Source organism: Hippocampus zosterae, chromosome 19 (genome assembly GCF_025434085.1).
Source record: "Hippocampus zosterae strain Florida chromosome 19, ASM2543408v3, whole genome shotgun sequence".
In the NCBI taxonomy this organism is placed as follows: Eukaryota; Metazoa; Chordata; class Actinopteri; order Syngnathiformes; family Syngnathidae; genus Hippocampus; species Hippocampus zosterae.
Genome location: NC_067469.1, coordinates 5,035,618 through 5,263,182, shown reverse-complemented (window position 1 = coordinate 5,263,182; position 227,565 = coordinate 5,035,618). Strand labels below are relative to the sequence as shown.

Sequence of the window (227,565 nt, the reverse complement as noted above, 5' to 3'; positions counted from 1 at the left end):
GTCAAATGGAGTCGCGCACGTTTGCTTTGGGTCCACTTGTCAGACGTGCGTGAAAATGATACAAGAATGCTTGCGAAATCATCAGTAGGAGCTCCCAGCTTTGCTCCAAGAACCACCAACTGTCGAGCCAGTCACTGTTCGTCCGAATATGACCAAAAATGGCGTGGGTGAGAGCGAGTAGGAGCTCTCGGTTGTGGGGAGGTGGGGTGGCGAGACCCACGACTGACACGTTTACACGGAGGAGCGAGACCGCGACGCAGGCTTGTGAGATGTGGACAAGATGGAACTCATCTGAGCCGTTAGCTTAAGTGCACCAGAAATGCACCTTGAGATGAGCACTAACAACATTGCATCATGGGACATTTAGCTCAGCATCCTTTCCTTCTCCTTTGCATGTCAGAGGTGTGCTGGGGAGGGGGGGGGGTCACCTTGACTTCATCACCACGACATTGCAAAGCAGCAAGGTCGCGCAGGCCCAATCATTTTGTCGACCGACTTGTCGCCGGAGACGCAATGTGTAGTTTTGACCTGCCGGCCCACCCTGGCTTTGTTTACACAAAGACTGCCACTTGGAGCTCAAATGGCGCCTCATTTGAAAGAGGGGGGGGAAAAATGTTCTAGTCAGGCCGGGTTGCCATGGAAACTCTGCATCGTCGTGGCAGACTTTTTCCGCGGGGATCTTTGTCGGTCTGTCTCATCAGGGACCCTCGCTTCAGTGATGCCCACTGATGACTCACCAGTGTCAATTTTGAATTCACTGGATACTGTATTTGACGCACCTGCACCGTAGAATGGCATCTTGAACATATTTCATGAAGCGCATGTTTTTTTTTTGTACTGAAACAAGAATTGTCCACTACCTCAAGCCATTGTCCGTAGAAACCAGACCAGTTGCTTGCTCTCACTGCAATGCAAGACAAGCACGCATCTCCACCTTTCGGGTTTGGTATTAACCAACCAAATGATGTGTGAAACAGTAGAAATCCCCCCACGCATCCCCACCAATTTTGATGGGGGGGGGGGGGCGTCCCAACATCAAATCGAACATCACTTAAGCAGAAAAGTCACAGAAGGCCGCCAGCTGGCAACAGCCTGCCAGTCTCTCACTGGAGTTTCTGGCTCAGTGGCGCACGGCTGATGTCTTTTCCGCCTGCAACCTGACGTATGACTCATCTGGTAAAGTCATGTGATCCCACGTGCAGCCTGCGGGGGGTGGGTGGCGAGGCGAGGGGGCTAACCCCCCCCACTCCCCATCCCATCGTAGCTTATTAAGAAGCATAGAAAAAGGCTCCTTTTGTGTTGCTCCGGTGTGAGTGGCAGTGTGAGAATTCTTCCGTCGTGATGAGAGATGAGTCACGGAGACCCGAGGGAAGCGCGTCCAATCGAGGAAAAAATGTTGGGATATTCGCCACCGAGATTGCACGCATGGCACGTGTCGGGATGTTTTGTTTCATCCCCGTGGGAGGTATACGCTACACGCGTGCATCATCGTGGGAATTGTACACATCATTAATCCGATGGGGTTCCCTGCTTTGTAAAAACATTCTCCGGCCTAAATTCACTGACATTTAACACAGCGCGGCTGCAAAGATATGCGTGTGTGTGTTTGTCGTTTTTCTATTTATCATCTCATATTTTTGTGTATTTCACATCATATTTCAAATTTTATCTATTTTATTGTATTGCTTTAATGAGAATTTTTTATTTGTGGTGAATAGATTGTAGCTTGTATAATATTTGCATATTATTATAATTTTTTTCCCCCCCCTGAAAAACATGCCCACCCCAAATTCACAGCCCCGTCGACCCTCCCGCCACCCAGCAACAGGGAGCAGATGTGTTGTGTCTCTTTCTTTGCCTTCAAAGGCAAAATAAAAGAAACCTCTGCGGCGCATCTGACCAAATTACAATTTATGAAATATTCAGCACCCAATGTGCTTGATTTTATTTAATTATTCAGCAGCATATTTGGAGGGGGGCGTGTTACAAAGCGATGCGCATTTTTTGGAAGGTTTGCCAACCAACATAGGGTAAATGGACGAAAGAAGCGGAACGCGTGCATAATCCCCAACGTATTTGCTAACTGTCACCGTGTTTGGCAATGTGCGCAACATTGACGTGTGCCTTCAACCGTAAAATGTCAGCAGGTTGGACACACGGCTCCGGGAGACGAGTGCATCATCTCCCTTATCCAAACAACCCCCCCCCCCCCCCCAAAACGGTGTGCCCAATCGAGTGATGAAACTCGAACCCGAAGCTGGCCGCCTCCGTCAAGAGAAAGGCATCGGGGATTCTGATTGGTTACATAAGCGCGCAAAAGGACCGCGCACACACTTGCGCAGACCCCGGAGAACTGTGTTTGCCTTTCCTGTAATCGGAGCATCCGTTCTCTGAAGGGTGATGTAACCCGACGCCGGGCGAGCCAGCCGCACAGACGTGTCGAAATATAGGCTACCCCTTGTGCAAATGTGTTTGCGTGTTCTTTATATCGCCTTGCATCACCTGTGACACGATTTACGAGCGATTGCGAAAGTCGGCGGGCAGAGAGAAGTCAGCCCCCCTGTCGGTTGGCGCTTTGGCAAATGCCAGCTTTCCTTATGTCACTACGATGTTACTTTATTTAAAAAAAAAAATTAGTAACTTTTTTTTGTGGCACACAATTTTATGTATTTTTTAATGTTCAAATATTTAGTTTTTAAAGATGTGTAATTTGGATTTTTTTTTAATTAACTTTTTTTTGTGGCACACAATTTTATGTATTTTTTAATGTTCAAATATTTAGTTTTTAAAGATGTGTAATTTGGATTTTTTTTAATTAACTTTTTTTTGTGGCACACAATTTTATGTATTTTTTAATGTTCAAATATTTAGTTTTTAAAGATGTGTAATTCGGAATTTTGGGGGGTCAAATGGTTTAACTTTTTTTCCGAATATTTGTGCATTTTTACCAAATAAATATTTGGAAAAAAAGGTACCGTAAATTGTACTACCCCCAACCCCCCCCCCCCCCCATGTACATTTATTCATCACATATTTTTGTCATTTAAAATAACTTCATGGTCAGCCATTTCTCTGTCCTACATTGCAGTGTCCTTCAAATCTGGCTCTCGTTTTTACACATGTACCTCGTGATTGAAAGCTTGCTATGGCCGTCTTCCAAAAACTCCGAATTTAATCCGGTTTAGTTTAACCGTCTATGTTGTAACACGCGGGCCGTATCTAAAACAACGGTGTGTCCAAAGAGGTCAGGGGCAAAGCGCGTAACACTTAAGAGTGCCGTTTTCCGTCACTGCGGGTTTCCTCTCCGGGTGACCCATTTGCCAAACGACCGGCGTTTTCCCTCCTTCTCTCTGTCACTCGCCGTGCCGCCGTTGCCATGCCGACGTCGCCGCTGGCAAGGCAAAAAAGATGAGGACTCGCTGGCTTTTCCATCAACGCCAGTGAGGCTCTCTCCCGGTTCCTTTATGGATTAAAAATGAATACGTTAGCACCATTAAGCCTCGAAAGCACCTCGCTTTGATTGTGTTTCTTAGCATCTTGCGCAAAATGATTGATAGGTCCATGTTGCATGATTGTTAACAAATTTGTTTCGCTTTGTGATTGGTGTCTTCTAGCTCGCATCACCAAAAACTGTGACATCACCTCTAAGTCCTGTGACAGGTGGATACTTAAGTGAAGTTATTTGAGGTCGCTTCAATTCATGTCGCGCGAAGAAAGAAAAACCTCAATATGAAGACAGTGTTCATTTTGCCCCGCGGGGTCAAATATGTTCTCTGTTTGCTAGATTAGGACAGTTTACTTTGCAAAGGTTCTCTTCTTTCGCATGTACGGTGGCGAGTAGGAGCGGAGATGGAGTACAAACCAGGACATGGTGATTTTGGGGACAAAACCCCGACAGGCTAGCAAAACTGAATCCACGACAATAACACATCCATAACTCTTATCTTACCCACCTGCATAATTCTGTTTCAAACTCACCGTGTATTCACGAGACCGAATGGCTGCTTCGCATTACGCTGCCGTCTCTCCCCTGGACGCCTGTCGCATTTGTGTAATTTACGATGCTTTCTGCCACTCACGACGCTCTTAAAGCAGAGACTGCGGTGAGATAGCGCTGTTGCTAATGTTTGTTACAGGAAGAGGTGCTCCTAAAAGGAAGCTCCTCTCTTGGAACATCATGGACTGTTTTTAAATGGATCTGACAGGACAAAAGGATTCAATCAGGGGTTGGACAAGACCCTTTAGTTTCACACCGAAATAGGACATTTTTTGGAACGGTCCAAAAAAGAAGTGCGCCGTATCGTACGGGATTCCCATCTTTAGGGCTCGTTCTGAAGTGGTGTAGTGTATATGAATGGTGAGATTAACAGGCCGATAGCATTGTTGGATCGGATTTTGGTGGTGAAATAAGTGACGTTCTGACCTTAACCAAAGGTCACAAGTTTTGGGTGGAAGCCAAAAAAGGATGAGCACAAAAGTCCATGGAGAGTCTTTGATACGGTGATGTTGGAAAGTGCAGATGGAATTCCTTAGAGGATTTTGCCTCTGTGGGCCTTTTTTCTTTTTTTTTTTTTTAAATGCAATTCAGCAGGGTGGCAATAATGCGCCCCTATGCAAAACCCAGGCGCACCAAATGTGTGTGTGTGATTGGATTTAATGGCATTCGGCCATGATGTCGCACCTCTCCACAAAGTTTTTAAGACCGTCTCTTGCCGGCTATTGGTCGTTCCTTTTCCCGCAATGCAGCAGATCGCCTCGGCGGGCCAGCGCAATCAAAGCTTTTATTTTGACTGCGTGAAATATGAAAGGGGGCGAAGCCCTTCACTTCACAGAAGCGTCCTGATTTAAACGTGATTAATCGGCGGGTTTGGACAAACCACACAGAGTCGAAGCTTGTTTTGGGGGCAGCGAGGACGAGAACAACCTCATTAGGCCGACTAACGGCGCCGCGTCATTTTCCTTTTTCATTCTTTTGTCAGCCCGCTCTCCCGCTACGCAAAAGGAGGCATTTACTCGCATGCGTCGCTAATTACAAGCCAATATGCAAAAGAGATCAAAAGCTCTCTTTAATAAGTTTCCCATTCGCGCCAAAAATTAATAACACCTCCGACACATCAGCCTCTTCTGCGCGTTTCATTAGTGAACTTCAAAGTTGACCCTGAAAGTGCAGTTTTCAATTTGAAAAAAAAAAGGCAGTTTCGTTTGTTACCATTAAACACGCTAGTGATAGATTCTCTGGTAGGCCAGAGGTCGCCAGCGTTACCGAACTTAGAGATGGGAAATCAATAAATAAATATTGTTTCTGTCATTTGAATGAATGAATTTATTATGTAGCGGAGCATATACGGCCAGATCTGGAATTTACGTGAGATTGATGACAAATTGCTAAATAATAAACCATATGATCATAAACGTCATCATAGCTTCCGTTACGCCACATCCTCACCAGAATCACACGGCTTTTTTTCCCCCCATGTCCTATGCACCAACCCCGTTTAAAAGTTTTCAAGTGGAAAAGTGTACACCGTTGCCAAGTGTTGCGCGCACAAACCGCTCCGCGTCCTTGATGTCAATTCCGTCATTCGTCCTCCAAGGTGAGCTCCCTCCTCCCGCTGCTCCGCCACCCGCCTGTTTCTCGCTCGCCGCCCTGTGTTGCGTCATGTTCCGATCGGAGCCACAACAAGAGACCCAACACGGAGAGGCAGCAGGACGCCCAGCCTGAGGCAAACGCTGCCAAACTTTGCATCAGGACTTTTGGGAGGTCGATAGGTTGTGTTCATGCAATGCTTGAAAGGCAAAGTAAGATGCGAGGTTATTGATCGTTAAATGAAAGGTTATTTGGTGACTGATGCATTCTACATTTACGTACAGTACTTGAATCAGTACTTTTTGAACCTTCGTTTTGACACAAGTATCTGTACTTCTGCTAAATTACAGAGTGTGAGTACTTTTGCGACCTCTGCCGTCCTCCGATGCATGATTTATAATTGGAGTGACAAGTGATGCGTTCGAGACGCCAACGCTCGCCACTTCCTGTCTTCCACTAAGGCGGTATCGCGTGACCTGCCCGTCATGTGACGCAGTGGCAACCAATTGAATCGAACTGGCCTCCTGAATTCCTTCCTTTCTCACCATCGCCCCCCCCCCCTCTTTAAAAGAGCTCAAAGCTGTCATTTTCCTAACAACTGTTAAGTTTGCACCTGTATTTTTAAACTTTACTAGAAGAGCGCAGACCTCAACCGCGGTTTGGATGACACAAACAAGCAAACAGGGACACTTTGCAATTGGTACCATAGCACAGCGCGAAGCAGCAAAACAGTTTTTTTTTTCCACAAACGATTGATTATGATCACTCTTTAAAATAGTTCAATGTTGACTTAAAAGCCATAATTGTCATTTGACAAGGAATCAAACAGCGAACCCAAAACAATCACAATTTTGATTATTTATAAATAATTTCATGAAATGCGCACAGTATATATATTCAGTATTAAAAGTGAAAATTTAATTATCACGCAAGCTTAGAAGTAGAAGTATACTTGCATGATTTTTATTTGTGTAAATTTATATTTAAAAATGAAAAATAAACAGGAAAAACAAAAATGCAGGAATTTATTTGAATACAAATGAATTGTGAACAAAAAAATCAAACACTTCAATTATGACTAGTAATTAACATTGAAATGCGCATTATATTAAAAAAATCAAATGTAAAATCATGATTGTTAGTTTGCAGACATCAAGCCCCATGAAAATGAAAGAATCTGTGACCGACGGTTAGCGATCACGAGAGGATCACATGGATCGTCTGTGTCACATGCTAAGCCGTCACATTGGGCGGGAGCGGAAACGGCAGCCGGTCCAAACTGGTTCTAGGCGGGGGGATGCTTCTTCCAGGTATCATGCCGGCGAGAAACTATATTGCCGCGGTTTGAAGCCAGCATCAGCCACATTTGGAAGAAATGGCTCGTCTACTATTATCAATAAGAACTTTACTCAACATTTCATCTACTTTAAACCGCATTAATCCACACATACAGCACAAATAATGAAAAGCATCACTCCTGTCATTCTCCATTGCGGCTCTTCTGCATCCTCCTTGGCCCACAATGACAGCAGTGCTATGGCAACTGATGAGCGAGAGAGAAAAAAAAAAACACCCAAAACAATGAATAACATCACAGCCAATCAGTGTTGCTCTGCCATATTGATTGATGTCCATTTCGTCCAATGGTGCCATTGAAAAGTAAGGGAGGCTGAAGTTACAAAAAGAGCAAGTCAAGTCACTCGTGATACGAGTAATACATGCCGACTGCTTGAACGGAATCATGCCCAAGTCACTGTAATTGCCTTTCTTCTCTTTTGATGTGTGTGTGTGTGTGTGTGTGTGTGTGTGTGTGTGTGTGTGTGTGTGTGTGTGTGTGTGTGCGTGCGTGTGTGTGTGTGTGTGTGCCCTCTAATGTGGCATCAACAACAGCTTGCGCAACACCGGGTCAACTGGAAGCAAGATGGGGTGGCTCTTACCCCACCGTAGCTCCAAGATTTCCGCCCCCCCCCCCCCTCCCTTTCCTGCATGCTTCAAGTGCTTCACCAAACACACACCTGCACACACAGACCCGCGCACACACACACACACACACATGCAGGCATCGTGCAGGCCACAATGGAAACTGTGAGTCACCATGTGCTCTCCTTTGGTAGTGGGATCGGGATCCGAAATCATTGAAGCGTTGAGTCACACTAGGCTTTCTTTTGCGTTTGTGCGTGAGTGTGCGTGTGTGTTCACTAATTAAAAGTGTGTGCAGTGTGTGTGTGTGTGTGTGTGTGTGTGGCTACACGTGTCTTGGCTTATTTGCAATGATAATGCAAGCAACGCGTGCTTGAGGGTGGTCATGGCATATTCATTATACACAGCGGTATCCACTGCGTGTTGGTGCAGCGCGTAATGAGCGCACGCTTTATGCATTTAGGTCCCACGAGCACGATAACAACTCTTCCGAGTGCAGTGAACCCTCGCTGTTTGCCAAGGTTAGGGTCCAAGCGCCGAGTAATGCACGGCCCGTGTACGCTAGTGTTGTACTCAAAGGTTACTTGATTTTACCTTTAGCGGATGCTGTCTGCTGCTCAGTCAGAAGCGTGCGCCACCTGATGATACATTTGATTTTGCTGCGTGTGTGTTGATGAGTGGCGACACAAAAATATGCTTTGAGGGCCTGGTGAGCGTTAGCATTTCTTCTTGTTCCACCAGAATGCATTTTTTAAACGTGACTGACCGCATGTGACGTTTATTCGTGAGAATTACAATTGCTGCGTGAGATACTTTCCACCAACAGATGCTATTTGATGTATTTTTGGTCCATTCTTACTGTTCTAATTAAAAGTACGAATAAACTAAGTACGCGACGAATTCCCAGCATTTTGTTCTTGAAGGATACGTGATCCTAAAATGTTAGCGGTGACCAAGAACGCGACTAAGATAGCCGATGTAGCGCACACACGCGCTGTCCGGGTTTAAAGAAAGGACAGAGGGCAGTCTGACCTGAGCAGCACTCAGCCGTGATAAGTAGAGTGAAAATGAAGCCGATAAGATTTTAGCTGTGAATCTTTTCCAGACAGGCGTCATGGCAACACACTTACCGCAGAATTTAAAGATAGCCCTCACAAGGACGGCCGCCACCCAGAGACATTGCACTTTTTGGCCACTTGAATGGTTTTGAGGAATGAGAGCTTTTTTATTTTTTATTATTTTGGAATGGTAGTCCAAGTTCTTGCTGAGCTCCTTTCCTAGTCATTTGGAGCAGTCACAGGCCACCATGTGGACACCAAATCATCCCCTGTGAGACCGCAGAGGAACGTCAAAAGCATTGCCAGGTTGCTGATCAGATGTTGTCTTGCGGGGAATATTTTGTCAAAACAACTTTCCACATTTAATTTAAAAAATATATATATTTATGAATCACTTTGTCTACTGTCGGTAGGCTGTAAAGTGCAACCTTATTGACCCTAAGATGTCTGCGAATGCCTGTTTTAGCCAATCAAAAGCATGATAGAAGTTGTTTCCAGAAAAATCTTTCCTACAACAAAGATCTAATGAAATGGAAACTGAAGTCAAGTTGAATATCAGCCGAGATTCTACAGCTTTTGGATGAGTCCCCCGGTAGGATCATTAAAAGTACGACTGCTAGGATTCCACCCAAATTGGCTGCTTTGAAAAAAAAAATGGCCGACTTCCTGTTTGATTTTTGGCTTGGATCCTAGAAACGTTTTCATGTGTCTTGTTATGATCGACATTCATGTCGATCAGAGAACTAGTGTTGGACCCCTTCTCTGAGTGAAACCTCATTATACTCAACATGTCATTTGAGGGTCCCTCATCTGCTTCTGATTGGGGCTCATTTCGGCCAATTTCTTGGTAGGAATTGTTCCAAAGCATGAAAAATGTGGGAATTCATCCAAAATGGCTGCTTCGAGCCAAAATGTCTGACTTTCTGACAGGAAAGAAAGATGACAGAAAAGAAAGCGCCTAATTTCTTGCTGATCAGTGAGACTTGTTTTTCTAACTTTCTAGGGGCGGCTCCCGAACGACTTTGTGTATGAGACCCCTGGAATAGATCCATTTGCACTTGGGTCTCGAGTCTGCAGGAATTGCTTTCCTTCCTATGAAATCGAGGCCACCCAAAATAGGTAAGTCTTCGCCGCATCGCCTGCTATTTGGGACCGGAAAAATCACTGTCAGCCTTTGTGGTGATGTGACGCAACCAACAGCCAATAGATGAGCTCTAAAAACACCAGAAAGAGGAAACTTTGCAAACAACCAAGAGAGCGGCATCACCTTGTGGGTAATAAATGCAGAAAGAATCACGCCTTGTTTATAGCGACCTTGCAAAATTCAGTCCTTGTAAAATCCTAGTCTAAGAGACGGGCGTGAAAGCTGGTGTGAGATGATGACGATAGTGACGACGTCTTTTCCAAATCTCAACATTTTCTGATGAACGGGCAGCTTTCGTCTCTCTAGACTCAGTATCATCTTGTTAGCCCCTCTGCTCCAAACGGGAGCAACGGGACCAATAATTTGGATGAATTTGCATCATGTGTGTATGCTAATATGCAATAAACATACTGTGGATTGTTAAACAGCTGCCTTCCCGGAATCGCACGAGAACCACCGTGCTCTCTAAGGCTCAAACAGCCTTCGACTTTGTTTCGACGATCCTGTTCCACTCCAATCCTCCCCGTGGCAGTAATTCACTTTAATTACCACAACGGGACATCAAACAACAATTTCTTTCCCCGTCTACTAGTTGGAGTTTCCCCTCTTCCCCCGCTCGGCGATAATGAAGTTTCGTAGGAGGGCCGCGCAAGGCAGGAAGGTGGGAGGTTTGAAAGTGAAAGTGGCCCAAATGGAAATCAGATGCAAGGCGCAGCCAGCGGTCTGAAAGCTTGTGACCTTTGAGAGTTTGCCGGATGTGGAAATTGTTGCTTAGCAGGTTTTCTGAACCCACACACGCGCACATACTGTACACAAATCGCACGTCGGTGCATACAGAGCCTGGGCTCAGGTGACAGTGCAAGCACGGAACGTACAGTAAGAGACTGCAGTGGCGATGACTCATCCGTCCATTGATGAGCTTAACAGGCATCCACTCCACTCCGGGGTTCTGCCTGGGCTTGGCTCCCTCGTGGCTCAAACCCCCACCCCCCAGCCCCCAGCCCCCACCTCCCTCTTCCCGCTCCCTTACCCAACAGCACATCTCCTTCCCTTCAGCAGAGCATCTTAAATTAGAGCTCTGGCAGGGGGCCATGCGAGAGTGCAGCACACACGCAGACAGACAGACATTCACACCTCTGGAAGTCTGAGTCAGAAAAGAGGAGCCGTGCCGCCAAGACTCGCTCCTCAGTTTGGCCGGCAACGTGCGTCTGTGCCAAAAGCCGATTTTTTTTTTGGCGCATTTTGGGAGAGTATGCGCAAATTGTGTCTCCTGGCATGACCCGTTCTGCCGCTAATGTACCAATCTACGGGGAGTACAGTGTGAAAGTTGCCATTATTGCCACTCCTCTACCACCTCGGCATCGGACGTGGCAGCTAGCATATTGTATTTGACAGCGATGCACACTGTCCCAATTCGGCAGTGCTCTGTTTGAAAGAATACCGTCGATTCTGTTCGCAGGAGTGCCGTGTGAAATGTCTTTCTCTGATAGATCACACCCTAAGCTTGCTCAAACCAGTAAACACCATGGAGTCACACATCGGAAAAGTACTGAGACATTGTTTAGGCTGCGCGAACCCCCTGCAAGGGTGTAGACCAAGGTAGGAGAAGGAGGGAATAAACAAGGGGGTGGCAGACATTCTCCAGGCTCCCAGACCTGTTAGTAGGATGTGTTCTCCCGTCCGAGGAAATTGCTTTTGCCTCACAACTGTTGGATTGCGCTTCATCTCACGTCGCGCAAATAATACACCCCGCGTCAAAACTGCCCTCCCCACATCATCCGTCCTCATTCTGAAGCCATTTTACAATACAATACAATACACGCTGATTTATATCGCGCTTTCACAACAGCGGCAGCTGTAACAAAACGCTTAACAAAACAGTTAACATACAGTAAAATAATAAACACAACACATGTAGTTACATCAACGCTGTAGTCGGTTAATTAAATGTATTTACATCACTTGGTAGTTATTACATTTGCATCATAGTTTATAATAATTCACATTTAAAAAAGAATTTTGTTGGGAAATATGGTAAAACCCCCATTTTAGTTGGATAGCATGTGTGCTAGCTATTCATGCTAATTGGCCCAAAAAGTAAACTGATTGGCACATGCGATTAAAGTTGAGGCCTATGTGAGAATGTTCCAGAAAGAGCCCAACCCCCCCACAGAAATGCCTTAATAGCCATTATTTTAGTGATGGCCAAGAATAAAAAAACAAAAAACAAAAACAGCAACAACAATTCTGAGAATTTGCAAACCGCAAATTAGAACTGGAATCCTCAGGCATTGTTAAGCGCTAACGTATGCTCCACACACCCATTCGTGCCAGTCTCCGATGGTCAAATATGTTGCAAACACATCATTCCTGTCAGAGCTAATACCGCAAACGTTGACAGTAATCACAGGCCGTTCAAGACTGTTTTTTTTTTCTTCCCCCATCTTCAAGCTATTTGGCCCGCGGCAGTGGTCTTTAGAGACGACAGGCAAATTATTATCTTAAATAGCGACTCATCCTTGAAATGGGCACAGTCCTCCCTTTGTGCTTCCGTCATCCAACTATTCAGTTTTTTTTTTTTTTTTTTTTTTACGGAACGACGCACACTCTTATCTGCCTTTGTCCTCAATCCGGCATGGCCTAGATTCTCATGTGATCAACTTTTAAAGCACAAGCTGTCTCTCTGGAGGCATACTTAAAAAAAAAAAAGTCAACGAGGAAAAGCAAAACTTGCATACAGTGAAGGATTTGTCCGTTTGCACCTGCTATCCGGTCTGTGTTGCCGGAGACAAAACAGGAAGCCGCGTTCAGAAAATTGAGTTTCAGGTGTTGACACGCAATTGCTAGAGGTGCCTTTTATTGGCCTTCATTTGTCGTACAGGACCCAACCTGTCGGCTCAAAAATAAAAGATCTGCAGGTTTACGTTACATTCTGAAAACTGCAACGTAGAAAACATGGATATTCGCAGCCAATTTCAATGTTTAAGGCCCTTTTATGTAGTTTAGTTACGGGTATTCCTAAATGGAGTAAATTCACCCCCTGCCCCACCCTTGGAATTCCACACACAACATCTCATGATTAAAACATGAAAACAAAACGTTTAGCGTATTCACAGCCTTTGCTCAATACTTTGATGACTCCAGTTTGTCTGCTTCAAGCGTTTTTGACGACTCACTCAGAGGGACCCCGTCAAATCTGCATTTTTCTGTACCCTACGCCGGATTTCTGCCTCGAGACACTCCCTGTCTCAAAGCGTTTAACAGACAATTCATTTGAGCTCAACCGTGAGGCCTTACATAGCGCCGTGTTTTTGATCAAACGATCGATGTGTTCGCATTTACATTGTTGAAGTCGATTAGCATTGATTGCGCAGATAGCGCTGCTGCCTTAGTTGCACTCCCGAGTTGAAAATCGAACACGCGCCATCACAAATGTGATGAAAAATGCCACTGCATCATACACGCGGCGCTCGGTAATCAATTTTCAAAGTGTAAGGTGGGACGCCTTCGAAAATGAATCGTTGACTTGACTGACGCCGCCGTCATTTTCCTTTTCAAGCACACATGACGGGTAACTCTTGATAAGAACTGCGTGCGAGTGTGTGTGTTTATGTTGTGTTGTGCTGCTGTATAATATTTCTCGGGGGATGGAGAAAGGTTGCCATGGCAGCAGCGTGAATGAATGTGTCTGTGTGAGAGCTTTTTATGAGAGGCCAACTGAGGACAGCGCGATTGTCATTTCGCCGTCGCTTATCTTGCAAGCCGCTGAACGCCATGACAAGGGTTTTCTTTTTTTTTTTTTTTAAACTGACCTTCCCGCCTTGTGCGGAGACATAATAGCGACATAACCATCCCCTCGGATTTCATGTTTCAAGTGCTGCGGATGTCTGAGAGGATCTTGCTGATGGAAAGGCGGTGTCAGCGTCAAAGCACATCGCGAATGGGGGCATTCGGTCGGTCTAAGGGGTCACATTCTGCTACTCAATAAATGTTTAATAATCGTTTTCTGCCAGCATCTAGTACCATCTGTTGTCAAAATACGAGGCCTGGAATTCAATTCAAGATGGCTTTTGGTACTTCAAACCAAAATAGCCGACTTCCTGTTCATATTAGGTCATGACCCCTTGAGACTTTTTCGTGCGTCCTGTTTTGATAGACTCACACAATCTGTGATCAAATATATTTACATATATTTTCGCCGGGGTACACAAAATCGGTGAGTTTTTAGGAATGCTGGGGGGCCTTCTGTCACATTCTTGAGCTAGATTGCACACCATTGCGACGATGACGCTGAGCTCCGGCCCCTGGAGGCCCGACAGCTCGTTTAGGGTGAGTAACGCTACTGTGAGGATGTGAGGAAGCTGAGCCATCCTCTGGCAGTTGACCTCTGCCAGTCTTCTAGGACACGTCAGTCATAAGATGGTGGAGTGGGTGGGCGGGCGGCGAGTGGGTTGTCTGGAAAGCCGATGATGACGATTCCCAGCGGGGTTTTCTCGAGTGTGTAGAAGGGATTGTCTATTAGGATTCATGAGTGGTTACCACATCTGCCTGACAAATGAAAGGAGGCTTGTCTTTTAGGGATTTGTCTCGTGCATTGGAAGTTTTCATACCAGTTTGGACAAAAAAAAAATAAAAGAGTCAGTCACAGAGCAAGAAGATTCGATGCAGTTTTCAGTATGTGGGGTGTTAGACGATGAAAGGATGGATCGATTTGAACGTGGACTGCTTCGATTCGGTTGATGAATCCTGCCTCTGTTCTTCTACCCTTGAAAGAGGGAAGCCCCACTCCCCAAACTCCCGGCACCCCTCTCATCGGAAACACATTTGGAATGCTGCACATTACAGTAGCGTTTCCCCATTCCTCCTCCGTCCTCTCCCCAATCTAATTTGCCAACACGCGATGCATTCAAATTCCACGTGTCACGTGAGCGCTCCTCATTTGCATAATCCTGGAAAGAAGGAGGGCGCTGTGAGCCAATAGGAACCCGCGGTGGCAGTGACGTAAGGAAGGCGGGGCAGGAGGCTTCTCGCTTGCAGTACGTGACGTTCTAGTCAGTGTGCACTGTGCAGCTTTACTCTGCACTGAAGGAACCAGGCAGGATATCCCACCATCTCCCCTCCCCTCCTAGCCAGCCCAGGGAAGAGGCACCGCGGCGTCACGGGAGAGAGGATGCCCTGCTAAATCAAGGGATAGGCCCGGGAAAAATCAGCCGGCCCCGTCCTTTCTTTCCTTCATTCCTACCGCACGACAAGCGACACCCTCCTTCCACCTGGAAGCGAGAGAGAAAGAGAGAGAGGACGTCTGCTTCTCCTCACAAAACAACCCACCACCACGTCCACTTTACCCCTCCACCCCCCAACTCGTGTGCACTGGGGGTTCTCCGTGACGACCCCCGCGCGTGGATTCTATGGAACAAGGGCCGACCTGGTACTTGTTAACACGAAGGCTAACTAGTTAGCTACACCTGCTAATCTCCGTTTTTTTCGATATCGACTGGGAACAAGTTTACTTTGTCTACTTATGATTTTTTTCGTACTGCTTTCACGAGCATTCGTTCAGATCTATTGTTTCTATTTTACGAAACGATTTTATAAATGTTTTTAATACACCGGTAAATAAGCTAACACACGAGCGGATGCTTTATAGCTCGCGTTCAGTGCATTAAAACTAATTCTTTTTTTTTGTTTTTACAGTTTAATGCATTTTTGAACGCTTTAACGCAACATAATAACGGCCGTTAAGTGGTTCGGAAAACGTTCTCCGTGCATTTGGGACGTTTTCAGGTGAATGGGAAAACAAAGGCGAGTGGAGTCTGCTATGATTTTGCCTCTTATCCTGCAAGTTGCTTTTTATTTCAATTAACCCTGCAAACCAAACGAACGCTATCCCGACCGAGGAAGACCCCAAAGCGGACTGAAGCAGTCGTCGTCGCCGATCCCGGTGGAGCTATTACACCAACATTCCCCCATGAACATACAGAGGTCACGTCCTATTAACATTTCACGTCATGGCAGATCGCGGCACAAATCGCACGACTTCGAAGATCTATCTTGCCTGAGGAGCGCCGAGTCGCACCAGAGCTTCAGCCCCAACCTCGGCTCGCCCAGTCCCCCGGAAACCCCAGACGCCTCGCACTGTATCTCCCGCATCGGGGACTACCTCCTGCTGGAGCCCCTGGAGGGGGACCACGTCTTCAGGGCTGCTCACCTGCACAGCGGCGAGGAGCTTGTCTGCAAGGTGGGCCCTCACACATCAAGTGCATACACATTTGCCCAAGTGCACAAATATTCAAATTTCATTCGCATTGATCCACAAGCGAGCGCTCTGCACTACTTGGCTCGCATTTCAAATACCCAGAGAGGAGCCTCATGGAAAAAGTGAATGGGATCGCATGACGTAACGTTCATTATGGTGCAGGAAGCACGCACGGACGCGCGCGAGCGCGCACCCGCCGCTTAAATCCAACACGAGATTTGCATGTAAAATGTGCCACTGAAAGGCACTTCCTCATTTCTGATCCGGTCGTTTAAATGTACTGCAGTGTTATTGTAGTTATGCTTTGCACCGGTACATTCCGTCATACTGGCGAGCTGTTCCTTACCGCCGGCAGAGTATGAATGTGCGAATGCATGAATAATGTATCCGTTGTGAGCGCTTTGAGTGTCCGGTGTCCAGAACGGCGCCGTATAAATCTGATGCATTGTCATTATTATTATTGTTATTATTATTATTATTGTGCACAGGATACCAACATTCTCATAGCACCCGATAGGCTGCAACTTGACTCCTCACTGGCGGTGTCATAAAAAAAAAAGACACAAGTAATGCTGCGTTGTTAATAACGATGCGCGTCATAAAAGTTGAACAAATAAACAAATCAGTAATCATTTTTTTCAAATAATTTATGGTCTATAGTGCCCTCAGATGGCCAGGAAGAGCACTGATTTTTTTCAAGACGGCACAAAGCTTATTTTCCCATTGCCAACCATGTGTCAATTTGTATATTTATTTCAAAGTATAAATTAGGGAAATGCCAATCTTCGGTGCCAATATTCTTCATCTTGATGAGTTAGAGCTGTCATTTTTTTAAACCCGTCAAGCATAATAGAGCCACTTAAAATGGGTTATTTCAGCTCTGACAGGGAGACTATCAAAGTAAGTGTCATTTCTGCGTGCCTAATACTGTGTTTTCACTGTAAATCCATGAGGCATGAAATTGGTTTATTATGTCATAATAAGCACACATGAATTGCCCACCTGTTAACCGTTTGCCCCCAAAATGCCAAGGCACCCTATCATTGGCTGATCAATCCCGCCATTGATCCCTCCAGCCAGCTCAGCCGTCTCAAGGAGGTTTTTAAGATGAGGCGCTGTGGGGAGTTCTTTTCTGCTGCGAGCGCGGGAAGCGAGTCAATCTGAGGAAGAGGAGTGTGGGGAGTGGGGTTGCCACGGCAACTCAAGGGGCACTGCAACATGGGGATGCGGCGCATCGCTAATATGACACACTTTTATTCCTCATCAATATACCAAATCCCATTTCAAGGGGCGTTGTGATTGCTGATAGATGCCATACGTTTTTTTTAAATATATATTTTTTTCCTCATTAAATGAAGTTCCTCCCCCCACTTCTACGTCATTGCTCTAAAATGCCAAACCCCCAAATTTGTGGTGGTGGAAATTGAATTGAATCATTTACATGGTCGTATCATTCAACTGAAGCATTTCAATACAAACTGTAACTCCCCCTGGTCATCTGTTTCATAATACTGAACCGAAAGAAATAAAAGACCATGTTCAATCTTATTTACTAGATGTCCCTGAATGCACCTCCCGTAGCTCTAACGTGTCCGGTGTTGTAAAGATGAATGATGGCTGCGAAGAACCGCAAGCCAACATTGATTACACAACCGAATGGGTGAGAAATAGCAGCCAAGAAAACCAATATTTTCATGTCACCACTCCTGGATTTGCCTGATGCCGAATAGTAAACAATCCCCTGGAAACAGAAAATAAAATTTCACACGTTGTGTAACGCCATCTTTGCAGGTTGACTAAAATGGCTTCCCAACATCATCCATTACTTTGTTGCCCTCTGTCTCAGGTGTTGGACGTGGGCCGCTACCAGGACTCTCTGGCGGCCTACTTCGCCCTAGGCCACCACCAGCACATCAACCAGGTCTTGGAGGTCCTGCTGGGCGAGACCCGGGCCTACGCCTTCTTCGAGCGCAGCCATGGTGACATGCACTCGTTTGTGCGCACCTGCAAGAAGCTGCGTGAGGACGAGGCCGCCCGCCTCTTCTACCAGATCGCCTCGGCCGTGGCGCACTGCCACGACAGCGGCCTGGTGCTGCGAGACCTCAAACTGAGGAAGTTTGTTTTCAAGAACGAGGACAGGTGAGTGGTCTGGCCAAAACTCAACATGTGGACCAATCCACGATTGTGTCTAAGGTACTGGATGTTTGTGTTGCATCGGTTCCTAATCACTTACAAATTACATGGCAAATGATTACGGTTAGTCAGCAGACTGGGAGATAAATGCGTCTGTTGCTAGTTCAATCATAATTAAGGTCATATAATAATTGGAATGACAGATCAAATAGTAAATCTATGCATCCATTTCATCCTACCGTAGCCCAAATTGGCAACAAACTGTACGAATGGCGCCCTCCGGTGGTTAAGTGGTGAAGCGCAGTGTGCCGCCGTTGCTTCGTCACACAATCAAGTTCAAAAGGATTCTCCGTGTTCGCCATGAATCATTCAAAAATGTCGCGCTACAGAATCACGCGTGTGCATTTCTAAGGCGCTCAACTCCATTTGGGCGTTTAAGAAAAGAATCTTACAAGGCACAACGGCGACGATAAACATTGCGAGTCTCCCGCTTTCGAAATGGCGTATTACTTCACTGTGATTGGGCATAAGCGATGAGAAAATTGGACCTTCAATTTGACTTTTTTTTGGAGAGCATTTTCTTTCCGCACAACATTTAAGAGGGACCGTCCGCAGGCTCTTCATCTGGTTTAAAAGCTTTTGTTACTTAACAGCACTCCAGGGTATGCTCAGTCTCCTTCCAGTGCGCTTTACAGAGCAAACACGAGCTGTTCTGTCATTTTTACGTGCGTGTATGTGTGTGTGTGGTTGGGGCGCAGACATTCAACTACTCTTATTTCAGCCCACTTTATACAAAATAAAATCCCCTCGTTGCACCGACACGTTTGTCTTTTTTTAATCTAAACGAACGCTCAGCATTAATCCTGAGGAATTAGCCACCTCGCTTCCTCTTGTCTTCAAAAGAACTTTCCGTCAAGCTTAATTATCCCGCTTGTGCCGCTTTAATTAACAGGCCCTTTCGCACGGGGGTCACGTAAACGCCATAAATTTCTTTCTTTTGTTGCCCTATTTTGACCATTTTTACCGAGCAGAGTTAAGATCCTACAAAATCTCCGCATCAGAAACCTAGTTGAGGGTTATTCAGTTCGGATCAAAATAATCAGTTTCCCAACAGCTATTTTTAGAACAGCCAGGTGAGCTACTCATGTTGTCCTTGGGGTTTACTAGTACCTGCTGGCACCATTTTTCTTTTGGGGGCGGGGGGGGGAAATAATGCACATTAATCAGAGCAAAACCGAGTGGCAGCTCAGTTCCTCAACCCTCCAATGTATTTTTTTTCGCCGCTTTTGAAATGTCTTAACCTTTTTTTTTCCCATTGGGGAGAATTTTAGGAGTGATTGAATGCCTGTTTGTGTGCGTGCTAAAGACCCCCTCCGATATTACAACAAAACGATAGGGAAAATGGAAATGGCGGCGTTCCCCCGGTCATTGTCCTCACATGTTGTTGTTGTGCTCCGGTGCGCCACGAAGGAGTTCCCTGAAGCTGGAGAGCCTGGAGGACACGTACATGCTGGCGGGCAGCGACGACTCGCTGTCCGACAAACACGGCTGCCCGGCCTACGTCAGCCCCGAGATCCTCAACGCGGGCGGCAGCTACTCGGGTAAGGCGGCCGATGTGTGGAGCCTGGGCGTCATGCTCTACACCATCCTGGTGGGCCGCTACCCCTTCCACGACGTGGAGCCCGGCTCGCTCTTCAGCAAGATCCGCCGCGGGCACTTCAGCGTGCCCGACACGCTCACGCCGAAGGCCAAGTGCCTGATCCGCGCTATTTTACGCCGCGAGCCCACCGAGCGCCTCACCTCACGCGAGATCCTCCAGCACCCCTGGTTCGCCGCCGCCGCCGCCGCCACCACCGCCGCTTCCCCGGGAGGGCGAGGGGAGCCGGAACAGATGGTACCGGAGGTAACCATGGAAGAGGAGCACTTATTCAGTTGAGCACACGCCCAAGCACAAACGGACTACAGCTGTCGTTTAGCCATGTTGTTGCTTTCCACCCCCCCCCCCCCCCCCCACAGCATTTTCACAGAAAGAAAAAAAAAACTCCAAGACTAGCATGATAAACATTGGAAGCTGACCCACAAATAATAATGTAGCATCATGTGCTGTTCAAGAAACATTTTTTTGTAATTATTCTTTTTGGTTTTGATATGGTGCTCGTAACAAGTAGGCAGATTTCTGACACTACGGCAAGCATGAAGGGACAGACCCACGATTGGATTCTTCATCATTACTGGGATTGAAACAAAACAAAAAAAAAAAGATTATCATCCTTGCTCCTCTGCTTTCAGTCTCGGAATGTTTTCCCCGCATTCCGCCGTGGTGTCCACTTGATGCGTCTCCCACCATTTTAAATTTAGAACTTTAGGGGTTGGGAATTTTCAAAGTTGGACATCTTTTGTGGTGTATCATGTGAATTTGGGGGAATAACTGACAGGTGAACGGTGCACTCTAAATCGTCCGTCAGTGTGACTGCGAGTGTGAATGATTGTTTGTATGTGTGCCTTGTGATTGGCTGGCAACCTGTTCAGGGTGTCCCCCGCCTTCTGCCCGAAGACAGCTGGGGTAGGCTCCAGCACGCCCGTCACCCCCGCGAGGATAAGTGGATTAGAAAATGGATGAATAAGGAATTTACATTTTTTGTTTGTTTTACAGGGTTTCAGTCATCAAGGTCAAAACAATCCCTGAAGGTTGGTTCACCAACTCTTTTTTTTTTTTAATTGACATTTTTTAAGATCTTGTTTATGCGATGAGGTTTACGATTTAGTTTTGTAATCATCAGATATCCATGCAAAATAATGTCACAAAAACAGGCTTCCCCCCCGGACCAATTAAACATTAAATTGGCATACATGACCACACCCTGAACACGCGTTGGGGCTGCACCGTATTCCCCTAAATTCCCATGAAATCTAACTTTGAAAATGTCTGGAATTTTGCAACCCGTGGAATAGTCTTCTGTTACAAATAAATGCCAAGTATCGCGTGGTGGTCTGCACTTAACGTGTGGCTACCGTTTAAAATTTTGTATTTAAAGTTTTTGGGAAAACGAGAGTGCGGCGTTTATTTAAATGAAGCAGCTATACATGAATATATGTGTACATACATATATATGTATGTGTATATATATATATATATATATATCAAGAAGTATAAATCTATATATTTAAAAGTACTACATTGCAGGGTTTGAGTTTTTCTTTTGACACAGGACGTTGTCTCACGCTCGCAATCCACCTTATGGGCTACTATTTCCACCTCCACTCCCCCTCTTCGATCGGTAAAGCACTTGCAGAATTCCGGGCCACGCTGTGCATTATGGGTAAGGGTACTTTGGCTCCCAACTTTTCCTCTTTTTTTTTTCCCTCCCCCTACCTGGACTCCCACACATGCGTAGCAGAGATCTGCAAGTGGTTTATTCTCAATGATCCTTAAATTTGCAAGGGAGGGGTCTGGTCCAGGCTGGATGGCCAAGTTAAAAAAAAAAAGATTTTTTTCTTTTTCCCTTGTAGATGGAGCTTCCTTTTTTATTTAAATTGGTGCTGATTTGGTACTAGTGAGAAAAAGGGGTACCAGGGAAGGCTTTTTTTTTTTTGTGGTGCATGGTGGGATATCTGCCTCAGATGTTCAGATGATATCGTTTAAAACCATTTCTGGTGTTTTGTCCAAATTTATTATTCCGTCAATAAAATTGTGAACTGCAATCTGGTGTCTTGCTGTAATTTTATCCAAGCGTGTATTTAATGTAAACACAAGATCAGGATGAACAGATGAAGCAGAATCACAATGAATTCATATTTGCATGTATTTTCATAAAACTGAAATACATGTCTATTTGTGCACATATACATATCGGTGATGTATATATGTATCTATTCATGCATTTATGTACAGTATGTGTATAAATGTGTCGAATCAAAATCGCTATATAAATCTTATCATTCTTACTTATTTTTATTCGGTTACTTTTAATTTTATTATTCAAATCATAGTGACCCACATTGCCAAAGCTGGGGGGTTTTTTTTGTATGTTGAATGTCCCCCCCCCATTTCATTTTGTCACGTGGTTGCACAAACTAAAATCATTTGGATCCAGATAGAACTTCCAAGTAGATTTATAGTCAAATCAAAATGACATCTCCTCTTAATAATTATACAGTAATACTCTCATTTTAAAAAAAATCTATTTTGGAGCTACAGTGCATGTTTATCCATTAGACAGCCACAATTACTTTAGCGCCACCGTATGGCCAAAAGGCGTATTAATGTACAATTTTACCTTGGAAATTCACGGTCAAGTCACACTAAAATCTAACAGAAGCATTTTTTACATCCTGTAAGATATTTTAGAAAACAGTAACGCCCATTAACGAAATGAAACGAATTACTATCGCGAATTAGATATGTAATGACAAAGGCAACATTAAAATTATTTCAAGAAATTCTGCTCTAAACGGATGCACTTTTCTTATCTCAGAGCTTTATTGGATACGTTAGGTTTTGTGCTGCTCCACAAGCTCCTTTTTATGCTGCTCGTTTGTCAAGGACTTAACGTGGCAATAAAGTGTTACGTTGGCGTCGTCCCTCTATCAGCTGCTCTTGTGTGGACATCAACTTTTATGATATGCAGTATATACTGTGTATGTTTGTTTGTATGGCCGCAGGCAACATGTGACATTGTTTGATGGGTTTTACCGCACGCCTAATTGCACAATGCAAACTCCCGAGGGCCTCATACAAGTCACGTCATGTTGATTTATGTGATCTGATGTAGTCGGCATTCTGGCCTACAAGCCACATTTTGAAGGCTTGCAAACAAAATTGTATTAAAATTCATTCCCCAAAAAGTCCAAAATGTTCCCCAAAAAATCACCCAAAATTGTACCACAAAAATTGCAAAAAAAAAAAAAAAAATCACTCCAAAAGGTGTCAAATAAATAAATAAGGAATCAGGCAAAAATTCTGATGAAAAGAAACAATCACTCAAAAAAAACTACTCAATTTGAAATGATTTTTTTGGTCTTTTGTCGGACACTTAACCAAATCACTAAAATCTCGGTACAAAAGTTCCTCAAAAGGGAAGCTCTTTATATCAGAATCTGTGTGAAACAAAAGCCAAGCAACCGCGACTTTGATAGCCCCTGTGAATGTGATTACGAATTAAAACGGGCCAAGACCAAGTGCTCCGACACGGTCTTCAAAACATGGACTTGTCTCGACTGTGACTTCAGTCTTTTACTGGAAATCCGAGGCTGTGTTTTTATGCATGAATAGACTTACTTTCCTCAGAGGAAAAACCAAGCATTATAGCAAGCAATTAACCTTCAAAAAAAAAGAAGAAGAAAGAAAAGCTCAGTGGCTGCGGCGGGGTCAGAGTGAATCGATGCCGTTTCATTTCTAGACAGAGATAATGGATCAACGCAGACATACTGTCTGACAGCATAAATGTTTTTTTTTTGTGTGTGTATGTGTGTAATTTCACTTCCATAAGACCCCCCACTTAGTTGATCTGTCCCACCTATAATACATAAGGAGTCATAAGCAGGAAGTACTTTGACAAAATGAGTTTCATCAAACAGAATGAAATCGTTCCGCATTCAAATGAACATGTGTTCAATTGTATCACACTCCATGTATCAAGATAGGTTTGGAATCATCTCCTAATTGTGACCAAGCTTTTTTTCCCAACCTGGTCACCTCCCCAAAAAAATGACCCGGAATTTCCTGACAAGACATACTGCACCCTCAACAATATGAGAGCCCTTTTGGCTTATGCTAATTGCTAATGAGAATAATGGGGTCCTCTGCCAGTCAATTAAACACACGGCTGCGGAGAAATGTAGAAAAATAAATGGAACCCTGATAAGAAGGCCGACTATCAGCTAGAATGTAACATTTTCCTGCAGAATAGGACGTGTGGAGCATTTTACTGGAGTAGCCTTTTTTGGCGTGTCTCTGCCTTCATTTACTTGCAGTCAAGTGTGATATTTATAGTCTCTCGTAGATAGGACCAAACCTTTTTTAAAACATTCTCTGTCCCGTCTGGATGTCACCGCCACCTGAATTCTAAACTCCAGAACCTGAGACGGAATGAAATAGTGACCACCACTGGAAAATAGGTTGTACCCCAATCAATTGCCTGGTACAGCAGTACTCGAATAAACACCACACCTCAAATAGAGTACTTTATTTTTCCACTTAGGAAATAAGAGTTGGCGCATATGACTGGGTTTACTGTGGCTATGTGTCATGAACCTTTAGTGGGAGGGTGGGGGCACAACATGCACAAAATTGTGTCAGAAAATTTTATTGTTATCAAAACAATCGTACCTAAAAGTTTACAGCCAAAGTGTGTCCTCTAATGAGCATCGCAGGTGCCTTCAAACATGGTGTGTTCACCCAAATGTCATGAAAATTCACTTTTGTCAGAGTTCCCACATCTAGGCAATGAAATCGTTTGGTGGGGAGGGGGGGGGGGGGGGGTTACAGTACAGTTATTCATTCATTCATTCATCTTCTGTACCGCTTGATCCTCACTAGGGTCGCGGGGGGTGCTGGAGCCCATTCCAGCCGTCTCCGGGCAGTAGGCGGGGGACACCCTGAATCGGTTGCCAGCCAATCGCAGGGCACACATAGACGAACAACCATCCACGCTCACACTCACACCTAGGGACAATTTAGAGTGTTCAATCAGCCTGCCATGCATATTTTTGGAATGTGGGAGGAAACCGGAGCACCCGGAGAAAACCCACGCATGCAAACTCCACACAGGGAGGCCGGAGCTGGAATCGAACCCGGTACCACTGTGAAGCCGACGTGCTAACCACTGGTCTACCGGGCCGCCCACAGTACAGTTATTGGATCTAAAATCAAATCTCGTTGACCAGAATCACTCCTGCGCTTCCACCGAGTCTGCGGCAGGAGGCGCTGTCTTACCGATGTGTAGCCGGACCACGCATGCACGAAAAGGGGAGGGGCCTGATCCAGAGTGTAGTGAACGTACAGTCTCACTTGTCATCCTCCAGTCTTCAACAGTGCACCTGCGTCACGGTGTGTTTCGTCTACGGTGACCCGCAACACGGACGGACGCGCTCACCTTTGCGCGACCCTCCTCCGAACCGACTTGGACAACAATGCACCAGCGCCCCGTCCTCTTTGCCGGATAAGGACCGCGTTGGAAGGGAGCACGGACGCACGGAGGGAGGAACGAAGCAAAGCTGCGGCTGGTGGCAATTAGTCGGCCGGGGCGAGGAACCAAGCACCACCGGAGCAACGAGCGTCCCCGGAAGGTAAGCCACGCCGCGTCCGCCTTTCGGTGCTCTTGTGTCGGGCACCAGCTCCGACGTGAGTCGGGCCACTTGTCATGGCATCAATGAATGAATGGTTTTAAACCTTGTGCGCAGGCGCACACAACTTGTACATGATTATTATGATTATTATTGTTATTATTTTTGTTGTTGTTGATGATGTGGATACAGCTGGACAAAGCACTCATTAACGGGACTTGTGTAAATTGGAATGACAGGATTTTTAATTGCATTTTGAATGAATCTACATGAAGTCATGATTAGCCATAATAGGGATTTATTGTTATTTCCCAAGCACAGAGTGTTTCGGTTGCGTTGATTTAGCTATGCTGATGCCAGCATTGATCAGACTCCTCATTGTACTTCCAATAATACTCATTTTTGTGCTGTTAAATGAATGCTTTTAGTGGCCCGCTTTGCATCATATTAACACCATAGCTGCATGAGAGGGTCACAATATAAGGAGCTTGACCTTTAACCTCTATCATAAACATATTGTTGGATAATACACATTTTGTTTGTGGAGCAACTTCCTGACTGCATCTATATTTAGTCGCCGCTCGACTTGGCCAAGTCGGAGCTCGGCGTCATGTTGGTTCCAATGATGGTAATATCATAATCTGGTCGCCATATTTAGCATGATTTATAAACCCCTACCACCCTCTTACTTCTTGCAGACGCTTTTACGAGCGGAGTGACGAACGTGCACTATGTCACTGTACTGAGGTACGTTTTTCAGCTACCTGTACTGAATTTATTTACTTTTCTCAAGAAATTTAATGTAACTCCCTGGATTTATTTGAAAACTAGGTACTCCTTACTTTCTCACACTAAGCCCATCCCTTTGTTTTAACCTTTGCAGTTGATGTGAAAAAGAAAAAAAGAGCCTTTAATACTCAATTTTCTAATTATCATTGGCTCATCTAGCATTTTTTTTTCTTGTTCACAATGCCAATGTAGCTTTGGGGATGCATTGTTTTGGTAGCATTAAAGCCTTACATAACAAGATACGACATGTAACGTGATCCCACCCACATTACAATTTTGTTGATAGATCACACACCCCCACATTCCCCCTTATGTTAAATTATACATTTCCTAATCCATACCCACATTTATTTTTAATTTTGGATTTAAGTATCTGTACTTTAACTGACTTGAAGAGTGTGAGTACTTTTGCCACATCAGCTGCATATCCCCGTACAGTACAGTACAGTACAGTACATTGTTTCCCTTTTCGCCACTGAGGGTAATCCGTCCTTGTCTGATGTGAATTACGCCGGCCCAGGAACTGGCCTTGGCTGGAGGAATTCATTTCGAGGCCCATTCAAAGACATTCATCCTATTAGCTGATGGCTCCCATTGTCGCTTTGCTCAGCAAATTATAATACGGTCGCCCCGGGGCCATTTGTGTTGTCGTTATTACCTCCACCAAGCACAAAACTAAGACCAGGATGGATTTATGCGAAATAGGTATTTGCTATTTTGCCAATTTGGAACTGCTCCAGAACGAGAATGGCACAACCTTGTCTGTTTCATTCTCTTGGTTTATAAACAAGGAAGTCAATATTTAGTAAATATAGAAAAACAGCACTTTTACAATGGTGATGGTTAGTTTGACTTGTTTATGTGAGTTCTATTCACTGATTTATTGACTTAAGTTCAAATAGAACTACCCTAGAATGCTAATGACGCAGTTTCGTTCAATCAAGGACCATCCCTTTCTTTAATTGTTTTATGAGCCAGGAAATTAAAATACAATTAAATATGCACAAGCAATGGCAGTCTTGCTTCTTTTCATGATCTCTACTTCATATTTTTATGGTTTAAGTTACAAAAGAACTGGCCCACACTGCGAATGTTACAACCATTTACTCCAAATGTTTTACGAACCAGGAAGTAAATATGAACAAACAATGTCTCGGACACACTTTTGCTTGTTTTTGTGGATTTATTTTTCTTATTTGACCAACAATGGAAGCTTCCTCCTGCTAATATATAGCATGCTAGCTAACATATGGACAGACAACCCCTATTATTTTAGAAAAATAAAATGATTTCATTGTTGCGCTCTGCTGCTTAATGAAACCAAATCATGCGTGTGATTTGTTCACTGTGTGATTTGTTCACCGGGGCTGCTCTTGAGTCTGAAGGGCATCCTATCTTCCTGCACTTCAACCGCTGCAAAATGTTAAATGTGATACTTCAACGTTGCTCCTTTTGTGATTGGATGTATTGCTTTAATGATTCAAACCATTGATTTTGCAAGAGTCTAAAAAAACAAAACAATTCAACAAAGTAAAAGAAAGATGAAGTGCCTCGTTAGCATTAGCAACCCCCCCCCTACCGCCTCCTTTTACAAATAATGCTGTGATGCTTTTACAGGAAAGAGTGGCGAGAGGTTGAGTGAGCAACTTAGCGCCTGCCTGCACTTAGTCTAATTGCTCCATGCCGTGATCGCTTTAACGACGAGCATTGATCACAGCGCGTTGTCTGATCTCGGCCTGTGTTGATTAACGTGTAAGATGGAAGTGGCTCGGGTTGGCTGTGACGTGAGCCGCCTGCTGATAACTTGATGAAAGCATTCTCGAAGCGGTTAGGTTGGAGTGGTTAGCTTGATGAATATGGACCGGGGCCGAACAATTAATCAAATTCAACTCGACATTGCAGTGGAGTCAAATGCAATATTCAAATTGCAAAGGCTGCAGTTTGGGGAACTGTGGGGGGGACTCTGCTTTATTTTGTTCATTCGGTAGGTTTTATTTTTTAAAATATTTTTGTAAATGTTATTGATTTATTTGTATGTCGTGACTACAGAGTAAATTTCCTCGTTTTACTCTAAACAGACTAGATTTGATCTCGGTCTAAGCAGAGTCAAATTTGAGGGTAAAACATTCCGATGAATTTTTACACTGGAAAAAAAAAATTGGAGTGATATTAGAGATTTTTTTAATCTAAGGGGTTTTGAGTACATTTGACTTGCATGGTATTAGTTTATTAAAAAATATATATAAAAATAAGAATTAAAAAAATTAATAATTAGCCACACCAAATTTGGTAGGGATGCCTATCACGAGTGGACCCACAAAAAAAAGTCCCACGTCGTCCTTGAAAATGCACGGGAAGTCTTATTTTGGTGAACAGTTAATTTAGTTTGAATTATTGAATTCCCGTTCAAAACGGCGAACCAATAAACTACGGTAAGGGGTTCTTGGAATACACTTAAATCAATTTATTATGAACATTTCTCCCCTTTAAATGCTGCGTTTTGCAGAATTTCTCCTCCAGTGCCTGTTTAAAGCCATTATCATCTTCTCAATGCCTACTCAAGCTTCACACGGTTTGTTTCGGAATGCTCGGGGGCGAGCGCCCGCTTTGAGGCCCAAGCTTGTCAGGCGCCATCAGAGCGGGTGGATGGTGAGGGGCCGGGTCTTGAGAGTCTCGGCGGGGAGGCGGGAGGGGAGGGGGGAGCACTTAAGCCTGTTAGCCTCATACGATGACACAACGGGAGAGCCACACACGCGGTCAGGCGGGTTGGGAAAACACGACGATCTGCCGGGGCCTTTCGCCGCCAATGTCGGGACGGAACCTCACGCGCGATGTTCGTCGCTCTGTTATTTCAACTTTGCGCCACGTGTCATGTACTATTTAAGCTTCTACTCAAGGGTTTAAAAATGCAGCGTGGCTGCTGAATGACACGGTTGTGTCATTGTAATAATTCATTACAAATTTGAATAATTGAGGGAAATCCTCCAATAGAGGTCCACTGTCATGGCATGCCGGGCGGGACTCGGCTCCGTGATCTGTCCCTGTGGGTCAGCACGATGAGCAAGTGGTAAGTGGTGAACAATTATTTTCATCCATTCATCTTCTAATTCGCTGATCATTTTCGGGCAGTCGGCGGGGGACACCCTGAACCGGTTGCCAGCCAATCGCGAGGCGCACGTAGGCGAACAATCATTCGCACTCACGCTCGCACCAAGGGACAATTTAAAGTGTTCCGTCTACCTGCCATGCATGTTTTTGGAATGTGGGAGGAAACCGGAGTACCCGGAGAAAACCCACACAGGAGAACATGCAAACTCCACACGGGAAGGCCTGAGCCGGATCAAACTCTGAACTGTGAGGTCGACATGCTAACTAATTGGCCACTGTGTCGCCACTGTGTCGCCACTGTGTCGCCACAAAGTGAAAGGGCAGTCGGCCATTTTGATTTGAAGCAGTCAACAGGAATCCGAAACAGATGCTTCAGGATATATTTAGATTTTCCTTTTTCTTTTTTTGTGCCACTGCCAGCATCTTGATTTTTCTTTCTGACTTTCCGTCGCTCTTTTCCTGTTTGGCAAACTACTAAGTCGTCAAATGCCGCATCAGCTTCTCGCGCTAGCCGGCGACTGCTTGGCCGCCATATGCTTGTCACTCGTGATGAAAAGCTAGCGTTTGAGGTAGCACCGTATCGCTTGTCCTGATGAAGGCGATGGTTCAGGAAGAGCGTGTTTGGATTTGTCATTAGCAGCCAGACGCTACTTGAAGTAATCGCTAAGGACAATTAATGACCCCCCCTCACCCTCGATGCCTTTGTGCTGCAGGTATTTACGCAGGCAAAAGTCCACCGCCAGCCTTAATTTATCAATTGCCGAGCGTGCGCCGTCTCGGCTGGTCCTCGGCCAATATTTCATGACGAAGGCAAACGCGTTGTAAATAAGATGCGATTAGAAATGCGCACGCACACCTTGGCGCAAATATGATTTATGTATCCGCTTAAGTCAAGAAATGCAAATGAGACCAGACGTGTTGCCCAGAGAAGCTTTTGCGCGTTTATTCCTTCGCCGCAGACAAATGATTTAAGGCCCGCCGGAAAAGATAACCCAAAATGAAAACCTTGCTCGTAACTTGTTTATTACGGGTGATTTAATCTTATTTTTACCTTATGGGATTAATAACATTTATCTATCCATACGGATATCGAAACTGATCCGTTTTTTTAAATTTCGTTTAGACAGCCGCAACTAACACCAGAGGGAGCTAGAAAATGGAATGCAATTATAAAAATACGTTTATACTTCATATTTTTATTTTTTTATTTTTTTTACTTAAGCAAGAACTCGTAAATGAAGTCTGAAATACAAATGTCGAACTGACGTACCAAAATGGTGGGTGCGTAATATCGGCTATCCGGGAGAAACATTTCAAAGGGGCGCGGCCGCTTTGGCGCTGGACCCGAGTGGCATCGCCGAGGCCTTAATTGCCCTCCGCTAATTAAAAGCCGTATTTTATTTTTTTTTCACGGTCAAGTGGCGGCTCAGGTCATGTAACCCCCCCCCCCCCCCCCCCACGTCTCCCCCAACCCGCGAGGCAGTCCAAGCCGCTAAAGTTTGTTACGTGATTTTGTTACTTGAGGTTTTGTTTATCGTGCATAGAGGAGGCAAAATCTACATCAATCGGGAGAAGTCAATGAGGTTGTAAATGATGCCCGCACTTAATGGAAGCATCTCTCATTTCATGGTGGCTACACCTCTTTTTTTTTTTTTCTTTTTTTCCTTCTTCCCGTTCCCTCAGGCTTCTTCATTCTGCTGTTTGATAAGATTTTTGTCTCTTTATTGATTGGTTTATTTCACATATTGAACTCTTTGATTACCAGTGATGCTTCTTGCCCCTCCGGAACCTGCAGTGGTGATTCTGTGGAGAGCAAATCTCAATTCCGCGGCTTGAAAGTTGATTTTCCGCAGCCATAAAAAAAAATAAAAATATAGAAAAAAAACCCACAGAAAATGACCACTTGCTGGGAAATCATAACAACTTTCGAATGTTCTAGAGCATGAATTAAAAAAAAATCAGCATTTCTCAGGGCTACTTTGCAACATTTTCCTTTTCTTTTCTCCATCATCTTTGTGAAATGAAGCCGTATTCTCGCAGCCTGCAACGATTCCCTCGGGTTACATTTTGCCAGGAGGCACTTTTGTACTTTTTTTTTTTTTTCCTCCCCTGCACAATCATCACGACCCAGTCGAGAGAAATACGACTTCATCCTGAAAGCTACCATCCTTCCTCCATTCCCTTCTTATTAAGTCTTCTTTTTTTAACACTTGCCGGAAAACTGTCATTGCTGATATTCAGCCGGCTGCAGATCCTGGCGTTCCGACACTATTAACAACAATTCTACCCTCGTTTTTTTTTTTTTTCCACGCTGTCAAAATGGAGCTGCCGAATGCTTCTTATTGGCATGGTAGCCTATTTTTCCCCCGGAAAAACCCCAAGAGAGAACACTTGAGTCTGTGTTTTAGTCGCGCGTGGGTGTAGAAATATAAGTGTTGAGGGGGTGAGGCCGGGGGGGGGGGGGTTCTCCTTTTTAAGCGAGGAGTAAGATATGCGCGCGCTGAGTGATGCTTTATTCAGGATCTTCTCAGAGTTGAATGTGGAGTTTGCTCGTGATCCCGCAAAGCCTCAAGACGATCAGAGGGAGCTCCCGCTTGCACGCTGGCGCAGCCCAAGTGTCACATTTACACCGCCGTGTCTTTTTTTTTTTTACACCAAAATGTCGTTTTGGTGCCCCAATGACACGTTCCCGCGCCGTAACGTTGTAGTTTTGCCATCGTCATGCCATGTTTTGACATTTGATACTGTGCTGTCGTGTGTTTTTTTTTTTTACACCACAATGCCGAGTCTCAGATTCCAGGAGGAGCAGTGTGTTTTTTTTTTTTGTTGGAACAGTGGGCCAGGTCTACACCCTTGGCAGGGTCCTCAAGGAGTTCTGTGAAGTGTGCTTTGGGAGTACTGCAACCCGCAGAGTAACCTCTGCAGTCGTACCTCTGCTCTTTCCATCCGGCTTAATATCTTTTACTCATTTTTACTTTGGTGTCCAGTCCCTGAGTGCTTTTCCGACTTCCGCAGCCACACGCCTCCGGTTTGACCTTTTTCCCGCCACCCAATTAGCCAACGCGGCACGCTAATGTTCTCGACATTTGCGCTTGCTTTATTGCTAGCTTCCGCCCGTCCTGGCGCCGTCATTGATCTGGTCTCCAGATTGCCGCCATTCCGCTATTACGGCTCAAGAAAAAGCTTCTCTGTCATTGCGGCAAAAAGAGCTTCCTCGTTTTCGTCACGTAGAGGCCAACTCACAGCAGGATCGCAGCATTTGGTTTTGCCGTTGTTAACATCAAGTCACAGAGCTTTCTCGTTTCCACAGGTGTGCGACGGGAATACGCCCCCGAATGTAATTTGTCTGTGATGAGCATCGCCGTCATCCAGCAGAGACTGAAGGTAAGACGCGCGAAAACGACCGATGCTAACGATGCTAAAACTACATCCAATGGCGATTGCGTCGCCGTTCTCAATTGAAGGGATTAGTTATCTTGCATTTACAATTTTTTTTTCTTGAATGTTCCTAAAGCACTCGCAAACATCTTCGTACGGTGAAGGTTTTATGATTTATGATTGCACGTGTGCCGTTCCAGTTGATGCTCTCGCTATAAGAAATTGCACCGTGCTTGGTTGTCTTCTCCGATGAATTAAAATAAAACGGAGTCCGTCCAAACCTCGAAAGGTTAGAAATGACTCGGCGGCGGCGGCGGCGGCTTCAACAGCCGCAATCCGTTTCTTTTACAACACACCTTGGAAAGTAACGGTCATGATCGCCGCGGCGCGAGCTGTTTACTCTGAGGCTCGTGATGACGACGCGCAGCTGTCAGGCCTCATCATTCTCTACGCTTACTCTCCTATAATGACGGATGACAATCCTCCTCCGTGAGGAAACGCGGCTTTGACCGGTTCGCACGCACAGACCGCCGCGTGCTGCGGACCCGCTGCGGATGAAAGATTGCAGGGCACCATGGGAAGCGCGGCCTTCGTCCTTCCTGCTGAGTGGTGCAGTAAATTACAATTGGGCTTTGGGAGGCGGCTCGGTGGCACTGCGCAGCAAACTTTCGTTCTCAAGGGGCACGTGTATTTCTCTACGCCCGCACTGTGCACTTAATAAATGCCCCATACTCGGGCTTGGCGATACGACTGAAAAGTATATCTCGTTATAAGTATTATCTATTGGTCAATATTCATATATATCGAATTTTTATTTTAGATTTTGTAACTATTGCAAAATAAGGAAACGTAGAAAAAAGGCCACATTTATGTAAGTTGATTGCAACGTAAGTCAATGCAACAATGAACTAGACTCATTACCGGTCTTTTTTTTTTTTTTGCACGTGGGTATGCCACACGAATCAAACATTTTATCAAAGACATTTGGTATTGATCACGTATCTATCGCGATACATATTGATTTTGAATTATTGCCCAGACCTACCCTGAGCTACACTGTAATTAAATGTTATTAATTTCAAAAAATGCATCAATTATACCTAAATGTAACATTCAGAAAAATGGTGAAGATTGCACGACTGTCTGTGTTGTGTTGTGTTATTTTTGTTATTTTGACTTCAAAATGGCGCCGCGAGAGTGGCTGCCTTTCCAGCAGCTCCTATATTTTGTTGTTGTACTTCTTCCTTTCATAACTTTGCTGCTGTGAATTGGGGATTTCTCCATTGCGAGACTAATAAAGGTTTTCTTATCTTATTCATGTATTGTTGATGTGTAATAACTTTTTAGCTGCAATATGTGCTAATTAAATGACCCATACTACGCTGTCCTTGTATAACATGGGAGGCAGGCTGAATTTATGGTTATTAATGCATAATAATGCATTCATAATGCCTTGATGCATTATTAATGTGTAATGTGTGCAATGTTGTTGTTATTGTTTTTAGCCACTCTACACAGGGAAACTGAAACTTTAGCAATAGGTTGTTTATTAGATCACATTGGCCAATGTAGGGGTACGTCAGAATATTGTCTGACGTGTGAGCAAAAAAATTAAATATATTACCCTCCCTTACCTGCTGACGCAGGGGTTTTGGGCTGGTGGTAATGAGGTGACCCTTGAACTTGCTGTAAGATGTGCTATCGTGATGAGGTGCTTAGAAGGTCAGGTTTTCCTCCCAAGACCCCCCCCCCCCCTCATCAATTACCTTCCCTCCACTGGTGAAATTCCGACGTAAGAAGCGACGGTGGTGAGCGTAGGGGGAGTTGCGTCCTTTAGCGTGGGATCGTAAGAGGCGGACACACGCTGGCGCACAGCAGGGGGAGCTCCCAACAACATATCCAAGCTAATAATGCGTGCAAATGGCCCCCCTTATTTATTTATTTATTTGTATTTTTTTTTGCAGCGTGCGAGACATCACGGATGATTTAGGATGCTGCTTTAACGTACTGGTGTCAAAGTCAAGGCCTGGGGGCCAGATCTGGCCCGCCGCATCATTTTATGTGGCCCGCGAAAGCAAATCAAGCATGTCAACATCCATGATGCTTGCTAAAATCTGAGCCAAAATTTCTAATTGTCTCATCTAATCCATGATCATAATATTTGGAAAAGACATTATTCTTGACTTCTGATTTCAAAACAAGTTATCCATCAATCTGGTGGCGGCGGTGGTGAAACAATTGGTTTGACAACAGTCATAACGGCCCCTCCAAGGGAAACGGTAGCGACAATGTGGCCCGTGACAAAAATGATTTTGACACCCCTGCTTGAAGGTATCCAGCCTGTAGTTTGTGGCTAGCCGTCTCACAAGAGCAGCAGCATGCGGCTGCCACGCATCTGGCAGAGATTACGAAGCGCGTCCTCCTTAGTATGTCTGAGCCAAGTGAATTTATTCAGCTACTGGCGGACGACAACCGCTGGCTCAGTGTGTTGAGGAAAATGTGGGGAAAAAAAATTGGGGAACAAGTGACGTTACGCTTTTGCCTCCTTGTCCCGTAGTGAACCCCGGGCTCCGCACTCTTGCGACTTTCCGACCAGATAAAAACTCACTTCTTATCAGTTACATCAATGTTGACTTTTTTGACAGCCTGTAATTACTTGCGCCGTTTCACTGGCATAACTTGCCTCTCCCCATCCACCACGTCCCCTTGAAAAAATATCGAATTGTCACTAAAAAGCAAGTAAAAAAAAAAAAAAAAAAAAAAAGTAAAATCCTTTTTTTTTTTCTGTCTTGCTTTCACTTATTGTGCGATCTAGCCTTGAGGCTAACTGTAATTGGCTAAATGCTAAGTAGCTTATTGTTGAAAGTAAGCAAACATTTTTGTTTGGAGTGTAGCGTGAGAACAATGGAAAATAAACACTTTGTCCGAGACCCCCCCCCCCCCTCTCCCCACAAAAGGCCGTTTTTAATGTTCGTGTGTGGGGCTTTGAGCCAAATTCAAGCAGCACGGCTTAAATCAACAAGGCGACGTAACGCTTTTCGCATTCATAACGGCTTTATTAGAAGAAAAGAGCCAGCTGGTCTTTGAACATCAGTGAGTCTTTCTAAAACCTTTTTTTTTTGTTTTCCTTCTTTGTTGCGGTTTGTTTGAAACGTCGCTTTTCTGTTTTTGTTTTTCCTGCGTCCACGGTTCTCCTCAAAGTGACAGAAATGTTCTGATCCAAAGTTGTCGTTGTTGTTGTTGTTGGTGTCGTTGAGAACGCCAAGTTCCTCCAAAATCATTTTCTCATCTCGTGTGTCTGGCACGTCAGCAGCAGTGTTATTTAAGGCTTTCTACTTGCTATCGATTTTCATACCGGGTGTCTTCACCCCCCTCCCCCTCCAAAGGTTGTTGAGGGTCTTTCGGAGGTATTTATTTCCAGGCCCTTGGTCTTGAGCTGTCACAGGTGATGTCATCGTGGTGGGTAATCATTTGTGTGACCTTGTTCTCTCCTTCTCCTGTTTTAAAAGGAGAATCAGCGTTTGTGGTTCGATGTATCATGTCAAGTATTGTATTGTATTTTGTCGAGTGGCTCTGCTGTCATGATTGATGACGGTGACTTAGAAAGCCGGCCAAAGACGGTGCGCATTGCGAAGAAAGCGTCATGTGACTCCCAACATAGCTGTATGGATAAATTGTTCCGTTAATTTAAAAAAAAAAATGAAAAAGTGTACCGCTTTATGGATGCAAAGAGCACAGATGTGGTAATGAGCAATATAGGCAATCGTAAAGTGCATTCCAACACCGGGTGGTGCGGGGGGGCGGACCCCCACAACAGCTGGAACGTGAGAGAATTTTAGCACCGTGTTGGCAACTTGTATAAAGAATAGACATTTTACCCCCCAATAAGTGAAATGAAAACACGTAAACTGTAGCTCACCTGACTTGGTTTTCGAGATGACAGAAAATCGGATTGAAACAATGAAACTTTGCATTTAAAACCGTGAACTGTCATTGAACACCCTTTTTTTTTTTGAGTTCTTGAATTCCGTCGTGTTTCTTCCCCTTCGGAAATTGTGGAATAATTGTGTTAAAATGAAACAACCCATAGCATAAAGATGACTTATTTGTTAAATTAATTGCCTTGCAACTATTTTCCTGAGTACACAAAAAAACAAACTTATTTTCCTTACGTCCCAAACCATTTTTTTTCCCCCCCAGCTATGAGTTTGTCTTCTGATCTCTGGAGCGTATTGGGAGCATCCCGGCACAGAGCCTTGGGGAACGCCTCCCCTTACAACTCACCTGCGCGCTCCCCTTTCTTTGCTTCTCTTTTCTGTCTCCGAGCTGTGTTGTTTTGTTTGTGCCCCCCCCCAAAAAAATCAATAGCTATTACGCTCGAGAGAAGTCGGCGTTCCGTCTCCGCCTGCCTGACGGCTGTCATCTCCTTTAATTGCTGCGCTAATATCGTCCCCGCTTGGTCTGGATAGAGGTCAGCAGGCCTGCGGGCGCTCCTTTCTCGCCAACTCCTCTTTCTCCTCGGTGCTCCAACAAGTGCCAACATGAACGAGTACGTTTGGTTTCATCCCGTTGCATTTTGACCCAAGTCGTAGATCCGAAGTGAACAGGCAAAAAAAATAAAATAAAATGCGCCGCCACTAGTCTAAAGACGACATTCTCAATCATATTGCATTTGTGGAGTAAGAGTGAACTCAAAACTGTGATGTCAGCATTTTTTGGTGGGGCACGGGTTTGCGGATGTACCTAATGATGTGTCTTTATTGCGTTTCTTATCCAAGCACGCGTGCAAAAATAGTCAGCCAAGGGTTTTTGACCTTGACTTGATTTTCCGGCGAAAGCTTCCAAGTTGGACCTTATGTGGACCTCAGATGTTGGACGTGTTGACGCAAGGACGTCTTGCCGTCATGGCGTCTCGCCTGAGATGGCCAGAAGAGCACAGTTGCTTGAAGCACATTGTTCTCTGGCTGCCGTGTGTGTGTGTGTGTGTGCGTGTGTGTGTGTGCGCACTCACCCAGCTGGGCTGGACGGAGCTGGTGGCACCGTCTCTCGGACCATCTGCCGCCCCGCTGCTCGCCTCGCCGACCTCCTTCACATGCCAATGCCAAAAACATGAGGATGGTCCTTCTGTTCCCTTTTGGACGGCTTCATTACCTTCCACCTACGAGCGGATATTTTACGATCGACACAAATGAAGATTAGGGCCTTGGTTCTTTTAAAATTGGCAAAATATCGGGCGATTTTTTTTTATGTTTGTTGTTGTTTTACACATTAAGCCATTACAACCTAAAAAATATATATATATAATGATATTCAAACTCACCCACACCCCCCCCAAAAAAAAAATCTGCCGCTTTTTTTTTACTGATTCCTCTCTGCAATGTTAAACACTTAAAAAAAAATTTTTTTTGCAAGCGATGACAAATCTGTCTGTCCGTTCGCCAACTGTTGACATATTCAATGCTCATAGCCTAAAGTGCAAACTCAACCTTATGCATCCAATCGGTTCCCTGAGCCCGTTTGTAACCCGTGATGCTCCGATTGATTCTTCTTCTGATTATTGGTGAAAAAATGTGTGATCAGTAAGCACGATCAAAGCGATTCATGGCCGATCGATCAATCACATTGCTATTTATTCTACATTTCACATTACGTCTGACAACTTCCCGCTCAACTCCCCGCCATGAGTCTTCACATTTATACTCAATGGAAAGATGGCGGCTTTTTAATTTTTCTTTTTTCTTTTTGCTGAATCTGCTGAGACCTCTCCAGTTGTCACTTTTATTGAGCGTTAGCGTGTCAAAGGCTGGACGGTTTGAGGATACTCCGAGCATAATGACGCTCAAATTAGTCCTCGGCGTTATCATTTTTTTTTTTCCAAGATCCTTTTTCTTTCTTTTTTTTTTTTTTTTAAATATGCTTAAATGTGAACTAATTATATCATATTTGTGCCGGCTGTGGGAGTCTGGTATTCGCCACTGGCTTCCAAATGAGTCACTGAATAAATGAATCTAATATATTTTCTCATTTATTCAATTGAGTCTGGGATTAGATTCTCTCCGCCTGTTTAATATTTCATGGGCGCACTCGCGTCCATTAGTGACATTTGGATGTTCTTAAACTGTAGCCCCCCCACCCCCCCGTGCAATATCTCAAGTTATTACAGTCTGTTCGTATCGCCGTGTTCCAGTTGGAGAGCAAAATTCAGCTGACAAACTCGCTGAAAGTTGCATGGAATTTCTCGCAGTCCAGTACATGTCGGATCTCACCATCAAGCATGAAATCGGTGCAGGCTCATTTTTTTTGTAGATCGAATCGTTTCAAGATTAGTTTTCAAAACGGTTAATTAAAAAAATAAAATGTTCATGTTTCTTGGCCTCCGCTAAAGATGTCTCTTGAGTGCGTGGGCGTGTTTCATACGGCGTCTGCCTATCAATGGACAAAAAGCGGGAACAGGAAGTCGCGCTTGTTTGTTACTTATTAGCGATTCCGCTCAAACGGGTTTGTTTAGCACGTACTTAATTACCTCCATCGCATTAAACCTCAGAATAGACACGCCTGTTCTTGGCTTGGCGGCGGCAACGGCAGCCCAGCTCGCCCATGGCGCTGATTTGATGTGAGCTCCGCTAGACAATTTGCAGTTTATTACTGCTGTGTCCAGCTCGCTCCCTGATGAGATTAATCAATGTCTGCGAATCGCGGGGCGATGCGGCGTTCGCACTCGCCGGGAGCTCATATCCGAAATGATACGCCCGACCGGCGGATCCGCGATCTAAGTTTGCGTTGGGAATCGTGATGCCCAGCCGACAAGGGACCGAGGCGGCACCCCCCCCTCCCCAATCTCTCCAAACCAATTTCAACTTAAAGACTCTTCAACTCTTTATTGTTCTTCGAATGGACTTGGACTTTAATTGACAGCCTTACCTTGACTTACAAGTTTCATTTTTTTTCGAACCAAGCTTGGAACTTAATTCACTTGCATGCTAACCAAATGTTTTTCATTTCCCTGTTAGATGAACTTACACTCACACTACACTTTCTACAACCCACACATTTGATATTTACCATTGGCAAGGTGAAATTCTTCACATTTAGACAATTTCAAATTAATTGTCGATTAATTAATCATTCAGGAGTTGTCAATTAATCGTTCTCTTTATTGAAGTAAGTGACCAATCTGAATATCCCAGACAATGAAATGACGTAATGACTTAAGGGGCGTGGCCTAGTGAGTGATGTCAGATGTCAGGGCATTAAACGGCACGTAACGTTTGTGTGAAGGTCCCGCCGTATCTCATAATTGTGCTTTGGGCGGGCCAAAAGAGAAGGCGAAGTTTTTTGTTTTCCTGCAACACTTTTAATTATGTGAATGGAAGGTGTTGACTTTGATTGATTATTTACCCCTTTTGCTATTTGTACACAAACCCACACCTGCACACTTTTGCACACACACACACTCACTGAGGCTTGATGAATTATGTATCGCTGCACTGGAAACAAAGCAATCAATATAAGATGTCTGCCCCGGCTATTGAGCACAAACACCGGCAGCGCAAAAAAAGACTCGGATCAGGTGTTTATGGAGGCGATGTCGGCGCAAGTATTGGGACGCGGCCCGCAATCAACTAATCAATCGCAAGTTAGATTAGAATCCTGACCAAAAAGAGCTCAGGTACACTATATCATTCGAAGTACCCTGGCGTTGAAGAATCAAATTTGGTCGTGATGTATTTCTTTCATTAAAAGCTGTGAATTGTTCCAAGACAAACGGATTGGTCACCAGAGACTGCCATAGAATGACAGACACAAAACCAGACGCAGGCTTGTCCAGAATCATTATTTTTTTTTCCCTTCGCAGACCAGACAGGCTTTCGTTGCCGTCCTTCGTTAGTTTGCCCGCGGCCCATGAGAGAGATACGGCCGATTAAGAACGGCCGATTGCCGGAGGAAAATTATCTCGGTGTAGGTATCGAAAAACGTGGGCAAACATTGGCGAGCAGCACCGACTCCCCAGACGAGCACCGCTGCCCGAACAATGAGCTGCAGGCTTATAATTTTTTTTTTCTCCGCTTTTTCGTTCGATGCCGTCAGCCCTGCGAGCGAGGTCGGGAAATTGCCATAACAACGTGGATGCTGCATGCGATGTGATCATGTGCATATCGACAGCATGTGGAAATGGGTGAACTCCAGCAAATCCGTCTCCTTGTCGGGGTGTAGAATGGCTAAGATTAAAAAAATATAAAAAGCTATAGAATACATAAATATCTCGCATAAGTTCAATCAAAAATCTGTTTCACGCTGTGCGTCTCACGTACACAACGTCACGCTAACACAGCCGAGGGGCGTTTTTGACGAAACGACGCTTTGTGCTTCAAAGTTGATTAGCATTGTCTAGCGCAGCTCGCCGCTGTGAAATAAAATCTAAAAAAAAAAAAAAAACAGGACATTGCGCGGTGGCCTGCAGGTGACTAATGCTGCTTTCCTTTGCCGCACGGCGAGTGAGTGAGGCCAGGCGCCACAGGGAGGTGGATCAATGGCAGCATGTGAGCCGAAGAGAGACACAAAACCCTCGCTGTCGTCGTGTTTTTTTTTTTTTTTAAAAGCGAGGTAGATGTTTGAATAATTTATTTGGGGGTTTTTTTGCCGTGCTGCAGACTATTTATCAACGTGGAGGCTAACTTGCTGCTTGGGTCCTTAAAAATCCATAATTGCCTTTAGATAAGAGCACACTCGTCTCCAGACGAAGAAAAAAGACGTCTACGACTCTTAATTGTGATATTTGGGCTCAACTTTGACCCGTTTTCTGTCTCTTTAAAAGTTTAAAAAAGCATTTTGCTTGCCCGCAATCACCTCTGCGGGGAATTTGATCGGTCAAAGATCAGCGCACCATTTTGCTTTTCCTCTGCGAAACTACTGCAAAGATTCTTCAACAAACGTCTCTTACATTGAAAACTAAACACTAAACTAAAACTAGAACCTGTACGGGAAGTAGAACATGAACCAAATCCAAAAGTACTACGCCAACCAAAATCAAGAACTCGAGCACGAACCATAACTAGAAGTCAAAGTATATTCCACTTGCGACCAGAATTAGACGGAGTAGAACCACATGTAGTATTAGAGCCAGACCAAGTCCCAGTATGAGAACTGCATTGATTACCCCCCCCCCCCCCGCCCCCAATCAAAAGGGTGTCATGGAAATATAAATGTACTTGTACTTGGCCTTGAAGGAGGTCTGCATCACCGAGTCATGTTCCATTGTATTGAGCTTAACTCGTTCAGTACCAGCCAATTCTAGTCCGAAAAGACGTTTAAAAACGTCTTTGGGAGTGAAGGAGTTCAAGGCTCTTAAAATTAAAATGTGTGACCAATTATTTCATTTTTTTTCTCAAGCCCTTTTGCAAAGACATTTCCTCGCTGTCAGCAGTCAGTGTTTCATGCGTCTTCTGAAGGTCTGCTGATATCTCCCAAGGCAGGCACACACACACACACACACAGCAGGTGTCTGCCTATCCCCCGTTGCCATCTTGTGACCGTGTTTGCTTGAGTGACAGCTCTTAGTTTAGTCTGGGCGTCCGTGGTTACGGCCCAAGGGCTCGGACCCAGGGGAGCGTGACCTTGTCAACGCATCCTGAAAGCAGAGATGGATGGCCCCGGCCGAGCCTCAGACCCCCTCTGCCCCAAGCCGTGAGCACCCAGCTCATTTTTGCCCCTTGTGTCGCTCCGCACCAAAAATGAGCTGCCATGTTCGTCTCTCAATTCACTCAATGAGGAAAAAAAAAAAATCCACACTTTGAGTCAAACGTCGTCGTATCCGAAACTGTGCTTGCTATTCCCTGGCTAACCATGTTTGGTTTCTCGCGCGGTGCTGTTTAGTGACCGTGAGGTGACCTCGCCCTGCGTACTCTGTACCCCCCCCCCCCTCCCCCCCCCTCACCCCCCACTCCTCCACCGCGGCAACCTGACCGCACGCAGCACAGGGCTCATTACTATTTGATGAGCGGGAAGGGGCTCGTACCGCCGCGTCTTTCCAACGGCCCCGCAGCGAGTCAGCACTTTAGCGATGCTCTGCTCGAGGGGTCGCCCGGCGGGCATGTCGCTCCTCTTACGCCACCACCTCGCCCGTTGTTGTCAAGATGACTGCTATGTCGCCAACTGCCAGTGACCCCGTGACGAACCCCTTCACGGATCTATTTTTAAAGGCTTTACTATTTATGCCGACTGTGTTTTGTTTGAGGAGAAATGCCTCACAGTGTAACAAACCGTATTTGCTCAGTGAAAATGGACACCTCGAGACAATTGCCGAACGGTATGTCGATTGCATAGTTATTTCAAAATAAAATCCTTTATTTTGTTTTTTTTTTAATTTTGAAAAATCTTAAAAGAAAAAAAGATCAGACTGCAGCGTCTTAAATACGAAACAGATATGTTCTTGTTCTTTGACAAATAACCACAAATGGAAAGTCAACCTGAAGTCTGACCACAGCCAATACTAGACCAGGAACTAAAACCATCAAATTAAAAGCTAAGTCAAGTGGAGAACCAGAAGCACAAGCAAAATAAAAACAAAGCTCGAGCCAGATCTCGAAATGGAAGCGCAGTTAGGACTTAGGACCGTAACCATACCAGTACCAGCAGAATACGAGTCCTAAAACCTCAACCGGAAACAAAACCAAAAGAACTGCTACAAGAAATGACAAACACCAAAACTCCAACTACCACCCAAATTAGAATTCAACCCAGAAGTGCGATGAAGAAATAAAAGAAAACCCAGAAAAAAACAGAAGTCCAACGAGAACCAGAACTAGACCACCCTTAGGACAGTTCTGATTTTACTGATTTTACGTTTTATTTTATTTTTTATTTTGAGGAGCCTACGCCATTGACGGCATCGCTAATCTACTGCTAAGCTATCCTTGCCCTGAGTTGCGGAAGCTGTTTTCCCCACCAAGTGTTCCGAGTCTGGGAGCCTCAGAGGCGGTCAGCGGCCATCTTGACAAGTCATTGTCTTTTCCTAAACCGCGGTAATTCATCAGCGCCACGGCGCCGCCTGTGGATGATTGCGTTTTGGACAGAGCAATCTCCGCCGTGTCATAGACGCAACCTCGCCGGCAAATGCGCAGCGACGCCCGAACGGCGCTCCGACGTTGCAAATTGGACTTGCGCCAGGTGGAATTCGTGATTTAGAAGAAAAATGAAAAATGGGCACGGTGAGCCTCTTCACATGGATTTGAATCGTGAGTTAAGGTTGCAGTTTGAGTATCACATTGGGGGTTTGATGCTAGGCCGTTTCAAGCAAAACTTTCAAATGAAGGTTCTGAGACATGATTGAGGTCGGGTTTGTGTTTTTAAAATCGAATTTCAGCTTTGGGTTCAAGTTAGCGTTTGACATCGATGTTTCAAGACGTGGTCATGGTTTTGATTTAGGGTTTCAAACTTGGGTCAAGGTTTCCCCGTGAGGGTTTAAAACCACGGTTGGTGTTTCAAGCCCGAGTTCAGGTTTCAAACAAACATTAGGATTTCAAGTCACGGTTGCGGTTTCACATTCGATTTTCAAGCCGGGGAAGCCGAACATTAGAACAGCCCGTGGCTTCCTAGCGCTCTGCATCCTAATGGTGCGTCCTTTGCGCGTCAGAAGCGCTTTCATATTTCCCTGCCGTACGAGCAACGTCACCGTTATATCCGCGTTTAACAGGTACTTCTTGTACTACGCGCGATGAAATCCAATAATCTCCGCTAACTAACGTTTTATAGGGAGATTTCCACACTAAAGCGGATCTAATGTGCGGCGGATGGCCACTGCGGGATGAGTAATAAGGAGTAAAAAGTGTGTGTGCGTACGTGCGTGTGTGTGTTTTCATCTGGATGCTGATGATGGACTCGAGCCGCTCATATGTCAGCGGTCAAAGCGCCCATTCACAACCTCGCACAAAGGAGACGAGAGCAGCGCTCGCGCCGGAACGGAGAAGACAGGCATTGTGTCCACGCTCAAATTGCGACAGAATTTTTTTCGTTGGGGTTCGGGTTTAGAGGGTTAGGGAGTGTTGAGATATCACATAAATGTTAAGGTCTCGGAGTAAAGTTTTGAAGGAAGTTGAGGGCTTCAAATGAGTGTTTCGATGCAGGGTTAGGGTTGAAAGTGACTTTCAAGCCTGGTTTAGGATTTCAAGTCAGGGTTGGGGTTTGCAGCAGTGTTCAGGGTTTTTAAGTCATTCAGTACCAGCCAATTCTGGACCAAGCCTGAAAAGACGTTTAAAAACGTCTTTGGGAGTGAATGAGATGACCAATACTTGTGGTCTATAATAAAGGTTCTCAAGCCAGCGTTAACGGCTAAAAGCTTTCAAGTCAATTTTTCGCACAGATCGGATGAGTTGATTTCTGTATTTTGATGCAAAATTGGTGATCCGTTTTCATTATTTGCCCGTTGATCACTGACGTCATGGACCGGATCCGCAAAATAAGATGACAACAGATTAGATACCTCATTTCACAAGCACGTGAAGACGCTTTATTTTATTTTTATTTTTTTTACTCCAACTCACTTATCAATAAACGGCTCCCAAATAAATCTTGATTGTGCACAGCCCAATTTCTAGATCTTCTGAAAGATTCGGGTTCAAGCCAGGGTTGAGGATTCACGTTGCGCTCTCGAATGTGATCCCCGCACGAACTCGCCCTACGATGTAACTCAATCGTCCGTAATGAACAGCAGCAGTGCTTCTAAATGGCCGCCCTGTCTCTTTAAATGAGTAACCGTCATGTTGATTAGATTTGCTCGGTACGCTCCCCCCATTGCACTGACTTTGTCACAGCGCGCGATGCTAATCATAAAGACGGAAAACGATAAGGAAACGCAATGGGGCTCTCTGGAAGACTTCAGCGAGGAACGCATTTGGCCAGCAGATAGTTTGTCTGTTTTGTATTTTTTTAATTTATTTTTGGTATTCTTTGCTCTCCGCATTCTGCATGTGCCGAGTCAGCCGTTCGAATGCATTGTTGATTGTCCTCTTAACTGCTCTTTGACAGCGTTATTGAGTTATTTGGCGCCGGGCACCTGTTTTCTCAACCGTATTTAAAAACAAAAAAAACATAGGCGTGCTACTCAATGAATACATCTGGCTGTTGTTTCTGAAAACATTTGATTCAAAGTGTTGACTCGCCATATCGAAGCGTTGTCTTAATTATATGCTCGGGTTATTTGTTATTCGAAAGCATTTTTATCAACGCCAAATGTCATTCGCCTCATGAGTGCTAACGTTGTTTGCGTGTCACCACCAAGTTTGACTAGGTCGTCTTTTTTTGTTTGCGTGAGACACGATTGGACGTTTTGGCGACACGTGTGTCGACTCAACCCAAGGGAACCCTATGAGTCATTTTTTTGTGTTTTCGCGCTCTGGCACGCGTGAAATGGCGCCATCAAAAGCCTGTGTGTGTGTGTGTGTGTGTGGTGGTTTGCTGGGTAACAGGGGTAGGGGTAGTTGCGTGCGTACATAAGTGTGCGGGTGTGTGACTGTGTGTTTGTCGGTTATGGCAGCGATGGTGTTTCACTTGGCTGCAAACAGCAGTCATGAGGGACCAGAGGAGTGATGGCACACACTCTCGCTCTCTCGCGCTCTCTTGCTCTCACACACACACGCACACACAGCCTAAACAAACAAACAAGTCCATATGCAAACACAAGCAAGCACATATTGCACGAAGGCATATTTGCACATAGATTAGGAATACTTGATACATACATACAGTGTGGGGACGCGTGAGAGTGTGTTCTCAGTTCGGCAAATATTCATCTAACCTTATGAGTATCAAGTCTTTTTTTTTTTTAATATGAAAATTGAAAATTTTGAAGTAGCTTCATCACGACAATGGTTGTAATCTTAAAGGAAAAAAATTGTTTATTTTCAAGATGGAAGTAATCCTCGTCAGATAAGACGGTTTTCTATATTCTGAAATATATTTTGTATTTTACATAGTTGTCATCTTCCAAAAATTTTAATTTGTTTTCGGATAAAAAAAATATCAAATCTTACCTAAATAATATCGTATATTTTATAATCATGAATCTTATTAGCACAAACTTTTTATGGAAATGATCTTTAAAACGCAACACATTTTAAAGTCACGTTTTATCTGAAATTTGGTTGTACTATTCTAAAAATAATATTGAAAAGGAAGTTGTTGTTTTCCAAGGAAAAGGATGCCTATGCTCCCTTTATAAACTCCAAATATTCCAAACATAAATTCATTAAAAATGGAGAAAATTGTTATTTTTCTAGAATCTTTCTTCATCCTTTTTAAGTGAATCTTTGTTGGGGATGTTTTGGCTTGTCTACAAAAGAAAGCTGCCAATATGAGTTCTTACTCAACTGTCAGTCTGTGTATGCCGCCTTGCTGTTCTTTCTCGCCCTTGACATCCACATTCTGACTGGCCCACACACACACACACACAAAAAAAAATCATCCTTCTGCATCATGTTGCTCTTCTTCGCTTTTTTTGCTGTCTTTTTTTTTCTTTCCATTTGTGTTTATCGATTGAAACAAAAGGATGCCCACCTCAGCAGTTACGACGAGAGCTTTAAATGTTGAAAGTGGAAAGCTCAGCACCCGCTATGATGAAGGAGAATTTTCACTTTTTATTTGTTTTGCTGTCTTGGCTTGTCAACCTCAAGTTTTTTTGGGGGGGGGGGGCGGGGGGTGCTCAAATGCCAGTCCAACCAAGTATTCGTTCACAGGCAAGAATGGGAGCGCAAGAGTGGGCGAGGACTTTGAACTTAGCCAAGGCTTTCAAGGCTGATCAGATGACGGGGTGGGGAGCTTCTTTTGATCTGCTTCATTCCAAATGCATCCACCACAAAAAGAGAGCATTAGGACCACACTGAAAAGGAAAAAAAAAATTAAAAAGTAGACTTTGAAAGTAATGTGAACATTTTTATTTTATTTTACTTTTATTTATTTATTTATTTATTTTGGGGGGAGTCGTAAATGATTTTTCTTCTGATGCAAAAGTCCACTTTTAGAATAAACAGAAATACCTTTCAGTAATAAAAAAGGGTAAATTTTATATATATATATATATATATATATATATATATATATATATATAATTTTTTGTTAAGAGAGTAAGTTCAGCATTTTAAGGCCAAAAAATTCAATAAACTTTGACTTTGTGTGAGCTCGTTGAAACGGAGTGGACGCACCACCGGCGCAAGACTCTCGACTCCCCAGCCGGTCCAGCCTGACTGAGCGTTCTGGGCCGTTGTTTTGAGAGGAGACCCGCCGAGAGCGGCTTTTTAAAGGGGGTTTTTTTCCCCCCCACTCTGTGTTTATGATGCCGTACGTGCGTCTTTATGAGCGCAACACTCAAGAACACTTAGAATTTTATGGCGCGAATGCCGAGAGATGAGTAAAAATGGCAGAAGAAAAAAAAATAACATGCCACTTACAAGCAAGTTGATGTACATCTCCCCCATGCTGCTTTCAGTGACTAAGTGCACCGTTTGCATCACTTTCTTGGGTTGGCTATGTCGTCTCTTATAGGCGTCAGTTTTGACATTTGGATTCGGTGTGAGAATCTTTCATTTTGTAATATCTGAGCGGATTTCTAGTTGTTGTCGGGACAAAATGGACCTGGCTGCGTATTTGCCGGTTTAATGTAATGGAGCGTGCCGGGCGCCTTCGCAACAGAATACATAATACGCTGTAATGGTGCGTCTTGAACAAGCGCTCCACGTCTCCCCGGCGCCTTTTAATGGGCAGCTTGAAAAGGAAGAATTGATTTTTTTTGCCGGCCTTGTATGTCGCGCCAAGAGCCGCTCTCAGAGCATTCATGCCTCTCATTGCCACCCCCCCATCCTGTCCCGACAGACGAGACGGCAGTTGCGGAGTTTGGTTTCCGTGATGGCTCCTCAAAAGGCAGCTCAGCTTGTTTCATGCCAGGACAAAATGCTTGTTGATGATCATTTTTTTTGGATGGCTCAGTTAGAAAAAGAAAAATCGATGTAGCTAAAGGGCCAGGGTTTCCAAGTGTATGCGCGCACGTAGCGAATGTTGTTGTTGTTGTTTGTTCAAGGTCTCAAACAGTCGACGAAGGTCTTTGCAACTGTTTGCAACATTGACTGAATCGTGACAAAACCCCAACATCCGCTCCGTGCGCACACACTTGCAAACCTTCGCCGCAAAGTGCGATACGGGCTGATTGAAACCCATTTTATTAGCCACCCTATCTTCACTTGCCTCCCCACCCCCACAACAAAAGTCGAGTCATTTCAGCGATGATTACAGAAGACCGCCCAAGTCAATCGTGACCCTTGATGCAGGAAACCAAACCTCTGTTGGTTTCCGTGAAGCGGCCCTTCGTGAGTCTCGTAGCCGCGGGGTGAGGAGGATGAGGATGTTGAGATGCTGTGATAAGCTCCTACAGAGGTGGAGGACAATAGTCGCTGTGCTTCTGCTGGAATTTAATGAGTGGTGTTGCTCATCTCATTACGAGCCTCTGACAGTCTTCTCGCACCGACCGGAGCTCATTCTTAGCTATGACTAATGAACACTGATAACCTCTCTCTCTCTCTCTCTCTCTCCCTCTCTCTCTCTCTCTCTCTCTCTCTCTCTCTCTCTCTCTCGCTCTCTCTCCCTCTCTTTTTTTGTCACTTTACGCTCTATTGATTATTGAAATACTCTCCCGTTCCTTCCTTTCAGTTGCCGTTAACTTTCTTGTCGCGTCGCGTTCATTTCGCTAATTTGATTTTCCGACTTGATTGGAGCACCACATCAGCCAACCTCCCACGACCCAATTTATCTTCTTCTTTGGTTGTCAGGGTAATGTTGTGGCAATATATATATATATATATAATATATATCTTTTTTTTAATCGTATTGTGTTGGTAGTGTTAATCTTCCCCCCAAAAATGTATATATATATATATAATATTTTTATATATAATTTTCAAATTTATTTATATATATATATATAAAATATTTTGTATATATATAATTTTTAATATATTTTTAATGTTTTAATATTATTTTATTTTATATCTATATAGATATATAGATATTTTTAATTATATATATATATATATATATATATATATATATATATATATCGTATTGTGTTGATAGTGTTAATCTTAAAAAAAAGTGTATATATCTCTATATATTCAACAGACCTTCTTGATCTTGAGCCAAAGCCTAATTCCAACGACTTTAGGTGGCGCGTGCTACAAAAATGCCAGTTTTCCAGGGGTTTTGTCGAGTGTAAGAGATCAAGATTTTGGCTCTGTTTTCTCTGTCCCTGGGTTGATTTGTAGGGGCCAGTTTGCCGGCTTTTACATTTATTTTTTTTAAACAGTGAAGCTAAGGTGGAGGACAGAAATCTCGCTGTGGCTTGACGTTTTTTCGAGTGTTTTGGTTGGCTGAGTTTGGTTGTCTCTTGTCTTTTTGTCAAATCTTTTCAGTCAATAAAGTGTCAATCTTGTTCTCCCCGTTTCTTCTTTGCCACCTTCCTGCTTTCCGTTCAGGTAATGAAATCAGGCGGCGGCGGCGGCAGCGGCGGCGGCGGCAGCGGCGGCGGCGGCAGCCCTTCATCTGCATTAGCGCCATTTGTGAGACTAAACAGCCTGCTAATTTGCCATCCTTCTCGTTGGTTAGCCTGACATCCATTTGCATAATTTTCAGCGGGCTCCTTTCTGTCAGCCGGCGAGAGGAAGCAGGAGGCCGCCGCCGCCGCCGCCGGCTTGTTTAATCCTCATCTCAATATTTGTCTATCAGCAAAAGGGTTGATTAATGGAACAAAAAACCGATCCGCCACCCGGATCATTCCTCCCCGAACAGTCTATCGGATTATTTGTATTTTTTTTTCCGTGAGACCCTTTGATTGCGCCTCACCTTCAGGGGTTCTGACTCATGTTGTTGAAGAAGCTTTCATCGCCTCTCGCTGACTTAAGCGTCACTTTGTCGAGTGACATCTCGACGTGTCGAGGGAAAAAAAAAATTAGACACACGAAATCTTCTCGGGTTATCCTTTTTTTTTTTTCTTCCCTTGCACTGGCAGGTGTTCCATTAACCTTGAAGTCAGACGCCGTCTCCAAGTAGCCTCATTACCTTGTGCTTGACGAGCTCTTAACTCTGAGCTCTTGGTGGTGGTGGTGGGGATGGGGGGGGCGAGTGAAAGGGACGGCATGACACCCCCCCCCCCCCTACTTTTCGCCTCCGCCCATTAAATCAAGAGACGAAGCGTCCTCTGCCAGAGACACTTTGTGCAGTCGCTTGACTTTTTCCTTGATCACACGTCAGTCTTGTGGAGGGTTCGGGAGTTCTCGAAGATTGGATAAATAATCCACGATTGGCTCTCTTGGATCCAGCGCTCAGTTTAGCGATTTCACTCAATGTGGATTTTCAGTGCAGCGTCATGTCCGACCGCCTGACGATTCAACGATCAGACTTTCTCACAGACGTACCTTGTTATCCACTTCGAGTTGGTTGAGAGAAGCACTAAGGTTAGAAATTGGATCGACATGTTCGAGATGTCGTAATTCTTAAATCTTTCAAAAAACGAGTCCTCTGTCAAGCCGGGACTCTGATTTGGATGGATACAAGCGCAAAATGTCATCTTTCGAAATATTTCGCTTGGTTAAAAGGTCACAAGAAGCGCTTAACTGATGTCTGTCCAGCGTTCCCCGGTTGACCGATGATACGGTCCGTCACGTTTTGTTTTTTTCCGCTTCAGTAGATTCTTATTGCACCTCAAGCATCAGGTGCTTGCTCATGTCTTGCCGGAAATGTGACCGATCTTGAAATTTATTTTCCCAAAACTCACTCAAGGTCTCAAGGAGCCATGTTGAAAAGGAAGTGGGACGTTTTGGTTTGAAACAACTATTTTGCATGGATGCGAGGTACTTTGACAAACTCTCACTCGGGAGTTTGCCCAAGTGAGCTTCAATTGGAAGCAGGTGTCCTTGACTTATAGGTGACGCTAAATTGCCAGGGTTATTTTTATTTTATTTTTTTGACTGCACAAAATCTACTATTGGCAGAGCATGGGATGAAAGTCGGAGGATCATTTTGAGGATTCACCGTGAAAATTAACACGGAATTCTCAAAAGTCTCAAGGCGCCCGTGCTCAAAGCGATGAACCCACAGGTCCTCCAAAATCTACCATCAAAACTAGAATTATACTTCGACTAGTCAGATGAGTACGCAAGGGACTCAAAACCGTGCTGCTTATCTTCTCCTATGGAATAAAAAATGTGGCATTTGGTAACCGCAGTTCCTTGAAATTTGTTTCACTTCATGCGCCGTCATGTCTGCAACAGCTACAGGTCAACGTGCCACTGAGCGATGCCTATTTGCTATGTGTGCGGCATTAGCATTGATTTAACCATTCTCCAGGAAACAAAAAAAGCACAGCAAATGCCATGCGGCCGTACCGCGGCTTGTTTTATTTATGAACACCTTTCCCACCGAGACTTTCATTAGCTTGCGTGGTTACAAAGCTCCGGTATAGCAACTGCGGTATCATCTTTTTATAGCCAATCCCCCAACCGCTTCCGTCGTGGACCGAGTCGGATTTTTAACGCATCTTTTACGCATGACCCGGGGGCATTGTTGATTGCGCCCGCGGTGCCGGCTTGTCATAAATGAGCAGTTGTTAAATTTGCAGGCTTACAAGGAAAGCGGCATCGGACACTTTATGCGTCACGAGGTAACCTTGCTGTCGTTTTGAGGGTGACGGAACGGCTTCAGAGTGTCAAGCTAATTAGAGCCGGACCGAGGCGGATGGATCGGCTATGCCGTGCGTGGGCAGCTAATTAAGCTTAAATTGAGCAAATTGATCAGCGCGGGGTTGGCCAGGATGTGGAAACGGCACTAGCAAAGCGCAATATGAGCAAACCCGTCCATCGCGGATTGCCGCATTTACATGAATTATATGCAACCGTCACACATGAACTGAGTGAGGGATTTCGGAAGGAATCATGAAACGAGCGTGAATAAATGCGGAAGAAATTGACTCAGACGACAGCATTCACGCATGGACGCAATTCGTCGGTGCGTCTTAGGCTGCATCTGGCACAGGGTGTCGATGCAGGGGAACAATAACATCGCAAGCTTCTCAAGGTATTATCGAGCGACATCCCAATTTCAGAAAGCTTTGCTTCTTATATTCTTGGCCTGCTTTGCTACAGGGAAATGTGCTGCACATCGGTGGGACCCTTGCTGCCAGTTACATTCTGGGGCTGCTTTGCTCCATCCGGCACGCAGTTGCTTGAATCTGTGAAGGGCGAAGTAAAAGTACAAGAAAACATTCCGGGATGAAATGTTCAGCCCAATCAATCACAACGCGTGGAAAAACCGCCATCTCCTAATGAGCTGGCTGGTTTTCAGCGGGTCGTTTTCACCAGAGGCAGTTGTCGCGAGTTTCTTCCGTCGTAAACATTCCAAAGATCAACTCCAAGTGGTGTTGTCGCAATAAACGCACGTGTTTAAGAACCGCAGCCACATCATTAAGCGCTCTGCCAAGTGGGCTCGCTTGACTGCATTGTGCCCACTTATAAAGTTTGGTGCAGGAGGGATGAAGCTGTTAGCTTGTTATTGTGGAGCCGCCTCAAACCGTTTAGCGACAGAATCAAAACACAACAACAACAACAACAGACAAGAAAATATGCCCCACAAATAAATCCCCAAAATTGCTCTTGTATCGGAATGTGCATGTCATTGCATGTTTTTTTTTTTTAATATTCTCCCGGCCTGGTTGTCCTAGACCCCGAAGCGGCCCAAGGGGCTGGTAACCCTTTGTGTAAAAGGGCTCTCCTGCGTGTATGGGGGTCAGTTTCTCCATGACAACAAGCTTTGATTTCCAGAGGTGTCATTTTTCACGCGCGTCTCTCCTTCGGGGATACGCAAATGGATGCGGTGTGGTCAGCGAAGTGGCGTGTGGCGTACACTATAAGTCACTTAGCCGTCGTCACGGGCCACTCGTCCGTTTATCTCCATCCCTGCATCCATTAATCTCCCTTTACTGTAACCCATCCGGTTAGTGGCTAGCCAAAGCCGATGAGACGGCCCATTACTTATAGCGCCATTTTAAAAGGGGGGGGGGGCGAACAGTGCTGTGTGTGTGTGTGGGAACGGGGGGGGGGATTTGGAAGAGATGCTCTCTGTAACAACATTTGCTGTCCTATTTGAAGACGCCGAGATGGAATCAAGTCAATAAAACACGAGGAGAAGATGTGATGGCCGCGTAGTTAAGTGAAGGTCAAGCTGCCAGGTCGGGGCGTAATCTGCTCGCTTGGATGACGGCGCTGCGCGTTTTGGAGGGGAACCCCCCCCCCCCCCCCCCCCCCCCCTCCACAACCTCCCTCTGAAAACACTTCAATATCCTCTAAATCAATGTGACCCTCACAGGAGCACAGCACCCAGTTTGTACCGATGTACTGCAATATCTGGGGGGGGGGGGGGATCGGAGGGGTTCGTCTTCTTTCATATCATGACGGGCACAAGAGCTTGTCGTGATGCATTAAGAGCCCATGTAGGAGGGTTTGTTTGTGTCTGCATGCAAGGACACGATGGCCTCTGATGACGATTCCAGATGTTTACTTTATTACACAACATCCATTAGCTTTTTTTTTTTTCTTGAACTTGAAAAATAATTAGTAGATAAAAAAAACACTAATGCTAAAACTAATGAAAACTCAACGTTCTGGAAAATAATACAACTCATAAACAAACCAACCAATCAAAGTCAAAGTAAACATAAAACAACCACATTCATTTGTCTTAGGGGAGGCTGCTTAGCTTAAAGCTTCCAAACAATCTGTTCATTTTCATTCAAGGGGAATAAAAATGTTGCACTCATTAGCTCTTAAAATCTGCCAATTTTTTTTTTGCCAATTTGTACCAATTTTTTACATTTTTGTTTTCACATATTCATACATTGCAATACAAGACAAAAATAATGAGATTCAAAAACACTCCCCCAAAAAGGTGATTTTTATTCATTATCGATATTTTTAAGGACCGTACTCAGCTATTGGAATTTTATCCCGCAAAATGTCCGAATGTACGGGCCCTATTTGTTATTACGACTTTGATCGCCGAGTGAATGAAATCCAAATAAGAAAAAAAAAATCGGAACGATTCTGTGATTCCTGAGCGCACTTCCTACCCCGCCAGCACCTCAAGCGCCCCCCCCCACTCCCCGCCTCCCGGTCCATGTCTTGTATCACGCACTGTCACTCTGGCAACATATTAAAAAGCCGAGATAGCAGCCGCTCTGTTCTTGCCAGGAAAGTGATTTAGCGCGGGCTTGTGTTGATGAAAGAGCGTGTGGGGGGGTGGGGGTGGGTCGTCCTTCTCCACCATTCCGCAATCTCGCCAAGCTCGTTTCTCATTTGGCGTCTTCTCCCTCATCTTCTTCTTTATCTCAAGCCGCGGCTCTGATGTCGTCCAGCAATGTTCGTCGCACCTCTCTTCTTCTCGCGTCTCATTTTCTTTGTTAGTTGGATGGAAGAAGTAGAAGAACAAGGGGGGCTGGGTTGGGGGGGGGGGGGGGTTGACGATGATTATTGTGGTTTACGCAGGGGTTAGCTTTGAAATTTAGGTTTCGTCGTTCAGGGTGAGATTACAGGTGGACACTTTTAAGGTTAAAGGTCGAGGTTGCACCTTTATGTCGACCAGATTATTCGACATTCTAATAGTTGTGTTCATAATTATCAATATCGACGCGATATGAAATACTCATATCGCGATATACTTTTCAGCCGTATCGCCCCCCCCCCCCTCGGTAAAGTCCTACTGTTATTTTAGAGACTATACAAATATTAATTACCTCCGCAAAGGCGCTCCTGTTTGTTTGTTTTTTTTTTTAACAGATTGAACCGACGGCGCAGACAGACAGCGTAGTTAAATCCGGAGCCTGTGCGGACAGGGGGATTGAAGGATTATTTGTAACGGCAGGAGGAAGTTACATAAGGGTGCGAAAGAAAGAAGGTAGAGGAAGTTAATCCTTGTTAATTAATCCCATCAACTGTGTTCACTCAAACAATCGGACCACTCGTGGGTTTCGAGACAATCGCATTTTGATTTAACAGTCCGCACCACGCGCGAGACTTTTCAATCTCAGGGTTCGCATTTCTCACGCCCAATATTTTTTTCCCCCGTATTTTGTCAATAAACGAGTGTGCCAGATGGTTGAAGGATTTGGCGGTTAGCGTCCAGTTTGAGGTTTTTCGGGTCATCGTGTAATTTTTAGGGGCGGATGGGGTCCCTTTTTTTTTTTTTTTTTTTTTTTGGGCCACTGCTCGGTCATTTGTAACCAATGACAAATTGGCGTCGCAGGCTGCCGCTAATGAGCGATTTTAATTATCGGCTAATCCGCTGGTCATTTGGCGATGAAGGGATCAATCATTCCCTCGTTAAGATGTCAGACAATTGTTGGAAGTGATGCTCTCGCACTCTCGGTAACACAGCTGCTTGCCGCAACGTGGCCATTCTTTTACAGCGGGCCGAGTAGCTCTGTACATTTCGGATTTACAGTATTTTTCGGCCATTTTTTGGGGGGGGGAAAACAAAAACCTGCCGTTTTACCTTTTTTCAACCTCCGTGGATCAAATGGCATTAAAAAAAAAAAATCCTATGGAAGCAAATACTGAGCGTGACTTCCGAATGCAAAATATTTGGACCTAAATCTCCGATCTCATCTGTTGAGTCGGTTGTTATTAGGATAGCCACGGATAGGTGCGAGCTCACTGACCTTCATCCTGTTCTCTTTCGTTTGCTGGCCACGTCAGTCGGAAGCAATGTCGCTAACCCTGCAAATCCGGCAGCGGCGGATACGAGTTGCTCTTCGGTGTTGTATGGGCTTTTAGTGTAGCGTTAGCGACCCTCTCTGCTGATTATCTGGCAGTTCGCACGTATTTGTGAGTCAAACGTCTCCCAGTTGCCCCGTTAAACTGGAGCTATTTAAACCCAGCCATCCTGCGTGTCACTATTAATCACCCGAGCAGAAGATATCTGGGCTGCAAAACAGCAGCTTGGCCCGCGGGCTTTTTTTTTTTTTTTCTCCTCATAGATGTCCTATATTTATTCCAGGGCCCACGACTGACTGCCTGCTTCTTTTCCAGAGCACTAATGAGCTGTAGCAATTGTAGTAAAAGTACTAATTCTCCCCAAAGCGCCAGGATGAATTGCGCTGACTAATGCGAAACAATCAGTCTCAAGAATGGTGCGGGGCAGGTATGTTGCGTTCTTCTCCACTTGTGGACCCCCAAGACCACGCTGAGCTTCTGCTTACTTGGTTTACTTGGTTGGCTAAACCCCTGACCATCCATGAAGGGTCACCTTTCAGGAAAAATGTGGAAACGGCCTTGGAAAATGTACATCGGTTGACTTTTGGGAGAAGATCCTCCATTTTTCTGTCAACAAAAGCACTCTGCAAACTGGTTCCTGTTGCAGGGCACATTTGCCCTTTTCTTGCTTATGTGTGCATGCGCCTGCGATGCTTTTGACGTTTCTACTCCTGCGCCGCTGCTCTATTTAAATGTCAGGATGAACATTGTGTTGTCCTGGAGGATCTGTCGGCATATTCATTGCTTTCTGTGTGCGCGTGCGCGTGCGTGTGTGTGTGCGTGTGTGTGTGTGTGTGTGTGTGTGTGTGTGTGTGCCCGCCGGCGTCTCGCAGCGCTGCTCATTTACAGCAATATCTTGTTCTAGTAGAGCAGATCCACTTTTGGGGAGTCTCATTTATCGCACGCATGCTTGACTGATGGGTGAATTGATCATTGATGTAGTGCGTGCGTGCGTGTGTGTGTGTGTGTGTGTGTGTGTGTGTGTGCGCGCGCGCGGGGTTGCCACCAGGTCAATAGAAGTAAATGCGACCACAGATTGGAAATCGAGTCGATCCTCCTGGGGACGATCGGTAGCAGGTGGATTGGGGACGTGGAGGCGAAACGCAAACATTGCACATTTCACATGCACATATGCCCCCATCCTTCTTCGAGCTGGCACACGTTGGCTTTTTTTTTTTTTTTTTTTTTAATGCTGCTGATGCTGAAAGACATTAGCTGGCTGGCGGCACCCGTCTGTGGCTTTAATTCCTTCGTCGCGTTTATTCCTGCGTGCTTTCAGTCAAATGAGGCATGTCAAAAGCTCCATCACCCTTGCAGCACATTCCAATCATATATTCGTTTGTGTCGGTACAACAACGCGTCAAGAGAATGGAGTCAGGTTCCCCCGACTGGCGAAGTTAAATACGTCTGCAAGCAAAGTGGTTCTTGCGTTGTCATTCCCTCTCCTCCCCCACACCCCCAGTTTCGCATGATTGTCAACATTTCCCTCCCGTTATATTTCATTGGATATGACGCAAAATGGCCGAATGCCTAGCCGCCGGCCGGTTATGATGAATTTCAAGTTTTATCCATTCTGGCAGTGCGCACAGGTGTGTGTGGGGGTGTGGGGGGTGTCTGGTTCCCCTCCTCATCTTCCTCTTCCTCTTCTCCTCCACCACGCTAGGTCCCGCCCTGAGCCTCCAGTTGGTGTGCAAAATAACACACATGCAGACCTCTTAAAAGCCGACTTGGAGCGATGCCGGAAATTTCAAGAATTGCTAATTAGGAAGCGCAAATGAAAAAAAATCTTCTCGCCTCGCAGTTGCAGTCTTGGCGGGATTTGGTTTGGGTGAGACCCGTCGCGCAGCTGCCACTCCCGTGCGACACGCTCTCGTGATATCTTATAGCGCATTTGTAAATAGGTTCCCTGTGATCTGACGTGCTAGAATGCCATAATTGGATTCCATATTGTCATCTTACTGCCACGTCTTGGATGCAAGTTCCCTGTACGGTGGAAGTTGTGTTTTCGGAAGTGACACAGCTATTTAAAACATTTTTTTTTTGCTTTTGTGACACCTCAAACTATAACTGGGTGGTTCTCTTCCTCGTAATTGACACACTCACATATATGTATGCATACATGCATGTGTGTGTGTGTGTATGTGTGTGTGTCTTCTCTACCTATTTTGTGGAAGAACTACCCGGGTGCCCTCTTCTTTCCTGGCTGAGGTGTGGAGCTGCGGAGATAAGGGAGAATATTATCTGGCGCAAACCGCCGTCATTGTTCCGCCGGACGAGCACCATGTTCCCTCTCTACGCCTCACATCTTTTTAGTGGTAATACAACTGTAGCCGCTCAGAAAATTCAAGGTTATTAAGGGGGGGGAGTGGAGGGGGGCAGGCGGCCGGAGAGTGAAGGCGAACGGAGAAAGCATTGGAGAGTGACGTCTCGAGACTTTTTTTTTTTTTTTAACCCGCTGCTAACAGCACTTTTCAGGGATGGGGAAAGGCCTTTGTGATTTATACTTTTCGGTATAACGGAGCGAGAGACTGGATGGACTGGTCAGGAGGGCCAGTTCTGTCCTGGGCTGCTTCCTGGACACTCTGGAGGAGGTGGGCAACAGGAGGATGAGAGCTAAACTGGAAGCTATGATGGACAGACCCTCCCACACCCTCCAGGCCACCCTGACAGCACTGGGCGGGGACTGTTACACCCGCGCTGCAAGAAGGAAATGTACCGCCGCTCGTTCCTACCGACTGCTGTCAGGCTGCTGAACAATTGCACATAGCAAATTTCTCCATCGTGGGGCAAATAACGTTTAAAAAAAAAAATCTGAACTCCTTCACTCCCAAAGACGTTTTTAAACGTCTTTTCAGACTTGGTCCAGAATTGAATGAGTTTTAATATTAAGACGTCAAAGATTGCGCTCATGGCAGTGAATGGCTCAGTAAAAACGACACGGCCTTCACAAATGACAAAATACCCCCCCAAAAAACACAAATATTGCCAAAATTACCAAAATATGTTGTAAATAATACAAAGTACGCTTCATGCTTGTCCTTTAGGCCTGCTGTTGATATTTCTCCTGAGAGGACGAGGAAGTGATGTCACGCCACCACCACCGCTTCGAACGGGACTACCGAGCACCGTGGGAACGCCGCGACATCCGCCTATCGGGCCTCCACAATGGGGGAGCCAATCATAGTTGTGCCTCTGCCGTCGTCAACGGCAACAATCGCCCGGGGCTCCTTCCCCTGCCCATCATTCCCTCACTGCTCCCCACGCCAACCGCCGTCGTCGTGACGACAGCGGGCAGCGAGGTGACGGCCAAGCGAGGCATCGCGGCGGCGGGCTCGGTCACCTCAGCATCGTCCAAGGTAAGAGACTAGCGGCCCTCCGCTTCGGTTGAGTCTTTCGTTCCTCTGGAAATGTTTCTCTACTCTCCCCGTCGTCATGGTTGCCCTGCGCCCGCCTCTCGGAGCGTCCCATCTGAACTGCCCCCAAACCGCTTTTCTTTGTCTTTCCTGGAAATGTTTCCCCACCTCCTCTTCCTTGCCTAGAGCTTTGCAACAGATGCTTGCAAAAACGGCAACGGACAGCGGCCGCGCCGAAATAGGCAAACTGCTCGACTCTGCTTTAATTACAAGACGGGCATCTCGGGATCCGGGATCCCCTACGCCATTCGGTCAAATCACATGAAAGCCGCCGGCGAGTTGACGATTCCTACTGGGATCCTCCGACACATGTAAAAGCGATACTCCGGAGTCTTCACAATCGCAGTATGAATTGGTGCGACATGGGAACAACTTGGCTTTTATTTTCAAGGTGTGCGCCCGTGTGTGTGTGTGTGTGTGCATGTGTGTAAAGCCCACCATCTGGCGTTATTGTCCATTACCGATGTAAAGTTAACCGCACGGAACAGCAGACTGTAGTTAATTCGCAGTGACGTCCCCCGTCCCAACTCTCTCCGTTAATTATTTATCAGCGGGTTTTCATGCCGTCGTCGCATTCATTACAAAAAAAAAAATTTAAAAAAATAGATGCCCTCCTCTTAAAGAACCCGCGCGCATCGACATAAAAACCACCACTTGCGACGGCAATATTACGTTCATACAAACATTGTAAAAGTTTAACAAGACGCGCCCTCGTTATTTTTAAAGTGCCGCGCCGCAAATCAAACGTGTTAAACGGAAGGCGCCGCGTTGGGAGGGCGACGGGCCCTCGGCAAATCTGTGATCTCGCTGCGTGAACGTTGATTAGTTATGATGATCACTTCACATCGAGGGTTTTAAAAGTTTGAGGTTGAAGGAAGCGGGCATGTGAAAAGCTCCGCCGATTTAACAATTTTAGGGGGGCAAACCGTTAAGAGCTCCAAAGACTCGTCGTTCATGATCATTTCAATTAAATAAGGGTCAGGTTGGTTCTCGCGCATCAATATGAAGAGTGCCTTTTTAGTTGTCGGGGGGAAAAAAAAAACACTTAAATAGGCACAGCTTATTGAGCTGTCAGATTGCAGTCCTGGCCACGGAATATTGATTTTACATTCATTTATTCATCATTCATCTTCCGAGCCGCTTGATCCTCACTAGGGTCGCGGGGGGTGCTGGAGCCTATCCCAGCTGTCTTCGGGCAGTAGGCGGGGGACACCCTGAATCGGTTGCCAGCGGGGCACACAGAAACGAACAACCATTCGCACTCACACTCACACCGAGGGACAATTTAGAGTGTTCAATCAGCCTGCCACGCATATTTTTGGAATGTGGGAGGAAACCGGAGCACCCGGAGAAAACCCACGCAGGCCCGGGGAGAACATGCAAACTCCACACAGGGAGGCCGGAGCTGGAATCAAACCCGGTACCTCTGCACTGTGAAGCCGACGTGCTAACCACTGGACTACCGGTCCGCCCGATTTTACATCACATGTCCAAATCTGGTCCAAATTGTCACTTTTTTTTTTAAAGCTCAGAAACGTATCCAATAAATATATTGAATTGGATTGTCTGTTTTTGATTCATAACATGAAACATATTTAAACCGTTAGTTGTCTAAATCCTGATACCCCTATTATCTGCGTTGTGCACCCATTGGACAACCCCCCCCACCACCCTCCCAAAAAAAATCCACATTCTGTAGCTTTACGGAGCCGACATTGATCTTGATGCATGGCTCCCTAATGCTATTCAAAAAGCAATTGAGAGCTTATGGATGCAACCTGTTCGGCCAACATTGTTAATATACGGTAACTCTAAAAGGGACGAGAGGAGACAATAAATAAGTTGTTGTTTCCGCGGGGGAAACAAACAGGCCTCATAATGAAGACATAGCCTGTGCGTGCGTGCGTCTGAGTAACCGTGGCCGTGCCTGTACTTGAGCGCGTTTCATTAAGTTTGTTGAAATAAGGTCGTTAAGCCAATCAAATGAGGGCCTATATATTTGGGAGTGGGTACGCAAAAACGACACTCGGATGTCGAGTGTGTGTGTGTGTGTGTTTCTGGGAGAGGTCTGCATCACCGTCAAGTAATGCCTTCCTGCTAGCATAAAGCGCAAAACCCACCATAGCATCCTGAGGGCTATAAACAACTTGACCATAGCGGCTATTGGAAGGCTTTAATTAGCTCTCGCCCAGCTTGAAATAACAAGTAAGGTGCCGCCCACATTGCACACAAGACTCGCACAAAGTCGAAGTGCCAGTTACCCCGTAAGCAATGAATATCAGAACATAAAAACTGCAGCAACACATGGTGACGGGCAATATTGAGCTGGCTCTCAGAAAGAATGCTCCCACAACTAAATTAATCCGATCAATAGAGCTGCATAAACATGTTCCTGGATTGCACAGCAAGTCACAGGCGCCCAAATCTGCAGCGGTCAGAAATGGTGTTCAGGCTTTAGAGCAATCGTAAGATGTACTCGAATGATCCTGGGCTATGAGTAGCAGTTCGTCGGTTGGTGGATACCATGCAACGTAGATGTTGAACGGCTACCGGAATCGAACTCATACAATTTTCAAGTCACGGAAATATGGGGATGGGGAAAATCGATGCAGTCGTGGTCCTGGAGTAGAGTGTGTAAATTCGCTTTATAAATTCTCTTTATAAGTTATAAATGTCTCTGAGGCCTTAGATTTAAGACGGCAACAAAGACCACACGGTCTCTCACACACACACACGCGCACGCACGGCGTGATTTTAACCTCCCACAGTCATCCGATTACATCCTAGTGGGAAATAACAGTCGACGTGTCGGAGGAGCGGGTCGACGCGGCGCCTCGCAATTAGCCGGCAAATTGAAGCTAATAGTTTGGCGAGTTGAAAAGCAACACTTTGCAAAAGTAATTGCACACGTAATTAGCATTTAGATGATGGGGGGTTCCGAACTGCTTCCGCAGGTATTGTGTCGCGTTTAATTGAATTGATTTAATCTTATATATTGATCTGCGTGTGAAAGAAAATCTTAACGGCGTTAACCTGAAATTCTTTTTTTTTTTTGCTTTTAAACTCGCTGGTAGCTTCTAACTCGGTTCCGTGATTGAAATCGACAAAATGGCTACTATACACCTCAAAAACGTGTAGCATATGCGGCCAAACGTGATACAGATTGCTTTTCATCACAGTTTTAAATACATCCAAGGACGTCGGCTTTAGTTGCAGTCACCCGATTGTTCGATGACCAACTAGTGTAGATTTATTATCCAAACCGTTTTGTCGTGCTCATATTTGAGACTCCTCATATCTTGCCGGGCATTCATGGCAATCGCGGCCTGTTTTTTTTTTTTTCCTCTTTTGGGTGGGGGGTTGTTTTGTGTTTCTCATCCCGCGTCATGACCGTTGCATTTTGTCCATGATGTCTACAAAATGTGCATGACAAAAAAATAAAAAATGAAATACTTAGACACATTAATAATTACATTAAAAAAAAAAAACTTTTATGAAGCCCCCCGAAGTGTCAAGTGTCACCTTACTGGGCTTAGTGACCGTTAATAAATGATGCATCGGCAATATGACGCCAATGAGAGTTGTCTCGTGCACTGAAAAGGTTCACCGCAGCTAACCTGAGAGGACAGTGTCTATACACGCACACACACACGCGCGCACACACACTAGTGCGTTACGGCAGTGTGGCGAAGCATGATGCTCCTAATGAGAAAAAAAAGAAGTGAGTTTGGAGTCATTTGTTCGGCCAGAGTTAAGGTCAGACCCACAAAAGGCTGATTGAGTCTCCCCCTATTAGAATCTGCATTTAAAAGCGAATCTATTATTTATGCGTAATACTCAAATGACTAGCAGGGTGCACCCCGCGCCTCCAACTCCTCCAGTTGCTCCGCGCTCCTGAGCCACAGAGCCCCCCCGAAGCACCCAGACCACAATGCACACAACACCCACGGAATCGATGGAATAATACTAAGAGTAATGAGAAACGGCTTGGTCACCGCGGTGAATATTATGCAGCGGTATGATTAAAAATTTGAATCATAAGTACAGTGCGGTTTCCTGGCTGTGTTTAAAACTGGGATGAATATTAAATGAGCGGAATAAAATTATACCCGCGTGTGTACCCATTGGAAAAATTGACTCGAATTCATTGTGAGCAACCAGTTTGATCACCCAAAAGCTTTGTACCTTTTAAGAAATGAACTTTAATATTTATCAGGAGTGAAAATTACCACGTGAAATTTTCCGCTACGAATATTTGATTGGGTGCAGATTTGTAAACAGTCTAGCTTAGTCTCTGGCGAACGCACAATAATTAACTTTTAATCAAAAGTTTTGTTCTTGGGATACCGAACGTGCGTTGAAGCAATTTTCGTCAACGTTTTTTTTTTCTCCCTCAGCCTGAATTCATTTCTCGCCGTCGACAATTGGAGATGCCGGTGTTGCATCGCTTTGGATTTGCAATCAGCACAGCTTTTGAGTGGAAGATAAAAACTAGGCAGTGAATCGTGGCTGTCACATCAATTGTGAGAGAGCAATGCCACAACACGTTGGAATTTTCATACGTTTAGGCACCTCATATTTGATCAGAGTTTAAAGATGTATTTTAGAAACATAATAGTTTGTGTTGCGGTTATTAGAATGTGTGTGTCATCATCATGAGAAAAGATGACGATAGTTATGAAGTTGTGCAGCTGAGTCAAGGCCACTTCACCCAAAATGTTTTTGGCTTGGAAACACGTTTTGGAAATGGGTCTGGAATGTTCTATTCCCACGCAATTCTTTCCTGTAGCGACATTTGCATCGTTGAGAGCAATGTGCAAACTTAACAGAATAATTTTCATTTTTAAACAAGAAAGTTAATTGCTTCATCGCTCAGTTTTCTTGTACTTTCAAGGCGACAAGACTTGGAGCTGACAACAGCTGTCTTTGCTAATTCTCTTCATTATCACTTTGCAAACTCTTCGCAGTCGCTCGGCGGCCTCCGGAGAACGAGCCAATTATAAACGGCAGAGGAGGGCGAAAAAAAAAATGGGCATAGTATCATTTTCACCTTTTGACAAGAGGACTCTCACGCACGCATGAGCGATGGGGCGAGACGCCGCCGGTGACGGATGACGGCGACAAATCTAAGACGACAGCCACTTGGAGCTGTCGGCGGACGGACGGCGACGAGCCTCTCGTCACGCTCGCCCCGTTTGACGAGCTCGCCGCTCTCCTGCGCTGACAGTCGTGAAGAACACTCGAGTCCAATGACCACCGAGAAGTCAACAAAAGGCGCTCGAACGATCGCATAGTTTCTGATCGGAATTCCATACAGCCTTAAGCCCTTTTCACACTGCACTTAGCAGGGCGCAGTGTGGAAATTGATGGAACCCACTCATTGTGTATTTTTCAAGCCCCTCAGCCTACGGTCAGATACAAATTGTATTTTAGATCTATTTTAGAAGTAGATCGAGGAGGCTCCTTGTCCTCCTCCGTTGTCCTTATTTGTTACCGTCAACGGAATTTCAACCTTTGCGTTCGGCGCGATGTGGTTTTCGCAGTTTCCCGCAAACTGCCAAGCCTATTATTGCGCGGCAAGACGCTAGCGTTGACAAAGTCACTGTGACATAAATAGACATGGCGGCGCCGCATCTTGTCTTTCATCCCAGCGTGATATCCAGTGACTGCTTATTAGATTGAAACATCGGGCCCGTCGGCTGGGAGCAACGCTCATAAGTGAGCCGGTTTGTTTCCATTCCCGCGCACATGGGCAAATAACAGCCTCTGTTGGACCGCCGCCTTTGGAAATTCTCCAGGTTCGCTTGATTGAAAGGGACAAAAGCGGCAATGCCAAAGGTCAGATGGGACATGGCGGCGATTGTACGCAAACCTCCGCGACATCCTGTCTGGTCAGATCGCGAGATTGACGCACGGCCCATAGATAAGGTTTGTCCGGTCGCCATTGTCCAAGCGCCGGCATTTGTCGCCGCTTTCATTTTTCCCCCCAATCTTCTTCTTGGCTGTCAATAATTCTTGATGTGCGCGATGATGGTGGGCCATGATAAGTGTGTCATTGACTCCTATTTTCTATCGATCGACGACGTCTGGAAGTGCCGATAAGTCGCTCAGGTGATTTCATAAGCTGTTAAAAAATGACAATGAAATGGAGTTTTCTAAGACTGGTGGGAAATGCAACCTCGGCAGGTTATTTTTCTGTGAAGTCAATTGAATTGTTGTGACAGGTAATCCATTCCTGAAAGTTCAAGAATAATGCCTTTACATTTACTTATATAAATATTATTTAAGAAACGATAAATACAGTTGAATTGGTCATTTTTACAGTTTATTCATTCACACATTCACCCCCCGCCATATTTAATTCAATTCAGTCTGAAAAGTAGAATAAAACGGTTCCGTTTGACATCATTTCACACGGTCAATAATGCGCACTTTAAAAGTACTTCAGTAGATGCAATACATTCATGCAAAATAACTACATTGTATTTATAATGGGACACATTGTCGTACAAAGAATAAAATACGATTGAGAGCAGATTGCAGACATTTTGTCCTAATCCATCCTTGAGGGCGCGCTGGGATTGGTCACTGAGCAGACAACTGAGTCGGCATCTCCTTGATTAACAATCAGCGTTCCTCATTACACTTTCCATGCGGCCCCCTTAAAGGAAAATCGTTGCTTAATCCCACACCCCTCAGCCCCCCCTCGCGCCCCCCCCCCCTTGCGGCTGTCTGCTTCAAAGCAGATTTGTTTGTCTCCAAACATGGCGACGTTCGCATTCTTGAAACGTTGATGGCGATGCTCGTTGGGCGCCAATGAAATCGGCAGTCATCAGCGCAGACGAGCTAGCTTATGGACGTTGCCTTAAGGAGCAACGGACTTGCACGGAGGCTGCCAAATACTCCACAAGGCCCATTTCTTTTCCCCTGGAAGGATCCCAGCAAGGATCATGCAAGTTGACAAACAAGATTTGCTAGCACGGGCCACATAAAATGACGTGCTGGGCCGGATCTGGCCCCTGGGCCATGAGTTTGACACCTGTGCCCTTAACTAAATTCTCAACCCCCAGGCCTCAACGATAGCACCTCAAAACTCTCAACCCTGACCATAACCCTAACCCGAAACCCTTAAAACCTGACCCTCGACCCTCTACTGTTACCACCCGACGCCTAAAAGGCATCTTGACTCAATATTCACCTTCTGGTGTACCGTGACGAATGTGCCTAAGAAACGAAGGGCACACCAGTAAAGGAGATTTCTCCCCCGTGGTCGTTTTGTGAAGGATCATCTTCCCAAGAGGGGAATTTGCTGACATTTTCACCATTCAATGCAAATAGCAAGCAGCGAATCTGCGACGGGATGAGACGGGCGAGAAGCTAATAAATCAAATCCAGGCAGCAGAGTGTGAAGGTGGTTTACTTTTAGGATCCTCCAACAGGGGGCGGGGGGAGTAAGAAAGTAAGTAAGTCAGGAAGGCTGCCTTTGCTTTGTGGATTTATGGAGGACAATCTTGTTGTCTGTTTGCGTTCTCATGCATGAGTGAGCACGACATCAGAAAAATGGCGGACGTGTGGGACAACGAGATTTGCACAAAGAATCCAAACATTGTCCTTTGAAACTGGGAAAAGCAAAAACCTCTTATTAACCCAGCAGCCTAAAAACTTCAAACCTAAACCCCAACGCCAACACCCTACCCAAAACTTTGACCTGAAATCCTCTATCCAAACCCTAACCCTGAACTGTAGTCCTGACCCTCATCCCTAATTGCAAAACCAATCCTTGACCTTAAAATATTTTCCGCTATCCATAATACCTCTCAAGTATGAACCCTGAACAGTAACCAGAGACGCCTAATCTTTTACCCTGACAGTAACCCCCAAACCTAAAGTAGCACTAACCCGCAAGGTCCCAATCCCAAACAATTTTCCTCGATCCTGACACTGATCCTAAATACGAAAGATACGAAATCTTGACCCCTAATCATCCTGCAGACCCAACCCTTAACATGAACCCTAAAACATTTACCTAATATTAAATATATATACTGTATATATGTATATGTATATATATGCATCTATGTTAGATTTTTAAAAAATGATTGAAATAAAATTGAAAAATAATCTGAGGGGGCAAAAATGGAAAACCAAAAATTATACCCTAACCATAACCCCATCTCCAAACTCCTCAGATCTAAAATCCTCACTCCAAACCCCTCACAGAAACCTTGTCAGTCAAGTTTAAGGGAAGAACAAAAGCTATTTTGTTAGTGTTCCTTCCTTGCTGATCAAGGCAGCCCTCGCCGGTTTCCTGTTGCGACGGAGACTCTGACTCTGAAGTCTGTCGACCGGATCAATGGCCCGACCAGACACAATGCCGGATTAGGTCTTTTTGCAACACGCTGCATTGATCACTGCTATCGATGCTTTGCTCGTGACACTTAATTGTGCGAGGAGAACACACACACACACACCCACACGCCACCCACGCAGCACTTTTCAATCAATTACAAATCGGCTTTAGCTGATGATGGAGTGATCCATCACTCTAGCAGAATCTGCGGCAGGTGCTGAAATCCAGCGCGGGATGATGGTATCCTTTCATAATAAAAAGGGGCAGTGCAAAAAAAAAAAACAAAAAGGAAATGAAAAGGGAAATGGCTGTGCTCAGTGAAACAGAAAGCTCCACGCAGCCTTGCGGCGTGAATGTGTCTTAATGGAATGCCGGCAGCAGGTATTACACAGAATTTCTATTGGAGCCCATCAAAGCACGCGATGTATCGCGGCGAATATCAAGCGCGGCCATCTTGATTGTTTACTATGCCGCTTTGTTTGGCTGCCGACGCTGGATTTATGGCGCTCTGCTGTGGCTGCAAAACAAGTTGAACTCAGGTAGTTTGAGAACTTGGGGAAAGTCCTAAAGTTGGCTTCTGGGAAAATTCGACGCAGCCTTCGAAATCCTCCAAATCGATGAAATCTTTAGTTTCCGACAGAGTTCCGTTCCTACTTGAAAGACGTAACCTAACATAGTTTTTAATTTTCAAGGGGCACTACTGAGCCACTTACTTGACTACTACTACTACTTTGACGATTGCAACTGTGCTCGTGCTGCGTTTAGATACCTCTTCTACTAAAATTCAATCGGCACCGTCAAAGAAGTACCTTCTCGCTGTGACCACTCAGACGAATAAGAGAAACATTTCAACTTATGTGAGATTTACTGCAGTCCCCATATTACACCGAGCTGAAGAGCACCAATCTCCACAGTGCAAATAAGCATGCAGAGAAGGGGCGCATTTGAACGATCAAATTAAAGGATTAAACCATGTATGAAATCCATGTTTCACTGGGCTCTCGGTGCGAAGACACTTTGAGGGGGAATATTATGCTTGAGCAGATAAAAGAGTTCGGCTCTGGCCCGTGTTTAAACCCGATAAAATCCTTCCCTGCTCACTCGGTGAGCGTTGTAATGCTTGTGTTTCACCCATCGTGGATGCAAATGATCTTGCCTAAAACTTCCAGAGGGGTGATTCGTGATTGCTTTTGCCTGCCTGTTTTCCTTTACCATTTCAAGTTTAAAAATATAAATAACCCACGTGAGGATAAGATGTATGGATGAATGGAGTGTAAGCTTATCTAGCAAGCTAGCTAGCTAAATGCATGGCGCAATTGAGTCGGCTAATTGCTAATGAACAAAAGCTCTTAAACGATCAAATATTTTGGTGCTGATTGGTATGTACAATCCAAGCTAATTGAATTGGCCGCCTATCGCATTTAGCACTTGTATGAGGCTTACCGGAGGCAGTTCCAAACTCATAAAACTGTCAAAACAGGGCTCGTTTTTTTTCCCCACCTGCTTCACTCCAAAGACCCCCCACCTCGCTTCTGCTGGGTCAGACCCCCGACCACGACAGGCTTGCATGCTGGGAGCCCCCCTGAGGGTCTCGGTGACCGCTTCATCTTGTTGGATAAAAAGCTGCCTTTGAGCAGGGCCAGCAGGGGTCCGGCATTGTTTTAGCTACCCCAGGAGAGGAAGCTCACAAGTAGGAATGAAGCTGCCCAGAAAATATTTTGGTCCTCGCACTTTAAGCAACAGCGAGGAACAATTTTACCAGAAACTCGTAGCTTTTATTTCATTCCAATGCAACACAGATAAAGGATCATCTACGTTGCTATGTAGCTGTATGTGGATTGGCTAATTAGCATTTTCTTGGGGATTTTCTGCATTTTTTTTTTTTGCTTTTGAAATCACTTACTGCTACTTTAAATGGGCTCACAGCATGATGTGTCGCCCCGAATTAAGGCTTTATACCCGAGGGCTGCACTTATCAGAGCTTTGTAGTGTGATATGCTATCGCTAGCGCTAAGCTGCAGCTAGCCAGCTGCTTCATTGACTTCCAATCTCCACGCTGATGAATGCACTCCTTGCTTTTTTTGCGGCATTACGCCGCTAATTAGTCACATTTGCAGCAAAAGAGTCGCCATGAGTGTCGCTTCCGGTATTACGGCTCAATCAGACTTCTGTATTGTTATTTGCCTCAACCGCTTCAGCTTAATCCTGCTCATGTCGGGTAAACAAAAAGCAGCCGCGCTTGATTCAATTTGCTTTGAAGACACTTCAGTATGATGTTTTCGGGCTTTTTGTCAAAGCAGCGGGGGGTCTTGTTTGGAGGGCTGGCTTGCTTGTTGGCTGGCTAGTCGCCTGCTTGTTGCCAGCCCGGCACAGGCGATGCGGCCACGACGGGCTGGGAAGTCCTGAGGAAGTCGCGCAATGATTTTGGCCGCTTTTCCTGCTTTGTTTTTCCGTTGTAAGATTTTCCCCCCAATGTGTTTATGCTGACCTCTCCCGATAAACTTTTATCGTGGCATGAAGCAGCCCTCCACAGCTCAATGCAGTCAACTGCTCGATGCCCTCGGGATGGGCCCCGTTCGCCGCTTGTCTCGCACAAACAAGAACACAAAAGAAATGCTGCGAGAGCTGCGAGGTCTGAGCACTCGGAGGATATTAGCTCCGCTTTCCCACTCGAGCATGTCGGCAATCTCGCAATTGTAGCGTCCAAGCCATCAGGGTGGCAGCCGCCCCCCACCCCCAGGCTAGAAATCACCGAGCGTATCTGTAGCCGCTCCACGGCGCATCAACACCATATATACCCGGCAGACGATAGTGTTATTTTCATGATGTCAGTCTGCCACGCTGCCAGGGGGGTCAGCATTAAGCGCGGGTGGCTGTCGGATGCGTATGTTATGATGCTTGGAAACATGCCGCTTGCCAGCCCAGGTGACAGTAGGAATTAAAAAAAAAATTCTAAAGCTAAAATGAAAACCGATTTCAATTGGAAAATCAGTTCTGATTTAAAAGATGCGAGTATACATCTGCATGTGATACTTTACCATTTACTTAACTCAACTGTATTTATAGATAGTACTTTAAAACCACCATCGCTGTATACAGAGTGCCGTGCATGGAACAAATATCATCTATACAACAATAAAATAAAGTAATAACGAAGAAAGCATAAAACAGTAAAACTAGGATCAAGGCTGAGTCAGGCCGAATCAAATGCCAGAGAATACAAATGAGTTTTAGAGTTAACTTGACAAAAATGGGATCCCACCCCCCACCCGCCCACCACCCTCCTTGTTTACTCACTTGTGCAAGATGTGCAGCAGTTTTGCAGCCCAATAGATTGGACACAGCAGCACGCAGGGACACCCGGACCTAATCGGTTTCACATTCAGGTGACGCCATGTTGCCATGGAGACGAGTTCTCGCCTGTAATTGGGAGCGAATGCGACTCGTTGGTTGTCACTCACTTTCGGACCGCACAACTAGCAGTTTAATTATATAATATTATATATATATATATATATATAGTAATCTGTGTCAGGAGGTGATGGATATTTCTAGGCGAAGAACCATTATTCTCATCAGCTTCCACATTTCAGCCAAGTCTGCCATGTCTGTCCGAGCTTCGCCGAAGGGCGGGGGAGAAGGCTGCTTGCAAGCAGATGGCTTTCATGAATTTCATTTCCCTGCAAACTCTTTCTGCTTCTTCTTCTTCTCCTCCTTCTTCTTCAGCGTTTTGTAGTTACAAGCTGACGCCATGTCAATGGAGGAGGCCAGCCACGTTTGTGTATTTTATCATCTGATGGTTTGACATTTTGTAAGGTAGGAAAGCATTGTAGCAAGTTGATGGACTTCGTGAATTTCCTTGCACGCACGGTCCTCCTTTTCCTCCTTCCTGTGCGTGCAATTACAAACAGGTGTTATTTCTATGTTGGGCGTAATATAGAGCCTTGATTAAATTTGTTTACGCGCGTCTCCCCTGAGATAGCGAGCAGATTTGTGGAGGTGGTGGTGCATTTTAATATAAGCAACACCACACAGGTCCTCTTGTTTTGGAAGAGACCATTGCCCAAAACAACAGCGGAATAAAACAAAGTAACGTCTTAATAACCTGAAGCGCCTTTAAAAAAAAAAAAATTATAATAATAAAATAAAATTCGCCGTCTGAATAGGAAGTCAGACACAAAACGGCGTAGCGATTCATTTTACTATGACAGACGTCTCAAAGCAATCCAAAATCTGCCGCATCCCATCGAGGCGCTCCCTGCGCCGTACAAACATTCTGGGCAGATGGCGGCGGGCAGCGGACGTGACGTCCTTGCTCGGCTCAAGACCCTCGTCGCATGCCACGGCAAGATGGCGACAGGTGTCAGCTGACAAAATCACCATCATGATGAGGATGTCACATGTGTGTGTGGTTGGGGGGGTGGGGGGGGGGGGTATGTGACAGTCTGTCCTCTTACTGATCATTGGAAATCATTATGCTAGACCCACCTCCTAACACGTCATAGGCAATAATATTTTATTATATCTTGTCGCCAAGCTGTTTTATGTGCTTCATTTTAGCCAAAGTGTAATGGCTGCATGTCCAATTGCATCCAAAATAGCTGGCTTCCTGTTTGTTCACGGGCATTGATTTTATTTTATTTTATTCCAAAAGGCCATTAAAATACAAAGCGTCCGTCGTCATAACTGATTTGGCAATCTCATTGTCTGCATTTATGTACGTTCCCCCCCCCCCTCCCATGTTGCATTTTATTGAGCAAGTTATCATACATATAAATATTTACAGTTGCAATATCTTTTTATTGCATTACTCTGTACCTTGTAGACCCCTTCTGCACAGCCTGTATGCATTTAGGCATAAACATGTTTTTTTTTGGGGGGGGGGGTTCCAATATATATGTTCCAATAAGTTGATTGTAGCAATATATCCGTATGGCTCCATCCTGCTGGGAGCCTTTTTTCCAATATTACCCAAGATGTTTGCAGCATATTAAAACAGATCTTTTTTTAAAATTATTTTTATTTTTTATATATATATATACACTGAGCATGAGTTGATGCAGGTTTAGCTAATGAAGTGATGTCATTACATGCACTGCAAACTCAAGTGTGCGAGTTCGACTCCCGGCCAGAGCCAATAGTGGCTTTGGCGCCGGCTCGCAAATTATTTATCTGGCACCCCATACCCTGCGCCCACCCTGCAGATGTTTTCTGTCCAGTGGGCAGAAAGCATCTGCTGGCCGACGATTATCGGCGACCCACAACTGATGCAACTGGAACCACGTCGCGCAAAATAAAATGGAGAGGAAATGTCAGCTGCCGACCGAGATCCTCCTGTTTCTTCGAACTTGTCCGCTTGCAGAATGTCGACGGTCTTAATAAATACATCCTTGCTCCTGGCATGCAGTATAAATGGATATTTATCCGGCCAAAGTATGAAGCGGCAACAAATCTTATGGGGGGTGTTTTGGATAAACTCTTATTCTTCTTAATGAGGCCGTGTTTGTGGGTGCGGGCCAAGTAAGAGGGTCGAGTTCCCAGCATTAATGATGAGTTTTCCTTCTCCGCAGAGGGAATCGGAGGAAGCTTGCTCATTAAAACAAATGGTAGGGCTGGAAAGAGCATCTCCTCACCTTGGATATGTTCAGGAATCTTGCCCCCCACCCCCACACGCCGAGTCTCCGGAATGCAGCACTTCTCTGAGTAAAGCGTTTGAGTTGACAGCTTGAAGTGGACAAAAGAAGCTGACAGCTCATCTTCTTGGGCTTCATTCTCTCGCTCCATCACTCCTTTGTCTCTCTTTTTTTATTTTTTTGCAATATGGAGGGGGGGGGTGTCTTTGGCTTCCATCGTACGCACACGCAAAGGCGCACACAGCTGTCAGAGAAACTCCAGTAGGGATTTATCTCCGAGTGGACACACATTGAACTTGTCTGCCCGTTTGAAACCGAGTTTTCATCCCACAATACAACATTGTTGCAAAGGGCGTTCCCCAGGGTTCCGTTTCGGGTTTACTTCTATTGACCATTTATTTTACAGCTGCTGTCACACAAACCCAAGCCGCCTCATGATCACGAGCATACAATTGAAGAATACTGAAGTAACTTGCAGCGAGCCGCTTGCTGCATCACCAAGTCGAAGAACCTTCTCTTATTTCAAGCAGAGGCATGTTTTGCAAAAGCTCATTCGTAAACATTTATGTTGCAGCGGCTTCAAAATGTTTCATTCAGTACAGTACGTTAAGTGCATTTCAGTTATATTTAAGAGCTTGGAATTTTTCTAGGTAGCACTTGATGTAAAAATGATAAGAACTCCTCTACTACTATACGACTAGTTTCTAATACTACTTTGATGATGACTAGTACTGGATGAGTTCTGTATGATAAGGCTGCTTGTGAATTCTGAAGTCAAACTGCGTCGCTGCGGGGTCAGGCATGACAATGAAATGGAGGGCCGGAGCGCCACTCAGAGGGGATCCGGGTCTTTTCTATTAACTCCCAAGGCCAAGCGGAGGGGAATCCGGCTTCAGCGCTGAGCCCTTGAAAACCCGCAGCACTCGGCCGAGCCCAGACGGCAAAGCGGCGGGTGAAATGAGGGGGGGGGGGGGGGGGGGGGGGGAGAATGTCCCATGGGTTCCGGCGGTGATTGAGCCAGCGTTACATCAGCCTGCACTCGGCTGATAACATTTCTACTTCACAAAACACGATTTTTCGCATAGCAGGTGTGAAAATAAAAACACTTTATTTGGATGGACAAAGCAAAGCACATCTTCACTCTATTCAGAATTGCGGTTTTTGCATGACCAGCCGGACTATGATCAAGTGACATAGTCGGCTGCAGGAGTTCCAAAATGTGTCCTTGGACAGGACCTGAAAACTAAATTGCCTCCAAAAACTGTTTTCAGTTGCCTTCCCTGGTTAAACAAAGGAGATATTTCAAATTATTATTTCCAAGAACAAAAATGTGATTCAATCACAAAACAGAGCTCTTAATTGGCCCAAAATGAAGGTGGGATGTGCATCATCCATCCATTTTCCAAACCAGTGTTCAATCAGCCTGCCATGCATGATTTTGGGAAACGTGGGAGGAAACCGGAATACCCGGAGAAAACCCACGCAGGCCCCGGGAGAACATGCAAACTCCACACAAGGGAGGCTGGAGCCAGAATCGAGCCCACGACCTCTGCATTGTGAGTTCAACACGCTAACCACTGGACCGCCAAGTCCTTGTATGTAATATGTTGTCACAATTTAGGGGGAAATACCGATTTAGTAATAATCTGTATTAATGTGTTGTTGTTGATATGATTGCAGGTGTCTCCTGGGGACAACCAAAGCTCCGGCCTGCTGCTCGCTCCGGGCGTAAGGTGGGGACAGACGCCCATCAATCAGCTCACCCCCTGGGACACGGACGAGCCGCCCAGCAAGCTGCATCGAGATGGCGAGGCTACGGGTAACGCACAAAATTCAACAGTGCTTTTCCAATATGCTCTCTTTACATGCCCTACCATCCTGCATAATGTACAAACAGCTGCTTTTTTTGTGCTGCATAAAGCGGCCTAATCGCGCATATCATTATACAAAATGTCAAGATCGTACTTGCAGAGAAACCACCTTAGCGGTCTTAACAGCCCATGTCAAAAACGCTGTCGACGCTCTAATGTAGTCGTCTGCTATTCATTCCCTTGTCTCTATTTTTACTTCTCCTCCTCCTTTCCCCCCCCCCCCCCCTTCAGACTTATTGTAATGAAGCCGCCCCAGAACGGCTTTGCCCCAGAGCAGTTAATTTCCTTCACTGACCTGCCTCGACTCACCCGAAATGTCTCTTTTTCAAACAAGAACACCAGCAGACAGCGGTGTCACGGCAACGAACCGGGACAATTGAGAGCCCTATTGCAGCAACCTTGTGATTGATTGACCGGTTCGTAGTAATAAAAGTGAATACCAATACCTAGACAACAAATTGTAGATTTAAATAAATGAATAAGTAAATAGATAAATAAAAATGCTCATGCAATAATTACAGTTAGTTACAATAATTTCATCAGCTGAGTTACAATAAAATGTTTATAAATAAAGTAATGGCCTAACAATCGTTGGTTCTGCAGTTGAGTCATCCTGAGGCCACATTTTTAATGTTTATTATTATTTATTTTTTTTTACTTATTTGTTTTGTAGGGTCAAAAATGTTGCATTTAGGAGCTAAAAAATTCAACAACAACAAATAACTGGCAATGGGCAATTAATACCAGTTAGCTGACTGACTTGTGACTTTCCTTCCTTTATTTTTTTTTCTATTTTATTTTATTTTATTTTTTTGGCATCATTTAGACTTTGGCCTTTTCACTCAGCGTTCAGTTATTTTTAGAAGTTGGCAGGGAGGCATCATTTAGGTCGAATATGGTTGCGTCTTCCCGGCACACCCTTCGCTCCGAGCGCCTCGGGGTAGGAAGTGATTGGCTCTGAGTGTGTGGATAAACACAGCGTCCACAGTGGCATAAAAAGCACAAGCAATGCGTTTGCTCTTTGCGAAACCCTCACGATGATGTTGATCTTACACGGGGGTTAATTAAACATTAGGGAGGTTTGCATGCGTTTATAAGGAAGAAAAAAAATGTTCTTATGCAGGCCTTGGCTGTACGTAGCTAGCATTAGCGCTGTAAAGAAGTCAGTCTTACTTTAACACAAAATGTTATAAGTTTGAAGTTTCATTTTTGGGGATTGCAAAATCAATCAAAACTTCATTTGCCTCCAACTATATGTAGAAAATCAAATAACATTTTAATCATGAACAGACTTTTAAACGGACTGAACACTGGGCTGCCTGTCAATTAGCATGTCTCTCATGCATTGGGGATGATTGGTTGGATTTTTCTGCTTCATTTACCTTGACTGATGGATTGATTGATTTTGCATTTAGCCTTGGCGATGGTTCCTTGGTTGAATAGTGTTCTTGTTTCTGCTTTGCAGTTCCCGCCTGGGTGGCGCCGGTCACCACCGTCAGCCAGCCCAGCCTCCTGCCTCACACCTACGCCCTCCCGCATCCGCCCTCCTACAACCACAGCGTGACGGCGCAGTCGCCCATCATCGGGGTGACCTCGGTGCCGCCGTCCCATCATCAGCACTCCCTCATGACCGCCCACTTCCAGCTGACGCCACAATCCACCCCGCAGCCGCCCGCCATGGTGCTGAGCATGCCCGGCCAGCCTCCCTACGCCACCGCTCCGTCCAACCACGTGGTGCACCCCAGTCCTCACGGCATGATGGGCAACGGCCAGTTGAGCGCCCACCACCCGGGCCTCATCCAGCTCAGCAACGGACAGGGGGCCGCCGCCCATGTTCCGGTCGTCGCCAACGCCCCGCCGGCCGCCGCCGACAATCAAGAGGGTCTGAACGGGCTGCAGATGCTACGGACTGTCGGCATGGGGAAGTACGAGTTCAGCGATCCGGGACATCCCAAAGGTGAGCAAGGAGCTGTTTGGGCCCTTATTAGATGGCAGAAAGTGCAATCAACTTTTCGAGCCGCTTGTTGCCAGTCATGCAACTGAAGAAGTCACGGCTTCTTTTGCCAGTAGATTCACTTTGTGTTGTTCAATTCGACAGACCCAAATTGAAGACAAGAGTCTGCAGACTAACATGCCTTCTTCAACCTCAGACTCAACTAAAGCGCCTTTACTGATAAACCAGGTCTCTCCTGACACCCCAAACCATCGACCCTTACAAATCTGACCAGTGCCTACCTCTGCGCCGTTTTTTTTTCCCCTTTTTTTGTTGCAAAGTTGATTCACAGCCTGCAAGCTGAATTTGCCATCTGGTTTTAACCTTGGGAGTTTGCAATGCAGGGACGCGTCAGAAACAGATGTTTGCAATTCACGGTACAATTTTCACATTTAATGAAGCTTTTCATTTAGGTTTAGATTGTTTTCACCCTCCCCCACCCCCTTCCCGCACCCCCCTACTCATTGCGATCAATAAAACAAAGGCAAATGAACTCGTAGATTGCAGAAAAGCAATTATTTTGTGGCCTGCCCGCTCTACATTGAAATGAGACTGTAGGTAGAATTGCAAACGGATAATTAGACAGGATTGTCGGCTCAGCCTGCTCTCTATAAAATGAGCATTTTTGCTGCCTCCGGCGTGTTGAATCGGCTGTCACGATCCATTAAACCTATACGTGCGCGGCTGCGTTGACCTCCCACTAAGAGGGACCAGAATGTTATTGCTTCGACGGCTGTCGCGGCATCGTAGGACGAGAAGTTTTCTGCAGAAGGTTCCGGCCTGAGGCATTATTAGCCTCCGATCTTGTAATTACATTTTCAATTAATTAACCTATCTGGCAGTGGCACCGAACACATGCTAAAATGTAGTGATACCAATAAACGTCCAAACCTGGCAGGACAGAATAATCCAATGTGGTTAAGAGACAACAAAACATGTATCGAAAAGTAAAAAAAATAAAAAAAAAATAAAAAATACACATTACTGCTAGTCCACAAACCGGTTCACGAATGGATAAGAAAAAAATCAAAATAAAATTCCCAAAAAATGGTGGTGACATATTTTCGTTAGTTTAAGATGTTTAAACTCTAAAAAAGTTTAAGTTAGATGCCAGGATAAATAAACTTGGCGGCAAAAAAAAGTTTATTTTAACCTAATAAATATTGTCCGTATTCATTTTATTATTTCTAATGTATATAATTTTTTAATTATTTTTATTTTAATTATTTTATTTTATTTTTTATTTATATTTATTTATTTTTGTAAAAATAAAAAATAAAACCAATTGTTGGGTAAGATGAATTGGAGGCTCTGCAGAACTGTATTTGCAGTAAAGACAAGCAAGAAACTGATGTTCGGAATCAGTTTCGGCGCTCTCTGTGAAGCCAAACAGGAAGTAAGAAGCGCATTTTATGCCACTTGCATGAAACGACTCGCCGGTGACGTTTCCAAGCGATTGCTTGACAAAGAGCTGAACTAGCCACGTCCTCTCAAGTGATGTCATTGCTTCTTCACAAGTTGCTCGCTGCGAGGACACGACGTTTGATGGCAAAAGCGGCCTGATGTTGGAGATGCTGACGGCACTTTTAATCCACACGCGCACGCACACAATAGGCCGCTAAGTGTGTGTGTGTGTTTGTGTGTGTGTGTGTCTCTTTCTGATTTGGGTGTGGGCATTCTGTCAGATGACAGCCTTGCAAAAAGCATTGTGGCAGAAATTGCGCCTCATCTTCAAAGGCAGCAATTTGTCTTTGCTCCGCTCGTCATGTGCGCATGCCTGGCAAACAAAGCTGTCTACCTACGGTCTTAAACCACCGCCGGATTTGTGTACTTTACGATGTTGTCATGACCGTACTAGCGGACGAGGAAATGAGACGGAAGGTTGGATGGATAGTTTGGGTTTTAGGCTAGTGGATGGGGTTTGTCAAACGTTTTCTTCACAAAAATATGTTCCATGCGCACTCACCGTTGGCACTGTGATGTCATTTTCGCTCGACGGCAACTGGCCGACCCCCTGAGATGGATCAAAACGGGTGCGTTTTGCTCCCTACCGAAAGCCGTTGACACTTTCTAAATGAGTTAAATGGCTGTTTAAAATGGTGAGCATTAGATAGGGTTCGTTGCATATTTCAGGGAATGGGGAAAGTGCAGCGTATCATCTGCCTCGTGTGCACTTTTATCTTCATCTCCCGCTGTGATGTTTCATTCCTCCTCTCTATAATTTTGCCCACCTCGTTTCACTGCCCGCAGCAGGCACTCCCGGTAATACCCGCCTGTCGACGGCGTGCACCTCTCCTCCTCTTTACGTTTACATTTTACTCCTGTTGTAACTCAAATAAGTGTTGCGCCTGACTTGGGGCAGACTCCGCCATCAGCGGAGGTGACTGACATTGTTGATTAAAGGGCTCGTAAAACAGTGCCGGGCACCGGGCTGGGAGAGTATATTGAGGAGCTTGTTTAAATCGATCCTCTTGTCCCGATGACTATCAGCCACGGGGTGTGCGAGTGTCGAGCTCAGCGCGGTCGAGCTCGGAAATGGGATCGATTCGAATGTAGGGGGTAGGGGGGGTGTAAACTGTGGAAAATTTTGATTCTTTGCAAAACTGTACGTGTCAAGAGTTAGTTGGTTGTTATTCGGGTTTAGTTTAGGCTACGTTAGCGCTCTGGCGTAAGTTGTTGCTGATTTGTTACAGGAGGTGGATAACTGAATTGGTTGCTTACGGAAAAGGTCATCCAGGTGATCCAACATTTATTGATCAGTCGTCATATTTATTATTTTGAAATTAGTCAACTAGTTGTTTGTTGCATGACTATAATGAGTGTGAACCAGGTCAGAAAATGATTGTGAAATGTTTTAAATTACGTATGACAATTTGAGATTTCGATACAGATTTAGGATCATGGACATTCACGCAGATGATTTGCTTTTACGGGCCATAGAAAATGACGTGGCGGGCCGCATCTGGCCCGCGGGCCTTGGCTTTGACACCTGGCGGTTTAGTGGGTATGGCTTCACTCATTCACCACCACTGCGGATAAAACAATGGCACTTTTTCGACTTCAAGAGCCGTCAATGGCATTGTTAAGTTGGGTTTTCAGTGTGTACTAACGAGGGGTTGTGGGTTAGTGGATCAGGATTAGTTAAAAGAAGCAGCTTAACAGTCGGCGTTTATGCCCGGCCGTCGTCATTAGTCCTTGCGGTTTTCGCTGTGAAAAGCGTGGCTTTCATCCAAAACTTTCTTGTACATCTTTTGCCCCTATGGAGCTCGCGAGAGAGGGGAAGTGGGGGCGAGGCGGTTGGGAATACGTCGGAAGGCAGGAAGGCCGACTCCAACCATCACGCTTTCTCCCTCATCATAAAGACGAGAAGCCCCCCCCCCCCCCACGTGCATTCTCCCCGCCTGCAGTTAATGCACGGACAGCGGATAGCTCATTAAGATTGATCATCCCTTGCCCACTTCCTCGCGTGCACAATGCGACGACGGCTTCATTAATCACCCCGATCTCGGAGATAAAGCTCGTGAACGTCGGCGGCCCGACCCGCGGCTCTGACAGATCAGGTTGTACATGCGTAATGGCGTCCTGAGAGCGTCCCCTTCCCACCCCGCATCTGCCCTCTTTTCGACAAGCCACTTTTGCTTCCGTTGACGGGATCGCGTCACCTTTTGTTGTCTCACCACTCGGTTGCGCTTTGATTTATTCTTTTCCTTCCCGCCTCTGACGCCCTGTCGGACTTGTTAGCACCGTCTGTAAGTCCCTCAGAGTTTTGTGTGCGTCCTGACTACCATGATGATCTTGAACGCGCTGTCATTTTTTTCGATTTTTGATTGGGCACTACTTGAGTGAGTTTTGGCTTTTCATGTTTGAGACCTTGAAAATAAATACACCTGTTCCAAGGTATGAGTCCTTGCCAAAATTGAGGAGCTTTGAGGTGGGTTGAGCACCTCAAAAAAACGCTATTCCACTATATTTAGTTAGCAAAGTGCAAGCGCAAAGTAGAAAACAAGCAAGAAAGATTTAGAAATAGCTAGAGTCCATTTGGCTCCGGGGAGCTTCTTGCCTCCGCCCCCTCGGGAAACTTAACGGAAAAACGATACGATCCGTCATGAAAGCCCATCAAATAAAGTTGATTTCCGGGTCACAAACCGACACGAGGAGACATTTACAACGCGTGTGATTCAAGTCGCGTGGCTATAAACCGATACGACCTCATATTTTCACCGCCCTTGTATTTGTTTTGCTAGACAGCCAAAAATAAACAAAGAACTGTATACAGCACCTTAAAATATGAATGTCCCTGTAGGTGTGTGTTTATGTATATAAAATTCGATAGGACTTGAAAAATCTGTCCAAAATGCTCTGGAAGCGCTTCCATTATGTGAAAACCTGCTCGAAAAGGAGTTTTTGTTCAGACAGGTAAAGAGAAGACTGCGAAACTCTTGATGTGAGGGCACAAAAGCCCGAGTGATCATTCCCAGCTCACAATGTGATATGGCATGTTTTGAAATCAAGGTCTCCGAGGGCCGACAATCAAAACTCAATATTTCGCCGTATTCAACTAAAACCAAGTTTTGAGCCATTCAGCCTTTTTTTTAAGTCGTATTCTGATCAAGTTAAAATAGAACCGCAACAAGTTAAAGGCTGAAGAAAGACTAGCCGGTAAGCACGGCGGATGCTACGGGGAAACCTTTTCTGTGGTGCGGCGGATGTTTCTTCCTAATGAGAAGGCCTAATTGCAGCCGACGCTAGCAACACTCCGTTGACGCAGACGCTTTTCGACGGTGTCGGCCGTGCCCGTGTCAAACTTCTGCCCAGAAAACTTTTAAATGGCTTTGATAATGCATGCAGGACATCTAATAAATACTAATGACAGGAGCAGACAATAGCAGGAGTCGCTCCCCCTTTCCATCTTATTATTCCTGGGAGTTAGCAGCAAGGTCGGCACGGGGGAGGGCGGGAAGATTGATAGTTTGTCTGCGATGTAGACGGATGATAATAGGCTCCAGACTGCAATCGAGACATCTTAGGTGCGACGGGAAAATGTTATCGAACGACGCCGAACGGCAGCGTTATTGACTTTTCATTGTGGCGTTTCTGCGAGCGTCACATGACGATATCTTACAGTTGTCGCGGTGTCGATACTTGATGCGGTTGCGCGGGGAGTGTATTGTGTAACGCGTGACGACGCGATACATCACAATGCCGTTATTTGTCGGTAGCGGATGTCATACAGTCGCAATTTCATGCTAGTTCATCCACACGGCATAGCAACAGACGGTGAGACGTTACAGTATTGCGATTGGAACCGATGCCGGCAGGGTTTAGCGCCACGTCGGTATTCGTGACTAGCGTATCGATACAGTAACATAACAGATAACAATATGCTTCATGAACATTGACGTTTAATACTGTAAGGAATAGTTCACCGTATGTGGGTTAGCGGTTTAGCGCGCTGTTGTTTATTAGCATCTCAACGCTCTAAATGTTGTCTGTCTTCAAAAAATAAAATGAAGGTCACAGCTGCTATATTTAAACATGGTCCGAAAAATCATGAAAGAGAGACACTATGTATTTTTTTTTTTTTTGGCCAAGCGTCGCATAGCCCCCGCCGCTGACCTTCCCGCTTGAGCCGCTTTGACTTTTAGGATGTTGCCCGGTAAACACGCGACACATACGCGGTGACATTTATCTTAAAGGGCTCGGCTGACGCGAAAATGTTGTTAGTGTGTTTGTCTACATGCCGAAGAGTCGGTGAGAAATGCGGTGAGTCATAAACGCGCTACGAGTGTCAAGGGTATAAAAATAAATACATAAATAAATTTAAAAAACTAAGAAACGCTGTGAAAGCAATTCATATAAATAGCGATTCAACAACTAATTTAACATTTGAAACGTCGGTCTTAATTAATAACTCGTTGATAATTGTGAGCATCATCACTGTTGTTTACATCTTAGGTCATGCTTTCTCGCAGCTAATGTAATGAGTGCTCGTCAGGGCTTTCATTAGCGTCCAGTGCAGCACTCGCCTGCGTCCGTCTTTTTCATTCAATGACGTGAAGTTCCTATTTCAACGCCCGAGAAAGCAGGCTGGTAAAAGTCAAGCTGATCAAGCCAAATCAATCAATCACCGGTACCGTCAATGTCGTTTGTTCTTCAACGTTGACCTCCGACCGGGCACAAACGAGATGCGAAAACATCTACGTGATCCAAATCTCGATTTGAAATTGTATCTTGAGCGTCACCCCGCCGTTAGAAACAGACAACTAATTAATTCGCTCCCATCTGATTAGTGCACTCCCTTTTTTGTCAGTCAAATTTGCATTTTATGGTTTGACTAGTAATTAATTCCCAGGATATTTTGGCATTATGAGCACTATTTGGGATCATGAAAAAAAAAAACTAAAAAAATTGGGAGCACAAGTGTGTTTTTTTTTTTTTTGCACAAGGGAGAATGGTGTAAATAATCGAGCGAATTGCCATTAAGGTGAAATGAAGCCGTCAAGTCTTTCCACATTCCTGTATCTTAAAAAAAAAAACATGGATATAGTGGGGGAAAAAGAGCGTGAAGGTGACGCGTTAGCATCTAGAAACGTCACACATCACTTGAGATGCAGTGCTGCTGCTGCTGCTGCTGCAAAAAAAAAAACTTTACACATTTCTGATGAAGTGCCGTTGGCTGGAAGTGGATGTCATTATTTGGCATATTCCCTCATGGAAATATTTATTCCAGTGCTGGAAAAGCTCGTCCTGTGTGGGCTGTAGGAAGGTGTTAGAACAGTTTTTTAAAAATAGTTGATGCCAGAAAAAGTGAGAAAATGCAGTTATATGTCCCTTTAGGTTCCATCGAGTGTCATTTAATAGCAAAGACAACAAGAGCGCAGTGGCGATGTTTTAATTAATGTTTTGAATGTTTTCAGGGTCCACTGTGGCTGACTGCGGTTACTCAATTCTTCTAAATAGTTGTCTAAATAATGTGATGTAGAAACATGGCTATCCTCTGAATTTTGATCTTGCGCGATTCGGCTTGGAGCAGAAAATGGGACATCACGACCTTATTTGCTGCTTCCTGCCGGCTTTTAATTGTTCAAGGGGCGGTGTTGACATTGTCCTCATGTTCGGCGGTATTCCCGTGATGCACGCCTGGAAAAAACAAAGAAAATGGCGGAGATCCCTTAGTTTTTGTGTGCATCAACTACCTACACCATAATCGAGTTCAATTCATCAAATAGATTGTCGGATATTTTATGTTTATTCAACACTCCCTAAATGGCATTAAAACCGGGATTGTTAGTTATAGCTTATAGAATTTCTATAGTTGATATCTTTGATTGGAATATTTAAAAGAGAAAAGAGGCAACATGACGTGATTAATTGCTTGGGCGGGGGGGTTTGTTTTGTTTTGGTGTGTGTGCGCGTTTTTTTCCTCCTGCTTTAAATAATTTGATGTTTTGGCAGTGATGTCCCATTTTTCAGAGTCATTCCTGTGGTGCAACATCATAACAAATAACAAACAAAATACATATCCTTCCTGTAGCCTTCACCACTCCAATTATGCTAATATGTCACCTACAGCCCCCTTCTCCCTTTCGCTTGGGCTAACATTGAAGCCACACCCCCAGCTTGGGGTCCTTGACACACTTTCTTTCCCTTCGAGCTTGTCCTCGGATTTGCCCTTCCTTACGTCTGACCTTTGGACCGCCATGGTCCAGGTCCTCTTTAGAGCCCCTACGTCGTATTTAGGCTGGGGGGGGCCCCCTTTGCAACCATCGACCACCCCACCCCTCACCTACGCGCCCGTGATGAGGACCTTCTTAACTCGGCACTCTCGGCTGTAAAGAGGATGTAAAAATAAGATTTGAAAGCAACGGCGTCTTTGGCGGACTATTCTCCCAGGCGGCGAGAGCCAAGTTGTTGACGATCCGAGCGGATTTCCTGCGGAATGAATGCGGCTGATTGGGAAGAGGATTGTTTTGAAGCCATCTGACTTTGTCACGTGGCCACGCGATGAAACAAGGACAACGACCGACGGCTTTGATCCTCGCTTGTTTTCGATACGCAGGCAACCAAAAACATTTGCAAGCCTTTGATTATTTTTTTGTTTGTTTGAATATTGTATATGGAATATTGCCCTTTATTCTATAGAATTACAGCTATAAGATTTATCCTTTTTTTTTGTTTATTCAGCATGAGAAAATTAGGTCAATGTTAGATTGTTTATTTTTTGCATGTCAAATTATGGAGTCATTTTACTGAATAGAAAATAAAATGCAATCTTTCAAAAACAATTTAAAAAATTTTCATATTAAATTCTCAAGTGTATATTTGGAATATTTAAAAAAAATAAATGTTAATACCTGAGAAATTAATTTTCTCAAATGTCTTGAAATATTAAATATATTGTTGAGCATCCGATGTATTTTTTTAGTATTGAATTTGTAACAAATTCGTTTATTTGTCATTAGGGTTATTTGAACGTGTAAAATTAGTAAATCAATAACGAGAATACAACTTGTAATTATTTCTGAAATTTACCATAGAATTTCGCGTGCTTTATTTTGCCAATATACTTAAAATATGAAAGATAATTTACCGATAAGTAAACTACATTTTTTGCGATGAAAAATCCATTTTATATGCTTGAGTCTCTCATTTCAAAAGCAGAGCAAGCGGTGTAAATGCTTAAATACATTGATTTGATTCAATTTTTAATGTGCGCCATAAAACATGCTCCTGTCAGTTTACGCTCGGAATAAAAACATTTTAGTGGACTTCTGTATTGAATTATTGATCGACTCGTGGAGCCGATTTGTTTTCCGGCCAATTAAGCAAGCAGCGTTTTACTATTGAATCTTTAAAAGAGTACAAAAGGGGTCAGAAAATATGACTTATTTTTCTTTGTGGGGTGTTTTGTTTTTGGTTTTGTTTTTGTTTTTTCAACATACATTTTTTCTTTTTGTTGTTTGGCGAAATGGAATACCTTAAGAGCCTCTTAATTCATAGATGATTCAAAATTTTGTGTTTATCCTTTATAGGACAATAACGCTAAAAATATACTCCCCAAAAATATATAGAAATAGTTTTTGTCGACTTGTTGCTATTATAAGGCTTGATTAAAAAAAAAAAAAAACCTTACAGGACTTAAACTGTTTTTGTGCTGTGTAGGACAATACTGTGAAAAATACATTCCAAATAAAAATATAAAAATCATTTTCACAAACATTGATCTTTTAAAAAAAATAGCTTTAAATCTTTAATAATTCAAGAATAATTTACAGTATTGGATGCATTGAATATTAATACAAAAATATTTTTCAAACAACATAAGATTTTTATTTTTCCAGACAATTCCTAATACGGACGTAATCTTAACGTCGCCATGTGATCACAAAGACCACCAAAATTTTGCCTTGACGACAAAATGGCGGAACCCGCCCACCTCCTCTTCTGTCAAACCTTTGCCGAAAACTCAAAATGGCTCCGAGATCGGCACCCAATGGCTCAGCCTTTCTGGCTGACCTATCACGTCTTGCCGCGTCATTTTCGGTATTGCCGAAGCATCGGCATCCACTGATAGGTTGGCCCTACCCGAGGACCCCGATTGGGCATGGATGGCGTTACTAGGCCAAGAAGCAGCCAATCGGGGCTGGCCTGGTCCTGTTTTGAACTCATCCACCCGGCGACCGAAAAGCGAGAGCCAGCGTAGGTCTTTGTTACTCCACTTGACGTCCCTCGGGGCATCTTTTTCGTATTGAGACGTAGGTTTGGCGTGCCCCCGCACTGAAGAATGGGGCTACGCCATTTATAGTTTCACGGGTCGTTCCGGGGCAAATCCTCCCGCCCGACGACACCCCTTTGGAAGCCATGATTAGCTCCTCTATCGGGCCATCAGGTGTGTCCGCGTGGCTTCGAGGGAGTCGGCCTTTGTCTGCTCCTCGGACCCCCCTCGAGGGGGCTCTATTCACGCCGTAAAGGGGTGTTATGCGCCGTGGATGATTGGATGCGAGAGCCATATCGTATTTTGCAGGAGAGTCCAAACTATTCACTGTCGCGAAGCGCCGACAGTCGTCAGAGAGTCGGCCCCGCTGACAAGAGGAGCTGGAGTGGAATGCTTTTGTGTTTCGGGGAGGGATAACGGAGCCCTCAAAGACACGCAGCTGTGCATCCAGTCGGAAGATTTCGAGAACCCTCCTTATTATATGCCACCATTTTCTTTAGGAGTGGAAGGCGACGTGTATTTTTATTTGGATGAAATATTCAGTAGGCATCCGAAATGTCTCGAGTGCCCGCCAGCAACACATAAAGTTTGAAACAGGTTGCGGCATTTTTTGTTCGGGGCGTGTTGGGGGGGGGGGGGGGGGGGGGGGGGACACAGGACCTATTGTACTGTCCAAAATGCTCTTCCCATTAATAATTTGACATTTGTGCTATTTACATCAAGTTTCGAGTGAAAATGACGCAGTTTGAAACGCCACGGTCATTTGGACGGGTCGACTTCCGCGGTCGTTTCGAGTCCATTTTGGAATCCCAGGCTCCCTAAATTTGAACCGATTCATTTCTTTTTTTGCACGCGTGTCCTGTTTAAAATCTCCCGCCGGTGCATTGCAAACTCCACTGTTGACCAAATGTCGCTCTTGTAAAATGAATCGTCCCTCGCAGCCGGCACCGGCGATGAGAAGCTTTAATGGCGCGAAAAAGAGCGCGTCCGTAATCATTATCGCCCATGTTACGGCTTGTGTTTGTTCACAAAGTGGCCTTCAGGATTGAGGGGGGGGGGGGGGGGGGTGAAAGCATGACGTCTCCTCGCACTTCATCGCACCTCCCGCCGACTTTCCCTCGCAGCATCCCCCCCCCCTGATGGCGCCTCATTAAGACGCCAGCAAGACGAGCAGCTCCAACCCGACGCCGCAGTTGGTCCGACGAGGCGCTACCATCCCGAATTTGCATCGGTTTGCTCCAAGCGTGACTCTTTCCCAATTCGGGGGTCGTCATTCCGTTGCGGGGTGCCTTTATTTTTTTTTCTTTGTAGTCAGACTCAAAATAAATATAGAATAGTACTAACGTACTTTTTTTTTCTCCACTCATGAATTTCGAGGGTCACCTTGTTCATTTTGATCATCCAAGTGCTCGTTAGCTCAGAATTTAGCGCTAATTTGTACGAAACGTGATCAAGCTTAATTTTCTTTCAATGAGACATCGTTATGAGAACAAAATGCCACAATTTTGTGTTTTTTTTTCTTTTCAATATCACATCAGAGATGTTTTTTGATTCCAAATTTTGCCGCCCTTGGTTTTGCCGAATATTTCTTCCCCTGTAAATGCTGTTGATTCTCACGTCCGTCCTGAAAAATCAAACCAGACAACTTCCAAAGCTAAAATGTGTCGCTGTCTGTTTTTCTTCTCCTTTTTTTTTTTCTTCTACTTCTCCTCCTTCTTTGCCCCCCCCCTCTCCCCTTCCCACAGAGATGTTGAAGGAGCTCAACCAGCAGCGGAGAGCGAAAGAGTTTACAGACCTGAAAATAATTGTTGAAGGCAAAGAGTTTGAAGTCCACCAAAATGTTCTAGCTTCCTGCAGCTTGTATTTCAAGGACCTGGTCAAAAGGTTTGCCTTTTCCTGACAGCACTCCTCCTCCTTGATCCCACCCGCTTTCTTTTTGTAGGGCACACTTGTGTCGCTTTCCTAACCCCCCACTTTGCCACCCAGCCCTCTTTCTCTTTCTGTTCTTTCTTTCCATCTTTCTTGCAGGTGTGTCAAGACCTTTTTTTTGTGGTTCTAGCACAGGGCCAGCAGCCATTCCTTCCTCCCCCCCACACCCCCCCCCCCTCACTCCCACACTCAAATGAATGTATCCGAATCTGGAGATAAAGGTCAACAATTCATCTCTTGCAACCTCCCCCCCGCTCCCTCACCACCCCATTTTTAACCACGTTTCCCATTTGACGAGCAGCACCAATGTTTGACGATCGAGCGATGTTTTTTAAGGGTCGTAAATGAGACGAGCGTATTTCTGAAGAAAAAAAATGTTGTTTCGTGTTCCCTTTGTGGGCGAGCAGAGTCCAGTTATTGCATTCGTGTGTATGTAAATCAAGCTCAGAGTTCAGTTATTCGAGTTTTGTATTTGATGGCGGTCGTCAAACTTTCGCAGCCGACACACGATGGCAAAAATTCTCGCCGTTTTGTAAGCAAAAATGACAAAATCTCGACGAGGAGTTTGTCTTTCGTGCAGCTATGGAAGTAGCCCATAGTGACCATAAAAATACCGTCTTCAGAGCAAAATACTTTTTTGGGCATGAATTGAGATTAAAATTTTTTTTTTTTGTGGGTCTGTTTAGGTGAACCAAACTTCACTCTGATAAATGAAACCGGCTTTGGGGATGAATGTTCAAACGCAACTTACTTGGGTTTTGTGTTTTAGACGCATCAAACTTCACTGCCATGCTCCACACGCAATAATTTTTATTTTATTTTATTTTTTTGCAATTCAGCATTGCTCATTTTCAGGGTGACATCATTTGTTTTTCACAATAAAATCAAGCCTTATTTTTAGTGAATTTATCTTTCCCATTTTTTGGACAAGTTCCAACTAATTGTTGAAATATGTTGCTTCATGATAGCACCCCCCCCCCCCACCAAAAAAAAGACCCTTCCTCTTAAAAGGCCGGTGCGCCGAGCAGGCGAACAGATGACGGCCTGTAATTCCATTTAAGCCATCCGCATTTTCCAATAAGTGGGCTCGCTTAGCATTTAATTGATGGCATCCATCCACATTTTCTGCATCGTGCTGCAAAAAAAAAATTCCGAGCCGGTCTGACACGTTCGTCCTCTCTAGCTGTGTGAAACCGACTGCTCGACCCACCCCGGGGGGAGGACGGGACTCTGTCCAATTCCCCTCAGGTTTCTATGTCATAGTCTTTGTTCTAGTTGATCGCAGTAGCGAGACAAGTCTTCACCCTTTTATTTGGACTGCAGTTTTTGTCACCTCTTCACTGAGTTTCGTATTAAAGATTTTTTTTTTTGCAGGCCGAATGTCACCTTGGTTTCCACAAAGTAACTTTTTGGGGGTAAAAAACGGAGGTTTAGGATATGGTCAAATACGCAAGGTTTGACAATTCAGCTCCATCGTGAGTGGAGCCACAAAAAAACGCCTCAAGAAGCCATTCCTGAAAAGACACAGGGCGTCAACCATTTTGGTTTGGCTCATTTTGGCCATTATAAGGGGTCGTTCTAATAAGTTGAGTTTGAAATTTCTGCCCTCCGCAGCCACTTTAAGTTTCACATGACATTGGGTAGGCATATTTAACGTGAGTACACCTACAAAAAAAGTCTCAAAAAGACAGAGGAAGGGTGCCATTTTGTTTGGAAATGTGTCATTTTGCCCTTCACAGGCATAACTCCACATGGAAATTTTGTCCGACTGCTATTCAAGTCGCATCACGAATCTTAGGACAAGATGTACAAATGCTCAACTGCCTGAATTGTACGTTTTCATCATTGTGTGTGCGTGGATGCGTACGCCAATGTGTGTGCCATGCGCTTGGCCTCCATTCTCCTCCCCTTTTCGGAAAAGTGTAGCAATTTCTTCACAAACAGATTCCGCCATCCTCCTTTTTTCAGACGATCCCTAATTTATTTCCATGGCCGCTCGAGCCGTTTTCTGCTGACCAGCCTGATGTTTTTTTTTGTTTGTTTGTTTTGTTTTGTTTTAATAGCTCTTCCCTCCCATCCTCCCTCCACCATTTTGACCCCCCCCCCCCCACTCTTCCTCCCTTTCTTTCTTCCCACCTGCCCGTCTGCCCTCCGCTCCCCCCTCCCTGCAGGCAGGCCTTTGTGCGGGATAAAGGTCAATAACACTATGCGGCTTTTTTGCTTTGCAGGAGGACAAAACATTAAACAAAATGATTACAATTATCATATGGTAAATTTTATTGATTTTTTTTGTTTGTTTAAGTTTGGGTGTTTTCAGCTATGCGGAGACAATTAAATGACTTTTCAGTTTTATTTTGGGATGTCCTTTTCACCTCACCTCACCTCCCTCCCTGGGTGTGCTTCAAATGACGACTAATGTCTTTGAGTTCATACACTACAGGATATCACTGCAGGTGTGATGGTGGTGGGCTTTTTTTGGCAGGGCAAGGGGGGGGTGACAGTCGTTTGGTCTTATCTCCTATTGATAAGTCATGGAACAACACAAACCCTCCCAGTTAAGGATGGCTGCTGGCTCCCTGTGGAAGAACCGTCTCACCCCTGCCTCACCCTTTTTTTCCCTTCTCTTTCTCTCTCTCTTGCTCTCTTTTTTTTGTTTGTTTTTTCCCCCCGTCCTTCCTTCTTCCCACCATGCTGTCGTCTCATCCTGTCCAGTTTTGGTCTGACAAGCATTCACGTTATAGCTGCTGTTAAAAAAAAAAAGGGCGGGGCGGTGCAGTAATTTAGGTGTATGTTTCAACATTAATTCTTTTTTTTTCAATTATGAATAATTAAAAAATATTTTTCATGAGATAATTTGAGTATTCATCATAATTATATAAATTATATGCACTGAAATAAGTTTAAGATGCGTTTTATAGTAAAAAAAAAATTTTAATGGGGAAACATTTTGACCAATTAATCGAAATGTCCAAAATATTTTGAGTAATTGTTTTATTGTAAATCTAAATTTTAAAAAATGTAGCATTTTGTCATTAGTATGTTACACATTCCACATATACTTTTTTTTTTTTACCACTCCTTGAACTCCACTTTAAATGTCAGCTTTACAGATGCCACCTACTTTCTACAGGCAATGGTTGTGCATCACAGTAATGATGTTCACCTCTGTAATTTGTTTTTCTTGAAGGGAGGTGTTTTTTTTTCCCCTTCTCTGTAGTGTTTTTTTCACGTAGACAAAGCAACCGGCCATTAATTGGAGCGTGGCATCTATTTGGCAGCAGGTTTTCATGGAAGGAAATTGCACTAAATGGTTAAATATAAAGATAATAAAATGGACTTTTGAAAGTGCTCCCAGAAAGAGCCCGAGTACAATACTACTACTATTACTAGTAAAATACTAAAATAGTAGAATGGCCGATATAGAATATGCGACGATTATGGAGATTTTTGCAACTTCGTCCTAGTCAGAAGCTGGGCAATTTCCAGATTTTGCTGATCACAGCATCGATGCTGCGTGTGTAGGTTTTTCTAATTCAGCAAAGTGGCTCCAGCAGCAATAAATAGAAAAAAAAATAAAAATCTTGATTGACGCACGGAATGGACCTCCATCCATCTTAATAGCGACCACTTTTCATACAGTATGTCAGTGGCCGCAGGGAGGGGAGTTAAAGTGGTTGCAGGTGGGAGGGGGGCGTTCCTTTTATTTTGTCCTTGAGTGGATTATTGTTTCACGTGGGACATTAAACATGGGTGTTGAGGTGTTACTAAACGCCCTAATATCTCCCCTGCGGGCATCCGCCGCCGCGTGGACAAATCGCCGTCATCCGAGCCCGGCCTGAGTAGAGCATACTCTGTTCCTCGCGCCTCTTAGCCTTGGGGGAGGTATCGTATAATCGTTTTATATAGAGGTAATCTCCCGCATATTCGCAGTTGACTATTTGCAATTTTCAGATAAATAGAAATCCGCTAAAATCCTCTCCAGATGTCCGAGCCCGCCCCTCTGAAACCCAATTCCTCTCTTTGTCTGTGTCCCGATTGGTCGCACCAGGTCGTCGGGGGAGACGCGGAATGGCGAGATGCTGAAGCTGAGCATGAGCAACATCGGCGCCGAAGTTCTGGAGCAGCTGCTGGAATTCGTCTACACGGGCTCGCTGGTCATCGATTCGGCCAACGCCAAGACGCTGTTGGAAGCCGCCAATAAATTCCAGTTCAACACCTTCTGCAAAGTTTGCGTCTCTTTCCTAGGTGGGTGCGTATGAGGTGGAGGTGTCTCCTAAAACGTTTGTCTGTAAGGCTTGGCGGCTCATTGCTTTGGTAACTTACTAATTTTGCAACAAGTGTTGGAAAGGAGCCGGAGAAAAAGCATAGCCTGGCAGCAAATTAGAATGATTCGCCATTAAATACAAAATTCAACTCAGTAAATTGAGTTTGAAAATGCAGCCCCTAAAGCCAGTTTCACTGACCTGCATGAAATTTCGTAGGCGTGTCCAATATGTGCAAACCTACCAAAAAAGTCTTGAAAATCCATGCCCAAAATGGCACAAGTCAGAGATTTGGGTTTCAAAGCATCCAATTTCAGCTCGTTTTAGCTACCGTACATCCAGGCGGTGCATAAACAAAATTGTCATAATTTTACTTTATTTTCATCTTTCTTTTTGGACGACGAATTTTGTCAATGTAATTCTAAAATTCCAAACTAATAAATTGAGCTTGGAAATTCAGCCTTCAAGGTCAGTTTCACCTACCAACGTTGAATTTGGTAGGCCTGTCGATCATGCATTGGCCCACAAAAAAAAATCTCTAAAATCCATGCTTGGAAAGACACAGTAAGTCAGCCATTTTGGTTTCAAAGCAGGCGTTTTAGCCCCATTTTAGGTACTTATGGGTGAAATTCAGTGGCAGTATTGTATTGTCCGGGGGATTTTGTCAAGTTGCTGCCAAATTTGAACTGCAAATGTCGCCTAGTTTTCGTCAATGTGGGCCGAGCATCCTTCGGACAAACACCTCAAGATTTTGTCTGTGTGCCACCAAATTTAAACTTTAAATACGAGATGCTACATTTCCAGAATCTTGTCTTTTCATTATTGCGGGGCAGCAGGGCATGGTGGCAACGTTTAATGATTCACTTTAAAACACGCAACTCTGAAAAGTTGCGTTTAAAAGTTCTGCCTCCAAAGTCAGTATCGCCTGGTCACATAAAATTTGATCGGCGACGTCTACCGCAAGGTGATGTGAAGTTTGGAAATGCCTTTCTTGGGGGACGATAAAAATTTTAAAAAATAATAAAAAAAGAGCCTCAAATGTCAGTATTTGCATTCCATCTCAGGAGTTGTTTGAGGTATAGCGAACATGAGGGAAGCGTATGTCGACAAAAAGGTCAGAGGCGGGCGAGCGGAGAAAGGAAAACAGCAGAATCGGCGCCTATTGATTTGTTTTTCTCTATTTGGGCCACAAAACACAACAAAGAAAAAAGCAAACATGGAAGCCATTTGTCGACTTCATTTCCTCCGAGACGTCAATTCATTCCGCCTCAACAAGATTTGTGACATTTTAGCACATTAGAGCGGGGGGCTTGGGAGGCTTGTGTTCAGGTACAAGCGTTTGTCCTTGAGAGAGACTCCGTCTTGTCTCGTCGACCTACTTTTGCTTTTCTTTGAAATTAATTCGTACCGCGCGACAGCTACTTGCAGGAAAACATTCGTTAGCATCAAAATCCCGAAAGCGGTTCAGTGCCATGTGTGATCAGGTAGTAATGTGCATGCCAGGCCACTAGTTGGCAGTCTAAGACTACAGTTAAAGACGTTGGAGCGAGTTTTCCATCGAATCCAGTCCCAAAAAACAGGTTGAGGCAATCTGCGATGGGCGAAGTGGGCTTTTCAGGATCATTTTTGACCGTGATAAATATTATGTTTGACAATTAGTAGACCGACAGGGAAACGATTTTTCGTTTTTCCGTATGGGGGGGCCCTCCGGTTTGACAGTCACTCCAATGCCTGAGCATCATCAATTCATGAACACCAGCACATTTTCTCTCTTTTGGACACAGCCGTTTCGGTGTGGAATCATTCGTCTGCCGCCTTGTGTTTTGGCTTTGCCTCTGTTGACCGATTTTTGTTTTCGGGCAAGCCACATTTGCCCATCAAATCCCTCCTGAGGACGATTATTGAATCAGCCTCTCGCATGGGGCCGGTTGATCAGTGCGTCTGATGGCATGTTGATTGCACAAATTGCCTTCTCTCTTTGGATTCTTTACATCCAAAACAAACTTCTCAAAAGATCCGAGGGGTCCGCGAGCCCTCCCCCTGCTGGTCATTTTAAGATCTACCTCTCTAATGTTCCCCGGTTAATTCCTAATCCTACTCCCTGCGATCGATTGCCGCCCTGTTTGTTTGTCCCGGGAGGCGTTTGGAGTTATTAGACGTGTCGAGCTAGCTAGAAAGCAGATAAGCTGTGACACAATCCTTCGACATCATCTTCGACGTGTGCCGTCTCGCTATCGACCTCATCGGTCTGTCTGTGTTCTCACCTCGCGGGTCTTCTGACTTGACCTTCATCTTATTTCTCTTCTTCTTTTTCATGATCTGGTCGATGACCCGATTTTCCGTTGGGGTTTTGTATGGAGTCATATAAGCGTCACTTTTTTTTTTGCTAGAATTGTTTCATAAATGCACTTTGAAATTCTTTTCTTTCTTCATCGTGGGCTGCAGAGAAACAGCTGACGGCGGCAAACTGCCTGGGAGTGCTGGCAATGGCCGAGGCGATGACTTGCAGAGAGCTGCACAACATGGCTAAAGCCTTTGCGCTGCAGAACTTCCCAGAGGTAGGAACACCAACCAGACCATCATTTTTGTTCCGTTATTTGACGCAAGTTGTTTGAGGCAGAATATGGACTCCACATCCTCAACCCCAAGCCTGATGTTCTTTAGGTTTTAATTGAGTTGAACTCATTCACTCCCAAAGACGTTTTTAAACGTCTTTTCAGACTTGGTCCAGAATTGGCTGGTCCTGAATGAGTTAATTTTCATTTGCAAGAAAAAAATCTATTGAATCAAGGAAGATTTTTTTTTTTAACCCTTTCCTGCAAAATGAAGGATCGTATACCCTTTTATGTTGGCACGGCAGTTTTTCTGTGAAGGGGGGGGAGGGGTCTGATATACTCCTCCTTGGGTTATTTTTAGTGTGATGGATATTTATTGGAAAATGCAGTCAGACAGAACAAGGTTTGAGATGGGGCAGACAGAGGGAAAAGAAAGAACGGCAGCGGTATAAAACGGGTATATGACTCCTAAAACGTTACATAGGCGTGAGCTTTTATCTGTTTTAGGTCGACTGAGAAGGTAGTGCCGCAATAAATCGCAAATAATCCAAAGTCAGTTTGCAGGTTGAGGGCAAGAGGCATCCAAAAAAATAAAAAATAAAAATCCACTTCTGTGTGTGATGATCAGGTGGCGGGACAGGAGGAGATCCTGAGCGTGTCCAAGGAGGACCTGGTGGCCTACCTGTCCAACGATAGCCTCAACACCAAAGCCGAGGAGTTGGTGTACGAGACGGTAATCAAATGGATCAAACGTGACTCCGCCTCCAGAGTTCAGGTAAGGAAAGATACATAAATACAGCTTTGCCGATTCTGGACATGTTTGCCCCTCTAAATGTTGTCTCGGTTTCACATGAGAAAGCAAAGGGCAAAAGGCACAGCTGCTACCCTTGTTTATAGGTTTTGTCCGCGAGGTGTCAGACCGTTGTCGGAGTCGGTTCATCACAGTCAAAAGGTTCCATCCTCAAGATGGATATCGACAGCAGGCGAGAGCAGGTCAAAATTGTCACGTCGCGCCCAATCGATGAGAAAGCCTTGAAGGTCGGAGTGTCGTCTCCGGCCCGGGTCGGCGCGAAAGCAAAGAGAGCGCCGTCGCAACCTCGGGGCCGTGAGATTTTTATTGATTGCGGAGGCGAGCGCCGCGAATACAAAGCCGCTGATTTTTACGGCCTAGTTAAAAAATGGAAGCCAGATTAGCAGATGAATTGCCGGCCGTCCTTCATCCCAAGAGTCATCCGTCCTGAGCGCTGCCTACTTGGCGGAGCGCGCCGGCCAGCGTTATCCGCATCAGACGACCAAAATCAATGTTACCCTGTTGGCACCTATAATCATCATTCCTGATTTTGCATTTGTCGTTTCGTCTTAGTTATTTTATGACGATTCGATCTTTTTGAATTGTGCCAAAAAAAAAAATCAGATTCATGAAGAATGATGTTGGATGAATTAGATGGAAAGAACTTTACCATACGCATTCTTGGAAGGGAAGGAACACTGAAGCTCGAATGCTGAAAAGTAAAGAAAAAACAAAGAGAGAGCAAACTTTTAAAATTGTACTTGTACTTCTTGGTTAGAAGTGGGAAATCCCACAAAAGTACCACAAAAAAACATTTTTTTTTGCTGGTCGTCCTATTGCTAAGGTTGCACTTTATTTTAGGCATTTTGTGCGTGGGATTTTACCATTAGCATTCAGTGGTTGGACATTTTTTTGCGTCATCCCGTCTCTACAGATATATAATTGCGGATCACGCATCCGAGGCCGTTATCGTCGTTGTTCTGGGCCGTTGTCGGACTGATGTCTGCTGCAAGTCATGTGAGTCCAAAACCTCCAAACCGTTGAGTCCAGCAATCTCACCCTCTAATGGAGAGCGGAGTTATTCCGGAGAAGTAGACTTGAATGGGGCCGGGGAAGGGGGGCTACATTTTTCCGCTTGTCTGAACAAGCCATTCCCATATTCCTGGGACGTGAGACCCCGGTTCACCTTGCGCTTGAGCCAAGAAGAAGAAGAAGAAGGTACAGAAGATTGCAAAGATTAGAAAAAAAATGGGGGAAACCAATCCGAGCATGACAAGAGGCAACTTGGAAACTCGTACCCTGACCTCCTCGGGTGGGAACCGAAAGCCGCCTCTTGCGGGTGGTTCCGTCGTGCCGCGTTCATGGTCCACATCCACCAGGGCTTCATTCCGAGGCGGAAAATCACTCCTGCGGAACCCGTGACAACTTTTAATGACATGTCAGGGCACAATGTCGCCGCGCGGCTTTTAAGGCGTCAACTAGTCACTCTGTGTGTGTGTGTGTGTGTATGTGTGTGTGTTTGCATTCATACCGGCATGCGCCCGTTTTGTGTGTTTTAAGCTGCGGGCTGTATAGCGGAAAAGTGGCATATTGAACGCGGCGGGTAAATAATATGCAATTTTCTCTTTCCGCTACCCTGTCAGCTTGCGTCTGGTGGCAGCGAGAAACGAGGCATGAACATCGCTTAGAGACGGAAGAGAGCATTAGAGTGTGTATTCCGGTGTATTTCACGCTGGTCCTCACTCGACCCTTTCAAAATTCAACTCGGTAGCACCCCCAGGAAAGTTAACGGGTAAGGGTGGGGGGGGGGGGGGAATAAAAACAATCAAGATGGCAGCGGATGTTTATCATAACAAAATTTACATAAAGGCCTCAAAAAACAAAAAGTCACAAGAAGGAGTCATGCCATATCGCCCATGTCTAATGACTCTGTCAAAGTCAACACATCATTTAATTCCAAATCATTCACCCGGATGATCCCAAATCAGAAGCCGGGATCATTAAAAATAGCGGGCTGAGCTACTGAACAAACTCCGGAGCCCCTTTTGACCTGAATCATGACCCTGTTCAAGTTGGATTCATTATCCAAGGTTGACGGCGCTCGCTCTATCAAAAGAAAGTAATGACTGTCGCTTCTTCTCTTTGGCGCAAAAGCAGCCAAAGTGGAGTCGGAAGGAGACGACTCAAGCATGTCATTCACCTGCGAAGGACGATTGTGGCAGATGCGAAGTTCGTCATCTAACCCCCGCCCCCTCAAAAAAAAATACAATTAACCCCACTTAATGGCGCGTGGCGATGAGTCTTTTGTGCTTTTGAACTCCAAAGACAACGGGCAAATTAAAAGCGACGTTGCAGGTAAAATGGGGTCATTTTGATCATTTTAAACAACGGGGAATCCATTTAAATGTGCACTCGCACACATACACGCGCACACTGCCTCAAAGCACTTTTGTCCTCTGATATTCATTCTGATATAATTTGTTCTGGCATTATAAAAAAAAAAAAAAAACCCCGAAGAGAATAGACGAAGAAAATTACATCAGCTTATTATGAGAGACCCGCGTGAGCACATTAAGTAATACCTTTAACTGTGTTCATTTGGCCCACGAACCGCAAACGTCGTGGCCGGGCCATTGTTACCACCGCTAATGGCCGGGCTGGAAGGCAAAGCACGCCATTAAGTATCCTTTTTAGCCACGTTACAGTCGCTGGCCAGTTTCCAAAGAGACGATCAATCATCCTCTTTTGTCACCTGGCCAGATAAGATCCGCTAGAAATGAAATGTCAACGTGAGCCCTTAATGGAGGTCCCATTCAGGCTTTTGGCAAAAGACCGGGATCCAGTAATTGAACGAGTGCGGCGGCCATACAAAGGGACCGCCGAGTGGAAACGAGGACGAGTGTCCCGCCGTCACCTTTCAAGTCTCCATCATATGTTGATCAAAGTTTGGCGTGACACAGTAGACACGGTAGATTAAAAAAAATGTTTGCAGTAGAGTTTTGTGAGTCTGGATCGGATGCCGGCCAGTGAACTGTGGACCTCTACGGACATCTGTGCGGTCTCAGAGCGTGCTCAGTCCTGATGTGTGCAGCCAGATGGACGCGCCCGCTCAACCGTGGCAGGTCAAATCCGTACTCGCTTACGCTGGCTGGAGCCTACTAGCCAGGAAGCTAATACTATGCTACAACTACTACAATCTAAACATTATTTTGACATGATGCCTTTGGATTTGAAAAATATATAATTGTATTTTGCTTGATGTTTCATTCGAGTGCAACTAATGAAGTGACGATATCTCCTCAGACACAGATAACCCGACTTCTTGTTTTTTTTTTATAGATACAAGCAGTCATTCGGATGATTTTTTTTGCTTTGACTTGGTCGCGCCAACTTGACAGCAGTTTGTCAAATATTGAATATTTCCTCAAAGAAAAGGCTTCAAGCCACTCCCACTTGTAGTTTACTGTCACACCAAACCGAAAAGCAAAGCAAACGCCAACAAACAGTGCGAACCCATTGTCATGCTAACGGTTAGCGTCAATAGTAGCGCTTTTAAAAGCAACCAATGAACCAAAACGTGAAGACAGATATATTACAGACAGTCACAGGCATATATTCTTTATCCTCTCCGATGATGTTCAATGTATATACAGTATACAGTCTATAAATAATAATTTCCATGAAGTGAAATCAGTCGACCGCCGTCCATTCACAGTGTACCTAATATTTGGGGCAGACATCTTATAGGAAGAGACTGCCCCCCCCCCCCCCCCCCGCGTGCAACGAGGTCTCTTGCAGCCGAATGTGTTCCTTTTCTTCCGATGAAGTCATGCCGAAACACGCCGCACCTGTCAGTCGCGGCTCAGGGCGACATGTCTCTCCCCCCCAACCCCCCCTGTTCTCCCACTCACCATCAACCAACCCCCTCACTACCTTTCTCGCTCACATCCTCTCCGCCTGACACGCACTCACACTCACGCAGACGCCAGAAAAACACCATTTGTGGCCAAGCGCGAGCATATTTTGCTCACACGTCATGTGTGCTCTCATTGCAGTTGGATGGGTTTGTTTATGAGGCTGTGCACTCCTTTTACACGGGTGCACGTTGTCTATTTTTCAAACCGAAGCGGCCGACATGACCCTTGGTGTCATTCGTTTGAGTAATTTGGCGTTCCAAGGCGTTAATGGAAATGTCTTTAACTGGAGCAGGCTGCTGTCATATATTTTTCTTCACACAAAATGTCAATCTGTGGTCATGTTTGTTTGTATGGCCAGTTTTAAGTCGGCTGCAACGTTTCGGACCGTGGTTTACTTTTTTCGAGAATGTTGTTTGGTGTTTTTGATGATTTGTGAGAGTTTTTCGAGATACGAGCCATTGCTTGGCTGACAAATCCGTTTTTGTCTCGATATGAGCGAAAATGGGCCTCCCACCAGCTAGATGGCGCCAGCCAATTTCACAACATTCGGCCGCCATCGATTCACATTGCTTTCCATGCAGTGGAAGGCATCCCTCTGGATTGCTTGAGTGCTTTATCTGAAGCCCATTAGCAATGGGGGAGTTGCATGTCGGGAGTCACGTTGTTCAGGCATATGGTCATCCTGACAGAATGGAAGAAGTGGGGGACGAGGGGGTGGGGGGGGGGGCTCTAAAACTAGCTGCCACAGTTGAAGTCGGCCCTCCCGCGGAGAGCTTCCATATGTTAGCACTTCCATGTCGCTCGTCATAATAAATGAGCATGATGAACAGTATAAGCACCCTACCGGTTATTATCGGGGAAATTTCCCCCTCATTTGCGATTGGGGCTTAGGGGGACGGCACAAGTGCAATTTGATTGGACGCAACTTTGGAAAGAAGCGTTATCGTTGCTACGCTCGCCTTTGATCAAGTTTGTTACGTCATAACTGTCAGCAGGTTTGAGCTGACACAATGCACTGCTTACAGTATTGAATCAACCTAAAAATAGCTTTTATAATAAAAAAAAGCTTAAAATAGCTGATTGTCACTTCATTGTTCATTCATATCGTTGTCCACGCAGCTTAAAAAAAAAAATATCCCCAGCTAATTCATGGCAGTGCAAAAGCACTAAATCACCACAAGATGGCACCATAGCCCCATCTAATAGGAAAGTAGTAAATTAGCGTCTCTACCCTACCGCCTACGTTACGAGCCGAGACCAGATATTGTCCATCTGAAGTTGTTGTCTTTCTTTTGGCGCGAGAAGCGTGGAACCACAATCACGCGCATGAGATTTTGCTGATTGCTTGCGCCCGAGACGAGCATTTGTTTCACTTCGTTCCCCCTTTCTTTCCTCTTTCCCCAGAAAGTTTATTTTAAGGAAGTCAAGTCAAGTTGAGCACTGTATTGAGAGCTTGTCACCGAAGTTGCTTTTTGGAATTCCCAGCGCAGGTCGCCATAGCAACCTCCTCTTCCACTTTATGGATTCATCCTTTTTTTGCCGCTCACATTGTGACGGTTCAAACTTGATCTTGGATTACAGTAATCCCGCGCTATATTGCGGCGGAGCTGGCGTCTTGCGAGTGTTTCCCTTTTGTCCCGTTGTTTGTTTGCCCCCCCTTCGATGAACAATCGCATTGACGGCTTTCGTCCGATGCGACGTCCGTCTGTGGCAGTCGCTGAGTTCGGCGGTGAAATGACTTTCTGTTGTCTCTCTGCCATAGCCCGTTTTGAATCGGCCTCCGTCGAGCTTGGGAGGGATTAATGTGCAAGAGGCCTATTGATTTTTGTACATCTTTTGCGCTTTCAATGAGGATTACTTACGATCTGTGATAGTGAGAAGTTTCAATTAGAACCCCACCGAGGTGGATTTTTTTATTTTTCTGATATTTTGCAGAATAAATTCTGAATTAATTGGGCAATTCAAAAAAAAATAGAGAGAGAGCGAGAGAGACTTCTTTTTTAAGTCTTGTAATGCTGGCAAGATAAATATGAATTCCAGTTACAACATCGGACTGTATTTGGTTAATAAAGAGAAAAATCGCTGAAATTTTCCTGGTTTTGTTGGGCTGGCTGCTTATAAGAAGTCAAATTTTTGCAGTTGCAAAAAAAATTAAAAAAATTTAAAAAACAACAAAAAAAAAACCAAAATCAGAGTTGCAGCCCAAGCTAAAAATAGTAAATAAAAATGCCGTACTTGGCACCCTCTAAGGCACGTCTCTTATTGACCCCCGCCCCTCTTCCCATTATGTACCGCGTGAAGTAAATTGTTGACCTCTTCTGAGCGCTCAAGTCCCAACACAAAGACTTTGCCGCTCAAGAGCCGAAGCGAAGCGAAGTGGGCGAGGCCTTTGCCGACATGCAAAGTGCCTCTTTTCTTTCGGCTGAGAGCAACAACTGTCTGGGAAAGCCATTCTCCGTTCAGCACCCGACGAGCAACTTTGATTCGTTTTTTTTTTTAATTGCTCCTCAAGGTCGTATCGATGGTTGGATGTCTCACGGTTAAAATGAAAACGACAAGTTACACTTTCAAGCTTCACTGTGGACAACTTTGCGCCGCTAACTTGTGTAAGTCTCGCTCGCGCTGGCAAAACCCGCATTTCAGCCACCTGTTCTCCGCAATGACACTTGTAGGGCACCACCAGACCGAACAAGGGCTGCAAAAAGCTTTTTAATTGAGCTCCGAAGGTCAGCCGCCGAGGGATTCTTAAATCTGCCAGGTCCTGCCCGTGTTTACCCGGTGCGGCTTGTTTGATAAACTGTTTTGGCAGACGGCGCGATCCCCCCCCCGTGGGTGACGGTCGTCGCCGACAGTCCCATCTGCGGGGCTCGCTGAGAGGAAATGTCATCGGCAGATGTCCGCCGTGACGGGCACCCTTGCGTCCCTCCTCCTTCTCTCGCTTTTCCTCCCTCCAATCTCTGCTCGTTGAGCTTTATTTATGTATTGGCATATTAGCATAGATTCTATGCAGAATCAAATTTTTTTTTCTCTGCAGATTCTTGGGGCGGGGGGGGGGACTCAAAGGCCCCTTCAGAGCCAAAACGGTCGTCTTATGACGCATTTGCAGGCTTGCCTTCTCGAGACCTTGTATTTCGACTCACAGTAGCTACGCCTACCGAATTTCGATTCGCTAAGTGAAATCAATCTTCCGGGGCTGAATTTTCAAACGCAACTTATGAGAGAGCAAAGTGGAACTCAGGTGTGGGAGGTGAGATGCCGGCATTATTATTGACTTCTTTTTTCTGTCTGGGAGTCTGTTGTTTAGTTGTTTTTTTTTTTTTTGGGCCCCGTGTCCAGCTGGGCCGCGATGCGCCGAGCCGTTTCGAGGTCATCCCGGTCAGCGGCCGCCCGCCGCTGTGACACTCGGCGGCGGCTTGTTTACAGCTTTTGCTGTCGTACGAGTCGAGCCTCCCACGGGGGTTCAGGCCCGCCACACTTAAACGCATTCATACGCATTCTGCAGCTTTAGATGAGGTTGCCTTGGCAACTGTAGCACTGCAAATGTGCAAACATCGAGAGTTGTTTATGAGCAGTAACTAGTTGCACTTATTTCAACGAATCATTGTGGTTTCGTTTTTCCACCATCGTATTGACAAATGTTGAATCCGTTTCTTAAAGGTGAAAAAGTCGACGTGTGAAAGTCGCCGTTCTTGACGGTCCGCCTTTTTCGCAGCACCTGTCCGATCTGCTGGCGTCGGTGCGACTGCCCTTCATCCACCCGTCCTACCTGCTCAACGTGGTCGACAACGAGGAGCTGATCAAGTCGTCGGAGGCGTGCCGCGACCTCGTCAACGAGGCCAAGCGCTACCACATGCTGCCGCACGCCCGCCAGGAGATGCAGACGCCGCGCACCAGACCGAGGCTCTCTGCAGGTTAACGCACGCCCCACTTTGTTTTGGAGTCTTCCGTGCAGGCAAACGATATGGCAATAATACCCACAGGCAGGTAACTAGCTAACTAGCTAACTAGCTAGCTAGCATGGCAAAAAATCAATTTGTGTCCACTCTGATGTGACTTCACCGAGCAACGAGAAGCTTATCGCCGCTCATGCTCTCAGAAAAAAAAGTACGACATGGCAGAAAAATGACAAACGGTCAATACGTGCGGGCAAAAACATCCCCAAACACTTTTTGTATCGATGCCGCTGATGCCAGTGTAGCGAAACACCACCGCACAAAATTACACTGGGCCATGCACGCTATTTATTTTGCGCCGCATCAAGGTGACTAAGAGGTCATGTCGCCATAAGGAGACGTCGCCTTTTTATTGATTTTGGCCCACCGGGTAGGTAATGGGTCACCGCTCTGTATTATATTTTGTGTGTGTGTTGCATTAAGTCAGCCTGGAGTATAAGCCGTCTTTGAAAGTAGAAGCGAGAGCGCCCACTCTGATGTCATTTTCCAAACTCTAATGAACGATACTTAGTGTAATTGATGTCCATCAGGGAGTCTTAAGCTTTTCCGCTGAGAGCTGTGTATACCGAACAAAGTCGAGGAAGAAGAGAAGAGGCCACTTAACCTTGTGTTGAGATTTACAAAGATGGGCGGGGGGAAAAAAAAAATCAGCTTTATGCTGTTGGCGACTGAGCAAATACTTATTTATCTCAGTGCCATATTCTGTAAGCGTTCGAATCGCTTTAATTCTCTACTTTTGGACTAAAATGTCATTACAAGCGTGTGTGTGCGCACGCATTACTATTTACTTGTGCGTGCATTTGTGTGTCTGTGTGGTGTAAAACAACCCATGCAGTAAAATGGCAGCGCCTGGTGATCCATCAGTCTTTCCTTACCTGTCCTTGGGCGTGTTGAAACTGTCAAAATCAATTTTGTTGCGCTTTACTTTTGACATGTGCAATGACAATACATTTGATTTCCATTCCATTATAGTAATGAAGAAAATAAAAATAACGAAATAAAAATGGTAGACTATAACACTATTTTTTTTTTTTAGAACTTAAATTTTAAAACTTAAAAAAACGTAATTTTTTAAAAAAGTTTTTAATAACTTTCTGCCATATTGTCAAATATCAAAACTGAAATGGCTGTCAAACCTGCAAACAAAAAGCTCTGAGGAGAGTCAAGCAAAAAGATATTCGAATGCCCCAAAGTGAAAGTTGTGGCAGATGGTTTAGTCCTTGAATGTGTGCGTTTGAGTGCGTGCGCGTGTTTGTTTGAGGGAGTGCGTGTGCGCGCGCGTACGTGCGCGCGTGCTTAAAAAAGGCGCGTAAGCAGATGGAGCGCCACCTGAGCTCTGTTGATAAGACTGTCAAGCGTAAAAAAGAAAAGAGAAGTGCCATCCGTGAAGCACTTCTTGCTGAGCAAAGTCAATCTGCGGACTCGCTGTGCGCGTGTGAGCGGATACGCACGTGCAATATGCTAATGGCTAGCCTTCGGAAGCCCAGTGTGTACTGTACGTTTGAGATTAAGGCTCAACGTTGATGTCGTCACTGGTGAGCCCCCCCTTGAGTGAGGAAGTAAAACTGTACGTTTGAGAGAAGAGATTTGTAAGCAACCCTGCCAATGTCACTGAAGACATTTCGCAATCATTCAAAAATAAGCATCAGATTCATGAAAATCAAAATGTCTGATTGATTCAAACCCGGCGAACGGCCAGCGTCCGATCACGCTACCTCATAACGTGCGTAAAAACATCCCGATCGCCCCACGAAGGCGGAAACCTATTTCTTTTCTGCGGCTTCCCAATTAGCACGCATTGATCCTGACTTTCTTGTCGCTCCTCGCCGATGCCAGCGCCTCTCTTTCAAGCTCTAATTGAAAGTGTTGCGTCGCATTTAAGCAGGCGGCGAGGTGAAGCTGTCAGAGGCTCAGGAAGACAATTAAAAGCATTTTAACCCCGACTTTGTTGATTCTTGTCCGGCTGCGAGTAATTATTAAGCCTCGCCGTTTGTCTCGAGAGGTAAATGCAGCGTGAGATTGCTTGTCCCACTGCGGATTTTCTCCGGGTTTCTTTTACTCACAGGCGACCAAAACATTTATCCTCTCCACTCTGTTGTCTTCACTAAAACTTGGGAGTTCATTGATGACTACTCTGCCCTAGATGTTTACTCAAAGAAGTACGATTCTATTGGATATTCCAGAAAAAAAACCAAAATGCTGTTTGTTTTGTACTGTGAGATTTACAACACGGCATTTGCAAAACGTATACCGCACATCTCCCGATTCATTACAACAGAAAAACTGTGTCACTGTATCAAGTTTTGAGGCTCCGCATCCAATATGCACATGGGTTGGCCCATATATTCCCTTGACGGAGACTCTCCACACTTTACTTTCGAGGTGAAATTGCGGTTTTCCTTATTTGTATTTACAGAAAAACAGTTGATTCATACCCTTGTGTGTGTGTGTGTGTGTGTGTGTGTGTGTGTTGGTTTTTCCTTATATGAAAACATGTACTGCAGGCTCATTAATTACTGTTGATTGTCTTTGACGTTTACAAAAACATAAATATAATTATGGCCATGTGTCATTCCTGTGATTGACAGGTGATTTGCACATTGAGTCCACTGTGATAGGCTCCAGGTTCCATGTGACCCAGAACAGGAGAGGCTTTCAGGAAAAGGGACAGATGATGCGTGCGAGTCTTTCAGTCATACATCGGCACTGTGTGCCGGTGACGTTCTCGCGGCTTATCGCTAAAATCTCATCCTGCGCGGACTCCTAAATTCAACACAGAAAATAAATCCAGCTTAGGTGGAGCGCTTCCAGAAGGCTGACCCGCCGGACCCGCTGCAAAGCTGCTGCTGCCTCATCCAGCATTCATGGCAGGCATGGATGGAAGTGTTTGGATTCTTTGGGGTTGGCACCTGTATCTCGGGAGAGTTGGGGTTACACTGATAAAGGGGCGGATAGTGCAGGAACAGCAACACAGTCAGGCGTTCGCCAAGGAAATGATTATTCTCATCAATCCAAATTGTGCCGTAGGCCTTTGCCATTCTTAAACTGCATAAATGATTAATTCGCTTCTGACAATGCAGGAACAGTAAGTCAGAAAAACACATTTAATAATCACGATTTGCCCATGTCACCTGTTGCTAGGCAGAGTTGATGGGGCTCAATCGTAACCGCTCCAAAGGCTAGTGGAAGAAAATGTGCAGATATATTCGCTTGGCAGTGGAAATGACAAAAAGGATGGCGCACAAACAGGAAGTCCAACAGCGGCGCAGGAAATTACTGTCACTGTGGCTCATGTCTGCTGTTGCTGGGCAAAAACAGTCATTGCTGTCTCAGATGGCAATAGGAAATAAAATGTGAATCACACGTTCTTTAAAAGGGCGCAATAATCATTCGTCACATTTATTTTGGCAAAAAATCAATTCGCTATAAATAATGAATTGCTCTGTATTGACTATAAACACAGAGAAAAGAAACAGCAACCTCTTGTGGAACTAACAGGGCACTGCACCCTCTGCCCCAGATGCACTTGGCGGAGGGCATTTCGGGGCTTTTAGTGACTCGAGTACAAAAGTAAACATCCTAATTTGCTCTCACGCGCACTTCTGCACACTTAGGAGCTGTCTAGCGCCATCACGGGGCGCCGTGGGCCCCCCCGACGTCGTCATAGCAAATTAGCACACTGGGAGACAAATCACAGGGTTCGCAAATGAGAGCAAATGGAGTAAAAAGCGAGCGTGATAAGACATAATGGTTATGGACCTGCAGCAAGATATAAATGTCTCCCACAGCTATGTGCACCCTGTGCGTGCGTGTGCATGTGCGTGCGTATGTGTGTGTGTGTGTGTGTGTATAAGTACATACATAGCGTGTGTGCGTGTCTGTCGGCATCTGCCACCTTCCAGTTTGCACGGTATTTATGTGTATGCACGTGTCAGTTTTATGAGCAAACAAACCTTTTTGTGGCTGCTACACGAGGCAACAATGTAGTTTGTCACAGCGCGATGGGCTCAATGATAATGTCGCCATTTCCTTCATGGTGGCTGACGACAACAAAGATGGAGGTGTGATGATTCGCTTTGCACAAACTACCGTTTCGGTCCCCCCCCCCCCCTTTTAATGGCCGCTGTACCTTTTTGCTTTTGCTCAAATGATACGAAGAACTTAAAAATAACAAAGTAAAGTAAGAGTGTTGGTCATGAAAATATAGAATTTTGATATGAATGAAATACTAGCAGCAATGGGAAAAAAATAGGATTGAAAAAAAAATAAAGCACGCTTATAAAATACTAAAAAGGGCAAAAGAGATGTCGTTATACTTTTTAAGACTAATATGAAAAGAAAAGTAATCATTGTATAACATTCAAGTATCAAGTATATTAAAATGAATTAAAAACAAAGATTCATAAAACAAAACCCCCCAAAAAAAACCCTGAAGTATTATTCGATAAAAAAAAACAGATGTTACGACTGTGTGTACCAAATAAAGTGACTGTTGAGCCCATTTTTTTGGGCCATCTGTCAGTGGGCTTTCCCCTTCTTGCCGCTGTTTGGAGGGGGAGGGGGGGGGGGGTCAAGGACCAACCGTTTTCTCCCCAAAGTGCATTGCTTTTAAACTCTTTGTCAGGAGGAAAACATCAGCTTGTCAAGTCTTCTCCATCCCAGGTGCCCCCTTTTTCTTCCCAACCACTGGACAAGTGGTGGCCACGGCTTTGCTAGCCCAGAACCCAAACTACCCCCCCCCCCCCCCCCCCGCCTCATCACCGCTCCTGACAGGCCCGCGTTGAGTTGTGTTCGTCCGCCAACGCGTTGGAGGCTTTGGGGGTGGGATCAGTCAGACGGGCAGATGTGGACGATCGCTGACGCGGGCAACCAAGCGGAAATCGCCCTGAGCTGCCGTTGTGCGTTCACGTGCACGGCGAGTGATCAGTGCTCATTTCTCTCCATTCACACACATATGGCGCGCTCATATATTGCCAGTCCAACTCTGCAAACACGTGTCCATTCACATATGTAAATATCCATCTGTTATTTATGAATGTGGGCGTGTGCGTGTGTGTGTGTGTGTGTGTGGATAAATTGAATGAACAATTTGTTGCTTGGTCATTTGGAGGCCTGTCTAAACTGACTTACCACTGAAAGGGTTCCGAGCGCTCCACTGCCGTCGTGGTTCTTTGTTTTGTTTTGAACCAGCATCTTGCTTCATCTTGAATAAAAAAAAAAAAAAACAATCTTCAACCCCCTTCGCCCGTCTCATCCATCAGAGAGCCTCTTAAAGCCTCACCATGGGAAAAAAAAAAAAAGACGTCCACTCAGAGTCTGTGGCTTTCGGCTTAGCTCCTCTGCTGTTTTTTTTTTTTTGTTCCGGCAGTTCTGAAGAGAAAAAAAAAGGGTTGCGCTTCATTTGTTGTTGTGTTTTAAGCGAGGGAAGTGACGGGTCAAAAGACTTGACTGAGCGGGAGCATCGATTGGGGACAGAAGGATAAAGTTGGCCTTGGATTCCCCCCCCACCCCCCCCAGTCAATGAAGATTAGCCTGCCATCCTTGCTTTTTTTTTTCCTCAATCCCGGCTGTCCCATCCCCTTTTCTCGTCATTCATCCAACCTCCCCTTCCACCCTCCTGGATGCCTGCCGCTCTCAAACACACTGCTCACTGGTGTCTGGCGGCTGCCTTGTCGCCTGACGGTGAGTCGCTTCTTGGCAGCCTTCCAGCCTGTTTGTGTGTTCTGGATGACTGCTGTCTTTGTAGCGCTCTCTCCGTTGAGGAGTGTGTGTGTGTGTGTGTGTGTGCCTTTTAAGGCGACACGAGATCCAATTCGTTGCCTATCGTGCAGCATTGTGACCCGTTTCCAGATTGGACGCCGGTGTCCTTTGGTCTTCTTTCTGCTGGTCACTACTTGAGAAAATGTGCAACTCTGATTCGGTGAGCAACTGTCTTGACGTTGACAGAAGTTTCACCCTTCTTGTGGTTCTTGAGCTCAAGAAAGTGCAACTGTTGGGGGCCCGGGAATTTAAAACAAAAAAAAATGGTGATTATGGACAACCGCCATTTCGCGCCCGTTCCCGGTTCGCCGTGCCACTATTTAGCAGATGCGTCATCTTATCTTAACCCCGAGAGTGAGTCTCGCAGCCGTCAGTCACCCTCCTCCTCTTCTCGCAGGCGTGGCGGAGGTGATCGTCCTGGTGGGGGGGCGCCAAGCCATCGGGATGAACCAGCGCTGCCTGACGGCGGTCACCTGCTTCAACCCGCAGAATAGCAAGTGGTACCCGCTGGCCAGCCTTCCTTTCTACGACCGCGAGTTCTTCAGCGTCATCTCGGCCGGCGACAACATCTACCTATCAGGTGAGCTCGTGCGTCGGGACGATTCCGATTTACGGGAAGTGTTTGATTCTCATCGTTAGAATCGCGTCGTAGCATTCTCGGCCTTCTGAGCCCACCGACGTCTTGTCATGCAACTTATCCAGATAGGCCCCTAAATACTGAGTCACATTGAGTGGTCAAGGTCAAAAGGAACCATTCCGCCCCCCCCACCACCACCTTCCATCGTGACAGCATTTTTCTCCCGCCACACTCCATTTGAAGCACTTTTTTCAGCGCGGCAGCCACACACTCACCTTGACGCCGCGACAGGATCGCTCTCTTCCAGGCTGCTCGCGCGCCCGCTCTCACGCTCTCTTTTCATATAAATGGAAATGTGTGTTTGGCGAGGGGAACAAGCGGCGCCCCGTGTCCGCCGGCAGTCCGACAAGCCATTGGAGAAATCAGAGGTTTTATCTCGAGTTAGCCAATCGGCTTCTGCTGCTGTATCTCCTCGCCGGGGTTCTCTACTTCAATGACATCATCACAATTAACATTTTGACATGAATTAGTGCCCCAATGGCAACTTTGACAAAAACCTTTGAAAAAATCAGCAATAAACAAACACGCACGCACCAAAAAAAATTTGACTATTCATAAGTAGCTGCTTTAGGCCACTACTCATGACAAGACGCTCACACGCAGACTCCAGCTCCTGGGGTGTCTCACTAGGCCACACCCCTTGGAAGGCACACACCCAATACACAGATACGACAATAATTACACTTCATGAGAGCAGTTTACTTCCTTATCCATCCAACCATTTATCCAAACTATCCTCATGACGGTCGTTTATTATTTTTTTTATACAATACATTGTTGTTGTCAACAGCGTGAAGCCTTGTCGTGAAAAAAGTATGATACGACAAAAGCTGTCTAGTTTGTTGGAGATACCACAAAATGGCGGCGAAGCAATACTTTTGTAAATTCAGCTCACTTTGACTTCTTTCCTTGACAAAAGCACTACCTTGGTCTCAATGAAGCGCTTCAAATCATTTCAACACAGTATTTCAACACAGGTACCATCCCTGGCACCAAAATGGCGCCAAAGTTATACTTTTGTTGATGGCGAGTTTCTCAGCAAATAACAGAGAATAGATTACACCCCCACCCCCACCCCAAAAAAAAAAAGTACCAAAAGGCGAATTCGCCAGGTGGGTCACTGTACTGTTCTATTTACCCCACTTTTTTTTTTTTTGTTGCAGGAGGCACAGAGTCGGGGGTGATGCTGTCTGACGTATGGTGCTACATGTCCCTGCTGGACAACTGGAACTTGGTGTCGCGCATGACGGTGGCCCGCTGCCGACATAACAGCCTGGTCTATGACGGCAAACTCTACGCCATCGGAGGCCTGGGCATCTCTGGGAATTTGGACCACGTGGAGAGGTGAGTCGGGGATGGGATGCCACGGCATGCACTGGCGTGACTATTTTGGAGTAGGTGAAAGTGTTGCCCGTTTTGTGGCGCCATTTTCCTAACCTCAGCGAACTGAAATACAACTTGGCGTCCATTAAAAAAAATATAATAATAAAAATAATAATACAAAAATTGTTCTTGAGGTCTGATGCCGTGGCAAAAGTCGCGGTTAGGATGCTAATGCGTGCTGGTCAGTCGGGGCCAAACCATTTGTGACACGGGGTTAGAACTGAAGCTAGCATTAAAAAGAGCGCAGGTCGTTCTGTTTTTTCCGTAAAAATCCAAAGATTTCTTCATCCGGTGTGTCCCCTCCTCCCAATTTGTGGTCGAATGAGCCGGCTAATGTGCGCCGCGTGTAGCTAGCGGCGCGTCACTGCGACCAGGATGAAAAAGAAGAGGAAGGGAAGAAATCTTTTGTTATTGCCGCTGTCATGTAGTTTGTGAGGCGAGACTAATGTAAGCGGCTTCATGTATAATTTACGATCAAATTTTATGGAGATTTGATTTGTACCCACACGCTTGTTTTGTTTGGCAGCACCACTTATGAATGACACACAAGACATCCTTTTTTTTCCCCCCCCAGTCATTTTGAAGCAGAACAAGGATGCTAGCTGGTAATCAATGTGTCTTGCTTGATACTTTGTCCACAAAGCAAGGACCTAAAAATGGCCAAACTGAACAACTGCTACAGGACGTTTGTTGTAGCTCAGTTAACGTTTTCATCTCTCTGTAAGGTACACAAGATCCAAACTGCAGTGGCTGGTTGGTCACTATATTCCCCCCCAATTTTCAAAAATGTTTTCTATCTATCCAAACAAAACCCTGTTAGCGTTGATGGAGTAGCTTAATAACAGCTAAACACGTCAGCACCGTTTGGCATTTTCAGAAGGGCGGAGCAGGAAAGATTTGCAACGAGACGGACTGCGACAGCAGGCAGCTGGTCCACGCCGTGGTCTCTGTGAACAGGTGTCGTAAATTATGCACCGAGCCGACTGCTCGGCGACGTTCCTGACAGATTATCAGCGAGCTATTTCTTTCATAGCGCTCGTAAATACAAGGCAAATACCTTTCGAGCCCACCCGCAGGTGTGCCGGGAAGCTGTCGTTTGGAAAATGTCGTGTGTTCAAACCTAGGCTAGTATAGGTAACAAAAAGTGGGAAAAAACCCAACTAATACTTTTTTTTTTTTAATCGCTGAAAAAAAAAACCCTGAAAATGACCGTAAATATGACCTTGATACTTCAGTATTATTGTCCAGGCCGTACAGCAGAAAAAAGATGGTTTGGGAATAATCAGCGACTTTATCACACAATTCGCCATCTTGCACTCGACTCCATAGATGTATAAATGTAATTAAAAAAAATAAAAACTCTTAACCCTGATTAGAACAGTTTTTTTCCACAAGAATTAATGGAGTACAAAACTATGGCCTTTGTAAAACCATTCATTGACTCTGCATGTGTTAAGTGACTTTTTATCAAATTGACTTTTGGAGCGCGATTTGGTGCCAGTTTTGCGCTCTCAGCTTTGTTCTTGTCGTTTTATAGTCGGTGTCAATAAAGCAAAATGTTACTTTCTCTGCTTTCTGCTCAGAAACCGATCCATCCCTGATGACTAATAACGGAAAAAGCTCAAAACCATTTTTTTTCCCTCGCTTGTATTGTCACAGAACACAACGATCAATCTGTGTGTCTTGAAAGATCAAACAAAATGCTCAAAACCGGCTGACTATGAAGGTGAACTTAACCGCTTTTTAAATTGCTGCCAGCCAAGGAGTCAAGTGGCCATTTTGGGCCACGCTTCCTCTGCCATCAGAGCATTAGATTGCAGCGACCAAAGAGAGGAAAGGAACTCTTTGCGGGTGTCTCGTTTGCGACCGAGGCGCTAACAACATTCCGGAATCATTACTCAGCAGATAGCGATGGCTGCCCGATGTTTGATATGCGGATGGCATCTCGGCGACGCCGCGACGACAGCTGCAAATTGATTTGCTGTGTTGCTCATCGCCCGATGGATGCGCGGGGACGCAGCCAATCGCTTTGCGTGCCGTCGTCGTTGCCAGAGCGTACGTATGTACGCGCGGAATTGAGCGCATTTATTAGACCCGCTGTCGTGAAAGACGAGACGGGATCATCTCGCATCGTCGAGTGAACCGAACCGCGCTCTTGAGTCCTCGTGAGATGGTCGCATTTAAAATCACATTCGGGTTAAAGAGCGGCCGCGCGCTGGCGTTTGAACTGCGACGGCATAGTAAAACGATGATTTCCATCACGGCGCTTTTTTGATGGAGGGCGGTTGCGGCTCGGGAAGTCGTTGAAGTCGTGCATGCCGATATGGGACAAGCAAGAAGACAATCGAGAGCGACGATCATTTGTGCCGTGGTTTAGCTTCCCTGAAAGAAGCCGACTTCTTCCTACAAACACGAAAAGAAGACCGTAGAAGAAGAAACGGTGCAACCAAACGTGGATCGTTGATCACCCTCCAAATGTTTGCCGACTGTCATCGTTTCAAGTCTGTTTCGTCAGATCTTGCATGCGTGAAAATTCATTTTGCTCGCCGTTCCTTTCGATTTCCAAGGTGCAAAAAAAAAAGAAAGAAAAAAAATACGTTGTGCTGCAGATTTTTTTTTTAAATTAATCCATCCATTGTATGTAGGTGTCTGGCCTTGTGTACAGCCTCCATCTCGCCACCTCATTTGCAGTCTTTTCCGCCGCCTTCGCTGCCATCGCTCTCGACGCTAGCTTTCACGCTTCCCGCCGTGTGAAATGCGAGCCCACGGTCGCAATTCTGTCTTCAATCGGAAGCATCTCAAAGCGGCCCGGATGAAGCCGGGATGCGGCCTTTCTTCGGCGCGAATCAACTGGTGACGACCAAGCCCAACTGTTCCCATCAGTTTTTTTTTTTTTAAAGGGGGAATTGAGTCGCGGTGTTGTAGGGGAGGCTTTTAACTCGCAATCAGGTGCCCTGGGCCCGCTCTCTCGCCCGGCATGTTGATCCTTTGACAAAGCAATATGATTGCAGGATATTGAATAATTCATGGCTGTCTAATGATGTGTCAATCACGCGGTGGCGCTTTTTGTTTTATTTATCGCGTGCCACGCGCAGGTTCGTGCGTCCTTGAAAGCGCCATTGCCGCTTAATATTTCATGAGCAATTGTTAGCGGCGCCGCGCCAGATTTAGGAGTCGCTCAGCGGGGGTTGTCGAGCTAACAAAAAGATCAGACACTCTTTTGTTTTGGGTATTTTTGAAACTCCGCTGATTACGGGAATCCAGGTTCCACTTAAGTCCCCTTCTTGAGCGGAGTGACTCATCAGTTCATCAAGGTACAATTCGGTCCGGGGGAAAATAGCGACGATGGCTATGTGAAAAATAGCACCGAGACTCTAGTATTAGAACGAATATGATTGAGGCGTCGTCAAATCCTTTTTGCCGTGCAGTGGCTTGTTGGTTCATCGTGCCGTGAATCCCAATCAGATTTTTGCAAAGCGGCTCAAGGTCAGACCAGAGCAAAACCTCGTCAGTAGTGGTACGTTTCCGTATAATAAATCTTGATATGCGAGTCGTTGGTGCTATTTATTTACTCTTGTCAACGAGAGCCAAAGACTATAATGCTGACGGCGCGGGATGACACTGTGGGCCAAGGAGGCTCATGATACAAATGTTACAATGTGGGCCCTTTGCAATTTCAGTCAGGTTTGCGTCTTACCAGTAACGGTTAGTAGTTGCTAGCTTCACCCCCCCCTTTTCTGCACCTTAACTCCCCCCAAAAGTTTCGGATCTTGGTAAACGAGTTATCTCATTTCTCCACACGGTTAACGAACTGCCGCCTTGCTACCTCGCTACCACTCGGGCGCAGGTAAGCGCCTCCGGCTCTTCTGGTTATTGGTGGGCGGTGTGCCTCCGCGGGAGGGGGGCGACCCTGCGGTAGTCAGGGACAAGAGGCTCCCAAAGCCCCCCTGCTGAGGCAGCTTCTCCCCTACTGAGCTAATCCCTTGCTCCTCTGGATGAGGCAAACTGGCAGCGGTGGCGCCTGCTGAGCTCTTAATGTTGCCCCCCCCTCCCCCTCCTCCCCACAGCACCCAGACTCCTGGTGCGACACCCTTGGTCCTCGCCGCCACATGTGGTCTCTCACAGAAGGGATGAACACGTGTGTGTCCCCCCATCCCCCCCCAAATGAAGACGAGCATCTTATGCTGCCGGATGCAATTATTTATACTCGCTAATTGTTTTAGCATTTTTCAAAAGCACAAAACCCGTTCCAGTTAGGATAATTGATGAAAAGAAATCGACAGCAACTTCACCCCGCGAATAAATCAAACGCAAGATTGCGAGCCTCGTTGGTGGCAGACTTTATATAACGCGCCGGGCAAAATAACGGTGAAGAATGTGCAGACGTGATGTTCATTGTGATGGATGGCGCCGTTTTGGGACTCGCTCGACTTCCAAACTGGCAGAAAAAATGACGGCGAATGGCTGCAGACATGGCAATAGCGATGACGATTACAAGTTGTCGCCATTAAAAAAAAAAAGATGTAACATCACTCGTCTTATTGGTTGCACAGATGTAAACGGGGAAAAAAAAACGTGCAACGTGACTCAACCCACGGGAGGGTAAATTTGTCACATTTTGCAGTCGAGCGGGCTTCGCTACTCCAAAGGCTTATATCGTAACAACATAAGTGAATATACGTTTAGTATTTTATCAGATGCTTTAAAAACAGAAAATTTGACATTGTACAGTTTTTAACCCCGGGAATTTTTTGTACCTCTGAAGAGAATTCTGCACACATTTGGAGCGCTTTATTTATTATTCCATTTTTTAAATGTTTTTTGCTCCAAGTTGGTGGCCGTCGCGAGGGCTTAATGGCGTGTGTCGGTCGACATATGTTTGCTTTGTGTAATTGCTTTAATTGCCGTCATTGTGCGCAATGCTGGCTCTTTTTCCATCCTTCCCGGTGGTGCAGGCCTTCGCCTAATTACGCCCGTCAGCCCCGCAGCTATAATTCGGGAAGCCTACTGTACTGTGTGCGCGCGTGATACATTAGTGCTATGTTTAAAGTAGGTCGTATCCTATTTTGAGGCGAGGAGGAAATATGTTATGCATTTGTTCTCAGGTGTCTTATTAATGCTTCGGAAGTTTTTTTTTTTTTTTTGTCAAAAGGATCAAGTATTCCCTTTGAGCGAAGACTGTTTTGAGCTATGAGCATCAAGGGTACACGGTTTCTTTTTCAGGTACGACACCATCACCAACCAGTGGGAGACGGTGGCGCCGTTACCCAAGCCGGTGCACTCGGCGGCGGCCACGGTTTGCGGCGGAAAAGTCTACGTTTTTGGCGGCGTCAATGAGGCGGGACGATCGGCCGGCGTGCTCCAGTCCTACGTGCCGCAGAGCGACGCCTGGAGCTTCATCGAGTCGCCCATGATCGGTGGGTCGTGATTGTCCACGACCCTGGACCCCAGCCCTCTTTTTGATTTCACTTTATTTGACCAATCTTTGTAAATTGTATTTATTTTGATGGGACTTTTTCCATCTCAACGAATGGAATTTGACTAAAAACATGTCAAGTTCATCGCTATTCATCCAACAAATCATTGTTAGACGTCACCGAGATCCCAGAGCCGACACAGGTGATGTTTGGATTGCGCTGTGATGAAGATGCCGCCACATGCTGCGCCGCTGCCAGACACAAAGTATTTATCTGTGGGGGGTTTTTCCTGTCGTTTTTTTTTTTTTTACATCCCTGTGAGTATTTGGCCTTGGGCGTCGAGCGCAATGTGTCAATACACACACACAAGCGCGCACGCAGTTTCATCATGCTGAGAGTTGTTCCTAATATTTGGGTGGGTGTGTGGAAAAACAAGCTGATGTCATGACAAATAGATGGGAGAATGTCACGTGCGTGTGTGCGCGCGCGCTTTATGAATGTGATGGGGTTTGTGTGCGTACTTTTGTGTTTGTCCGTGGGTTTCAGTGTGTACGTCTGTGCGTGTATTTGGCGGGAGGGTCTCATGTGGATGTGTTTTTGTCTTTGGGGCGGTGTTTGACTCGTTGAGTGTCTGCCTCTGTGTCACTCCGTGTGTTTGCCTTTGACTCCGTCTGAATGTGTTATTGTGTGCAGACAACAAGTACGCTCCGGCGGTGAGTCTGGGCGGCCTGGTGTACATTCTGGGCGGAGCTTATGCACGAGCCACCACCATCTATGACCCGGAGAAAGGCAACATCAAGGCTGGGCCCAACATGAATCACTCCAGACAGTTCTGCAGGTGACGCTCGGCAGAACCAATCGGGCTAAACACAAGCGTTAAATAGTCAAAAAGAAGAGCAGATACCAAAGGCAAAGTAGTCGTGGTGGAGTTATGATCCCTTTTAGGGGCACATGAGAAATTTTCTGTACGTTTATCGTCTGCCTCTGGAGCTATACCCCGTGAAAAGAGGGGGTTCGCTGCAATATCGGCGCATTGCGTGCTTCCATGCCGCGGATCAAGTTAGGTAGGTAATGAAACGGGAGAGGAGGAGAAAGAGACAACATCCTTATCCTCCCTTTCTTTGGTCGCGTTTATCAGACACAGCAGTGGCTGCTCGCATTTTTAGGGGGTTTTTTTTGCTGCTCTCCACTCCTGGTCAAGCCGAATAGAAGGAAGCTTTTTGTAATCATCTTTTCCACTTCCAGCAGTGGATACGAGTTTGTGTGCATGCGGCAAGCCGAATAGGACACAAGACGTAATCCTCCCAAGTTTTAATCCTCCCTGCACAACTCCTGTTATTGTTTCTCGTATCAAATAAGAACATTATTCTGGTTTTTCATAAAGTGGTTGGTTTGATAGTCACCCTCAGTTCTAATTTTGAAGTCACATGCACAAAAAGCAGTGTGCAGTCCTTGTTCAAGATGAGCCTAAATGTACCGGTAGATCTAATTTAAAAATGATCAATTGTCAACAATTCATTATTGTATGTCGTAAGGCAAACACCTTACGACATAGAATAATGAAGAACTGTAAGCCGTTTTTCGCCGAAAAAAGACCATGTACAGTAAGGCGTTTTTAACAAAAAAACAACTGTTTTTAGCCGAAAAAAAGATCATGTATAGTAAGGCGTTTTTAGCCGGAAAAAACAACCATATATAGTAAGATGTTTTTAGCCCCAAAAAAACGCCCATGTATAGTAAGGCATTTTTTAACCCAAAAACACGACCATGTATAGTAAGGCGTTTGAGCCGGAAAAAACGACCATGTATAGTTAGGCGTTTTTAGCCCCCACATAAAACGACCATGTATAGTAAGGCGTTTTTAGCCCCCAAATAAAACGACCATGTATAGTAAGGCGTTATTTTGTTAAAAAACGGTCGTTTTTTTCGGCTAAAAACGCCTTCTTATACATGGTTGTTTTTTTCGGCCTTTTTTTTCGGTTAAAAATGCCTTACTATACATGGTCGTTTTTTTGGGGCTAAAAACGCCTTACTATACATGGTCGTTTTTGGGGGGCTAAAAACACCTTACTATACATGGTCGTTTTTTGGGGCTAAAAACACCTTACTATATATACATGGTCGTTTTTTGGGGGCTAAAAACGCCTTACTATACATGGTCATTTTTTTGGGGCTAAAAACGCCTTACTATACATGGTCTTTTTTGGGGGGCTAAAAACGCCTTACTATACATGGTCGGTTTTTTTTTCGGCCAAAAACGCCTTACTATACATGGTCGTTTTTTTCGGGCCAAAAACGCCTTACTATACTATGTCGTTTTTTTTGGCTCAAAAACGCCTTACTATACTATGTCGTTTTTTGGGGGGCTAAAAACGCCTTACTATACTGTCTTTTTTGGGGGCTAAAAACGCCTTACTATACATGGTCGTTTTTTGGGTCTAAAAACGCCTTACTATACATTGTCGTTTTTTGGGGGCTAAAAACGCCTTACTATACATGGTCGTTTTTTGGGGGCTAAAAATGCCTTACTATACATGGTCGTTTTTTTCGGGTAAAAACGCCTTCTTATACATGGTTGTTTTTTTCTGCCTTTTTTCGGTTAAAAACGCCTAACTATACATGGTCGGTTTTTTGGGGCTAAAAACGGCTTACTATACTATCTTTTTTTGGGGCTAAAAACGCCTTACTATACATGGTCGTTTTTTTGGTGCTAAAAACACCTTACTATACATGGTCGTTTTTTTGGTGCTAAAAACACCTTACTATACATAGTCGTTTTTTGGGGGCTAAAAACACCTTACTATACATGGTCGTTTTTTTCGGCTCAAAAACGCCTTACTATACTAAGGCGTTTTTGAGCCGAAAAAAACGACATAGTATAGTAAGGAGTTTTTGATCCGAAAAAAAACGACAAACTACACTGTCGTTTTTTTCGGGCCAGAAACGCCTTTCTATAATATACTATGTCGTTTTTCAAACAGGGTTGCCTCGACCAAACACCTGGGTGTATACCTCTACACTACCTGCGACTGTGACTTGTCCTGCACTTTAGGCCTATTTGACATGCACTTTTGAGGGTTTACAGGAAAAAGTAACTTAGTGCTGTATTTTCACACAAATCTGAGCAGGGGTTGAACCTGGGTTGCCTGGACCAAACAGATGGGTGTATACCTTTACGCTACCTGTAACTGTTATTTGGCCTGCACTTTAGGCCTGTTTAACATGCACTATCGAGGGTTTCCAGGAAAAGTAAGTGTTGTATTTTCGCACATAACTGAGCAGGGTTTGAACCGGGGTTGCCGAGACCAAACACCGGGGTGTGTACCTCTACACTACCTGTGAGTTTGACTTGTCCTGCACTTTAGGCCTATTTGACATGCACTATCGAGGGTTTCCAGGAAAAAGTAACTAAGAGTTGTATTTTCACACATAACTGAGCAGGGTTTGAACAGGGGTCGCCTGTACCAAACACCGGGGTGTATACCTCTACACTACCTGTGAGTTTGACTTGTCATGCACTTTAGGCCTATTTGACATGCACTTTTGAGGGTTTACAGGGGAAAAGTAACTAAGTGTTGTATTTTCACACATAACTGAGCAGGGCTTGAACCAGGGTTGCCTGGAGCAAACACCGGGGTGTATACCTCTACACTACCTGTGAGTTTGGCTTGTCCTGCACTTTAGCCCTATTTGACATGCACTATCGAGGGTTTCCTGGGAAAAAAAAGTGTTGCATTTTCACACATAACTAAGCGAGGTTTAAACCAGGGTTGCCTGGACTGAACGCCAGCATGTAAACCCTGACATGGTCGTTTTTTTTTCGCTAAAAATCCTTAGAATACATGGTCGGTTTTTTGGGGGGCTAAAAACGCCTTACTATACATGGTCATTTTTTCGGGCTAAAACGCCTTTCTATACATGATCGTTTTTTTCGGCTAAAAATGCCTTACTGTACATAGACATTTTTTGGGTGCTAAAAACTTCAGACTATACATGGTCGTTTTTTTCGGTCGTTTTTTTTCGGCTAAAAACGCCTTACTATACATGGTCGTTTTTTTCGGTTAAAAATGCCTTACAATACATGATCGTTTTTTTCGGCTAAAAACACCTTGGTTGTTTTTGGGGGGGGGGGCTAAAAACCCCTTACTGTACATGGTCGTTTTTTTCGGCTAAAAATCCTTAGTATACATGGTCGTTTTTTGGGGGGGCAAAAAATGCCTTACTATACATGGTCATTTTTTGGGGGGCTAAAAACGCCTTACTATACATGGTCAGTTTTTTTGGGATAAAAACGCCTTACTAAACATGGTCGTTTTTTTTGGCTAACACACCTTAACATGGTCGTTTTTTTTGGGCTAAAAACCCCCTGACTATACATGGTCATTTTTTTCGGATAAAAAGCCTTACTATACATGGTCGTTTTTTCCGGCTAAAAACGCCTTACTATACATGGTTGTTTTTTGGGGGGGCTAAAAACGCCTCACTATACATGGCTGTTTTTTTTCGGCTAAAAATCCTTCGTATACATAGTCGTTTTTTGGGGGGGCTAAAAACGCCTTACTATACATGAATCGTTTTTTTCGGCTAAAAACGCCTTACTATATATGGTCAGTTTTTTTGGGGCTAAAAAACGCCCGACTATACATGGTCATGTTTTTTTGGGCTAAAAACGCCTTACTATACATGGTCAGTTTTTTTTGGATAAAAACGCCTTACTAAACATGGTCGTTTTTAACGGTAGTTTTTTTGGGCTAAAACACCTTAACATGGTCGTTTTTTTTGGGCTAAAAAACCCGACTATACATGGTCATTTTTTTCGGCTAAAAAGCCTTACTATACATGGTCGTTTTTTGGGGGGGGGCGCTAAAAACGCCTCACTATACATGGTCGTTTTTTTTCGGCTAAAAACGCCTTACTATTCATGGTCAGTTTTTTTGGGCTAAAAACGCCTTACTATACATGGTCAGTTTTTTGGGGCTAAAAAACGCCTGACTATACATGGTCGTTTTTTTCGGCTAAAAACGCCTTACTATACATGGTCAGTTTTTTGGGGCTAAAAAACGCCTGACTATACATGGTCGGTTTTTTCGACTAAAAACGCCTTACTATACATGGTCAGTTTTTTTGGGCTAAAAAACGCCTGACTATACATGGTAGTTTTTTTCGGCTAAAAACGCCTTACTATACTATGTCGTTTTTTGGGGGGCTAAAAACGCCTTACTATACTGTCTTTTTTGGGGGGCTAAAAACGCCTTACTATACATGGTCATTTTTTTTTGCTAAAAACGCCTTACTAAACCTGGTCGTTTTTTTTCGGCTAAAAACACCTTACTACATGGTCGTTTTTTTCGGCTAAAAACGCCTGACTATACATGATCGTTTTTTTCGGCTAAAAACGCCTTACTGTACATGGTCGTTTTTTTTCTCGCTAAAAATGCCTTACTATATACACATGGTCGTTTTTTTGGGCTCAAAAGGCCTTACTATACATAGTTGGTTTTTTTTAGGCTAAAAACCCTTTACTACATGGTCGTTTTTTTCTACTAAAAACGCCTTACTATACATGGTCATTTTTTGGGGGCTAAAAACGCCTTACTACATGGTTGTTTTTTTTCTGCCGTTTTTTCCCGCTGAAAACGCCTTACTATACATGGTCGTTTTTTGGGGCTAAAAACGCCTTACTTTACATGGTCATTTTTTTGGGTCTAAAAACGCCTGACTATACATGGTCGTTTTTTCTGCTAAAAAAAAATTACCGTTATCGTAATGCGTTTTCAGCCCCCCAAAAAAAGACCTGAAAAAACTGACCATATATAGTCAGGTGTTTTTAGCCTCACAAAAATCGACCATGGCGTTTTTAGCCGTAAAAAACATCTAGTAAGATGTTTTAGCCAGAAAACAAACAACATTTTTAAACCAGGGGTTTTGTCTTGAAGGTCAACTGTTCACGTGTCTTGACAGTCAACCCGCCGCCCTTTGCACGGCAGATTGACCGTTCAAGAGTCTTGACCTCCAGAAACAATCACCTCAATCCCAACTCTTAACTTTAATACTACCAATCATTATTCTAAAAATCATCAACACCCCCCCCCCCACCTCCCTTGTAGCTGAGTAATTCAAAAGCTGTCGTTTCCACCCCGAATACCAACCATATGCATGTGTTCTTCACTTCAGCGCCGTGATCCTGGACGGTAAGATCTATGCCACAGGTGGCATCGTGAGCAGTGAGGGTCCGGCGCTGGGCAACATGGAAACGTTCGAACCCTGCGGCAACATGTGGACGCTGCTGCAATCGCTACCCTGCCCACTCTTCAGACACGGCTGCGTGGTCATCAAGAAGTATATTCAGAGTGGATGAGGCCGGGCAGACTCCACTTCACCACTTACGCAGTGCCAAAAAATACTCACCAGCCGGAACTCCGCTCACCCCAGCATGGGATCCTTTGGAACCGGCCACTTCTTCCCTGTGCAGAATGTACTTAATGTGCAACCGCTCAACCATGAGGTTGTCGGTCTTCCCATCAATACGTGCAGGAATTCTCGTAAACTTCTGAAGTTTTGTCCCCTCATTTTTATTTATTTTCTACACTCGTGATCTCTTTAGGATGAGAGCCACTGGACTTCCAAAGAGCAGCACCATGAGGACTAACGTGATGGTCATCCTGAATATTTCTTCCCAACTACCCACTGAGGAAAAGAAGCACAATAATCACCCATGCTTTTGTCATATCGTTTTTCTTGTTGGTTTTTCTATACATGTGGTCTTGTTTTAAAGCCACCTGTTCAGTACATGCGAGCTTCTGTAAATACCAGCAAGGATAAATATGTATATTTTACAACCACACGGCAATTGTGTATAACTGTTTTTAGGAAATTAAAGGATAAACAAAATGTTAGGATGAATTAAAAAAACAGTGATATGTCTGTAAATCAGTATTCAGAAATTAACACTTATAATACATATACCCCCAAAATATGAATGGCTGGTCTTGTCTTTCTGATATTTTTTAAGCCCCTTTCACACTGCCTAACAAAGCCCTTTTTTCACTGCCTTATTTGGAAAGGTACCAAAACAGAATCAGAGTTTCAATAAGGCTGATTTGCATTGCTAGTCACCAGTCTCGTTTTTTTCTGCCATGTTTGACTGCTAAATTATCGTTTTAGAGAACCTTAAGGGATACTTTAGTTATTTTGCAAATAATACCTTTAAAATACATTTTGTGACTTGCTGTCATATAAAAATGACATAAGTCCTCAGGTAATGACCAATTATGGCTCAGCTTGCAGACTTCAGATGAACTTTTTACCATTGAAAAATTGGTTAAGTCTCATCTTAAGATCTTCGGGTGTTTTGTTTTGGGTGAAGTCACTTGCCTCTTTCACAATAGTTATCAGAGGCGTGTGTGTGTGTGTGTGCAAGCACGTACGGTAACGGTCGATCGTGGAAGGTCGGTTGCCTCGAAAAGCAGATCTTCGGTCAAAAAAGGTTGTACACGCCTGCAGCAGAGGGTAATGTTGGATTTGAGATCAGCACAGCTTTTGAGGAGAAGAGAAAGATTTGGGGTGAACTTCAGAGTGTCACGTCAATTTTGAAGCGCAGAAATGCCACCATGGAATTCGGACAAGTTTGGGCACCTCGCACTTGAAAGGCGTATGGTCGGTATTGTCACTACAGTGCACCGCATTAAGAGGCGCAGTGTCATTTACGGGCGCCATTTCTGAATTTCAACGCATACATAACACGCACTGGATTATTGGACACAAACATGGTAAAACATACTCTTGTTTAAACACTATGTTAGCGTGCACGTTAGCATATGTTTTTAAAAGGCAAAAGTAGCAAAACTGTTCTGTGGTACTTAAGATATCCTTTATTATTATTATTATTATATTATTGAAGTATTCAACATTATACTCACATTTTTGGATCAATCCTAATCCACAAATCCGGGAAAGTCCTCATCTTCTGCATCCAGAATTAACAGCCGGTTTAAGTGAACAATCAAACACGCTAGGTTCCCTCTCTCCTACCCTGTGCAGCTCCTCAGAAATGGTGCCGGCTTTTTAAGAACTTGAACATCAGTGCAAACAGACACGTTAGCACAAGCACCCACAATTCAGTCACAAATTGTCCCTAGACTCACCCGGTGCTGCCTTCACTCTTTGGGATATAAAAAAAAAAAAACATTAATAACCCAGCAGTATTCAGGCAACTTTTGTCTCTTTAAGAAAGGGGTAGCATGTCAAAAGTAGTTTTTTTTCCACTGTCCTGTGTGACTGCAGATTTACTGGTTTGAACTGACAAATATTTTGTCGCCTTCCACTTGAAAAGAAAACAACATGCACAGCTTTGCACCTTTTTATTCAAGTATATCACAGCAGTTTTATTTGAGAAATACAGTAAGTGTTTCCATTCCAAACATAACTTACACTAAAAAGGTAATGAGAGCGTGCTGCCTGTATCAAAACAAAAACCCTTTAAAGGAACCCAAACATTGCCATGAAAGATTTTCCGCACACAAGAAAAAAATATCAAGGGTATGTGGCAGAAGGAAGAAGGGGGGAAGCAGCTCATTCTATCTCGCTCGGCGTACTGGACTAGAAAGTCATTTCAACTACCAGACAAAAATTGGTTGTTAGTCCAAATTGGCTACGATAAGAAAAAAGCAGTATCACAATGTATGACATTTAAACTAACCTTTGTCTTTAATTCCCAAATGTGGCTCTCATTTTATTTCTTTTGGCAACACGTCTGGTCCTGTTTTTGCGCGATTTCCAGTATACAACAACTCAAAAAAAAACACCAGGAAATAAATACACACACAAAAAAAAAAAAGCCGAAAAAAGGGCATGTGTTGAACCTGAGAGACATGTAAAACCCCTCGTACGCAAACACACAAATGCCCGAAAAATGCTACAGGTTTGATCTTATTTTTCCCCAAAGGTGTAAGTCATCTACAATAAATAGACATGAGATGAAATCTGCCCAAATACAAGAAAAGAAGTCTGAATGACGTTGTAAAATGGCATCCAGGTGGGCGTCGGGCTAAGTTTTTGGGAGCTGGCTGGGTTTCACGCTGACAACGGTTGCGAGTGATGGTGCGACAGTATAAAAACAAAACAAATACCGCTTGTGTGTACTGAGTAAACGGTTGACAATAAGTTACGCTGAGGTAGCTTGCGGCAGCCTTTTCTTTTTTTTTTGCATAATTCGTCCACCGTCTTGTCCAACCCTTGCCCCGTTCGTGTGTGCATGTCTGTGAGTGCGCGTGTGTAACAGGCCACCGTCGGGTTGGATGGGCAGTGCGAGGTTTTGAGAGCAGATGAAATGAATTACAAAATTCTGCCTTAGTGACGGTGCTAACTCCAATAACGCTCAATTCATGCATTCAAAGAATAGACTTAACGCTCGGCAGGTTGCATTTGGCGGCTAACGGGGGGCCGATAATACTTTTGACAGTTGCTAACAAGTCCGGAGGCTGTCCGTCTTACCGTTTTGTCCTATGTGAAAGGTACGGAGTGTTGAAGTCAATCCCAAGAATTTGCTGCTTTAAATAATTAAGATCTACAAGGTGTTTCTTTTGGGTATTAAGAGTCACCAGCTCCTTCATCCTGTGTGAAAAGGTATTGATACAGAATGAGCTGGTTGATCCGCAAATCTCTCTCTCCGCATGCCATGTGTAAAATTCATACACCCCTTCACGCTGCTTATGCCATGCTCTCATTGCTTTTGACTCGGAATTGAGGGGTTCAAGTCGTTTGCGTTAAAACTTACACACCGCCCATCAAAAACTTTATCCGCTGTCCTGTGGGAAAAGCAACCTGTGCAGATCACGCGCAACCAAAGAAGTTAGGTGTCTTTTTTTTATATTTGAGATTTATAAAGCCTTCCGCACATGCTGATTTGAGACACGGAGTAAGGAGGGCTTGGATACATAAAGTAACCATGAGGAGGCAGGGGTTCATAGGTGGGGGTGGTACGCTATGAGTCATTAGGGGGCGGGGAAAAAAAAAAGATCTGCTCCGGGGCGAGATTGGCTCAGTGGTCTAGAATTCACTGATTGGGAATATTACTCTGTCCTCATCTACTCTATGAGTGGTGTTCAAGCGTTTATGCTGGTGAGGATCTGTGTGTGTGTGTGTGTGTGTGTGCGTGTGAAAGGGGTTGGTTTCTTGGACTCACTGTCCCGAGTTAACAAATGCCAATAATAAGCAGCATGGATGACAGTTAGAATAGCACCCTAGTAGCACCGGGGTTGCCGCTCATTACCATTGGCTTGTGTGTGTGCGTGCATGTGAGACACACCTCTGGGAGGGGGTTTGGTTGTGTCCAAGTAAATGTTCCTGAGACGATAGCACCATTTGAATGTCTCTCGACCTCACTCTCAATTCGTGTCTTCTGTGGTCCCAAGGGAGGCTTGCTCAGGGTCTACCTGATGAGGTTTTGTCGCAGCTTCTTACAGGAATGTGTCAAAATGCTGGATCCTGTCTTCCATTTCCTGCAGCAAGCACGCACACACACACACACACACAAAATAAAATGCAATTGTAGACTTACAGCCATGCAACTGCCAATTTGTAGCAGAGGACCTGCTTGCGTGGTGTTGTGTACAGACACAGGTGGCGGAAGTTCCCTCTGGCTCTTAACGAGAAGCAAGAGTGCAGTCCACTCCATCTGCTGAAAGGTCAGCGCTGGCGGCGGAGAACGACGAGCCCCGCCGAGGACGCGGCCGGCCGCGCACGTGAAACAAATTCGCCGTCACGCTCCATTTACAGTGGAGCAGAGTGCGCCGAGCCGCAGCCCCACGCGCGACGGCGAGCGGAAACGGGCTCGCCGGGTGATCAATCGTGCGTCGGAGAGTGCCGGCGTTCTCTCGAGAGGGTTTTTTGTTCCGGCTACAAAGAGGGAGCTGCGTCGGAAGCTATCGTTTTGACATTTGCGGTGTCCAGCCTAAAATTTCAGAAAGCCACCTGGCTCACGATGGATTTGCGCTCTTCGCGATGGGTTTTGTTCTTGATAAATGACCACTTGAGGACCTTTTCCACATAAGACTTTGTCGTAAAATTACGCCATTGGTCTTGAAAAATTGCACTCTCTCACTAACACCCGGCGGCAAGCAACAAATCACGTATTTAAATCTATACTGTAATGCGCTTCTCCTGTCCTAGTTTCACAGTCAATTATTGTTTCTGGCCGCCCCCATTGAGTTTGTTAAAAGTCACAATTGAAAAAGTAACTTTGTACTGAATTAATGCATTTGGCATATTTGGAACAGAACCATCTTGACTGCACAGTGCCGTCAAGCAACACCGCATGATGTGCTCTGTCCCTGATAGCCATATCACTCAAGAGTTTCGCGTTATTAGAGAGGGAAAAAAATGTAATTTTTGGAAGCAAAGTTTGAAATGCTTTATGTAAATAGTGTTGCTTCCCTGAGGAGGGAAAAGGAAGAAAATCTGCATAAATAGTATATGAAATGTCCCTGGTAACAAAATGTAACAGAGCATGGAGGGAAGATTTTGAAAGAACCAACCGGCATCGTTCACGTGTTCCTCACGTCCTTCCTCTCTTGCCAACTCAGCCCACGGCTAACTCGTGATAAACAAACATTCCTTTTGAACCAAGTATATGATCACGTTTTTGGCACATTTCGCGACAGCCCCCCCCCCACCCCCCATTCTAAACATTCTTTGTTGTGGTTACTTTTATTGTGTGGATGCCTGGCAGCAAGATTTCTCAAAGTTGCCAAATGAGAGTGATCAGCTGCAAGCGTGGCAGTTGGCGCACGCTACCAAAATACGATTTGTAATCGTAAAATATGATTTGATTGTGAGGTGCTCTCAACAGTTGTATTGTGTTTACTGCATTACTGTTTGTTATATATCTATTGCATTGGTTTCTTTTCTGATTCACAAGGTCACATCGGCGCGTTAGCTGTCCTGCGATGCAGCAGGCCCCTGTGACAAAGACAACTATTAGTTACCTCCAATAATTGCGTCTTATCGTAGTCTCTGCGATGGGTGAAGATGCACTGGCTGAGCACCGAGTAGAGTCTCTCAATTTGCTCTACGCTGAAGCCCTCGCTCTTCCTCACCGCCATGTTGAGCAGCACCTGCAGGTAAATGGAAAATATTTTGATGATATACGGACATACGTGTGCACCAAAACGGCAGCAGCCCCCCCAAAAAACAGTTGTGACAGCACTTGGAGGTCAGAGGCACACCGAAGAGACGCGGATCCCAGTGACAGTTAATTAAAGCTAATCATAATAAGCAAGTTTGCATTTCACAATGACTTTAATTAAAACATTGCGGACAGCAAAAGGCCCTTTTAATTGACCCCCGGTGTGTGCGCGCCAACGTGTGCGTTCAAAACGCACAGCTCATCACAACGCGCCCACTCGAGTCGAACACGGCACATTAATTAAAGTTGCCATCAATGGCAACGGAGGAGAACGTGGTGAAACTTCGGGTGAAAGGCGGTGACCGTGCGGTAAAGGCACACAATGACATGTCAAGATGAAGTCAGCCGACGCATGGGATCTAATTACACGCAGAGACTTAAACCAGTGTGATTACCATGGCCGTTGATTACATCAAGGGGGAAAGACTGGAGGAGCAAACAAAACAGTGCCGTATGTTTCCTCAATTATACAGTCAAGAAAAGATCAACCCCAAGGCCCCTCCTAAAATGTTTCGAAATGGTAATAGTAACATTCATTCATTCATCTTCCGAGCCGCTTGATCCTCACTAGGGTCGCGGGGGTGCTGGAGCCTATCCCAGCTGTCTTCGGGCAGTAGGCGGGGGACACCCTGAATCGGTTGCCAGCCAATCGCAGGGCACACAGAAACGAACAACAACAACCATCACGAAAATCACATTACTTTTCTTCGCTTTATGGTAGGCTAGTTAGCTTGCAGGATTATTCAAAAAAAGAAAAACAAAACAAAACAACAAAACCACTTTTCAACTACCACCAAAGAAGCCGCATAAATTAAAATGTATTGCACAGAACCGGGATAAAGGCTTGAGGACTGTATTTCATGTATTCACCGTTTGTTCGCAGTGCAGCCAAATGGGAGAGGAGCGTGCGTGACCCAGCCACCAGCGGCAAAATAAAAGCTTCCCTTCCAATTTTGTTATGTGCATTGTCGTCACAAACCCAACAGTGGAAGAGCAGCCTTCAACAACTGCGTTATTTTGTATTTTTCTTTGCACACCGATTCCAATAGCCCATAGTTATTCCCACTAGATGTTCTTCTACAGTGAAACACCAGATTAAGCACACAATAACGTTGACAGCATTGCCACTTTCCATTAGACAATCTGGCAGCATAAGACAATCCCCTCGCTAAAAATGTGACAAAAACTCCCCATTGGCCTCTAATAAGTGCAAGTCCCTTGTTAAGTAAAAAGCGAGCGCTGAGGACTCCTATAACCCGCCCCCCCCCCAAAAAAAATAATAGTCATCATTAGAGCTGCAGGCCGCCGAGCCGCACTTGGCACATTTTATCAGCCTATTTTCATACTGAGTGTGTGTCTGTGTGCATGCGCGAACATCCAAAAGGGAGCTTTTTGGATCTTTGCCACGCCATGTCATGAAGCCAGAACAAAATGGAACACCATGAGGCGTCAGGAAAAAAATAAATAAAGGAAACCGAATAAAAGCTTTAATTGGCGTAGTTACAGTCCATCTCGACAGTTGAGCGACTGTGTAAAAATCCACATTTGCCACCTTTCTCTTGTGTTTCGGGTGCACTTTACAACTTTACAGCGCACCTCCTCTCCTGTTTTATGTAGAATCTTCTCACCTTTTGCCCATTTCAATGTTTTATAGCCCTCCACCCTCCCCCGGCAAAGCTCGTCTTGCCGTGAATTTGATGGCCCGATCCCCCCGCCCCATCCTGCCTCGTTTCCACTCCATTCATCCCCTTCGATGTCTTTCTCTCCCACTGGCTGCGAATCGTCTTGATTGCAGCGCTCCCCTGCTTTTTGTCAGCTTGGTCAGGAGCTCGGTGGCGGCGTGGGGTAAATGGTGGCCGAGTGTCTTACAACGCGCTCTGTGATTGAGTAAGCGCAGTGCTACACAAAAGGGTGGTAATCCCGTGCGCTAAGGAGCACCGCGGACACGGGCCATTTAACCTCGAAGCCTCACCCGTGAGCATTAAGGCCTAGCTCCTTTTTTGCCGCTGTCTTTTTTTTAACTTGTGCTACCTGCCATTGTCTTGGGTATAATATACCGTATTTTCCGCATTAAAAGGCGCACTGGATTATGAGGCGCACCAATAATGAATGTCTTATTTGGCATTTTTTTTCCAGCTATTGGACATACTGCATTATAAAACGCAAATCTACAATGCATCCACTAGATGAAGCTACGCTCCTTCCGTTCGACTCAAGGCGTTCATGACCGCCTCCAAAAAACGTAAATTAACGATTACTTTAACGAAACTACGAAAATTGAAAATAATGCATCAAAACAGAAAATCAAGCAAGGAAATCACAAAATAAATTCTACAGCCCCCCTACAGAACGTATTTTGTGATTTCCTTGTTTGTGAATACGCATCAAAGGAACAAACACTTCTGAGATCGTCCAGTCTCAAAAAATTGGGATGATAGGACACACAAAAGTGCTTTAAATCTCTCAAAAATCGACAGTGCACCTTGTAATCTGGAGTGATTTATGATGTCGGCTTTTCCGTTTGTCGTCTTTAATTCTAATTCCTTTCTACTACGTTCACGTTCTCATTCGCATCGAATTGCTCTCATTTCTTCAAGGTCATCCAACAAACACGGCCAGTACTTAATCAGTTGTAATTCATGGCTAAGCTTCAATTCAGGACAGCCTCTAAAGTTGGAAGCCGAGCTATGTTGTGGAAAAATACAGACTCCTGCAACTCTTAACACCAAAAAAAGGGGAAAAAAGCTCTGCTTTGGAACAAAGATGTGCGCAGACAGTCTTACGGCAAGTATGTGAAACGCTAACAATCCTGAAAAGGTAGAAGGCTTGTATTGTGCGGGTCTAATTGAAGCCTGCGGTGGAGATCATTGCGAGAGGGGAGACATCCACTTGTACTGTCAGCAGGGACACTATTAAGGCGTCGCTATCTTGCTTCGAGATGCCAATTCAAAATTCTTTTCGTGGAAAACAATAAATGATAAATGAACATCATTTTCTTTTCGCCTCAGCTTATGCAAAGGCCAAGGGGTGGTGGACATGGGGCTGCGTGACGAAAACGCAGATTAAAAAAAAAAAATTCAGTCCAGGTGGCAAATACGGCGGCTTATGGGGGCATTCACACAGGTAATGCAATATGGATGGGTGTTGGAAGGGTCAGGGACAATCATGACAAATCATATCATGGCCGTCGTCTCAGAACATTAAAATGAGACGCTCGTCCCTTACGGCGAGGACTAGTGGGGAGAGATCCCTGCTGGGGTAGTCAACTCATCTTAAAATATGCAGCAAGGCTGGCATGGCTTCCAAGATCAAATCACTGGAAAAATCCCCAGATAGCTCTGAATGATGGGCGCTTCGTTGTAAGGGAACAAAAGACAATGACGCACTTTAAAAGTTATTGTGCAAGATTGTCAAAATGCAGCTTTAAGTTAAAAAACAATACAGAAATTCCCTGCATCAAATTTTCCCATCTGCGAATATTCCCATGGACTTCTGGCACTCGGAAAATACCCCCCGCACCCCATCAAAGGAAATGAAACACCTTGACGTACAAAAAAAATAACATCCCAGGCACAAGCTGTACTTTGTCTTGGCATTTCAATGTTTCCAAGTTATTCCTCCCTCACGGATTAACCTTTGCAACATTTCACTAATTGCATTTATGGCTTGGCTCAGAAGAGCCAGATACAAGCTCCATTCAACTGCCCATAAAAGCTGGCTTTCTCCTATCATGTTCGGTGTGAGAAGGCACGGCCACAAATTGGATCGGATATTCCCCAGTTTCTTCAGTGGGATGGCGACTGTGGGAAGGTGAATAGTGGAAAGCATGGGGTGGCGAGTTTCACAATACTCAACCCATCTCACAGCAGCGGTGAAAAACCAAGTCAAGCAAATGAACTCTGAGCTTGCCGTTATTCCTGGAGGCTTGACTAAAGAACTCCAACCACCATCGGCATCAACCGGACGTTCAAAGTAAAGTTGCGAACGGCATGGGAACAATGGATGGTCGATGGCAAACACAACTTTACAAAGAGTGAGAGGCAGCGCTGGGCGAGTTACGCCACAATTTGCGAATGGATTGTGGCTGCTTGGACGAACGCGTCTGCTTGCACTGTTGTTCGAGTTTTTGGCAAAGCGGGCATCATTTCTGTGGAGCCACATGGCAATGAGAGTGATTCTGACAACGAGAGGGAACACGGCGTTTTTGATGGATTACCGGTACTTGCACAATTGTTCAATTCTGATACAGAGGATGAGGACTTTGGTGGATTTCTGGGTGATTATTGATCGAAAAACGTGAGTACATTGTACGATGGCTAAATAAAATACAACCGAACTCAGTTTTGCTTCCGTTGCCTTTTTAAAAACGTGTTTTTAGCTTGTATCTGTATTTCTTGGCATGCTCCCGTATGCTTCAAGCTAACGTGGTTTTAGCGTGCGCGCATGCATGTCGTATGTTTACGCTGTTGTATGTTTTACCACTATACAACGGCCCCAACAATCCAGTGCGTTTTGTCTATGTGTAAAATACAGAAATAGCACCCATTAATGAGACGGCGCCCAACCATACGGTGCGCTGAATGGTCGTGAAAATACGGTACTGATGTCCTCAAGGACTTCAGGCATAGAATCTGTGACCAAACTCCTGATGGTATTTAATACAGAGAAGAGTTTCGGAGCCTCTTCCATCATGTTGACAGTAGGGAATAATGAGCACCCTACAATCAATGAATATAACGAAGGGAAGGCTGACATCCACCAAAAGTCCTAATAAACACCAGCGAGCATAGTGCCGCTTAAACAGCGGCGCTCATTCCCGGGAAATTCAATTTGTTCCGTAAGCTGGGGGATAAAAAAGCAATTATTCACAGTCTCCCTATTTTCACGATCTGTTTCTTTAAGATAACCCAACCACCCCCGCCCTGTGACACGCTTTAGCCACAAGCCTGCAGATTAGTGCCGCGTGTTGCTGTTCACCGCAGCGGCCCATCAGAGTCCAATAGATCAAGTCTACTAAAAGGCCTGCCAATCAGTTTGAGTGATGGTGTTGACACCGTCGTCCGTGTGGGACTCGGGTAAAAAGCCACTCGATAATGGCTTGATGGCTCTATGTCACTTCGGAAGGGGTGGAAAAGTGAGTGCATGTCAAAAGAGCACTTCTTTGACGCCAATTACACCCTATGGCCACCCACCGCACTCCTGGTGGGACATGCCGTCAAGGGAGACCACCGAGACAAAAAGGTACCAATTTCCAGTCCACTTGGGGGGACAAAAGTAGTAGCAAGCACCGGGGTTCATTCGCATGTTCTGTTCACTGGCTCATGTTTTAGTCATGACCTTGTTTCCTTGCACAGGAAATCCATCTGTAGATTGAGAGTGACATTGTGGCGTAATTGGCAGCCCGAAAGAAACTGACAAACTAAAAAAAAAAAAAAGGGTGAGCACAGTTTGGATAAGCCTGACAAAGTTATTCATCTGAGAAGGACAACTGACAACATCAGCTTCAAAACAGACCTATGGCTGTCGACAGAACTGGAGGTGCAGTCTTGCTTGAAGGGTCTTCGCCATAGCATTTCATATAAATCCCATTCTACGGAGGGGTCTGAAAACTTTCTGAACGTCTTAGTTCAGAAAGTTTTAAGTGCAGGCTTTGTCAAACAGACAGGGAAGGTGTTTCTATGATAAATATAAAGAGTGCTGGGCACAAGGCCAAGGTCAAGCTACTTTTATGAGGTAACCTTCAAATGAAGCACGACCGAGTCCGACTGTCAGCACCATGTCAGACAACAACATCACGTTGACTTTGAAGACATGCCCAAGCTTGTTCAATCAACTAATTGCAACCTCAAATAAATAACATAGCTGCTTTAAGAAAAAAATAGTTCCAATCCAATTCGTTGTCCAATTAAGAGTCAAATGTGCAAGCCAACAGGACAAGCGCTGTTTTAGGCCCGTTTGTTTTCTTACCTGCAATTACTCCTCCAGTTAAGTCATTTAAAACGCGTATGCCTGCTTGTGGACCATTCCTTATTCAAACGGTAGGTTTCGTTCCCATACAAATCTGCTGTAAAAATAAATACATTACCAAAAGTTGCTTGTGATCAACCACAAGTGGGGGCGGCGGAGGCGGGGATGCCGCTTTGGCCTCATCCTCAGTCCTCACGGCCAAAGCTATCAGCTGCTCCGACAGGCTCCTTGTGCATTTCTTTGCCTTGACGTCCCCTGTTAATGACATCAAAGCTTTCTTGATGGGAACCAACAGCGGGTAATATTCATACCTACCCACATCAAAACTCTGCAGTTGAAAGGAAGCTTTCAAATGATGGTCCACTATTTAGCGAGAGGGACCATCTTCTCAAATAAGCCCAAATAGGCTTTGGATCAAGGGATGTGTGGACTTCAAAGGGGGCCAACACCAACACCGTGTGATGGCATAAACACCCTGTTTGACTTTTGGCATGGTTTTAGGCTGGATTTGCACTGTAGATCCGAGTGCACAATCACCATTTAATGCCTATACGGCAAACCCTCAACAAAGCAATGATTATAATTGCATTGATGAACTCATGAAACCAAAATATCATTTCAAAGTCATTTTAGGTTACCTTTATAGATAATTTGACTGTGGGGGGAAAAAATGCACCATTAGTGCATTGTGAATTATCCAATCTGTGTCTTTTGGCTGTACTCGCATTGGCAGATGCCTGACAGCTTTAGGCTTCTTAACTTAATTGGAATAGGCCTGATTCCCATCTGAAGATATCTGATTCCATGCCTTTTTTTCTATTGACGAGGAAGTATATCCCAATTGCACCACTTGAGACTGGAAAAAAAAAATTGTATCACTTGAATCGCACGCAGTGTAAATCCAGCCTTAATGAGGCAACGTGTCTCCTCCTATGCATGTTGTTAGGAATTGTGGCCTGAGTTTTTTGATGAGTTCTCGATCTGAATTTGTACCTTCTTTGTCCTGATCTTCCTCCACAATTTTCCCAGAATGCTCCTGATTCGATTCCCCCTCGTCAATGCTGTTGTGCTCCCCCTTCGACGCTATTTCGGCCGCAGTGTTCTGAGGAGTCCCTTCCGCACCGTCTTTGCTGTTTTTCTCCAGGCACTGATCCAGACTATCCATCGACTCGTTCCCATTCACTTGTGCTATGTGGAGAGACTCCGTATGTTGAGCGTCAGAACAATCAGATTTTTCAATTGGAGGCTTTGCATCGGTTTGGCTGTGATCGTCTGCTTGGGGATGGGAATCATTGCCAAGGCAATGCAGCAGAGTTTGTTCTTCCAACTCCTTTCCGGCCTCGGTGGAGCCAACCGGGGGCTCGTTGGAGCTCTCTTCCTCCATGGAGGAGGCATGAGGGAGGTGGCCGTTGGTCCGGGGTCCCGGGGTGTCGCATGAGGACTCCTCGTCCAACGTCAGGCAAGAGTCGCTGGGCCCCGCCGCTTCCATTTCAGCCTCTGTGTGCTCCTCCACTTTGTGTTCATCCGCACCCTTCTTGTGGTGCTTATGCTTGCGGATGATGCCCCGCACCCAAGATGGCCGTCGGCGGAGCTTCCTCTTGATATGATCTGAGACAAAATGAGTAAAAACAAAAAACTATTAGAAATGCTCTTAAAGGAGATGTGCCGTGGAATTTGTTTTTCGTCAAATTAGAAAAGTTTCCATTAATATGAATGTCTTGAGCATGTTATCATCTAAATACCACAAGGGTGGAGAATAATTCTGTGGATCCCAACATACTATCGGTATGTTGCCCTGCATGTGCATTAGACTGGTTTCTGCATGTTTCCTAAATACAAAGTGTAGTGGTGTCCTCTTTTCCCTTTTCTATATGTGGCCCTCGGTGGAAAAATGTAGGCAATCCCTGCTTTGCAAGACCTTTTTGTTGTCTTACCTCACATCAACTTGTTTTCTGCTCTGTCCACTACTCATACCGTTGATCTACTGTGAGGCCAACACAAAGTATCACTGTTGTTATCTTAGCGGCCAAAGGTGGAGCTAAGGGTTTGCCCCAACGCCAGGGGCCATAAAACAGCAAAGGCATGGATTGTATTTTTACTTGTGGGACAACACTTACTCGACCAAGCCACCAAATTACACGTCTCATTTACTGTACAATTCTGTGTAGGTGCTGACTGCTGTGGACAAAAATACACAGCCGCAAACAAGTTGTGCACTTTTCCAAACGTTCAGTATGCGCTGTTAACACATTTTACTTTGCATTTTCGCCTATGCAGAGGAACTCCCGTCTGGGGGGGAAGTATTACGTAAATTAGCTGGAACTCTTACTGCATCACCATTCGGACAAAATTCGAAATGGCATCCTAATAAAACAAGACATAAGAGGCAGCAAAAGCGTGTCTGACAAATTATGCTAAAAGCGAAAATAAATACCTCGGACAATAGAATCGATCAACAGCTTGCTGCACCTTTGATACCACGAACACAATGGGAGGAAAAAGGCCATCAGTTTCAGTGTTTACCCATCTGAACAACTAAAATCAACAAAGAACATCAGATTGTTAATTTCAAAGGAAGTGCATTTTCTCATTACTGGGAGCTAAAGGGCAGAATTTACATATACATCGTCGTGAGGATGCTACACTGACAAACACTGATTGCATTTTTACGGGAACTGCCAAGACACCGGCAAGTTGGGAAGGCGGACGAGCGCTACATGTCGGCACGCTGGACATCGGTGAGGGCAGAAGACGGCGCTCTCAGGTTTGAGAAGGAAATAAGAAATAAAGGGGAGGAGTGAAGGCAGCTCTGAGGGAAAATGTTAAGATGGCTGCCTTCACTGAACACATTGATTAACAGGTCAGGCCAAGGCAAGGAGAGAATGTGATTGTATTCTCAGGAGATAAAAGGGTTAACTGGAAACGACCCTTTGGAGTTTGGTGGAGAAAGGATCTCAGGAAAAACAAAATTGCATGAAGCAAGTTACTGGTACTGAATAACATTGGTCAAAAACATGCCAACTATATAATTTTGTGTTTGAATGTCCCGTGAAGTGGCCAACATTACCCTTGATTAACCATTTTCGAAAAGAAAACTGAGTGTTTTCGGACAAGGCTTCTTGAAACTTTTTGTCCAAGACTGCTCAGCTAAACGAGTTATTTATTTGAGTTGTATGGTTTATGCCAGGTCGGCAAATATTTCAGCCGATTTCGGACCCTTCGCGGCGTCCGGCAGGCTTAAAACCAATTACTACTTTTTTTCGTCACTGATATGCTAAATAGACCGCAGTGGACTCACTCTATCAAGTCCAAGCCATTATAAATCTGTCAAAGGCCAGTGGAACAGCATAAATCAGACAAAAGATCCTTTGTATAATTAATAATACATTCCCCATTGTGATTCTCGATGGGCACTAAATGGTAAGGGATGCATTAGCCTGTTAAACAGTGCAGCGCATTCCCGGCTTTTGTTTGGATTACAAAAAATCCAAAATGGAAAATGGCATTGGTTTGTTGTTTTTTTCTTCATATTTATCATTTGGCCTCGGTCAGGTCCAACTCCGATGGAGTTTACATACACAGAAATTAAATTAGCTGCTGTTAACAGAACCTGCATTTTCCCTTCCATGCAGCCCAGATGTCTTATTTACACAAAGAGAAAGATTACCCCCACGGGAGGGTGGCTTGCGAGGTCTTAGCTATCACCATCAAAGATGTGTAGTAAGCACCCAGGGGATGGAAAAGGTGAGACGGAGTAGCAGCAAGTGACTCGTCATAGGCAGCTTGTAAATGATGCATGAAAATTGTCAGAGCATGAACAGCGAAGCACAGAGGAGGAGGGTAAAGTCAGAGAAGTTGGTCTTCGTTCCAAAGCTCTTTTGTAGTCGTAATTAAAGCCATCGTTACATTTTCTGGGTTGTGCCAAATGTTACGTTGGTGTGCACCAGTTAAAGTGAACACTGAACATGGGCATATGAAATTTCATACCAGGATCCAAAGTGCAATTCGCAGCAATTATTAAGTCGATAAATCATTGCGGTACCGCCAACATGAACACAGCTCTGGGGGAAAAAAGCCTTTGGGTGCAATTATGTATTGGTTGTCTCTGACTGACTTATTTCTTTACTTAATTATTTCATCGAATGATTGCTTCAGTGATTTGGAACATCGTTGATGATGCAGAGGCTGAAGGGAATCAAGAGCGTCACGAGTAGAAGTTGCATTAAACATTACTGCCTGAAGGGGTGGAATTTTTTATTTTGAGCCATCAACTTCTCCCATTGTCCAAAAATGAAATCTAACATTTTTCCACAATCAAGCATGCTTCATAGCAGGTTGTTTCAAGACTAAATTGCCTACAGGTATGTTTGTCCAAATGTGCCCCGACATTGACTAGCAACCAGGACATAGAATCTCAGAAATGAAGACACTTAACAGCACTTCATAAAAGGTGGGAACATCGGCAACAGACGTAGAATTGCTGAACACGTTTCACTTCCGAACATGCTTTATGTAGAGATCAAGACTTCGACTTTGATACGACATGACACCTCTTCAAACTTGAGACGACAGGGTTACTATAAATGCCCACTGACAGGAGTGGGTCAACAAATCATGTCTAATTCTCAACGGGTAAGAGACCACAGACTCTCCACTTGACACTTAGGACACTGGCGGTCCAAAATTTTTTCGATGACCTTAAGTTTCTTGGTTCCGTTGCTTTAGAAATACCACAAAACTACCTCTGCCTGAAGTTGATCCAGGAAAAACTCTCATATTGGTAGCATGGTACAATTTAAAAATTCTGCACAACTGCCGGCAACAGCACAACCTGGGAAATCAGCCAATCTGCTCACATGATTCCCGATTCACTCCGACACACCTCCAAACCTGAACAGATGCCCTCTTGTTTACATAGCATACAGGGTGGTTTTAAACGCAAGCGCGTGTTTCCATGGCAATCAAACATTTTCCCTTCGTTCCCGAGAGGGCTCCACTCTGTAATTCTCCATGAATTCACATTTAGGACACGGGGGCGAACACTGGCGTGCATTCATGCCGGGGAAATAAATTATACTGTAGCATTTTGGGGTCAAGGGAAAACAAATGCTTGGGGCTGTTTTTGGGGGGGTTTGAGTAGTGTAATTTAATTATCATATAAAGCTGCGGTGCATATTTGAATTGAGATTCCCAACAGTACGAAAATGCTTATTAGGTACCTCTGCAGAACGCCAAACCAAACTCCACCTAATTTATGAAAAAAAAGAAAAAAAAACGGCCTACGTGGTCGTAACTGTGCCAAGAATGAACTCTAAAACCCACCAGAGAAACGACAAAATTATAATGTCGAGAGTAGAGCTGTCGGAAAAGAGAGCTACTAAAGCTGTGACAGTGACTCATGGACTGCAGGGTCATAAAACGCCAAGACGGCCATTTGTCAAGTGAGGTGACATGTTGCGTCGACACTTAATGAAACGTCCCGATCAATAAATGATACCATCCCTGGCTGGTGGAAATGAAGGCGATCAGTCAATTTGCTCAACTGTTCTCCCGCTGCCGCCGACCGGCGGTTTGTTTGGTTTTACTTTCGCACCGTCTCTTGGTTAATGGCGTCTCACATGATAGCATCGATGCCGGCGGCGAAGCTGCGTACGGCTGTGCAATTTCACTGCATAAGAACACCAAGGCAAGAGTTAACAGAACTTGGCAGAGTCCGGCCGGATCTGCCTCGGGGACATTGGCCGAGCTTTCTGCCCTTTCCTCTGTTCGGTTAACAGTAGGTGTTTAGCCGCTACCTGTGGTGCATCCCACCATCATGCAACAGTAGCAGCAGACACTATTTAATAAATGTCAACCTGTCCTGAATGACTGGGGTGATAAAAGGTAAATCCCCCCCCCCCCCGTCATGAATTTTGTATCTGTTCTCAGCAGTCCTTTGTCTGCACTTTAATTATACTTCCCTTTTTTGTACTGAGGCTTTGTAATATTTGGACCAAATGGGAACCACACAACCCTAGTTGACTGCTATGCACAAAATCATTTTTTTTTTAAATTTGCACAAGCACGCTCGCAAAACGGATCTCAGTCTTCAAGTGTTTTATTACTACGGTGGCAACATAACCTGATTTTGTTTGCAAGTCAAAATGCACCATAATCACAAAAGAAAGCTGACTTTTAAACAATTGTGACTATCAGTCAACATTGTCTTGTGAAAGAGGTTTGGTCCTTTCGTAAAGGGCATACATTACCTTCACTTAATCACAAATTTGTTTGCTTAACCACAAGTGCGATTTCTTCAGCAAGCAGTATGTCCTTCAAAAAGGAAAGATTTGCCTCAAGACTAGAGATACAACAAAAGACCGAATTAGCGTGATGAGGTTACAAAACAAAAAAGGTTTGTGTGCATGTGAAACATTTTATGGCTTTCACATGAATTCGTCATGTTGGTACAAAAAGAGCACAGGGTCATTAATGACCGGCGTACCACAGTTACGATGGTTTGATGAATTACAATGAACTGCACGAGGAGACAGACACTGGAAAAAAGCTAATGAATTGCCAAGCTGCCCTTGACTATAACGACATGTCTTAATGAGTCGTTAGCTGCAAAGCAAGGCAGTTATATGCGAGATGAAAATGCTCCTCGGCGCGGCATTTAATGGCAGTGTCCGCAATTAGTGCGGATAAGTGAGGTTCTCCCAGTAATTTGAAGTAATTAAAAACAGTCGGTGCACATTTTAATCCTCACGGAAGGGTGGGGGGTTAATGCAAGTCATGTAACATCGCTTTATGGGTGGTGCGCCAAGTCAGCTAGTATGGTCAAATAACTAATACCTGTATGTGGTCGATTTTATTGTTTATCCTATTGTTACGGGTGAGAAAAGGTGCAGTGTGAATTAAATTTCAGCTTTAAACACACTCATAAACCATGGGACCGCAACCCTAATCGAAATCTAAAATGTTCACAGCACACATATTTGCATAATTGCAACAAAAGAGCATTAAAAACGTGAATCTCTGGGAAACAAGGCTAGCCATGAGCTGAAAGCTTTGTTAGCACAAAGTGATAACGTACACATTTTTCCTACATGTTCTTCTGGAACATCCCACTTTACAGTCGACCATCTTTGGGTAGCAGTGCAAGTATGGCACGCTATACTGGGACCGAGCTCTGCCACAAAGAGCAAAAAATAAATAAATCATGAGTTGCAGTCATGAATACAGTGATTTAAATCGAAAAATCTCCACTTTTCCTATTAGCGGTGTTGGGTGTCCTCAATTAGATCTGAAAAGCACAGAACACAAGTGAACTAATCACGTGTTACGGCTTTATGTTTGTGCAAGTGTTTCTGCCAATTATAACTCAACAGAACCAGGCTCCATTACTCTACTGGTTGCATCGCAACAGCTGATTTTTGCGCAAAAAGCACTAATCAAAATATTTCTAATAAAGGAACGTTTAAAATGGAAATGAGTCGAAATATTGAACTCCATGAGCAAACGTGTTCAGAATGGTAGCGAGTTGCCTGTGTAGCATCAGCCAATCCTGGTACAGAATAGCTTTTTATTACATTACATGTACTGTACATCAAATAAATATTGACATTCATGGTCAAATAAGGATTTCTGGAGTAACCAACAAACACCAAGTGGATATACACAGGGTCAAAACACGGGTGACGTATGGAATGCAAAAAGACCCACCAAAATAAGCACTAAAAAGCAATGTTATGTGCGCTCTGAACAATAATAAGAAATTGGGATTTATATTCATTTGGTTTGGCACTGCAATCATCCAAGAGGCATTTGTGCTCACCAAATGGCAGCTATGCACAGTGACTCTCCCTGAAGTGCCAGATTGCCTTTGAAAAAAACTTTTTTTTCCCATTGACAAAAGCTGATTCTAATATCGGACGATCACATTGCAATCTCAACCTGAAAACGACATCTTTGTGGCTTGCTGTTCGTGTTCTAATTTTAGGCCCCTAAGGAAGAAAAAAGGTCCCATTTGTCACCTGACGTCGGGAGAAGGGGACGTTAATAATGGAAACAAGCTGCCAAAATGAGTTTCCTGCGTACACTGATTGAGTTAGCCTGAAGCGACGAGGAGCTAACTGCCCAAGGGATTTGGTGGGGTGACTGTCAACGTACAATTCAAATTCATGCAGTACATTATAAATGAGTGAGGCCATCATTGAGATGGGATAACTCCATTAAAGGTTCGTGGGGTCCAGTAGAGAGAAATCATTTGATAGACTGAAAAGTCCGACCTAAACAAAAATGCGGTTTTCAAAATGGCAGACTTCCTGTACAAATACCGTATTCAGATTTGAGTGAGGCACTGGGGGCTGAATTTTCCAAATAAATACTATAGCTTTGTCTTTTATAGAGTCATCAAACTTCATTGTTCAAATTTGATCGAAATCTCTAAGACCTCATCTTTGAGGCACCCCAGGTGATGAGACAAACGTGTCTGCCTCAAAACAAAATGGCAGACTTTCAGCGTATTTTCAAGCATGGCTTTATGAGACTAATGTGAATCTGGCTTTGAGGGCTCAATTTTCCAAACAGTACGGCGGGCGCTACCGAGTCAACATTTAGAGGAGCATGCCCACAATCTCAAACTTCATCAGGCTGAACACCTGCAAAATTTTGTATTTTGAGTTGTCGTTTCCTTCTAAAAAAAATCGTGTCACCTGTATGTATTGTCATGACCACCATAAATCCTGCACACATTACTGGGTTGAATTGAAAAATAATCTCTTCAAGCCTCTCGGTCTGTCTATTGGAGATTGACGGTCATCTAAGCACGCAAACTACACGGTTGAAATGGTTGCTTTGGTCAAGTATAGTATTTCCTTGTATGTAAAGGAAAATAAAAGGCTAAGATTAACATACATGTACATAGTTTTTTAAATGAAAATACAAACCCAAACAGTGAAATTATCTTTAATACCGCGTTGTATTCTCTTTAAAAAAAAAAAAAAGAACAGATGTCCCCCTACTAAGCCATTTCCTGGAGGCCTGCTGTCCTTTTTGTCCTTAAAAGAAATCAAATCAAGGCCCATCCTTTCATGCAGTAACTACTCCGGCCTAATATAAAAGGAAGTGTGGGGTGTTTATTATGACTTTAAATATCCCATCAAGGCTTGGCGATGGATTGACATTGGCAACGGGGAGGGGAGAAGCCCGTTTAATGTGATGTAAGATGCGCAGCGGGGAGGGTGGTGGGTCGCAGCGGTATTCCAGCCACTAGAGAGCAAGCCTTGGTGGCTGTTGCCTTGGGCAGGCTATTGACTGATGCGGAGGACACATTATGCAGAGCCGGCCTTATTATTCTCTTTTGCAAACACTGTGGATGCTCGTGTAAGGAACGGTTCTCGTCAACCTTTCATGATGCCAATTAAAAAAAAAAAAAAGACAGGTTTCGTGAGTTGATATGTGACTATCTCATGTGGCAATAGTGACAGGGACGAAAGGGGCCGATGTGAGCAAGCAAAACAATCCAGACCAAATAAGGAAAGCGAGAGCGGTATTTCATTATAAATGAAAGGATGGCACTTGCAATGAACTTGATCCTTGTGGTGATGCACCATACATGAACCCTGAGCTGAGGCCTCGCTAATGGTCCTGGAGGGCAGGAAGGATGGGGAGGGCGTTTCAACACTTGTGAGTGCGCTAGTGGCCAGCAGTAGTGGGAGGGCCGCGAACATGTTCCGTCCATTCAAGGTCATCCCACTCATCTATCCATAGCAACCAGGTTTGTCTAGCTATCCACGAGTGCTTAACACACCCGCTCCGCAAATATACTTAGCCTTCACAAAAGTGTTTGTGTAAATATTGAGTAGCCCCCATCATCCCTGCTCTCGCTGCTTGTTACATTGGAATGGCACAGGCTTAGAGAAATGGGAGCAATTGATCAAAAAAAAGGGGAAAAAAAACAAAACCAAACAACCCCATCGCATGTCAGATACCAAGACCTTTTTTTTTTTTTAGTAGACAGACATGTCTACCAAATTCGCACTGCTGGGGTTGAGCACTATCACTGAAATGTACTGTATATCACAATAAGTGTCTCATAGCAGTCAATATTGATCATAATGCAATTGTTTTATCTATTTAAACATTGAAATGTAATTTGCAAAGATGCTCCTCCACCAGTGTATGGTAAATGCCTGTTTACATTAGATGCTACCCCAAAGCAAGTCAAGTCAACAGTATTTATAGAGCACTTTCAAACAGCCATCGCTGCATACAAAGTGCTGTACATGGAGCAATTTACCATGCACAATAAACAGTAAGACAAATCGGTAATAAATTGCAAAGTATGGGTGGGAGAAAAAAGTGAGTGTCTTAATTTCACGAACATTGCAAAATTTTACCTGCTGCCCTTTTAAACCCCATCATGTCATTAGGCACAATCGCTGATCAATTAGCCTAATAGCTGCCCCACTGAGGAGTTGCAGGTGAGAACAGGATGCCGATGTCACAAATTAATCACTCGACTTAGCCTAATTAATTGATGCTTCCAACAGAGGGTTTTAGTAATGAGTCACAACAAGCTTCTGCATTAACTTTGTCATGTGATACCGACTGTCCATGTAAGACTCGGCAATATTGTGTCATTTTCTTGTACGTCCATCCCATCAATAAAAATAAATATTGAGTGTGACTGCACCTGGCTTGAGTTACAGGAGCAGAGCATAGGGGCTCATTGTAGGGGTGCTGCTGATGGAAAGCAAGCACCACCCGGTGTTGGGTCGAGGGACTACTGATGAAACGAGCCATTCTGTCATTCATAGCCTACTTTAAGAGGCTTGCAAGCATTTTGCAATGTTACATGGGAGCGATTGATGTGACATCCCCATTAGTTTGCCTCACACCTGACGTTTGCCACAGGTGGTCATGTAATGGCCTCGCAGTGTGGTCATGTTCCGAGTGGTTAAGAGAGAGGAGGACCCCCGCTAATGAGGCTGCTCGCTTCCGTCGACTACCCACAGTGTGTGTGTGTCATATACATCTGGTGTGCTGTAATAATGTGACGCTGCTGTTAAGACACACACACAAGGAAGGACATTTTTCCCCACATTTGCGATACATGATTCTCATTCTTCGCTGACATTTTTCTTTTCTAACCGTTAAAAATGTTATTCAGCTATCGCTATCTAGTTGTGCGTTTTAATTTTGTTGGTATTTAATTTTTTTTTTGCTTCAAATAATGTTTGGTGTTGATTTATTGCATTGTGTTAACATGTCTTTTTTGATGTTTAAATGTAGAGCAAATAACGTACGGATGCATGAAAAAATGTTTTTTTTTAAAATCTGATCTGTAATTTCACTTACCTTTGCGTCACTCATTCAAGTTCCAACAATCATCGCCGCTCTTATTTTGACACATTGGCCAGACCATCAAAATTATTTCTGAGTTTATTTTCTTGTGATACTCACTGGGGGTGCATGGTTTATTTTCAGTGGCCTCGCCCTGAGAGCTGGCCTTGCTCTGGTGCTGCTGCTCTGTGGCAAGGAGGCTCCTCCTGGTTCCGGGAGCATTCGGAGGAGTTGCTGCTGCTCTTGATGGTGATGCCGATACTGCTACCACTGGTGGTGGTGGTGCTGCTGCTGCAGGCTGAGCTGGCGTCTGCTGGTCTGCAGGTCGCAACAGAAGATTAGGTTAGGAAGTACGCGAATGGCATACGTTGGTCTTTAATGCAGAGGATTGGCATTACATTAGGATCAATCACTAGAGGGAAATGGGAAGAAGAGACTTTAACCAAACTGACCCCGAAATGTCAGCTTCGAATCAAAATGGCATAAATCCTGTGCATCTCCTGTCACAGGTTCCTGAGGCTTTTTCGTGTGTCCTTTTCTCGATAAACAAGTCCACCAAATTCTGCTTTGCTAGTGGACTTACTTATTGTTTCTTATTTAGTCTTGTGCACATGCGCGGGGAATACAGCAGTCATATTTTAATCGCCACAATTTTCGGGAATTTATTCATTTATCTAACTCAATTTACATTTGTCTTATTTTAACTCATACAGCTGTTTGTTTTTAGCCCACAGATCTTTTCAGATGTTAACAGTACCGTTCCTTGAAACGGTGGAATATTTGGGAGCAATATTGTCAAGGCTGCAAGTTTGTTTTTTTTTAACCAATGGTCTGCCTTTTGAATTGCCCCCAGAACCCCAGTCAAGGTTAACATCCAAACCTCGTGCAATCTAATGAGCATCTACCTGGGACTTCGAATTCACGCTGACAGCGCGAGTGTGACATGACATTAAAAACTGAGGTGGAGTCAGTCCACTGAAGCCTTCTGAATCACATTTTCACTTCTTTAATTTGATCAACTCTCATTCACTTTCATAAGTAAGACAAGTCCCCAGTCATGCCGCCAGGAGTTTGCTATAGCTTGAGTGTCATGGAAACGGTCAACTAATTGATAGCTTTATAAGAAGAACTTGACTAAATGATAAAATATTTAAGGGCGCTACATTTACTTCAGAGGCTGATCGCTGGCTCGTGCAACATTCATGGCGTATCATGTGCGTTTTCACAAAAAAGGTACAATCAAACGAGTACAGACCTACGGTCTGATGCGTTGGTAGTCAAGAAAACGTCACGGTTATGTGCTTGCAATTGCACAATATAGAGGTCCTTTTAAAAAAAACCTCTGAAGGCCAAGGTCCAGAATATCAAGGCTGTATATACAATTGTCACTGAGCTCTGCAGCCTCCCAGTTCAGGAACTTGCATGTACTTGCATGAAAGATGTACAGGTTAAAATAAGCAATCATAAATGGTGTTGATTAGCTATATTTACTATGTGCGTGCCTGCGTAATAAAGAGCAATGAAGAAAAAAGCAAAGATCCTAGTCTAGTGTTGACACTCACTTGCACATCCGGAAGGCGCTTTAAAAGTTAAAATATATTCACTTTGTGACTAACAGACACAATTTGAAGCGCGCGCCCCATGTTATATTGCGCTTTACTTTAAGCGAGCCGACTCATCAGCCAATTCCTACAGGGGCGATCATCCACAGGAATATTTGCATACGATTACACGCCTCACGCTATAATATTTTACGGTATCCATAAAAGACTTCTTTGCATGTATCATTTAACATCTATTTGATCAGGCCTACTCAGAACCAAATCTGCTGTCCAAGCAGAAATTCAGTGGTGCCCTTGCAGCCATGTGCACCAGAAGAACGAGCTTGGCACATCTATCTTCTGGAAGAACCTGAGCGCTCTGAATACTTTCTGGGTGCGCTGTATCTCAAGACGGCCCACAAATACGGACCCCTACTCGTGTCTGTCTTCGATATTAGGGATTCAATAACAGAAAAAGTAAAAACGTCAAGTTTCTCACCCTTCTTCCTGCGTGCCTCTTTGATGTCCTCGCACATGCGATCAAACTCCGGGTCGAGCTCAGAGGCAAAGATAGCATGTGCCGTGTCCTTGAGGCTGCACGCTCGGTGCCTGATCACCTTGTCTGGGGAAACAGCAAAAAACAGGCGTCTTCACATTTTGTGCACTAATCCAATTGACGAAGCCGTGAAATGTTAGGAAAGACCATAAATCCATTGCAGCCCCACATTAATCATATGAAATATATCTAAGGACGTTTAAAAAAAGAAAAAAAAATTGAGTACTTTGTATCTTGATTTCTTCCTTCATTTCAATGGACACTGTGTTGCTCCTTCCAGAGTGGGAGTAGAATACATATATACGTAACAACTGCTTCTGGATTTTTGGAAGCGGCTGCATGCTGCCTCCATCGCGCACAATGTCACGGTCAGGATTTGCTTTCTGATTTTTTTTCATTCAACCATTTGATCTACGGTATTTTCTAATGAGCATGTGTCTTTACTGATAAATCGTGAACTATTTACTTATACAGCCCTAGTATAAGTAAATTTGGTAATGAAACACTATGGAAACTAAAACGCAGTAATATTACGTCACTCCCGAATATGCGGGGGGAACTATGTACTTCGATGACACCATTAACATTAAGAGCATATGTAAATTTGTCAATAGTGAACCATGAACATGTGGGGATTTACTGTGTGCGGAAGAAACACAATTATTTGACTTTGGTTTGGGGCTAAAAAAGTAATGTGTTCTCCAGCACACCATGTCTATGTGATGTCCCCGGGCATCATTAATCCCCCATTTTGTGAGACTGAAGGGGCGTGCTGAAGAGTGAGACTAAAAGCGTATCCACTGTAAACAGGCTGCCTCTCATTACAGGCAGGCGAAGGTAGGGAGCGGCGGTGGAGGGGTCGCAATCTGCCAGCATTTGTCTAATTGGACGGCGGCTACGTAATGGTTATGGAGGGTGTGTGTGTGTGCGCGCGCGCACACATCACCAAAAAATAAAAAAACATTTTTGAAAAGGCCTTTCAGAGGCTTCTAATGACAGCTGGCCTGCTGGGACCGCATCTGCTTCAAGTCTCTTTCTACGACTACTTACCAGCATTTCTACTTTGCCTGATAGTGAAAACGCTTCTTCGTGTTCATTTGTTTGTGATATATTCTACTTCACATGGGCAATCCCCATAAAAATTATGAAGAACCTTGAGCTCAAACAGCTCTGCTCCTTAATCGTGGATATGTTCAAAAATAAGCTTATTTATGATCTGATCATTTGAATTCTGGATGGTGGAGAGGGGGAGACATCTAAACATTGTAGATAGGTGCTCTCCAGGACCAGAGTTGGTGACCACTGCTTCATGAGATGTATTCAGAAATTAAAGGGAGGAGAGTGCACGCTTCCTTTTCGAACAGACCCCCTCTCTGAGGTTGGGGCATCAGAGTGAATTTCTGAACTCACCCCATCTTGACGGCGGCAGGCAAGTTCTGGTTGGACGAAAATTCGGCTTATAACCACTGAAAAGTTCTTATTTTGTAGATTAAAATGGCTTACCCTAACACTACCTTTTTGGGATAAACAAGGGACAACTATACCCACTATGGTTTAAAAGAACAATACTTGCTGCACCCACCATTACGGACCCACTACAGTGGGAAAGTATATCAGTCAGGCAAACGTAGTTGTTGGAGGCACACATATGAGCGTCATTTTTTTTTTCATTTTGACAAAGGGGAAACACGCCATCAATGAGCTGACAACTTCCCATTAAAGCTGGTGGCTTCATTGTGCCACGACTAGGCCATAGTTCACAGGATAAAGGCTTGGTTCGTCGTCTTTATTCAACAGTCTAATTACAGTTTTTTTTCCTTTGTGTATCGTTGGTCCACACCCCAGAAAAGTGACAGCATAATATAATTTATTCATTTAGCCCGGCAGAAAACTGCTTCCCATTAAGCATCGCGGGCGAAGCGAGAATTAAAATAGTTACTTGGCCTGTACACTGCATTCAATTCATATTCTGTTCCGCGACTGTCACTAATGTTCTTTCTCAGCCTGCGTGGACATTTTTCACTAGCGTACACAAAATGCAGATGAATGTGTTGGCAAACAACAGGCCTCTTTCAATGTCTGTGCACACATTTGTCTTCTGTGATGTTCTGTGCGCTCATGACGAAAAGAAAGGCGGGGGGAAATCAATTCGAGCTGTGAGACAAGAGACAAGATTAAATTTTCATGCATATGCAAGCCTTCCACATTTTGTACACGGGAAGCGACTTTCTTCATTGGAATTTCCAACATGAACAAAAAGGCGCGAGGAGCTTTTGTAATTAGCGTGCCTGTAGGCTCACTTAATAAGTCATTAGATTTTTTTTTTTAATCCTTTTTTGTTTACTCGTTTAATCAGTAATGGAGAGCAAATTAACTTAAAAAAGAACCCATCGGACTGATTAAGGGAAGCCGCATGCGTTTCACAGTTGTCAATAACCAATCTAGCACCTTTTTCTGAACCGATTCAACGTTATGATTAAAAATATTTTGTAACATGTATGGCCAGTATGTATTTTGTCTTACCGCCAGGATCCTTGTCAGGATTATACTCTAGCGCATTGCTGCAGATAAGGTCGATGTCCACCAGAAAGTCTTTGGCCGTCAGGTACTGGTGCTTATCGATCTTGGTCATGACGGTCGATAGGTCCATGGGCTGCCCAATCACCTCCAAGTAGTCCGACACCTAACAGATGTGCAATGTAATTGTGAAAAAAAAAAAACAGAATAAAAATCCTGAATTTTTGTTCTTGTCCTCACCTCTTCAATATCGACGGGCTTACTGAAGATATTGAAGCGTTTGTCAGTAGCCAGCCGCTTGGTGACATCCCTGAGAAAGAGTCGGAGCTCCCGTAGCGTGTTTTCCTCCTGCTCAGCCAAGCGACGCTGCTCCTCAGCAGACAGTACCCTGGGGGCCGGGGCTTCAGCCACCGGCAGCACCTCTTCGCAGTGCTCTACGAGGGACAAAAGGTAACAATGGAAAACATCTCTTTCGACAGTAAAGCTAGATTCAAAGTTAAGACTGTTTTGAAAAGGACAAATACATCACATATGGCGTGTCATCTTCAGAGACTTTTCACCTGACTCAAATGTGGCAGGGGTAAGCAGTGCCTCACAGACCTTCGGCCTGCAGTGTAAATCAAACCTTAAAATGTGAAACTTGAGTGACTTAAGAGGTTTTTTTTTTTTTTTTGAGGAATTCCACATCATACACACTGAACCTCTCGCGTGTTAGCTCGTTGTAGGGTGTTTAAAACTCATGTTTGGTAGTTCTAGACTCAAGAATGGATGTCAAACTCAATCGCAGAGGGGACCAAAGCACAAAGCACACTTTAGATCGCAGGCTGAACGGGAAAATCTGCATCGTTCGACACATACGGTTTGCAACATACTGTACATATAATCTGTTCTAATGTCATGTGCCGAACCTCGTCCCACTACATACATGTGGGTATTTTACATTCTCACAAATCAATGTTACATGCAAAGATTCACCGCCTAATCTTAATCTTCCACTCAAAAGCTGTGTTAAATCCACAGCAATGCCATCAGATCTGATTCCGGTTTTTTACAAACCTACATTTTAGAGACAACAAGACAGGAGAGAGACCCTCCTTCACACTTACCCATTCAAAAAGTACTGGACAAATACATAGGTTGGCGGCAGTTAAGTTAGATTCCAGTAGACAAATAAAATAATGCATCAGATTTATATGGTGTTTTTGCTGGACAACCGGACACGCAAGTCGCTCACATTGGACACATGATTTATGCACTCATGCATTCACACCCTGGTGAAAGTAAACTAGTTTCTGTAGCCAGAGCTTCCCTGGGGCAGGCTGACGGAAGTGTCGCAGTGTGCGCCTACGGCGCGCATCTGAACATGATCAAACATCACACCCAGCCATACACCAATGTGAGTGACACTGGAGGCAAGGTGGGTGAAGTGTCTTGCCCAAACACACAACAGTTAAAAATGTGAATTCATAGTTTTTCTTTATGATTACTTTTTTTAAGTAATCATACAATTTCATTAGTATTTAATATTTTCATGTATTTAACATGCATACATCAGGCACTTTTCCCCCACTTCATGGTTGATTGACCGGATTCATCTATCCGTTATAAAACTCAAATGTGGCCCAAGAGCACAGAGGTTCGCACACCCCTGCTCTGAATAAATGATGTTGAAGTATAGAGTGATTAAGCGAAGTAAGGAAAAGCCAATGTCCGCTGCGCAGGCTCCATTTGTAGGCAGATGAGACATGCTTACGAAGCCCCAGCGGCTTCTGACCTCTCTTCCATCATGAGCGTTCCATGACTCTAATTAGGGATAATAGCTGCAGCACTCGGAAGCCGCTTCCCTTCCTGCTGTTTTTTTTTCCTGCTCCAAGTCGGACCCCCTAAGACTGGAGCAGCCTTGCATCAATGAGGAGGTGGCCGGGGGATCCGATATTACACTTGAATAAAAGAGCAGGGCCATGGCAAAGGAGATTGGGGGACGCCGCAGAGAGGTGGGAAGGTAATTTTAACCCAGGAAAGATTTACGTTTGTGCGTATCTCCCTGACACGTAATACACCTCGCAGGCCAAATATTTGGCTGAAACGTATGCAAACAGAATATGAATGAAGCCTAAACATATATTTGGCTCAATGTGAGCTTCTCTGTTTGGTGTTTCTGGTACATATTTTCATTTTGAGGAGGAAAAGAAACACACATGCAGACCAACACTGCCCTCTGGAGCCAAAGTCCATAGCATCTTAATTTCCTGAGGCCAGCGTTCAAATAATTTTGTCGACTTCCAGAGCTGCCAAAGCAGTGGTAAACTGGATTTTCAGGGAAAATATCCCCCTCTTTGCATAAAACTCCAGTTTGAACAACCTCTGTTCCGCAAGCATTAGAAGGATGTCAGGAAGTTCTGGGCAACATGCCTGTACATTTAATAAATGTTTTTTGACAGCAATAGATTGATTGCCATGGAATTTAAGGATTATTTCAGATGGGAATAATCTCTAATACACATTGACCAGCTGTCCCAATATTTGTGTCCGTGTACCTGTATTCCTGAGGCGTGGTGGGGCTCTGGCCGCCTGGACCAGCAGCAGGTCAGAGAAAAAGCTCCTCCGGTCTCCTTCGCCGGGAGGGTGCAAGGTGACCACCTCCCCGTAGGCTTTCTGGAACATACTCCTGATCTTTAAAAATAAAATGAAAAAATAATAAATCAGCATTTTTAAAGATAACACAATTCAAACAGTTACATTACAATTGGTCACTGTTGTGCTTGGGAGTTGAGGGCTGCACCCTCTGGGAAGCTTTTTTGCTGACAGAACTGTTTCTTCCTCTTTCGGTTTCTCATCAATCCTTTCTCTTATCTCTTGACGCGTTTGAATGGCCTCTCTGTCTTTCTGGAATATTTCCTCGGACGAGAGTGGGTAATCATTTTTTAAAATGGCAGAGAAATGGGGGTAAATTTGAGGGGAATGATGTAGCTGCGCAGAGGAAAGTGAGTGATGATGCCGACTATTGCTCATGGTGATAAAGTCTCCAGGGTGCGGACGCGTATAGGTGGTGAATAATACATGACTGTTGAAATTTAACACCTGTTCTACTGGCGTGACACCAATGATATCTGGATTAATACAGAGCGTAAGAATCTGAAAGTCATCATGAGTAATGCCGGACTATTGTACTTTCAGAATGGCGGAGACTTAGCAAAGGAGGTTGCATTCCTTTTATAAAAAAAAAAAATACATAAAAGACTGGAGGGTCAGGGAGTGGGATACTTCTGAATTGGATTGGATTCCACAAATGGAGTATGATAAAGACACAGTGGTAGTAATCCAACAAAATGCTGTCTGATGGATTATTCGCAAAAATAAAGGAGGAGGAGATAATCTTCTGCATGGTTCGCACTGAGATCCTACAAAATTGTGGAATCAGCGTCGTTATGTAAAATCGGCTCCGACTGTGGCTATCACAGATATCCCACAAAATGGCCGCATCAGAGTTTTAACAGAAAAACTGGTGCATGTCCGACCGTGCCGATCATGCAACCCAAGGGTCAACTAGACTCACTTCATAACAAGCAGCACGTTGGCAAATATTGAACAATTCTTCTTCTTCGTCCACTGCCTTAATGGCAACCGAATGTATGTTATCTGGTAAATCCTGCCAGTTTCTCACCTCTTCAGAAAGCTGCGAGTACAATGTCTCCGCGGTGGCGAGGATAAGGACGGGGGAGAAGGAGGGCACATCCAGCAGCAGGGAGAGGAAGGTGCTCTTAAGCGTGTCGCTCACAGTCTCCCACCACTCTGAGATGTGCGGGAGAAACACCACGCTGGGGACGCTCCGGCAGGCCTCGCGGAAAACCTGAAAAGTTAGGCGAAATAAATATGGATTTAACATTTTTTCTACAATTTTCTTGCTCGGGAGTGCATTACCTGAGCACAGGATTCCTCTGGCGTCTTGGCGCTGGTGGAGTATAGGGTGGGCAAGTCCAGGCGGTGCACTGGCAGCTTGTCCAGGTGATGCAGCAAGGCAGGGGCCAGGTGGGAACTCTGTCCCGAGCCCGGGGATCCGGCCAGGAGTAGACGGGGCCGGTAGGCTGTGGGTTGCTGGTGGGGGGAACTGAAAGGAGTCAAGAACACTTTCATCAATTGGGGCTGTTTAGGGGAAGATCGTTATGAATGGGTAGATGGTACTCTTTGAAAATCGCCGCTGTCCATTGAGACAAATGGATACAGTCAACCCCTGCTATTGGTGGGGTGAAGGAAGGCATCCTGGCATGAACAGTGGGGGAAAAAAATTGAAAAATGGGTGGATGTTTTGTCTGTTCAACTTGTACTCACAAAGAGCAATGGATAAAGGGCCTGCGCGTGGTGGGGTCAGAGGATGCAGATGGACTGATGGGGGACACGGCAGGCTGGACTTCGTAGATGGAAGTGACATTGTCGTCGTCATCGTCGCTGTACGCATCCTCTTCGAGGCGTTGATTGTCGCCGCCCACTACACATAAAAAAAATAAATGCATAAAAAAAATAGAATGGCCTAATTGGTCTGTTTGCAGAATTATTTTTTAAAACAATGTTAATGTAAAAAAATCTGCCTACCTTGCATGTCCCTGTCGGCACACTGAGCGTGAGGGAAGACTCTACGTAGAGCAGTGAGCACCAAAGAGAAGGCACCGGCCAGCAGGGGCCTGAGGACGGGCGACAGCGCTCGCCCTGGGGGAGCCAGGGCCCTCTGCGAGGCCGGCACGATAGCCCTCATGGCCCGACAGAAGTCTGTAGGCCCCAGCACAATAGAGGCCACGTCCAGCTTTAGCTTGACACTGCTGCCGTAGATCTGGGGGTAGCGGCGGCGCAGTGCCACCAACGCCGCCTCAGTGCAAAGTGCTTTGATGTCGGCGCCACAGTAGCCTGCAACGGGAACAAACTATTTCATAATTGTTCTGATACTGAATATAATTATCCACCAAAAAAGTTTAGAGGTCATTGTGTTTTTTTCCATGGTGCCACCTTTAACACTTTTTAAAAACGGGATTAGGCTAATATCATGTGGAGATTTGCTCATTTGCATTATGTGGTGACAATAAAAGCCAAAAACCAGTACACCTGTTCATGGAAAACATTAACTGTCCACTCGTTTTGCCACTTGTAGGACACTTAAAACATTCCCTGCATAGATAAATTTCATCATCCATGGAAGAGTGGAATGTTTTTATATATACTGTATATTATTTACGATGGTAAAGGAAGAGATTACATGAATGATTTAAGGGGGTTTCTTACCGACACATTTTTCTGCTAGTTCATCCACAAATGGCTCAGACAATTTGGGGCTCCAGTCCCGTGTATGGATCTGCAAGATGTGTTTTCTGGCCTTCACAAAAGATAAAACAAAATGAATAAAATCAAATACTGACCTTCAAGCAAGTAACACCACCATGACAACTAAGTCCGAGTGACACACTTTTGAAATCTGATTTATAAGGATGCAACTCACATGAGCGACTTGAGCCTGCCAGCGACTTGGTAAAACGTGTACATTTCAACATCGTCTTGCAGTAATAAGATCAGATTCTCTTTGGTGTTTAACCTCGCAATGCCTTGTCCTCCTGCACTGTTAAAATGTTTGTCTATTTGGTTGTGTCTCTTTCTGATCTATTTTCATGTGGCCAGGTGTAAGCATGGGTGTTTGGCACCTTCTTCGGAGAATATATCATGAGTATGCAAAACATTTTTTTAAAGCTGCAAGCAGTGGTTCGATAAGATTTCAGGTATTCTCTGTATATTTTTTTTCCCACGACAAAGGCAATGAGGAATAAGTACAAAGTAAGAAGCTAAATTTCTCTGGTAGCCATCAGGAGTTAAGAAGAGTTGGCTGGTATGTTGAGTAAGACGACCAGGATAAAAAAAAAACGCAACAATGACAGTTTCATCACAAGTAAAACACTCAGAGGATTGCTCAAGCTCTTATTTAACAGCCAACAGTGGCACCAGGATCGGAGGTTAGCTACGCCGGCGCCAAAGTGAGCGCGTTGCGTCACCCGCGGAGCACACCACTTTGATGGGCAGACATCAAGAAGCAAAGTACTCGCTATTGTGAACATGAGGCTTTTCATCATCTTTCATCACACTGGAATGGGGGGGCCCAGCTTGGCCAAGGTTTCAACATTGTGCGATTCAGGTGGCTGGACTGATTTTCAATGTGTCCACAAGGCCCTTTATTTGCTCGAGAGCCATGTTTAAAAAGTTGTTACAAGCTCGCTGGCGTAACTGTCTGCAATGTTAAGATCGGGGATCACTAATCTTGAGAGTATGAGAGCGAATGTTTAAAAAAAATGTACAGGAAATCACACTTTTTTTTAAAACAAATTATTTCTGAAAATGGTTGGCCAGTAAGTATTGGGCAGACAGCAAATGTTACTTTTAATACTTTGTAATGTAGCCTCGGTTGGCAATGATTTGCTTTTTTAGTGTCATTTTCTTGTCAAATCTAAATAACTGTGCAAGATTAAATATGACTAAAATTATCTAAACTCTGCAAGTAGCCTTAGTTCAATGTTGTGCTGTGACTGGTCAGCCTGTGGCTCATTCGCAAGAAACACGGCCTTCAAAACAGGCAAATTTCTGCAAGGCTCAGAACAGAGTATATAAAAAGAATAAAAGAAATGAAATTGATCCACGGGATATTTTGACAAAAACATATCACCGACATGTTTAAGACACATGGGTGGGAAGTATTTTAAATTGAGTGAAAACATGGGCACTATGTTTCCTTTTAAGGATGACACGACACCCAGTGCAAAAATGCAAGAGCGATTCTTCATCACCCGATGCCTCCATTTGTCCTTTTATTGCCCTTGCCACCAGAGAGATGGAAGACATTTTCAGCAGGTTATAACTGGTATCAAATTCCAATTCTTTTTGCAAAAACACAGCGTCTCTCACCATCCTGCCAGGCAGGTTGAACAGAAACTCCCGATCGAAACGGCCAGGCCTCCGCAGTGCCGGGTCGATCGAGTCAAGTCTGTTGGTAGCACCAATGACCACTATCTCCCCGCGGCTGTCCAGGCCGTCCATCAAGGCCAACAGAGTGGACACAATGGAACTTTAAAACAAATAAATTATGCAAAAGCTGGATTTACACTGCAGTTCCACATTCATTTTTTTCATATATATAATATGTACATTCAGTTTGTTTTTTACACTTCTGACTATGGCTGGGCAATATAGCTTCAATACTAGATCATATTGCCAATATCTCGTGTGTAGTGGGCAGCGACTACCAAAGTTTCATTTTTGATTTCTGTCAAGACATCCCAATAATGACGTTTTACCTGTGAATCTGGTCTTGCCTACTGGAGCGAACCGGAGCCAATCCATCAATTTCATCAAAGAAGATAATGGACGGCCTCATCATGTACGCCTTATCAGAAGTAATCATAAGAAACATTTAAGATCCTCAACTCTCTATGATGTAATAACAAAATGTGACTTGCCTGGTCAAAGAGGAGGCGCAGCTGGCGCTCCGATTCGCCAACCCACTTGCTGAGGCAGTCGGCCCCTTTGCGCATAAAGAAGGAAACCTTGCGCTCACCCTGGCTGCACTCGTTGGCCAGCGCCCGGGCCACCAATGTTTTTCCAGTCCCTGGCGGCCCGTAAAATAAACACCCCCTGTGGAGAGGACATTATTCGGCAGAACATTGTTATGGAAAATCTCAAATGGTAACCATTTTGTAAGATATTCTGAGAAATTAAGGCCACCCCCAAATAGGCGCGATGCCACTTCTGTAAATTCTCATATTTTCATCCAGTTCGTAATTTCTAAACTTTACCTCTGGATCAATAATGTAGTTATCTACCTGTAAATACACAACACAAATTTATGGCAAGACTTCAACTGACCGTGGAGGTTGAATCTTGAATCTCTCAAAGACCTCTGGATAGAGAAGTGGGAACACCACCATCTCCTTCAAGGACTGAATGTGATTCCTGAGGCCACCCACTTGGTCGAATCTCACCTGAACATAAGAACCTTATTTTTACAAGATGATCACCACCAGGAACAAAGCACTCTCATGTGGGACATGATTTGTCTCACTGAGGTGTCGAGGTTCATGGGGTCCACATCAGCCAGGCTGGCTCCCACTTTGGTCCTATCACGCAGGACCCCACTCGCCAGGTCCTCCGCTGTCAAGTTCATGGGCAAACATCTGCAAGATAGACAAGGGCAGTGGTCGGAAGTTTTCTTTTTTCTGACAATTAATTTAACATGCCTAGGGTCAATATTACCCTCAACTACAGAGTCAATGGACCTACTAATAAGATCTATAAACAATGTTTATTAGATACTTAAAAGCCCACATACTTTTGTGTGTTCTGTGACAATTTAAGCACAAAATATACAGTGAAAAATGAGAGAAAAAAGGCATCTCATTACCTGTTCCTGGCCCGAGTCATGCTCTTGCTTTTCCTTCTCTCAAAGCGCTCCTCATCAGAGGACGAGGTTGTGTCGCTGCTGTGGATGGCATGTTTCTTTATCCTAATAAAAAAAATATTTTTTTTTTTTAAAAAGGGAACAAAATCATTAATTTTGCACTCCTCACCGTATATGGCTTCTTCTTGCTGGTGATCTGTGAGTATCAAACAGTGTGGGGTTGCTTTGCTTCCGGTTCACTGGCTCTGAGGACATGAAAAGATATGACCGGTTGCCACTTGACTTTGCCAAAAAATAATAATAATAATTTAAAAAAGACATGAAAAGCATGTCTGTTACCAATCGGGGGAGCCTCGTATCTCTGCACAGTCTTGCGCTGTCTCAAGTTGTAAGGCCTGTCGTTCCCCTCCCCTGCTTCCTCTGCTTCATCCCCTTCGTCGTCCTCATCCTCAGCATCCTCTTCCTCTTCCTCCCCATGAGACTCTGCAAGTTTTCAAACATTTTCCCACCGTGAGTCACCTGAGACAAAGAGCTGCCCACGCGAGTCAGCAACTCACCTTCCGTGCCCTCTTCTTCTTCTTCCTCCTGCGTTTTACTCAAGGCTTTGTGGTGCGCAGGCAGGCTGAACGTGTTGCGGCGCATCGACTTCCTCCGCTTCACTCGAGAGTACATGTCCATGTTTTCCTGAAAGAAAATCAGATCACAGTGAGCAAGTGTTTGTTGTGGAACTTCAGGGGAAAAGCCTGGCTTTTCCTCCCCCTACCTCCTCTGTGTCTCTGGTCCACATACGGAGGCGCTCCACTTCACGGTTCTGCCTGATGCTGCTGATGTTGTCCATCTCCTGAAGGACGGCCTCAGCGGTGCTAGATAATGATCCGATAGATTGAAGGCTAGTACAAGGAGGATGCTTGGAGGCGTTAAGACAAAAAAAAAAACGCCTTTAGGCACTTGTGAATTGGAAGGCTTCAAAGTAGCTTGGACCAAAACGTTGGGAGGTTAGTCAAGAAAAAAAAATGTTAGACAGGAGTGATGTCAGTCTACCTCTTGTTATCAGTCCAGTTTTGTTGCTATCGCTCCGATTAACATTCATTTTTTTCATCAGTCCAATATACCCGTCAGCTATCGTGGATCCCCAAATAAATTATTTTTTTTTTTTAATCCTGCCATTTTGCATTTTACAGTACCTACTCTCTATTTCCACTAGCAAACGCAAGTGCTATTTCTAGGAGCTGGTCAGTTTGGGTTCAGAGTGTGCCAAACCGATAACACTGTAGGTTGACTAATTTGTAATTCTTCAACAAAGACAGGCAGGAATTCACAACATTAAAACCTTGAGGAAAGCATTCATTGTTGCATGGTTCCACAGTTTCCCCCACTGTGCAATTAAACAGTAAAAGGCCAGGCTTCAAACTGAGACGAGTAATGCCAAGCCTACACAGTGCAATTCTATGTCTGGATTTGGACGTGGGGTGGTATAGCGCCTGCTCACCTGTTGACCAGCTGGTCAAACAGCAGGCTCTGGTTGAGGTGTTCAAACTGGCTCTTCCTCACACGACAGCTCCTCTTCAGCTCCACGTGACCGTTCATGCGTGAGTGGTCACCCTGGCCCAGCTCCTCTTTTCGATGGGCCATATGGCCTGCGGCATAAACATAAATAATAATAAATGAAATAAGGAATTCAATCTCTGTCGTAATTTCTTGAGGTTTAACGTCCTGTATTACATTACCGTGCCCATTTTGCATGATGCGAGATGACAACCTAGAAGTAAAAAACACATGATTTGATTTCAGGTTGGCTGCACTTATTTTATGGTACACAACTCGCAAAAAGTTAGGGACATTGGGCTTTTGGGTGAAATTTCAGGGTGAAAAGAAAATACACTCGAACCTTTACAGGTGAACTTAATTTGACTTCTAAACCTTTGAATGAAGCAGTTCTGTACGTTCTACATAACTTTCTGTCATCTACTAAAGAGCTGAACGGCATCATTCACAAATCACAACAGGTGTTTGATCCATGAGCCAATACATTTCCTTATTCAAAATAAATGAATACTGAAACAGTCATTTTCATCAGAATTAAATTGGGTTCTTCCATGAAGATTCGTTTCACCCTGAAATTTCACCGTAAATACGAGGATCACCCAAGACAATATTTAGCAAGCCGACCTGGTCCGGTAGGTGGGAATGTCCCAGCTAACCCTCTGGCCTTTGGTCTGGGGTGAGGGGGACGTGTCGCTGGAACTGGGTTCCGACGTCCTCTGCCTGTGTGGCCGCTTGGCAGGCGGGCTGAGCCGCGCACTGCTCACATCACTGCTCATCTCCTTCTGGTCCAGCAAAAAAATTACGTTAAACAGGACCATTGCTTGTGAGCAAACCACTGCATCATTAAGTAACGGAGTGCAGAAACTGCGCTCTTTTTGAACATTGAAGAGAGCGCTGTTTAAAATTAGTTCAACTCCACTTTTTCTCACCGACCTAACAGCACATGGTGTGGTGCTGACTATGTCTGTAACATGCTTTCTTTTTTCTGTCCTTTTTCTCAGGATTACCCCCAGATGTTTCTATATTTTGGAAATTTGTCATAAATTTTGACTGCAGTTTTTTTTTTCAGGCAGGATAGTAATTCAATTCTTACAATTAAGCCATTTTATGTTCATATGGTCAGGAGTAACCTACCCTATAGATGTGGTAAAGGTTGTCTACTCGCACCTTTCTTCCAAGTGCTTCTGGGAAATGTCACTCGGATATGAAAGGAAAGTTTTGAAACAAAACAGTATAGATGAGGCCCGATGTCTGTCTACACATTTGTATGTCGCTCTTTTTTTTTTTATTTTCTATCCACCCTTTTCTGTAACTCTCGAAGATGTGGTAACACAGGAAATGTGATTTGCTATTGCAGTTTTTTCTCCATTGTTCTGTCTCTCTTGCGTACGTGTGTGTGTGTGCTTTTTTGTCTATTTTCTTTCCCTTTATGTCTGTACAGCATGTCTCTGTAAAATGCCAAGTAAATTGTGACTGACACTGATTTGTTTCCATTCATTGTGTTTTAATAAATATGTCTCTCTTTATGGTTTCAAGTGGCAACTCCTGCTGGAGTTTTGTAGTGATAATACAGACCTCTTTTTAAATGTTGTTCTCTGACGCACCATTTTGTGACACAAGAAAAAGGCTGCTGTCAGTCGAGCTTTAATGTCACACAAAGGAACGAAATCTCCACCGTATTCAATTGGTCATTTGTACCAGCACCAACTAAAAAGCGTTTGTTGTCTAATGAAGGTAATGCATAGTATTAACGCCGTAAAGTTCACCAAGTTCAGACTTGCCTTATACAGAACGTGAGCCAGCCAACTGTTGTGAACCCTTCCCCCACAACAAGGCTACACTATTGGGCTAGCCTTAGCTCCAGCCCCAGTCGAGCTTTAACCCACTCAGAAAAGTGTGAAATACTTCCACGACGTGCACACACGTTCGCGGTGATAGCTTTCTGTCAGACCCCGTGGTGGGCTTCACCCAAAGAGGTTTAAAACAAGCTGGCGAACGCGAGGCGAGTCGCCCAGCTCCAACTGCCAAACACAAAGAGAACTCAACTTGAAGCTAGCAGCTAACGCGGCAAGCCTCCGCTTTGAACGCTTTTAATGCTGCTCGCCGTAAATGACAAGACATACGAAACCCAGTATTAAGGTGTTCAGTTGTGTGCGAGCGTTGCCCGACGGGTGTCAAGCCTGGTGGCGTTGTCATTTCAATGGGGGACGATGCCCCCCGAAGTGTGAGCAGCTCCTTCCAAGGCCAAGGCTACAGCTACAATTAGCAGCAGCTGTGTTAGCACAACGGGGGGAAAGAAAGAGGAAATTGGCTTACATGCTCGTCTGTGTTCCGCTCGTTCCTCGACGACGAGCGGGTTCTGGAGGAGATAAAGTGGCCACTGCCCGGTCGTGAGCTTTTCCGTGTGTTCACCATGTTTAATCTCACTCAAAGGGCTCCAAAACCGGCTCCAAACACTGGCTCAAAGAGCACAGCACCGATACGCCATTCCTCTCTCTCGCCCTCGCTCGCTCTTCCTCGCTCTCTCGCCGTCTCTCCCTCTCGCTCTTTCTCCCTCTTGTGTTGGTTTTCTATCTCTCTTCCCTCGTTTGTGTCCGTAAACTGTGTTTCTCTTTGTGATGTCAAGTGGTTAAGTTTGTTTTCAGGTTAGTGGCTGACTTTTTCAAGCCGCAACTCAACATTAACAACTTAACATTAAACACATTTCCTTCATTGTTTTTTTCCCCTCCTTTGTTGTGTGTCTTTTTTGACTCCCTTTGTGGACAGTATGTCTCTCTTTTGGACAATGTAGTCATAACTCTCGTTCGGATGATGTCAATTGAAAAATCAGTTTTGTAATTATTTACTATTTATTCTTACAGGCGATTGTTTTTCCCCCATACCTGGGTATTATTATTATTATTATTGTATGTTGTATTATGTATCAACCGTCATAACCAGAATTTTTATTTTTTTCAAACAATTATATGATACAAATGTTTGCTTCATGTCCAGGAATATTTTTTTTATGAGGTTACGAACAATCGAACAGAAATCGAAACTTATTACGACACTACCTGCCAATTTATGGTGGGGGTGTTGACGTCAGAGAGCTGGTGCCGTAAACCGGTAGAGTAGCTAGCTGCAGATGTTTTAGCCGCAGATTAGTCCTTACACAGAGACCGGTAAATTATTAATTTACCTAAATTACCTCATTTTGAATATTGTTTTGTTAGTCTTCGTAAAATCATTACAGTGCTACGTTAATTTTGTTACGTCACTCGCGCTCACAATCGTTTTTAATGATGGCCGATAAACGGTTGTCAATAATAACATTACACTCGTAGAAATATTCATAGTTGAGTAGTGTTGAATTGAGAAAACACACAAGATAAAAGATGCCCTAAATTACTCAAATGTATTGTCAATTGCTTTCTCTGAAATGTGCTTGCCTTGCATGACTTGTTTTTGTTTTCAGATGGACAAGACGACATGATACACAATGACACTGAGAATGATGACATTTGGTAAGGAGAATGCTTGCTGTCGTGAAACCACAACACATTAAAATAGAGCACCGGTCCAAAGTGTAAAAACTCTTTCTTATACTGTTGAGTGTAAACGTGTCTTAAAGCGATACCTTATGTGTCCGACATATCACACAATAATGCCCCTAAAGTGTAAGAATACGTTTGTTTGGGGTTTTTTTTTCTCAAAATAAAATGTTGTGCTGAACAGGGTTGCCAGCGATGACAGCAAAGAGGAGGCGCCGATGAGGTGCAGCTTCTCTGTAGAAGACCTCCTGGGCGAGGTGGAGAAGATCTGTTATGATACCTCGGGAACGTCTAAGGTCGGGAATGAATGAATGAAGTAATTATTGAATATGTATTCAATATAATCATACAGCGATTAAGGACCACACACATATAAAGAATAATTATGAGTTCTTTCTGAAAAAATATGACAACATTCTGGTAAGATTGCAACTTTTTGCACTATGTCATAAAATGATTACCGGTACTTAATTTTCATATCTTTACCCTGGTGCTGCAATGCTTTTTCTTCATTTTTCACTAGGTGGAGATGGTGGTGCGCCTCTGGAAGGACGGCTTCACCGTTAACGACCAGGAGTTCCGTAGCTATTCGGTCCAAGCAAACCAGGACTTCTTGGATGCCATCAAAAGAGGGTGAGTTTTATTTTTAGGTCAATTTGTAACGATAGCCTCAAGTGAATAATATCCTCATCAGTGTTGTGATTTTTAATGCAGGGAACTTCCGTCGGAGTGGGAGAGCCGAGCAGAGGAGGACGAACTGGAGGTCAACGTGGAGGATTTGACAGAGGAAGAGTACGTTCCCAGGAAGAAGGTTTTTCACCCTTTCAGCGGGCAAGGATACCGGCTTGGCAGGTGAGTGGGGTCTTGACCGAAAATAGTGAGATTGCAGGAAATAATTCAGATTGCCTACGCCTTGTGGTCACTTTTAGTTGTACTGGATTTGATTTGATGTGGATTTTTATTGAAATACTTTAAATAAGGTTTGATCACAGTCAGCTGAAAACCTTTTTGAAAATATTGCTATTAAATGAATAATACCCTTAGAAATATTAAAAACATAGTCGAATTCATTTGTATTACAGTACTTTTTAATCAGAATATGAATAAGGAGTTACTATTCTACTGCCTGCCACAAGATGTCACTCACAATCCAAGCAACCAAAGCCGTTCATGACGAACCCCTGATGAGGTGCAAAACGGCTCTGGTTTAATTTTGTCCTCCGCCTGCCATCATCATTAGTTATTGAAGATAAAGATTTAATCTGGCGCATGCTTAATCTCTGGATTGTGTCCGTGCCGCAGCGTGGCCCCCCGAGTGGTGGCCCGCTCGCCATCAGTGCATGAGGACGGCGAATCTCCCCCCATCCCCATGGTAACCCTGGACCACACCCTGCCCGTCACCTCTCTGCAGCTGTGGTTGGCCGACGGCCGCAGGCTGGTGCAGCGCTTCAACCTATCGCATCGGTACGTAGTCACATCGCCAAACAAACCAAAAAAACATGTTAATCTGCTTTCTACCTCCAAATGACGAAAAAGATTGCTGCTAGTTTGGATTACGTAATGCTGGTCTGGCGCGCAAATCATAATCTGAGATAGAGTGCGTCTATCAAATCCCACCAGGGGGGATGGATTGCGTAACCCCCAATGCAGCGTTTATGTAATGGGGGAGAGGAGCTCAAGGATGGAGACAGCCTGATGCCGACCTTGACCAGTCTCCTGTGTGAGCAGGAGACCACTGGTGCTCATGAATAATGGACATTCCCCCTTGCTTGAATGAGGAGAAAGCATGGGACGAGTCACCCGTAGGAAGTAATGCAAGTAAAAATCCAAATTGTGCGGATTTACATTTGTCCTGCATTGACCTCCAACATGACCAAGTAACTGTTGCGACCTTTCACCCCTTAACTCCCGTCTTCCCCCTGCTCAGGATCGGAGACGTCCACGACTTTGTGTCACGCTGCCAGAGGACCTGCCCGCCCTTTGTCCTGACCACGTCGCTTCCCATGCGGGAACTCCACGACAAAGAGCTGAGCCTCGAAGCAGCGGACTTGGCCAACGCTGTCATTGTTCAGCGGCCCCTCAACACGCATGCCCCCTTTGCGCCATAATCCACCTGTCCCTTTTCACCTTACATCCAAAAATGACATGCATACTTTCATAAAGCAGCACCAAAACAAAAACGAAAAAAAAAAGTCTTCCTAAACTGTGATGGACAATTTTATGCACTCTTTCAACACTGCTTGCATGTCGAGGTATACGTTAAATGTTTGCCTTGTTTTTTTTTTTTTACATCGACTCATTTTTGAATGTATCATGTTATGTGCCTGCATCATTTCAAATTCAATTACATGTATTTTAAAAAAACTAAGGTTCTTTTGCATACATTTCTTTATTTTACCCTCCCGAGCAACATTCTACCATTTAATTCTTTTCTCATAGCATTGATTTAGTAGAGCAAATATAGAGCAAAGTATAATTAGCACAATAATTTTGTCATGTGTTAGTAGGTAGTACTCGTCCCTAAAAGTTGATCTCCATGCCATGATACCACTAACAAAGCAGAATGTCGAATGCTTCACACGTCGCGGTACTGCCAGAGTAAAAAAATGATGTGGGAAAAATGTGGTCAGTTTCTTCTCACAAGGCACACGCCTCGCAGAGGCTGAATCACTGCCTCTGACATGAAGCCAAACCTCATTCGTGGCATTCCACCTGCCGCTACTTAATTACAGGTATCCGGTACCACTGACGTGAGCCAGAATGTTGGCGTCTGGCGGCATCAATGCTGGATTCTCAAACACAGGTAGGGAGGGAATTTATTTATCCTGTGTCATGTATGTTATTTAGTAGCTACTATTTTGAAAGGTTTTTTTTGGACTTCCGGCCTTCCATCTTGTGCAAGCGGTTCCGTGGAAATGTGATTATCATGTTGAGAGCCATCAGGGACGGCTGCTGGTTCCAACTGGTTCCATTGATGCTTCACCATGAATCACACAAGGAGGTTAAAGGGAGGTTAACATCACGCACACCTCAAAATTGGGCTGTGTACCAAGTTCATCCAAGTTCGCAGCTCTTCTATCAAACTGAAATTTCAGTAAAAAAAAAATTGCTGATTGATGTTTTTAATTATTCTACTTTCCATATAAAGCAAATGTGTGGCAAAAACGAATGCTGCTTCAAATTCAAACTGAATCAATATTTCTTAGATCACATACACAGTTGTAAAAAGTATAATGCATAGTGTATTGCCTGGACCAATTTTGAAATTATTTCAACTCAATGTTTGTATGTGCGTGCGTGCGAATGTATGAATGAGTTTTGCAGTACACCATGACGGTCGCGCGGGGTCGCCTCAGCAGTGTACGGACAGTTAACTGTTTCTTTTTTTACACACACGCACACGCACACGTACACACACTCGTGTCTCTTCGTCCGTGTGTGGTTCTTGTCCGCAGTCTCCTTCTCATCCCGCCCGTCCGCCGACACTGCGCTCCCGGCGCACACACCCATCAATCCACCGCTGTACGGAGCGCTCCTCTTTTCCATTTACAGCAGGTAAGACAACATATGAGCCTAGTTTTTATTCGCATTTTATTTTGGGGAGGATATGTTGCGTGTTTTATATAAAATATATACATTATTAATGTATATTGCCAGGAATAGTAACACACGGGACGAGCGTTGGATGCCGTTTGCACTCAGCAGGCAAAGCATTAGGTGCACCTCATTCACAAACTAGTGAGGAAATTATACTTAAAAATATAATGAGCATCAATGAGACTGTTTATTATGATCAGCCATCTTTTTGATATTTTTGGTCATTTAGCTACATTGTGTTATTAAAACGCTTACAAGATCATCCGCCACAACACATGTCTTATTATTGTCCTTTCCTGAGGAGAAAACTAGTCATCTTCATGTTACCATAATTTGCCGTATTAAAAGTGTTGTGTTTTGTTGCATTTAAATGAACAGGAACCTGAGGAGCTGATCAATTTCTTTTAATGAGCTCGTCGACAGGACAGGAATGTGTTTGTTGTTGTTACGGTTTCCATCCGAGCTAAATAAGACCAAAATACCATAAATTGGTATTATATTACCACATTACCACATATACAGATGTTGAGAATAGAATAAAACTACCAATGTACGAAGAAAAACAAAAGCAACATTGTGTGTATATATATATATATATATATATATATATATATATATTCCTTTATTTTTTGTAAATTGTGTAGGTAATATAATATTGTCAAATTCACACCAAATAACAAAAAACGCAATATTATCTTGACAAAGGCAGATGTAAGGATGATCTGTACCTAATAAAGTCAGTGGTTTGTGTTTACCATTTAGGAGTGTGGTAGTGTGTATTCCATTTTGGAATTCGGCGCACATATGTGCGTCAGCATTCCTGAGCTTGTATGTTGTGCACACTTGTTATTGACTATATGTCTATTTTGTGTCCTGTTTGTGTGTGTGTGCATGTTTGTGTGTGTGTGTCATCCCTTGGTCTGGCCTCCCCGTTCCAGCGCACAGCATTATGTGAATGGCGGCAGAAAGCGTCCGAGTTGTCCAGGAGGAGCAGGAGGAGGAAGAGGAAGAGGCGGCGCAGTCAGATCTCCCGCCACGCAGTCAGAGCCACATTCAGTTCCCGCCCCGCCTATTGGCTCACACCCGCAGCCTCAGCCACACGCACTTTGGCGCGGCCTCACAGAAAAAGCGCACCTGCCGCCTCACCCACAGCCTCTCTGCCATGGCACGCGGGGAGAACGGCACCCACGGGGGGCTGGCTACGGCAGGAAAGATGCTCAAGCCCACTGAGACGCTGTTAGATGCCAAAGTCCCTCAGCAGGTAAGACCAATCACACATAATATACAACTCCCCCCTCACCCCCCCAAAAAATCCATGACCTACAAAGAATTGGTTAGTGATATTAGTGTTGACACATGTGCTGAGCGAAGCAGTTTTTCTTTTCTCTTGAATAACATGAGGTCGGGACATCCTGTTTATCCCCTTTGATGCTGGCGGGGGAGTTGAGAAGGAAGGAATAAGAAAGACTTTGGAGAAGATTGATACAAGAGTTCACGGCATATTTTTGCACATCATCAGTGGCGTGGAGCCAGCAAAAACACTTTGATTTCCTCTCCAATTAGTTGTAATTGCAGCGAGAGGCTCAGCCTTTACTTACCTCTGACCCCACTAGTCTTGCGATGGAATAATTACACGCCTCCGTCCTGGTAATTGTCGCTCCTTCATGTTTTGACAGGGCGGCGGTAATAACAGCATTTCACTTTGAGATGTGGTCGCTTTGGTGTTTTTTGGGGCTTTGAATCGCACGATCGCTTTTATTCAGCACTTAAAGTTGGCCTCAATTTCAACGGTTGACTGGAAACGATGCATTGTTAGCATAATCACCGGGTCAACAATGGATCAAAGCCTTTTGACTCTTCCGTAAAAATGTTTCGCCGCATCGCTTTCGATTTGACCCCATTATTGTTTCTTTACACTCATGTGCCGAAATGCAACATTGTCATATGGACACGAAGTATTTCAACATGGAAAAGAGAGACAAAAACAACGGTTTCGAAAATGATCACGTTTGCCTAAACATCATACTCAGTCAATCTCAATCTGCAAATGAAAGCCCTTCACATTTTTGACAATATCACAAAATAATGACTCCTCATTACGAACCGAACCGTTGAATACAAAAAGAGATCGTGCGCATGATTGTGCGTCTCGTAACCGCGCAGAGGCATCTTTGGATTCGTTACTCATCATTTCATCACTGGTTTTCTGGGAATTCTAAATTGGGGGTGTCGAAAAAAAAAATCACCATTCATTATTCAAAGTGACGCATGGTGGAGGTATTGTTGAAAATAGAAACCCAGGAGGAAGGAAATTGCATCAAACGTGACTTGAAATGTTAAAGTTAAATGAATGACTAATTGTGACTCTTAAAATTAGTGTACAAAGGTTTTGGGACATTGTCACTCGTAATCATTAAGAATTGTTTTGCAATGTCAACTAAACTAAGGGTAGCCTTGGACTTTAGCGCAGCGTGTACTAATCAGAGGGAGCAGTGTGGAACTTTAACTGTTCCCTGAATGCCTTCTTCTAACAAAAAATAAAAATAAACAGAGCAAACAGAATAAATCAATAAACACTTCACCGCCTTGTTATTTACATGGAGACTTTCCACACCCTCATCATTTTTACTTCTGCAACCTCAGCCCGACCCGAACAGCCCGACACTTTTAAACCTTTAAATACGGATGCTGGGCACTTGCTGGCAAAACCAAATTTCCCAAATCAGCGGCACGCTCATGTCCCAAAAGTCTGCTTGGCATTCCCCCCCCAACCCCCTCACAAATAGAATATGCTAATTGCACACTCCTGTCACTGCAAATGTGACTGTAAACTTGTGGGGCCTCTGCATCATGTGAAAAGTGGAAAGTAAATACCTCAATATGGATGGATAGGCATCTTTGGTTGGCAATATACCCAATTATCATAAAATGTTAAAATTATTGACATGTTTTTTTCTTCTCCCTCTCCTGTTAGACCGACTTAAGTCAAAAGCTATCGGTGTGCAACAAGCTGTGTTTCGCCATTGGCGGCGTCCCCAAAGAGGTTGCCGCCAGCGCCACCGCCTTCTTCCTGCAGATTTACCTGCTGGATGTTGCCCAGGTGAGCCATAATAATGCCGGCGTAACATATTTCAAATAGCCTAACCGTGCCAGTAAAAATATCTGTCCCACACAGATCAACGCCTTCCAGGCCTCTATGGTGCTATTTATCGGAAAAGCCTGGGGCGCTGTGGTGGATCCTGTGGTGGGCTTCTTCATCAACAAGACCAAGTGGACCAGGATTGGTCGACTGATGCCTTGGTGAGACCCCCCCCTGCCCCCGCCCAATCCATGGAAACTATTTTTGCATCACAAACAGGACGACTCCAAATAATTTGGGTCGTATAAATAATACACCAACAGGAAGTCAAAAATTGAGTTGAAAATTCCACAGCTTTCTTGTGTGTTTTTTTTTTTTTGGACGTCAAGAAAACACTCCGCCTATGGCTAATGGCATTTTAATTGTGCTTTTCCCGACGCGCCCTTGCACCAAGCTGCTGTGTTTACATAACGCTTCATTTCAACTTTGGGCAACATCCACCACCACCGGCGCCTTTTTTTTTTTTTGGCTCTTTGGCATCGTGGATTTCCTTGCACCAAGCTTTCACGCTGTAATGGACTTAAGAAGTGGGCTGCTCTGTGTAAAGCAGCTGACGTAAATACACAGACACACTTTAATGCTGCTTGTGTATTGTCGATCACACACATATAATGTGTAAGCAGATCAGGTTTGGAAGACGTCCAAGTAAGAGCAGACAGAGGCCCAGTTTAACCACCTTGGCTGATTCTGGAGAATGTGGGCGAGTTTGTTTCTGGAGTCTGCTGCGGTTCACGCGGCATCTTTTGATACGCCGTGTTTAACGGGTTTGTCCTTATTTTGCTTCACAGGTTGACGGACATCTCAACAGGCAGAAAGTACATTTCCGCCCCTTCTTGCACGTCCTGTCAACCAGCAGCCGTAAATAGATAAACGAAAAACAAAACAAGTGTAAAAAGTAATGAACCACTGTTTTTGGTGCACCACCATGCAGCTACCGGTATTTTCTTAATGCTAACAAACAGCAGAAATCGCCACAGACAGGCGAACTAATAGTATCTATCGATGTGTCAGTATTGTGTTGTAAGGAACAGATACTTGAACACAAACGGTGCATCAACACATGTAGACGGACAGTTTAACAGTACTCACAAGCATATGTTCTTGATCCAATTTTACGGTTACTTCTGCCCGACTGTATTATACTTCCCCCTGGTGGCCAGGTGGTACACACCAGATGGACGATTTAATGAATTCAACAACAAAGATTCCTTGAAATACCAAGAAGTAAAAGTTCTCAATGAGGTGTAGCCTCAAGTGGCGCTTATGTTACCTTTCGATCCCCTCTGTTCCTTTGCGCCTCATCCAATTAACTCATTTTAAATAAGCCAAATGAGAACCATGATTGTCTTCTTATCAGCTGGATGCCTTGCAGGTAGTGAGTGTTTTGTGCGTCACCTTGCAGCACATTTTCCATTCACGCATTCCATGGACTCCCCATCCAACCCTTCTCGGCATCCCCTCCCCTAATAGTGCAGCACCAGCGTTGTACGTCGTCTTTTGTTATTGCAAACAATCGGGAGGACAGCGGCGCAACGCAGCCGGACGCTACCAGAAGCCACTCGGGCTCTCACGCTTCATTATTCCTGTTCATGCTTCATTGGGTCACAGGTTGTTTGTTGTTGTTGTTGTTTTTTTTTTGGGGGGGGGGGGGCACAGTCAAATACCGTCACTTTTTTTTGTCCTTTCAAAAATGTAGCTGGTCCCGGTTCATACAATAGAAAACATGTTTTGAAAAAAATGTCTGCCTCGAATCAGCTCAATGCAAATGTATGTATTATACAACAAGGTTTAAGCAGACGGCTTAATTCAACTTAGCTTAGTAAAGTGACCCGATTCTGAGGTTACATAATGCCGTAAAGCAGACACTGTTTGATTGACAGCTCTGGTTCTAATGGCATCCCAAACCCCCTTACCCCTCTCCTGCAGGATGCTGGGCTGTACGCCGTTCCTGGTGGTGTCCTACTTCTACCTCTGGTACGTGCCCCCCTTCGCTTCTGGGAGGTTCGTGTGGTACCTTGGCTTCTACTGCCTCTACCAGACCCTCATCACGGTGAGTACCATACTCGCTACATGAACCATTTAGACCGCCACAAACGTATTGTACGTGTACCTTCCCAAACTGCAAACATTTTGTGACAAGGATAAAGAGAAGAAGTTGAAGTTGAAAATGTGCTGCAAGAAGTTGAGAATTATGACTCGCTGTGGACAAAAAATAATAATACCTGCACCTCACCTGCATAGTTTGTCGATGTTGTTATGAAATAATCCAAATCCATGACTATTCAATTCATCTACGCGATCATCAGCAGATAAAATACTGACAAGGGTACAAACCCCCACTGACAAAATCATTACCGCGCTATCGATGCCCCATTTTATACTCAACCACTCACGTGCAAATGTCAATTTTCAGTTGAAGGTGAAAGTTAATAGGAGGAGTAATCACATCTGGGAATCACCCTCGTCGTGAAACCTTCGAGCCCGCGGGATTTTGGGGCGCTGCCCTTCCCCTCAAAGGGAAAGTGGAGCTATTCCTGGCGCCTTTTGTCATCACGCTCCATTCATCTCTGTTTGGCCTGTAATAGCATGCCGCGCTATCTAAGTATACAGTTGTAAAATATATACTGCTGTTTGCGGATCATCAGAATGAAATAGCATGCTGATATGGATATGGTTTGAAATCTACAGGGCTCTTATGCTTATGCTAGGTTGAAGATCAATTGAAAACGAACTGACCTTGATCTGACATCTTTGGGGGGCGGGGGGGATAAATATGATTCTATGCGTCTTTCTGCGCTGTAATCAGCTTCTTTTTCTTTCCCTGGTAGTGCTACCACGTGCCTTATTCCGCTCTCACCATGTTCCTGAGCACAGACCAGCGGGAGCGCGACTCGGCTACCGCCTATCGTAAGCTCCTTCCCTACCCGTCAGTCATTTGTTGATCATTTGGGAATGATGGAGCAACTACGTTTTTTTACTGTCAGGGATGACTCTGGAGGTGTTGGGAACCCTGGCCGGTGCTGCTATCCAGGGCCAGATCGTGGCCAGTGCCCACAGACTCAAACACTGCCAGGGACACAACAGCACCATTAATGCATTCAACAACAGCGGTGGGGCCGACGTGATCCGGAGTTTGGTGCGCTCTGAAGAATATATGTCACATGCTGTAAGGAAAAACAACATTTCAGTATGAAAAAATGCCATTAGCGTCGAAAATGCTTGGGAATATTGAAGGGCTGAACCTGAAACTTTGCTTTTCACCGTACGGCAAGAATAAATCTCTCCGATCATCTTTTGTTCAAAAAAAATCTAACACTATAGATTTTCTTGCTGTTAGAGTAAAGTGGCTGTGATTTGGTTGTGACGAAGAGACTGTTTTTGTCCAAGCAGACACACATGCAGGCGGCTTGTGTCGCGAATATTAGTGTTTGTGTGGTACTTTAGGGTGGAAAAGTAATGTGATAGGTCGCATGTTGGGATTTTGGTTTTTGGCCGCAGCTATTTGGGCCTGGCTTGTTCTTTCCGACACACTTTGGTTGAAGCCTCCTCGGTGGTTTGGGCAAAGGCAAATAATGATGGCCGGAAAGCGAAGCAAACAAATGCACTAAAGAGCAGAGGGGCGCTATTTTTGGCGTCTGAATTGCTGTTCCGATTTATTCACAACTGTATTCTGCAAGGGGAAAGCAGAAGACTGTTGTGCAACACTGCAACACAACTATCCAACAAGGGAAGATTAGGATGCCTTTTTTTAGGACATTACACCGACTAAAATGGAGAAAATGATGCCATCTTTTTTTTCCGGTTTCAGAAGGAAGTTTACATGATCGCTGCGGGTGTCATCGGGGGAATCTTCCTAGTATGCACTGTGGTCATGTTCTTGGGAGTCAAAGAAAAAGATGGTAAGGCCTGACAACTATCTAACTAACATTTGCATCATAGAAACAGAACAATTTAATAACCGGCTAACCTGATTAAAAGCTCCGTAGCTGACCTTAGCAGATACCCAGCGACCAACAGTATATGCTAAGTAGCTAAGCAGCAAGTAAATATTGTAACAAAGTACCAAGATGACTTATTAAGCAGATAACTAACTAAGCGGACACCTTTTTAACGTAAACTTCATTATAACGACCAGATTTTTCCCACAAAATTGTGAAAATGTCTTCGTTACAGCGAACTGTGGGAAGCTAACTGCTAACAAAATGCACAGCGTGGGATTCTCCTGCGTTTCTTTACTGATCGACTCGTACTTTGTTGTACTTCCGGAGGCACGCCGCGTCCTGAGCACATCGTCTGAAAACATGTCTGGTAAACGGAAGCAAATCTCGCTGTCTGTGAAGGCTGAAATTGTCTTTCACTTTGGAAAGGGAGTTACCCAGACAAACCTCAGCCGAGACTACAAATTGGCAAATTCAACGACTTCGACAATCATCTGTAATGGCAAAATAATCATGGCAGAGTTCGAGGGCAACAAATTGAAAGATGATCGTAAACGGTTTTGGGGCGCGGCACATCCTGAACTGAAGACGGCGCTTTTTATTTGCCGACTGAATGTAATTGACCTGATTATCAAGGTCAGGGTCAAGGTTGTCTTTATTGTCACGTATGCTCTACGTACAACATACAGCACAGATACATCGTAGTTGGCGGCCATTTTATTAGAAATAGTTTCAAGGAACTACCGTTACAACGTACACATTCGTGAGGTCCCTTGAGCCACGTTGTAACAAGGTTCGATTGTATTTCATCAGAAAAAGTATATGTTCACAAAAATAATCAGACATGCGCTGTCCTGATTCTTATCTAGATCCATACGCACCAAAGACGGAGAAGCAGATTCCGTTCCACCGCGGCTTCATCATGGTGATGCGTCACGGGCCATACCTCATTCTCACCGCCGCCTTCCTCTTCATCCTGGTTGCCATTCAGGTAAAAAAAAATTTTAAACGATGCTTTTGGTGCCGCTATCTCGTGTGACGCCTTCTTGCTTGTTGTGTGCAGCTGGTGCAGAACAATTTTGTCCTCTTCTGCACATATGCCGCCGACCTAAGGGAACACTTCCAGAATATCGTGCTGACCATCCTGGTGAGTTGCCACTTGTTACTTATGCATTTGACAGTTTTTACTTTTGGAACTTATAGTTGTTAATTTAGTTGTAACTTATGTGTCGCTGTTGTTACTTGTGTGTGTTATGGTTGTTGTTGTTGTTTTTTTTTTTTTATGTTTCTACTTTGTGTGCTGTCAGGTGTCTGCAGTAGTAAGCATCCCTCTGTGGCAGTGGTTCCTGCAGAAGTTTGGGAAGAAGACAGCAGCTTTTTGCGGCATTACGGTGAGCCTATCCTCACACTTGTATTACGATTAAAATAAGTATTAATACAACTCTGCGATTTGGAAGTGGTGAGTGGCATCATTTTCTGCACCCGACATGACCAAAAATTCATTTGAGGTCAATCTTTCTCCCACCAGTGGTTCATGCCCTTCACAATGATGCTGGTGTTCATCCCCAACTTGGTGGTGGCGTACGTGGTGGCCGTGTCTTCCGGACTCAGCGTCGCCGCTTCGCTCCTTCTGCCCTGGTGAGACTCCATTCAAATGGTACAGTGTCTGAGTCAAAGCTGCCGTTTTGATAGCAAATATGACGGTAGGTCCATGCTTCCGGACGTGGTGGACGACTTTCGGCTGGCCAACCCGTACTGCAAAGGTCATGAGGCCATCTTCTACTCCTTCTACGTCTTCTTCACCAAGTTCGCCGCCGCTGTCTCGCTGGGCGTGTCCGCTCTGTGCCTGGAGTAAGTCACCATCATGCGTTTCATGAACAGACACACACAAAAAAAGTCATACAAGTCTATGCCCCAAAACATAGAGGAAGTCTTTCATTTCGGTTTGCTTCAACCCAAATTTTTTCACTCATCCCTAGGTTTGCGGGGTATGAAAACGGGGCCTGCAAGCAGCCGGTGGCTGTGGTGTTCACGCTTAAACTGCTCATCGGTGCCGCTCCAGTGGCCTTCATCATCACAGGCCTCATGATCCTGCTCTTATACCCCATCACAGAAAAAGTGCGACTGCGCAATAAACTACACTTGGATGAGCTGTGGTGAGTCACAATCAAGTTTCTCTCAGTAGCATGAAACGTGGTAGGCATGTTTATCGTGAGTCGAACTACAAAAAAGTTTCAAGAAAAAATGGAGGAAAAGATATTGTGGTTGGAAGGATCCATTTTGGTGAATTATTTTTTAACATTTTCAGGGATCCATCAAAAGACAAACTCATCCAAGAGATGTTCAATTGCTACCAAATTTCAAGCATGTACTATTTATTGGACAGATGGAAAGTGCAAAATATTTTGTAGTCGAACAGTAAAAGTAAACGTATGCATATATTTTGGTTCGGTTCATGGTGAGTAGACCCACAAAAAAGTTTTGGTTTGAAGCAAGGCATTAGATAAGGTCCTGGAGCATGGCAGCAATTTAATTATTCAACTGTGTATTTCTTTTTATTTTTTTTAATATAAAACACAGGAAACAAAGCAGCACTTCCAGAAGTTCAGATGTCTTGGGCGTGATGTGAATTGGGAAAAAAATTCCGGACGCCGGACACTATTCCAGCGGTGCATGCTGGGAAATTGATTGGTGCCATTGGTGTATATTACACTGGGATTTGATTTGTTTTTGACCGTGAACATTTTTTTTGTTTCAACATGTACTGTATAGCAATGATATAATAATATGATTATCTATACAAATGAATGTATAACGGGGTTTATCTCCCCCCCCCCCCGCCCCCTTTCCTTGCTGTGTCTCGTTGCTCTGCAATACTGTTATTTATTATTTATAAATCGTGTGAGAGTATTACGACACGATAAGGTGGCGAGGGCTTGATGTTTGGTGACTTTGGTGAGGAAGAGAGATGAGGAGAGTCAAGAATAAGCCACAAAGCTATGAAAAAATAATGTCTATTTTTTTAAAAAAGATAGTTGTGATCTCTTCGTAGCATTCTTCACCTACTTCTGTGTGTGTGTCGTTCTCTCGATAGATAGATAGATAGAATGTGATATTTAACTTGCTCAAAAGGGAAATATTGTGCAATCCAGAAGTTTTCCTTTTTTTAACCCCCATTTTATTTCATCTCCAGTAGATGTTGGACAATCAGTGTGGATTGAGGACAATATGAATAACATATTTGGTGCTGAGACAATCAGACCAATGCGGTGTACACGTGTCAGATCAAGTCTCGGGATTGAGATTGTGTACATTCCCCTCTGATTATTATTATGATGCCGAGAGCCCTGCAATAAAACCCTCCTTTGTGATTGCTTTTATGTCATTTTTCATGATGAGTGGAATGAGCCTTTGTTTGGAATCACACCCTTACATACCACAATATAGCGCTCTATATTGTTACATGACCATTTTGTTGTGCTATTCAAATGTGTACTAAGTTTAAGTAATCTGATATGTATTACCTGATTAAAAAAAGGATTAGGATTCCAGAGTATTGTGTATATATATATATATGGAGCAATGATGTCACAAAAGTAAGCGCTTAATTTGTGTTACTCTTACAATACAATACATGCTGATTTATATAGCGCTTTCACAACAGCGGCAGCTGTAAAAAAGCGCTTAACAAAACAGTTAACATAAAGTAAAATACACTCATCTTAAAATAAGAAACACATGTTTATTTGTTTAATATTTATTAAAGAAGAAGGCATTTGGGTTACGTTATGTACTGTTGATGCTGTGTTGTAATAATTTGACTGCATTGATATGCAGTTCAGAATCTATTTTATCTCATAACATGACAAAAACATAAAACATTCAAACAACAACATAAAACAGAAAGTTCATCATTCTCACTAAAAATGCTGAATATTAAATGTATGATTTGATTTTAGACTGGTGAGTGCTAGCGAAAGTAAACTATATATCCCATCATGCAGTTCACCTCATTGCCATGGTAGCAGGAAGCCAGCCTGACGATTAGCGATAGTAATGGACAACAGAATTCGACTACTCCCCGGTGGGACACAGCCTACGTCCACTGGTAGCCCCTTTGCCGTCATTGAAGCCGAGCAAGGGGTTGCGGAGACGCTGGCAGGGAAAAGACAGAGCCCCGCAGGGAGTCAGGCGAGGGAGCTACAGGTGACCGGGACGGCCGAGGTTAGCTACCCGGCTGACAGAGCGTCGGTCCGGCTCAGCGTGGGCAACAGCAAGGCGACGGTCAACGAGGTCACCAGCAGCGTGTCACGACGGTTGGAATACATTTTGCAAGCTGTCAGGTGCGATTAAAAACATTTTGAAAATACCTCATTTTGCGAACATGTTAGCATCACTGAGTACTCCCAGTCAAGGGTTTAGCCCACCTCTCGGCCAAAGTCTGAACAGTAGCCCTTAAGTATCAAACCTATGTGGCGTAACATTGAATGTTTCTTGATAACTAGACAACATGGAGTCAGAGAAGACGACATCACTGTGAGGAAATTCCTCCACCGGGATGAAGAGGTCTATCACATGAATGCAGAGGTAGAGTACCATTTCGTTCCAGATCCACAATACGGTTATTGTCATGGTTGTTGTTTGCACATTGGTTACCTTTATTAAGCCACATGACACTGATGCCTGAATAATATAACATAAGCTTTCATAGACCCGTGTATGGCAATTTGCATTGTTAGCATTAAGGTCAGCAGACTTTTGTAAGGTAAGTCAATGTCTAGGCTCCAAGTCAATTGCCAGCCTATTGAGAATACGTGGTATGAAAAATGGGGTGCTGTCATGAGATTATGCAGGCGTGCCGAAGGTTGATGGCACTTCTTTTTTTTTTTTAGGTGACTGTCACCTTCTCTGATTTTGAGAAAATGGAGCAGTCCTGCAGCGTCCTGCTGGAGAAACTGGACAGGAGCGTCTCAGTTGGACTACCTCGATTTTTCCACAGCGCAGAATGCCTGAACCATATCAGGTAATCATTTTGTAACTCATAGATTTTATCTCCATATGTTTTCAAAAGTTAAAAGTAAATACTCAATTACAGATATAGGGCTGCAAAATGTACATTATTAGAGTAAGAAAGTATTCATTCGCCACAGTTTGATACCGTGTGTGTAGGCAGAGTGCATGTGTCTCTGCGGTGGAGAATGCCCAGCAGAAGGCCAGCAGAGTCAGCCAGCTACTGGGGCAAAGCCTGGGGGCGCCCACCCTGGTGCGAGAGGAGGAGATGCGAGAGTGGAGGACCCAGGATGAGGGTGAGGACGAAGAAGGGGGAGGAGGAAGGCAGGGCCAAGAGGCCGCCTCCACCCAGGCCGCCTCTCTTCCCCGCATACCAAGCGCCACCGCCTTCTCGCGGGTGTCTGTCTACTTCCGGATGCGTGATGGAAATAGGAAAAAATACTAAGTACTGGCGCATAAGAAATGTGTTTGTATGGATTGATTTGTACAGATGAGGGAGTAACAATTTCAGGTGTCGTATTGGGCGAGACTGATCTTTTTGGTATCAGGTACTCGTGGAAGCTGCTGATACCTGCCTGTATTTAAGGCTAAAATATCTGACTTAATTTCTTCTTGTCAGTAAAGAAAGAATGGTATTTTTGTGAGTCTGTGAACTGAAAAATAACCGGCAATAAAATCCCAGTGGCCTCCACGTGGCCAAGAAGAGGCAGTGCAATGAATGGAATTGAAGCATTAAATTATGATGCACAAACCGCTACATTTTTTTACATTATGTTTAATTATTTTGTTACACAATATTACCGACTGTAGTTTTCCTCATTAAAAATACATCGCAAAAAAATACCATTTTTTTTCTCTTGGGCATTTTTGGGAAGCCCATAACAGCAATGAATGGCATTCCATTCATTTCAGTGGGGAAAGATAATTTGAGATTTCATTATTCTCAAGGCACCCCTCGATAAAGGTCGAGGGCGGGGGAGCCCGAAACGTATCCCTTATAATAAACAGGGTTTCCCTGTTTTGTCATTTAGCTGAACCCATACATTCATAATTATACATTCAAAGCCGTGCATGTACAGCACTGTGCAAAAGTCAAGCGACATCATTTTGAGATGATGCTATTGTCAGCAGCTTCTAAGACGGTGGTAAAGCTGCCATTAAAAGTAAATATCACAGAGCCGTAATTGATGGACTTGTATGTGTCAAATTAAGGTGGAAATCAAAATGACCATGAAGTGGTACCATTCGGAATTGGAAATTAGAAAATAAAAATCAACCTCAATTTTGCAAGGATTAACTGGATTAACTCCCCCCGCAAGGGATGCTTTTTCTTTGGCTTTTTTTTTCTCAACACTGAAAGCGCAGCATAAAAATGGTCTATCAACCCTCCTGAACGTGTTGGATCAAATTGACGCCTTTGAAAAACGAGAAAAAAATGAAAAGCCATTTTAAATGTCATTAAATTAGGAATAAATTACATTTCTAAAAAGGAAGTTGCATTGTTATTCTTTCACGTTGGGCCACATTGACCCATGAGTATTGTTTGGTAATATCGACAGTGGTCAACTTATTCATGAATGCGTGAAGCGAGCTAACTTTACACCCGAATCAACCACATGGGTCATATCCATTGTTAAAATGTGACTTAAAATACTTTGGAAGGCACACTGGAAAATGGCTGCTGTTTGTTTACATTGGCAATTGTGGCTAAGACTTGTACACTGTACTGTGTGACACCATCCATTCAAATGAGCTACTTCCCTTGGTGAAATCACCACGATCAACATCGTTTTCGTCTCGTGAGCCATGACGTTCAGGCATCGTCAATGTCGTCATCCGGGAAAATCTCTTTCAGCCATGTTTGCGGCACGAAGCGTTTGCCGTCAAAATGACTGAAGTAGTGGTCCAAGCTGGGAATGTTAGGCTGTAAACACATCACAGTCAATAGAAGACTAAACTCCCTGTGGGTGTGTGGCGACTTTTGTGTTCCTACTTTTTTTCCAGTGACACGCTTGAGATGAGTCTGAGGCAGGTAGCCCACTATTACATGGTTAGGTCCTGCCCCACTGAACAGAACTTTGTAATGGGGAGTCCTCTCGGCTGCGACGCCCTAAAGGTCATCCAAACATACCATGTCATGGATGTGAATGCGATCACTTTGCCTTTTTGCCTCTGGTTTAAAACGTTTTCTTTTTTTTTCTCGCAGTAGTCACACCATCTGACCTGCTTTCTGTTGCTGTACATCTTATACACCCACTCGGCGGGGGCCCGCATCTCGCTGTCCCAGCTCACTACCACGCCGATTCGGTGGCCCTTGCGGTCCATCACGACCTCGCCCACCCTCAGGAAGACGTAAGGTGGCCGCGGACTGCGCACCGCCTTAGATGCTGCGGTGACAAAAACACAAACATTGTCATTGGATTTCCATTAAAGGTGGCACGGCAGACTGGAAAATAGATATGGATTTATTGAAAAAAAATGTAAACTATAGGTATCAAACTCAGGTCCTGGAGGACCGCTGTCATGTTTTCCAAGTCTCCCTGTTGCAACACACCCGATTCAAATGAACAGGTTCAATGTCAGGCTTCCGCAGAGCTTGCTGATGATCTGTTCATTTAAATCAGGTGTGTTGCAACATGGAGGCTTGGAAAACATGCAGGGCAGCGGCCCTCCAGAACCTGAATTTGACACCTATGATGTAAACTAATTGTGGCCTGAATGTTGTGAAGCTAGTTCCCACTGAAAAGCACTCAAATTTGGCTCCCCAACACAGCAAATATTCAAGCGATGGCTCAGAAGTTGGAAAAACTTGAGAGTTTGGGCACTCGTAAATCAAGGTACCACTTGATGGGCGCAAACCTCCAAAGAATCCCTGGTCGTTGTCAATCATCATGATTTCCATAGTGAACAGTTTGTCCTCCTTATCCATATTCATACCGAGCATCGACCTGCATGGAAAGACCATGAGCACATTTAATGTCTTCACGAGTTGAAAAATGTGGGCTGTTCCTCAGAGTACTCACAGGACTTTGTAAAGCTGCCGCTGGGTCCACTCGCTCCACGCAGAAACGCTGAGGTAAGAATCGCTCCACTCTTTCCACGCCTCAACCAACCTTGAACGCAACAGCACACAATTGTGTAAGACACTTTTTATTATTACCACCGCCAAGGAAAACCTGCTAGTGGGGGTGGGGTTCCGAATTTTTTCAGGAGTTCAACATCCACATAATAACCTTGACTTACAAAAGCAAAAAGTAGAAGCCAAAAAAAAAGAAAAACAAACTGCTTAAAAAATAAAAGACAAAAACACAGTAAGCTGCCAACAGTATAGAAGTTAACCCCAAGTGTAAATGCTTTTAAATCAAATGTGGGTGTGAATGGTTCTTTGTCTCTATATGCGCCTTGCGATTGACTGGCGACTGGTTCAGGGTCAGTTGACTGCCTTCCCCTCAAAATCAGCTGGGATATGTTTATGGAGGCAGAAAAATAGTTCTACCTAAACTGGTAGGGTAGGGAAACCGGTATAGGCAGCTCAACGATACGTGCGCCACTAATAATCAGGAAGTCAGTATTTAGTCACACCTCTCAATCTTTTAACTTCACCACCGAGGTAAAATCTAAGCATAAAAATGACATAAATACAAACTTATTAAATATCCTAACCCCCCTTTTTTGGGGGGCGGGCAGCACAACTTTAAGCTCTGATACTCAAGTCCTTTTAACATCATCATAAGACTTTTAATGCCAAGGTCGTACAGCAAATGCCACATAATTTATCAACGACGATACTAAAAACACAATTAGGTTAGAATGAAAGTACGTGTTCGTTGCCTACTGTGCTGACGCGTGGAGACGCTGCTCTGCCGTGTTGCCGCTCCATTTGTGGATAAGGTACTGAGCCGGGAAGGCCGACAGCAGGAGCATCAGTTGCACAGCCGCAGACAACGTCAGCTCAGGCATCACCTTCGGGGAGAAAAATGTCTTAAATACTGTACTCCCACTCCCTCATATATACTTTACAACTACAGAATACGACAAGCACACAACAGTGTCACATCCATCATGCAGAGCAGTATATCAATATTCATAACAGCTCAGACTCATTTATATCACTATATATAACATGACATAAACTCAAAAATCAAAGTTAATAAAAGCCATCACACGCAAAAAACATGCCTCATCAAATTGTATGGAAGTGTATAAGTGGCTAAACTACTTATACCTTCAGAATAATGCAATACGTCTTTATTTATATAGCATTTCGAGCATAATACACGAAGTGGGCTGTTACTTGTATAAATATTGCTAATTTAACATCCTTCATGATAAGTATTATTTTTATGTGTACTTATTTCTTTATGTCATTATTTGTCCTGTTTCGGCTCACTATTTATTTGCTCTATAGGGTTCTGGGCAAGCACATCGATAGCCCAGGGCAGATTAGATTGTCATGGCAACCAAAACACAAAGCCTAAAATCTAATTCGACAAAAAAAGTTATGTCTACTTTGATATTTATTTGACTTTATTTTTTTCTTCCATGAAACAATTGTTTAATATATTAAGTGGGTCTCATAAAGTAAAAATAAATTAAAACTATAATAGATATTAAACATTTATAATGCATTTTAATAAAAAGTTAATTCATTGTAATTATTTATAAATAGTAAAATAAAACGGTGACAATTGTTAATGTACTGTTAAAACAGACTTAAATGTTCAATGTTGAGCACCAAAGGTGGTGCACCTCCTTGCTGCCCCTGATTGCTCACCACTGGTCAAAAACACAACAGGGAATGCTGGAGAATTTTGGTGCTCACCTCGTTTTGACTTCCTTTTTCCTTTTAATTTCTTTCTGGCGTTGACCCTACTCCTCCACGACTATGGCCACCTGTCTGTTGACATGCCACAGGTGGGCGGGGACGTAAACCCAAAACACTTTCTCGTTTCAGCCTATCGCGGCGGCGCACGGATTAACACGTGACCCCCAGTTCGCCGCAGCCACGTCAAGAAAAGAAGTCACCCGGTTAAACGAACACAGAGAAATAGTAAGCCACGATAACTACGGAGTTATACGTCAACACCGTCGCCATATTGGATGTGTTTCATCGTACCCGTAAACGAAATTAAATCTGCGGTTTGACGTCATGAGACGACAGAACCAATACAAGGCACTGATTAGAGCGCCTCATTTCTATTTCAACCATCGACACACAGTTTTATTTAGATACAAGTCATTACTGGCATTTCATGCCTATTACAGTACATGCACATTTTGGGGTGGTGTCAATCGTGGTAGGGGTTCACAGTTTAAATAGGGCACGTATATATCTATAAATACACATATTCATGTTACTTTTATACTTCATTTGTATTTATGTGGAAGATGTTTTGTTCAAATAACAAAAAACGTAAGACACTTCTCATCGCCAGTATGGGGCATATTTTCACAGCATCTGACGAATGCTAGGAAATTGTGGCTTTTTGTTTTTATTCCCAAAACAAAAAAATGAAACTGTAAGTGAATTGTTGAAAGTGCTTTATTAACAAAGTGATCTAAATCTATAAACTATGTGGAGGCCTCAGTGGTGGTGGTGGTGCTGCTGCTGGTAGGGTTGTGGCAGGGGGCCGGACTGGACGGGCAGGAGATCTCGGGGCTCCCAGGAGTGCGGACAGTGGATTTGCGCTTGCCGTTACGTACGGTGAGCTCAGCTCTGGGATTGAACGTCAGGGGCACGAAGCCGTCAGAGTCGGCCACCAGGACGATCCACAGAGGCCCTGAAAGAGCATGAACAAAACCACCCGGCGGCATGTTCAATAGCACGTTGTGGTTTAGGCCTGTTACATGCTAATAAAGTACCCGTAAGCTGCTTCCATTTGAAAGATACTAATCTGACCTCGGCCGCTAATCACATCCAATTATAGCTCAACTGCATGACAGTCATAGATGTGTTTACATGGTTTAGACCAAGGCTGGGCAAATTTTGAAATAAATGAGACAGATGGACCATCTGACTGGATGTAAAATACTGTAAATCTTTGTTTATATTGCACCTTCACACTAGCTCCAACTGTAACAAAGCGCCTTACAGAGCATATAGATTTTAACTATTCAATTTTAGGGTACAGCTAAACTCATACAACACATACTGTAGGACTCTTGATAATGTAAATGCTCGGTGGGGTGAAAAACCATGTACCATGCAGCATCTCCACGACGGTGAGGTTGAAAAGCTCCTGGAGGCTGCGTAAACACAACTTGCCATCACACAGGAGCATTGGACGCCGTTCATCAATAAACACGTTCTCGGACAACTGCTTCTGTGGGATCCAAAACACAGGCAAAAAGTCTAGTGCTGCTTGTCAAGTCAAGTCACCATTGTATACTTATTTGCTGTTATGCCCTTGCATGTGGGAAAGCAGAGAGACAGTCTCTGATGCATTTTACAGCAAATTACAAAACAGTAAAAAGTATAAAGTCCAACCAGGCAGTTTTCTTATGTGATCTTACCTGACATGTGACATTGATGTAAGGGGGCTCGGCAGCAGCCGGATATGAGCTCGCAACCTTCTTGCCATTCTGGGCGTACTCTCGGATCTCGCCCAGACACTGCTGCACATCTGCGAAGCGAGCGAACAGCCGCTCCATGTTGAAGACCAGATGCTCCACGGCTCTCTCCCGGGAGGATCCGCCTGGCGGGCCCACCATTGGCTCCGGGACCACCTCCGGCCGAGGTGATCCAGCCCGGCTGGAGTCCCTGCTAGTCTGGCCGGCCACCACCAGGCTGGCCATACGGCAGACGTCCAAGTTCTCTACGGCACAGGAGGAGGTTCTTTCCGAGGAGGCGGAGAAGTCCGCAGAGCTGGGCTCGGGGCTCCTCACTTCCTCCACCAGCCTGCGTCTACTCCCGGGTGAGCGGGGTACTACTCCATTCCCGGGAAGAACCAAGTCCTTTATCCCCAGAAGCTCCCTGTCATCCTTGGGCAGGTGCTCCGAGTGCCTCCTAATCCGTGACAAATTAGCAGGAGGCTCTATGTTGAGATGGGAGGGGGCACCCTCTCCATCGAAGTCTTTGGCCACCAAGCGCAGGATATACTTTTCTGTGTTGGAGGACGGGAGGAAGGCGGGGTCCATTGACTTCTGCCGGCCGACCATCATGAGCAGCACTTTGTCGCTGAGGAAACAGACCCCCTTGGGCCTGTCTGTGGCCTGCAGCGAGATCTGCTGGATGTTGGGCATGGCCGATGCCGTGATACGGTACACCAGCACCATGTTACAAGTGTTGGACGCCACGGCCACAGTGGAGGCACGCGCGTCGAACGCCACCAAATCCGGCACTAGGATCCCGGGGATGCTGACTTTGCGGGTGGTGACCACCTTGCGCTCGTATGTGATCAGCACCAGGTGTGATGAGTCCTGACCGGAACCCGTTACTGAGTCCTTGCGCTGCAGGTGGATAAGTGGGCTGGGGTCTGAGCGCCGGTGCCTGGCCAGGAGGTGGGTGAGGTCCAGGGGGCCCGAGGTGGGTGTATGGAACTTCTCCGCGAGGTCAAATGACAGCCGTCTGGAATCCTGAGAGAAGTCAGTTTCTGGCGTCTGGACTCGCGAGGGGTCCACCTCGAAGGCCATGCCGGCGTTCAAACCACATAGCTTCTCCAAAGGCAGCTCTGTCGCCACGGCAACCTGAGAGTCTCCAGTTGCTTCTGTGGCACAGATGTAGCCCCCCACGTCAAAAATGGGGCAGAAGGAGCATGCCACGAGGCTTTTGTGAATGTCGTTCCAAATGTAGGAGTGGAGCGCGGTGCCGATCGCCACCACCAAACGGGTTCCGTCTTTGGTCCAAGACGCACAGTGGATGAGCCCGCTTCCCTTAATATCCGCCTTGGTCCTCCTGTTGTCCACCCGTACCGAGAATAGCACTGATGCGTCCCGCTTGGTCAGGAGGGCCAAAATGTCCAGTTTGGGGTGCCAGACGCAGCCTTGCGCCAGCAATGGGAAGGGCTCACTCATTTCGCAGGTCTGTGTGCACAGCAGCTTGTTATGCTCCAAGGCGCTCAGCTGCAGCTGCCAAACGCTGACATGCTTCTTGTGCTGCACGGCCAGCAAGGCGGGTGAGTCGGGGCAGCACAGCGGGCCCCAGAAGAGCCCGAGGACGTGCTCGAACTGCCCGATGACATTTGTGTCGCCAAACTTGGTCTCGCCGCGTTGGAAGTAGAGCGTCGTCAGGCACACCTGCTTGCCGTCGGTCCATGCTACCCCGTGCACTGGGTGGATGGCCTGGTGCAGCGTGTTGATGCCGCTCCGTAGCAGCTTGGCCTTGCCCAGGTCCATCTCTGTGAGAAAGCGACAAAACAACCTGAGCGGTCGGGAGGTCCTCGCCTTGCAGATTATAACCAGCAAAGGCTCTCTCCTGGGTTTCCTTTCAATTAGGCACCTTAATCTGCTCTCCTGAGCCGGGCGTGCTGTGACGAGCATGAATAGCCGATTATAGCGCAACGACCTCAACACGACACTCTCGGGACCTTTCAGGACTCGAGGCCGCTGACGTCGCTCACTTAATCACACATTGGGGATGAGACATCTTGTCATCCTGGTGCAAACAGAATTGCTAAGGGAGACAAGTAGGATCAAGGTGGTGGAAAACGTTCCTTTAAATTTCCATGTGAAGTTAAAATGGGAAATTACGGAAATATTCCTGAATGGAAACTTCCTGTGTGGAGTAGTGGGAAATAAATCCAAGGCATAAATAGAGACTACCTCCAAACAGAATAGAGATATTTAGTTTGTTACTTGGAAAACGTGTAAATGGGCCTACTGAAGTCAAGGTACCGTACTTGCATGAAATCTTGCATTTTTAGTCAAGAGAATAAAGATTACGATATAAAATATTAAAATATATTTAGGTTCACTGTTAACAGCCAATCCTAAATTCCTTGTTTATTATTGTTAATTCCAATGAAAAGTTTCCATCATAATTACATTTTTTAAGAATGGATGACAACCCAACACCTAATGTAACAAGTACTGTAATCTAGTGTGTCGTGATGCAAAATACGTTTTGTTAAATCATGAAGGACAAACAAATTAACTTTTCATACACTTTTCAGTCCATCGTTATCGCTTTTGCATTATTTACACAGCTAACATTTTGCAACATGGGTGAGCATACTATCATGCCGTGGCTCCATGTTTAGCTAGGAAAGACTTTAACAGACTGGGGAAAAAAAACACGCACACACTGTATTTTCGGGGGAAAAAACACGTATTTTGTCGAGTAAAGTTTCGCAAAGTACTTACAGTGAATGCTGCCATGGGTCACTTCACATTTTACCGGTGAAACACCAAACCATCAATGTTGACTCGTACTTAACCCGGAAGTAATGCCTGGGCACCGTCCAGAGAAGTGCATCATTGGAAACGTAGTTGAATTTATGAGTTACTCCTGTACTTTATTTTTAAGAATGTCCTCAGAATAATCGTACAAATTAAACTTCGGATACATATAGCCTGTCTGACATTTGAATTAATGTTTGATAAATGTTTCAGATAAAATGGGAAATTTCAGTTTTTATTCTCAGTCTCTGTTACAGAGAGAGAGAGAGAGAGACTGTATATAATAGTACACATAAATGTTGAGTCTGACCACCCTAAGTCAAATTTAAGATGGAACATCCTCAGTGTACACCAACATTTTATAGTACATATGAAATACAATTAAATTTTAAAATATTTTCATATTTGCCAACTGTTGTTGGCGCCTTATTAACACGGAAGTAATTTACGACCACCACACTGAGAGGTGTATTATGGGAAACACAGTTTAAATGCTATTCATGGTCATTTCGAACGTATTTCCTCGTTTTTAAGTGGACTATGCTTTCGGATTTTAACGGTAAGCGCCAACAGAGACCTGTTGTGCATGCTGCTGTTCACATTTGATCTCAAACAGCACCCATAAATCCACAAACAAGCAACCACTGCTCTGCCTAGAAAATACTCCCCATCGCCGCAGTGTGGCGCCGCCATCTTGTGACAGCCCACCACTAGTGGAAGTCCAAAAATCCGCTTGCTCGCTTTCCCATATCTTGGCTGGGAGGCTCTCGGCAGCGGTCGGGTGACGACTGCATGCTATCCTTCGGCGGACACCGAGGAGTAACGGTAGCGGCCATACGGGGAAACGCTCGCCTGGTAAGGACTTATGTTCTACGTCTAAAATTCGACGACGTATCGCAGAACCATGGGCGTGGAAGTCGAGACAATATCTCCCGGTGATGGTAAGTTGCTTTTCCGAAGCGGCTTGGTAGTTCTCCCCCCGGTGCCGAAACTATTACCTTTTTATTATTATGTCTTCATTATTTTATTTGTGCATTTTATCGTCGTTATTCGTGAGAGCAACGTTCAACATTTAACATCATCCTCCCCCGTCGAAATGAACGAAAACTCAATTTGTTCCAGCCTTCATAAAAAGAAAATAAACCCAACAAAAAATAGTGTAACGTGTTCTATTTAAATGGGAAACTGTACTGCAACATTGTACTGAAAGAGAGTAACATAGTAATTAAAATAGAATGTAAAGAATGAATTAGTTTGTGCATCATGCAGGATTTTACTCTTCCTTTCAATTGGTTGTGCTAATTCTTCTGGTGATTGTGTAGGTGTGTTGTTGAGCTGGGTGGCAAAAATGTGAAAGCTTTCTGGAGGCCCCTGTCAGTCTTACTGTATTGCTAATAATACAGTCACTCTTCATCTTAAGTTAAAATATAATTCTAAAAAAGATTGTGTCATGTTGTGACACAATGCGGTACTACACTAAAGGTGCACATGTCTAATAAAGAGTTTCGCACATATCAGAAAATACTGTAACTAATGTGCAAGTGTTAATAGTCCGAAAGGTTTGTTCGGTGAATGCTTTTAAAGAGTATTAAAAATCTGTGATATAGCGTGTGCAAAAGTTGAACTGCAATTTTTTGAGTGTAATATTTTTGTCCCCTAGGAAGCACATTTCCAAAGAAGGGTCAGACGTGTGTGGTTCATTACATAGGTGAGTGAGTCATAATTTTTGTACAGTGTCTTGTATTGTCCTATGCCCTTTCATGTTGTCCTGCACGGTCTTGTGTTGCTCAAGTACTGTCACATCTTGTCCCATGCGGTCTTTTGTTATCCCATCTGTTCACTTATTGTCCTATGCTTGCCTAATATAATAACATGATCACATGATCGTATTTTTTAACCATGTTCTGTCCTGCTGCTCCAGTTTGTCCAATGGTCTTCCAATTTAATGTACCGGTCTACCACATTTACTTATGTGGTATGCAGGCTCTTTCAAGTGCAGCGGTGCCCAACCAGTCGATCGTGATCGACCGGTAACCGGTGGAGTGTGGTCCCAACGCGATGTAGCCCAATACTGTCCCATGCTGGCCTCAATTGGCCGTCTAGCATGTCTATTCTTCACGCTATCCTTTCTTTTTTGTTCAGACAGACCTTTTTTTTGTTAACTGCACCGCTGTGACGCGGGGGAAACACATTTGGGTTAGCGCGTGCCTTGGGCGCTTGTTCGGCGCAGACAAGTAGGTCAGACAGAAAGTAAACAAAACAAAAAGCAATGCTGGTTTGCTATCAGTCCCATCTGCAGATCAGCGGGTTTATGATGCGGCAATTAAAACACTGCCTCGCCACTGCGCCGCGGCTTTTGTCATAAACAGACGTCGCCGTTTTGAGATGCTCTCTGAACTATTATGTAACTTTAACAAGAACTAATGATTTAATCCCGTATGATGATCTAACAGCCAAAGAAGGAGAAAAAATGCCATTCGTCTCATTGATGCATTTCTCCCAAACAAGGCCTCAACACCCCCATATCCGCCTCCCTCCCTACTGACTGCATGTCTCCATTGGTGTGCGTCACTCACATCCTCCGCGTTCTCTCACTCTGCATGTCCGCCCCAATTTTGACTCATTAAATCATCCTGCTGCTAGCTGCTGGCTCCAATTCAGCCAGACAAACCCCATAGACCGATAAATCTGTTCTCGACTCTGCGAAAGGGAAATGGCTGGCATGAAAACTGTCCGATCTTTCAAAACTCAGCCCCCTGAAGTCGGATTCACTGAGCAGTGTCAAATTGGGTTGGCATGTCCATCACAAGTTGACAGACAAAACGTTTGAAGGAGCCATGTTTGGAACACGCACACAGGAAGTCAGCCATTTTTGTTTGAAGTGACCATTTGAGGGTTAGTGTTGCCAACGATTCAAGACATATGGGAGACTGCTAACCTGTGAAAAATTACGAGTCGGCAAGTTTCACAGTTGAAAATACCCCCTGAAACATTTGCGACCTTGAACGAACCCCGACACAGTCACTACCTTTGAAATCAGTGGTAATTGTTCGCAGCTCCGTGGGATAAGGGCTTGAGCAATTTCACTTTTTTAACCATGTTTAGTGTGAAAATGTTTCGTTTTAAGGTCAGTTTGGCTAACTCATGAGGTCCTTCAAAGACAAACTTGGCCGAGAGATTTAGTGTGATTGTTACCTGGTTACCAAATTTGACCCGCATATACTGGACAGATGGACAATGATAAACTGTGAGAAATATTTGTCATCATCATCGTGTGTGGGTGGAGCACTGTGGTGAAGTTTGATATCTTTACAAAAAAAAAAAACAACACACACACAAAATGGTAGTTACGTGTAAGCGTCCATGCCACCTCTCTGGGTTAATGCCTGGCCCTCATTTTGTTTTATAAGGGCAGAGATCAAATTGAGATACCAGTGAGGAGGAAGTCTGGTGATAGCGGTTAGCCATATATTTGGGATGCTAGGCGCTCCGAGGCTTCCTGCTGGCTAAATAGAAGCAAAGATAAAGAGGCTATTTGTTACATAAAGTATTTAGTTGTAGCTTTTTTTTTTCCAGTCGAAGCAAACGTCACATTCCAATCTGCTCACTTCATCCCAACTTCAATGGGAACACTGGACGTGGCTATTTGTGATCCTCACATTGGGATTCTAACCACGCAGACAAGCACACACAGCAGACACTCGCTTACATGGCACACAGCTGACCCTCTCATGACTCGGGCGGGTGGCAGAGATTCCTAAATATGGCGAGCGAGCGGTCATGTGGTTGACATTTTTAAGAAAAGCTGCTCAGGCTCGTACATGGAGCTTTGAGTTCAAGAGTGCAAAATAATCTGTTATTATTCACATGATTCGCTCACTGATCATAACATCAGGTACAAAAAGCGATTCAGTGGGTGGAAAATGGAAGCCAAATGCCTGGATTGCTTCCAGTACATTTCTGTGGGGAGCTAAGATGCGGGATTTTCTAAATTGAAAACATTCCATGAGCCTCATGGGAATTAAGTGGGAATTGAGTTAAGCAGGCATCTATGCAAAATAGATTGCTTTCCATGCAGACGAGAGGGCCCACAAGCGCTCATCTTGATGCGGTGTGCAGAGACATCTTGTCCATCGTGTTCACTGCACCACCTCGTTTGGTTTTCACAATTGGATACAATGATCTTGCGGGCTTTATACGGACCACAGGCCGCAGTTTTCCCACCATTGTTGTATGAAGTCCTCCCAGTCACCCAAAGTGACATTTGTGTAAACTGAAGTGGGAGCTCAGCCATGAAGCCTGACATGCAGCTTTTTTTCTGATCCGCCCTTTTTAATGCAGGCGGGAGTGTCATGCTGGCAGCTTCTCGAGACTGTGTGAGGGAGGCAGACGGGTGAGGGGCGGGTGGGTGAGATGACTGCGCGACAGGATATGGCGGAGTAAAAATAACCCCGCCCTCGGTTAGCGCTTCAGCTTTTTTTTTCTCTCCTTTTTTTTGTGCCGACGCAGCCAAAGAGGTTGGAATTTTCTCTTGAGAGTCGTAACGGGCAGCGTCAGGATCCGGAAGGGATGAGAGCTACCACCCCGCCCGTGCACGCAGAGCTGATAGTGGTAGCGACTGCATAAAAAATAATACTATAGTAGCAATAATAATAATGCAGAATTTGGATTGACATCGGGCGAGTTACATTCCTGCAGCTAGCAGAAAATACATCGAAAATATGTAATAATAGTGGAATAAAATTACATGCGCAATCATTTAGTTTTAGCCTACTGTAATTAATAACACCCGTAAAGTCAAGCAAAATATGGGCATCCCTGTTAGGTTTTACACACGGATGCGACATGGCAGCTGTTGGCCCGCTGTTGCTTGGACTTGGTGACTTCCTTGTCCGCTAAATTTAGACGGCCGGTGAAAGCGGAGAGGCGACACAGCTATGGCGTTAAAGTGTGACGTTCACACAACGTCTTTAGAACCCCAACTATTCACACTCGCCGAGTGAACACAGGCTCACATAAATTAAGGGGTCGTAACCAGAAGAGGCTTTAAGCGGTTTACTGTCAGTCCCAGGTGAAGTTTACTGTCAAATTAAATATAATTACATTTTGTCTATTTAAATCTTAGCATTTGGAAAGTCTTACCTTAATGTTTGCAAACGATGTCAAACAACATTGACAGAACAATGGTTAGAATCAGTATCTGACATTTTCATCCCATTTGGGTTTTTACTTTTTTTTTGTTCCTTTTCTCCCTCGACATGCTGACAAGCGACGGCCTAGTTGTTAACTTTAAAAATAATCCAATAAACCAGGCCACCTGCTTCCTGATTCATTCGTTTGCCTTTGCGCATTTGGGAGAATTGAAACCCACGCAAGATCCTGTAAAGACATCCCTCCTACCCCGCACTCACTGTCACGCTTCAGATTGTCCAACTAAATCCTAAAAAGGCCCCGTTAGAAAATTTCTGCCAAAAATGATGATTTTGTCTTTTTGACAGGTATGCTGCAGAACGGCAAAAAGTTTGACTCATCCCGAGACAGAAACAAGCCCTTCAAATTCAAGATCGGACGCAACGAGGTGATCAAAGGCTGGGAAGAAGGCGTGGCTCAGGTCAGAAAACAAACTGAATATTTAAATTATATTTTTTATAAACACGCTCCTTGCACCAGCCACTCCAGATGTAAGCGTAGATTGGTTTTATTTCAGGGGTACTTGCCTCTTGTCCATCAAAACAAACCCCACAGTGGTCGGTTGACTGTATGGGAGCATAATGAATAACAAGAGCACTGTGTTCTTAAATCATTAACAGAAGGGAGGATTTCATAGAATTTGATATGAGCTGAATTTCGGTTGAATGCAGCAGCCCCCTCTGCTGCACAGTAAGAAGAAGGCAGTTTTCAAAGTTAAATTACAGTACAGTAGATTTTTTTTAAAGGAATTGCTAAAATGCTAGAGAAATAATGGTTTTGCAATATTTCCATTTGCTTTTATGTAAATTGTGTCACACGGAAATCATCTTTTTTGCTTCTTGCGAATTAACCCGATCAACATGTCGACCAGACATTTTCGCGACTGTGTAGCACAAAAAGGCGCTCAATGATTGGACAGTCAGACCGCTCGTTAGAATGCCCATTAACATGTTACATATACAGAAACGCATGCTGACTGACAATTTTAAAATACATTTTTGTTGTCCCCAGATGAGCCTGGGCCAGAGAGTGAAGCTCACCTGCACACCGGATGTCGCCTACGGCCTCACGGGCCATCCCGGCGTCATCCCTCCCAATGCCACACTCGTTTTTGATGTTGAACTCCTCAAACTGGAGTGAAACATTTTTATAGGGACCTGCTCGATGCGCTGACTCCCCTCCCACCGCCATCCCTCTCTTGTTCCATTTACTCTTCAAATGCATCTTAACTCATACTATTTTGCAATCGAAACACTCACTGCCTTACAGTATTAGCAACTGAGTATAAGCACATGACAAAACTCCCTGCATCTTGACCGATTATTTTCTACATAAACATAATGCGTACACAAACTACTGACCTGACTGCATTGGCACTTTAATCAGGGTTTGTCCTACTGAATGCTCATGAAAATGTTGCCGAGTTAGCTATGTATTTGTAACTACCCCCCTCCAAATAAAAAGCATTTACTGCACGTGCGTTTTCTCTTGTCGACCTGGTCTCATGGCGTACAGAACCGTTGCTGCTTACCATTTTGTTGACCAACTCTGTTCTGGAATAAAAATGGCATGTTAACGACAATGTGTCCTTTGTTAAATATTTGCCTGAGAAGAATATTTTTTTAAAATCCTATTTTACATTTCAAACAACACATTTAACAAATATTTACTTTATACTGTATATGTTTTATTAATAACCTTAACGTTCTAAAATGGTACAGTATCAGCATCTTTACCAGTTTCAGCTCGAATTTGTATTATACCGTACCAATATGGCCGCCGGAGCGGAAACGTTGTTTAGGTTTTTTTTTTTACTTCCGCTTTTAGTTCAGACACTCACCGTCTCTTTCATTGGCTAATGACCTAAGTCATGAGAGTCCATTGGATAGACGCACGCACACCTTTTGTCAACCTTTAAGGACCACAAGAAGAATAAACAAGGTCAGAAGATGTTAAAATATATACAAAGATTGTGCCATAAAATGCACGACGCGAATACATGCTCCATTTTGTCGACGCGATTTGTCAAAAACATCGGTTGGCCACCGTTAGCTTCGTAGCCGCTGCATCTAGCTTAACTTTTTATCTCTCATTTTAAAACATTAATTTTACTGCCTCAAACTTAACATTGTCCCCTTCGTCACGAATGAACATGATTACGTTCATGTCCCGGTTAACGTATTCATGATCGTTTAGCTGTATTATTGTATCTGAGATATTTCTGTATAACCTTTTCGACTAGCTTTTAGCTCATAATGCTAACATGACGTTTATAGTCTATTATATTAATTATTCTCAACTCTTGTCACCTTGGGAAATGCTTGGTCACATTGTTTATAGAAGTCAAGAACCAAAAAGAAAATATAATGTTCAAAAACAGGCCATTTATTACTTAACGACACATGCCTACGTGTTCAAATGAGAAACTTAGGATGAGCATATGTACAAAAAAGAATCTAGATATATATTACAAATGAATATCTTTTTTTATTAGGAAAATGAAAAAAATCTATTCCTATAGTGGCACCTGTTGTTACAGAAAATGATTGTTCTACAAAAAAATAAACCAACAATCTACTATTTTACCCTCAGGTTTACCTCCCTCAGGTCATCCATGCGCGTGTGAGCCCAGGGTAACCATGCTAACGGCACACAGAGCGTGCACCACCGCCCGGCTCTTGGCCCGGATGCCACTCCACACCTGTGGGATCCACACCTCGGCCCCGCGTCGGTACGAGGTAGAGCTTCACCCCCAGTGGGCTGCCTTGGCCAAGAAGCAGCTGAAGGGGAAGAACCCGGAGGAACTGATATGGCACACGCCCGAGGGCATCGACATCAAGCCGGTGTACACCAAGGCTGATTCGGATGCGAGTGCGGACGAGTTACCAGGGGTGTTTCCCTACACTAGGGGGCCCTATCCCACCATGTACACCAGCAGACCCTGGACCATCAGGCAGTATGCGGGATTCAGTACCGTGGAAGAGAGCAACAAATTTTACAAGGATAACATCAAAGGTAGGGTAGACCCGAGGTCAAACATCCCGACATTAATGCGGGTGTGACAAAAGGTGTTGTCCATGAATTTTTTATTTTTTTACCAGAAAAAGGTTGGGCTGAACAATTGAAGTGTGAGATTTGCTTTGAAAAAAAGATCAAAATAGGAACATTTCAAAACGTGACATTTTAGGGGTGCAAGTAGGAGATTGAGGGGGAAACACTGTAAATTGATTTGCAAAGTAAATATTCATCCCACTAATTTCCACTATAATATTGATAAATGGGTTGAAGTGTGGAGCACAACTTTGTCAGGATCAAAAAAATATTAAAGAAAGTTATATCTAAAAGATTTTGTGAGCAAATCCCAGTATGTTCATTTTCATTATTTCCCTTGTGAATCTCAGCGGGGCAGCAGGGCCTGTCGGTAGCCTTCGATCTCCCCACGCACCGCGGTTATGACTCGGACAACCCGCGGGTGCACGGCGACGTTGGCATGGCGGGTGTGGCCATCGACACGGTGGAGGATATGAAGATGCTCTTTGATGGCATCCCGCTGGAGAAGATGTCCGTGTCCATGACCATGAACGGAGCCGTCATCCCAGTGCTTGCCATGTTCATAGTGACGGGCGAGGAGCAGGGTGTGCCCAAAGCCAAGCTCACTGGAACCATCCAGAATGACATTTTGAAGGAGTTCATGGTGCGGAATACCTACATTTTCCCACCGGAACCTTCCATGCACGCCATCGCCGACATCTTTGCGTACACATCTCAGGTAAGCACAGTCAACCCTTGTGTATCGCGACGAATGCATTTTGCATTTTGGTTTGCTTTTACAAATTTTACACATTAATCACGACAAACGAGGGATTACTGTATACCACTTCACAATTCCAAAGTAATTTTTTGTTTCCCAACTGGTGTCTATGCTAATGGTTTGTTATTTTCCAAGCACATGCCCAAGTTCAACTCCATCTCCATCAGCGGCTACCATCTTCAGGAGGCGGGCGCCGATGCCATCTTGGAAGTGGCCTACACTATCGCCAACGGGCTGGAGTACTGTCGCACCGGACTCAAAGCTGGCTTGACCATCGACGAGTTTGCTCCCAGGTAAAATAATGGCACAGCGCAATTTTTACGGGTCAGAAATCATTTTACGTTCACGGTCGTTCGTAACTTGCCGCACAGCTGCAGTGGTACGTCCCAGTGCAGAGGTGATGCTCCCAACACGTTACAATTCTATCACTTGAAATTGCTTTCGTTCCCAAGTGTACTCTGTCACCACCATTGAATAATTGCAACAGTGGTACATCGACATGAGGGTCAAGCGACGCTGCGGCAAATGCGGTCTTTTCACATATGTCTCGTCCAATGAAAGGCTTTCTCACAAAAGCCATTTTCTCCTTTCAGCGGGCAACTCAAGCCAGACATGCCATTCGCAACCTCTAACAATAGACAACTTGTTCTCAATAGACTACCCGTACACTTGAAAGACTTTGACTTTATCTTCTTCTTCCAAAAAAATATTTACTGCAGGTTCAGTGAACCTTTTTCTTATCAAGGGCCATTTCATTTTTAGAGAGTCCTCCAGGGACACACAATCAACCAAATGTTCCTTTGTTTTAGTTAGTTCGTCAGTTTTGCAATTTTAAAATATGGATTTTCCTTCGTCAAACTTAATATTTTGCGTCATTTATTTTTAGTGTTTTAATTAAAAATAATATTGTTTTTAACCTTTATAATGTATACCATGTATCACTTATGCTGTATTTGTACATATGCAGATTGTCGTTCTTCTGGGGCATCGGCATGAACTTCTACATGGAAATCGCCAAGCTGCGGGCGGCCAGGAAGCTGTGGTCCACGTTACTGCGGGAAAAGTTCCAGCCTCAAAACGCCAAGTCCCTCCTCCTACGCACTCACTGCCAAACGTCTGGTTGGTCTCTCACGGAGCAAGTAAGTCGCTCGCCATGAGTCACGCTTATTTTACGAAAGCCGATGCTAAATATCCATTAGAAGTTAAATTCCCATTCAGGCCACGCCTTATAAAAGGACTGTCCCCAGGACCCGTACAACAACGTGATCCGCACGGTCATTGAGGCCATGGCGGCCGTTTTCGGAGGCACGCAGTCGCTCCACACCAACTCCTTTGATGAGGCTCTGGGTCTGCCCACCGTGAAGAGCGCCCGGATCGCTCGCAACACGCAGATCATCATCCAGGAGGAGTCGGGCATCCCCAAGGTGGCCGACCCGTGGGGGGGCTCGCACATGATGGAGTCTCTCACCGACGATCTCTACAACACTGCCTTGAAGGTGCGTTGGAAACACGAGGCAGTACAGACAAGTCATCATATCTTGAAGCTCTATAATTCGTTAACAAATTATATTTTACATTACAAATCTCATTAAAAAATGACAATCCTTTGCCGATTTTGATTCAAATAGGAGGAAAATGCTCAAATCCGGCCCATATATTAGTATACTTAGGCAATTTTGAATGGACTCTCTCTAGGTCTACTGGCTTGGCTATTCGCTACCACAACTGAGAGACATTGCTCCTTTTTTTTTTTCCCCCAGTTTATCCAGGAGATCGAAGAGATGGGGGGCATGGCCCAGGCAGTTGCTGAGGGCATTCCCAAGCTCCGCATCGAGGAATGCGCAGCACGCAGACAGGCCCGTATCGATTCACGTACGCTAACGCTCGCATCATCAATGTTTCCAAGCTCCAGTCAAGCCTCCTTTTTTTTCCAACTGATGACATTTGGAAACTCCTTCCCCAGGGTCAGAGGTCATCGTCGGAGTGAACAAGTACCGCTTGGAGAAGGAGGAGACGGTGGAGGTGCTGGCCATCGACAACACCCTGGTCCGACAGAAACAGATTGAAAAGTTGAAGAAGGTAAGAACAATGTCAAATAAAGTGCATTTGACATTGTTCTGAGGTTATTATTGTTGTTAGTATTTTAATAGAGACTAACTTTAGGGCCTTTTAAAGGGCACAAATATGGCTCTTTTTAGTTTTGTTAAATGTTTGGGGGTTAAAATAAAATCCATAATTCAGAGTCATGAAATAATAATAGTATTAATGATACAAAAAAATACAACTAGATATTATTAAAACAATAAAGGCAAGGTTCTAAACAACAATGGAACATTATTTATTTTACCATTCTCAACTTTAATAGCAAGGTAAAGATAAGCTAAAATATATTACAATATTATTTTACAAACAACATACTTGTTATTAAAATAAATACAATATACGTGACAGGTACGGGAGACTCGCGACACGGATGCCGCCCACAAATGTCTGGCTGCCATCGAGGAGTGTGCTCGCACTCGAGAGGGAAACCTGCTGGCTTTAGCTGTAGAGGCAGCACGTGCCAGGTTTGTATTTAAGATTTGAACAAATAAGACCATGCAATAATCTTGTACAGCCTGTTGTTAGTTTAAGATGTCGAGTTGCCCCCCCCCCACCCTTGTTGAGTGCAGATGTTCTGTGGGTGAAATCACGGACGCCATGAAGAAAGTGTTTGGTGAGCACAAGGCCAGCAGCCGCATGGTGAGCGGCGCGTACCGCAGCGAGTACGGCGAGCATGAAGAAATCGCCGCGGCTCTCAGCAGGTACTGCACACGGAGAATATTCACAAGCATATATTCATTCATCACAAGAGAATGTTGATCCCACGATCATGATCACAGAGTGGCGGAGTTTAAGAACCAGGAAGGGCGGAACCCTCGCCTCCTGGTGGCCAAGATGGGCCAGGATGGCCACGACCGAGGCGCCAAGGTGATCGCCACCGGGTTCGCCGACCTTGGCTTTGACGTGGATATCGGGCCACTCTTTCAGGTTTGGATCTGGGTTTTTGTAATCAGCCGATTTATCGATCGGTCCCTGCAAAATGCAAAGGTAGGTACCACGTTGCATGTGACCGACAACTGTACTTGCGGCGCTGTCCACCAGACGCCGATGGAGGTGGCCCAGCAGGCGGTGGACGCAGATGTACACTGCGTGGGCGTTAGCACGTTGGCTGCCGGCCACAAGACTTTAGTGCCCGAGCTTGTTAAAGAGCTCCGCAAGATGGGGCGACCCGACATCCTGGTCATCTGCGGGGGCGTCATCCCACCACAGGTAATGGCCAGCGTGGCTACGTTGATATAGAAAGTCTGCACACGGCTGTTTCAATGCTAAGTTTGTGTGGTGTAAAAACAAAAATGAATCAAACTGCTCCCACCATTAAGTGCTGGTTATTAGAAAGCAAAAGAAATGTCAGGAATGTTCTAATAATAAGTTAAAATAGCATTTTTTTTCCCACAGTTGAAATTAAATCGAATTTAAACTGAAGATGAAATGTAAAAATTCAATTTCAACTAAATATTACGGTTGATTTAATACTAAAAAATATTAGCCTTTGACATGTTTAATTATTTAGTTTTATTTAAATTTTAATTCGCATGCCTATCTGTCAAAGCTGGAATAAAATTGTTTCATTCAAGTTGTAATTCAACTCGAAAGTACATTTAAAGTTAAGATGAAATTGAAACAAATTTGGAATAAAAAAGTGGAAATAAAATAGAAGTTTAAAGTAAATTCAACGATTGTGATTTATAAATTACAAAAAAGGAAATGAATGCAAACATTAACATGGGCACCCTTTTTCAAACGCAGGACTACGACTTCTTGTACCAGAGCGGCGTGAGCGCCATCTTTGGGCCGGGCACCAGAATCCCGCAGGCCGCCGTGGACGTGGTGGACAACATTCACAAGAGCCTGGAGAACATCCGACAAGCCATATAAAGGCCAGCTTTTTACATTAGAAAGGCAACGTATTCCGCTTGTCATTTTCAAGACATTTTGACAAAAACGTGACAAAAATATTATCCACTGTCTAATGCTGGCGATAATAATGATCCTAACTAGAAGCATTTTTGTCATTTGCCTTACCAAGTATCTTGACATCACTCTGGATCATTCATATTTGTATATTGTGTATATTTTTATGAATTAAATGCTTCAGAAGCATTTGCTGTGTCAACTGAACCTCTTAGCGTGAATTGTTGTTTGTCAATGTGTGCCTTGTGATTAGCTGGCAACCCTATCTACATCGCCAAAATGTAAAATGCTTTGTTTTCTGGCTCACTAGAGATGTCATAAAAACAACCACTTGTGCTCTGGTTCTCCCCTCTGAACACAAGCCCCCGCAGGTGGACCAGTTTTTATTTTCCTTTCAAACCACCGTGCTAGCCATGGCAACTTCGGAACCCAGTAAGGACTTTCCCCCTCCTCCGCCTCCTCTCCTGGCACCCGCGCCGTCCTTGCCGCCACAACATCCGGGCCGGCACTGCACCAGTTTCTTGACCTTGCGCTTGAAGCTCTGGCTGAAAATGTAGTAGATGACGGGGTTGCAGGCCGTGGAGCTCTTGGCAAACATGCAGGGCAGCAGGCTCAGTTGAGGTGAGATGGGGCTGCCGGGTCCCAGGGTGGACCACAAGCTCACCACGCTGTACGGAGACCAGCACATGATGAAGCTCACACTGATCACCACCGCTATCTGCAGCACAGGACGAGGGCCCCGAGTGTTATACAAGCGTAGAAGTCAGCATGATACAGTTTGACCTTCTTTTGCAAAGTGAGGCTTTTATTGTTCTTTTCACCATTCTCACAGTGACGAATGCCCACCTGGCTGACAACGAGGCGTTCTAAATCGGCATCTTTGGGATATAGCCAGGCATGGTTATCTAGCTAACCACTTGTCGAACGTGTGCTGGATAACTACCGATGCAAACAAAGGTACCCAATGTATGAAACGATCTGGACAAAACTGACCGTGAGCAGCCTGCGGTGCAAGTTGAGTACGTTGGATATGCGTCGCCCGTGTCCCACTGACTTCCTGTAGGTGACGTAGAGTTTGATGGCGATGCCAAAGTAGCAGCACACAATCACGGTTGCCGGCAGAGCCAAGTTGAAGGAGAACATGGCCACCACGAAGGAGGAGTCCTCGCGTCTCAGTTTGCCCCACGCCAGTGAACAGGACAGTCCGAATGGCTCGGGACCGTATCGGCCCCAGCCCATGATGGGCAGGAGAGCCCAAAGCAGGGCGTACAGCCAAGTCCACAAACACAGAAGCTTCATCTGACACCAGCTCACCTTGTCTTCTGGATAACATCACATCCATCAACAATCAATACCGTCGCTCAAACTCAAATAAAAGGACGAACGAGTGTTTTGAAAGCTCCGGCTACTTACTGGGCGACTGCAGGTCCAGGGAGACCACAAAGCGCACGATGGCCAAGAGCATGAGGTTCATGATGCTGGCCACACCAAAGAAGAAGCCAACCAGGCCGTAGTAGAGGCAGCCGGCGTCCCCCCCAAGGAAGCGATGGCTCCAAGCCGAGGCCACGGCCAGAGGGTACATGGTGACCGCCGCCCCGAGATCCGTCACCGCCAAGTTGACGCTCAGGAGCTCAGGAGGTTTCATGCGAGATGAACGATTGAAAGCCATCACCAGAACCAGCAGGTTGCCCGCAATGGAGATCACGGCTGCGAGCACATTAAAAAAAAACAAAATTAAAGCTCTTTATTCGAGTCGACCAGTAGTTGACTTCACATTTTGGATAAAGAAGCTTTGAGAATCGGTTTTGGGACCAAGTCATGAAAAGATTTGTCATCCACATCCTTATTTCAGTTTAGTTGTCTTTCATTTTCATCAGGTTATCATGTGACGAAAAGAGAGACACTATACTATTTTATCGGCAAGGAGTTGACGAGTGTTCAAAATGTTTTTGCTAAAATTTCAAGCAATTGAAGATGCAAACATGAATGATAAATCGCATTGCGAGTGCTTCGATTCATCTCTTTGCATGTCCTCCTTCTGCAACGCGCTCCATGAATTGCGCAGCAAGATTGCAGACGCAATCTCCTAAACCAGACACACGAACGAGTTCTTCCTGTCTTAACGTGAATTGTAATTATTCTAACAGAGTACATTTTTGACGGATAATGTCGCCACAAAAGCCTCAAACTGCATCATCACCACCAGATCCCTACCCCTTTTTATTCCCTTTTAAACAACTGCCGTTAACCAACATCAGATAGAAAATTCCAAAGCTGCCCTTTAAATTTTTGCACATGCATTATTCTTTCATTATGCCCACCTCGAGGCTTTTTAATACACTTCATCAATATTCAAAAGCAATCTGCTAGCAGTATTTGGCTGATGCTTTCTGCAAAACCTCCCAAGACTGCCATCAGTTGATTGGTTAATTTAGTCGGAATGAGTTGAAGATCATAAACAAGCCACAAATAAAAGTGTCAAAATCTGGAGGAAAAAAAAAAACAAAACTTACTTATAAACAGCAGGTAGGTGCCGGCGCCGATGTCCATGCTGGGCGATAGCGTGGAGCGATAGTGGTCATACGTGGGCGGCGTTGGAGAAGAATCCATGTTGGCGGTAGAAGACGAAGATAAAGACGCGCATCTGTCATGCGATGCTGTCACATCCATATGTGATGCTTTCCAGCTACCTTCCCCACTGCAGCCTTCATGCAGCGCGTCGCCAAGGAGACCGTGAACTCGTGATGTCACTCAAGTGACCATACAAAAAATGCCAAAGATAAAACGCATTAACTTAAAAAAAAAAAGGTGAAATGATGCAACATGTATTCCTTATCAAGAAAGTAAAGTCTGTTCAAGGAAGTTTAAAAATAAAATTCTTCAAATCCCAGTTTCGGCAGCAAAATTGAGAAATTCTAAGGAAATAAAATGGGGAAAATTTCCGCCAAACAAGGATGAAAACAACTAGACTGCTCTCCAAAAGTATTGGAACAGCTGCCATCTTATCTGATGAGCACCGAATGCCTCAGTTTCAGATTTGAGCATTACAAGCCGCTGGCGTCAGGCCAAAATCTCAGTCCACAGTTGAGGTCATGTTTTTCCAAATTATTGACCCGCCTCCGGTGTTGAAAACGGTTCGCTTTCTTTGAAGGTGCAGTTTCATGATTGAGGCCCTAATAATTTACGAGGCACGTGGATCCTTTCGGACACCAGTGAAGTGTAACCAATGTGAAAACCAGAGAGCTGCCTCAGGATGGAAAAACAAGCAATTGAGGAGTTTTCATCTGCTCTCGACTTTTTTTTTGGCTCATGGCTTTTTGTTGGAGCGTTTTGCAATCTTTTGGCTGACTTCATTTATGTCAGACGTTCTATTTAGCCGATTTCTTGATCGAACGTTTCTGGAGCTCATCGGGGTTGTGTGGTATCAGTGAAAATGAACTGGAAAATGTGATTAGCAGCAGTAAATTCTTGATTTCACATTTATTTGATTGATTTGAGCATGTTGAGCAGTGAGCCGGCGGAGATGGAAAGTTTTTTTTATGCACTCGCCGAGAAACACTCGGCAACAGTACTCTTGTCTCTTGCTCCGTTCGGCTCCCCGGCGAATGAGAAATGACGTTGGCCGATCCGTCATGAACTTGTGGAAACTCTCATCATCCGTTTATTGTCATGCTTGTCATAATCATTTTTTGTTGTTGTTGTCTTTTATGTTTTCCTAAGCTCAATTTTCCTCTTATCATCTCTCAAAAGATATATTTTGATTAGTTTGACGCTGTCGTTGCTATTGCTACGCGTTAGCCTAGCGACGTCGTACACCGAACACAGAAATACTGCGTGCCTAGAATCCATTTTAGACTTCTTTCCATGAAATCTTTCTTCTGTACTGCGTGCAGTCGGAGATCATGAAATCCCAGATGCTACAGTATTTTATGTTACTCTCCGAGTCAACCAGGGTTGGGAGCGGGGAGGCAAGGCGACCTTATATATTAAAGCTGGCGATCACACCACTCATACGTGACATTTTTTAAGACCCCCCAACCCCCACGCCAGGGGCTTTTGAGGCTGTTTACGAACACGCGGTGGCTTTCAAGAAGCCGCATGATGCTTGTTAACATGTTGCACCTTCCTCGCTAAGCAAGTGGAGGTGAGATTTGCAAATGTTTTGATCTGCGATTTTTAAAGGGCAGCGATGAGGAAATAGGCGGTTCGTTCTTCTATGGCCTTGAGAACACAAACGTGCTTTTCTGTCTTCACAGAGACAAATTCTCTCGAGTAATGGAAGCTTCAGCAGCGCAGAAGAGGCCCTTAATTCGCTGCCTCGAGGGACACCAGTGTCTTTTTGCTGTCTGCCGAGTTCATCATGTCATGTCAGTGTCAAACGTGAACAGTCGGAGAGACTGAAGAAAACTAGCCACGCTAGATGAGTTTATTTCATTTAAATGTAGATTAGTTTTAGTTTTGCTGTGTTTTTGAAGTAATTCTAAATTTGAAGTTGATAGCCATTAGATCGGCAGTTTAGCAATTTTGAAACAAAATTATATTTAATTTTAGATTGTTGTCATCTTGCACCTCTGGATTATTCCATGTATTATTCATAATAATGGTTGTCATCTGTCAAGACACACAGACTGGATTTGACGAAACGACGCAATGATACCATCATTCCATTTGACTGCTTTTCTGATTTACTCAAGTCAAATGTTTACAATTGACTTGCAGGTACTCTTTATGCAACAAACTTCGCTATTGTTACTCAGTCCGGTAAAGTTGGCAACGGACTGGCACATTCAAAGTCTTTGTCGTGTCGAAGTTCTCCAGCTGGTTGCAGTAGAACCCTCATTTTGGGAAATAAATATAAATTGTATCCATACAATCTCTTCTCTAAATATGTCTTTGAAAAGTAACCAACTGGAGATCTCTGTGTGTAATTATTGAAGAAACGCGACAATGAATAGTGATGAAGTTATTGTTTTTAAGAGTTCGTTTTCTTGTGGCGGTTGCTATTTGTTGACGGTCCCCGCGCACAAGTCATTTGAAAAAAACATGACAGTCAATCAACAGTTTAGCTCATAAATTGTTTGGCTGAAATTCAAGTTATATCTCTTCGGCTACCTTACAGAAATTGAAAAAAAATGTATTGCAATTACGTTTAGGATTTTTTTTTGGACCTGACTAAGTAACAAAAGCGATTCTTGGATCAATCACAATCACGCGTCACTCTCATCGAGGGGGAGCGTAATCAGGGCAGGACAATTTCACACTTTCAGCAATTTGTCGACAATCACCGCCGGCTGGTTATCTTCTCTTCCTCCTCCTGCAGCGCGGTGAGTATTGGATTTGGACAGAGAAATATTAAAAGAACCGTGCTCACATTGTTTTAGGTTGCTGTGGATACGTTTATAAGCCACTTTTACCGTGAGTTGAGCACCTTATATGATGGTGCTGAATAGTTGTAGACTAGGTGAGTTGTGTTGAACCATTATCGAGCCATGCAAATTCATTCCTCACTTCAGGTATATATATATTTATATATATTAGTTGAAATGATTCGCTCCAGTCGGAATGTTGTACACACTTGAGTTTAGTCCAAGGGTCGACAACCGGTTTCCACGGAAAAGACGACAGTGGGAGCCGTAAAACTTTTTGACATCTTGCGTTCCGGGCCAGGTGTTTTCCTGGACGGTCAGCTGTCGCCAGGCCGTCGGCGGGCAGTCAAGTGAATCATCTCATTAGGGCCATGTCTCCCCACCTTTTTGGGGTTTTAGCATCACTTGTGGGCAGACATGAGACTGGATTTTTTTTCCCCCTTTCCCCAACTCCTGTGACTGTCACCATGGAAACCAGCATTTCTCTCCCCTTTCCAATGGAGTTGGGGCTATTAAATGTCATGGGGTCGGAACTCAACAAAAGCTGATATGACATCCGGCACAATCGTATCCTAAAGCTCTTTTGATGCTGTGACAACCTTTTCCAAGGAAGTCAACCTTTTAATATTGCCTTTCAATACTGATGTCCTGACATGCCGATCACGTTTCTTTTTGAAACGGGCTGTGGGTGCTATGTTTTCAAACGCATCAGAGGTTGGTTTTTGACGAGACATTTTAATTAGTCATATAGTCATTTTTAGGGCCTACTTTTACACTTTGGAGTCATGAGTGATGCACTTCACACCCTTTGTCCAAGCATTCCGTTAAACGTGTTCTGTCTTGCCGCCGATTCAACCTTTACTGGCGGTAACACAGTTCGCGGACGAAGGTCCAACGAAGTCCGAACAGATATCGCCGGTGACAAAAAGCCAGGAAACCGAAACATGAACAAAAAGCCCTTGCAAAGGGCCAAGTAACAGCAAAACCTGAAAATACACAAACGCCAAATTAACGTAACCAAAAATCAGATAAAAAAAATGGGATAACAAAAATACTTGCAAAACCGGAATCTAAACGGACAAGACCGACCGGGAACATGAGCAAGAAGGTCTAGAAAATGACACTACTGCGAGCAAGGTCGATAAGCTGACAGAGAGTAGCCAACTTGGGACTCCTGAAATGCTTGGGAACAAGGAGCAGGTGGGCCTGCTGGAGGGACGCGCCCTTCACTCCAGCTGAGACTGGAACAAAACAAACACACGGCGGACATGACAGGTAGAATCTTGCCAGTATGATGTCACCCCGTTTGAAATCATTGACATTCATCTGTGACCTGAAGCAAAAGATTAGCGCTAGAAAGAAAGAGGGCGGGGGGGGGGGGCGTATTATCTTGGTATTGTGTATGGCTGACTGACATGCTATTACATTTAAAAGCCCCATCACAGTTGCTAAATGGAACAGCTTGGTTGAGTGTTCTCCTGAAAGTCAGACAAATCAAATGTCCTTTTATAATTGCTGTCTTGTGCCTCTCGCCGAGAAGAAAAAAAAAAGATGCTTTTTATTCCCTCGCGTCTTTTTCTTATGTCATCCCTGAAGACGAGCGCTGTTACGTGGCCCCCGCGTGATGCATCTTGGATGGTTTGCAGGTAACCACTTAAGCATGAGCAAGAGTTGACTGGTGATGAACACATTTTGTGCAAAAACATGCCTGCGTCTACATAATCGCCGAGGGACGCCAAAGTGGATGTGACGGGCGTTAGAGAGAGCGGCAGAAGTGCGAGTAGCAACGACTCGAGGGCCGCTCCGCTTGAAAGTGGAACAATTCGATTCAACTCCGCTCAAGTGGACACGATGCTATTGAAAAAAATTCTCTGTCCAAAACCACAATGGATTTAAAATAAAACGCTCAACATGTGCTTCAACTGCAGACACTGGATTTTAATTTAAGCGTATTAAGATTCCAAAACAAGTGAAGAGTGTGGAAATTATAACACATGTTTATACTTTTATCGAGTGGCAAGCGCGATTGTGATTGTTGCGCCTCTTGTGTTAAAGCAAAGCTCGAATGCATTTGGCTGCATGCACCGAGTCACCGCCACAACATGGCTGCCAATCAAGTGTACCTGACTGCATAGAGAAAAGGTAATAGAAATTTATTGCAGCATCCGCACAACTTTTAAAAGAGTATTGTCTTACAAGCATGCTGTGTTTGTGTCTCTCGGCAGGTTGAACAATGGCCTGCGTTTCATGAGGGTTGACAGAAGTACCCGTGAGTCTTCATTTTATATTGCTTGTTCAGACGTCCAGGAGTCATGCTGGCGAAAAAAAAAAATGACTGTGTGTGGTTCGAATACAATCTTGTGAATTTGGCATCCTTGTCAATGTGGGAAATTGCAGAGCGCATTTGAATCCATATTTAGGCAAAAGGCACAGAACATTTCACTCACAAGGTAAGTCAATGTATTTGACTTTTTATTTACCTTTAGAAGAGGTGCATTTCTCGTGGCAAGATGAGTGAAATAACCAAAATTATATAAAATCGGTCGGTCAAACGGTGCTTGTCAGAATGTCACCGCTAGGGGGCAATGTTGCTCATCTCTTGTTCTTTACTTGCCGTCAAACCAGTTGCGTCATTATCGATTTCTCCGGGAAAATATCCACTTCTGATTTAATATTAAACCAGTCGTGTATGTGTTTGATTCTTTTGTGGTTAAAGAGGTAACGTAATTAAAACGTAAACTTGTTTTTTCTCTAAAATCTTTCTGCAAAAAAAGCCCGTTTCATAACACGTGAACCTCCCTGGAGGTGAAATGTATTGGAGTCAGCATTCTGCGACCATTCGCGCAGATAAGGTTTCAGTATTTATTTTTCACATAAATAATCACACTCGTCCCCCCCACAAGAGAGGCGGGGTGTATTTATTTTCCATGTGTGAGGTCAAAAAACAACTTTTAGGCCTCTTTTTCCTTTTTGTCTGTTTCGCATGCATTTCAATGCCGCAGAGCACAAAAGGCCTGTTTGTGTAATCCCTCGACACACTTGTCCCCACGCGGGCCCACCGAGAGAATTTGGCCGATGATGGCTATGTTTTAAGTGTTCTGTTCTTGTCAATGCATGTCACGACTCACGCGCTCATGCTCTATATCGAAATGACTCGCGCCACACTGTTAGACTTGAGCTTTATGGATTTGATGAGATGTGAGGTTAAAGTGATGGAGAATGGACGGCACAGAGTGGCGCATGAATTGGAGAGCAGACTGGATGGGTAGGGTGAATTTTAATGAACGCTCTGAAGAGTTTGTGACAACAACAAAAAATCTCATTTTGGGATGTGAACAAAAACTTTAGATGCAAGCGCTTGTGCGGTGGCAGTGAACGTAACACACCTTACTTCACAACAAGCCGCAGTTGAGCCGATAAAGCTCTTTTATGCCACCAGTTAGTGTCCTGTCAAACTCAACAGAAAACAAAGATCACAATGCGCTGTGTATTTAAAACAAGCTCATAACTTTGCCTTTAAGTCTGCTAGTTTAATGCTAACTCAAAATGGGTGGATTGGTTCACATGTAGCCACCATGTCGCGATGCACCAACGGTGCAGCAGCTCAGGTAGAGAGACAATATGACATTCAATTAATTAAAAATGTTTTTTTTGTTTTAGTATTTGTCTGCATGACTGACCAAACCAGACACTCCAGAACAAGTCACAATGATTTCATAAGGATGCACAAACTGTTTATTGCTTTTCATTCAGTTTGATTACGTTATCACAATACAAACAATTAAACTCTTATCTCAAGGCACCCCTTTATCACCTAAAAAAAAAAAAAAAAGGCCAAAACACAATTTTGTAATTATTTTGTCAGGTTTACAAAGTATGAGAGTAAAAACAAGAATATTTGAAAAGCACCAAAATTCTTCATGCAAATGTCATCGAATGCATGCGGGATTGTCAATTGTGTGCTTACCGCCTACTGCTCCACTTACTGCTGTCTCCGCTGGCAGCATAATAGCAGCTCATGTAAATGATTACAAAAAGTGTTGGGATGACAATTTTCCCGCTGGATGATTTGGTGGTGTGGTGGTGGTGGCGGCGGGGGGGGTGTTGAAACTGTCATGGGATAAAACCGCAAAGGAGCATTGGCCACTGTGTGAAAACATGAAGGCGCTCATTATGATAACTTAGCAGCAACCAACCTGCAAAAATTGCCGGCAAATTGGCGGCTCCCCCCATTGAGAAATGGAGCAAATAGGACTGTAATTGCGTTGAACTGTTAATATCGCCTTCTCTCGTCTGTCTGCTTCAGCTGTCCCCCGCTAATAAAAGCCTATCCAGCGCCGGTGCTATCCGGATAGGTTGCATGTCCAAAGCTACTATATATAGAGCTCTCACTGGCTTCTTCTTGTGCGTCCGCTTTGATTAGGAAAACGTGCAGATCGGATGCATGTCATCGCAAAGGAGTTGGCAGCACGCGATGACGCTGAGGTTTGAAAGCCCATTAAAAATTGTCACTTTATTTAAAGCAGCTGCCTCGCCAGCGACTACCACATCCTTCTGGAAAAGCAATCAAGCTATGAAGCTTGATGATCGTGGTGGGAGGGGGAGGGGGGGAGGGGGGAATTAGGACCGGGCCAAATGGCATTCAAGCTGAAATTGTCCCAGTTGTTCATTTGCTTCTCCCAATGTGACGTGAGGGCAGTGAAAGCTTTTCATTTTCTTGTCATCTGAATTACAAGCGTCTGTCCGGCGCTTCGTGCGTCTCCGGGAATATTATTGGTGAAAATGTAAAAGCCGACAAAACCATCATGTGCTCGTGTGTGGGCCTCGACCCTTCAAGCCAACCAAACCTAATTGGCAAAAATCGGAAACAGCCACAGACGCCACAGCCTCCGCTGCGCTTCGACGCTCTGTGATGTCGTTTTGTGTCCCAGTGTCACCTTGTCCCGACGCTGTGTGCGATTTTATTCCAAACGACATTGCCTTATAGGCTACCATCATGCTAAAACAGAATCAATAGAATAAACCTTAAGCCCACTAATTTCTGTAGAAATTAGCTGGACATAAATCTAGCGATGCCATTTTATTCGACAGAAGTGGCTACGAACAGCAACAAGAATAGTCAGCAGGGTTATAAGTCAAGACAAAATACACGAGTCAAGGATCTTTAACTGCACGATATGGACACGTAAATGATGAGCCGAAAGCGCCGATACTAGGCTAGAAAGCGCCGATACTAGACATTTATAACTTACTTTAAATTATGATTATTTTTTTTGTCTGATTCGTTCAGTGTCACCTTGCCGATGGAGTCCTTATAGCATGCAGATGGTTGGTGCCCTTCCAAGGTAAACCTCCCCCTCCTCGGTGCCAGACGCAGAGTCCGGCATCGTGGTCTGCTTGCGTTCACCAACACCGCGACGCTCGGCGGTGGCGCGTCGCGTTTCCGTACGCATGCACCGTCTCCGCCAATGTCTAGAGATGAGTATAAACAAGCTCAGAAACACAGCGGTTTATTGTTCCAGGTAGATGCAGTCAAGAGCAGCGGCGGAGGGGGAGGTGTTGTTTATTTTATTTTGGGCTCTGAAGTGTGCCTGAAGACTTGCTGAACAGGATGAAAAACACATTTAGAAGGAAAGAAAAGGCAAAAAGTAAAATAATCAGCACACGAGCAGAAAGACTTATGGGAGTGGATTTTTTTTTTTGCTGAATTTTTGCAAGAGCAGCACAAAACGCCGAGACCCCCCCCCCCCCCCCCCCACAAAAAACATTGGATGTCGTCACGATGCTTGATTTCGGGTGAAAAAATATTTAGGAACTGGGCGAAATGAGGGAGAGGAAAGGCGAAAGCGTTTTGTTTTGGTCGATGAAAGTTAAAATGTTTGGCTTGGCCTGATGACGGCTTTGCACTGTGCACTTCTGGCGGGCCCGAGGCTGGGGTCAGCTAGCATCGCCGTCATTAGAGAAATGTCTGCCGCCGCAACTGTGAGTGAGTGCCCCCAGTGGTCCTGACGAGGTGATGTTATGTGAGCCAGCGTTGATTCAGCAAAACCCCCTTTCACGCAGTTTTCGGAAAATCGGTGCGTCACAGCTCAAACCATGGACCGTGATTTCTTTGCATGCGTCTTCCTTAGAAAAGTGAGCAAAACGGGAATGCTTCCCGCGAGTCCAAAAATTTGCAACGTAAAAATGAAAAATTCAATCCCTTGTCTATCAAGTAGACCAAAAAAAACGATGAAGGTTTTGGGAGGATATTTTCCCACAATATTCAGGTTCACAAATTCTTTTCATAAATGACCATTACTTGCAACACAATGACGGGAAATTTTAGTATTGGGTGCAAAAATTCACACGTTGCTCCTAGTTTCCTGCGGTTCCACTACCGCCGCACCACCAAATTCACCAGTCAACGTAAAGTTGGAAAAAACAACCAGTGACGACACGAAAAGGGTTGGTGTGAAACCTTGTTGATGAAAATGATCATGAAGGAACGCAAAATAATATTCATTTTCGATATCCAACTCGGAAGCCAGCATATTCGGGAGTCACCTTCAACCCTCGATTCCCAACCGATACCTTTCACACGTGTCGGAAAAGCCGACATTGACATGCAGTGTGAAAGGGGGCCGAGGACTCTCTCTGGAGAAGGTGGACTTGCAAAGTCTGTCTGGAACAGAAGCCAGGTGCCTTATCCCATTGCCCTGCGTTCGCAAAAAAATCCGAACTAGCACAACCTTGGCGAGCGTCATCAGTCTGGCGTTCCGAATGAGATCTTATATCATTTTACATGTTTGAAACCCTTCTGACGTCTCTGTCAAAAATTTCATCTGTTGCCATCAGACCTGATGACTAAAACAGATCGACTCGCACCGGTGTCTCGCCAGTGAAATTTCATTGTTCCAATATTGTGTAGAAAGAGCGACGCCGTACCTTCTGTCAACGTTGAAACCAAATATCCGATTTTGCTCGGATTCATAATTGGGTCACCTGACCCATGTAAGTGTATATCCATCCGAATGGACGCATTTTTTTCATCGTCGAGTCCAAAAGTGCTCAATTGAGTTAAAAAAAAAAAAATCCGTTCCGGCAGCTCCCGCATAATCAGCACAAGCCGCAGTTTTCAGATGCTATTTAGATATGCGATGCTAACAAATGAGGCTTTACCCCTTTATAGCAACAGACTCCGTAATGGTGTTTCGGAGGCCCAAGTGTGTTTCTTTTCTAGTGGTTAGAGGAGCTTAGACCGTTTCCTGAGGCGCGTTCCGTAATGCACATTCTCCCCCTCGGCGTGTAATTGCGGTATTATTGCCGTGAAATACTGCAGTACACAGTCCATGATTTCAGCGCCGGGCATGGCACCAGCTTGCGCCTTCAGTACATTTAAGGGCTGTTTCGTTTGGTTGGGAATCGGAGTCACATTTGGCTGCCGCGTCTGGATCCTCTTAAATAATACAAACACTGCTCCAGCGCCATATTGGACAAACGTAGAAGGGGAAGCTATTATGCTCATTGCTTTTTTTTTAATTTTAATGCGGAATTGAGCGTTGCATGATTTGTAGTGGCGCAAAAATACATTTGATCTTTTTGTGCAAAAAATAGTTTTTAATTTGTCTCCTTAACCTCTTTCTCTCTCTCTCTCTCGACCCTGTCTGTCCATCTCAGACAAATCAGCCTTCCGGGTCTTTGGTTCCTTTTGAGAAGTACTTTACTTTTGATAAGGAATACATTTATAATTGCCCCACAAGAGCTAGGAAACTGCCCCCCCCCCTTTCTCTCCCTTTATTTATTTTTTTTTGTAAACCTCAAATTTTCTGCAAGGTAACTCGACCGCTTGGCCGCTTCCTGTGAGGTCAGGCAGGGGTTCAAAGTGAGGCAGCTTCGCTGGTGGTGCTGGCTCGCAAAGCAGCTGGCAACAATGTCGAAGTTGCTGGAAGAATCAATCAGTCGGAGCTTCACCTTGAGGAGATGAACTTCCCAACTGATGAACTCCTGAATCAGTTCGGAAGGAGTTGTTAACGGTGATGTCCTGCAGATGGCGATGTTGCCCTTGTTAGAGATGATGCTGGCGCTCTAGTCGACTGCTGAGGCCTGAGTGCCCATTGATGACTTTTCTGGCTCCTTCTCCCATTTCCATTGGTCTGACATCAAAGGCTGGATTTGCACTGACGGTATAAAAGTATTTCCAGTTAGAGCCGACCTGTCCATTTACGGTTCTGTACCTACTTTTTTTTGCCGGTTAAGCGATGCATCTTGAACATTGCATACGTTTGCAAGCACCAAAAACAAAAACCCCAACATCCAAAATGTGATTACAAATTAAAATTACAAATAGTTTGATTCAACAGGTGAGACACTGTTTTTAAATGCAGTTAATTGCGATGTGAGTCCTTCACAAAGTTCAGTAAAATGCTTTTGTTTCACATAAAGAATCGCCCGTGAGTATTGTCATTGTCTGTCGACCTGTGTTGCTTCACTCTTTGTATTCAGATGTCAAAATAGCACACAAAAGTTTTTCTTGCCAATTTTGCATCTCTGTCACACTGCTGGACATTTAAAGATGCTTCAGGACGACTTTCTGCAGCTCTCGTGCGATTGTCGTCATATCAGCGCTACATCAGTAGTGGACGGTAAACCGTTTGGCTTAAGCGAGCGCGAAATGGAACTTTGCCTCTGTGACGGGCATGTCGATGACTTTTTAGGGCTGCCGTGGCGCACGCTGTCTCCGCCGGGCAATTATTTTTATTTTTATTATTTTAAAAAAATTCCTAAAACGGGACACGAACGACGCGGGCCAGATAGACATACATAAAACGAGCGCGAGGAGAAAGGGATCCTCCTGAGGGCAGTGAAACTTTCCACAGGTTCTCCGTGTTTATGTGAGGTTGGCAGCTCCTCCGAAGAAGTCTTGAGCTTCCCTTCTGCTCTCGCTATCTCCCCCCCTGCCCCCAACTTCTCCTTGATTTTGCACTTTTTACCGACCCAGGAAAAGAAGGCCGAGGCGTTAAAAGGGCTCAAAGTGGGGTCTGGGAAGGAGCCATGTTCCCACTTTATAGCCCCTAGTCACCGTTGCTCTGTTAGCTTAGCCGTGACACCGCTCTTTTTTTTCCCCTCCCAATCGCCAGCCCAGATCAACAAAGCTTGAGTAATAAATCAAACATTCAACGTGTCCAAATACGGTACGGTCTGAATAGACGGATCTCATTTGATGCAATAAGTCATATTAAAGCATTTGTACAATGACACAAGGCCTCGTGTCCACGCAAATACTGTTTGAGATTAAAAAAATAAAATCTTTTTTTGTGTGTTTTAGCCCTTAAAAAAATAAATAAATAAATCTGGCCGAATCATGATTTATGCTTGATTTTTATATTTTAATGGGATATTCGGTGGTTGTCCAGAAAAAAAAGCATTAATCTCAAATCTATTTGTTTGCATTTAAAAAAAAGACACCAAATGCCTTTTTGTTGGACAATATCTTACAACATCATCTATTGTCGGGAGAGCATGATCAAATGAACGTTTGCCGATCATTTCACAGATTCGTTGTGAAAACCTTGGTGCAGCTTTAATTAACAACATCATCTATATTTTTATATTTGAGTAGGATGACAATTTTTTTTTAGTTTAATTGGGCAACCACCCCTCGGCCCAATAACACAATGGCTGTAGTGTCACCACCATCTCCACCACCTCATCTCGATTTGCGCACGTGTTTACACTTCAGCTCTCAGCCGAGCCCCGTTTCTCCCCAAGGGCCGCACTTGGGATGTTTTGTATCTGATAAACCAAGCGATATCTCACGCCGCCCGCCAACTTTGTATTCCTGGGCTCTTGGCTGGCTGCATGTAACTGAGGGTATTGAATAGCCCCCGTGGGGGGTGGCGAGCATGATGATGGGGGGGGGGGGCTTGTTGATGCTGGTCAGAGTCTGAATGAAGAGTAACCGCAGCGTGTGTGCATTTTTTTTCTGTCGGAATGAACTCGCAGCCCGTAGGTCAACATGATGTCCAGTAGTTGTCAGATGAACAGATGCTAAACACGCACGCACACGCAAACTTCTGTTTTAAGCATTAAAGGGCCCATGCTGTCTTTAGAATGAGTTGTTAGTCATTGAGATTCCCCTCATCTGATAATAGGCTCGTCTAAAGCGGTCATTTGCGGTTAAGTTTGAACCCTAAACTGACAGTCCGATGCGAGCGCAAATGTTTTCTTTTTCCCGCTGACCACCCCCAGAGAGAGTGGACGGCATATCGGACCTACTAAAATCCGTCGCTCAATTCAACTCAGTGACCACCAAATCTTGACCCGTATGAGAATTTTGATACCTTTCACTGATACCGTAAGGTAAATATTATCCCGATTTCCCGATAATAACGTATGATCCAGTTCCTGTGTCTAGTGGGATTGTGCAATATTACGATAAGCGCGAGTAAGGCCAGTGCCGCCAAGGACAGGCGTGGCGCTGTAATGCAAACGGGACAGAGGTTGTTTTTTAACTTTCCACTGTGTCTCCCGTTTGCGACGCCGCGGCGTAGACGGCGCTGAGAGTGTCAACAGTGGAGTCGGAGGATACGATAACATCACGTCTCAAGTCTGCTTTTTATGCTCCGTGATTGTCATATCAAAAAACTCCACACCGGCGTGCCAAAATCAACCAATAATATGAGGCAGCAGATGTACGATGTGTCACTCTTGGCTCGGCTCTATTCAGCTGAGAGGATCAGTCAGCCATTTTCTGTCCAACGCTCCACAATGAAAGAGCATTTCCTCGCATATTTCCCGATCCGTATTCATCTTTTGCCATGATATATATCCGCCTGTAGGCCTACTGCAGTGTCCTCGAGTGTAGGTTATGAATATTTCCAAGACAATTTAAGGTCTTGGTCGACCTCAAGTATAGGCCTATTTTAATACTGATTTCATATGTAGGGTGCACCGCATTATAAGGCGCATAGAATAGAAGCTACAATAGTGGCTGCGGTTGCGTTATGCAGCCACTAGATGGGGTTACGCTAAAAGGAATACAATACAATACAGCTTTATTTAGCTCATGCTTTCGCAACCACCGCAGCTGTAACAAAGCGCTTTACAGAGGATTTGAAATAAATCGGAATATTGATCTATATATAAGGCGCAACGGATTATAAGGCGAAACTGTCGGCTTTTCAGAACATGGAGTGCTTTCAGGTGCGCCTTGCAGTGTGGGAAATATGGTAAGGCTTGAATAAACTATATATTTTTTTGGAAAAAATCCTTTACGCCGACTAACTTCACGTTATTTGAGGCACGGCCAGGCCAGCATTTAAAGGAATTACAGTATGCAGTCACTTAATTTTATTTGGACATTCAATTAAGAAACTCCGACATGGATTGATGTGATCCATGATCGTGTTTCCCCACTGGGACCCACAAATAGGTCACCAAATATCAAAGGAGGGATGACGCAAATTGAGACGTGCACTCCAAGGAGAACGTATGAACACAATAGTCGGTATAAATCTGGTTTATACCACTGCCTCTCAGTTCTCTCTTCAAAATCAACGGCCGATGTGCGAGTGTTGTCGATTATTGTTGGACACACAACGAGCAACATCTATCATGGAGAGTAGGCAGCGTCATATACCGCTGAGAAATGTATAATGGCTTTTCAACACTCGGCTGCCACTGACGCATTTTAAAGCGCCGTTGTTTTTATGCGTCAAAATCGAAACCATACGATCGCTCATATATCAACTCGGTAGCAGCTTGGCTTTACCTGCAACTTTTATATCCAGACGTCTTTCCTGTTCGCCTTTTGCAATGAGGGTAAGTTTGGGAATTTTTTTTTTCCCCTTCCATGTAGGAAAAGTGAGACACGGGTAGTGCCATATTTTTACATTTCGCCTTGATTGATAGGCTATAGAGTTGCAGAATAAGAATATTGCAATTTCACAGTTTAATCTCATTGAATATATTTGACTGTAAATCAGTTTCATGATTAAATTTAAAAAAAAATCCTAAATGGATTCTGAAAGATTTAGGGGATTTTTTTCCCCCTCCAGTAATCAATTCTCCTTATATTGTATCGTGAAATAGTTCTCAGTTCTCAGTCGTCATGTTATGTTTAACGGCGGACCAAATGTCAAATCGCTTCGTCGTGAACACAGAATACGATTGACCTAGCATAAATGTGCAACCTACTGTACAAGCTGACATGTTTTTGTAAACATTTAGATGTCAAATCTCGCGTTGTTGCGTTCTTCAAATGAGTCAACTTGTGCATTTCATAAACGCCAAACACGATTGAGGATCATCAACATTTTTGTGAAAATGCGCTAAATACTGAATGTGGAATGACTTTCTGACCTGGCTTGACCCAAGGTCATTGAGCCTCCCACCGCAGTTCCAAAGCGCACCAAAAGTCAGGCAACGGTTTAAAAAAAAATAAAAATAAAAAATCTTGTCAGTGTCTAGCGGAGCTGGAGAGACATGGAAACAAAACAAAGGCTCCTCTCTTTTGAATGCAAACACATCCAAATAAAAGTTCCATTCGTGCAAAGACACCTCGAGATCGCCTTGAGGGTTTTAAATTGCGCTGACCAATCGGATTGCGCTTCAGGGCGCAACAACAAAGCCCAGCGCGAACGAGAGAAAACAAAACACGCGATTCACCCGAGGTTACGTGTGAAAACGACCGACAGCACGATGTCGTCTTTAATGGGTGTCGTTGGCGGCGGCGGCCCACTGGTCCTTAAGGGATGACAAACTCCTAAATCCGGAGCGGCGCGTTCCAGCAAGCCGCTCAAAGTAATCTGGAAAGTGCATCAAGTGCTCGGGCAGTTAGAGCGCCATCAAAAGCATTGGATTGCAGTCCACCGCAGTAAATCTGCATGCTCACTTCCTCAGGCGAGGTCGGGGTCGATCTGATCAAAATGCACCATGGGGGTGACGGGCCAAGTCTCGACGTTCCGTTGTTTTGTTCGGTTGTCTATGCCAAAATCATCACTTGCTCTTGTAAAAACTTGGTGGTCAATCCAAATTTGCTGGAAGAACAACAACAACAAAACTGCCCAAGTCAAACCAAACTTGGAAGTTCAAATCATCCAATGTGACACGACGCATTACGACGGCAAATCTCGAGCCAGACCAAAGCAATGCTCTGCGGCTTTATTTTTGTTTCATCGTATCTTGATGATCTCTTCGTTCAATCTTTTAAAAAATAATAATAATAATCACAATTCCTTGCAAATCTTGTTTAGTGCGACACTGAGCATCTCCATTAAAAAAATAAAATAAAATCCTGGAAGGTTATCTCAAAAAATATGCCTTCAAAATTTGGGAGTCACGTGAGTTGTCAAAAAATCTCATAACAACCCGAGATTTTCATATGGGTAATCTGGATTGTTTACATTTTTAGCTCTAGACTAGCTATTAAGGCTACAACAATTACTTTGACTAACTCGAAACATCCCATTTTAATAAGATTGAAGTAAAATCCGTGCCTCAAAGCTTTGCTACGTTCTAAAAAAGGGATGCGTGATTGGATGAAATCAGTGGCTACACATTCATAAATATGCGGGTGTTCATTGTACCTATGATACATTATATTATTTTAATCATACAGTCATTAACTTAAACATGCATTTGTATAACAGGATAGTTTTTCTGGTATCGACAACCTGATGGATATCTTGTCCATTATTCAGCAATTTGCAGGTTGCATGAAGTGAATCGGTGGGCCGGATCTGGCCCCCAGGCCTGGAGTTAGACACCATTGCCATAAAGAATGGCCATATGCACTTTAGACTCCCTTAGAAGGAGATCGTATTAGTGTGTCGAGCAGTTGTGTTGCTTGGCTAGCGTTGGCGCTAATTCAGAGTCCAGGCACCCGGTGAGCGGAGCGTAAAAAGTCAGCATAGCCCAGGAAAGTCGAGCCAATAAGGCAGGATAAAGGATGAAAAGTCTGTGAGAAGTTGTAACCATAAATCCATAAATCAGCTCGATTCAGATCTGAGCAACGCTCGGGGGGGGGGGGGGGGGGGGGATGAGATTTATGACATTAAGGGAGGTGGCATTAGGCGGCTGAGAGTTACTAATGGAGAGGCATTAACTTCTTGTACCTGGCTGTCATAGTGATACAGTTCCCCTTTGCACTGGGAGGAAAAAACTAGCTTCTGAGCTTCAAGCAGTCAGCGGTGGAAAAAGACATCTATGTCATCACTCTGTGGGAGAAAGTGAACGCCGTACTTCTCCTTGGAAAAGAGGCTTAACTCTTTCGAGTCGGCCCGGTCCGACCGCTCGTGAAAAAAGTGAACAATCTCTGGAGTCGAGACGTCCCGCGCGATTTAAACGTGACGGCGCGCTGACGGCAACAAAAGTTCAAGTGATGAATTCGACGGCGGCACCGTGAAAACACATCAAACACAAAATTCCCCTTGTCCAAACATTCCGGGACCCGTTTGAACACCCTCCCATTTATTTGTTTTTAAAATTTCTTCTCATGCATTTTAATAACGACCTTTACCTATAAATATTCCGACATATCCTTAACACGGACCAAAAACAACAAGGCCGAAAAACAGGGCGCTCTGTGTTCATTCTGATATGCTGCGGCCAATCACCAGGTTAATTAGGAAGCCCGCCGCCGCCATGGCAGGATGACGGACAGGCCTGGTCACCCCGCCTGAAACTCAGCCAAGTTGCTTAAAAAACTGGGAGTCTTATACAAATGTCTTTAGTGGGAGGTTGTGCTATGTATATCAGAAGGGGGCTTTCCATATGGCCTTGTGGGACACCCTTCGTCACTCATCCCCTACGTTAACATCCTCAACTTTCTCTGTAGAGAAAATAAAATCATAGTTTGTCGGAAAAGCAAATGACAATGACTTGTTTGCAGCGTAGTGACAAACCTCTGTGCTGCGTAAGGTGGGCGTGGTGAAAAACGTTAAATTCAGGCATGGCGCCGCTATAACGATATTGATGCCGCATCCGATCAGAGATGCGATGTAGGAGGGACTTCGGAGTGCCAACCGCGAGAGATTTTGATGGTGTCGTAACGTAAACGGCATGGAGAAACGGGAGTTAAAAATAAATAACGGAGTGCCTCGTTGTCCTGAGATTTGCTATGACTTGACAAAGAAGGCACAGCAATGGACTTGATGACTTGGTTGAACAAAATATTTGTGGCTATTTGCAAGGTGTAAACGGGCTCTGTGATGACCCCCCCCCCCCCCCCCCCCCGTTTTTGTCATGAACTGTGCACATGTTCAGGGGAGGCTCTCGCCGGGACCCTGTGGGACGCCATTCATCACTCATCGCTGCAATGTTGATAACATCCTCGGCTCTTCTGGTTCAAACACACACACGCGCGTCTGCACGCACACGTATCTATATATACACAGACGACGGTCGGCTTCCAAAAACACACACTCGCTGATCCTTTTGTGATTCGCAGATGTCTAACAGGAAGTTGTTGAGGAGTGTATAAAGCCCGGTTTCCTTCCTAACCAGACGGCGTTGGACTCGGGCCAACGGCTCTTCAGCCCCCTCTGTTAGGCCAAATTGCATACTACCCCCGAGCCGAAAACCCCTGCGTCCCCCCCGGCCCCCCGACATCTCGGTCTTGACAGCTGTTCTGTGATGTATTCAGATCAGCGACCGCGCGTGTGCTAGAGAGCCTCGTTTGCATATCAGGATGGTTGATTAGCAGGGCGGCATGCGCGAGCACAACCCCTCGGGGCCGCCGAGATGGAAGGGGCCACCGGTTAATCGCGGCATATCGCACAAAATCGGTCCTTGGCGGCAACATCAATAAGCATTCGGCAGCCCCCCCCCCCGCCCCCAACCCCCCCCCATTTACAGTAGAAAGAAGGAATCAAGTTCAGGTCAAATGCAGCTGCTTTGGCTTTTGGGGTGCAGTCGGGATACTCCAGATGTCAGAATATTTTAACGCCGTTATGCATCCGCTCACACGGATAGACGTGATGTACATTTCTTACGTGAGGATACAAGTGTAAAAAAAAATATTCGCACGACGAAACAACCGTGATGGGAATCCAAACAATTATATAGATTAATACTTTGAATGTGCCACCTGTAGATCGTTTTTGCTTCGGAACAACTGCTTTTAAACGGCCGCTATCCTCACGCAGCGTTCCTGTCGAAATGGCGCGATAACTACAAACGGCGCACACATCGCTGCCGCGTCGAGGCCGAGCCTGACACCAAAAAAAAAAAAAAAAAAAAAACTCACTCCTCACACGCTACCACATTCATCATTCGCGAAGCACCCCTGAGAGTCATCCGATCGCAACGTATAGCGAAAGCAGGATGTCGTGAGCATAGTGTCAGGCGATGGCCGACTGACAGGAGGCTGGAAACCGGCGGGGGCGGGGATTGCGGGGGCGGGACGCCAAATTTCTTTAGCCGCCACGCTAATCGGCAGATGAAGCATCCCGTTATGTCTGCCTGTTTTTCTCTCCCGGCGTTTAAGTTTGTTTGTTGCGCTCCAAGAGCTTGTTGTATCTTCAAGTGAAGACGAGCTAGTTGGGGCTGACTAATAATTGCTTTCACATGATCATCGTTGCACCAGTGTGCTATTAAATCAATCCGGCTGGGAAATTTATAAATGCCCCAATTTTGGCGCCGCGCAAACATGGAGCAGAATTATAATAATGTAATCTTTGCCTGGCCCAATTTAAATAAATCATACCGGAATGATATCAGAAAAGAGCCAACGGCCTAACTCAAGCCAGCTTTGGTATTGACAAATCGGTGGGGGGGGGGGGAGGAAACTGACTTTATTTCATTTGCCACTGGGATGGTGCCTCTTTAAGAATGAAAACCACAAATTGCTCCCCAAAATTCCTTTACCTCTGGAGCTGACCACTTTAAAATTGGCCCGGTCGGAGATTATAAATACGGCCATTTGATGGCTCTGTTATTACGCCCTGAGGTGGGGGTGAGGGGGTAGGGGGTGGAGGTGAGGGGGGGGGGGGGATCGGTGAGGTAGAGGAGCTTTGTGGCCGCAAGGACGGATGGTTTCTCTTGATGTGGCCGAGAGCTTTGAGCTTCCATGCCGCGCGCGTTTGGTGCGCGGCAACAGGAGATGGCTTCCAAATGGAGACCAAACGTGCGCCGTCTGCGTGCGTGCGTGCGTGCGTGCGTGCATGCGCCGGTCGACGACGTGAGGTGACGCGACGCAAAGCGCTAAACCAGAGTGATTGTCACAAAAAAACTCGGTGGCAAGATAGGAGGGGAAAGGAAACAACCCGTTGAATTTTGTTCGAATGGGTAGAAGTGGGCAAAAATATCAATTGCAGTATTTCCAGATCCAATTAACTCCCCTGCCCCCCCCCCCAAAAAAAAAGATGATTCAATGCTTTTGTCGATTTTATGGACTCGCATCTTTTCAATCAAAACGGATTTTCCAAGTCAATTTTTTTGTGTGTGTGTTTGTTTTTAACCTCTAGTGGTGACTGTTGTCGAGCTGCAAATAATTTAGAATTTTGGGCGTTGCCCCCCCCCTCACAACAGCAAACGTCGGTATGAGCCCCGCATGCATCATATGTCACCATTTCACTCAATTTCCAGTAAACGGGGGTGATTAAGCGGCCTCCTGCGTTTCTTCCACTTACGAGGTCAACAAGCGGAGTCAAACGGTGACCGGCCGACAGAGTCACAGCAGGGAACTTTCTTTTACAATGCCCGACTTAACGGGAAGCGTTTTATTTTTTTCCGGTGCTTATTTTCTGTCTCTCTTTCTTCCTCCTCCTTCGCTGCGTATCTGGCCACCTCGCAATTTCTGCGGCTCGTTTCTACCAGGCTGACTCAGCCCTCCACGTCTATTCTCGGACCCCGGGACGGCTGTTCCAACGCCATAACCCCCTCCGTCTTTTGTTCGCGCCGCCTTTTAGCACCCCCCCTCTCTACAACCCACCCTCGCCGCTTGACCTGCCAACCGATGAAGTGCAAGCACACCACTTGAGGTCAACAAAATGAGTTTATGTTTCTCTAAGTGCGCGGGCCACTCCGAGGGGAACATGATAGGGCACAACTGCAGAGGCCCAACATAGAACTTAAGAAAACAAGATGACCACAGCTATGTCGATGTATTCCTGCGCCTTTGGGTCAAGACAAGATGTGCAGATGTTCTCTAGGGTGGGGGTGGTGATGATGCTGAACCACCTCATTACTAACCAGCCCGGATGTTTTCGAACTCCAGTGCTGTGATCCATGATTGCCAAGAGGTGGATTTGGGGTGGGGGGGGGGCTGCGGGGAACTCTCAAGAGTGTATTTGGATTGTGTGGGACTATTATCTGAAAGCTCAGGACGAGGTCATGGCCATTAAGGTCGTGATTTTTTTTGGGGGGGGGGGCACAGTCGTCGACTAGTTAGGACGTCCGCCTCACAGTGCAAACGTGCAGGGTTTGAGTCCAGCTCTGGCCTTTCGATGAGTAGTTTTCATGTTCTCCCCGTGTTTGTGTGGGTTTTCTCCGGGTATTCCGGTTTCCTCCCCACATT

The 227,565-nt window shown here is 44.6% G+C and overlaps 11 protein-coding genes and 2 long non-coding RNA genes across 25 annotated transcripts; 8 read left to right on the top strand and 5 right to left on the bottom strand.

The window, feature by feature from the left end:
* Positions 1 to 14,749: 14,749 nt before the first annotated feature.
* LOC127592392 (uncharacterized) lies at positions 14,750 to 16,580 on the bottom strand. The gene is made up of 2 exons (XR_007960121.1): positions 15,918 to 16,580; positions 14,750 to 14,979 (listed from the first exon to the last, which is right to left on the bottom strand). It is a non-coding gene; the product is annotated as an uncharacterized LOC127592392 (long non-coding RNA).
* trib2 (tribbles pseudokinase 2) lies at positions 14,978 to 23,434 on the top strand. The gene is made up of 3 exons (XM_052053102.1): positions 14,978 to 15,947; positions 17,812 to 18,104; positions 19,569 to 23,434. The coding sequence occupies exons 1-3, from the start codon at positions 15,678 to 15,680 to the stop codon at positions 20,032 to 20,034; spliced, it is 1,029 nt and encodes a 342-aa protein (XP_051909062.1). The 5' UTR covers positions 14,978 to 15,677; the 3' UTR covers positions 20,035 to 23,434.
* A 1,672-nt stretch (positions 23,435 to 25,106) lies between these two features.
* Positions 25,107 to 125,052, top strand: LOC127592440 (kelch-like protein 29). 6 transcript variants are annotated; one of them, XM_052053196.1, is made up of 17 exons: positions 25,107 to 25,385; positions 26,081 to 26,129; positions 32,590 to 32,663; positions 55,520 to 55,637; positions 59,539 to 59,850; positions 75,571 to 75,709; positions 77,227 to 77,718; positions 89,215 to 89,353; positions 93,447 to 93,643; positions 96,106 to 96,218; positions 96,844 to 96,990; positions 104,635 to 104,833; positions 111,033 to 111,215; positions 112,436 to 112,616; positions 117,879 to 118,072; positions 118,766 to 118,910; positions 124,247 to 125,052. In XM_052053196.1, exons 5-17 carry the CDS (start codon positions 59,578 to 59,580, stop codon positions 124,428 to 124,430), a joined length of 2,586 nt encoding a protein of 861 aa, XP_051909156.1. In that variant the 5' UTR covers positions 25,107 to 25,385; positions 26,081 to 26,129; positions 32,590 to 32,663; positions 55,520 to 55,637; positions 59,539 to 59,577; the 3' UTR covers positions 124,431 to 125,052. The 6 variants fall into 6 exon arrangements, with proteins under 6 accessions (XP_051909156.1, XP_051909155.1, XP_051909154.1 ...); XM_052053195.1 differs by lacking the exon at positions 26,081 to 26,129; XM_052053194.1 differs by lacking the exon at positions 55,520 to 55,637.
* Positions 78,567 to 84,383, top strand: LOC127592448 (uncharacterized). Its single transcript, XR_007960133.1, has 2 exons — positions 78,567 to 81,651; positions 81,686 to 84,383. It is a non-coding gene; the product is annotated as an uncharacterized LOC127592448 (long non-coding RNA).
* A 1,365-nt stretch (positions 125,053 to 126,417) lies between the features above and the next one.
* On the bottom strand, positions 126,418 to 164,699 carry atad2b (ATPase family AAA domain containing 2B). Of its 3 annotated transcripts, none has more exons than XM_052053192.1 (28): positions 164,449 to 164,699; positions 162,757 to 162,911; positions 162,315 to 162,346; positions 162,077 to 162,224; positions 161,351 to 161,450; positions 161,145 to 161,271; positions 160,927 to 161,070; positions 160,757 to 160,832; positions 160,591 to 160,692; positions 160,252 to 160,363; positions 160,056 to 160,171; positions 159,660 to 159,824; positions 159,488 to 159,586; positions 159,099 to 159,258; positions 157,437 to 157,527; positions 156,756 to 157,064; positions 156,495 to 156,651; positions 156,087 to 156,273; positions 155,830 to 156,015; positions 154,704 to 154,838; positions 152,406 to 152,603; positions 152,172 to 152,331; positions 149,592 to 149,714; positions 147,672 to 147,869; positions 137,217 to 137,831; positions 136,342 to 136,478; positions 130,057 to 130,185; positions 126,418 to 128,571 (listed from the first exon to the last, which is right to left on the bottom strand). In XM_052053192.1, the coding sequence occupies exons 1-28, from the start codon at positions 164,545 to 164,547 to the stop codon at positions 128,530 to 128,532; spliced, it is 4,302 nt and encodes a 1,433-aa protein (XP_051909152.1). In that variant the 5' UTR covers positions 164,548 to 164,699; the 3' UTR covers positions 126,418 to 128,529. The 3 variants fall into 3 exon arrangements, with proteins under 3 accessions (XP_051909152.1, XP_051909150.1, XP_051909151.1); XM_052053190.1 differs by having other exon boundaries at positions 162,757 to 162,914; positions 164,449 to 164,698; XM_052053191.1 differs by having other exon boundaries at positions 152,406 to 152,599; positions 154,703 to 154,838; positions 159,488 to 159,576; ... (1 more) ...; positions 162,757 to 162,914; positions 164,449 to 164,697.
* A 490-nt stretch (positions 164,700 to 165,189) lies between these two features.
* ubxn2a (UBX domain protein 2A) lies at positions 165,190 to 168,038 on the top strand. Its single transcript, XM_052053206.1, has 7 exons — positions 165,190 to 165,296; positions 165,590 to 165,638; positions 165,850 to 165,961; positions 166,189 to 166,298; positions 166,380 to 166,517; positions 166,968 to 167,129; positions 167,593 to 168,038. The coding sequence occupies exons 2-7, from the start codon at positions 165,604 to 165,606 to the stop codon at positions 167,771 to 167,773; spliced, it is 738 nt and encodes a 245-aa protein (XP_051909166.1). The 5' UTR covers positions 165,190 to 165,296; positions 165,590 to 165,603; the 3' UTR covers positions 167,774 to 168,038.
* Positions 168,039 to 168,168: 130 nt separating this feature from the next.
* On the top strand, positions 168,169 to 179,714 carry mfsd2b (MFSD2 lysolipid transporter B, sphingolipid). Of its 2 annotated transcripts, XM_052053202.1 has the most exons (16): positions 168,169 to 168,468; positions 169,121 to 169,220; positions 170,201 to 170,523; positions 172,237 to 172,362; positions 172,438 to 172,562; positions 174,328 to 174,451; positions 175,230 to 175,308; positions 175,386 to 175,567; positions 176,210 to 176,300; positions 177,209 to 177,330; positions 177,403 to 177,486; positions 177,647 to 177,730; positions 177,868 to 177,977; positions 178,047 to 178,190; positions 178,319 to 178,495; positions 178,920 to 179,714. In XM_052053202.1, the coding sequence occupies exons 3-16, from the start codon at positions 170,218 to 170,220 to the stop codon at positions 178,966 to 178,968; spliced, it is 1,803 nt and encodes a 600-aa protein (XP_051909162.1). In that variant the 5' UTR covers positions 168,169 to 168,468; positions 169,121 to 169,220; positions 170,201 to 170,217; the 3' UTR covers positions 178,969 to 179,714. The 2 variants fall into 2 exon arrangements, with proteins under 2 accessions (XP_051909162.1, XP_051909163.1); XM_052053203.1 differs by lacking the exon at positions 168,169 to 168,468 and having other exon boundaries at positions 168,481 to 169,220; positions 176,213 to 176,300.
* A 621-nt stretch (positions 179,715 to 180,335) lies between these two features.
* Positions 180,336 to 182,365, top strand: irak1bp1 (interleukin-1 receptor-associated kinase 1 binding protein 1). Its single transcript, XM_052053205.1, has 4 exons — positions 180,336 to 180,682; positions 180,845 to 180,926; positions 181,232 to 181,362; positions 181,509 to 182,365. Exons 1-4 carry the CDS (start codon positions 180,396 to 180,398, stop codon positions 181,792 to 181,794), a joined length of 786 nt encoding a protein of 261 aa, XP_051909165.1. The 5' UTR covers positions 180,336 to 180,395; the 3' UTR covers positions 181,795 to 182,365.
* A 266-nt stretch (positions 182,366 to 182,631) lies between these two features.
* Positions 182,632 to 186,313, bottom strand: si:dkey-261l7.2 (uncharacterized protein LOC569751 homolog). 2 transcript variants are annotated; one of them, XM_052053207.1, is made up of 7 exons: positions 186,172 to 186,313; positions 185,185 to 185,312; positions 184,373 to 184,462; positions 184,191 to 184,297; positions 183,573 to 183,736; positions 183,343 to 183,459; positions 182,632 to 183,273 (listed from the first exon to the last, which is right to left on the bottom strand). In XM_052053207.1, the coding sequence occupies exons 2-7, from the start codon at positions 185,307 to 185,309 to the stop codon at positions 183,163 to 183,165; spliced, it is 714 nt and encodes a 237-aa protein (XP_051909167.1). In that variant the 5' UTR covers positions 185,310 to 185,312; positions 186,172 to 186,313; the 3' UTR covers positions 182,632 to 183,162. The 2 variants fall into 2 exon arrangements, with proteins under 2 accessions (XP_051909167.1, XP_051909168.1); XM_052053208.1 differs by having other exon boundaries at positions 184,209 to 184,297.
* Positions 186,314 to 186,873: 560 nt separating this feature from the next.
* wdcp (WD repeat and coiled coil containing) lies at positions 186,874 to 191,141 on the bottom strand. 3 transcript variants are annotated; one of them, XM_052053200.1, is made up of 5 exons: positions 190,650 to 191,141; positions 189,787 to 189,960; positions 187,863 to 189,685; positions 187,552 to 187,672; positions 186,874 to 187,129 (listed from the first exon to the last, which is right to left on the bottom strand). In XM_052053200.1, exons 3-5 carry the CDS (start codon positions 189,681 to 189,683, stop codon positions 186,921 to 186,923), a joined length of 2,151 nt encoding a protein of 716 aa, XP_051909160.1. In that variant the 5' UTR covers positions 189,684 to 189,685; positions 189,787 to 189,960; positions 190,650 to 191,141; the 3' UTR covers positions 186,874 to 186,920. The 3 variants fall into 3 exon arrangements, with proteins under 3 accessions (XP_051909160.1, XP_051909161.1, XP_051909159.1); XM_052053201.1 differs by having other exon boundaries at positions 189,875 to 189,960; XM_052053199.1 differs by lacking the exon at positions 189,787 to 189,960.
* Positions 191,142 to 191,419: 278 nt separating this feature from the next.
* Positions 191,420 to 197,457, top strand: fkbp1b (FKBP prolyl isomerase 1B). Of its 2 annotated transcripts, XM_052053209.1 has the most exons (4): positions 191,420 to 191,626; positions 192,346 to 192,393; positions 196,184 to 196,296; positions 196,887 to 197,457. In XM_052053209.1, exons 1-4 carry the CDS (start codon positions 191,590 to 191,592, stop codon positions 197,013 to 197,015), a joined length of 327 nt encoding a protein of 108 aa, XP_051909169.1. In that variant the 5' UTR covers positions 191,420 to 191,589; the 3' UTR covers positions 197,016 to 197,457. The 2 variants fall into 2 exon arrangements, with proteins under 2 accessions (XP_051909169.1, XP_051909170.1); XM_052053210.1 differs by lacking the exons at positions 191,420 to 191,626; positions 192,346 to 192,393 and adding an exon at positions 195,189 to 195,296.
* A 244-nt stretch (positions 197,458 to 197,701) lies between these two features.
* Positions 197,702 to 203,907, top strand: mmut (methylmalonyl CoA mutase). Its single transcript, XM_052053460.1, has 13 exons — positions 197,702 to 197,816; positions 198,483 to 198,890; positions 199,277 to 199,644; positions 199,822 to 199,979; positions 200,654 to 200,825; positions 200,934 to 201,182; positions 201,447 to 201,558; positions 201,650 to 201,765; positions 202,138 to 202,253; positions 202,359 to 202,490; positions 202,569 to 202,716; positions 202,831 to 202,998; positions 203,536 to 203,907. Exons 2-13 carry the CDS (start codon positions 198,515 to 198,517, stop codon positions 203,662 to 203,664), a joined length of 2,244 nt encoding a protein of 747 aa, XP_051909420.1. The 5' UTR covers positions 197,702 to 197,816; positions 198,483 to 198,514; the 3' UTR covers positions 203,665 to 203,907.
* Positions 203,908 to 204,094: 187 nt separating this feature from the next.
* LOC127592659 (opsin-5-like) lies at positions 204,095 to 206,466 on the bottom strand. Its single transcript, XM_052053597.1, has 4 exons — positions 206,214 to 206,466; positions 205,114 to 205,407; positions 204,694 to 205,022; positions 204,095 to 204,418 (listed from the first exon to the last, which is right to left on the bottom strand). Exons 1-4 carry the CDS (start codon positions 206,368 to 206,370, stop codon positions 204,095 to 204,097), a joined length of 1,104 nt encoding a protein of 367 aa, XP_051909557.1. The 5' UTR covers positions 206,371 to 206,466.
* Between the last annotated feature and the right edge of the window lie 21,099 nt (positions 206,467 to 227,565).

Coding starts and splice junctions, on each gene's coding strand:
- wdcp (XM_052053200.1), bottom strand. CDS start 189,683: ATGGACCTGGGCAAGGCCAAGCTGCTACGGAGCGGCATCAACACGCTG. Junction 187,673..187,862: donor ACATCAATGTCACATGTCAG/GTAAGATCACAT, acceptor TGGATCCCACAG/AAGCAGTTGTCCGAGAACGT. Junction 187,130..187,551: donor CGTCGTGGAGATGCTGCATG/GTACATGGTTTT, acceptor ATGCTCTTTCAG/GGCCTCTGTGGATCGTCCTG.
- mmut (XM_052053460.1), top strand. CDS start 198,515: ATGCTAACGGCACACAGAGCGTGCACCACCGCCCGGCTCTTGGCCCGG. Junction 199,645..199,821: donor TCTTTGCGTACACATCTCAG/GTAAGCACAGTC, acceptor TTATTTTCCAAG/CACATGCCCAAGTTCAACTC. Junction 200,826..200,933: donor GTTGGTCTCTCACGGAGCAA/GTAAGTCGCTCG, acceptor GACTGTCCCCAG/GACCCGTACAACAACGTGAT.
- si:dkey-261l7.2 (XM_052053207.1), bottom strand. CDS start 185,309: ATGCCTGAGCTGACGTTGTCTGCGGCTGTGCAACTGATGCTCCTGCTG. Junction 183,460..183,572: donor TGTACAGCAACAGAAAGCAG/GTCAGATGGTGT, acceptor GATGACCTTTAG/GGCGTCGCAGCCGAGAGGAC. Junction 183,274..183,342: donor AGCGTGTCACTGGAAAAAAA/GTAGGAACACAA, acceptor ATGTGTTTACAG/CCTAACATTCCCAGCTTGGA.
- mfsd2b (XM_052053202.1), top strand. CDS start 170,218: ATGGCGGCAGAAAGCGTCCGAGTTGTCCAGGAGGAGCAGGAGGAGGAA. Junction 175,568..176,209: donor AAGAATATATGTCACATGCT/GTAAGGAAAAAC, acceptor TTCCGGTTTCAG/AAGGAAGTTTACATGATCGC. Junction 178,496..178,919: donor CTACACTTGGATGAGCTGTG/GTGAGTCACAAT, acceptor TATAAAACACAG/GAAACAAAGCAGCACTTCCA.
- LOC127592659 (XM_052053597.1), bottom strand. CDS start 206,370: ATGGATGTGACAGCATCGCATGACAGATGCGCGTCTTTATCTTCGTCT. Junction 205,023..205,113: donor CCTGGACCTGCAGTCGCCCA/GTAAGTAGCCGG, acceptor GATGTTATCCAG/AAGACAAGGTGAGCTGGTGT. Junction 204,419..204,693: donor TGCACCGCAGGCTGCTCACG/GTCAGTTTTGTC, acceptor CCTGTGCTGCAG/ATAGCGGTGGTGATCAGTGT.
- trib2 (XM_052053102.1), top strand. CDS start 15,678: ATGAACATACAGAGGTCACGTCCTATTAACATTTCACGTCATGGCAGA. Junction 15,948..17,811: donor GCGAGGAGCTTGTCTGCAAG/GTGGGCCCTCAC, acceptor CCTCTGTCTCAG/GTGTTGGACGTGGGCCGCTA. Junction 18,105..19,568: donor GTTTTCAAGAACGAGGACAG/GTGAGTGGTCTG, acceptor TGCGCCACGAAG/GAGTTCCCTGAAGCTGGAGA.
- fkbp1b (XM_052053209.1), top strand. CDS start 191,590: ATGGGCGTGGAAGTCGAGACAATATCTCCCGGTGATG. Junction 191,627..192,345: donor GACAATATCTCCCGGTGATG/GTAAGTTGCTTT, acceptor TTTGTCCCCTAG/GAAGCACATTTCCAAAGAAG. Junction 196,297..196,886: donor GGGAAGAAGGCGTGGCTCAG/GTCAGAAAACAA, acceptor TGTTGTCCCCAG/ATGAGCCTGGGCCAGAGAGT.
- atad2b (XM_052053190.1), bottom strand. CDS start 164,547: ATGGTGAACACACGGAAAAGCTCACGACCGGGCAGTGGCCACTTTATC. Junction 160,693..160,756: donor GCAAGAAGAAGCCATATACG/GTGAGGAGTGCA, acceptor TTTTTTTATTAG/GATAAAGAAACATGCCATCC. Junction 160,172..160,251: donor CCATGAACCTCGACACCTCA/GTGAGACAAATC, acceptor TCTTATGTTCAG/GTGAGATTCGACCAAGTGGG.
- ubxn2a (XM_052053206.1), top strand. CDS start 165,604: ATGATACACAATGACACTGAGAATGATGACATTTG. Junction 165,962..166,188: donor ATACCTCGGGAACGTCTAAG/GTCGGGAATGAA, acceptor ATTTTTCACTAG/GTGGAGATGGTGGTGCGCCT. Junction 166,518..166,967: donor CAAGGATACCGGCTTGGCAG/GTGAGTGGGGTC, acceptor TCCGTGCCGCAG/CGTGGCCCCCCGAGTGGTGG.
- LOC127592440 (XM_052053197.1), top strand. CDS start 59,578: ATGTCACGCCACCACCACCGCTTCGAACGGGACTACCGAGCACCGTGG. Junction 59,851..75,570: donor TCACCTCAGCATCGTCCAAG/GTAAGAGACTAG, acceptor ATATGATTGCAG/GTGTCTCCTGGGGACAACCA. Junction 77,719..89,214: donor CGATCCGGGACATCCCAAAG/GTGAGCAAGGAG, acceptor CCCTTCCCACAG/AGATGTTGAAGGAGCTCAAC.
- irak1bp1 (XM_052053205.1), top strand. CDS start 180,396: ATGGACAACAGAATTCGACTACTCCCCGGTGGGACACAGCCTACGTCC. Junction 180,683..180,844: donor TACATTTTGCAAGCTGTCAG/GTGCGATTAAAA, acceptor CTTGATAACTAG/ACAACATGGAGTCAGAGAAG. Junction 180,927..181,231: donor TCTATCACATGAATGCAGAG/GTAGAGTACCAT, acceptor TTTTTTTTTTAG/GTGACTGTCACCTTCTCTGA.